The sequence below is a fragment of the Acartia tonsa genome, chromosome 10 (genome assembly GCF_053477335.1).
Source record: "Acartia tonsa isolate MP-2025a chromosome 10, ASM5347733v1, whole genome shotgun sequence".
Taxonomy (NCBI): Eukaryota; Metazoa; Arthropoda; class Copepoda; order Calanoida; family Acartiidae; genus Acartia; species Acartia tonsa.
The window spans coordinates 22,029,409-22,303,644 of NC_137269.1; the positions used below are offsets into that span (position 1 = coordinate 22,029,409).

A 274,236-nucleotide genomic window follows, 5' to 3' on the forward strand; every position below is an offset into this window, starting at 1 on the left:
AACTACTTTGTTTCCTTTCCATGATCCCTTTTTTTAATGTCACAATTGAACATACGTGACAAGGGTAAAAAATCCTCTTATAGATCCCCTAAAACAGCTAAAACCAAAAATTGAATTAATTTTAAAAAATGGGAGCTAAAAATGAGATTAGACATACCCTTACATTTTTAAGAGCCTAATTTTCCTAAATAATTGTTAAGGCTTTTATTTTTTAATCGCTTATTCATGTGTCTTTTTGAGGTACAGTTTTTAAGATTTAATTGAGAAAAGAATAAGTGGTCTGGAGTTTAGATCAGTAGTACCCTTTCATTTTAAAGGCCTATTTTATAATAATTGATCAATCTTTTGTTTATTTAGTCGCCTTTCTTAGGCCCTTTTTTGAGGTACAGTTTTCAAGATTAACCGAGAAAAGAATAAGTAGCCCGGAGCAAAACTATGAGTTTAGATATATACTCGGTTACTCTCAACAACATATTTTTCACCAAGCCTGTCCATCATAGATAAAAGGGTTCAAGAGACACTCCTATACCTTATCTATTTCTATTGTACTAGCGGCTTCGCCCCTAGCCTCTAAGAGCTTTTTTCACCACGAGGTTTGATCGACCTAATTTTTCGTATTTTAGATTTAATAAGAAAAAGATTGGGGGGGGGGGGGTTGTCCACACCCAAGAAAATAGCTTAAAACCAACACAGGACCAGTAGGTATATTCTCTAAAGAGTAAAGCGCAATCGGTTTAGTGGTTACTGAGATCTTAAGCTGTCAGACAGACAGACATCGTTCTACTTTTTATTATAGATAAAGTAGTAGGGTGTGTGAGTGTATTCTTAAATAATTCTAAAAGACTTGATCGGTCGTTAAACGTACACGATAAGATTTTAGTTTAAGTTTTTGAACATGAATAAAATGAAGAGAAGGGGGTGGGGTGCCCCATGACCTGAAGGGCTCCCATCCCATATTCTGTATTTTAAGAATGAACAAAAAAAATTACTCTATGTGTGATTTGAATATTACAAAAATTATGGTTTTCTTAAAGTTGAAAAAAAAACACTCAATACAAACCATTAATAAAATAAACATATCCAATAAGATAGGACAGCTACTATACTATTATATAAAGATTCGATTTTGATGGTGGTTTTGGGTTTTCTTTTTATAGAAGTATGTTGTGGGATAGTTTTACGCTATTTTTCTACCAACTCCCTACACGTTCGAATACAGTGTCCCCAATGCTAATGGCTAACATATTGTAGATACTAAAGTAACAGTATGTCTGTGTGTTTGTATGTTTGTACCGAATGATCTCGCTAACCGCTTAACCGATATGATTCTCCTTTACAGGGTAGCTTTTCATAGGTCCTAGGAAGTGTTTTTAAAACTATTTTGGGAGAGGGTACTACCACCCTCCCAAGAGAAATCACAAAATAATCTATTTTTTCTTTTACGTATAGAGACTTGAACTCAACATAGATAGGTAACGTATTATTTAATACATATATGGTGCCACTAGAGGCCTCAAGGGGGTGTAGCCGCTAGTTGTAGATAGATTAGTGTTATGTTAGTTACTGCGAAAATGAACCAATCGCGTGCCTCCTTTGTAAAAACACATCCAATAATACGATGGTATTCTAACAAGGAGACAAATGATTGGTTCATTTCTAGCGGCTATAACAATGAATTAGAAAATTCAAAGTTTTTCTAGTGGAAACTCGACAAAGTTGCTGAAAAAATGAGCCGTGTGACGTCAATAGATCCATCTCTTTTTAAAGGGTTTCCTTTCACACTTCTTCTCGCATATCTCCCTTTTATGACGTCACACGGCTCATTTTTTCAGCCACTTTGTCGAGTATTTTTCTAGTGTTGTTTTGAAATATGGGCTCCGGGGGGGGGGGAGGTTAGGTTAAAGGGGTATTACTCATCCCAAATTGTAAATTTGCGTGATTTTTCACCCCCTATTAAGATTTTAAATCCTGCCCCCCCCCCCAAACAAAAAAAAATAATAAAAGTTTTTAAGCACAATGTTATGTTGAAAAACTAGAATGAGATTTTTAAAATCAATATTTGTCAGATTTTATGAACTCTAAAATTTTGACAAATTGGCATTTCATGAAGCTTAGAAAAAAAGTCCAAGATTGATCGCTACTCATTTTCTATACCAGATATTTTTAATATGCACTGTAAAAATTCCTTATTTTGTTGCATTATGTCCTCTAAAACAATTATTCTAATATTCATACTGTTATAGTGTATCCTGAACGAAAGGTCATGGGATGGTTTTAAGCTATTTCATTGGGTTGTTTAGACATTTTTTCTGCAACCTCTATACCCCTTAGAATTCAAAGCCTAGATCCTGGAGACGCAGTCGCTATTGTATCAAAAAGTATCACATTTTATTTCTAAAGTTGTGGTATGGTATGTTTTCAAAAAATTTAGTGTAAGAAATACACCGATCTAACTGCTGAAAGACTGCCATAAGTAGACCTAATACTCTAATACCCATAGCAGTTAGATCGGTGTAATTCTTGCAGCAGGGTTCCTTTAAACATGATCATGTACCCATATCTCGATCTAAATCACCTTTGATTGAACAGTCAATGTTCTTTCTACTCTTGGTCTGTCGCTCAAATTGCCCTCTCTATTCGGTGCCAAAGAAGCAGGGGTATAATTTTAACGTCTTTAGCATGATCCTGGCAACAAGTGGAAGCACACGATACACTTTACGCTAGATCTGTTAAGTTTCTTTATTATGAGCATGTATGTTAAGGGAAAAGATTGATATTCATTTCAAATGATGATATACAAATTACCCTATCTGTGGAATAAAATAATGTTTAAAAGTTAAGACCTTACTAGTTTATAACCAACCAATCATATTTAAGTACCCAAAGTACCTTGGGTACCAGAGTAATCTTAAGTCCAATGTCCTCTCCCTCCCTGATTATGTGATGGTTGGAAATTATAGGTTTGCAAAAATAAGATGGATGCTAGACGCTATAATCAGTTCGTTTCCTTAGCACAGCAAATATTTTTTAGCTAAAAATATTTTTTACACGGAGCACTAGAAAAATTAGCATTAACATTATTGCATATTTGTTTTAGAGGATTTTTTCTCTTAATTTTTGAAGATATTTATGAAAAATATTGAAACACATTAAGAAAACATTGAGAAACATTCTGAAAAATAGAAAATCATTAATAAGACCTTATCTTCCTGGGAATCACTAAAACTGCCATTGATGACAACATCCATGAAAGCGAAGTTCTAGAATCAGATGAAAAGAATATCAAATCATACAAAACGTAGTTGTCATAAACTTAAAATCATATTTTGAATGGATGTACGGACTTTTTATTAACGATATAGAGTTGGTATGCTTTCCGTACCTAACTATTAAAGAAATCAGCATGCAAAGTTTGAAATGATAGAACACTTCTAAAATTTCTAAATTAACGATAAGAGCTATTCGTTACAAATGGAGAACGTACGGACCGACCCTAAGTATGAAAAGCTTCGCTTTTGAAATAAAATAGATCATATTATTCAAGTTACAAGTAGGTTTAAAGCAAAAAAGCTTTAAAATTTTGATTAAAATATTTTTCTTAGATTGCTGTTTCAAATGAACGTTTATTATCAATACTTATTACTCAAGACAAAGTCAGTTAATTTTAACAGACTTTTAGCACACAAAATAAAACGGTCAAAAAGTGCTTCTTCATTTTTTTTGTAGCGCAGCTCATCTATTACTATGGTGTGTCAGTACTTTCATCTGTCCATACGTCCGTCCGTCTCACCAACACTCCCTGTCAAAACTTTTTACATTATGTCGATATTAAAGTTCAATGGTTCATGCCGACAATATAGCTTTTACAAAACGTGGTCGTGGCTGATATAATAACGACATGATTTTAGGACATTATTTATGTCTTCAAAAATATGTATATCAAAAAGTAAAAGTGACTTAATATTGAAATAACTCTATTCTGATAAAAATATGACTACATTCTTATGCTGTCATAATTGACAACAACGAACAAGTCATATTCAACAATTTACTAACATTTCCTCCAAAAATTACGCTGCGAGGATGGATATTCTTACTCTTCATATTTTGCAACTGAAAATTCTTTTCAAGTTAATTGAAAAATTCATGAAAATGTTTTTGCTTTGTTCTAGCATAATAAAGTCTGTTAAATTTAATATTTACAGAATATTTTTAAATACTATGAACAGGAATATTAAAACTAGATACAATTAGATTAGCTCTTATCGTTAATTTAGCATGTTAGAATTGCCCAATCAACTTCAAACTTTGCATGATAACTTCTGTAACTGGTGCGATTTGGATACGTAGCAACTCCATAATCGTTACCTGACAGTTTTTACGTCCATTTAAAACATGTTGATTTTTAACTATTTTGATAACATTTATTTGTATTATATCTTTATCTTGTTCATCGGTTTTTGGAATATAAATAGATTCATAAAACCACAATATTATAAGCGCAGCATCTCCATAATAAAGTCTTAAAAATGAAAGTATGTCCCTAAAGAGTTTTTTGTATTTAAGTAATTTTTAATCACATTTTTTTACAATATTGTTTAAACCTCAAAATCTTAATTCTGCTTGTTACGTTCTGACACTCTACAAGTGTCTTTGTTCGCTTTCATGGATGTTGTCCTAGTTTCTTATAAAAGCCAGTACAAGTATGAAATTAGATATTTAGTTAAATTTAATATTTTGAAATGATTTTGGTTCCAATAAAGAAAGTTTTCCAAATTGCTTTTTTGTTGATATTTTTTATGGAAGTTGTCATCCTTGTTTTTAAATATAGAGCAAATAAAACAATTACTATTTCTATCTAAGCTTAAATGATAAAACAATTAAAAATTGATTAGCCCATAATGAAATCTATAAAAACCAATTAGTGGTTTTAACAGGATAATAATTGACTTAAATTATGATTTTAAATCCTAGATTAGTCTATCAGTGGCTTTAGCAAGGATAAAAAGAACAAAACAGTATGGATGTCAGAGTAAACCTATTCATAGATTATAATTACAATATTCTCATACAAAAGTAACAGAATCTGTGTGTGTGTCTGTACCAAAGGATCCCGCTAACCGCAGAACCGATTTGGTCCTTCTTTACAATATTGGGTACTACAAAGGGTAAAAAATACATAAGATTTAATTTATGTAAAAATAAAAAAAATAGTCCAGAATATAATTATTTTAGCTACAAAGACTTCTAACTTTTTGTATATACCTAAAAATTAGCTCATAATGATTGAACATGCAATTTAATAATTAGCAACCATGATTTTCATAATCACCAGTGTTGCTACAAACTAACACAAAGTGTTCATAAATAGCGAAACAATATCAAGCTAAAATATAAGAAAACTTTAAATTACAATAATACAAACTTACTCTGATAGATTGAAGTGCTGACGGATCTTTTATATAGAGTAGCTACGCTTTCCAAACAGTCTTTTGCAATGAGAGGCCTATACCCAGAGATATTAGGAACGATAAGTTAATTCACATCCCAATTACAATAAACAAATTAGCCTATTCCTTCTGCAGATTAAAGATTTTTACTTTGCTTGTATTTGCAGCCCGATGTCTACCACCTCCTTGGCAAAACCCGGACTATTCTAGCCTAACTGGTACCTCAAAAAATATAATTAACCTAACCTTAATATATTAAAATAATCCATTATGAATTTTAAAAGAAACCTACCTCCTTATTTAATGTGATTTTGATTAACTTTTTATAACAATCAAAATTTAATGCATAATTAAATCGATGCATGCTATTAAAACTATAGCTATACATAAAAGAGTGGATTACCCTCTAGCTTTTAGGACTTCAATGTATAGAAGTTTGTGAAATAGCTTAAAACCATCACAAAACCAATATTAGAATAATTTGATAACTGCTGTGACGTGTAAGCTTTTTACTTTGAGGGGGTAAAATGAGGTGATTCAAAATTTATGATAACTGAATGGCAACAAAAGTTATTTTACCAAATTGTGCATAATCCATTAAAAAATTTTAAAAAAATTTAAAAAATTAGAAATGAAAATCTTGAGTAGATTGCTTTAAAGATACTGTTAAGCAACAACCTTTAATATGGAACCAGGGACAGAAACAGATGAAATTGACTTTGAAGTTAAAATATCATAAAAAATAAGTTTCTAAGGTCTAAATTTGTTTAAATTATGATATTTTTCCTTCTTACCAGTCATACTCATAGAAGAAAAAGATGCATTAAAATTTCATTTGAATTACTGAAAATACTTTCTTATTTTGATAAAATGTTATATCTTATTGGTTAGAATGCCAAATCAAACTATTATTTTGTAAGTAAAGTAAAAAATAAGAAAGGTTTCGTGATTTTTACATGCAGTATAAATTAGATTAACAGTCCTAAATTTATGGGCATTTTGTGCAATATAAAAGATTTAAAATGTTCTACATTTAAAATTTCAATTTTCATCCCCACCCCCCTATAGGGGTTAAATTAGGTTAATTTACATAATTTGGAGCAGCTTTATAAGGTTAAGGCTATATGCAGGAGTTAGGTTAGGTTAGGTTGAGTGAGGTTAGGTCAAGTAGGTTAGGTTAGGAGGTATGGTTAGATAATATTTAGTTGCACCACAGGGTTATCCCTCGGACCCTCTTGCAATGTTTAGGTTAGGTTAAATTAGGTTAGTTTAGGTAATATTGAGTAGCCCCGCAGAGTTATAGCCCCTTACAGGTTAATTTAGGTAATATTGATCTGCCCTTTAGGGTTAGGGCAGGGCCCCCCACAGAGGTTAGGTTAAATAAGTTTAGTAAAGGTCATATTAAGTAGCCTGCATGGTTAGGGCTCCTTCAAATTTTAAATTTGAGCATTTCTAACATGTCTACATACATACTTTTACAACTAGCAACTATGCCCCTAGAGGCCCAGTAATTATTGAAATCATAAGAATCAGACAAAAAATGCTAATAATTTTTATAATAGGATTATTATATCTACCAAATTAAAAATCATTTCAAAGGAAGAAGACATTTGTACTATATTTAATAAACAGAATTATGTTTCAATATTTTCAACTAGCGGCTATGCCTTTAGAGGTCTCCAGAGGCACTTGAGGAGGAGAACTATGTCGAGATCCTTCGGTACAGACACATAGACATCCTGTTACTTTTTTTTACAAAGATAAAAGGTCCAAATGACAAGGATAACTGTAAAATATGTTAATGCCATGTTGTCGGGGCTCAGACCCTAAACCTTACAGACAGCATATTACAATACTTATGCTGATGCTGCTTGTTTTTTTCTTTTTTAAATCAAAATGTTTGTTATTTCTGCACCCTATTTCAACAAATTTGCACTTTTTTTGAGTAAAACAAATGTTGCCATCAAAAGAAAGATTACATATGGAAGTATCTTATACCTGATACCAATATATAACTATTAATTATATTAAAATATCATCAGCAATTTATATCCTAGTACACATATCGGATCATGGTGGAAATAAGAAACAAGAGCATCATATTTAAGTTAAATGCTCCAAACTGGCTAAAGGCTGACGGCTCATCCTACAAGAACCCATCATAGGAATTGAATATAATTGAATTAGCAAGGAACCAATCCTTTTCAGGTAGTCTTTAGAGGATGAAAGTGCACTAACATAACTGATATTAAGCCCATACTTTTGTGCTATTTCAGATTATGTGTAGGGGCTACATATGATTGAAATGATGTACGTACATAGACTGAAAAAATATCCTTATTCCTATTTTAGACATGATCCAAATTATTTACTGGTTCAAGGTTAATATTCATGTTCCAGGCTAGGAAGATATTTGTTTAAACATGATATTATTTTGTCCATCACAATTATTAGTTGCGTATCAATTAGTGTTAGGAAGAATAACCCTACAATGTATAATCACCACATTGTGTGTAGCATATCAGAACATCTTATATTTTGTTTATATTTTCACTTCTTAAATTTTAAAATCTTAATTTTAGTTTGTAATATTGTCCGACTTTTAAACTTTTATTGGTGTAGTCTTCCTTGTTTTTTTATGATAAAAATAGGCCACTAATAGTAATAAAGGAATTCATAGAAAAATTTTTCATCATTGTTTCCAGGCTATTCAAAATATTTTCCAAATCATTGCAATTTTTAAATGTTAATGTTTAGTTTTCAATTATGCACAGATTTTTGTACAGTAAGAGTGTCTTTTCATTTGTGCAATTTTTCAGTATTTTTCTAAACAAATTGTTTTTGCAATGATTTTTTTATATTTTGTGTATGACACTGTGACAGCTTTCCACACTACAATACTTAAAATTTTGAAAATTTTTAAGATAATTAACTTTTGTACAATGCTTGACCAATTGTTTTTGAGAGGGAGTGTGTATTGAAATATGAATTACTAGTCACTACGCCCATAGAGGCCTTTAGGGGCAATTGAAGGAAGGTGGTAATCGACCCCAACCGATTTTCCTCTTTAGTAATAAAAATGGAAGGACTCTTTTTTTAGAGCGATTTCTCTTGGAATGCAATGGTGAGGTTCCCTCTTCATAAAAATGTATAATCCTTCCCAGAAGCTTCACTTTAAAGGAGAAGCATATAATTTAAAGAAAGGATAAATTGTTTATCACCATTTGTGTGTACATTAATTTATTGTCCATTGTCTTATCCTTTAAGATACCTGGAATAACTAATCTTTTTTAAAATTTTGATATCTTTTTCTTTTTGTTGCTTAAAAAACCTAATTGACATTGTTTTCACTAATTTTTAAGGATGCGACTTCATGGAATGTGGGCAGGTTCTGAATATGGGGAGGAGAATATGGGGTAAAAACAAGGAGATTCTTTTATCCTTCTCAGGTACTAACAATAAACATGGGGGAAAGTTTAGTTTTTAGGCTTGAGCAACACCCTTGCTAGGGCTACAAGCCACTTCATATGTAATTCATAACACAATAAGAATGCATGAAAATAGTTTAGAGCTAGTTAGATAGGCATAATTTCAGTTTTCACAGTAAAGTATATTATATTTCATATATGAAAATCTTTGAATTTAGATAAAATGGGCAATTTTGTCTATTTTGTTTTTGTTTGGCTGTTGTGCCATAAAATAAGAATTGTGTTGTCCTTTTTCCTTCATACCTGAATAAGACAGCTTAAAATTACTTCAGAAATTTATTTTTGGGAGGATAACTGCATCATAGTACACTATTATTATTAGGTTATATTTGGCACTAGGTAGCCTTACAGTGTTAAGGCACCGGCGTATTAGGGCTCCACGCAGGGTTTAGACATACGGAGATGTTGAGCTTTCAGTGCTCACCAGGCACTTTGCGTGAAAGCACCCTGTTGGCATTAAATCGTTTTATAATTTCAATGGTTTATGTTTCACCCTACAGCTTTAATAAAAAGTGGTCGTTGATGACATAATGTCGAGTCGACATATCGTCATAATAATGACAATTTTTTGTTATAGGAATATTGTTAGGATGAAGCATAAAAAAATTAAAATCAAAATTGAACTACCCTTCCGAGCTTAAACAAAAATCCAGGAATCAAAATAATGCAGGTGTTGAAAAATCCAGGTTTAAAAAATCCTCCAGAATTTGTAAACTAGTGTCAACTGTCCCATGCCGAGCTCAATTGTAGAAAAGGGAAAATTCACTCTTTTCACTACAGATCCAAAGTTTAAAATTGAAAATGTGTTTTTTTTTATTAGATGTGCAATGTATAAAGTAAAAGTTTATTTCGCATACAATTCAATTTTTAGAAAAAAAAAGGGTTGTTTGTCTGTCAAATAGGGCTTATTTCACTTGTTAAGTGTATAATATAGCAATTATATTTTAATTTTTATGTTAAGTTTTTATGTACAAGTAGCTTCACCCATAGCCTCTAGGTCAGCCGAAACAAAGATTTTTAATCTAGATTTTTAATTGGTTGGGCTGAGTTGAATATTTCTTGAAAGTGTGGACTAATCTGCCAAGCAGTTTATGATATCTAACTGGAAACATATCTAAATACTTTCGTTGAATTTATAATGTTTCTCTTCTATATAAAACAAACTCCTTTGAAAGTCCAACTCTCAAGCTTTCAGTGATATTGTGTAGTTAGGCAGGGAAAGAATTAGGAAGGATAGGGAGGGGAGGGGGCGTAGTACCTCCCCCCCAGCTATCCTTTCGGTCAAATGCACAGTTAAATGTTAGCTCAGCCTAGTTTAGGTTACAAAGCGTGCTATGTGAATTTGTGAACATTATTTTGGTGAAATTTTATTGTGTAATAAATTTATTCGCAATTTAAAAACAGGTAAATCTTACATGTTAAAGTAGCAGGATGTATGTGTGTGTTTTTAAATTTGGCCAGTATGATCTAAGAAACGAAATGTTTGATTTTGAGAACAAACTTTAAGTTAATTTGTATTGTCTAATAAATTACACAATACGAATTGACATAGGTAAAAACAGATAAAATTAATATACTAGAGTATAAATTTGTATGTAAATATAAGTCTATTTGTCCAGTAAGATTTTAGCAACTGTAGATAGAAACACAAATAAAATTTTTTTTCTAGCCTTCTTCAAAAATACAATTTTTGTCACTAACTAAATAGATCACGCTGGCATTGTCGGTTTTTCGCTGGAACTGGAGAGGAAACATAAACGCCGACTCCACATAAATTGAGACCCCATATAGCTAGAGGCTAAGCCACTAGCAATAAATAAAATATTGCTTTTGATTTCTGAGGAAAAATGAAAATAAAAGCAGACATAGTCAATAACACAACTGCTCACCAATTATTCAAACAAACATAAGTTCATACACAAAGATTTGTTACAATTAGGGTCGGTACGTCCAGACGTCTGTAACAGATCATGCTGTAATAGTCCCATCGATTCCAAATCTTGCTAGGTGATTTCTCTAACTATTTAGAAAGCGTAGTTAATCTATAATCTTTAACAGAATGTCCAGTATATGACTTAAAACATGAATATTCTAAAGTTAGTATGTTTTTCAACCTATTTTTTTGTTGAAAAATACACTATTCTAAGACATGAAGATATATTTCGATTTTAGCAATCATTTACTATTAATTTTGTTTAAAACAAGGATGACAACATCCATAAAAGCGAAGCTCTGAAACGATAGGACAAACGGACATTAACACTTGTATAATGTCAGAACTGAATAATCAGAATGCGAATGTATAAGAGTCAAAGCAAAATTGTAAGTAAATTTGTTGAAAAACTGCTTGATATAGGATAATGATTATGGACATACTTACTTTTTTAGGACTTGATTATAGAGTTGCTTCGCTTATAATATTGTACTTTGTTGTCCCAGGAATCAGTATACCAAAAATCAGACCAATCGGATAATTAGGTCACATACAAATTTGTTGTTAAAAATGTAAAAAAATCAACATGTTTAAAATGGACGTACGGACAATCTGGTAATTATTATAGAGTTGCTACGCTTTCTAACTCGTACCTTACTATTACAGGAATCACCATGCAAAATTTGAAATCGATAGGACAATTTTAACATGCCTAAATTAACGAAAAAAGCTATTTAATAAAGTAAAAAAAATCAACATGTTTAAAATGGACGTACGGACATTTTTGTAATGATTATATAGTTGCTACGCTTTTTAAATCGTACCTAACTACTAAAGGAAGCACCATGCAAAATTTGAAATCGATAGGACAATTCTAACATGTCTAAATTAACGAAAAAAGCTATCCGTGACGGACGGACGGACGTACGGACGGACCGACCCTAATTATAGAAAAGCTTCGCTTTTAATAATTATAGAAAAGCTTCGCTTTTAAAAATATAGGGGTGAGACATTAGATAACAGCCATTAAATATGATCAAATATGTTAAACATAAATTTATATAAAAACAAGGATGACAACATCCATAAAAGCGAAGCTCTGAAACGGTAGGAATAACGGACATTAACACTTGTATAATGTCAGAACTGAATAATCAGAATGCGAATGTATAAGAGTCAAAGCAAAATTGTAAGTAAAGTTATTGAAAAACTGCTTGATAAAGGATAATGATTATGGACATACTTACATTTTTAGGACTTGATTATAGAGTTGCTTCGCTTATAGCATTGTACTTTGTTGTCCCAGGAATCAGTATACCAAAAATCAGACCAATCGGATAATTAGGTCACATACAAATTTGTTGTTAAAAATGTAAAAAATCAACATGTTTAAAATGAACGTACGGACATTCTGGTAATGATTATAGAGTTGCTACGCTTTCTAACTCGTACCTAACTATTACAGGAATCACCATGCAAAATTTGAAATAATAGGACAATTCTAACATGCCTAAATTAACGAAAAAAGCTATTTAAAAAAAGTAAAAAAATCAACATGTTTAAAATGGACGTACGGACATTTTGGTAATGATTATAGAGTTGCTACGCTTTCTAAATCGTACCTAACTACTAAAGGAATCACCATGCAAAATTTGAAATCGATAGGACAATTCTAACATGTCTAAATTAACGAAAAAAGCTATCCGTGACGGACGGACGGACGTACGGACGGACGGACCGACCCTAATTATAGAAAAGCTTCGCTTTTAAAAATGGTTAGGGAAAGGTTTTGGATTAAAATATGAATATTTTTTAGCTTTTTTGACTACATTTGAATATGAATCAGTTATTTTATTCACTTGAGTTCTAAATTAATAACATCTTGCAATATCTTTGCATGCATTGCCTATATTGAACATATCTATGATTTTACCTAAATATTCAGAATAAAATAATTATATACAATTCTAATTAGTTTATTGGCTGATTTTGAATTTTCATTGAATCATAATAGCCTAATTTACATGTATAAAGAATTGACATTTAGTATAATCTCCCCGCGTTTATTTTGTTTTAATTGTTATTGTGTTTATATTTATTAGAAATTCCTAATACATAATAAGCAATAAGTTATGAAAATATCATTAAAGTATCAAAACACTTGTGGCTTCGCACCTGAGAACACGAGTGAATTAAGAAATCTTTCTCAAAAGACCTTTCACCTATCTATACCTCTTTTTTGAAAACCTTTTCTAGTACAGAAGAAATATATCTTCCTGTAACTAGAACCGGGGTTCAATTAAACCTTCCTTAACCTACCCTAAACTAAGTTTTTATGTTGTATTTTTTTAATGTTGGTTGAAATTTCTCAGCTTATACCAACAACGAAAAAATTCGAAAAAAATCATGAAACCATTACGTGATTTTTAGCTGTTGTTGGAGGGGGGGGGGGGGCAACATAAAGTAGAATTGCCGACCTTTTTATCTGCCCCCAAATATTACCTTAGATTTATTTCGCTTGTTGGGCATACCTTATTCCTAAAAACCTTGGTATATAATTGTTTTGCTTTGTTTTAAAATAAATTTGTTGGTTAATTTTTATGACTAAATAATTTTGTTTGTACTTTGGATAGTCCGTACGTCTTCTTTGGTAGTGACTTGTTTCTAAAATATTTAGATCTGGATATCTGGTCCTTTTGATTGTTTTTTTTGTTTAAAGTGCTTTTATGAACATAATTGTCCTTGTTTTTTTTACATACTAAATTTATTTTTAGTAAGTTATCTTAATATATTTATAACTAAGTTTACGGTGCAAGTTGTTACGTCAATAAGTGGCTAAAATAACACCAACTGTTTCACTATTTAAAATCTTTTCTAGCTTATTACTAGCACAGCTACTCTATAATCGATTCATGTCTTGGATGAAATTAATTATTTTAGTTAGTATTTAACATTTTCAGAAGGATTAACGAGTTGTATAAACTTGTATTGGCGATAGATAATAGATAGAAGAAGCGTGTGGAAAGAGGGGGGGTTTCCCAACCCTACAGGCAAAATCTATGTGTCTACCCCCTTTGACAAGAGTCTACACCGTCCTGATACACCCCACAAAAGCAGTAAAGGCGTGCATAAATTTTAAAAGTCAGACTTCTCTTAAATTCAAGATAGGTTGTGAAATTTATTATGTTACTTTTGAGTATTTCCAACCCCCTTGAAAATACGTTCTCTGTTACACACCCTTCAAGCACACCCCCTCTCCTTAATTTTGGATTAAAGAGGGTAACAAAACCACTGTACACATGAGTTTAGTTAATGTTATGCTAGTGTTTGAAATCCTTGCTGTGCTACTTCTGGAAAGTATTGTCCTAGTTTATTCTGCCTCTAATTACTATTGTTGAAAAATATTTGTTTAAGGTTAAACCTCCTCTCCTTACATAATATGGGGACACATTTTCATATATTTAAATCATGTAAGACTTGAGCTAAATTAAACCTATCTAGTTTTATTAGGAGTAGCCGGCCCGCAGGGGTTAGGAAAACAAATCTTCATTTCCACTTCCTATTTTAAATTTACTTCAAATAAAGGGGGTGGGGTGGATTACCAGAGCTCAATAGTCACTTTGTGTGAAAGCACCAAATATTCATTGTGTAGATACTGCATACATTTATTCTGTCTGTACGCTTCACTCTATCCACAATGTTATTTAGTCATACTGTGAGATAAGGGATATGGCTTAATTTGCCGTTTAATATAAGATTTGCTTTTTGATTGGTTTAGATACAATACCTAGAAGAAAAAAAATTATCTTAAAACAATTTCTCATAATTTCCTTGAATATTTTGAATTCTGCCTTTAAAGGCAAGTAAGCCCTTCCTAAATATTGCAAATCTTCCTGGATTAGAATGAAAAGTACACAAACATTTTATGAATAAAATTTGTGAAAATATTTCTCTGTTCTTAGCAACTCCTGGAAAAATCCGTTATTCTTTGTATTGCGATTTTTCTCCCTAATTTTTACTGAAAATAATTGAGTGAGGGTTACGGGGTGAAAAAAACGTCCACTTTCGATTTTCGTTTCAAAAATAAAAAGTAAAATATAAAACTTTTTCGAGAGAGTAATTCCCCCCTTCCTCCAACCCCAAATAGTTACAAACCTTCCATTAATAAGGAACAAAACCTTTACCATATCGGTTCAGCGGTTAATGAGATCCTTCACTACAATCATATAACTACAAACATATCTACGTAACTGTATTTACTGCTAATCTGTTGGTAGCTCTAAATTAGCTCTGTAATGTAACTTTTAACCTTTTAATCAGTAGCATGCACAGGGTTTTGTCAATGGGATGTATTTCTGAGGAGATGAAAAAAGAGGAAGGCAGACCTTACAAATTTAAATTAAAGTGGGGTTGTGATACGCTTATAATTATAATTCACTCTTATTTTATCTAAACTTGTTTGTTCTAGAATTCTTTAGATCATCTCAGGTTAAGCATTTTGATTATCATGTAATAAATCAGGATTGCTGCAGGGTTTTTACTTTTTAGATAGTTCTGTCGTACTGTGGGTTGGTTCAGACTCCCTAAAGTAGACAGACAAAAAAAAATGAAATATGTGGATCTAGAGCAATTCACGGTAACAATTATCCCCAAAAAACTATAAACTTTAAAGGCTGCTAGCTGCATACCCGCACACCGTTTTAGGCATCATAAGAAGGTATTTAAATAATCTGGCAAAGCGAAGATGAACAGAGAACGCTTCACTGAAGAAAAAATGCATAAAAAAGTCTTTTCGCACATTTAAGTTCACTGCGAGATAACTGTGCATTATTGAGTAATAACTATTTCAGATTATTTCATCGTTTAAATTTTTGTGCGAGCATAATCTGTATGTTTCTCCACTGTTTAAAGTTCATAGATTTTTGGAGACAATCGTTCCTACATTTCACCGTGAACTGCACTAGATCCAAATATATAGTAGAGAAAAGGAGTACTTAAGTGGTCCACTAGCAAAGTTAAGGATTAATCTGACTTTCTCCGTAAAACAATTTTATTTTGAAAGGTGTGTTAAAAATTATTCAAAAACTTATTTTCTTTTGCCTTACTTTTTTAAACTAAGAAAAAATCCACGAATGGGTAATTTAGAACGATAAAAATATAAAATGTAGGTAAATTGAATTTCTAAACTATATTGACAGAAAGAGTTCTAAATTATTGTGATATAAATATAATCATCACTAAATAAAATCACGAAACTTCTTGCATTTAATGGGGTGCAATGGATACATATTTTTACTTGGATCATACACCAGATTTTTCATGTTCTCTAATAAAGTGAAACTTGCAGCGGGCTTAAATAACTATACCTCCCAACCACTCTCTTACCCCATCCCCTCCTTTCCTATTCAATCAGTAATTTCTCTAATCAGATGACCTATCCAAATTTGGGACTTGTAAGAGTAGCAACGCCATTACTAACTATTGTTATGATAATGTGACTGTCACTTAAAAAGCATTGTTTGTTAGTAAAATGCTTGTTAGGGCTATTTTGCAAACATTTGAACAATTTTTAAAGTGTACAGTAAAAATTTTGCTTTTAGTTAGTTGTAACAGGTGACACATAGGAGGGTGTATCTACCCCCTGAAACTGAAAATGTTGTTGTCTGTGATACACAACCCAAAATTTCACACACACACCTTTATTTTGGTTTATATTAGTGTCCAGAGAATTAGTTTAATCTACTAAAAGGGTTGTTTTGTTTTTCATAATTGGGTATGAACAACAATTTTATGTGAATAGTCTCATCACTTGAGATCCCTGCCTTTTCTAAATAATCCACAAGCAGAGATTTCCCTGTACTTACAAAGCTTATTCAATAAACCAAAGTACAAATACTATAATAGTTATTTCTCGCATTGTATTATAGACAGCTTTCCGCGGATATAGAATGTACAATTATAAGATTAAAACCAGCTTTTTTAGCCCCGAGGTGCCGAAAACTCGTAGAAAACTGGATATAATACGATGCTAGACATAGTTTTTTCTTATGGATGAGAACCGGTTCCTATCCACCTGATTCGAATGAATACGAGAAAATTCATTCTTGTTTTCTATTTTTCTTAATCTGAAATATTGTTTTTGCCATGCTTCTTATCAATGACGAAGCCTCTATACTTTAGACTCATTTTTTTTAAATTCCCAATGCAGATGTAAATAATTTATGCTGTTTGTTGGCCTATAGGCCTTTGCATAAAATAAATTTCAATATAAGGTTTCGTGATTTTAATATAATTTTTTTTCTTCCTTCTTTCTTTTTCTTTCTTAACATCCAGTTTGTAGTTTTTGTTTTTTTATTCATGATTTTATTGTTCTTCGCCAACGTATGAACGTTCTAATTCTTGTTTACTATTAAAATTACATTTTCCTTGCAATACGTTCTATAATCTGAAGATTATCAAGGAATTAGTGCTAAACGTTTCAATATCTATACCTAATTTATTATAATACATACATATATCACTTATAATATATAATTTTTCTTAAAATATGAATGAAAGCTATGCTTCTATGAGACTAAATATTCTAGTTTTCAATTATTAATTCTTTGTTTTTATTTGTATTCCTACGTGTAAGATGGGTGGGGGATGTGGGGGTGGGTGTGGGAGTAATAATTTGCTCCTGAATGGTTCATTTCAATACAAATAACTCCCCCCTTATCCCATCTCTGGGTGTTTTACCCGCACACACACACACACACACATATAAACACACACACACACACACACACATCCACACTAAGAAACAAACCATTCACTAATATATACACACATACATACACATACTTTCTTACTTACTATGTATTTTCATTTTCCCTTACACACACACACACACACACATACACAGAAACAAACACTCAGCACGCAGACACACACACACACGCAAAGTTTTATGAATCATGGTATTATAATATTCATTTTAAGATTACGGCAGGATGATTTGTTTTCTTTTCATACTTAATAGTATTTTAAATAGGTATTATAGACAGTTTTCCGTGGATAGTAAAATACAAAAAAACACTATGATTAATAACTCTTTTGTTGTCTCCGAGGGACCAAAATCCCAACAAAACAGGGAACAATTCTAGTATTTCTATTTTAGTTTTTGTAAACTACCCATTATTTTGGAAGCTTTAGATCCGGTTCTTATCCAGTGGAAAAGGATTGGATTCAGAGCTAGTGCCTCTTCTGTTTTTCGCTTGCTCTGTTTAGAAGCGTGACCACTTTCTAATTCGAAAAGTCCGTACGTCTATATGTAAGCTTAAAGTATATAATTTACTTGGTCTGTCGGTCATACTACAAAAGATATATTTGTAAATTGTAAATTTATACAAGGTTTCGTGACTTTCTTTGTAAATATTATCCTAAGTAATATCTTTCATTCCTTCTTTCTCTCTCTCTCTCTCTATAAACTTTGAACATCTACTCTATAGCTATCTTTATCTGTTTGTCAAATTATGATTTTAATTTGTTTCACTACTTATGAATATTATCATCCTTGGTAATGGTATAAAGGTGAACTGAACTGCAAACCTGCATATTAAATAGTGGATATTCATAGATAAATATCAAAATATACGGAGACAAGGATCATTACATTTATAAGAAGCGTATCTAAACAAAATTATTATCATAGTTTAGATAATAGAAGAAAGCTTTTATGTCGTCTTGTTACATGAATTTGCACGCACGGATTAATATTAAAAGGACATTTCTAACATATATAAAGTAAAGTATAAAAACTTCTACTTATTGACTGGCGGATATATTCTAATTCTAGAGTAGCTGCGCTACTAAAAAAGGGTGGTATAGTAGTAGAGTTTTCTGTGTGTATGTGTGTAATTATGTGTGTATTCATTTTGCCTATATAAATGTGTGTTTGAATGTTTGTGTGTGTGTGTGTGTGTGTGTGTGTGTGTTTCTTCACTATTCCTTTATAACATCTTCGCCCTACAAGTTATGTTTATCTAGATTTTCTCTGAGAAAGAAGAAGGAGAGAGATCTTACACACTTGCATCAACACACACTCATCTGCCTCCGGTAGCCGCGAGAGAAGAAAGAGAGGGGGAGTGAGAATGGGAGGGAGAACATCCCATCATCACTGAGGACATGACGGACCATGTATCGGGTGGGGGCGGGGGGCCTGCTAGGGAGATAAATGGGGGAAAGAGCGAGGGCATGTCCTCCCTTTCCTGTGTTGAACTCAGCGGCCTTCCCTCTTCCCCCTCCCCCAGCCCACCTCCACCTCCGTCGGGAAGAGCAGCATCCCAAGCATCCCCCCCAGAAGCCCAGGACACCCAAATATCACCACCCCAAAATTTGGGGAGGGGACGGGAGGCTGGGGGCGCAGCAACCCATTCCCTTTCCTCCAAGAGCAAGAAGTTAGTTAGATCTGAACGTATCTCACTACCATACTACTCAGATAGGTACCATCTTCATTTATTTACAATTATAAAGTAGCTACGCTGCCGAAAAGTGTTAAAATAATACAAAGTAAAAGTTATTCAAGTGATAAATAGCTAGTTTCAGTGATTTTATTCAAGTAAGGTTTGTATAATTGATAAGAATTTATGTACAATATGTAATATGTATGTATGTAAGTTTGATTGAGGAATGTTTTTTTTTATTTTGTTAGCTATACTACACTATATATTATATACTAATGGTTCATACATACAATTTTCTTACTAAAACTAGTTTTCAACTTTATTTCTTTTACATCTCTATACTACATACATATACTTTATATCCATTATACACAGAACAATGTCTGTGGTCTTTTCTGCATATAAACTTTAAGATCTCACAAACTGTTTAACCACATTACTTATGCTTTTATAGAAGTATAATTACTAGTCATAACAATGCTTTGAAGGTACTTAATCTTAGGGGGGGGGGGGGGTGAACTGTTGGGGACGAAGCATCTAATAATGGATTTTATAAAAATAAACATTAGAATAAAATTAAGTGGTGAGGCAATCAATATGCTGACAAAAAAACAAGATTAATGTTGTACAGTAATAATTAAAATAAAAATATCTGAATTTTATGTATTAACTTAAAAAAATTAACTGCTGACGAAGGGACGTACGTACTTACAATCTTATCTATAGAGTGTGACTGTTCTACTATCAATAAATAATAATATTATTTGTTATTTTGTACTTTACTTGATGTTAATAAATAATGTATATGTAGCTAGCCCAGATATTCTTATAATGTGTCATGTCAAAGTAAAAAAAAATACTTTTACAAATAAAGATATTTTTACTTTTTATTCTTTAGCTTATTTGTTACAATTTTCTACATTTGAGAATACCATTTATATTTTTCTATTTTGCGGATGTAGAATGAAACCATTTAAAGCTATCCTTTTGCTTCAGATCAGTAGCATGAACTGACATTTTCTAGTAGGGTTTAAGAAGCTTTATAAAGTGTCTCAAAAAAGCAGCCATGTGACGTCTTAAAAATGAGCGATGAGATAAGAAGAAGGAAAGAAAACCCCTAAAAAAGAGATCATTTTTATGACGTTACACGGCTGATTATGATTAGACAAAAAAATACTACTATATATTTTGTTTGATTGTTAAAAAAGTCCAATAAAAGTAAAGTGAATAATATTTATTATATAACCCTATTCCTTCAAATTTTGTGAAAACTTGTTTAGAGTTCTTTTTATGAATCTTAAGCCTACAGAATTTTTACCTGCTGTGAATTTTCTATCTTATTAAGTACCAAAAATGAGTTTTTTTCTTAAATAAAGACATGAAACAAATTTTAAAAATATAATTCTTTTAAATCATGAAATAATTGGAATATAAAAAATACCCTTTATTTCTGGTTAGGATCCTGATTTTTAAGGTGTTTCGATTAGGTTGGATAAAATCCCTTTTTCCTAATAGTTTTACACTGAGAATAGTTATAAACCTTACCTAGACCTATAAAAAGCTTCACTGTAATGGAGAACCATATTGGTGTAGCGATTATCAAAATACTTGGGTACTAACACACCGTTACACAGACAGACAAACTCTTTTTAATCAGAATCAATCCTGAATCCAAAAAATGAGAACGATGTCTGACTGTCTCTCTAAATAATTATAATTAGTGTAGTTTTGAATTAAACAAAACGTTTGACACGCACAACTCTATAGTTGTGGCTAAGCTTTAAAACTTAATCATAATTCTGAATAAAAAAAATGTTTGAAAATATATCTTTTATATGAAATTTAGAATATTATCGTTTACGTGAAATTGTAATCTGTTGTTTATCTTAAAACAGACGATTTTTGCTGCATATAATTTACGGAAAATTCAGATTTAAATGAAATTTCTTTCTGGTTCCCCGTACCGCATCTTTTGAATGTGTGTGCATTCTTGACTTTAATTCCTATGCTCCTCTCACCTTTCCTCTCCTATAGATAAATATACACGGTGTTTTTAATAAATTGTCATTAAATAAAAATATTTCTTAGTTGTGGTAGGTGTTTCCCCAGGCAACCTCTTATTTGTTTTTCTTCGTTAGAAATATTTTTTTTTTTTTTTTTTTGGGGGGGGGGGGTTAGGTTGTCTTAACTCAAAAGAAAACAGCTTAAAGGCACCGCAGGGCCAATAGCTTCAGACGGATAGACATCGTTCTACTTATATATTTATGTCCTTTTTAGATAACAATAGCTAAGTGAACTTTTAAAAAGATTAAATAAAAAAGAACACAGTAAAAGTGTCGGACTGATTGTGACGTAAAAAAATAGCCAATGAGGGGCCACTATAAATTTTACCATTGGTCAATAATGGCCTCTCATTGGCTATTTTTTTGTTACATCAGGATCAGTCCGACACTTTTACCGTGTTCAATAAAAAACATTTTCTAAATTATTAAATGACTCTTTTTAATCGTTTAATGTTCTTTTAGCGCATTTTATTGATACACCCTGTATTTGTAGTTCTACTAGCTTTATGTATAGTTATACAGACAGCTTACCCTAACTTTCAACTGCAGATTTAAATTAAAATTTTGAATTTTCTATTATATTGGTAAAATTAAGTTTTATTGTATAAATATTTGATCACAAAATTAAGTTATATTTTGTTAAGCTGTATGATCACTGCCTAATAGCAAATTTTTTGTGTTTTCTTTGGGGGGGGGGGATTTTTTTTAGAACCGTATCTCCTATAGAGAGTGACGTATCCCCCAAAACTAGCCTAAAACCATTCCTGGACTAATCTGTCCACCTGTTATGAGATATTATCGCACGAACAGACAGTCTTTTACTTGAGCATATGTGAAATTGTATTTATTTTGAATTGAAAAATTAAATTTTGAGCTGACAAATGTACTTTGGAGGCCTGAATGTCAGACCTCTTAATTTTCCATTTAAATGAAAAAGAATGGAAATTTGCATAGATATTTCAGCTATATTTGCCTCTCAACTTTGATAATTAAAACAAGGATATATTCTATTTAGTAGCGAATCTTTTTGATAATAGTATCGATATTAATAGTCATTCTTTTAATAATCTTTTGCGCAGAAATAATAATATTATGCTAAAATATTTTGTTTTAATCCCCATATAAAGCTGATGTTATTCTGCCCTTTTTAACAAGGCCCAGACCCTTTAATAAAAAGTTTTTAATTGTCTCTTAATAAAACAAAATTGAATATTATATGTAATTAGAAGACTCTTTCAAATTTTTTTCTTCAAATCATTTTTATGCTCATTGAATAATTTAAAAAATACATTGATATTAAAAATCATTGCATTACTTTAATTACTAGGTCTTTAAAACAATCATTTGATAATGCATTAAAAACGTAGTACATTAAACCCTAAAATAACAATGAAAAATATTTAACAGCAAATTTATTGCAGATGTTTAAATTGCAATAAACATATTTTACCGCAAACATGCACATTTTAATATGTAGTGCAGCTACAATATAATTATTCGTCTATTTGTTATCACAGCGAAGCTATTTCAAACACATAAAATTTTTACTGTTTATTTTCTCGCTTCATTGTTAGTTTGATGTCTTGTTATCGTATAAATGAACTAGCAGCTTTGCCCCTAGCCTCTAGGGGCTGTGCCCCTAGAGAAAGTGATCAAAAAATAAGTAAAGGTGAAATTCGTAAAAAAAGGACCAAGGAAATCTTCTACAAAAAAAATGGGGGGGGATTTTTTTGTTTTTGGGGGGGTTGGGGGTGTCCCACCCCTCAAGAAAATAGCCTAAAACCACTTAAAACAAATATTCCCTGAAGAGTAGAATCCGATTGGTTCAGTGGTTACCGAGATCTTAAGCTCCAGACGGACGGATAGACGGACAGACTTTGTATTATAGATATAAAACGAGTATATAATATAGCTTATTCTTTTTTCACAAAACAGGGATTTAAAGAACACTTACACTTACCCTAGAATTAAATTAGTATCTATGAGCATTATTGTCCCCTTTTTTTCGTAAAATTATTAAATTGTCGGTCAAAATTTTGCTTTCTAAAAGATTGTTAAAGAATGAAAAAATGAAGGATAATGCAAATGGCTGACAAAATAGGTCAAATAGTTTTCCTATATTAATTATTCTTTTTCATTCTATTTTTCTTTTCCCCTAGCTAGATGATTGATTAACAAATTTTTTTAAAAATCCGTCTGTAAAAGGTACCAAATCACTTTTTTATTCGAATTTAAGTAAATGCATTTTTGATACAGATATTTTCATCAATAAAATCATGTGCGTATGTATTCTTTAATGTCTGAATTTCTTTTTAAACTTTTAAATTTTAAAATACGTCTTTTATTTCTATTTTGGGTTAAGGAAACTTTTAAAATGTCCCCAGAGGGTTAGTAACCAGTGTGGAGGGAGGATTAGTAACCAGTGTGTTTAGGCAACAGGAGGGTTAAGGCGCCTAGCAAGGTCTAGGAATAAGTTTTTTTTTTCAGTTCAATGTAAGGTTTAGGTAGGGTTTCGGAGGTCTGAAAACAAGTACGTCCAAGCTTTTTCGAGGAAGGTAAATTGTGGGGTTTCAAAGGTTTCAGGGGGGTAATCAAATATATTTTTTATATTTTAGGTGGGTAAAATGAGGGATTTTTAAAGATTTAGGGTGATAAACCGCTTTACCCTCCCCCTTGGACGTCTATGCCTTAAAGAACCAATAATTGTAATTAAGAGAAAATATTATTCCAATATCAGCCACAAAAAGTCATGTTCTCTGAATGTTATCATTCTTGTTTTATCTGAGCTGGATCTTTAAATCATTTTAGTGGTGAGCCAAATCGGGGTGATCCGAATTTCAGCTAATCACAGCGCGGCATTTCATAAAATGCTGAGCTCTCATTGGTGGAAAGTTGGCTCACCCCGATCTGGCTCACCACTAAAATGATTTAAAGATCCAGCTCTGAATTTTCTTTAGAATACAAAATGGTTGAGCATATTTGACCCCTCTGCATAATAGTGAAGATATAAGATAATTTATATTCATTACATCAGATATAATAATAAATGTAGGGATAATATGCAAATAATATCTTAGATCTTGGGGCTATCTATGTGTTCATATTTGTGTCCACACCTCGTCATAAAAAAAGTTAGGGGATTTGAATAATTTATGGGTAGCAACAGTAATTTTTTTTGGTAGGGGGGGGGGGAATTTTCATTTTTTTGGGGGGTTGGGGGTGTTACACCCCCACAAGAAAATAACTTTAAACCACCACAGGACCAATAGGTATTTACCCTGAAGAGTAGAATCCGATCGGTTCAGTGGTTACCGAGATCTTAAGGGACGGACAGACAGGCGGACAGACAGACTGACAGACAGACGGACAGACAGACAGACAGACAGACATCAAGCTACTTTGTATTATAGATAAGGAAAGTAATTCACATACTATCTAATTTATCCCAACTTTTGCTTTGGTGAGGTGTGTGTATGTAAGCTTGTATGGACTGTAAATACTAATAATTTCCCTCTTTCTTTTACTTGTGATAATCTATAATGTAATATTATTATGTACCTAGGAATAGATACATATTACACATTACTATTCATATAAGTTATACCCTTTAGCTTGTTTGTTATTTCTTTTCTTTATACCAACATTAATTATCTTATTAGGTATTCACTACGTTTTTTTTTATTGATAAAGGTGTATGATAAAAAAGAAATTCTAAAGTTATACCAAAGTTTCATTTTAGTAAATTAACATTTAAAAGATAATTTTAAAACTCGAGAAAATCCAAATTTACGTTATGGTAACTGTACAAAAGTGGACCTTGAATCATTGGATATTAATAATTAGGTTTAACATCCATTGGACAATTATAAATTGTCTTAATTAAAAATGGAATATAAAGTCTCTAAATAGGAAAAGTTAATTTTTGGGAAAATTAATTCTTCAATTCATAAACAAAGATTTGAGTCTAAAGTAACATCATTGTTAGTTTTAATTCTGTAACAACAGTTTGATAGAATGTGTGTGTGTGAGTGTGTGTGTGTGTGTGTACTTTGTGTGCCAGAAAGTTTGATGTGTACGTGTGTGGGGGGGGGGGGGGGAAGAATTATTTTACTTAACTTAGCGGTTACAAACTTTCAAGAAACTTACAAGAAATAAAATTACAAAATAAACCCTATTAGTTTGGAAACAACCAATCACAATTCAATTTTAAAGTACCCAAAGTTTTTTATCTATTAAATCAACTAACTTTAATTTTAAACTTTGGGTACCAATGTTGCCTCCCTTTCTTGTGTAGTGTCATTTTGGATTACCAATTGTTTAAATGTAAACAAGACGATAAAGTTCTTAAGAAGAGAACCTGAATTAGAAAAAAATACGAAATTGAATCACAGGTCATAGGAATCTTCAATGAAAAACTATCCAAAGCTCTTTAATTTTGTGCAAGTCTTCTACAAAATTTAGCATGATGTGTACACTGCATGTCAACTTCAATAGTACATAATTCTGCTTAAGCCATTATTAACTGTGAAAACTCTAAATAAAACAGATTGATGTGAACTATTAGCTGCTATAGAGTGGTACAGAGATATAGAGAGGTAGTTTAGATGATTTGTGTTCAAATAAATTCAATTTCCTTCCATTTCCTGTCCTTTCATGTTTTTCTATCAGTCCAGCTCCATCCAGAAACCACACATACCAAACACAAATGTACGGTAATCACAGCAGTAATCTATATTATTTGAATGTTTAATTGGTGATTAATACGGGATGTTGCCCGAAAAACTCCCTCAACAGTTTCAAAATGAGAAATAGTAGGAAAATTATTGTGAATCATCTGGAAGAATGGCGTATCATCAATTAAAAAGCCGTAACGAGACCAAAGCTTCTTTTAAAAATGTGAATCCAACAGACTGTCAATTTTGAAATCTTAACAGATATTAATTGTAATGTATTGATTTGACTAACAACGCTTCTATACAAAAACCTTATGCATCAATACACTAAAGTCTCTCATTTTGTCTAAGATATGTTTGTATGTTTGTATGTTTTTCCACTAATTCAATAAGATTATTAATTACTTGTACAATGTAATTGTTGGTATAAATGGTAGCTGATACAGTTAGATTTGAAAGGGTTTATCTTATTGACAACAAGGACAACATCCATGAAAACGAACATTAACACTTGTGTATAATGTTTCAGTACTGAATAAGTAAAATGTATTTATGTATAGGTCTAAACAAAATTGTGAGTAAATTTGTTGCAAAGCAGCTTAAATACAGGATAATGTTCACGGCCATACTTATTTTTTTTTAGGATTTAGTTATAGAGATATAGAGCATATAATTTTACACCATTTTGACCTAGGAATCATTACACTAAAAATCAGATAAATAGCATAATAAAATCACATAAAAATTGTTTTCGAAAGAGCTAAAAATCGGCATGTTTAAATGGATGCATGGACATTCTAGTAGCGATTATAGAGTTACTACGCTTTCTAAATCTCATAGATTATGAAAAGACTAGTTGTGACGGAGGACGTACCTTAATTATAAAAAAACTTCACTTTTAAAAACAAAGTAAAAAAGTAAAAATATCCAGAAATTGAATAATCTATTTTAATGGTTTAAAACTGCTGTGTGGAGCAATAAAAAGTTAAGAATTGAACAATAAGTAATATGTAAGTTTTTGTTGTGATTTTCTTGCTCAGTCAGACTTTAATTCAATTTGACAACAATAAGAGTTACAACAATATGTAATGTACATATATGCATTTTTATGTAGTACAGCTACAATATAATAAGGACACATTCAAGCCTTCTTACAAAATTTATTAGATGTTCAAAACATATATTGCTTCATTGCAATTTGTGGTATATTTATATTAATTTACTCTTTTTGCTTTGTTATCATATTAAAAAATATTTAACAAATTAAACAGAATTTTATGTTATAATCAACAATTTTGAAAGAAAAGATTTTTATTTAATAATTATTAAGGAAACCAAAAAAAATATATTTTGTAGGTATACTTATTTTAAAAACTATAATAGTATTTTATTTTATTTATTGTACTTTTATGAAATTTAAAAATTTCTATATCATTTGTGTATGTTTGTACCATCTATATATGAATTGAGATATAATAATATAATTTGTTGAAATCACTAAAACTGGCTGTTTTCCACTTCATATTTTAGCATGGATACTCTATAAATAAGTCATGTTAGTAAAACTGTACTGATGCTTGACGAAATATTCTTTATAGCCTTACATTTCCTTATAATAATGAATATAATATGGTTCTGTTGCTTTAAAACTTTAATTGAAACTTTATTTTTTCTTTTAGTGAAGATGGCGACTACCACACCGTAGCTGATCTAACCAATAGAACAGCTGATTTCAATACTCTATCAGCCAATCAGATTAGTGCATCAGCTGATTTAACAACAGACTTGACCAATCAGCGGTCAGATAATAATTTTAATCAAGTATTGAATACGGCATTAGTGAATACAACCACATCGCCCATTGTTGTGGTTACTTCTAGTGAGAAATCAACAGTTGTTGTGAATGATGTACGTAAGGTTGGCAGCTATAATAGCTCAGCAAGGTCAGCATGGAGCAACTTAATGAGTGAAGCTGTCGCAAAACAGCTTATCAATAATAATAGGGAGTAAGTGAAAGTTTACATATTGGAAAAATAATAAGCTTTTGTAATATTTTGGCTTGCCTTTTTATGTAAAAACAAACAGGGCTCGGAAGCCGCGCCATAGCTTCAAATCCTAACCCTCTTGTGTGTGAAAAAAAAGAAAATTCCGAAAAGATTGTCTGTTTTGGAAGCTGGAACAGGACATCCAGCAGAATTTTAAAGCTGTAAAATGATGATTTCATTGAGGCTTTTGCGCGACTGCCGAGCCCTGAAAAAAAAATTGCTTCTTGATTACATTTGGTTAATAGTTTTTACATTTACATTAATTGTCCGTATTGTTGCGTTGCTTGCGAAAAAATTGTCTCTTTTGAATACTTATGTTGAGCTGAATAAATTTTCACTTGCCAAAAATTTAGAAACAACGTAAACAAACCTGACCGAGGTCCAACACCGAGTAGCGCAGCTACACCCTCCAACAATTCTCTAAAATCTGGAGGCAGTTTCAAGTGGAAACGAGCCTCAGTACGCGCAGTACAAATACAGGAATTGTTGAAACACCTCCCATTTTAAATATCGCGCGTGCACATTATTTTAAGCTAGTGTTATCTGATTAAAGTATTTTCTAACTTGCGTACTTTGGTGTTTATTATAAACAGATGAAAATAAGACATTTGAAATGAAATAATATTTTCTATTATGAAGTTTGTAAAATATTAATGTCCTAAACATTTTTATTTTTTTTCTTCAAAATTTACGCTTCCTTTAATTTATGTAAGATATTTTAAGTCATTATCTTAACTCAAGAATTGATTATAGATAATTAAAAAAAATATCTTCTAACAAATGTATACAATTTTATTCCTCATGAACATTTGAAGCTATAATAACAATTATATTATCTGAAAATGTAAAATACCCTTTTGTGGTATTCTTTCTTTAAATATGGGTTAGATTACATGTATGTTTTCTGACCAATGTAAACAAACCCAGAAATTTAAAAAGAATTATTCGATTTCTTGGTTTTGTAAACACTTAAACTTTAAGAGGTAAACTCTTTGGATCTTGTCGGGATTGCGAAGAAATATATATTAGTTAAGCTTATTTAGAGGCTTGATATAAGTTTGAAAATCAATAAAAATAAGGCTAGGAAATAATCTGGAATATCTGGAGACCATAGACGTTCAAGTGGAGGGGGGTAAAGTGGGGATTACCCCCCCCCCCCCCCAACGAATTTGGGGGTGCCCCCCAATTTTTTTTTCATTTACCCCCCCCCCCATTTAAAATTTACCCCTACCCTGGGGTGCCTACTATTACCTATTTACCCCTGCTAACAGATTTAAGGGGGGGGGGGGGTAATTACTAAGAACCCGACGACGAACTTTACGCAACAATCTCTAATTTGTACACAATCAGTTTGAAATTTATCACTAAGGTACATATATCTTGCTTTGTAATTCCGACTTGTTACAACTTTTTTCTTCCAGTTTTTGGGAAAACATTTCTTCACACGACAAACACAAGTGACTAACCACTAAAATTGTTTTTGTAAAGTAGCTACTTCCAAATTTACGCCTGTTTGAGGGTTAAACATTCAAAATAAAATCCGTCATTCAACAATCTAACGTAATTTACTGTAACCAATGTAACTCATGAACTTCAAAGTCCAAACTGATCATAAATTACACAGCTTTAACGCAATTAATTTCTCCAATAATTAGTATATTACAGTTTACTGTTCGTTTTACAGTTAGATATATAAATAAGCTTACCTCTTTTCTATTTATATGTCATAAAGTCTTTTTTTATTGCATTAATTGATAAAACAGTGTTATCTCATATACTAAGGTAGCATACCATATATCTGTCTTTATGTTAACTAAGATCTCGTAAACTTCATTCCATTCCAGTTAAGTTTTATTTTCAGAAAGCATCTTAGCTTTTTTTTGGGGTAGTCTATATATTCCAATAAGAAATACATCCCTAAAAACAAAAATACGTGAAAGTGAAAAATAAGCTACGCCAAATTGCAGATAATCTCCGCGTGGCTAGGGGAAAAGCCATTAATTAATAAAATCATACTGGGTCCATTTTCATATAACCTTAAAACTAAAAACTATTGTTATTTCTTGTGTATGCTAATATGCTACATACTAATTACATTAACAACTAGAATAATTTCCATTAAGAAGGCACCAAAAAAAAAACAGTATTTATTTTGTAAAAATAAAATTCAATCAGTAATGTAATATTAATAACTATCAACTATTTATGCCCTTAGGGGCAGCTAGAGGCACTTGAGGAGGAGGGAGTGGAATTTGCTTTTTAATTTTAAAAAAAGTAAAACTCCTTCTTTTTTTGGGGGGGAAGGAGGAGACCACCACCATTTCCCATTTTAATTTTAGTTTAAATCAAATAAAAAAAAATTAAGGGGGGGATTAATTTTTTTTCTAGCAGCGATTTCAGCGGTTAGCGAGATCCTTCGGTACAAACAGACAGACCTCATGTTACTTTATTATAAGGATATAACTATCGGCTGTACCCTCTAGCCTTTGAAGAATTTGAAAGTAACTGCGCTACTAAAAACTTGTGTGATCTGTCTTTACAAATGTATGACGTTCGATAATTAACTTTAGCCTAGGCCTGAAAAAAAAATATTATTTACAGGATTACTTCTTTTTTGGGGGACTAAAAAAAGCTAAAAACATATCTTTTATTGTAGAGGGAAAAAGTGACGCAAAATCAGCCCTGTGACGTCATAAAAATGAGGGATTATCCATCTCTTTTTTAGGTTTTTTTATTCCTTCTTCTCATCTCATCTCCCTCATTTTTATGGCGTTTGACAAATTGACTTATTCAACGCGTTTGACGCTTGAAAATAGGTAAATCTTTTTAGAATATTTTTTCGAATCCGGTGGATAAGAACCGGTTCTCATCCTTACGAAAAAAACTATGTCTAGCATCGTATTATATCCAGCTTTCTACGAATATAAAAATGTACAATCACAAGATTAAAGCCAGTTTTTTTAGACCGTGCCTTCTATATCCGCGGAAAGCTGTTTATAATACGATGCGAGAAATAACTATTATAACATTTTTGTATGTCATAGTTTGGAATAAGAAAACCAAATTGTTTATGAATTTTTTTCTTTCACAACAAGAACAGACACGTTAAGCTGTAGCTCATCAAAGCTATTATACATTGCGTATGTCGAACAAGTTCTTTGGACATTTAATTGTCAGTTGGGCGGTTAGAAAGACAGACAGATATTTAGTATGATACTAAAAATAAAATAGAATTATAATATTTAATAGTTTATTATTAAGAGAGGAATGAAAAATTGCACCCAAGGTAATAATAATTCAATTGCAATGCAGTTTTTTGTTGTCTAGGATGAAGGTATGATGAATGATCAATTGATTTTCAACACAATATTAATGTGTAAAATTCTTCCTTTGGAACCTTTTTATACCATGGAAAAAAATGCTTGTAGATTTAATTGACTATCATTATACTCTCCCTCCCTGAGTTCTGTTGCATTTTACAAGAATAATAAAAACATTTGAATTTGCAAAGTGGTACACAAACTGAGAAAAACAATATTTAAATTTGAATATAGCTTTTTATCATTTAGGTTAAATAACAACTTTTTCATCTATTTCGTAATTATTATAATAATTACTCACAAAAAATATATTTTTTTATCAACGTCCATATAAAGGTTTCTATAAAAAACGGTTTCATAAAGAAATCCTTAATTAAATTGCTTATGTAGTTTAGTTTTGCTTAAGATTTCCACAGGGTTACAAAATTATGGATATGTAAAAAGAATTGAAGTTTATATCGGATTTATGAACTGACTTCTAGATCAGTCTGCAGCTACAAAAGTTTATAAATATACGCATTGAAAAATGTAAGGAATGTTAAATTGTTTTAAAAAGATTGCCAAACATTTAAAATTTAATAATTAGACAGTTTTTATGAAAAATTTAAAAATTCAGATTTCTAAAGCTAGGAAAATACGATGGTACCCAAAGTTTTACAAACGCTCTCTCATTTGTTTGTTTTAAAAGTTTCGATGCTTTTGTTTAATTCTGTTTTGATGGAACAAATAAGTAGTGGCTAAACTTTTCCATCAATTATTTCAATTTACAGAAAGGGTGATTTTGTTTAGCATCTTTTGGGATGTATGCACAGAAATATATCGTTCATTTTCTTATCCCTAAAGATCCTTCAATTCTTTTAGATGTTTTACATTATCAAATCATTCTCATTGCCAATCTCTCATAATTAAGGCCATTCCTCAAATCTATTTGCTAGTGTGAAAGTGTGATGATATGCTGAATTGAAATAACACCAATGTATTTTACCAACAGTTTTAAAATCGTAAATCCTATGATTCCTCTATGTGTTGTGTGTTCTTTCAGTTGTTGGACAAACTTTGGATACAGGGATAGGACAATAGCTGTTGAATTAATCTTCAAACCATATCTTTACTATTAATCACTGTATTTGGCTTCTAAACTCATAATTATGATAGGAAGATATTGGAGATTTAAAACCCCAATGTCCATTCCTTCTCGGGACAAACACATAATGTTCAGAGAATTTACACTGGAGAGGCAAGAAGATTTTTCCTTTTTCATAAGAAGCGCAGCCATGGATATATGGTGCCCTTTTAGATGCGTAGCATTTCTATAAATATCCGCCTCTATGACTGACTGACTGTCTAGCAACAGAAAAGTATACCGGTAGTAGATTCTAAGCTATTAGAGTGCTCTTTGAGATAAAGCTATTAAATTATATTACTATCATTAGGTCGAAAAAATATGTCATTTTATTTATAATAATTATATTTTTTATTAATTGTTTTTTTTCTAAAAAAAAAGAAATTAAAGGCATTGTAGTCAGAAGGAACCTTTTGTAGTCTAAAGAAGGTATTTGAAAAATGGTATAAAATTTCTATATTAGCCAACATTTACATTTTTTAATTTATAAAATAACGACATAAATGATAAGGAATAACATGATTTAAAAAATTGTCATATCGATTTTTAGTCATTGACAGTTATTTTATACAGTCATAAATTCTGCAAAGAAAATGTTACCATCTACCTTACTCACACATAGAACGCGAACTGAAGAAGAACCAATAAAGTGTCTATAATAGATTGATAGCCTTCTTGTAAGACCAATTACATAATGGAATTCTCATTTACTAAGTAGAGGCCGAAAGGTCAAACATATTACACAAGTTTTAGAGAAAAATTAAAAGAAAAGGGATAAGTTGTGCGTAAGAAGAGCAGCAACAACAACTGAATAATAAAGTGATATATATATAGTAGAATTAGAATTTGTCAACAAGAATGACAAATCTATTTATTTTAAAGGTTTACTCACTTGAGTATTGGCGATTTTTTTTTTGTATATGAAGTAGGTTAATTTTACATACAATGAATAGATTTAAAACATTTCCAGACTTTTTGTTACCAATGAATTTTTATGTTTTTTTAATCTACATAATCTTGATGAGTAAAATATTTTGGTCTACATCTATTCAAGGGGAATAAAAAGGGTAGTTATGTGCCTGCCCATGAGGGTACAAACAATCCCACATTTCAAACTTTGCATGGTGATTCCTGTAGTAGTAAGGAACAATTTAGAAAGCGTAGCAACTCTATAATCGTTACCAGAATGTCTGTACGTTCATTTTAAACATGTTGATTTTTCTTTTTCTTTTTTAATAAATTTTTTTATGTGATAAAATCATCCGATTTATCTGATTTTTTGATTACTGATTCCTATTACAATAAGGTACAATATTCTAAGCAAAGCATCTCTATAATCAAGTATTAAAAATGTCAGTATGTCCTTAAACAGAATTCTGTATTTAAGAAGTTTTGCAACAAATTTACGTATAATTTTGTCAAACCTTATATTTTCATATTTTGTATATTCAGTTCTGACACTCAACAAAAGTTAATGTTCGTCTGTCATATCGTTTCAGAGCTTCGCTTTTATGGATGTTGTCATCCTTGTTATGTTATGCGTTTGCGGAAATGAATGGCAACCAGTGCAGTGGCCGTATTTATTGCACAAGTATTAACAAAGAAAAAGCTAATAATAAGCTTGCAATCATTATTATCCAACTAATAAGAATAAACATTAAACACAAACAATAAACAACAAGGAATTATTATATTCATTAGAAGCGCGGCAAAAAATATTAGTTATTTAGAGCAATACCTATGCAATTTAAAAGGATAAAATTATGAAATCCAGGGACTTTTAAGGGGAAGGTGTTCATCCCATATTTTTAAAAATTACATAAGATTTACCCCCACCCCAAAAAACGTCATTATACCCCCCCCCCCGAAAAAAAATGAAAGCTTAGACGTCTTTGTTATCCCTGTTCGTACAAAAACTCAGAAATCAGCTACCCTTTCATTCCATAAGGAATGTTTGTATAATACTAATTATATAATGACTAGATTTATTAAATCTTTTTCTGTTATAGTGGAATTGATAAAACACCCAATAATATCTATTGTTAAAATAACTGCATACATATTCACTAATTCAGGGAGAGAGGGAACATTGAACAAAAATTGTTCCGACTCCTAAATTTTTATAAAAATAATGTATTCTATTTATATATCTATGTATATTGATTTAAGTTGGTCTCTACAAAGAAGCAGTGTCCAAACAAGCGAGTGGAAAACTTTGGGGACTTTTTTGAGCTTTTATTGGTTGGTTCATTAAGTTGGGTGTCCGAACTTTTCACCTCTATTTGCAATGTACATAGGGGTAAATTTGTATATCATCATATTTGGAATGTACATCAATTTATCGGCCATTGTCTTATTCCTTTTGATCCCTTGCACTAAACCAATATTAATTTACATAAAGGGTAGTTTGAACATTTCCTATTAACATGTTATCCCTTAGAATCCCTGATACACATTACACAAATATATCTGCAATAATAATTAATTTACAATTGTTGGCTTTCTTCAACTAAACATTGCACTGGCAAAAAGAATTATTCCTATGAAATTTATCATTATAAAGGGGGAGGTAGGTTGTGCTAAAATTCCGTAGAGTTGTGAGTTTTATGGCTTATAAAATTTAGTAAAACGATAAAATTTATGTTAACTTAAAAAAAAATAAGGAATACACATATTTAGCCTGAAAACTCACCCATATACGGGATTTGAACCTACCTCCCCCTTTATTGTTCTATGTGTAATGTATAACTCACGCTAAAATCTAATATTTTTACTATTTATAACAGTGGTGTTAGATGTCTAAGGAGGGGGGTAAAGGAGTGTTTGCCCCCTCCAAACCCTCATTTAACCTCCCTCAAAAGTGAAAAAAAAATAACTTCTGGCTACCAGCTGAACCAAAAGAGTTCTCCATACCCCCTTTTAATGCTAGGACGCAGCCGCTGGTATTTTAAAGAGAATATTATTTACAGTGTTAGTATAATATGTATTCTATTTAGTATTTATATACATAAGATTTATTCCCCTAAATCTATGTGTTGATAGCAAATATTTTCTGTCGTTGTATTCTGTGCGTCATTGCTATATAGATTGTATTATTTTTGCACAAATAGCATGATGAAAGAAATGCTTTATCATAAGAAAAATAAACTTGTTTGTCATAAATTTAATAAAATAGTTTTGTAAATGTCCACTTTGAAACAAGAATTGCTGCTTTTTACACTTTTTTAAAATGAACCTTACGTTCATTTTTTCTCTAGCTTTTTAAAGAATGGGTTCCACTACACCCTCCCTCCCCCCTCTCTCTTTCTTACTGCATAAAAAAAAACAACCTAAATCCATAATGATGGTAGTTCTTCAATTTCTTACAGACAGACATACATGATTCTACTTTGATTGAAAATAGAAGAAACAGAGAGAAATAATACTTTTGATGTTTGAGTTTGGTGGATGGGGAATTCTCATACTTGTTTGGTGTATTAAACAACATACATAACATGTACATATGTACAAATATCGCAAACAAATGCATTTACATTGTTTTCATTTCAGATTTTGGTTGTCTAAATCTCACTAAAGAAAGCTTTTATCACAAATCTAAAGATAAATAAACAAGGTTTAGGTCGGTTTCTAAAGTTTTCATATAAGATCAGAATACAAATCAAAATTAAAATGTCGAATCAGTTTTTTTTTATTTTTGTAAAAAAAATGGATAGCTTTTTAAGAAATATGTTTTTTTTTGCAAATTCTACAGAATAATAAAAACTACTTTATTACAAAACTCTAGCATTACTATGTTAGTATATTTTTTGAACAGGTCTTTTAAAACCCAAAAAGCATTAAAGATACTATTCTTAAATTTTTATCTATATTTCTATTGAATATAATCTTTAATAGGAAAAGTGCAAAAGTACAATTATTGGATATATCTTATTATACTGTACTGTTATGTCATGCATACCATACAGTACTTTGTAATTAAGTAAGTATATTAATTATTACAATGACCCTTGAAAATTTCTATAAAGTATATGTCAATTGGGTTACCTATAATGCTGGTTTCTGAGAAAATATTTTAAGATGGTATTACATCACAAGAATATTTGTATTGAGACTTAAAACTTACTGTAGTCCTAATATTTTCTTGAACTCTAGAATCATTTTATTGAAAGATAATATTATACATCATAATGGGTAAAGATTTCCAATATTCATGGCTTTCAGGAACAAGTTTATATTGCTTTCCAATACACCGCGGTGTGAACAGTTATAAGTTATATAAATATTACTTGCACTTATAACAATGTAGAGCTTTTGATGATTCAAATTCAACTTCCAGAATTTTTATGTATTTTTAAAAGGGGGCAAAAAAACCTAATACCATCCTAAGGCCTAAATCTTTTAACAAAGTAGCCTAAAACCATCCAAGTACCTAGAAGCTTTCTTTGAAAGGAGAACTCAATCAGTTCAGTAATAACTACTTTAAAAAATAGGATATAAATATACTAGACAATATTAAAGACTGTCTTTTTTTGATAAAATATAAAATAATTTTGAGAATAAGGTATTGAAATGCATCAGGCTATACGGGACATATTCGTCATATACAGGGTGGGGCAAATAAGACCGGACAAACTTTAAACGGCCATAGCGCCAAAACTACTTGACCAATTAGGACATTTGACCACACTATAAAAACCTTAGGTAATGACCCTTTAGCACAAAAAAATCTTTGGACGAAGATGGACGTGTACAACGAGCTGGCCGCGCATATGTTCAACAAGGCAGATTCCAAATGCGCCGGTGGTTTAAACTGGATTCTCGACTTGGGCCCACTAAATCTGACCTCAGCCCATATGTAGGTGGGGTAGAGTTATGTAACTTGCTGGGGATACTGTTATATACATAAGTAAGACACAAGAAAAGACTAGAGCTCTCTATCTGAAATGGCTTGGCCGTAGTACTCCAGCAAAGTTAAACGGGGCAGATTTTAAAAAACGTCAAAAACCGTGAAAATTTCTTGGTTCTTGACTTCAGGGACCCATATTGAACTTAAAAACTCATTTTAGACTATGGGTTGCGCTAACAACCCTAGCTGAAACTTCATGCCATTTCTAACAAGGTAAAGAACGTCGTTTTAGCTCAACTATGGTCCAAATAAGAGCCTCCGTGTATAAGGGTAGCTTGAAAGTTTGGCAAATTTGGATCCTGCTTTTACTCACGTTTCTAAGGAAATGTGGCCTCCCAGCAGCCCGATCTTAATTCAATGGACTTTTGGACCTGGGGCTACTTTAAAGCATGCACCAATAGACGTGCCCATACCACAAAGAGCTCCATCATTGCCACTATCAAGGGGAACTACGCCAGCTTGGACAGGTACATTTTGACCTGGACCTGCCGGGGGTTGAGGAAGCGGGTAGAGGCGGTGATTAAGGCTGGCAGCGATTTTATTGAATAATCTAATAGTAATATACCTATTTTGCTTGCCAGTTTTTAAAATTCAATAAAATCTTTAAAATTGACGATTTTATGTTCATTTGTTTAGAAGTTAGAATTTGTCCGGTCTTATTTGCCCCACCCTGTATTTAAATAATTTTTAATAGGCTTTTCATCTATAGATTGAATACAATTATTCATGTTTATTTTTACGCTATTACCTAATTTATCACCTCAAGTATTTTTAAATAGTTTTTTCATTACATACATGTTTAAATTACATATTTAAAGTATAGATAAGGATGTTTCTTTGGGTAGTAGTCAAGCTTTAGTTTAGTATTTCATTTCCGGTATACTATATTTTTTTTTGGGGGGGGGGGGGGTTGGCTGTGTAGAGTTGTTTTATCTACTATCCCTACCACCAACCAATATAAAACTTTTTAAAAACAAATTACGAATAAGTCGTGTAAACTCAAATTGACATGGTTGTTTTTAAGATAAATCGAAAATGAAGAGGTGGGTGTATTTTTTCCCCAATGCATAACCTGCGGGTTTACCTTGTACCCAAAATAACCTAACAAAATCTGACCTCTCCCCCCCCCATATAATTTTTAAAAAAATAATGGGGGTATGTGAGCGATTTTTAATGCAAAAATAGTTGAATATCAACTTTGAAATTTATACAAAACTTGCAAGAATTATAGAGTAGCTTTTCTAGGGAAAAAAATGCTGATTACTGCACATACTTTAATTTCATACTGATGAAAATATTATTAGCTCAGTTAATCACAAGCATCTAAGTATTTCAAATAAAACAGTGAGGATTCCTACACAATTTTTATATAAAATAAATCAAAGTAAATATGGTATAAGTGATATATATGATAAACAAAAGGTATAAATATTTATCCCATCGTATTACAGAAAGCTTTCCGCAAATATTTAAAAAAATTATAACCTTAAACACCAGTTTTGTTAACCCAAGCTGCCGAAGGCCCGTCTGTCAAAACTGGTATTATTTTAGATGTATTCATTTTAATACTCGTGAAAAATTGTGTAATACGATGCTATACTTGAGTTTTCAGTACGGTTGAGAACCTGTTCTAATCCAGTGGATATTAATCGGTTTCGAAGCAATACTGGAAACAAACTTCTTTCTAAGAATGCTACTTTTTGTCAAATATAGTCACCCAAGAATTCAACTATTATAATTATTATATTAACCAGAGTGCATTTATTAAAGGAACAACTTTAATTTTAAATGCTTTGAATAAAATCTTTTCATTACTGAGATAGTGACACGATATGACATTTATTAAATTTTTTGCTTATTTATTAAGGAAAAATGATGATAATAACCCGAATGTGAATTTTAAAGTCTATTAACCTTGCAGTTTAAGGTAGCGCGTGTTTTGAAAAAAAATATTGTCATGATTGTTTTTCAATGATTGGTTTATTATTTAAGACAATTTCATTTCAGTATGAGTGCGCTGCGTGATAACTGTGAAATATTGAGTAATAATTGTTTAAAATATTTTTTTTAATGAAAATGTCTAAATATGGAAAGTAAAATCTTATAAAAATTAGTGTTTCAACTATGAATTAAAATAGGAATCAAGAAAACTTGAACAGATTGGAAAACAACTCGGTAACGGTGTCTTGAGATCCAGCGAGCCTGTCCCTACCTTTACACAACCAGACGGCCAGTTGGAGTCCAGCAAACCTGACTGGGAGCCAACCAAACCTTGCTGTTCATATACCGCTGAAGGTGATCTAGTTAATATAGATACAGGTATAGCACATAATGTTAATAATAAATATGATAATTGTATAAACGTGTTCACAACAGATAGTTATTGTCATATTGAGTACGACAGTCTGAGTGCTATTACCCCCCAGTCAATAATAGGCAGTGATAATACCAGTGGTGCACAAGTGTACACAAGTGATTCTGTACACCAGGTGTACACCAGTGACAGTGTACAGCCGTTCTACAGCAGTGATACACCCACCAGTGCACAGTTATATAGCAGTGACAGCGCGCAGCAGCTCTACAGCAGCGACAGCATAATTTACACAAGTGAAATCAAGGAAAATAGTGCTGGCCTGCTTGAGCCGGTTGTCTTTGGGAGGTTAGAGTCTCCTGGTCATGAGTCGGGATGCTCTAGCAGTGTACCTAGTTTCTCCTGTAATACTCTAGATATTGATAAGGTAAGCATATTAATATTAGCTCAAGTTAAAAGACAAAAACCTAACCTAATACATCTAAAAAAATGAGTTGGTTGATCTTCTAAGGAATAAGCCACTAGTCATTTGAATAGGAAATGTTTTATTTAAAATGTGAATGATATATCATTAGTTTTTAAAAAAGAATTATCGTGCTGCTTTAATATATTGCTCTAGAACTTATTGTTCCCTCCTTTACAATTTTATTTGTAATGTCAAAAAATGAAAAATGACGATTATTCTTTTTTTTTATCTTGACAAATAATCTATATCTATGACCTTATTGTTTTTTGTTTTGTAGTGAAGCTACTCCATAATCAACATTATCAGTTAACGATCTTTGATCAAACAGACGTTTTGGAGTTGGATTAAAACCGGTCTTCAGCCATACTATAAAATCATGAATAGCATTGAATTACAGGAAATTTTTCACGAAAATTATAATAAAATCATAAAATTGATACCAGTTTTGTTAGACCGGGCCTTTGGCCCCTCGGGGCTCACAAGATTGGAAGTCTGTCTCTTTAACGATGCGATAAATAACTATCGCCATTCGAGTGTAACCTAACAACACGTGTTGGCTTGTCTCATCTTCGTTATAGAAACGGTCGTCCTTGTTTATATTATGATTTAAATATGCAGCTATAAATAGTAATAAATACTGAATATCGTCACCAATGTAGTATGCAATGCACAGAGACAAGTATACATATTCATCCGCGGATGTCGTGGAGGTAATTGGTCCGAATCCAGCCTCATAAATAAAGACGTAAACAGTTGAACTTTCTGCTTTTATTTTAGATGCACGACATTAATAGTTAGATAATGTGAAATGCCTTGGCCAAAAACAGGCACAACTCGCAAATAGGAAGTCTAGACATAGAAAGTGGACTTTGCTTTGTACGGTTATGGCTTTAATACAAAAGTCGTACAATCATAGGATTGGTTGTCTGCAATAGTTTGTATGTTAGTGCCTTATGGCCTTAAGGTCTAGTTCTATGTTATCATAAAACACCTCCCAAGAGGAATCAATTAAGTTTTTATCTGAAGCTTAGGATCTCGGAGACTGCTGATTCGAATTGATTGTACTTTTCATGGAAGATTGATGCTAGTGACGAATCAATTAGTATAAATGTGTACTAATATTTTACAAGGTTTAATTGTTGAATATATGTCTGTGTGTGCATAGTATGCAAATCCTCCATAAATAATACTGATGCAATGCTCACCACTTTATCAGGGAGGGGTCATTTGACTGTAATTTATTATGGTACCTAAACATTTATATTCAAGTTTTCTCATTCGATGGCTTAAAACTTTCGATGTTTTATTAAACTTGATTGGTTATGCAGTGTCCAAACTTTTTTACCAGTGATTTAATCTGAAGAAAGGGTTATTTTGTTTAGCACCATTAGAAATGTAAATCTTTTAACCGTCTGTTTTCTCTTATAATCTTAGCATTTTACTAAGTCACACCCGACTTAAGTTTCTGATACTTATTTTATTAATAAGGAACTAAAATCAGTGATTTAAGCTATGTATTTTTATTTGTAGTCCTAACACTCTTCAAGATCGAGTTGATATTCGTTTGGCTTAACTATTTTTAGATTTTTACTTGTATGATTGTTATCATCCTTATTAATTTAAATCTCAGGGGAATTTTTATTCCTAGCCCCCCCCCCCCCCCCCCACACACTTTCCCTAGTTGCTAGAGGTGCATCTGCCAGTTTTAAATATTGTATAGAGTGTTTTTTTTTCTGCAAAATCAATGTGAGTTAGGATTTAATATGAAATAGACATTGATTGTTTTTGCGATACTCAAAGGAAATTAAATTTCCAACTTTTTAGAAAAAATATTTTCAGCATCAAAATTTTGAGATTTTGGATTTATTTGTGTTGCATTTACTCAACATATTTAGAAATATAAAATGTACAAGTATACAATTTCAACAAATAATATGTCTCTAATAAAACCAGGGAGGGAGGGGACATTGAGCTTTTTATTAAACTAGTCCCCAAAGTATTTCATTCAATTTTGATTAGTTGGTTCATTAAATTGAGTGTCGAAATGTATCAAATGTAATTATAATCTACAAAAGGTGTAATTTTGTGTATCATCATTGGGATGTTGAAACTTGAGGAGTAGAATCAGGAAACTTTGTCCGTTTCAAAATATCTCATTCCTAGCCAGAGAAAATCACAAAAAAAACTCTAAAAATTTGACAACTCTCAATTAACTTTAAAAAATGGTGTTTTTTTAGTCATTTCTAAGGTCAAGAACGAGATAATTTGAAACGGATAAAGTTTCCTGATTCTACTCTTCAAGGACTTTCCTGGGAGCACCATGAAGCTATAGTTCTGATGCAACGAATTTTGACCTCCATAAGCGGAGCCTCAAAATTTCAAAGTGCTTGTACCGTCGCAGTTTTTGATAACAGAAAAAAATATTTTGCATGGGTAATTTTTTTTGCATAAATCAACCATTCTTTGGCTGGGGCCAAAATTTTAACAAAATTTTTCTAATCCGGGACCTTGAAGTGTACATCAATTTATCGGCCATTGTCTTATTCCTAAAGATCTTTGAAGTAAACATTATTTTTGTTAAACAAGAGCAATTAAGCTAATTAAGAGCGCAGCAGTATTAGGGAATGCTGTCAAATTGAAAACTACTTTAATTGATACATATTTTATTATATTATATAGCGGCTACCCCCCTAGCATATAGAAACTTTGTTTTCTAAGTGTTTGAGAACGGCTAGAAAAAAAGCTTAAAATCATCCAAAGAATTAAATCTAAAAACAAATAGCCTAAAACCATCCTGAGATCTATGTAAAGCTTATATATATATTGTATATGTATATAAAATAGAGAACCCGATCGATTCAGTATTTAGTTAATTCTTAAGCTTTAGACAAAAACTCTTACTACTTTATATAAAAGGAGGGATTTCGTATTATTACCTATCAAAAGTTTTTTTCCCCTTTTTTTTATGGTTTTAAATGTTATTGATTTAGTTTAAATGGCACAAACATCATGTGATTTAAACTGCATAAAATCGTTGTCTTATAAAAATGCATGTTTGTATGCTTTCTACACATTTCCTAAAATTCATCATCATTTTCTTAGGAATTCAAAGTATAATGTTTGAGGGTGGCTTAACAAAACATTTTAAAAAATCATAGCAAGGAAAGCAGGAAAAGGGACAAGAATAAGTAAAATTGAAAAAACGGCGATTAGAATAAAGATAATAAAATTCACAAGTAAACAAAAAGAAAATCCTGATGTTTATTTAATTATAGCAAATAAAATTTTACGGATGGAAATAGTTAAAGAGTAGCTGATCTATTAAACGAAATGCATATACAGAAACGAGAAAGAAAAAGTTTTTTTGGGGAAAAGAATTTTTGGTGGGGAAAAGTTAGGGAAATGAGTAAGTAGGCACTGGGCAGTGACATCAACTGTTTTGATGAAGTCAAGCTTACACTAATTGCAAGTTAGCAAATACAAATTAAAAATGGATATTGTATATACGTGGAAATTGTGAAAGAGGAATTGTCGTCGTCAATTTAGCTTACTAACATGGAACTTTTATTAGTTCTGTTCGTTCATCCAGATGGAGGGAATATGGGGTGGAAGGGCCCGCTGTTTGTTTCATTTTATTAGAGAACATGATTGTCTGGTGTAAGATCCAAGTAATAATATATCCATTAAATTAAGAGAGGAAGAGGTAAATAGCGGTTACATCAATCTATAGCAGTTTTTTAGCTCAAATATATACAAGCTAACAGAGGTAAAATTTTCGCATATAAGTTTTCAGAAAAGATTAAGTTATTGTACAATGTCCTATCCATTTATCCCTGGATAAATTGAACTGTTTTTAATGTGCAGTTTTCTTTACTCATCACGTGATGGTTGTGCATCTACTAAATAATTAGGGTATTCTGAACGTCTGCCTGTAACTCTTTAACTCTTTAAGATTATTTATCAAGACCGTTAAAGTAGTTGTTTACAATTCTTACTTTAGAAAGATTTTCTTGCGTTCCTTCTATTACTACAAAAAGGTATGGCATTACAAATTTAAATGACGTAACGTTGAAATAAAGAGAAATATTTTGAATGTTTTATTTAGACACAAAACAGTTCAAAAAAGTGTATGTGTAACATTTAAACTTATATTTATTATTATATTATTAACTAGATTGCTGTTTTGCAGTTTATATTAACTAAATATTTGGAGGGAATCGCAAAGTAAGCTTTTCTTGGTATCTATATCAGGAGGTCGCACACTTAATTAGTGTTCTTTATTTCAGAGAAGCTTACAAAGGTCCTGTGGTGGAATAGGCTTTTTCAAATTTTTGTCTTGGAATCGTCTTAGGCCATAGAGAAAAAAATAAAAGAGAGGAATCGAAGCAACTAGAAGACGAAAATAGGCAGTGGGCCCAGGGGCCTAATCAGTGCTATTGCCGCGCTAAATTTTATCGCTATTCCACTACTTTTCAAATGAGAGGGTTACAAAATTAATATGTAAAGTTTTAATAATTAGAATATAATATTTAAATTAAAAATAAAAAGAAAATTTTGTTATTAAATATAAAAAATACTAAAATAACAACATCTAAAAAAAATTTTTTTTTTACTTTTTACTTTGTGCATGAAAGATGAATCCTTCCATTTCTGAAAAGGGGTAATTTTTTTTCATAATAAACATTCAGCTGATTCTGACCGCCCACGGCTGTTTGCTAAATATCGCTTTTCTTTTTATTCACATTATTATCTATGATTGACATACAAAAAGCCCTGGGCGGCTTTTGATTTTCGTCTGCTAAATTTTCTTTAAAAATTTAGGGATGGGGAAGTAGTATTTTACCATAAAAAGGGGGTGAGTTTTCATCCTCTTATCCTTTTTCCTTATGTCTTAGGCTAATTTTGGTGCCATTTTCTGTCCCATTTGAATTGAATACAGTACAACTACATGTTAGGGGCGTAGCCACTAGTTATTTTTTTAATAAGGAAAAAAAGAAAATAAGAATAAACAATTCGCAGTCAAGTTGGGAGAAATACTTTTTGTAAACAATTTTCTAAAGTTTATCTTACAACAAATTCAGATTTTAGGGTGGTGATACAATTACAACAGATTAGTATTTTCGTAAAATAACTAACAAAGACCAAAGTTTGTTAAAAATCACCAATTTGACGTCATAAAAATTAGGAATTATCCATCTCTTTTTCAGAGGTTTTCTTTCCGACTTCTCCTCTCATCTCGCTCATTTTATGACGTCACATGGCTGATTTTTAAAACACTTTGGTCTTTGTCAAAATTGCTACATAATTCATGTACGTTTTTTTGGGAAAATTTTGTAATTAGTCAGGGTAGAATTTAGATGGAAAGGGGAGGTCATTCAAAAATAAAGTGTGAGAGAAAAGAGGTGGATTCTTCTATGAAATTTGCCTCACTAATCGCTTAGTGGAGCAAAATTGTTTTCGTGAAAAATCCACCAAAATCACATCAAAAATCTACAAAAATTAAACAAAATCATAGAAGGGTTATTAACATAAGATTTTATTTAATTTTTGTAGATTTTTTATGTGATTTTGGAGGATTTTTCACGAAAACAATTTTGCCCCACTAAGCGATTAGTGGGGCATATTTTTTTAAGAATCCACCTAAGTTATCAAGCCCTCCCTACTCTAGCCAATTCTGTCTTTTAGAATTGTCCAGCCCTAAAATGAGAGGATCCACTAGAATGTTAAAATGCGCCAAATAGCACGAAATTGTTGTTTTTAGTCCCTCCCTGTTTAATATAGAATTATTGTGCTTGTTTACATCACTTTTACATCCCTACACCAAGAGAGAGTTCACTCAACAATATGGTCAGCATCCACAATTTTCAAAATTGACCCCCCCCCCTCCTTTCTCCCATAATTCTATTTAAAATAAAAGCTAAAGCAGCGTTTGTTTTCCATCCCTAGTGTCCCCGCCTATATCCTCTAACCTATAACCTTAGGTGGCTGCCCCCCCCCCCTAATCCATGCGAAAAGAAAACAATCTAAAATTCAAAGCTAAAAAGATTAATTTTAATTGCATTAGAAAAATAAAAATTAAAACCCAACATTTTAATGCTTAATAATGTTCTGGTTAATTTGGAAAAAAAATTTAATTTTATTTAGAGAGTGGGAGTAGGGTCTACATAGAGAATATTGGATTTTGAATGAATGTGAACATAACAGCTTTTATATTGCATGCTTTATCCTTTATTCATGCAACATACTCACAGACTAACTCAATTTTACAGTTAGTAGCGCAGCTACTATATCTATAGTAAGAAGCGGTTGCGCCCGAGGCCTCTAGGAATACTTAATAAAATGGGGAAGGTCTAAGTTTACTCCAGTCTTTCCGTTATATTTAGGACAGGAAATATTTCTTCCAGAGGTGATTTCTCTTGGTATTGGGGAAGTACCCGCCCCCTGAATAGCTATAAACCTTACAGGAACCTCTAAAAAGCTTCTTTTGAAAGCGAACCAGTCCAGTAATGAGCAAACACTTTTAAATTAAACAATTTTGTACGTTTGTATACACGTATTTATTCTTGCTCGTTTTATAGAGATATATAATTCCTAGTCGAGAAATATACTCAAAATAATTCGTAACAAATTCACTTTTCTTTCAATTGCTAAGCAATTTTTTGTCCTTTTAAGTCAAGTAGTAAAGTTTTTATGTTTGTCCGTTAAGTTCTCGCTAACCACTGAAATGATTTAGTTCTCTATTTGAAATAAGCTTTATATAGGTTCCAGGATGGTTACATGATACAAAATATTTTTCATGTATTAAGGCTTAAGACAATTCATTCCCTTTCTTAAAGCGCCTAGATGCTAGAGGCGCAGTTTTAGGCCAATAATTAACTAAATTTTAAAAGAAATAAATTTTACATATTAATAATATACATCTTGTTTCAAACTATTATTTTTCAGGCTTTGTTATCCCATGAGAGTAGTGGCGAATCTGTAACCGATTCTCTTTTAAAGGTAAATTGATACTTTAAATGGAAGCTTTACTACTTTTTAGTTAAGTACGCCCTTTCAATTAAAGGTTTTAATTTAATATTTTGCAGAGAGAGAAAAGAGACAATTGACTTTTTATTACACTAGTCCCTAAAGTTTTAGATTAACGTTTTCTTATTTGTTGTCTTAACAACTTTGGGGACCATAGTAAATTTTTATTGGTTGATTCATTAAGTTAAGTATTCAACAACTAATTTTCAACTACAGAAGGTGTAATTTTGTTTATCATCATTGGGGAATTGCATTAATTTATCGGCCATTGTCTTATCTCTTTAGATTCCTGAATATTTGGTGTTCCATCCTTTCTGCATAAATATTAATAGTTAGATTGTAAATGCCGCCAAAATCAGCAATCATTTGCTTGTAACGTATAATAATTGTTTTAGCAAAAGCTTTTTTTATAAGAAAAACGCCAATATGACTATATCAAATTAAAACAAAATTTTGAATTATTCATAGAGGAAGGGGACAGTTAACTGTAAATTATATTAATATCTATTTTCTATAAACACGTCTTTTCATTTGATGGCTTTAAAACTTTGGAAACAGTCTTGATTGGGTGGTACCTGTATTGAATTCATTCGCGTTGCTTTTTAGATATTTCGCGATTTCTGACATATTAAATCAGGTTTATCGGTTCTATAATAAATATAAGTAAGTGATAGCATACCGAAGAATTTCAGTTTAGACTATTTTCAAATTCAAAGAACTTCAACATATATTGTCCAAAAAAATATTTCTTACTTTCCCACAAAAATAGCATGTAAGGTGGATTATGTTGGTTGTAGCTTATAAGATAGAGATAATCCTTTTTTATTGATATATTTTGATAATTCTTAATTGTCTTATTTAATGCTTATTCACAAAATTTAACATGATTCTACTTTTTTGGCGTATTTAAGATATTTTTTTGTCAAGACTAAATGATAAGTTGTAGCTGCGCTACTGATGAGCATAACTTGTTTTCATGTAACTTGTCAAAGTTTTAGCTTGTTGTGTTCTTATATAATCGTAATATATGCTTCACAATACATTAATCTACATGTTTTCAAAGTAAGGCTTGGTACGTCTGTCTTTTATGCTGTTAAGACGTTTTTTTAAGAGAGGTTATTTTAGGGCCAGATTTTGTCCAGTAAATATTTTGTGCATATGTGTCTCAGTATTTATAAAATGATAAAAGTTTATTCACAAACAAAGGTCCAAAATATTAATTTAAAATATTGTGGCGGTTTAAAACAACATTGATATATAATCTGTCTTTGTTTGATATTGAAATACCTTATAATTGAATTTTATTTTTAACTCGAGACATTTCTGAATATTCAAAAATGCTCTATATAAATATTTAATTATTTGATTTCAAAACTGTTTCTTGAGGTTAGCAAAGCAAAATCATATAATAAAAATACAATTATAATTTCTTTTTAAAAATTTAACACTTAAGTTAATATTGAAACAACTTAAATGTTGTAAAAAATGTCAAATCAGTGTTTGATTAGTCTTTTATATTTTGGACATAAATATCTTGGGTGCTTTGAAGAACAACGTGTTTGTTAACATAGTTTAGTAAAACCAAAATTTGGTTTGTTACTTCAAAGTAAGGAAAATTGTTAGTTTAGAATTAGTTTAATTTTTTAAGAATTATCAACCTTGAATACATAAACGGTTAAGTGTTGTTAGGCTAACAGATCTATAGCATAGATGTTTATACAGATAACTACCTCCCTCACTTTTTCAATGACCTTTTTCGTCGGCTACCAAATTGTTTTCTTTTTCTTGGCTGTGTTAATACAACCGAAATCATTTTTTATTTTCAATGACCCAATTGAGAGTCGGCACAATTACACTGCGATGCGGAGATACAATTGTTTCATTCTTTCTCCCTCTAGTGTTTTACTCTAATGTTAGGCCTTGTCAGTTTTAGAAGCTAGATAGGTATTAACCTGTAAGATTTTTAAAAAAAATTTTTGAACAAATCAGACATACAAACAAACATTATTTAAAAGTCTAAACAAACATTTCAAACGATATTTTTAATAACTTGTTAGATACAGGATGCATAATTACATTTTAAGGCATTTGATAAAAAATTCAAGGATAATTATAAAGAATAAAATAGTGTTTTAAAAAAGGTTAAAAATCTTCATGTTTAAACTAGACATACCAACTTTTTTGTCTATCATTATAGAGTTGCTACGTTTTCTAAATTGTACCTTACTAATACAGGGACTAACATTGCAAGTTTGAAATAAATTGGACAATTCTAACATGTCCAAATTAACTATAAGAGCTATATGTTAAGACCTAAATGTCAAAAAGATTCTCTTTAAAAATAGAAATGTGGTGTAAATAGAATTTTATGCAGTGTCGAAATTAATATGGAAAAACTTGGAGAATTACAACTTTTAAGTAGGAAAGTTGGTATGTAATGCCCGTGTTCATGACACTCTGCAGGAGCTAATTTAAATTTCCGCTACGGATCACAATCCGTTTCATTTCCGCTGGTACTAAACCTCATAATGAAAACAAGAAAAGAATATTCTGTTATAATTCAATAAATAATCATTGTTTGAAAATGTTAAGAAAAACATTAAATGTAGAAACATAACGCAGAAATTAGGGGTGTGTGAAACATTTTGGCAATTTTCAAAGGGAAAGGCAGTCCTTTCCTATTTAAATTTTAAGGGGGATATTGACACCTCCCTTCATAGTTTAAGGATAAAAAAGGAATAAAATTAATCTTTACTACCCACCATCTAATGCCCAAAAATAATCTATATGAGGGATTAATTGATTCATCTTCAAGTGTGCTATCTCTTTAGTAATGTAAAGCTAACATAAAGACTATTATTGAACATTATCAAATCTAAATGGGGTTAGTTTATTGCCCCCATAGGATGTACTAAAACAGTTGGGTAAATAAAATAGGATATATATATCTACAACGAAGAAATCTGAAACATTTCTGTACGGCGTGCGTCTGATTCTATGGTTCTAAACCTAGCTTGACTATTCCTATAAGGATAAGGCAAACTTCAATTAGTGAAGCAGTCCATTTGTCATAATAATTAGATAAGTATGTTTGATTTGAGTATTGATTTTAATTTTAAATGGTCGATAACTTACAAGTATAATTTTTTTTTTATAGATATTGTATTTATTTTTCGCTCTGTAAATATGAATGTTATTTTATTTACCAAACTATGAAATGTAAGTGGCAACTTTAAATTGCATCCAATGATAAATGTTGTAGTATTGTGCTACATCTGGTGAAAAAAAAGTTGGTTTTGTTCGTTAAACAACAGATCTATAGTATAGATGTATATACATACAACTACCTCCCTTTCTATTTCAAAGACCTCTTTCGTCTGCTTCTAAATTATTTTCTGCTACTTGGCTTGGTTAATATAAGCGACACCATTGGTTGATTTTCAATGTCCCAATAGAAAGGTTGCACATTGCACAAGGCGGTTCCGATAGAGAAATACAGTTATTTAACCCTTTCTCCCTCTAGTGTTTTACTCTAATCGTTAAACAAGAACAGTTATGTACACAAGTTGTGCAATAATTGAACGCTTATATTAAGAGTAAAATTCATTCTTAAACGATAAAAACTAGCGTTATTTTATTTAGAAAGACCAAACAACATGCTTTTATCTTTTAACTGTATATTTATGTTTTGCGTATTGTTAATAAGTTTATTACTGTTTAGACTTTACTAGCGGCTTCGCCCCTAGTCTCTAGGGGCTTTTTTCCCAAGAGGTAATTAAAAAATAAAATTCAGAACCACTTGGTGCAACAATCATCACATATAAAAAAGGGAGGGATTTTTTGTTTTTGTGTTGGTTTTGGGTGTCCCCGGCTCTCCAAGAAAATAGCCTAAAATTATCACAGGACCAGTAGTTATATTCCCTGAAGAGTAGAATCCAATCAGTTCAGTGGTTACCGAGATCTTAAGGGACAGACGGACGGACGAACGGACGGACGGACAGACAGACAGACAGACAGACAGACAGACAGACAGACAGACAGACAGACAGACAGACAGACAGACAGACAGACAGACAGACAGACAGACAGACAGACAGACAGACAGACAGACAGACAGACAGACAGACAGACAGACAGACAGACAGACAGACAGACAGACAGACAGACAGACAGACAGACGGACGGACGGACAGACATCAAGCTACTTTGTATTAGAAATTGAAGATCAGTACCCATTCAACCCTATAAAGTTATCCTTTTTCTCATGGAGTATGTAACGACTTAAAATGTTATTAGTTATATAAAATGAGCTGTAAACAGTGTCAGATCTGAATAAGAATAATATAAGTTTTCACAAATTTGCACTTAAATTTGTTGCAAAACTGTTAAATACCGGATACAGTTCAAAGGACATACTTACATATTTGAACTTGACTATAGAGATGCTTCACTTATAATATTGTAACTTATTATCCTATTTCCAAAAAATCAGATATATATGATAATTATATCACAAAAATGTCGAAAAAGTTAAAAATCAACATGACTTAAATGGACGTACGGATATTCTCTTAACTATTACAGAGTAGCTACGATTTCCAAATCATTACGAACTGTTACAGGAATCATCATACAAAGTTTGAAATCGATAGGAGAATTATAACATGTATAAATTAGCGTAAAGAGCCATACCTTACGGGCGGAAGGACTAACTCAATTATAGAAAAACTTCGCTTTTAAAAAGAACAATAAACTATAATAAACCACGGCACTAAACGTAATTTTAACATAGCGGCGTTACTTAAAAAGGGGGGTTCATGTTTGATTAGAGGAAATTATTTTAAGTATTGTTGTTATACACACTTGTGTTACACTTTTACAACTTATTACAACCGAAGTTTTTCTACACTTGAAAAAATGTAGCTATGTTTGATAAATTTACCCTCAGTCAGACCCTTTTTTTCAGGGATCTTAAGAGATAAGACACTGAATGATAAATTTATATTCATCCCCAATGATAATCAAGAAATTTACCCCTATTGTAAATTGTAATTATTGAACTATCAAACTATAAAAATTTAATAAAAGTACCCAAAGTTTAAACATTTTAATAATAACCTATTAACCTAGTATGCATAAAATTTATTTATTTGGTATCCTATTTTTGTTTCATCAAAATTTATTCAATGTTATGTTTCTTTTTCAATTAGCAAGCTTATAATGACCATTTTAAAGTTGCCTGTTTATGAACTGAATTGTACTCGTTTTTGGTATTATATGTTATGAAGTTTATAATTAATGTGCAGAGTTCTTAACTTACAAATGTATAAATCATAAGGACAAACATTTGTTCAGTAAAGCTGCTCTTAAAATTTATAGTGATTGCTCATCTTTTTCTAGGGGCAATTTCTCTTTGGGAGGGTGGTGCTACCCTCCCCCAAAATGATTATAAATCTTCCCAGGACCTATGTTAAGTAACATTGCATTTCAGTGTATTTATATTTTCAAAGATAAATTTAAATTCATATTTTCCATTAATAAATATTTTGAGATGTAGATTAATTTTTCTTCCGTTGTCTAATCCTTTCAAAAAAAGGTCCTGTATTTTATTGTAAAAGCATCGCTATAATTTAGGTAATTATCCTTGTTTGGTAAAAAGTTAACTAGGACTCAAATTTAAGGAAGTTTATTTAACATTACAAATTTATTTCTTTGTAATTTAAATCATGTATTTAAATATTATCAAAATAAAATGTTACAAAAACAAGGAAATAACGGCGCGTGGCGAGGTAGATAATGATAAATTTAAAGAAGTTAAAGTTTAAGCAACTAATTATTTGCCTCAAAGTTCGACAGATGCCTCAAAACTCATATTTGGAAAAAATGCAGGTTTGCCACGGCTGCTTTAAAATAAAAAAAATATTTAAGGTGTCTGCTTGGCAGCAGATCAATGTTATTCTTTTGGGTGTAGATTCTGCTGCTGCCGTTATTCTTCGGTTGAGAGTGCAGATTAACAAAAATTTAAATCTTGTTAAAAGCTTTGGAATTAGCTTACTTACAATTTAATGGCAGCTACAAGCTGTTAAAAAAACTGCGGCTTCGATTGGTAAGCCAAATTTTTTTTTATATATTATTAGTATTAACATTATAATGCTGTAAAAGATACGTTATTATTGTGTCTTTCCTAATCATGTAGCTTGCCAAGTATTTACCTTTTTGGGTAGCATATCTACTCAATAATTCTTGGCTGGCATTTAAGAAAAAAGACCGTTTTTTGTAAGGATTTCCAAAACTAATGAGCTTCCCATGGAGGACTGTTTATTACACTGGTCCCCAATGTTTTATGATAACGTTTACTTTTTTGTTGACTCAATAACTTTGGGGACGCAGCTATAATTTTTTCCTATTGTGCATCTTTCTGCTTATGCTTTTTGTAATAATAAATGAATAAAAATTATGCCTAAATCGCACCAAGAAACTCCAAATTTCAAGCATTCACCAGTGCCCTATCTTTATATACCTGGTAATAGCCAAATTGTCTATGTTTTGTACATTTATTACTCAGGAATACAGGGATAGGACATGGCTGATAATTAAATTTAATCCTCAATAATAATAAGTAAAATTCTGTCTTTGGTAATTATGAAGGAGGGAGGGATGTTTTATGACACAAATCATCCTGTTCCTCCCTGTGTATTAATATTTCTTGCCAAATAAAAGTATTTAAATCATTGAAAATTATACAGAAAGTACACTTCTTACCTAATTTTAAAATTTTATTTTGAGTTTCTTTATCTTTTAACTGGTATGCCCTTATTCATACCAGCTTCAAACCTGCTTGATGACAATAAAAAGACTTTCTACGAACTACTGTTAGGTCTTCATCAAGAAATAAACATCCTGTTACGTTTTATTCAAATTCATTTTTTATTTTAGGATGATAGTTTGTGTCTCGGGGGAGATCAACTTGACCTAGCCTATCTTGATACTGATTATACTATAGCTCAGGTAACTAGGCCTAGCCTATCTTGATACTGATAGCTCAGGTAGCTAGACCTATAATATCTTGATACTGATTATACTATAGCTCAGGTAAATAGACCTAGCCTATCTTGATACTGATTATACTATAGATCAGGTAGCTAGACCTAGCCTTTCTTGATTCTGATTATACTATAGCTCAGGTAACTAGACCTAGCCTATCTTGATACTAATTATATTATAGCTCAGGTAACTTGACCTAGCCTATCTTGATACTAATTATACTATAGCTCAGGTAGCTAGACCTAGCCTATCATGATACTGATTATACTATAGCTTAGGTAACTAGACCTAGCCTATCTTGATACTGGTAATAACATAGCTCAGGTAACTAGACCTAGCCTATCTTGATACTGATTATACTATAGCTCAGGTAACTAGACATAGCCTATCTTGATACTGATTATACTATAGCTTAGGTAGCTAGACCTAGTCTATCTTGATACTGATTATACTATAGCTCAGGTAAATAGACCTAGCCTATCTTGATACTGATTATACCATAGCCCAGGTATCTAGACCTAGCCTATCTTGATACTAATTATACTATAGCTCAGGTAACTAGACCTAGCCTATCTTGATACTAATTATACTATAGCTCAGGTAACTAGACCTAGCCTTTTTTGATACTGATTATACTATAGCTCAGTTAACTAGACCTAGCCTATCTTGATACTGATTATACTATAGCTCAGGTAGCTAACCCAGCCTAAATAATACCCAAAATTTAATAAACACGTTATCTTATTCGTTGCCTCAGAAACTATGGGTACTTCTATTGAATCTTATATATTGGTTGGTTCCAAATTAGTAGGGTTCAAACTTTTCAATCAATAATTAAAATCTACACAAGAGGTAATTTTGGTTATCATAACTTATTTTTTTCTAGTCTGATTTATTGAAACAGCCGTGGTTAGAAGGAGAGTATTCCAACAACCATAATCAACAAGAACAACAACAACCATTCCAAAATATTGACGCAGATTTTCACCAGGCACATTTACAATTGTTAATTTTTAAATGATAAGGTTCTTATATTTAGATATAAACCATTTATTAGTTATCAAAATCCAGGGCTCGGCAGCCTCAGCCACCAAAAAATCACGCAACGCTCCTAAAAATCTTTTAAAAGAATCACATTTTTAAGTATAGAGTAGCATTGCTATTAAAAGTAAAAATGTTTAACATTAACTGGTAAGTAAAAATACTTACTCAGCAAATGTTTATTTTTAATTTTAGAAAATAAATATCTACTCTTATACAAAGTAAAAATTACCTAGAAAATAAATAATTCAACTTTTATTTAAATAGTATTTGAGGTTTTAATGCAAAATTTAATTTGATAAGAAAACAGAATGCTTATGTTCATAGGCATACAAATAAAAAGCTTACATAAAATGGAACTTTAAAGTGTTTCACAGTAAATTACCAAAAGAAAAGTTTGATCCATAAAGGACATGAATGAACCTATATAGGTTTAAATTTGTAGGATCCCTATTAAATGTTTTAATGTCGCACAAAATGAATGTCTTAGTTATAGAAAAGCTGTTTTATGTGCTTTTCTTCACATAGTATGGAATTATGTTGAAAAATATAGAGATATGATGTAAATTGTAATTTTGGCATGCATTATATCCAGAGGGATTTATCACCAATTCATAACAGATACGCACACCAGTCCTTGTTAGAATAGGAATCCTTCTGTTGTCATATAGTTCCAATAGGTTTTGTCGATTAAATAGTAAAATAGTTAAATGTGAACAATTTAATCTTTCTTTTTTAAGCTTTAATTTAAGATATCATATAAATTGAAGATTTTAGAAATAAAGTTTGAAATTTTTATTTCATTAGGTATGGCTTTGAAACCACTGAATTATATCCGTTTCTTAGATAAACTGAAAAATCACGTATAGACAAGTTTCTTATAATAGTAATGATAATATTCAGATATAAAATAATATACATAGATCCCAGTTTTTTAATTCCGCGCCTTCGTTCCCTCGGAGCTCACAAATCTGGAATTATTCTTATTTTTTTTTTTACAATCCTGAAAGCAACGCCTGAAAAAAACGATGTGTAAATGGTTTATTGTATTGCAGGGAGATTATCAACATTCACATCATCACTTACACACAGACTTCACCAGGACCCGCAGTCTTGACCTTCCTCAGGTAAGGAACACCACTGGACCCACAGTCTTGACCTTCCTCAGGTAAGGAACACCACTGGACCCACAGTCTTGACCTTCCTCAGGTAAGGAACACCACTGGACCCACAGTCTTGACCTTCCTCAGGTAAGGAACACCACTGGACCCACAGTCTTGACCTTCCTCAGGTAAAGAACACCACTGGACCCACAGTCTTGACCTTCCTTAAGTAAGGAACACCACTGGACCCACAGTCTTAACCTTCCTCAGGTAAGAAACACCACAGGACCCAGAGACTTGTTCTTCCTGAGGTAAGAAACACCAGACAAAAGTTAACTCTGTTTTAAAAGGATATTTATCAGGGCTCGGTAGCTGCGCGTCAGCAGCGACTAGGCCTTAAATTTTAATCCCTCTGGATGCTTTTCAAATTTGGTTGAAAGAGAAATTATCATATTTGGGTCATGTTTAAACTTTCAACTGAAATTTTTAATTGATTTTCCTGAGTCTTACAGGCGGCTGACGCGCGGCTACCGAGCCCTGGTATTTTTGAGATATGGGAGTGATGACAAGTAAAATGTTTTGATAATGGTAAAAATACTCGACCATTAATTTATGCCCCCCCCCCCCAACAAAAAAAAATCCCGAAAATACCTTTCGACAGCAGTGTACTGTAATATCATTGAACATTATCTTCATGGTTTTTTCCGCAGACATTTAAACCTTGACCTTCGTGGGGGTTTTAATACAAGGATCAGTACATAAAGGTTGGGATTTATTTTCATAGATTTTACTTTTAAAAGTGTAGTATTTTTAACTTAAAGATGAATGTGTCTAGCCCTGTGGGTAACGCTAAGCCATATCAACCTAACACAACCTAAACTGGCATCTGATAGTTATAGAATTATTTTTGTGTTAAGGATTCTACAAATAGATGAAGTGTATTAATTTTCTGTAACCCCGCCAGTTCTTATAATTGTAACAAGCGGCAATGCCCCTAAAGGCCTCTAAGGGAGGTAGAAGAGTAATTGACCATCCCCAACTTTAAATTCATAGGTTAAGGAGATTGTTCGGGACCAGGAATAAGGTATAGCCAACAAGCGATATAAATCTAAAAAGATATTTGTGGGGCAAATGAAAAGGTCATCAATTCTATCAAGTGTTGCCCCCCAACGTCAGCTGTAAACCACGTATAGGTTTCGTGATTTTTTCTCTCGAATAAATTATGTTGTATAAGAGGCTTCGGTAAACAGACTGACAGAAAGACATCTTGTTAATGCTTGGAAAATTGTCCTGATAATGGAAATAATCGCCCAATTTGTTTTCTTACTAAACCTTGAGAAGCATATCTTTGGTTACAGGAAGGTCTTATATAAAAATCCAGACAAATAGCAACATTTAGTTTTACACACGAAAAATTAAATAAAATTTGTGGTGTGACATCAATTTTGCAAAAAAAAATCAAGTAAGTAAAATTAAAGGATTTTTTGCAAACATACATCAAATGTATAGAATAGTTAATTATCGCATCGTATTATAAACAGCTTTCCGCGGATAGCTAAGAACCGGTTCTAATCCACGGATATTAATCGGTTTCGAAGCGAAAATGGAAAGGACATTTTCTCTTCTTAGGAGGTCATCGTAGAGCCTAGGGGCAAAACTAAAAGTAACATAGCATAGTGTAACAGCTATAAAATATGTAAACAACTAAAAATATTTACAGGAACCTTTTATCTGAAATCCGTATTATTTAGAATATTTTACCATAGATATTTTTGTTTGTTATTTTGTAGGATCACAATTGGTTTACGGAAGTTAAGCTACGCTGTCTTAGGCCTAAATTGTTCTAATCTTACCAACTTTCAATCATATATTTTTAGTAGCGTGGCTGCTTTATAACAAGGCTTTATCCATCCATTTGATTAATACTTCTTTAGTTAATATAAAATCTTTCAGTGTTTGGTAGGGATCGGAAGCCGCGTGTAAGCCTCAGTGAAATCGTCATTTTATCACTATAAAATTTAGCTGGATGTATAAAACTGTCTCTTTAGTAGACAATCCTTCTTTCAAAAATTTCTTTTTCTGCTCACAAGCAGGTTTAAAACTGAGGCTTATGCGCGGCTGAGGCGCGGCTTCCGAACCCTGGTGTTTGGTTAGCACACTAAACTTTTTTTTGCGTTTTTAGCCAACATTGTGTCTTCATTGTAACAATATTTTTACTCTCTTTATTATAATTTTATATATAGATAGGAGTTACTGTTGCTCTGATTCAGAGTTTTTAATGGAATATAATAATTTATCACTTTTCTAGCGGCTAGTCGACCCCCCCCCCCCTCCTCAACCTTCAATTTTGGTTTTATAAAGAAAATTTTGAATAAAAATGGGGAAGAAATTTTTTCTAGGAGCGATATGCCTTAGGAGGGTTGTGATACCCTCCCCCAAAATACTTATAAACCATAAGAAGCTATGAAAAAGAGAACCATGTCGGTTGGCGGTTAGATAGATCCTTCGGTACACAGCCAGACATATAGACAGACATAGATCATGTTACTTTTATATAGGATTGGTTAAAGTTGCTGACTTACATGCCTTACTTGTTCAGTATTGTGTGTCCTGTGAACGGGAGGCGCAGGAAGGCGGAGGACTAGACGAGGACGATATTCAAGGAGATCCTCTGGTTTATGCAACTTTTGTAGCACCTATCCACCAGTACAGCACGGAAACTGATTCTTCAAGGTTAGAATAACTCATCTTCTTTATAATTAGGTTTTATATGTTCGTCCGGTATTTAAACAATTGTACAGGCTCGTACACACACACATAAACACACAAACAGACATACTTTAATGGATACTAGTGGCTTTGCCCCAAGAGGTTTGATCAAACCAATTTTTCGTAATTTAGATTTAAAAAATAAATCTTCAAACAAAAAAATCCTTTGGGGGGGGGGGGGGGGGGGGTAGTCGACCCCCCTATTTTAATTTTAGTTTTAAAAAGAAAAAATATTTTTTTTTTGGAGGGGTTATTTTTATTTTTTTGGGGGGGTTGGGGGTGTCCCACCCCCCAAGAAAATAGTTATAAACCTTCCCGGGACCTATGAGAAGCTACCCTGTAAATGAGAACCCGATCGGTTCAGCGGTTAGCGAGATCCTTTGCTACAAACAAACAAACAGACACACAGACAAACAAACAGACAGACGTCGTTCTACTTTGTATTATAGATAGAATACGTTGATTTACAGAGAAAATTTTTTCGTAAAATTTAGGTTGCTATTAAGGATCTCATTTATTAGTCAGTTCATTCCACCAGTGAGAGGGGAAGGGATGGGATAAAAAAGGATGGATGAATGGGTATCGTTATAATAGCCAGCTGGGAGTAATACTTTATTTAAGTACATGAAAATCTTATGCAACATCCAAGTAATAAAATATCGATTCATTCTTTTGTAGCGCCAAAACTTATTCTTTTAGTTTAGAATTTTGTTAACGCAGCTACTCTATAATTAGTGATTGTCTGTGCGTATTTACACAATTGTACACACCTGTACATACCCAAAAACACAGACAAATAAAAGTACAAGTAAAGATGTATACTCACCTAACTACCTGTCCCAAGTGATAAGAACCTTTTTCGTCTGCTAGAATATTGCTTTCTGCTCCTTTGTAGCGACATGGCTGTGTTTGTATTCCCGACGCTATTGGGTGATATATAATTGAAAGTCGGCACAGGGTCCTCACATATTAGAGTTACATATAAAAGTGATTCTTCAAGCAGCTACTCTATAACTAGTGTTTCTGTAAGCTCCCATATAAACCAATGTAGTTTAAACTAAACATTTATTTTCCTTTTATAAAAAAGATACATATAGTACATAGTAATTTATCGAATTATCAACTTTCTAGTTCTAATTGTATAATGTACAGACTTATATACCAAGTTTAGGTATCCTATTAAGCCTTATATTACAGTTGATTTTAAATCAGTTCTAGGCTAAATTATTTTGTATTATTAGTGTTCAATAAGAACCCTAGAACCCAACCTAATGAAGTTATAAAGTTTATACCGCATTAGTAAGACTTGGGAATGTAGAAATCAATAGTATCAAAATTTTCTATTCTTTAGAATTGATTCATTTTTAGTATTAAATCTAATTTACAACTCCAAAATTATGTCTGTCTGTCCGTCCTTTTGTATGCATGCCTGTATTCCTCTGTGTCTGTATGTCTGTCTGTCTATCTATAAAATGTGAATATGTGCATTATAAAAAAAATCCAGAAAAATGAATAAGAATTATGTTTTAGGCAGCAATCCTTCAACTCTCAAATCAGTTTCAACTCCCGTCAGCCCAGTTTTAATTCTCGGCAGCCTAGCTTCAACTCACGTCAGCATTCGGTTAATTCACGGCAGCACAGCTTCAACTCTCGGCAGCCTAGCAGCAGCGTGAACTCGCGGCAGCCTAGCTTTAATTCGCTGCACTCACGGCAGCATTGCTCGCGACAACAGAGTTTTAATAAGCAGAATTCTTTGGAGGCTGAGGCTTTTAGTGAGGTAAGTTTTTTTTTCGCTGATAATAACTAGGCTTTCTGTTTGACAATTCGCCTATCAAATCAGTGTTTTGTTAACCCTAAAAGATTGAGTTGGAGACTATAAAAGGGTTGGTTTAATTTCCTCTCCCTCTCTTTCAAAATCCAGCTAATGGCCCGATCTTTAAGAGTTGAATTTAAGTCATTGTGAGCTGGGGGTAAGGAAGACCCCACTAAATCATAAATTTGACAAAGCAAATAAACTATCAATTGAATTGCATGAAATTTAGATTTAAAGATAAAAATTTTTATTTCTATCTTCACAGTATAATAGAAGCAATGTTAAAGAAAAGGGAATGTATGTAAAAATTTAGTAAGAAAAATAAAACATGAATGTTCTAGACTATAAGGGAAAGGTGACATAGTATTAGTAAGAATACAAATATCCAAAGATTTGAACAATACTTCAATAATTTAAATAGTTACGATTCTTTCTATATTTAAATTTTGGTTTGTCCATTCTATAATTAGGGCTTGTCCTAATGTTAGTTTGTCCCGCATAGGATTAGGAAGTAACTTATAATCACAAGAATAATTCAATACATAATACTGTACTAATCATGGACATAAATTTCCTTTTTTGAATAAAAAAAATGCTTAAAATTAACTTTTTAAAAGTAAAAATATTTTATAAAGATTTAAATGAATCAAAATTTGTGAATACATGTCTCCGTTCCCGCATAATTGAAGCTGCATTGCGGAATTTTATTCATATTCAAACAAAATCCTTTAATCTTTAAGAAGACAAAACCTCTAGCCCCCCCCCCTCCCCCTATAGAAATAAAAGCGTAGCTTTCCTAATACATGGGTTTTTACAAATATTGATAAAGGCTAGTTTTATTGATTTCAAGCTTTGCATGATGATACCTGTGGTAACAGCAGTTACGCATAATCATAAAAGGTAGTAACTAGAAAGTTTGTATTTTAAACATAGCGACTTTTTAAAAGCGAAGCTTTTCTATAATTAGGGTCGGTCCGTCCGTCCGTACGTCCGTCCGTCCGTCCGTCACGGATAGCTTTTTTCGTTAATTTAGACATGTTAGAATTATCCTATCGATTTCAAATTTTGCATGGTGATTCCTTTAGTAGTTAAGTACGATTTAGAAAGCGTAGTAACTCTATAATCATTACAAAAATGTCCGTACGTCCATTTTAAACATGTTGATTTTTTACTCTTTTAAATAGCTTTTTTCGTTCATTTAGGCATGTTAGAATTGTCCTATCGATTTCAAATTTTGCATGGTGATTCCTGTAATAGTTAGGTACGAGTTAGAAAGCATAGCAACTCTATAATCATTACCACAATGTCCGTACGTCCATTTTAAACATGTTGAATTTTTTTTCATTTTTAACAACAAATTTGTATGTGACCTAATTATCCGATTGGTCTGATTTTTGGTATACTGATTCCTGGGACAACAAAGTACAATATTATAAGCGAAGCAACTCTATAATCACGTCCTAAAAATGTAAGTATGTCCATAATCATTATCCTGTATCAAGCAGTTTTTCAACAAATTTACTTACAATTTTGCTTTGATACATTCGCATTCTGATTATTCAGTTCTGACATATACAAGTCTTAATGTCCGTTTGTCCTACCGTTTTAGAGCTTCGCTTTTATGGATGTTGTCATCCTTGTTTATATCTTTTTTGACAATAATTTTTGAATGATCTAAATGCCAAAATTTAACAGTGTTAGTTTGGCTGACGGATTTTTTATGCTGCGATTATATCAATTGTGTCATTCCTTGTTTGCTTATTATGAGTTAGGACAATAGGACGTTAGTTGAAATATAAACTCAATAGTTTATAGCTTTATTATTTTTTTTCAAAACGTGTTATGCCCAAACCTACATAAAGGGTGGGTTTGGCAAAACTTTTCAACCTACAAAAGGGGTGATTTTGTAAATAATTTTTCTTAAATTATCTTATCCCTTAAGTTCCCTGAATAATGTTGGCTATCTTTCCCTAGCTGCTTGTGTGGGCCTGATTAATAATTGGTTGGTCTTCAACAAACTTCTGCATTTAATGATGTCAGATTCTCAGGGTAGCAGGGATGAGTCACGGAGCTCTATTATATCTTCTCTCCAATGTTATGCCATTTGTATGTTAAAAATTTTGGGGGTAAAGGAACAATTTGCTTAAAATTATTGTTAAATTTTTTAGACAGCAATAGAATCAACTGCACCATCATTGTTGGTAAATTGGTTATGGCTGACATAGAAATTGAACTTTAAAGCTAATCTGCTTAATTTTGTCAATTTTATATAGTACTACAATAGAATCAAGTAAAAGTTTACCATCAATAAAATGCAGAATACGTGGATATTGTGACAGGGGAAATTTTGTCGTCAATTTAGGTTGCTAATATAGTCCTCAGTTATTAGATAATACGTTCCTCCATAGTCAGGTTGGAGGAGTTAGGGTAAAGGTATGTAAGCGGGAAATGGGGGGGGGGGGGGTATCGTTTTTTTAGTATTTCCCGCATTGACTTAATATATATGACTTAATATTATATGATAACATTGGTAATAGGGCATGGCTGACATAACATCCATTTATAAAAATATAACTTTAAGATTACATATTTATGTTGACACAACAGATCTTTTGTATAGATGTATATACAGACAACTACCTCTCCTTCTTTTTCAAAGACCTCTTTCGTCTGCTTCTAAATTATTTTCTGCTACTTTTTTCAATGACCTAATAGAAGGGTTGCACAAGGTTGTAGCGATGGGGAGATACAGTTAGTTAACCCTTTCTCCCTCTAGTGTTTTACTCTAATGTTGACACTACACCAACGATTCCTTAGAATTTGATTTCTTCTAAAATACAACGAAATTTTAGTAGAAACCTCAATATCACAAGTGCTCTATATTAATTGATTTTGGTAATCTTTTTGGATTTTGTCATCTTTGTTTTTTATGTTAATCTCAAAGATGAATAAAAAGCAGAAATGAATTTCTTTTTTCCTCCAAAGCGCACGGATAATTATACACGTTTTACTTTTATCTTTTCTATTCTTTAGAATATTTGGAAGGTTCCCTTTAACAGACTAGTGGACCAATAAACTCCTCCTTGCCCTACTGGTTTTAGCTTCGGTTAAACATAACTCTAAAGTTTCGAATCATGTTTAAAGCTATTTAATTTTAACGGAAGATTGTATTATAATGCCATAAAACGTTTATAAATACGATTTATCGATAATAGGTCAATAATGACCACTTATTCAAAAGGCATGGCAATACCATGTCACCAATGACCACTTTTTTACACCAAAATTAAATGTAGACAGAAAGCTAACTTAAAAATAGATTTTTCAAGAATTCGAATATTTCTTTAGAATTAAACAAATTCTTTTCTCGAAAGTTCTTTGCAATTTCAATATGTTGTACTATATTGTTATTAATTTCCTTATATCATTAAAGTAAAAGAATAGAGGGGGCATGAGCTATATGTAACTTTGCCCACAAGGCGGGGACCCTGTTATGATTTTGTATTAAGTCTTTGAAATCAGCTAATATAAACACAGTTAAATACCTATGAAAGAACAGAAAGCAATTTGCTAGCAGACTAAAAAGGTTTCCTCACTTGGGCCAGGTAGTTGTATGGATTATATATATATTCTTATGGAGGGAGGGGACATTAGAATGTAAACTTTACCAGTCCTTAAAGTTTTATAAGTATGTTCTCTCATTGTTTATCTTAGAAATTAACAAATCTTTGTGGTTAGTACACACTAGTCGATGGGTACGAAAGATCTCGCCAACCGCTCATCAGATATGGTTCTCCCCCCCCCCCCCCTCCTACCCTCGGGAAAACTACTTAAAATCAAAATTGAAATGGGGTGGTTTCTTATACTTTTTAAAAGGGAAGCTTTTCTATTATTAGGGTTGGTCGGTCCAGAACGGATAGATATTTTCGATAATTTAAGCATGTTAGAGTTGTCCTATCGATTTAAGATTTTTCATGGTTATTCCTGTAGTAATTAGGAATAATTTATAAAGCGTAGCAATTCTATAAACAATACCAGAAGGTCCTTACGTCCATTTTAAACATATCTATTTTTAACCTTTTAAACAACTTTGTATGTGATATTATCATCCGATTGATCTGATTTTGGAATACTGATTCCTATGACAACAAAGTACATAATTATAAGCGAAGCATCACTATAATTAAGTCCTAAAATGTAAGTATGTCCTTAAACATTATCCTGTATTTCAGCAGTTTTTAACAAATTTACTTACAATTTTTTTCGACTTTTATACTTTTATATTCTGATTAATAAGTTCTAACACTCTATAAGTGTTAATGTTTGTTTGTCCTACCGTTTCAGAGCTCCTCTTTTGTTTATTTTAAAGATGCTAGATGCTACGGACAAAGCCGCTAGTAAATACTTAATAATAGAAGCGAAGTTAATCAAAAGCATACCACGATGTTCTGTAAGTTAGCTTGCACGAAATTGCAGTTTTGTCTTTCCATTGAATTACATACACGCAAAATTAAACCTTGAAACGTCCCAAAAGATTATAATACGTACTAATAAAAAATACAAATCTTTTAATCTAACTTTTAATCATAACAGAAATAAATAAATAATAATAATTGTATTTTAGAACAGATGAATATATACATAAAACGTCATAATAAAAATTATACATGAATGACAATATCCACAAAAGCGAAGCTTTTTGTCATAAATGTTATTGCTGAGCTTTTTATTTGCACTTTAAGACTTTGATTATAGAGATGCTTTACTTAAAATATTAATATATACAATATTTACCTTGTTGTCCTAGAAATATTGTTTCCAAAATCAGATGTATAGGATAATCATAACATACAAAAGTTGTTGGCAAAAAGTTACTACGATTTCAAAATCATACCTATTTTTACAGGAATCATCATATAAAGTTTGAAATAGATAGAAAAATTCTAACATGTCTAAATTAACGAGAACATACTGACCTTAATTATAGAAAAGGTTATGCTGTTAGGAAAATTTTGCAGAGGAAAAGCAGCCTAGTGCATATATTATTACTAGCGGGTGCGACCCTAGCATCTAGGGGCTCTATATTCGAAGGGATATGCAAGGGTAGAAAAATAGCCTAAAACCATACCCAGATTTTTTATAAAAAATAAAATAGCCTAAAACCATCATGGGACCTATAAGAAGCTTCACTCTAAAGGAAGACCATATCGGTTCAGAAGTTAGTGAGATCCTTTGCTACAGACAAAAAAAGCTTACTACTTTATATAATAGAATAAATACGTAACAAAATTTGTACAGTAAGTAATGAGATCTTAACGGACATACAAACAAACTACTTTTCACATTTTAGAAATTTTTAACTCTGAAGTTAGTACTTTTAAAGTTTAATTAGAAAGTCAGGAAGAAGAGAGACATTATCAGAGTAATTTGATTTCCAGTATGGATTCAGAACCGTTCAATATCAGCTGGATTTGAACCGGTTCTGTACCATAACAAAAAAAATCCTGTATCGTTTCGTATTTATACTGTCCATAGAGAGCTGTTTATAATACGATTCGATGAATAACTATTCCAACTTTAATCTTCACATAAATTTGTATATTACACAGAATCTAGCATAAATATTACTTTTTAAGGTAGGATGGGGGGGGGGCCCGGTCGTACAATGTAAATTAAGTTTGCCATACCTAAATCCCTGCAGAAAAGTACTTGGAAGAAAGATTAAAAGATGGTTAAGGTCCTCTTTACATTTATATGCTCAAGGATGTAAATAAATATGATTAAATAAAATTTTAGTAGGAAAAATTTAAACAAGGATGACAACATTCATAAGTAGCGTAAATTACATGCTAGATACTGATGGAATAGGGAATCTTCACACAAAAAATCAGCCGCTAATTTTGATTACAGGATCATAGTGTGTTTTAAAATCTTGTTAATTATAACTTTGGTAAATATATTATTATTTAACTTTATTTATACATGAACATAGTGTGCCTTATGATCCTGTTAATTATACCTTTGTTAAAAATATTATTATTCAACTTTATTTATACATGAACATAGTGTGCCTTATGATTCTGTTAATTATACCTTTGTTAAAAATATTATTATTCAACTTTATTTATACATGAACATAGTGTGCCTTATGATCCTGTTGATTATACTTTTGGTAGATATATTGTTATTCAACTTTATTTATACATGAACATAGTGTTTCTTATGATCCTGTTAATTATACTTTTGGTAAATATATTATAATTAAACTTTATTTATACATGAACATAGTGTGCCTTATCATCCTGTTGATTTATACTCTTGGTAAATATATTGTTATTCAACTTTATTTATACATGAACATAGTGTGCCTTATGATCCTGTTGTTTATACTCTTGGTAAAAATATTATTATTCAACTTTATTTATACATGAACATAGTGTGCCTTATGATCCTGTTAATTATACCTTTGGTAAATGCAGTTGTGTTTATTATTCTTTGCAATGATGGGAGTGTGAGTGGGATGAGGGGAGGTTAAATTACCAACATTTATGTTCACCATCGGGGCCAGGTGTCGGGCTACGAAAATGTTTGTTTTTTTTGTGGAAAGAAAATAATTAAACACAGATAGCCTTGTGGAATCATAACTCTTTACAAACCAACACACTTTTCCTTGCTTTTATCTATTGTACAAATTTAGTATGATTAAGCATTGCCACAGAGACGAAAATAAAAAATTGTATTTTTTTTATTGGACCTAAGGCCCGTAAGAACTAGATTAGAGCATTTCTTATGATCTTTAATGTACGTTTTTATCCTGCTAAAATTGTACGATTAAGGAGCTGTAAAGGAATACTTATTTATCTCAACGTACAGCTTTCCTTTGATAATGAAATGAAAAATTTTAGGATTGAAACCAGGCACGAGATTGTACATTTTTATATTCGTAGAAAACTGGATATAATACGATGCTAGACATAATTTTTCAGTATGGCTAAGAACCGGTTCTTATCCAGCAGATGTAAATCAGTTTTGAAGCCATACTGAAAACGATCTTCTGAAGTTATGTTGGTATATTGTAACCCAACCCTCTGTTTTGCATTTGCAGTTTTGGGTGATGTTGTCCTGATTTCTTTAGGTCATGCAATAAAAACATCCAACACTTGATTATAAAAACCAACCCTTTAGAAATGGACTGTAAATAAATCTTCCCCCATCTGTGATATGTTCAAGCTACAAAATAAAGATTTGTGACTTTTTAACTTGGGAATAGCTTATTTTTTTTCAATAATTTTTCCCCTTTGGAAATGGAATAGTTATTTTTTGCATCATACTATAGGCAGCTTTCCGTGGATATTAAAATCAAAAATGAAAAGTTTTCAGATTAAAACTAGCTTTGTTAACCCCGAAGGCCTGAGCTAACAAATCTGATATAAATTTTATGATTTTTATTTTAACATTCGTGGGAAATTGTCTGTAATACGATGCTAAACATAAGTTTTCAGTATATCAGAGAATCGGTTCTAATCCAGCGGATATAAGTCGGTTTCGAATTCATACCAGCAAGTCAAATAAAAATAATTATTTAAAAATAAGAACAAATTTAACCATCAATTTTTAAAAGATAGGTTAACGTTTCAATTAGTTTTGGTGTTGAAAATAAATAATAAGATCTTTTTTATAATGTTTTTTTTTTAAATGAAATTTCGGGTAGAGTAGCTCAATAACTCAATTAAATTGTAGGCCTTTGTGTTCATTACTTGCATTACCAAGCAGTATTCTTCATATATCGGGGGCGCAGCTACTCAACTTTTATTGTATCTAGAAATTTGTCATTAATGCTTGATTATTTTTATTTTTTTGTGAACAATAACAAAATTAAAGAACATGATTCGGTATTCTTGTAATACACATAAACGTATTTATACTACGCAATTAATTTGTTGAATGTCACAAAGTTTATGATTATTAGATATTAATATCTTTATATAATGTTTTTTTTGCGAAGATTTTGGGTATTATTGTCCTTGTTTTTTGTAAAACATATATAATAGATACTATTTTGTATTATCTGCATAGTACAGTTGGGGAGGTGTATGTATCATCATGTGCTAAGGTGTCTTTCTTCTATTTTTTTCATTTAAAAAAATATGTCACAAATTTAACATTTTACTCTCTTGTAATTTGTATTTTCTTAAAGACTTCCAAGACACCTTGCTATTGGGCGGTGTCAGGTTTAAGTCTGTACCATACTGCTTTGCCATTGATATCCAAGGTCCTACAACAAATGCAGGAGTCCCAAATGTCGGAGTGGAAAAACGTCGGAGTGGAAACTTAACCTAACCTAACCTCTTTTAGACCATCTTATAGGTTTTTTAAATGCCTAACCCCTGCGGGGGGCTTATTTGTTTATTCATATCTTAACCTAGCCTAATCTGTATAGAAATACTTAATAAAATTCAAATTTTAACACTCCTGCGTTTGTCCACTCCAACGTTTGGGACTCCTGCGTTTGTCCTGGAACCATATCCAAGACTATAAAATTTTTCATCTGGCCCACTTACCTATTTTGACAAAACATTCAGAAATCAATGGTGGTGTAAGTTTGTGGGGGGTTGTGGTATTACTGACACAAGAATAGTGATAGTTTATTGTCAAGGGGGTGTAGATTGCTGAAATTGGTGAAACATATCTTTTTAGTAGGAAGAATGTTTTTTAAAAATCAGGGCTAGATCCGTGCAGATCTGTGTGTCAGCCACCTGAAAGCCTCAGGGAAATCAACCTTGTACAATTTTAAAAATCAGGTGGAAGTCTAAACCTGACCCAAATATGGAAAATCTCTATAGAGCCTCATATTCACCATACTATAATACACTGATACAGGGGCATCCAAGCTTTTTTATTTGGGGGGGGGGGGGTAAAATTTTGAATATAAAAATTTTGGGGGTGCCTACGACACCCTCAAGCTCATTTTTGGGGGGTAATCTTTATTTCATAGAGGCATTTTTTTATTTGGTTGATATTCAACACTATAGAGGATCATATGCACCATACTATAATACACTGATATCCCAGACTATAGAGCCTCATATTCACCATACTATAATACACTGATATCCCAGACTATAGAGCCTCATATTCACCATACTATAATACACTGATATCCCACACTATAGAGCCTCATATTCACCATACTATAATACACTGATATCCCACACTATAGAGCCTCATATTCACCATACTATAATACACTGATATCCCACACTATAGAGCCTCATATTCACCATACTATAATACACTGATATCCCACACTATAGAGCCTCATATTCACCATACTATAATACACTGATATCCCACACTATAGAGCCTCATATTCACCATACTATAATACACTGATATCCCACACTATAGAGCCTCATATTCACCATACTATAATACACTGATATCCCACACTATAGAGCCTCATATTCACCATACTATAATACACTGATATCCCACACTATAGAGCCTCATATTCACCATACTATAATACACTGATATCCCACACTATAGAGCCTCATATTCACCATACTATAATACACTGATATCCCACACTATAGAGCCTCATATTCACCATACTATAATACACTGATATCCCACACTATAGAGCCTCATATTCACCATACTATAATACACTGATATCCCACACTATAGAGCCTCATATTCACCGACTTAATTCATTTATCATAGCAACCCAGACAATATAAAACAGTTAAGGATAAATAAAAATAGTGGTTGTACATAAAAGAAAGGATAAAAATTCATGTATATTTAGATAATTCAAAAGGAAAATAAGGTAGGATATGTGTGTCTCTGTCTTTCTACGTAAAAAGGTATCTTAAACCGGGTCAGTCTCTTTGTATGTGTATTATGATCTGTCCTGTGATTATGTGTTCATAAGTTTTGAAATGTTTACTAAGTTCTGGTTCGATGTAATTGGATTGATATTTCATGTTTGAACCCGGCCCAAGGTCCTCAACTGTTTATTAACTATGTTTATGTTCACATACATTTATAAACTAAACAGGGTAACATACCCTGTCAAAGTTTAGTATAGTTATTATATCAACTTTAACATGTAGTTAGAAACTTGTCTTGTCGATGATAAGTCAGCCATGGCCACATTGATTTAATGCATTAACAATGTGAGAATTTTAATTTTGAAATCATTATCCTATTATATAAAGAAATAATTTTTTCTATGTTTAACATTTTTCAGATTATTAAACTTAGCGGAGTTTTACATTAGTCCTACTCCCAGTATGATTTTTGAACTCATTTTTAGATTAAAGTTTTGATGGTTTTAGGCTATTTTTAGTCTCTCACTAACCTATCAAATACAGAGCAATAGATGCTATGGACGCAGCTGTTAGTTGATAATATTTAAGTCATATCCTATTCCGAAATCATAGAAAACTTATAATATATATTATAAAAACTTTAAAATCTAACCATTTATTCTTTAAGTTTTTCATAATGATGTACAAACCCTTATAATAGAAACGGATGCTTAGAGGAAAAAAAGTGAAAATGATGTAATCGTTTATTAATCTTGAAAACAATTAACATACAAGAACAACTTTATTCATAAGTAGCGGAGTAATAACAAGCTAATATAATATTTCCTGAAATTATATCAGCTTTTCTTGCCTAACCTTCCCCTCTTAATTTTGGTATGGGCAAAGCAGACAATACTTAAAATGTTTTTGTTGTCAATTAATAAACATATTTTAAAGTTAGTATGTTTTTCAACCTATTTTAAAAGAATTACACTATTCTAAGACATGAAAATATATTTCGATTTTAGCAATCATTTTCAATTCATTTTGTCTAAAAAAATATAGGCATGAGACATTAGATAACAGCAAATATGATCAAAGATATTAATAAACAAAAACTGTCGTTTCTTTCTAACTTTTTAAACATTATGTCAACAGATTGACTAACTTACTAACATACCCTAAATTTATAGAGTAGCTGCACCGATAAAATGAAAACAATTAGTATTCAGTATTTATTGTGTGGGAAACTGCTTTATTAATATATTATTGGTAAAAGATAAAGATAGAAACATCTATACCTACTGCTTTATGTTTGGCATGGGTAACATATTTTAATCTCATACCAACGCCGTATTATATAAATGATGGTATATGCAAAAATGTCTGATTAAAAAAAAAATTTTCTATCCCTCTTGCAACCTTAACTTAGCCTAACCTTATCTATATAATACGGGGGGGGGGGGGGATTGTGTGTTTAGTGGCACAAAAATATGTTTGAATGAAATAACTTTAATATTCTCAACAAGAAAGATTAAAGATTAATGGGGTTTGAGTTTTGTTTGAAAGTAATTATTGTTATGATATTGAATAAGTTAATATGTGCCATGTTTATGGCCCTAAGCATTGCCCTTGAAACCTTCATTCAGGCCATGGAATAATAAACAATTAGAATGACTGTTAATAATGTTGCTAGATAATATTTTTGCTTTACATCCTTCTAGTCTTGCATACTTATGTGTATAAAACAAAAATTTTGGACGTCATTTGAAAGACATATGTGGCCTTTATTATCATTTTATGTTAGTTCCTTAATATACATTCAAAGTCACAATGTTAAGTCAGAGACTAAGTATTTAATGTAAACAAAGAAAATTGTGCAAAATTTTAAAATGAATTTTACCTTTACTAAAAACGTTCTGCATTTTGGTGTAAGCAGGCTTTATTGGGCAAAAAAAGCTATATTAAGCTGCATAACATTCTTCTAAAATTTTCTAAGATTTTGTCCTTTGATGTTTTCCATATTTAATATCGAATTCACATAAAGTTTCATTCTTAGTTTTCTAGAGCTTAAATTCACAACTTGGAATATAAGTCTAAATAGTAAAATACATTGGATTAATAACGTAGTTGATAAAAGATTTTAGAAATTTTTTATTTATTTTCTCGTATTCATTCGAAACCAATTAATATCCGGTGGATCCGGTATTTAGATTTAGACATATTATTTTCAAATTAAAAAATATTTTACGTAGGGGGACAAAGTGCCTCAAAAATCAGTCATTGTGACGTCAAGAAAATGAGTTAAATAAGAGGAAATTGCAGTGAATTTTTTATTTTTACGAATTATTGTGTCTAATTGACAATCTAAATTAATAAATCCATTTATTCATTATTATAAACTCATGATGCTGTGAGTATTGGTGCAAAAAATATGACGTAACAAAAAAATTAGCCAATGAGAGGCCGTTATTGACCAATGGTAAAATTTATAGTGGACTCTCATTGGCTAATTTTTTTTGTTACGTCATATTTTTTGCACCAATACTCACAGCATCTAAACTCATTACATAGCCAACAGACAGAGAAGAAGTGTGACATACATATTCTTCTCATAGAAGAGCTTCACTTCTAATAATGTGTGTTTTTTTATGCAAAGTAAAATGTTATATAATAATTCTCCCCCACTAAGAAATAAATTCCTTCTTTATCTATTACACGGTTCTGACTAAACCAGGGAGGTACAGGTCAATGACAGTAAAATTAATCTACAGCCCTTTTTTTCTCTCAAAAATTATCTATCTGCCAAAGACAGTTTACGCATAAACGCTGGGGGTAGATTGAATTATCATCCATTAAACTATCCCTTTACTTCTGTACCCAACAAGATAGCAACAGTAGAGAAAAAAAAGAAAAAAAGTACAAAAGAAAGTTTTTTTTTCCTATTTCCAACAGAATACATATTTATATTATATACATATTACATACATACTACATTATAGTATTTTTTATATAGTCAATGTAAATATTAGTTTTAGTACTTGCTTTTTTTCATCATCTTCAGAATATAGGAAACTTGTGAGATAAAAATCATGGGAGATAGAAGGGCTTAAAATGCAACAAAAAAGAAAAGTAAAAAAAATTATTTTAAAACTTTTAATTTATTCATTTTTTTTTTATTTTTCTATTGTTATAACCTTTTTTAAAGTAATTTCAGTGAGAGAAGATACACTATAAACAAGACTTGTCCGCCCATACGCCCAAGTCTAATGAATAAATAATGATAACATCCTATCAATGTTTTTGGAGTTGATTAGATTTAGGATAAGATTTAAAATTTGCTTTTAAAATTCTTTTTTTTGTGCGTTTTTGTAATTGTTTGCTCTGGTGGACTTAATTGTCCTTGTTAATGCCAATATTGTAGATCTTTCTAAAGATACCTTTTGCCACAATTGCCAATCAAGTAAATAACAAGAATGACAAAATCCTTTAGTGGCGAAGCACAAAGAAATACGAACAAACGGACAAAGTAATTCATAGAGCAGAAAAAAACATTACCAACAGACTAACAGACAAAATTAATTTTATATTGGATGTTCATTAGTAAGGGGAATCTTCACCTAACTGTCTATTTTAATAAGCAGGCGATAAAATCCATCATAGCTTTGCGGACGAACATACAGACAATGTGAATTAAATAGTAGATTCACTTCTATAAAAAGTACAAAATTTCTTTTTGCAAAAATTAAAAGTTTATAATAAGATTATTTTTTTAATATATATGAAGCACATGACAACCTACATTTTTAATCATGTTGCCATTGTTTTATTAACTTAGCTACTTAACAACTATGGTATATCCGTACACTCATTAGTATAACCGAGTCATTACTAATAATGTTAAAAAAAAACTAATACTTATGCAAAATGTGGGTTTAAATCTGAATATTCATTGATTTAAGTTATTTCCTTTTGACCTTCCAAAATTAGTTTTTATATGATCATGATCCTTATCTTGCCGGAGAAACTTAGAAGCTATTAATAATAACTTAAATACTTTTCTACTGCCGAACGTAATGATTCTTGTTTATTATTATTTAAATATAATAATTAGGCCGACTGAATTGATATACCTCGTGTGGCCAAACCCTGTTAAAATCATTTGTGCTAATGTTATATCAACATAAGACTGTAATCAGTATAGAAAACGCTGCTTAGTAGATACAAGGATGACAACCTCCAAATAAGCTTTAAAGTCAGACGGTTGAACAAACTTACTTGTAGAGTGTCAGAACTTATAGGCAGAAAATAAATAATAATTCTAAACACAATTGTATAAATTTGTAGCAAAATTGCTTATATACAGTATTACAGTCCATTCTATTTAATTACATACTTACAGTTTAAGGACTTAATTATAGAGAACTTCGCTGATAATATTTGTAAATTGTTGTTCAAGGAGTAATTATTTTAAAAATCTAATAAATATAATAGGAAATTACACCAAAAAATGTCAAATAAACTTAAAAATCAGCAAGTTTTAAACGGACATATACGGACTTTCAGAAAACGATTATAAAGTTGCTACGATTTTGAAATTGATAGGACAAGTCAAAATTGCCTAAAACGACGACAAGAGTTGTAATTAAATGTCGTATAGTCGACATATACTATTGTGAATGCGACGCCTCTATGTTTAACAGGGAGGGAGGATGTTTATTTATTTATATTTAGGACAGGACAGAATAGGATTAAAAGCTTTACATTAATTATCATGTTGATACTGAATCAGCTTAAATACTCCAGGCGTTTGAGAGATTTTTTATCCGAAAAAACATCCACCACGGTTCAATATGCTGTTGGAACTGCTATACTTTTTTTTTGTAGAACCGCTATTCTATATCTTTTTATTATCCATCTCTTTTTCTTTTTTAGAGATTTTCTTTCCCACTTCTCCTCTCAACCCTTATTTTTATGACGTCAAATGGCTGATTTTTTAAAGACACTTTGTAAAGCTACATCGAAACTGTCCCATTTTTATGAACTACATTTCAGTTTTAAGAAAAAAAACAATATATTGGAGAGGTGCGATTTCTCTTAATCTCTTCCAAAATAGTAAGAAATCTTCCTATGAAATATGTGAAGCTTCACTTTAAAAGAAGCGGATAATAATCGGTTTCGAAGCCATATTGGAAAATTTTTCAAAAATATTTTCCTTTAAATTCCTGTAAAACCATTTAAAGATAGAAACAACAAATGATAGATAGATAAATATAATAGATAAACTAAAATAAACAGATTCATTTTATAGGTTAATTCATATGTTAGGTCATTTTATGATTAAAATTTAGTTAGAAATATATTTTTTTTCTGATAAATGTTTGCTATGTAAAGAAAATTTAAGTTTTTGCTAATCAGTAAAATTATCTTTAATTACATCTTAACTTATAATATTGACAAAACCTAGATATGGACATTCGTGTATTTTAAAATTTTAAAATGGAGCTTATATATAATTTTAATGCAATTACATTAATACCGAAATCAACACTTGTATGCATATTTCAGGTTAAGTTAGGTTATTCAAGAGGGAAAAGGGGTTTATTTAGCATCAATGCCTATACTTTCATATATCTTTGCACGTTTCTTTAGGGAACAATGCAATGGTACCCCTAAAACATATTTTAAATAAATTTTCCTCTTTTTTTAGGGCCGAGGTTTAAACAAGAAAAGTTCTAGTTCTTGCCTGAGTGTCCCTGGTTTTCCTAGCAGTCCGCATATCAGTCATAATTCAAGGGTAACTAAATTTTCTACTTTCCTTCAATGTGCATATAGAGCACCGAAACACTGATACTCCTTTTCGCTCTTGGAATAGATGGAAAATAAGGATGGTGTATTGTTTTGTCTATGCAAAAACCCTGCGTGAGTCATATATCTGCAGTGCCCTAATCCAACGGAGCTACCCAGTACCAAATGTCATAAAACCTTATCGACCTAAAGTAATAAACATACAGTCAAAGAACAACCACCCAAATTTTCAATCTATAACAATAAGAATTGGGGTTCTGTGCCGCCTCGGGAAACCATCTATTATTTTTTTTTCGAAATCGCAACTACTCTATAACTAATGTATGGTCATTTGATTTTGTCATACGTTACTGCTTAGTAAGGTATTGCGATATTAATTGTTTTATTAAAGTTATCACGTTTTATTCTTATTCGTTGGCTGAGAAACTTTTGGTCAGATTAAACTTGCAGTGTATAAACTTTTCAACCATCAATTTTAATATACAAAAGAAGTGTTTTTGTGTACCTTTGGGGATGAATATAAATTTACCGTCCATATCCACGAATACGAATCAAATTTGAATTGATTTAGTAAAATTTTTAAATAAGTATACATTTTTAAAATTCAATATAAATTTAATTTATAGGAAAGTAGTTCTGAGCCTGTAATAGTAACAGTTCCCTATCAGGTATGATAATATTATCACAAGTAGTTCCGAGCCTGTAATAGTAACAGTTCCCTATCAGGTATGATAATATTATCACAAGTAGTTCTGAGCCTGTAATAGTAACAGTTCCCTATCAGGTATGATAATATTATCACAAGTAGTTCCGAGCCTGTAATAGTAACAGTTCCCTATCAGGTATGATAATATTATCACAAGTAGTTCTGAGCCGGTAATAGTAACAGTTCCCTATCAGGTATGATAATATTATCACAAGTAGTTCCGAGCCTGTAATAGTAACAGTTCCCTATCAGGTATGATAATATTATCACAAGTAGTTCTGAGCCTGTAATAGTAACAGTTCCCTATCAGGTATGATAATATTATCACAAGTAGTTCCGAGCCTGTAATAGTAACAGTTCCCTATCAGGTAAGATAATATTACTACAAGGGGACGTTGGACTGTAAATTACGCTGGAACCCAAAGTTTTATAACAAAGATATATTATTCGTTGGTTTCAATGGTTTTGTTATTTTTGATTTATAGCAGTATTGTCCAAACTTTTCAACGACTAATTTTACTACGTAATTGGTACATTTGTTTACCATCATTGGAGACTAAAATCAATTTGTCGTCCATTGTCTTATTCCATAAGATATCTGAATACCGCCATCTCTCCTTCCATAAGGCCCAAGAAAGTCGTCTTATTGTAGATTTTTTATATTTTATATCAATTGAGTTGTCATTTCTATGTAAGTAAATTAAGTATAACTTTATCTATTAATGCCTAATTTGGGAGAGGTAAACTTTTTGCTCGGGTTTATAATTCTGGCCTTTCCTCCAACAAATAGTTCAAAACCTGTTCTGAATCTTACTGGAAACGGACATTGGAACAGATTAAGAGAAATATAGTTAGTTTATAAAATGAGATTTACTAAAAGTAGCTGTTTATAGTGCCTTAGCAAAATGGGGATAGTTGTCACTGCTTTTGGCGCATCTATTCTATTGATGTCAGGAAATACTCTAAACCCCATAAATTTTCTAGAGGTTTCTTTTCCCCTTTCCATTCTCTTTCCCTATACTTTGACGTCAATAGAACAGGTAGGCCAAAAACTGAGACGACTATCCCCATTTTCCTAGGGCACTAAACAAGTATATAATTTTTGTTGTGATTTAGGAATCTATCAAAAGTGAAGAAATAGAAAAATTAGATAATCAAGAATCAGAGGGCAAGGCTGCTGCTTTAATATGTCAGGTCATTTTTATTTACATATTACTTTGTTTTTTGTATTTTAATGATTCTAATGATATATATAAAGCAGGTTATAAAGTCTGTAAAACTATTTAATTTTTATTAGCAATATAGAATTAGCAGAATCAGAAAGAAAAATATGTTCGTTTTAAATACTTTAATATAATTCATTGATTTTTAAAACTCGTTTTCTAAGCTACTTGTCAAGCTACTGATAATATGGAATTAGCTATTCTAAATTTTTGCTCAAAATATGCAACATCCATCTTTCTTTCGATAGTTTCTAAGGTTCTTTGGTGTTAGGCCTAGAGCTTAACAATAAAAAAAATATATTAAAAAAATATTTAATAAAAAGTGTAAATACTTATAGAATCCGTAATCAGTTTAGCCCGCAAACTGGTTGTAAGGGACGTAATTTGTAATTAGGAATAAATAAAAAATATTCTCGTATTCATTCGAATTCGGTGGATAGGAACCGGTTCACATCCATACGAAAAAACTACGTCTAGCATCGTATTATATCCAGCTTTCTACGAATATAAAAATGTACAATCATAAGATTATAACCAGTTTTTTAGCCCGTGCCTTCGGCATCTCGGGGCTAAAAAAACTGGATTTAATCTTATAAATGTACATTCTATATCCGCGGAAAGCTGTTTATAATACGATGCGAGAAATAACTATTCTTATTTTTATCAAACGTTTTGCTTAGTTCAAACTGCTCTTAATTAAGATAAAATAGTCAAAGTTTTTGTTAATGATTTGATCATCAGCTTTATATATAATACAAAGTAGAACGATGTGTGTCTGTCTGTCTGTTAGTCTGTCCGTCTGTCCGTCTGTCTGAAGCTTAAGATCTCAGTAACCACTGAACCGATTGGGCTCTACTCTTCAGGGAATATACCTACTGGTCCTGTGATAGTTTTAAGCTATTTTCTTGGGGGTGGGACACCCGCAACCCCCCCACACCCCAAAAAAAATGAAAAATACCCCTCCAAAAAAAATCCCACCCCAAAATTTTTTTCTCTTTTTAAATTTAAATAACACAAAAATAGATTGATCCAACCTCTAGGGGCGCGAAGCCGCTAGTATAATACAAAGTAGAACGATGTGTGTCTGTCTGTTTTGTTTGTTTATTTGTAACGAAGGATCTCGCTTACCGCTGAACCGATCGGGTTCTCCTGAAAAGGATAGCTTCTCATAGGTCCCGGGAAGGTTTATAACTATTTGGGGGGAAGGTACCACCACCCTTCACAAGAGAAATCACAAAAAGATCTAATTTCAAATTTTTTTTACGTACAGACTTGAACGCAAAATATAAATTATTAGAAAATTATAGACAACATTTATAGTGCCACTAGAGACCTCTAGGGGCGTAACCGCTAGTACATATATAAAACAAAGCATTGCAACAGGAAGCTTTGCATTAATTGCTGGCTGGTTTTAGTCTATTTTTAGTAAATATCTAAGTTTGAATCTTTAAATAGATAATTTTTATCCAGGGATCTTATTTTTTTAATATTATTTAAAAATTTAGGAGCCTGTATCTGTTGAGGCCAGTGTGCGGCCTGACCCTACTTCTTACAACGGTGGCTCTGAACCTCTCCTTCATACTGGAGACCTTCACAATAAGGTGGGCCCGTCTTTCTGTCTGTCTATCGGCATGTTTGCTCACCTTCCGTTTAAATAGTGTGCTTGTATGTCTATCTACATAGTTGTCCATCCTTCTGTCTGTTTATTTGTATTTATGTTTGTCTGTCTATCTGTCTTTATGCTTGTCAGTCTGTTTGTCAGTCTTTTTGTCGATCTGTTGGTCTGTCTGCTTGTCTATTTGTCTGACTTTTTGTCTGTCTGTCTATCTGTCTACCAGCTCTCTATTTGTCTGTCTGTATGTTTGTTAATATGTTTTTCTATCTTTTTGTATGTTTGTCTGTCCTTTTGACTAATTAGTTAGTTGTCTTACTGTCTTTCTTCCTAACTGTCCATCTGTATATATTTTGTTTGTAAATAAATGTTAGGATTGTTTTGTAATATGTGTATATTGTGCAATAATGACATACATACATAGTATATATACTCTCTCTCACCTACACCCAGGGTTAACTCTAAACATAAATCAATCATATACAGGGTCTTCAAAACATATACAGATGTATTTATAAACATAAAATTATCCAACCAATAATAATCATTTGCTATGTACTTAAAAAAAGTGCTAATAAGGTTGCTGTGAGTATTGGTGCAAAAAATATGACGTAACAAAAAAAATTAGCCAATGAGAGGCCACTAAATTTTACCATTGGTCAATAACGGCCTCTCATTGGCTAATTTTTTTTGTTACGTCATATTTTTTGCACCAATACTCACAGCATCCTAATAAGCTATAATCTCCTTTTTTTGTGGAAATCCCCCTTCATTGTTTGAAATTCTAGGTGAGTAGGGGGGGGGGGGCATTATAGGGGGGACACGAGTGTAATATGTCGCACCCCCCACAACTCATAACCAAAAATATTTTCAAACCAATTTAAAACTATCGTGAGAATATAGGATCTATATAGGTTATACATATATGTAACTTTTTACCTTATTTATTTTGGACACCCTGTATTTACAACAAGAAAAAGAGGATTATGTATTTGTGAGAAGAGATTTATCTGTATACATATACATATTAGACAATGTATTATGTCATATATGGAACTTATAATCTATTACAGATTTACATACAACAAATAAACCACTTTGTATATAGATGGGGAAGGGGGTGTCCTAGCTTACTTTAATTTAAAAGAAGTAGATAAAATCTAACCATGATTTGTTTCTGTTCAGACCACGCCCCTTGCCAAATCACTATCGGGTGGAATGGAGACACTGGAAAGAATAGGAGGAGGAGGGGGAGGTGTAGTTGGCCAGCAGCAGAATAAAGGAAAATGTCGTCGTCTGCAGGAGTGCAACAATACTAATAATAAAAATAATTGTAACAGGTATTTTAAAAAAAATTTTGATAGATTAAAACTATTCAAAATTAGGATTTTTATCAATTTCAACTGATTTAAACTACTTTTGAATGGGTTTGCTAAAAACATTTATAAACACTATTAGTCTTCTTTCTGTTCTAATGTTCACGATAAATTTTCGCTGGATTAGAAATGGAATTGAGGCTTTTTAATTAATATCCGCGGAATGCTGTCTTTAATAAGATGTGATTAAAACCCAACTATCATTGGCGCTTGAACATTAATAAAAAGAAACGAGGCTGGTTCATAAAATTACATAATAATTGTTTTGAAGCTAAAATTTAAAATCTTGATTTAGATGGGATGGAGAACAGGATGAAACAAATTGTGAGCCCACTCCCCACCTTAATAATTGCTCCAGGTGGAGTCCTACAGCGGACAACTGGCTGGCACCAGATCCCAATGACCACCTGGACTCAGAAGCAACTCAGGTACAAATTCTCAAAAAAAAAAATTTTTATAAACATGAAGTCCTTTACCTTAAGAATCTTGTCCAAAAATCCTTGTTGGCATTAGATAATATTATATACTATGAAATCGACCTATGGTATGAAATAAAATTGGTCATCTTATACTAATGATATTATTACTATTATATATTATCTTAATTTTAGTAGAAAAATGTCCAAAATTCGGCATGGTAATTGGTTTAACATGAACTGGATGTAGATCATCGAAGCTGATTTTATTTTTAAATCTGTACAACTGACATTGAAGCAATTGTAATTGTTTTAACGGGACGTTGCCGTTCCTGCAACTGGCAGAAATACAGTGGATGTATTTTTGTCAAAATTGTTTGTCTGGATGTAAATTCGACAGTAATTTGCCATATATCGTAGGTACCCTGACAAATATACATCTAACACAGGCATTTAAACATCCAAAATTGTCAATTATACATCTATTTCTTGCCAATTTCACATCTAATTTTTTTTACATGTCAAAAATACATCTTGTACATTTTTACCAATAATAAACAATAATAAACTGTATAGTAGATATTTATACTACAAGAATATACATAATTAATATATTAGATTATGGCTAAATGTTTAAAATCTTTATTCTATAATTCATTCCTTTTTCCCTATTTACCCATTTCACGAATTATTTTTAGAATGTCATTTATTGATTAGTTTGATTTATTCGATATTTGTATTTTTTTATTTAACTTATTTCATCTTAATATTTATGTCAGAAAATGTACAGTACACAAATGTTAGTAATTCGTTGTATTAACTGCGTGCAACATTTAATTTATAATAGGTATGTGAATTTTTAAAAAAGAAGTGGTCATTATGTTTTCTTGTTATATTTAAAGCGAAGTTTTTCTATAATTATGGTATGTATGTTCGTCAGCCCTGTTCGTTAAATTAGACGTTATAAAGTGGGGAGGCGGAAGTGACAATTTTTAAAACCAAAAATAAAAGTCAAAGTCAAGTGTCTAGTGAAAATATGAGGGAAATTTTTATGAAAAAATAATTTCTCAGATAATTGTCTAATTTGAAAAAAAGGCAAAAAATAATCGGCGTGAGCGGCGGTTTCTGCTGTTTCTTCACAGTTCCAAAACTAAGAGCTGTTAGTTGAGTTTCTTTGACTTTTAGTTTTGGTTTCAAAAAGTGTCACTTCCGCCCCCCTCCCTTTTTTTCTATTTAGGAAGTGTAGCAATTCTATAATCGTAACCGGCAATTCCATTCCTCCAAGCAACACATGCAGATTTTTAACTTTTTAAAGCTAAGCTTTTCTATGATTAGGGTTGGTCTGTATGTCCGTTCAAAAAGGTTAGCTGTTTTCATTGACTTTGACATGTTCAAATAGTCCTATTGAATTCAAACTTTACAATAGGTGCAATTTAGAAAAGGTGCAAATAACCTTGTAGCATATCGACCCTAAAAGTAACCTTGTATGTCTTACTACTAAATGTGTATTACCTTATAAAAATCTATTTAACTCACATTTATACATTTAATAATGATTAATGTCATCACAATCAACTGTATAAATTCAATTTTGAAGATTTTAAACATTTAACTATAGTTTTAATATAATATTTATGCATGTCCTTGTATTGATAATAAATGTCTACTATACAGTTCACTATTGTTTATTATTAATTAAAATATATAGGATGTATTTATGACATATAAAAAAGTTTAGATGTAAAATTGGCAAGAAATAGATGTAAATTTGACAATTTTGGATGTATAAATGCCTGTGTTAGATGTATTTATGGCGGTTACTTAAAGTATGACTGTAATTTTGGCAGAGGTTTTTACATTTTGACAAAATTACATCCAGCTGTAATTCTGCCAGTTGCAGGAACGCCATGTACCCGTTTTAACATCTTTAATTTTTTTTTTTTTTTGTCCATGACTCCCGAAAAATTATTGTAGTGTCACATTTTTTTCTTAGATTTAACAAACCAACAGACAAATTAATATTGTGCATTTTAAGGAGTTGAACGAGTTGACCCACCAGCTGAACCAGGAGCGTCTCTCCTTCCTCACCTCATCCCAGTCCAGTAGCAAGACAGAGGAGGAGGATTATGTACCCACCCCTCCTCCACCCCCACCCCCAGTACGCCAGGTAGGGTCCTCCTAAACCCGTGAAGAAAAAAGAAAATGATTGTGTACCAAACCCTTTTGGTGCTCTTGCTAAACCTTGGTTGGTTCGTACAAAATATCAGTGTTTACACTTTTCCACCAATTTTTTCTGCTATATGGTTAATTTTATTTGATCATCAATAGATCTTCTTAAGATCCCTTAAACATTTCCAACCTGTAAATACTTTAGAAGGTCAGTTGAAGCTAAATATGCATTACAGATAAAACAAGTGAATAGCTGATACTAAAAGTAATATATACAATGAGTAAACTTTTTTAAAACATCTTTTTTTTTGCAGGTGCCTATACAAATTCCACCGCCCCCACCTCAAGCCTCCTCTGGATGTACGGGGCCGGGCGGGAAACCTCGTGAATCTACGCCCATGATTCACGGCCCTAGTTCAATCGGCTTCCGCCACCAGGAGAGCAGCCAGGGCGGATGGGGCAGCGGCGAGGAGAGTCCACCGCCCATACAGGATTACCCCACAGACGGCGGACAGCACCATCATTCAGCAACTAGTACAATAAGGCGCAAATCTAAACGTGACAGAAATAAAACAACCTGTGTAGTGACGTCAGAACGGACCGGTAATTGTGTTTCCGCCAGTTATAGCCATCATACCCTGCCGCACGGCGGCAGCGGCGGTAAAACCGGAAATAATATTGCGTGCAACAAAACTAATAATAAAGGTCGTAGTAAATCGCGCAGTCCCGGACGACGGAGTGGCGGAATGGATCGCGCTATTGTCATAGTCCATCACACAACATGCGCGCATCATTCGCGCAGTCGGGAACCCTCCCCCGACAACCTCTCCGAGTCCTCATTGTCCTACACGCAGGATAACGAGTTGATGAGCGGGGAGAGCGGAGAGGGAAGTGATATGGTGATTCCTCCGATGCCGCCAGTGCGCACATCAAGTGTGGATCATTTGATGCATAGTGACACGACGGCCCCGCCAGCTGCATGGATGGATGGTCCTGTTGGTAAGTTGTTCTTTTAGTCTTATAATATAATTGTTTTCTTTATGTAGTTAAAAGGTGGGGGAAAAATGCGGACCTTTTGAAATTTGAATTGCTCGGCCTGTGTGAATAATTAGAATCACTAAATGCTCTAGTTTTTAATTATCTGTTTATACATCTATAATTTTATATCTCTATATTCAATTTCTCTATAATTTTGCAGATGCTTGTCCGTCGCATAAATCCTCACGTGTACACCCCTCAGCACCCCCCATGCACCACTCCCACCCTGGGGGAGACGATCATCACCCCCGTAGTAGTTCAGGTAAACATATGTCAAATATGTAATACGTGTCTTTTAGTATTTTTTTAATGAAGCTACTCTATAATTCACATGGTCTCTCAGTCCGTCAGTCAGTCCGTTACACCATAGGATAAATATAATTTTCGCAGCTAATATTTAACAAAGATGACTGATCTTGTTTGTTTAGATTACGTATACTAATTAGCATCCAGTATGCAGTTTACTTTCTCCGTCGGTAATGCTACAAAAAAAATGTTAAATATATAAAAATACGTGAGAAAGACTTCGTATTTTTGTGCTTCGCTTCTTATGGATATAATTATAAAATATTTAGTCCTACACATAATTTTAATATATTAAGAAAGACTTAAAATCCAAGAGTTAAAAATAAAATATTGTGTCCCTTCTTTTGATACAGTGATTTCACTCAAACCTATTTATAAACACAAACCAAAACTACCCCATTTTTAATTTTGTAGATTTAACCCTTCCGAACCCATGTGGAGAGCTTTAGTTCTGGGGCTCTATACCAACGCGGGGTATTATACCTACGAAATTATTTCAACCTTTACTATGCATAACCTAACATAATCCAGCATAATCTAGCACAATATATGGGTATAATTACATTGTTCGAGAAAAGTCCCTTTCGTAACATCGCCCCATAAGGGGCGATTCGTCGTGTTTTTAAAATGGCTTTTTAAAGGTTATTTTAGGTTAGGTTATATTGGGTTAGTTGATTGCCCCACAGGGTTAGGTAATTGGCCCTGCAGGGTTAGAGCCCCCTGCAGGGGCTAGAAATAGGAGAAAGGCTACTGTGAAAAATACGAAGAATCGCCCCATAAGGTGCGATGTTACGAAAGGGACTATACCCTATTGTTCTCATTAATAAAACATATTCAGGTGTAAGCGTGCATACCAGCAGTGGGCGGAACCTGCAGTATTCTAACTGGGAGTCCTGCAGGGAGTCATGGTTCTCCTCTGGTAGTGACTGTCCACGTCCAAGTTCTGGCAGTGACTGTCCCCCACAACCTAGCTATCTTACCAATAGGAAAGCACACACATACGTAAAAGAAGTAAAATTCTTGAGCGCGCAGGCCTTTCTTAAAAATTTATCACAAAGTATTACATTTTAGGGATCTTCAGGGATCAGACAATAAACGATAAATTAATTCTCTCCCTCCAATTGTGATAAACAAAATTTCCCACAATCCTACATGATTCAAGATTTTAAAAAGTAACCAAAGTTTTATAGCCAACCAATTGAAGATGGTACTCATAAATCTTTTGGTGACAGTATAATTTATATATCGAATTCCCCTCTCTTTCTGATATTTAATAGTTATTTCTCGCATCGTATTATAAACAGCTTTCCGCTTTCGGCACCTCGGGGCTAAAAAAACTGGTTTTAATCTTATAATTGTACATTCTTATAATCGTAGAAAGCTGGATATAATACGATGCTAGACATAGTTTTTCGTATGGATGAGAACCATTCCTATCCACCGGATTCGAATGAATACGAGAATAGTTATTTCTCGTATCGTATTATAAACGGCTTTCCGCGGATATAGAATGTACAATTATAAGATTAAAACTAGTTTTTTTTAGCCTCGAGGTTGCCGGAGGCACCGGCTAAAAAAACTGGTTTTAATCTTTTGATTGTACATTTCTATATTCGTAGAAAACTGGTTATAATACGATGCTAGACATAGTTTTTTCGTATTCATGAGAACCGGTTCCTATCCACCGGATTTGAATGAATACGAGAAAAATAATTATCATATTTTAAAAATTTTGATTACATATGATTATCAAGTTATATGGTAGAAACTAACCTTGTAGCTCAAATTTTAATTTGGATAGCTGGACAAAGTGTCTCAAAAATCAGCCATGTGACGTCATAAAAATGAGGAAGATGAGAGGAGAAGTGAGAAAGAAATCCCCTAAAAAAGATATGGATAGTTCCTGATTTTTAGGACATCACATAATTACAAGGCTGATGTTTTAAGACACTTTGTCTAGCTACTTTATTTGGTTCAGCATACTGTATTCGCTTGTTAAATGTGTGTGTCTTTTTTTTTACAGAAGTCTGGACACAGACACCCATCCATCTGTTGATGTTATAGACTCTGCTACTACTGTTACTAAACATGCTTCCATTGGCTCTATAGGTAATAGTCATTTCTCGCAGCGTATTATAAACAGCTTTCCGCGGATATAAATTGTACAATTATAAAATTAAAACCAGTTTTTCTAGCCCCGATATGCCGAAGGCACGGGCTTAAAAACTGGTTTTAATCTTATGATTGTACATTTTTATATTTATAGAAAACTGGATATAACACGATGCTAGTAGACATAATTCTTTCGTATGGATGAGAACCGGTTCTAATCCACCGGATATTAATCGGTTTCGAATGATTACGAGAAATTATATTCTAGGATAGGTATATCTATAGTGAATCAAATTAATCTACCCTAAATTCTGCCTTTGATAGATTTAAGATCTAATTATGGCAAGGACACATTATATTCAGGATTTTTATTTAAACAAAATTAAGTACCTAAATACCCATAGAAGATTGACATAAATTGGATGTAACAGATTAAAATGTATTCCCCAATTTGAGTTGTTTGGCTTTGAGGATAGTTTCCAGTGCTCGGCAGACGCGCGTCAGCCGCCTTTGACAATTTAAAAATCAGTTGGAAGTCTAAACCTTATCTAAATATGGCCATCCCCCTTTTAAAAAAAAACATTTTAAAGCATCCAAACGGGTTTAAATTTGAAGCTTAGTCGCCGATTGATTGATTAGCCATAGTCTCTTAGGGTTTGGACCTAAGTAGTCATGGAGTAGGCTGAGACATTTGTGTATGGCCACTAATGCTATCAAGCTCCACGTCCAAGCACATTATAACTTGACCCGCTATCTCATGAGAGCTACTCATTATTACCTCATCCTCGCCGAGTGTGGCAGGTGTCCCAAATTAAGTCACCGTAATGAATAACGCTCTCAAAAGAGGAGCTTGGGATAAGGGTGGTACTGATATTATGTACGTGACTATTAAGTATCCAAACTTACTCAATAATCCCCTTCTTACACAACCAGGGAAAGTTGCGTGAATGTATTCAACTGAAAAATTCGATTTGTCACATGGCCTGGGGACTAGAACTCGAACTCTCATCACCGTAACTCTTTGCGTTACCACTGAGCTACGACGCCCCTTAGTCGCCGATGCCGAGTCCTGATATTTTCAGCACTAGTGCCGTGTATTGTTTCATTATATCAACAACAAACTAAATGAATATAACCTTATAAAAAAAACATTAAGGTTCAAGCAGCCATCGTTGTCAAAGTCCACCGCCACCGCCTACAGTCGCTAGTAGCGGTTACCGCTGCCATAGTCCGCCTCCAGTGCCGCACCATTACAGCAGTCCAGCGTCGAGGGTCGGCAGTAATAGTTCATCCTATCAGGAAAGCAAGATTAGATTCTTTTCTAAATTTTAAATTTTTACAAACAGGATCTATGCTTTTTATAGGGCCTATAAAAAAATTACGCAATACAATACAAACGACCAATGATAGGCCAATACACAGACTAAATTACTAATGGCAGGCCAGTATACATTTTATTTGGCCAATGGTAGGCCAGTAGGAAGTCAATTTCCTTTTTCTAATTAAAATTACATGAATTTGATTATTTTGGTTTCTATTGTTTGTACTTTTTATATCAAATTATAATAATTAATCTTGTTTTTTCCCCGGCACAGTTTTCCTCAACCCTGCCTAACATGGGCAAGGGTGGCCACAAGTTGAAGTCAAGTGTGCCCAACCTCCGGCAGAGCTCCAGAGAGTCAGCCTCCAGCTCCAGTAGGAGCCGGACAAGCTCCAGAGGACCTCATGTCAACATCCAACAACTAAGGAACATATTTGCTCCATTTTGATCATTTTTTTTACACGCAATGACAAACAGTTGAATCATATTAAAATATTTTAACTTTAGTCGAAAGTAAACCAAATAAAGTTCTAAAACGATTATTTTATGTTGGGTTTGATTTTAATGTTGGATCTCTCCACATGTGGTAGAAACAACGTTTGAAAAGTTTAAATAATTATTTGTACGTCCGTCCGTCCGTCCGTGTCAGTCCAAGTGATTTCTAGTTAGGAAAGAAGACATAAGAAATATGTAGTTATCTGGTAATGGCTTATTTAAGGGATAAAACAATGGCAGATTAATTCTTCGTGTCAAATTTTTCTTTTTGTAGCTCGCAAAATACTTGAGAATATTAATTCTTCTGCCATTGTCCTCCCCTCGTATATTTTTTTTTGAAAATGACTTATCTTTGGTAACTTTTATCTATATTAGACTGGTTCTCTCTGTAGTAAGAATGGTTATCCTACTTTTCAGCAAAAAATAAAACAAAATTATTTGATTTGAAATTAAATAGTTATTTATCGCATCATATCATAGACAGCTTTCTGCAATTAGTAATTCTATTATATTTATTTTAATAATGATGGAAATTTGTTTGTATTACAATGCTATACATGATTTTTCAAAATGGCTAAGAACCGGTTCTAATCCAGCGGATATGAATAGGATTTGAAGCCATACTGGAAAGTACTTTTAAAGCAAAAATAGCTGGTTGTTCAAACAACTACCCTAATCATAAATAAAATAGTCCTTTTTAGCAATGTAATGTAATGTTTAATCCTGTACAATTGCGCACTTCTTGCACGGCAACTTGCAGGCCTACTTAACCATTTGCACCAACACACAGTTATGGCCCTAATAAGTATTGAATTTTCTGTATTTGGCAGAAGTTTTTTTTAAATTTTCTATTATAAGTTTAAGTGTACAATTCTTAGTTTTTAAAAATAATTTTGTTAACTTAAGTTATTGTTGCGCTATTGATGTACAAACATTTTTTGCTATATTGTTGTGACGTTAGTAAATAGTAAGTATTTGGTTTCCATTTATCACTTTACATCAATCTTTCCCTTTCTTACACATTTCTGTTCACTGGCACAGCTACTCTATAATTATTATAAATGTATGTTCGTCAGTCGGTCTTTATCACACCTGCTACGTCATGTTTATGCCTTTTCCCTAGGAAGTAAGGGGATATTTAACTGTAGATAATAGGCCTTCATAGTTTTATAATCACGTTCTTACATAAGTTTGCCAAAAATATGTGGAAAATTTTATTTTATTTATTTCAAACCCAATAGGGAATTTACTTCCGACATTTAATTAATATTGGTATTATCCTCCCAGAAATATTTTTTTTCAATGTTAACAATTTTTATACCCCCAACCCTCCCCTCCAACAGAACTATGAACTCTGGCCGCGGCGCTCGGCACCCTTGCCTGCATAGCCGCAGCGCTCGGCCCCTAGCCGCGGGTGCTTGGCCCCCTATCCTATAACCTAACCTTACCTAAAATAGTTGTTCTCTACCAGAGTCATAATTCTATCGGGAGGGGGGGGGGGGGCGGGGTTATCTTTGTTTTGATGTATGTTGTCATTCTTGTTTATAAATGCATTTCTAAAAAAATGTACATCAATACCAGAGAAGAAAGAAAAAACATTTCTTTTTTTCTTTCTTTTACTCATTTTTAAGTCAAATTCTCAATAAGCAGGACATTCTATGTAGCGAAATTATAACAATCAATAGTATTTTTGGCAAGAAATAATAGTAAACTGTTAAACAATAATAATTTTCAAATTGAATATATTTGTTAAGCTGTTAAAATTTTATAGGATCAATTATTTTTAATTTCTTAATTTATCAACTGATGAACGGACGAACAAACCCATGTTTTAAGTAGCTGAACAAAGTGTCTAAAAAAATCAGCCTTAAAAATAAAAATGAGGAATTATCCATCTCTTTTTAAGGTTTTTTTTTCACTTCTCCTCATCTCCCTCATTTTTATGACGTTACAAGGCTGATTTTTGAGACACTTTGTCGAACTACATGTTTGAAACTTAGCTGTATACTATTAAATATAGGCTTTTAAAATCCTAAATAAAATGGAGTAATAAATGTTATAGAACAAGTCCGAAGCATGAACGAAGAGGTAATTATATACTTTTAGTAGCGTAGCTACTCTATAGTTACATTCTAAAGACCGTTTGTAAGTTTGTCCTACATAATATTAGTGCTGCCAACTTAAAATTATTTTTATGCTTAGATTGGCAATCCTTTTATATAAAGTAGTAAGCTTTTTTTGTCTGTAGCGAAGGATTTAGCTAACCACTGAACCGACCGGGTTCTCCTTAACAGGGTAGCTTCTCATAGGTCCCGGGAAGAGACCTCAAGAGAATTCACAAAACATTTTTACGTAGAGACTTGAACGCAACATAGACATGTTTTTAAAAAAAAAACATTTAAACTGCCACTAGAGGCCTCTAGGGGCGTAGCCGCTAGTGAACAATAATCTATCATTTCTCCAATTCTTAGGTTTAAGATTGTAAGGTTGATTTTAGTTGAGTAGAAAATAGATTTTGATTAATCTAACCATTATTGCCTTGAAAATCCAAGCAAAAAATTTAATAAGAAACTAAATTTTTTTTTATATTTAAACTATACTTAGATAGATATATAAATACATAATATCCTAGTATCTTGTTGGTTTTAAAATTATAACACTTAAAACAAATTCAAATTAATTTTTATGGAGTATTTAAATGATAATAGTTATTTCTCGCATCGTATTATAAACGGCTTTCCGCGGATATAGAATGTACAATTATAAGATTAAAACTAGTTTTAATCTTATGATTGTACATTTTTATATTCGTAGAAAGCTGGATATAATACGATGCTAGACATGGTTTTTTCTTATGGACGAGAACCGGTTCCTATCCACCGGATTCGAATGAATACGAGAAATAAAATTATTGTCAGATATAATAAAAGATAAAAAGATACACTTTAAAAAGTAAAGAATTTTCGAAGTTTGTTAAAGATTTTTTTTATAAATTATTATTTTTTTGTAACATTGAATAAAACAAAATTTTAGTAGTTGCTGTTAATATATCCTATATCCAGTGGCGTATTTAACAAAGATAATACGCCACCTGTTTGGTCTAATTTATCTTTTTATTATAAATGAACTATAAATGATTTATATAATTAAATCAATGAGTGTATGTATAATGTATATGTATCCTCTTTTCTATGTGCTAGGTGCTTAATAAAAGTTTTATCTATGCATCCACTAATTCTCTAATACTCGCCTCCATGGATAACAATGATATACCTAGGAAAATTTCATTAAGTCATTTCATTCAGATTTTGCTTTATTCCATTACTAGCGGGACCTATTTGAAACTTCACTTTAAAGGAAGATCATATCGGTCCTGCAGGTAGCGAGATCCTTAATTACACACAGACAGGCAAAAATTGTAGATTTATAAATGTTTAATAATTCATTACCCCTAATTTTTAGGGTTACCATAAGCAATAAATAAAAAATATTTTTCACACATTTTCTCCCTTCTCCCAAGAAAAATATCCCAACCAGATGCTTAGGCGAGGCTGCTTTGAGGGCTTACCCACAAATATCTTAAAACACAAAAATTAATAAAAATTGTGTTTCGCTTCATGTTTATTAATCTTTCCTTGTTGTGTAGTGTTGAAAAACATTATTGTTTTAAATGGCTGAAAATTTGACGGTTAAAATATATCATAAAAAGTACCAGATATCTTATGTCCCTGATTCGGCAGTCTTTAATAAGAAGTTTAGTACAAACTTTAGTACATTTGCAATTATCTTAAGTGCATTCTAGTTCATTACAGTTTACACAGATACATATACAATGAAGGGTCCACGGATTTGTTCATGGTAGGTCACAGAAACCATACCAAATATAAAATCATAATTCTCCCGTCCGAATACAAAGATTTTTTTTTAATGGAACTTCAGTATTTTAATTTAGACATGAAATTAATGGCAAAGCCATTGACTTGATTGTGATACATAGCTTTTAAGAAATATAATAGCCTAAATATATCACTCTTAAAACTAGTTATTGTATTAGCGAATGTACCCCCAGCCTCTAGGGTATCTGTATTCGAATGGAAGTGATGGAAAGAAAAGATAGCATAAAACCATTCCAAGACTTAAATCTAAATAATAAAAGAGCCTAATATTATCCCAGAACTTTGATGAAGCTTCACTAAAGTGGAGAGCTCAATCGGTTCCGTGTTTACTACTTTGTATAATAGGATACTCCAATAGATTGGTTTTAATATCTTAGATAAATGAAATGTCTCTTATTAAGTGGTCTGGTTTTTAACAATGTAAGATTTCCAATTCCATGAGTCACCTGTTAAATATATTTAATACAGAAGAGAGGTGAGGATATCTAAAACTTTGCTAAATACTTTAAAATCTTGGATATTTATTATATGTGCCACATAGGACGCGTGTACAGAGTTTAAATTGAAAGGTTTAAGGCTTTGGGGACTGTAATATATTAATACATACCATACATTTATAAATCTATATTTTTTTTAGATTTTTTAGGTTTTAATATTTGACAAAATATTTTAGCCAAGACCTTTTAATTCGGAGCCGGTTTTTGCCTTTAAGGCTATTCTGATAATGTAAATAATACAGCTCAACAAATCAGACAAAGTAACTAACAAACATTAACATACAGGGAATACTGCTTTTGATATTCAAAAGAATAGAAATTGCTTTAACCATCCCGTTAAATTTATTTTCAAAGCTTTCATAAATACAGAAATATACACCGTACTTTTATATAATATCTAGACATAACTGATAATTGCGTCATTGTTGTTAATGTTTTTGTGCCAGTCTTAAGTTTTTCCCATACTTTATCTTTATAAACATTATATACAAAATTAGATTTTCTATTTTATCAGCTTTGCCTAAGAAAACATTCTAGATCAAGATAAATTTTATAATTTATCATCCATTTCGAAGATCTTTAGAGATATAATTGTGTCATACTATTTTTTCAGGATATATCCTTTTAGAGACTATGCTCTGTGAGGGGGGGGGGGAGCTACCTTACCATGTTTTCTTGCAACTTACCCAGGATCGATACCCGGCGTTCCAGAAGCAGTTCATCTTTTTTTATACTTTTTGACACTCACTCCAATTAATAGGAAATCTCTATATCCAATAAGTCATTTATGGTTTACTTGAATAAGTTGCATACATAAATGGATTCTTATGCATCAACAGAGTAAGTAAATTATTATTTCGTGTCTATAGTTTCTTTAAAAATCTTGAACTGATTTACAAATTAATTGTCAAAATGAAATGTTAAATTTCAATGATTTTAAAAAGCAAAAATGCTTCCTTTCTTTGATATTGAGCAACAATAAGATTTCACGGGTATGAAAGCTACAGTAAAAAAAGTAAAATAACAAAACAAAGATTATATTAAGTTAGCTCTCTTAAAATAAAGTAATCCATTGTTGTACCTAACCTGTGTATGATCAAAATCCAACTGAAATGTTGAATTAATGAGATCCTTTAAAATCATATCCAAGACATCATGAAAAGAAATCTTATCCATAGAAATAGAAAACTATAGATCATGAAACAGGTAGCAAAGAATGCATTATTAATGTTGTTGTATTTATTCTTACAAAAGTGTACCTTTCCTCAAAATTTAGTTCATAGCTTTCAAATGATTTCCCCTATAAATTTATCAATACAAAACATGGTAGAATTAGTATGTCCAAAACTAACTCAATGAAAATGAATGCCTTTTTTACATGAAATTTCAAAGGTTTATTTGGACCATTTGGTATTTCATAAAAGTGGTCGATGATACCATACTACTGACATACAATTATTCGGATCTACTGCAGTTCACGGTAAAATATTGCTGGTAAGCAATATTTCCAAAAATCTATGAATTTTAAAAGCTGCTAGCTGCCAAACGACTGAACGTACAGATCATACCCGCACACAATTTTAAGCACCATAAGAAGGCCTACAAATAATCTGGAATAGCTAAGATCCAATTATGCACAGGGAAAGCTTCACTGAAGAAAAAACGCGTAAAATAGGTCTTTTTCGCGCATTTTTCTGCACTGCGAGATAATTATGCATTATTGATTTATGGCTATTCCAGCTTATTTGTAGGCCTTCTTATGCCGCTTAAAACAGTGTGCGGGCATGATCTGTACGTTCAGCTGTTTGGCAGCTAACAGCCTTTAAAATTAATAGATTTTTGGAAATATTGCTTACCAGCAATATTTTACCGTGAACTGCAGTAGATCCAATTATTCTTATTAAATCATCGACATCATCACTATTACTGTTGACTATTTGTCAGAAATGTGGCAATAGCTATCATATATTAACAAAATAACGTGATATTGATGTCATAAAGTTTTGTGTTAAAACTATAGCAGCAGAAAATTATAATGTTTCAATCACCAAAATATATTTAGCTCTGTAAAAATTCAGGATCTTCTTCTTCCTTAGCATTCCTTTCTTATTTTCCTATTTTTCAGGAATACCCACTCCCCACCCCCCTCCCCCAAACACACAGACATCTCCCAAACGAATTTCACTACATTCCAAAGAATGAAAGACAAATATTTTATAAAAAATGTTAAATTAACATTATAAATATGTTTGGAATTACAATTGAAAGAATTTTCAGAAAGGAAAAGTAAATGGCTTTCATGTTTATTTTTGTGTTAAATTTGAAAATCATTTTTTAGATTAATTTTAAAAATCTTCTTTTTTTTACCAATTATAAATCAATAAAACAAGATAAATTATGTATAAAACGTCTTAAACTGCAAATTTTGTAATAAATAACTTCACATTTAAGTATTACTTTGGAAGTAAATTTATTTCATCTTTGAAAAAAAAATCCCTTAATTCTTATTTACATTTTTTTCCCAGTCCCAGAGGAAAAGAAGAATATCTGAAATTGTGAAACTACAAAATTCTGTATATCAGCAATAGGCCAAGAAATTCTCCCCCCTTCTCCCACTGAAATTAAAATAAAATCTGAATTCTTTTAGAAATATTGTCTCCAAAAAGTTTTTTTTTGTATTTTTAAATCTTAGGCTGTTTTTGATCTTATCATAAGATTTATATTTGTATAGTAGAAAATAATTCCTAGAAAACACTTAGATAAAAGAACGTTTTCTTACAAATTAGTTTTTAAGAAAGTTATTCGAAGCAATTATTTTAAAAAATAGAGTAGGTGGAAATTCAGTTTAGGTGGCTCACTGGTGATAAAAATAATTCTTCCTGAAAAGGTTTAATCAAATATTTTTCTATCCACTTGACACCATCATGACGTTAGAAGATTTTGTCCCAATTCTGATGGTTGAGATAAAAGGAGGGGGAGGGTGGGAGGTAGGAAGATTTCTGACCGTTTTCCTAGTATATTATTATGTAAAGAAATATGTCCATGACATATTACATTTTTGTTTTATATTGTTTGTTTAAAAATTATATGGCTTTACTATTTTTATCAGAAGCCTATAAATTGATATTTAATTATGAATTAAAAGTCTACCTTTAATAGCAGCCGAGAATTAAGGCCTCCCTCATAGTTGTAGAAGATACTAAGAAACGAGTTACATAGTAGCTTGGCTATATTTATAATAACCACTGGGATTACACACAGAGTTACATAGTAGCTTGGCTATATTTATAATAACCACTAGGATTACACACAGAGTTACATAGTAGCTTGGCTATATTTATAATAATTACTAGGATTACATACAGAGTTACATAGTAGCTTGGCTATATTTATAACAACCACTAGGATTACACACAGAGTTACATAGTAGCTTGGCTATATTTATAATAACCACTAGGATTACACACAGAGTTACATAGTAGCTTGGCTATATTTATAATAACTACTAGGATTACACACAAAGTTACATAGTAGCTTGGCTATATTTATAACAACCACTAGGATTACATACAGAGTTACATAGTAGCTTGGCTATATTTATAATAACCACTAGGATTACACACAGAGTTACATAGAAGCTTGGCTATATTTATAATAACCACTAGGATTACACACAGAGTTACATTGTAGTTTTGCTATATTTATAATAACCACTAGGATTACACACAGAGTTACATAGTAGCTTGGCTATATTTATAATAACTACTAGTATTACACACAGAGTTACATAGTAGCTTGGCTATATTTATAATAATCACTAGGATTACACACAGAGTTACATAGTAGCTTGGCTATATTTAAAATAACTACTAGGATTACACACAGAGTTACATAGTAGCTTGGCTATATTTATAATAACCACTAGGATTACACACAGAGTTACATAGTAGCTTAGCTATATTTATGAAACCACTAGGATTACACACAGAGTTACATACTAGCTGGGCTATATTTATAATAACCACTAGGATTACACACAGAGTTACATAGTAGCTTGACTATATTTATAATAACCACTAGGATTACACACAGAGTTACATAGTAGCTTGACTATATTTATAATAACCACAAGGATTACACACAGAGTTACATAGTAGCTTGACTATATTTATAATAACCACTAGGATTACACACAGAGTTACATAGTAGCTTGGCTATATTTAAATTAACCACTAGGATTACACACAGAGTTACATAGTGGCTTGGCTATATTTATAATAACCACTAGGATTACACACAGAGTTACATAGCAGCTTGGCTATATTTATAATAACCACTAGGATTACACACAGAGTTACATAGTATCTTGGCTATATTTATAATAACCACTAGGATTACACACAGAGTTACATATTAGCTTGGCTATATTTATAATAACCACTAGGATTACACACAGAGTTACATAGTAGCTTGGCTATATTTATAACAACCACTAGGATTACATACAGAGTTACATAGTAGCTTGGCTATATTTATAATAACCACTAGGATTACACACAGAGTTACATAGAAGCTTGGCTATATTTATAATAACTACTAGGATTACACACAGAGTTACATAGTAGTTTTGCTATATTTATAATAACCACTAGGATTACACACAGAGTTACATAGTAGCTTGGCTATATTTATAATAACCACTAGTATTACACACAGAGTTACATAGTAGCTTGGCTATATTTATAATAACCACTAGGATTACACACAGAGATACATAGTAGCTTGGCTATATTTATAATAACTACTAGGATTACACACAGAGTTACATAGTAGCTTGGCTATATTTATAATAACTACTAGGATTACACACAGAGTTACATAGTAGCTTGGCTATATTTATAATAACCACTAGGATTACACACAGAGTTACATAGTAGCTTGGCTATATTTATAATAACCACTAGGATTACACACAGAGTTACATAGTAGCTTGGCTATATTTATAATAACTACTAGGATTACACACAGAGTTACATAGTAGCTTGGCTATATTTATAATAACCACTAGGATTACACACAGAGTTACATAGCAGCTTGGCTATATTTATAATAACCACTAGGATTAGACACAGAGTTACATAGTAGCTTGGCTATATTTATAATAACCACTAGGATTACACACAGAGTTACATACTAGCTTGGCTATATTTATAATAACCACTGGGATTTCACACATCACAATCCCATTCCTTTCTTTACCAAAAGTAATCAACAAATCTTCAGTTTGTTACTTGTTAGTTGCAAAGCTACCTTATAATTCACAAGGAGTGTACAGATCGTAAGTAAGGGATATGACAATGGACAATAAAATGATATGCTTGATAAAAAAAATTACCATTTCTCTAGATTTAAATGATCGATTGAAAAGTTTAAACTCTACTAGTTTGGAACCAACAGATCAAAAAATTTCCAATTATGTAAGCCAACAATAACATAAACGGCTTAAAATCGTTGAGTACTAGTGTAATTTACAGTCCAATGTCCCCTTCCTTCCTGAAAAGAGTAAGATTAAAATTGTTATTAATAAAGGAACAAATTGAGGTCATGCAAATAAAAAGTTAAGCCTGCAATAGTTGAATGATAGTAACTAAAAAAGTATTATTAGATATTGTTAAAGTTTATAAATTTATAAATCGTCTTGACTTATATAAAAATGTGTATCTTTTTATTAATTGTAATGCTACCAGCAAAAGATTAATGGAACTTTATATTTAAAAGAGAAAAAGGGAGAAAAGCTTTTACAGTTATATATACAAATGGATTAGTGAAATTTAGGATTGCTGGCTTACTCTTCTTTAAAAAGTCTTATTTTAATAGGTTTCTTGGATAAATTCGAAATAATAAAAGAATATAACATAAAGGCTCGAATGATCAAATTCTGTTTCAATGCATTTTTCATCTTTTTGTGCTTTTTTCATAACTTTATCTGGTTGTTTGTAGGCCTATCTGATCCAAAGGAACCTAAAGTCTAGATATAAAGTCTTGTAGAGTATTTGTACTAGATTTTTTAAACTATCAATAAAATAGCTTTCCTAATACAAAGATATCCATTCGTTTATTTTGGTGAATTCTTCATGTTTGGGGGAGGGGGAGAAAGGTATGTTTGTCCACTTTTTGTTAAAACAAAATAAATTTAGGTGAAACGATTTTCAGTAGCCCAGCTACTTCATAGAAAGGGTGTGTCAGACAGAATGTCAACAATTTGCTTAATGGTTGGGGTCCTAGATTTTTAAGTTTTCATAATTTTCTTTACTCCTATTCAAGAGAGACGGCTGATATTTTTTAACATTAAATAAGTTAACAATTTATATATCCCAACAAAGTTTCATTAAGATTTGCCTATTGGTTGAGGTGCTAGATCGTTTCCTAGATTTTCAAGTATAAATCTTACATATGTTCGTGATTTTTTAGTTTATTTTTTTATGAATTTATTCAAGTTCATTATTTCAGGATATCCATCCATAATTTTTGAGCTTCGCTCCTTACGGATGTTGTCATCCTTGTTTTTATTTTGAGGGAAGGTATGAATAACAGTACAATTTGTTCCTTTGTTTTTTTTGTGGAAGATGGGTCAATATTCTCTCTGGGCCGTTATTTAATAAAAAATCAATGAATTATGAACATAGTTTTCCTTGTTAAGAAAATGGAAAATTGATGTTAGAGTTAATTTGTCCGCAGGCATTTAGGGTAACAAAGTTTCATCTGATTTTCTAGGAAGGAGAGGAAAATTAAATTAATTATCATTCCATTTCCCCCAGAAATATTTACAACCTACGAATACAGTGATAAAATTTAGAATAATATACTTTTATAAAAAAAAATAATTGCATTCTTTATTTCTTTTGTTTCAAAAATAATTGACGCTGTTGACGATTTGTATTTACAAATGCAAAAATAAATTTAGTTGCTTTTAGCCTTATAAACAGACAAATTTAAAAGTGATTAAAGCTCAAATCTCAGAAAAGATTTCTTTTTGTGACATTTTTTGAAAATCGTATCGATAATAAAATTTCTACTAAGTCAACTGCGTGATATATCAAGAAATTCGTTGGCCAATTAGCAGTTCTGAACATTTAACATTCGCAGAAATTTTCGAAAAAGCTAGGTTCTGCAATTTGGGCTGAACATTTTCCTCAGCTTATTTTGATACCAAGAAACTCATCCATTTTAAGTTTTTAAGTCATTATATCTTTTTTTTCAGCTGTATCGAGTATTAACCTAAGCAAGCCTTTGGATCCCCAGTCACGTGATAGTACTCCTTCAGGTATTATTTGGATCCCCAGTCACGTGATAGTACTCCTTCAGGTATTATTTTTGGATCCCCAGTCACGTGATAGTACTCCTTTAGGTATTATTTGGATTCCCAGTCACGTGATTGTACTCCTTCAGGTATTATTTGGATCCCCAGTCACGTGATAGTACTCCTTCAGGTATTATTTTTTTTAGTTTTTTTATTTCTGCCCGTTTCATATTATTTTTAAAAAATAATGTTGCAAAATAAAACGATGCCTACCCGTTTGTCTGTCCGTTTTTCTGTATGTCTGTCTGTATGGATAAAGCTTAGGATCTTGCTACTTACTGAACCGATTTGGTTCTTCGGGTATAGTCCCTTTCGTGGCAACGCACCTTAAGGGGCGATTCTTCGTATTTTTTACAGCAGCTTTAAACCTATTTCTAGCCCCTGCGGGGGGCTCTAACCCTGCGGGGCCAATTGCCTATCAATGTGGGACAATCACCTAACCCAATATAACCTAACCTAACCTAAATTAACCTATTTAAAGCCATTTTAAAAATACGACGCATCGCCCCTTAAGGGGCGTTGTCACGAAAGGGACTATTCCCGGTTCTTTTTTTCAGGGTCATATAAATGTTATTCAAAGTAAGAATTGAATTGTCAAAAATTTTCTTATAATTATTATCTTTACAATATGTATTTTATGAATACATTGACAGATAAACCTTTATTATAGAAGAGTATTAAATAATTAGAATTGATATATCTCATAAAGTGGACAATAACGAATTTATTTTTAAACAATAAAAAATTCAAAACTATGAATATGATTTCCATGTAGAGAAAAACGCATATTTTTTAACCGTTAGATAGATAATGATGCTTAATAGTTAAGTATCTTATATAGCAGCCAAGAAATTCATATTTACCCTCAAACGTTTTCGATGGACATACACAAACTAGAGAAGCCTCGCCGTTTATAAGTTAAAGATTGTTAAATTAAAGATAAATTCTCTACGCTTTTTGTAATGTTCTACATAGAAGAAATTCTTCCTGTTTTTATCATGTTTTTTCTCCCATCTGTTTTTAACATTCCATTAAAAGAATAGTTGCAGCGCCCCTAGTTTCAAAAATAACCCCCCCCCCCTCCCCCAAAAACTTATAAACTACAATAAATATAAAAGTATAGATGAATAATCTAGAAAACTACCTGACCTAAGTGGGTAGAGATCCTTTTCGTCTGCTAGCAAATACATTTCTGTTCTTTTGTTTATATTTCCGATGCTATTAGCTGATTTAAAAAACCCAATATAAAATCGGGACAAAGTCAAGACAAACTGTTGGCAGAGTTGCATATAGCTCATGCCCCCCTCTATTTTTTACTTTAATCAAACTACACCCACCGTCAGGCCATCCTAAATCTTAATACTTTATCCTAGAAGAAAAAAAAATATTATTGTACATGGATTTTTTTTCTGGGATCACCTTTAGGGGTTTTAGACATAGCCATCAATTTTGATAATATCCTCGCACGCCCCTGATTTGATGAGATTATTATTGCAATATAAAATTCTATTCAAACTGGAAGTGAAAGGGCAGAACTCAGAAATAAAGGAAAAAGTACCAATAGAGATTATTTAGATATAAGATGGGAAGGACTCAATTACCAGATTTTTCTCCGGTAAATAAACATAATAAATTAATAAATAATCATTAGAACAGGTCACAACAATATTAAATAAGTATCATTTACAATAAATCGTAACATGTTATCTACCCTGCCTCCCCAAAAGAATTTAAAACAACTAAAGTTAGAAATTTTTGTGTGTTTCTAAGATAAAAATTTTTCCTCTCCCTATTTTCTGTGGAAAAGTGCATTTTTGAATAAAGAATCCTACTATTGAATAATAATATTATATTGACAAATTTCCTTTAACTTTCAATACTTTATGCCTTGGCCCAGTTAGGTTAATAAACATAGATTGGTTTCTACAGGGCCGGGACAAATGATATATCATGTATAGAATGCAGCAATTTTTAGACGAGTAATATTTCATGTTTTGAGATTTATGAAAAGAAAGTTCATTAGATCTGCAGTCTTAATCTTGGAGCTAAAGGGATAAGACAATGGAGATTTATTAGTAAACATTCCCAATGGTGATAAACAAAACTACCCTTCTGTAGATTAAAATAATTGATTGTAAAGTTAAGACACTACTAGTTGATTAAATCAGGTAATTAGAATTTAAAAAGTTTTTGATGAAACCAAAAAGATAACATGTCAATAAAACTTAGAAAAAAACATTTTTTTGGAAGCATAACATGAAGCTTCTCTTAAATTGTAAACTTGACAGTTAAGAATAAAAATATTTCGGAAGTTTTCGCCCTGGATATATTGATTCAGGTTAATTTACCTAACTATCAACCATTTTGCATTAAAAGACAAAAAAATTAGGATGATGATTTTTTTTATAAATTTGCAACAATCATAGACATTAAAAAAAACAATTTCAATGCAATAACAATTAAATTTTTTAACAATTTTTGATAAATTTATAATATTGCAATTAATTTTTTTTACAATTAGGCACAGAAAAATTATATATTTTGCATTTCATGTTAATCAACATATAGAACATTACATTAGGTTAAGTTTTTTCTTTATAAATATATGTATATGTAGTAATGTAATTTAACATTTTTGTTTAGAATCTATTGGTTCCAGTTTACAAAGCGGACCTAGCCTTCCAAGATTAGATTTTGATCAGGTAATAAGAATAATATAAGAATTTAAGTATAAATATAAACATTTTCTAAAAATTGTTCTTAAAGTTTCGAAAATAAGTAAATTACAGCTGTTTGAAATTTTTGTGTAAAAAAGGACCCAAAAAGAAAGTTTGATAATAAGGATGAATGAAGCGAAATTGTTTATCAAACAGGTAACAGGCACAAAAATGTCTTTATCTATAATAGGAGCTGAGATAATGTGAGAAAAGTGGTCCGATTTTTAAGGGTTAAGAAAAAGACTCATTCTTATATACTAAAATTTCGTTCAGTTATAAATGATACTATTGGGTATTACTCACCTGCATGTTAGTGTTGATTCCAAAATAGGAATTTAACCTACTTCTTTACTTTCAGTCTCTTGGAGTATCAAACCTAGTGGATTTGGAGCCTTTGACTGAAGACGCGGCCTTAACTAACCTCAACCTTAGATTTAAAAATGATCAAATATATGTAAGTTGTTTTCAAATATTTTAGTAGCGCTGCTACCATATAACTAGGATCTTTCCGTACGTATGTCCGCCTGATCAATATTAAGACCAAACATATAAATTCAATAAACATGTTACTGTCTCTATATATATATTACTAGCGGCTTCGCCCTTAGCCTCTAGGGGCTTTGCCCCAAGAGGTGATCAAAAAAAATTGAGGTGAAATTCGTAAAAGGACCAAGGAAATCTCCTGCAAAAAAAAATAAGGACCAAGGAAATCTTCTGCAAAAAAAAAGGACCAAGGAAATCTTTTGCAAAATAAATAAATGGGGGGGGGTATTTTTTGCTTTTGGAGGGGTTGGGGGTGTCCCACCCCCCACCAATATAGCCTAAAACCACCGGAGGACCAGTAAATATATTCCCAGAAGAGTAGAGCCCAATTTGTTCAGCAGTTACTGAGATTTTACAAAAAATGTAAAAAAAAAATTTGTGGGGGTGTTTTTTTTAGTTTTTTGGGGGGTTAGGGGTGTCCCATCCCCCAGGAAAATAGCTTAAAACCAACACAGGACCAGTAGGTATAATCCCTGAAGTGTAGAGCCCAATCGGTTAAGCGGTTACCGAGATCTTAAGCAGCAGACGGACAGACATCAAGCTACTTTGTATTATAGATTATTAAAATGTTTTCGATTTCTGGATAATCAACCTCGATCATATAACAGGAAAACGAACATGGTGCTTTCTCTAAAAATTTCTTGAGAGCACAAACCCCTCCACTTTCTTAAATTTTTTAAATAGACTGAAATAAGGGGGTTGGTTTCTTTATCTCTCACAATTATGGGGAACCCTAACCTTGCGGGGACTTTGTCTGGGCTACTCTTTACCAATACCCAATCTATAATACAAAGTAGAACGATGTCTGTCTGTCCGTCTGTCCGACTGAAGCTTAAGATCTCGGTAACCGCTGAACCGAATGGGCTCTACTCTTCAGGGAATATACCTACTGGTCCTGTGGTGGTTTTAAGATAGTTTCTTGGGGGCTGGGACACCCCCAACCCCCACAAAATCAAAAAAAATCCCCCCCCCCATTTTTATTTTTATTTTTTTTATTGCAGAAGATTTCCTTTGTCCTTGGTCCTTTTTTTAAATTTTTTATTTGCAGGAGATTTCCTGGGTCCTTTTACGAATTTCACCTTAATTTTTTTTATCACATCTTGGGGCAAAGCCCCTAGAGGCTAGGGGCGAAGCCGCTAGTATAACATAACCTAACATAAAGTAAAACACTTACACATAAAAAAAAAACTGCCCGGTTTTAATTTATTTAAAAATTTATTTCAAATAAATGGGGATAGGGTTTTGTGCTCTACTTGGCACTTTGATAGAAACCGCCGGAAAAAGTTTCATGTAAATCTATCTATTTATAAAATTAATTTATCCCAATTACATTAATGTTGTTACGGTCAAAAATAAAAAAACAAAAAGCAAATTAAAACCACAGAACCTTTTCATGAATTCTATATTAGTTATTTATCGCATTGTATTATAGACAGCTTTTCGCTGATATTAAAAAGAAAATATATAAGATTAAAACCAGTTTTGTGATTTTTAATTTAATAATAGTGAAAATTGTCTGTAATATAATGCTTTACATGAATTTTCAGTTTGGTTGAGAAACGGTTATAGTCAATCGGTTTCGAAGCGGCATTGGAATGAATAATTTGAAAACTATTTGTTTATTCACATTTTATTCAAATGTTAACATTTTAACAAGGATAACAGTAACCATATACAGCGAAGCATAAATAAAAATTCTGGACTGGCGAACAAAAATATCACGAAACCTTTCTCATATGTCTTTTATATGATTTAAATTTTTATATTTTGTAACATGTCTGAAAGACCAACAGACCAAGCATATTATATACTGGATGCTTATTGGTACAGGGTATTTTAAATATCAGCTGAGAAAATACAAAGCAACTGACTGACGGATTACGGGCAGAAAAAGTTAATGATAGAGTATCCTTGCTATTAATAAAGTCTAATCATTAGTTTGAAAATATCTTTTTGTTATTTTAGACTTGGGTTAGCTCTGTTCTACTGTCCATCAACTGTTACAAGAAGCTGTCTTTATACACTCCAGAGGTACAGTAGCTTTACTTTCTATTTAACTAGCGGCTACTCCCTTAGAGGCCTCTAGTGGCACTTTAAATGTTTGGTTTTTAAAAAAAATAATTCGTAACTTTGCTATATTATTGTTCAAGTCTCTGCGTAAAGTTTTTTTTGTGATTTCTCATGGGAGGGTGGTGGTACCCTACCCCAAAATAGTTATAAATATTCCCGGGACCTATGAGAAGCTACCCTGTTAAGGAAAACCCGATCGGTTAAGCGGTTAGCGAAATCCTCTGGTACAAATAAACAGACAGACAAACATCCTGTTACTTGCCTGTCTGTGCCCAAAAGGCCTGGCTACCACTCCAATAATTCCCAGAAAGGAATTAAACTAATTTGTGAAGGGTACCTTATTTTACCCCTTATCATTCCCTTTAAAACAAAAAAGTCCTTTTTTCTTCAGCTATGATTATATTTTTCTTGTCTTTCCTTTATCTAAAAAGTAATTGTTATATTTACTTAATGTTCATCTGCCAAAAATGTCTAAAGACAAAACAAGGCAGATTGCATCTAATAGTAGCGAAGCTAAAAACATAAAAGTCATGAAATAAAAGAAAGAACTCACACACATAAAGAAGGTACAATCAGGGTACAGCACAGGAGCATTCGTAAAAATGCAAAGCAGACAAACATAATCTATAATACAAAGTAGAATGATGTCTGTCCGTCTGTCTGTCCGTCCGTCTGTCTGTCCGTCCGTCCGTCCCTTAAGATATCGGTTACCACTGAGCCGATCGGATTCTGCTCTTCAGGGAATATACCTACTAGTCCTGTGGTGGTTTTAGGGTATTTTCTTAGGGGGTTGGACACCCCCAACCCCCCCAAAAAACAAAAAAAAAAGATTTCCTTGGTCCTTTTACGAATTTCGCCTTAAATTTTTTTTTTGGATCACCTCTTGGGCCAAAGCCTCTAGAGTCTAGAGGCGAAGCCGCTAGTAGGCTTATATTGTAGTTATGCATCTAAGCAAGCTTCATTTGACAAGGTATGGTATTTGTTAATGCTATTAGAATATTGTTTTTTTCTTTTGCCAGAGCAGAAAAAAAACAGAAACCAATAACCATGAAATTGTGCTTCTACATTTTCTTTCCTTTTTTAGTTGCATAACTACTCTATAAACTATTGTATCGGTATGTCCTTCTGTCATATTGTAAGTTGTAATGTTAGAGTTTTCCTGTATTTTTTTAATATTTACTTTCCAGTATACTATCTCAAAACCATTTAATATATGTTGGATTAGAACTAAGATATATTGTTTTCTATTTTACTAACCGCTGAACGCTGTCTATAATACGATGCGATATTCCTTTACAATCCCCCATTATTTCATTTTCCTTTCCCCTACTGTTTTGATTTTTAAACAAAAATAGTATTTTAAATATGATTCTGGTAAAACGTTTTTGGAATTAATTTGTTTTATAAGGCCTTCATTAAAGTCTAACTTACTGCATAGCTGTAAAAGTTGATTTAACGTCCTTTCCATAAAAAAATGTATTTAATGATCTATTGACTATACCTACTTTAAATTTATGTAAATATATTGAAATGATGTTCTTGGGAAATATATATCCCTGTTCTTTGAACTTTAAAAGTGAAAATCATTGCATCACAGAAAATGGAAGGAAACAAAAAGATTAAAGAAAATATTTGTATACTAGAGACCAATTATGCTTTAATACTAGGTGTACCACATACATACATATAACAAGGACAGTAAAGTTATTATGCCCCTTTTTGTTGGGGGGGGGGGGGAGGGATGATTTTTTCCTTTAAATTTCTCTCTGGATGGTCATGGTACCCTCCCCCTAAAAAGATATAACTCTTACCAGGACCTACGGGAAGCTATATTGTTGATGATCATTAAGCGGTAGATCCTACGGTACAGACACACACAGATTTTATATAAATTTACTAGCGGCTACGCCCCTAGAGGCCTCTAGGGACACGTAAAATGGTTTCTTTTCAATCTATGTTAAAATCAACTATTTACCAATATTTCTTTTTGCCGCTAGATTATTTTAGTTATGTTATTAGCTAATTGCAAATTAATCTGCATTACGGCGTTTTTATTTTTTTATTTTTTGGTGATTTCTCTAGGGAAAATATTGATACCCTCCCCAAAAATAGATAAAACATTCCCAGGACCTAAGAGAAGTTACATTATAAAGGAGAACCATAGCGGTTCAGCAGTTAGTGAGATCCTTCGATACAAACAAAAGGACAGATACTTTAATATAAGTATATAAGATTAGATTAGATGTAATATGTAATTATAAGAAAGGAAGGAATATTAAATTGAAAAATAATTTGGTACCCAAAGTTTTATAAACTTGTTTTCACTTTCATTTGCTTTAAAATTTGAGTACTTTTATAAAATCTTCATTGGTTGGTACAAAGCAACACTGTCAAAATATTACCACAAATAATTGTAGAGGCTGTACGTACATCAATTAAATCTTTTATTATCTTATCCCTTAAGCTTCCTATGAAAATCGCCCATTATGTTGAAGACATACGGGAGGACGGAATGAATTAATTACAGAGTAGCTTGGCTAAAAATGTAATTATATGTTAGTAATACATAAATACGTACATGTATAAAAAATGCTTCCTGAATGATAATCTAATCTTTAACATAACAAGGGTGAATAGATTCAAAAAATGTAAGAAACAAATAAAAAAGATGCATGGCGATATCCTTTCATATAAAGTAGTAATTTTTCTCTAAAGTTCTCAATAATCAATTAAGCTCTGTATTTTGGGTAAGCTTCTCATAGATCTTGTGATGGTTTCAGGCTATTTTATTTTCAGAATTTCATCATAAGATTGTTGTAAGCGAGTTTTCTAGTCTTTTTCTGCCCCTTCGAATTCAAAGACCCTAGATGCTAGAGACTTATCTGCTAGTAATAATGTTAATTTTCACATCGTAAACAGTTTTCTGTGGATATAAAATGAACAATTATAAGATTAATCAGTTTTTTTAGCCTTGAGATGCCGATGCCGACATAGTTTTTTTTCGTATGGATGAGAACCGGTTGTAATCCATCGGATACTAACCGGTTTTAGATACGAAAATATATTTCATGAGGCTTTTAATAAATCTATTTTTCGTCCCCCCCCAACACAAATTAATCAATACTTTTTTATTCTCATTTTTTCACTCTTTATTGTAGTGTAGCATTTCTTAGAGCGTACTAACCGACAAAACAAATAAAAATAAATTGCAGAGAAGCATTACCCCAAAAAATATTAATATGTCTCCAGACCATTTCTAATTACCATTTTTCTTTTTTCTACAAAAAATTCCTTTTTTAGGTGATAGATGCCTATCGTAGTCAATCCAGCTGCCAGCTACCTCCACACATGTAAGCATAGTTTTATTTCATTCCCAACTATACTTAACCTAACCTATTAGATTTTTTAATGTAAAACAATTGAATTTTTTATACGTATAAGCTAGGTTATCAACGAAAGATATTTTTAGTCATATTATTAACTGGAGAATAGTTATTTCTCACATCTTATTATAGACAGATTTCCGCGGATATCAAAATGAAAAGTTGTAAATAATATAAAAACCAATTTTGTTAGCCCAGAGGGGCTGACGGCTCTGGCTAAAAAACTGGTTTTAATATTATGATTGTGTATTTTTATATTCGTAGAAAACTGGATATAATACGATGCTATGCATAATTTTTTAGTATCAATGCGAACCGGTTCTAATCTACCGGATATTTATCAGTTTCAAAACTATACTTGAAAAAAAACTTCCAAAACTTAAGAAAATCCGCGAAAATTGCAAACGCTAAAAATTCATTTTTTTTCAGCTATTCACTGGCAGACAGGGGGTGGCATGCGCTCAGAGATAGAGGTAATTACAGTTTTTAGTAAGACAGCTGCTCCATAACTTACTTTGTCTGTATGTCCGTACGTTTGCCTATTATCAATAATAAAATATATAGTATTCTTTTTATTTTATATGCTATTTGATTTTCTAGTGAATAGTTAAAACATTCTTTAGTTTTTAAACTTAATATAAAAAATTTAATTTTTATGGGAAACATTGTTGAGCAATTCTAATTTATCATTTTCTTGTTTACATAACTTTTACTATCCTATTATATAAAGTAGTAAGCGTTTTTTGTCTGTCCCGAAGGATCTCGCTAACCGCTGAACCGACATTGTTCTCCTTTACAGTGAAGCTTCTTATAGGTCCTGGGAAGGTTTTAAACTATTTTTTAAAAAAATAATTTAAAAATAAAATAATTTTTTACTCTTTTGAAACTCAAATTTAAAATGGGATGAGGCCGACTTTTCCCCCTACTACCGTAAGTGCCCCTAGAGGCTTCTAGTGGGCGTAGCCGCTAGTGAAGACATAAAGCGGACAAAAAATTTTCTTCAATTTATCATAGAAATCGAATAAATATATAGAAAGCTCTGAAAAAAATATTGACAGTTAAAGTATTTTGATTTTGACAATTATCAGTTAGACAGACAGACATTCTGACAGACAGATTACAAACGGACATTGGTCTGTTGTATTTATTTTATAAAATTAAAGGTGAAGACCAAGCGGTCATCCTGACAGGTGAAAGTGGATCTGGTAAAACAGAAGCTGGTAAATTAGTTCTACAGGTACAAATAATATTTTAGTTGATTAAATTTTATAATATTAAGGGCAAAAGATTAAAATTCAAAAATTATATTTATTTCCTTATTTTTCAAAGCCCTTTTTCGTCTGCTTCTAAATTATTCTAAAGCGACACCATTGGTGGATTTTCAATAACCCAATAGAAGGGTTGCACAAGGTGGTAGCGATGGGGAGATACAGATAGTTGTGAGATCATACAGACAGACTGACAGACAAACATTAACATCAAATTCCGCTTATGAATTTAAATTTGTCCTTTTGAGCTGAGAATAATTAGAATGTGAATGAGATGAAATAGAATGCCAGCTATGTTGACCATGAAATCTCAAGTGGTTTCAGAGGACAATCCACTGACTAGCATTTTTTAAAACCATGCTATAAATATTTGTCATGGAGATTTTAAAAATCTATTTGTTAATAAAAACAAATTAATTAAGTCATAGCGATCAAAGCACTTCGTCATTTTTTTCTCAATTACGAGACGAGATTGCATTACACGATATGCTTAGAAGTGTGTAAAATAGAGTGTTCAGTTAGTAAGTTTTTATTTTGTAAAGTGCAAGAGGTTACTTTTAAATTTAATTTACTCTGAACAAAAGGTTGTCTGTCCTTTTAATTGATCTTATTTGTTGCATAACTTTTAATTAACCTATTAATTCAAATGCCCTTTGTATAAGTATAATTTATTTTGTGTGAATTTAAGAAAATAGCCGAATGTATAAAAATAGTTTTTTAGTACTTTCCCAAAAAGTACCCTGTTTAGCAAGGATTAGCACTTACTTCTAAAATTAATTTTTAAAAGGGGGGGGGGGGGGTTAGTTTTTCGTTGCTTCTTTCTTCCTTCATGTGGGATTAGGATATATTAAGTACTGGGTAGACCTCCAGGTAAAAGGTCCCCTGCATGTGTATGGAATAGGGAAAACTAACTCCGTATCTTAATTAATTTTTGAATATAGGGTTGGGGGGGGGGGGGGAAGAGGACGTATTGCCGCTCAAAAGTCACTAAATAAGTGTATAAGCACCAGTTTTTCATAGGGTATCATATCCCTAATCTTAAATTTGATTATTATTTATATTTTCAGTATATAGCCGCCGTGACTCATCACAGTTCCGAGTTTCATGACATCAAATATCAACTTCTGCAGAGCAATCCGGTGCTAGAAGGTTAGTATCTATATATAGTACTAGCGGCTACGCCCCTAGAGGCCTCTAGGGGCACTTGAGGAGGAGAGAGTCGAATTTGATAATTCAATTTCTTATTTTAGATTTTAAAAGAAAAAGTTAAAAAAAATTTACGTTTGACGTTTATTTTTCGTTGAACTCTCTTTCTAAAATTGGTAAATTTTTAAAAAATTTAATTTCTCTAGGGAGGGTGGTGGTACCCTCCCCCAAAATAGTTATAAACCTTCCCGGGACATATGAGAATCTATCCTGTTAAGGAGAACCCAATCGGTTCAGCGGTTAGCGAGATCCTTCGGTACACACAGACACACAGACAGACACACAGACAAACATCCTGTTACTTTAGTATAAGGATGTATATACTAAAAGTAACCCTTTAAAAGATTTAAGATACCTTTACTTGGATCTTACGCCAGATTAGCATGCACTCTAATAAAGTGAAAATTGTTGCTGACTAAAATACCGATCACCCTTTCCCTTCCCCTCCCCTCTTACTGGATAGTGTTGCCTTGTTACATAAATGTTCGAAAATCACAAAATAGACTATGTATAATGCTAGGTTATGTCCTTAATTTTAAAGAAAACAAAACCCAAAGAAAACTTTGATTTTAAATTGAAAATTTTGAAATATTAGATAGCTTTTTAATAATATTATCTAAAAACTATCTTTATGGGAAAAATAAAAATATCAATCCTTAGATAGTTTTGTATGCAAAAAAAAAATAAGATCTAATTTGAAGGAAAAGTGTCAAAAGCATGCGTTTTCACTTTCCTTTTATCAGGGAAAAGGAAATGTGATTCTGACAAACAATTCTAAAGGAAAATTTCCCCACAACCTCCACCCCCCTCCCGTCTTACCCACTCCCCTTCAGTTTCTCTTGGGAGGGTGTTAGTATTATTCTTCTCAGGGACTATGAGAACCTACATTGTAACGGAGAACCTTATCCGTAAAAATTAAAGACCCATTAAAATTTAAAAGTAATAATATTTTTTATATCTATTTCTATTCGGCCTAAACTTATGTAAATAAATAATTTAAAGAAATAAAATTACAAGTAACATCTAAACTTGTGTCAGCTTATAAAGGGACGAAAATATTAAAATAGTTACAAAAATATTTGTTAGATAAAACTGTTGGTTATTGGAATTACTTAAATAATGTAATACCTAATACCAGATAATAAGATTATAAAACTTTCTTCTTATTTATTAGATTTTTATATTTTGTTTAGAAGAGCAGCTACTCTATATAACTGCTAGTCCTTAGGGTCGGTCCGTCCGTACGTCCGTCCGTAACGGATAGCTTTTTTCGTTAATTTAGGCATGTTAGAATTGTCGTATCGATTTCAAATTTTGTATGATGATCCCTGTAGTAGTTAGGTACAATTTAGAAACATGTTGATTTTTTTACTTTTTTAACAACAAATTTTTATATGATCCAATTATCCGATTGATCCGATTTTTGGTATACTGAATTCTGGGAAAACAAAGTACAGTATTATAAGCGAAGCAACTCTATAATCAAGTCCTAAAAATGTAAGTATGTCCTTAATCATTATCCTGCAATTTTTCAACAAATTTACTTACAATAAATATAGACTCATATACATTTATATTCTGATTATTTAGTTCTGACACCGTACAAGTGTTAATGTCCTTTTATCCTACCGTTTCAGTGCTTCGCGTTTATGGATGTTGTCATCCTTGTTTGAAGTAGGTTTTAGTCTAGGTTTTGCTTCGTTGAAAGATTTAAGCAATAAAATATATTTTCTATAATTTTTCTTTCTAAAATAATTAGGGAATGCTTAAAGGTTTGCCAATATAATATAAATATATTTAAAGAGTAGCTGCGCATATAAATAAATGTATGTCTTTTTATGTGTCCCGTTTATTTACTGCAACGACGTATTTCCCAGATTTATTTTGTATAAATAAAAACTTTCTTTCTTCCTTTTATCTTAAAGTTTATCTGTACCAGAAAATAATTAGGTTTTTTCGGCACTGAATTCGTACACTTGTCGCTGAAAAAGCTATTTTTTTTAAAATTAATCTCTATATTTAAATTTTGAAGATTTTGGAGATTTTTTACACGAATAAAATTGGTGATCAGACTACCTTATCGGCGATTCATCCTTTTTAACAGCTCACTCTGGTTGATTCTTCTTGATACAAAATAAAATAATTTATTTTATTCAGCTTTTGGAAATGCGAAGACGTTGCACAATGACAACTCATCCAGATTTGTAAGTACATTTCATTTTCGGGGATTGTTAGCCGCAAATTCAACTGATTTTAAAGTTGAGCGGTCTTTGTGATCGGGATATTTATATCCAAAGGAAGCACAGCTCTGACAAGTTAATGATATGTTAATAACATTGTATATAAAGCCACTTATAAATCAAAAAACTATCTCTTACAAAAGTAAAATTTATAAATTATTAGAAAAATTATTGCCTAATAAAAGGGGTATATCTGTGGACCAAGAATAGGTTTTGTTGTAAATGTAAATCTTGTTTTAAATCCTAAATTTCAATTTTCTTGTGGTCTCTGAATAATGCTCCCCCCCCCCCCCCTCCATTACTCCATAAAAACCTCTTACCTATTTTATTAGTGCTTAATTTTAGATAACTGGACAAAGTGTCTCAAAAATCAGCCATGTGACGTCATAAAAATGAGGGAGTTGAGAGGAGAAGTGGGAAAGAAAACCCCGAAAAAAAGAGATGGATAATCCCTCATTTTTATGACCTCACATGGCTGATTTTTGAGACACTTTGTCCAGTTACAATTTTAGCCTCGCAGGGGCGGAGAGCTATTTTAAGTTATTATATAACTTTTTTATGTGATTTCATGGTTATTTTTTGTAGGGCAAGTACCTGGAAGTCTCATTTGATTTCAAAGGAGACCCCACTGGTGGATATATCAACCATTGTAAGTATCATTTTTTAGTTCTGTAGCTACTCTATAACTTACCTGTTAAATAGGTCCGTATGTACGAAATAAATGGTGAATTTAACTATTCTACTTACACCTGTTAGTAGCACATGTGCTACAGCTTGTACAACAACGAAATTGATTTTTTAAAATCACGATACCTTTACGTGGTTTTCAGGTGTCATTGGGGGGTAACACTTAGTAAAATTGACGACCTTTTTATCTGCCCCAAATATTATTTTAGATTTATTTCGCTTGTTTCTGCTTTACCTTTAATATTAATCAATATTTTCAATTGTAATATTTCAATTTTTTAAATCGTTAGTCTTAAAAGATAATATAATTATTGATTTCCATGTTTTGGTATAATAGAACAATTCTATTGATATCAAACTAATAGTAAGTTTAAGCTTAGACCTGTTACAGAATATAATATTAAAAATAATTACAAAGTACCTTAAGAACAAGTGTACGAGAATTATTGTACAGAAGCTGTGCTTAATATTAGATTTCTTTTAGTTAAATGTTGAAAATGACACTGCGCTATAATTATCACGGGTCTATCAAACGTAAAAAAGGGACCAATGGTCAGGCATGTAAGAGTGAACTTTAATTTCACTTTTAAAAGTGTATTAAGCTGGAAGATAATAATATACACAATGATAATAATAATAATAATAATATATAGCTTGTATAGCTCACAATAATTTCTTTGCTTTGTCATGCTTGAAAACGCAAACACAATAAAGAAAGAATAAGAATCTTGATTTTCCTTATGTTTGTCATACAACTAGGGTTGGGCCGGACATCCGTTTTGGCCGGTTATCCGGCCGGATATCCGGCCATTTTCAATATCCGGCCGGATACCGGATATTAAAACTATCCGGTAATTTGCCGGATATCGAACGTTGGCCAGATATCCGGCCGGAACCGGATATCCGGCATTACAAATCAGCCGGATATCCGGTATCCGGCCAAAAAAGTATCCGGCCCAACCCTACATACAACCATGCAGGGAGGGAGGGCACAGGGCAGGTAACATTCATTTACAACCCTTTATTCCCCCAAATATTTACCCAGCTATCAAGATGTAGAATTTTATATCAAACACTGTGTGGTAAGATTATTTCTCGTCTATTGTCCCATCCCTTAATTCTTACATACTACAGACATATTTCTATATAAGTTCATATTGTTTAGAATATTTTTAGTAGCGCAGCTACTATACAACTATGATATGTCCATACGTCTATCTGTAAAATTCAATCAGCTATAAGAAGTCATCGTAATGTTAGTTACTTATTTACTATACGAACTTGTCAAAAAAATGATTCGCTCTGATTTTTGTTTGTCATCCTTTATTTTTTTTTCATTTTAATATTGAAATTTATTTTATTTATGTTTGTATCTTGTTAAGACCGGTACAAAAATTTCATGTTTACCTCACTCACATTGTCTGTTATTCTGCAAAGCAGGAAATTTTTCAATCATAGCTATTTTTGCTATTATTTATTATATGATGGTTTCTGTGACGATAAGGCTAAATGTTAAAAACGTAACATTGCTATACTTTAATTTTAGCAAATTTGATAATATTGAACTATATGATTTTCTGTTTATTTTTGTTTATTTGTCTGATTATTTGATGTTTAAAACTTTGCCTTATTTATGTTGTCAGATCGATGTTTTTTTTGTTTGAAAAAGTAGCCATTTATATACTTTGCAGGCCTTTCTTATATGAATAAAGAAAATATCCAGTAAACTCAGAGAAACGGGGACAGAGCATTGGATGATAATTTAATCTTACTGCAACCCCTCCCCCCCCCCCCCTTCTAACATATGAAAACACATTATTGGGGAAAGAACGGGTGTAAGCTTAATTGACCCCTCCCTCCCTGAACAAAACCATAATGATTATTTCAATTGTTATTATCGAATATTTCCGTTTGTCTTTATCCTTCAAACTAACGTTTTGCTGGAAGCGAAGCTACTCTTTAACAATAATATTAATCACGTCTGACAAACAGAAATTAAAACTATATACCATGGATTGCTAACAATTAAACGAAAATATCATTTTTATTGATAATGTCTTTTAAAAAATACTGTGTTTGTTTAGTGTAAAATGTTAGCTTGTTATTACTGTTCTATTTATGAAGATAGTCATCCTTGTTTTTAAACAATTCTAGTTGTTTTGAAGTTTGGTTGGTTTTTGGAATATTTTCTGTCTAAAACAGTTTATGTAAGATTGCTTCTTGTAGCTATATTAAGTAACTAGCGGTGAAGCTCCTAGCATCTAGGGTATCTGTATTAAAAAGGCATAGAGAGACTAAGAAAAAATAGCTTAAAACCATCCAAAGACTTAAATATTAAAATAGAATGGCCTAAACATCGCAGGAACTACGTGAAGCTTATCTAAAAAAGAGAACTAAATAGGTTTTGTAGTTATTGAGATCCTACACTTCGGACAAAAAAACTAACTAGTTTATATAATATGATAAGTTTTTTTCATGTATATATTAAGTCCCTAGATAGTTTTAGGATATTGTACTAAATAACTACCCTTCATCTCTTAGATGCTAGGGGCACAGTCGCTATTAAAAAATGATTACAGCTTATAAACTTTAAAAAATTCTCTATAATATTTATTTAAAGTGTTTAAGATTTCATATCACATATATATCATTGACATCGGCTATTACAAGATTTTTTTGCCTGATATTTACATCGATTTTAAGGCAAACCATAACTATGAGACATTAATTCTATAAACAACACTAAATGCTAGAATATATAAATGTTCTTTAGACATATATATTCTCGAGGAAAAACTCTTTTTGATGCATCCAATTAATTTTACAGATGTTGAATATTTTATAAAATGCAGTACTTCAAAAATTTAATATTGGAATTTGGATATATGCAAGAAGAGGATAAAAATATCCATCAGTAGCGCTGTAATAAAAATGGCATTATTTTGTAGTTATTACAAATAAATTAAGAACAAAACATCGTTTACAATTGTTAATTTTAACCCAAAACTTTAAGAAAACCTTCTCTCTTCAGTTACCGAGATCATTCGGTACAGACAGACACATAAATAGACATCCTATTACTTTACAGGATTAATGATACTATAAGGATGAAGCTAGACAAAGTGTCTAAAAAATCAGTCTTGAAACGTCATAAAAATGAGGGATTATCCATCTCTTTTTTAGGATTTTTCTTTCCCACTTCTCCTCTCATCTCCCTCATTTTTATGACGTCACATGGCTGATTTTTGAGACACTTTGTCCACCTACATATGGATTATTTAATTTTTATTTGATTCTTCAGATTTGTTAGAAAAGACTCGAGTGACTGGATTCCAACCCTGTGAGAGGAACTTTCATATTTTTTATCAAATCATTGCTGGTGCTGATATTCATCTACTCAGTAAGTTTAACATTTATTATAATCCACTTTGACCGTCCGTCCGTCAGTCAGTCCGTAACCCTATGGGGGGGGGGGGTGTTATTTAAGATAAACGGCTTATTTTTGTAATTTACTTTGTCCGTCGGTCTGTCAGTAATTCGTTACTTATGGATGTTACCATAATAGAACAAGGAAAACTATGCCCTTTAGTAGCGTAGCGTAGCAACACTTTCAATGGAGCCATTTTTTTCTCTTTTGTATCTATCAAAAAGTATATCTAATCTCTAGTCGAATTTATCTCTAGGGCTCGGCGTTAGCCGCGTGTAAGTCTCAGGGAAATGTACCTTTTAAAATGAGCTGGAAGTCTAAACCTGGCCAAAATATGGCAATCCTTCTTTTCAAAAAAAATATCTTCAAGCATTCAAACGGGTTTATATTTGAGTCTTAGTCGCTGCTGCCGAGCCCCGTAATATATCTTGTTCGCTTTTAAAACACTGTTTAAGAACAGATTACATATTAGAGATCTTAATTAACATAATACACTGACAGGCAGTTGAAATATAAATGTTTAATATACAAAGTAAAAGAAAGAGAAAGGAAAGAAACTATTTGTAATCTAATGAATATTCATCACTATTATTGATAATGATAGACGATTACATTAAATAAAAAAAATAACTGATAGATGGCTTCCGAATTGGGGAATCTTAAACAGAAAGATATAGAAGATAAAGGAAGAGGTAAATATAAAGGGGGGAGAGAAATAAGAAAGCGAGAGAGAGAGAGAGAGGGAGGGAAAGAGAAACGGAGAAAGAGAAAATGAGAGAGAAAGAGATAAAAAGAGTGGGAGAAGAAAGGGAACCTACTAATAGAGAAATGCTAAAAATGGTTATGGAAATATCAATATCTTCTTGGTTTTAAAAATACTTTTTAATTGATATATTGTCATATTCCATTTGAAATTGCCGAAAATTAAAAGAAAATGTTGGCGTATAGTTGGCGTAAAACTTGTTTTTTGATGTAGATGAAGTGAAATGGGTAAGAAGGGGAGGGAGAATATAGGAAGATGGTTGTGGGGAAATTTTCCCTTAGAATTGTTTGTCTGAATCACATTCCCTTGTCCCTGCTAAGCGTATTTTTAAGAACTAAGAATAAGATTACAATCAGACAAAGACAATTGCAAAAAAAATGAAATTGGGTTAGAGTAAAAAAGTTCTAATCTGTAAAAGTAAAAGGTTTAAAATTAATTTTGAAGAATATCAGTTAGGTGAATGAATAAAAATTCTTAGTGCGATATTGATAAATTACATTTTGCTTTTTTAACAAAGGATTATTGTGAAATTTTCTACTATTAGGCGTAATATTCCTTGCATCAATTATAAAGTATAGGGATACAATGTAGAAATATGCATAAAGCTAAAAGTTAAATTTTGACTTGATAAACTTTGCATGAGTATACTGTTAGGTTTGTGACACAAGATTAGGGGATTTAAACTTTTTAGACTAGACATGCAATACCAGAGGGGATACAAAAGGATACAAAAGTAATAATTGTGACTAATAATAGGTATAGTGTCTAAACCAATTACCAAACTGGACCAATCTATAATACAAAGTAGAAAGATGTCTGTCTGTTTGTTTGTGTGTTTGTCTGTTTGTTTGTAAAGAAGGATCTCGCTAACCGCTGAACCGATCGGGTTCTCATTAATAGGGTAGCTTCTCATAGGTCCCGGGAAGGTTTAAAACTATTTTCTTGGGGGATGGAACACCCCCAACCCCCCCCCCCCAATTTTTTTTTTATTTTTCTAACTAAAATTAAAAATGATGGTGGGAGGGCACCACCCCCCTCCCCTCAAAAAAAAAAATTTCCACTCCCCCAAATATTTTTTTTTACTTTTAAAAAAAAATCTAAAATAAGAAATTGGGTTATTAAATTCGACTCCCCCCTCCTCAAGTGCCCCTAGAGGCCTCTAGGGGCGTAACCGCTAGTAAAAGATATAGTGTCTAAACCAATTACCAATCTGGACCAATAGGAATATAAAGTAGGAACAACCCGACTACATTATTGGTTATACATATTTCAATATTTAAATTTGCTAGATACATTTGGGGCTAAATGTAAATAATTTTTGTCTGCTAGATATTCCTTTTTTAGGTGTATGTTTTTATTGTCTGATTGACTATCTAGGATAATAAAACTATGTGTCCAATAATAACAAAGCTATTTTAAGATGTGCTGACTTTTAATATCCAAATGTGTACGCAGTTTCCGCGCATCCTCATCCTATCTCAATATTTACTACTAGCTAAAAAAGCTTCAAATTTCCAAACTTTCAAAATTTTGAACGTATAAACGATTTATACATTAAAAACTTTAATTTTTCAAATTTTAATTTATTTTGGAAGTTTGTAGCTTTTTTAGCTAGTAGTAAATATTGAGATAGGACGAGGATGCTAGGTACACTTTCGGAAACTAAAATTCAGTACATCGTAACAAAGCTATTTGAAACGTTATGGGGTCAATAAAGGAAATGAAGAGAAAGGGATAAGAAAATAAAGCAGGGAATTGCTAAAAAAAATTGTATATTTCAGTGGCGTAATGTTGGTGTTAAACTTGTTTTTGTGTAATTAAAGGGATAAGGAGGGGGAGACGAGAAGGAAATGGGTTGTAGGGTAATTTACACTTAGAACTGTTTGTCCCTGGGAGGGAGTCAAGAAAGTGGTAAATGGGAAAAAGCAAGGGAATAGCAACAAGACAAGAGTATAGAGAGGCTGACCAGGGAGTAAGGGAGGGGACAATGGATCGAATATTTAATTTTTATTTAATTAGGTACTGGCTTAAAGGGAATGTGCAAGAATTCAGCAGGTTCTGACTGACTTTGGGTAATAGTGCATCAATGCCCCATTAACTAGCTGAGTTAGTTTTGAATATAGCAGACAGAAAAATTTGTTATTAGATGACTGGTTTTAACAAATATTTTTCCCACGTAAATGTCATTTCATGTATAGAAACTCTACTGTGATATTTATGTATTAAACAATCTAAGATCTCCTTGAATTTAGGTAGCAGTTAAAAATATATGAGAAGGGTTGACAAAGTTCTAAGGGTGATTTTTCTAGTAATTAAATACAGAATGTTTTACACATTGTGATGTACTGGTAATTTAATTTTCAAGTAAATGATTTTTTTCTTAGAACTAATTTGGTTCTAAATTATATTACCATGAGCCCTTTACAATTTTGGTCAAGTTTTCTGGGTAAATCTGGTTTTCATTAGTTTCCTTTGAAAACTCTTAATTTGAATTAATTGCCCATTGTCCCCTCCCTTACATTATCCCTGGAGACTGACAGAAAGACATAACAAATATTAGAATATTTGTGTATAATAATTTATGTAAATTTAAAATTTGTATCACGTCCAGGACAGACTGATTAGGCAGTTCACATTTGTTTGTTGGCAGTACCTGCCAAAATACAACATTTAACCTTACATAGAGTCAATAAAACATTTAGAATAACAGCAGAAAATCAGCTAAATCTACACCAAAAATATACTGTAACACACGAAATTCTTGTGACTTAGGAATAGTTTTAAAGGAAAATAACCATTAGAGAAACTTGAAGTAAAGTATAAAATTAGATTATCTTGTAAAGGTGTTCAAGCAGAATCTAGTTTTTTTTAGAATTTTAATTATTTTATACATAAACTTTGATATAAACAAAATATAACTATAAAGTATTTAAGATGCTATATGTATGTAAGCAGATTAAAAAGATATTGCAATATAAATATTAATTAGAAATCGCCATATAGGGGGACAAAGTGTCTCAAAAAATCAGCCATGTGACGTCATAAAATTGAGGGAATAATTCATTTCTTGTTTAGGTTTTTTTCCACTTTTCTCCTCTCATCAACCTCATTTTTTATGACTTCACATGGCTGATTTTTTAGACACTTAGTCCCCCTACATCACCATACTTTTTTTGTTTCATGAATGTTTATTTGAGAAGTAACAAGATTAGATTAATATTGTCTAAAAGTTTTCTTTTATTCATTTTTATTCAGGGCTCGGCAGCCGCGCATCAGCTGCCTGTAAGCCTCTGTAAAATCAACCTTTCATAATTTTAAAAATCAGTTGGAAGTCTAAACCTTACTCAAATATGGCAATCCTTCTTTTTTAAATCAAAGCAAACAAACGGATTTAAAAAGGGTTAGTCGCGCGTGACTGATGCGCGGCCGCCAACCCCTACATTTTGATGACCTACTGATGACATAATTGTCCACAGGTTACTAAAGATCTCACAAAAAAATTTCAACAAATTTTTATATTTTTAGAAGACTTAAAACTGCAACGAAGTGTTGGAAACTATCTTTTGTTAAAATCTGACTGCAATCCATCAGAACCAAATAAAGGTGGCTCTATTGGTGATAGAAGAGATTTTATTATTACAAAGGTAACATTTTTATGTTTGGTCATCATAAGAATAGCGTTATTGTAGATTAATATCATATTAATAACAGATTAGACAGTACAGTAGTAATATTTTATATTTGGTCATCATAAGAATAGCGTTATTGTAGATAAGTATTAGATTAGACACATCAGACACATTAAGATTTTCTATCGGTTATAATTAGAAAAGCAATAATTGTAGATTAAGGTTCCTGGTAGTAATACTCTAAACTATGAAGGAATGCTCTATTGGTAATAAATCCTTAACTTGAAATATTCAAAAATATTATGGATTATGGTGAATATAATGTTTGTTTAGGATATTCCAATTAACTAAAGTTATTTTTACATCTTTAAAAGCGAAGCTTTTCTTTAATTAGGGTCGGTCCTTCCGTCCGTTTGTCCGTACGCACGTCCGTGATGGATAGCTTTTTTCGTTAATTTAGGCACGTTAGAATTGTTCTATAGATTTCAAATTTTGCATGGTGATCCCTGTAGTAGATAGGTACAATTTACAAAGCGTAGCATCTCTAAAATCGTTACCAGAATGTCCGTACATCCATTTTCAATATGTTGATTTTTTCACTTTTTTAACAACAAATTTTTATATGCTCTAATTATCCGATTATCCTGATTTTTGATGTACTGATTCCTGGGGCAACAAAATACAAGCCCTAAAAATTTAAGTATGTCCTTAATAATTGTCCTGCATCAAGCAATTTTTAACAAATTTACTTACAATTTTGCTTCGACTTTTATACATTTATATTCTGATTATTATTATACAAGTGTTAACTTCCGTTTGTCCTACAGTTTCAGAGCTTCGCTTTTATAGATGTTGTCATCCTTGTTCCCGTATATTTTAACCGCAATTAAAAGTCTGAATGTCTGTAATAATTTACTTTTCCTGAATAGGCAATTTACATTTACATATAAAGCACAACAAATTAGACAAAATGACAAAATAACTAACCGTATAATAAGGTAACAGTATCTGTGTGTGTGAACCGAAGGATCTAGGAAATCAATGAACCGATATGGTTTTCCTTAACTTCTCATAGGTCCTGAGAAGGTTTGTAGCTACCCCAAGGAAATCCTTTGAATTTTCTTATAATAATTGAAAATAAGGTCGACTTCCCCTCCTCTAGTGGCGTAGCCAATATTATTGTTTTATAGTGTTATAATTTACACAAAAAGAATGTTTTTTTAAAGTGATATCATGTATTTATATTTAAGTTTTTGCTTTTTAAACAAAATATTTCCTGTCCTTATCATCAACCTCTGGTTATGTGCAAATGCTCTGTGTGTTTATGTGTTTGTAGGTGTGTGTGTGTGTGTGTGTGTGTGTGTATGGGTGTGTAGTAATTTCACACAACATTTGAGCTCAATTAGATGTATATTTGGAAAAGTTGGGGGTCAAATGTTTTTTTTTTGTACAGAATATAATTGAATAAACTAATGCAATTCAAATAGGCAACAGGGAAACATTTTTGGGGTGTAAAAAGGGTAAGATTATTAAAGATTTATTTTAAATTATTGAAAATTTTGTGGACATATCTATTTTAAAATTAAATTGGAATCCTTATAATCTATTATACATCTTTCTCTTTTGAATTAAAACTGTATGTACTGTTTTTAACTGAACCATTGACTTCTAACCCTATAAATGTTAATATATATGGAGCTACCAATTATTTAGTGTGGCTCTATTCATATGCATGCAATAGAGGATATCCACATAATGATGGTACAAAAATATTTTAATCATTTTTTGTTGATATTTCAGAAATATTTTTTTTTCTTTCTAGTCAACCTATATCATGTACATTAAAAAAAAACAGTTAGCAATTTCAAAGGTGTCAGATATCATGTAATCCGAAAATATACCTAAGAAAATTTAAAAAGTGTAAAGACTAATAACCACTAAAATACTGCTTCTTAAAGTTGAATAAGTATATGGTTTTTAATATCTCCTTGCTTTATACATATTTGAAAAAGGTTTATAGATTTTGAAGCTCGCTAGTGTGCATATCATGGAGACCTTAAATATGCTAAATAAGTAGAAGAACATTGGCATGGAAATAAGGCTAATAAAACAGAAAATTTGATCATTCAAGAAAAAATTTATAGTCATATCACCTTTGCTTATTTATACGTTTAATGGAAAATTTAAGATAAAAAATCAGAAAAATTCAACACTTGTCTAAATTTTTACTGTCGAATAATTTTTTTGTGAATGATTGTCTGTGCCATTGATGTAGAGTACAGAGTGCATATAAAATTAATCACTAGGGCTTTAAATCTGTATTAGTTTCTGCCTACCTCATCTATCTTTATTAGCAGCGAATCTACTCTATTCTTTAAATGACTGTCCACACGTCCTTCATTACGTCAGTCTGTCAGTCCGTAACGCTTTTTGAAAAGTTGATTTCCACGACTTCAATTTAGGATAGCATTGTTTCTAAGATACCCCTTAGCTAAAGATTATCCATTTAATTGTTACTTCAGTCCGTCTATCATGCAACCAAAGACATATTTCTATAAAGGTTTCGTGATTTTTTAATATTTTTTTGTCTGTTTTTTTTCTCTTGCTTATGACCATTTAGTATCTGCTATGATACTTTTTTTCTTCGTTTGTCCGTCATCGTTACATACGGATGTCGTTATCCTTGTTCTATATTAAGATTTATATTGATCTTAAGCATTTAAAGTTTAGAAGCACATTTTCCATTAACTTCTGCTGGTATTTAGTCCATTATATCTTTTGCAAGATATTTACAAATCATATTTTTTCCCAAAAAAAAATTGCTCTTCAAGGCTTTTAAATCAGTCAGGCCGTCAATTTAGACAATCAACTCTTTGATTAATTGTCCTTTGTTAGAAATTACTGAATGTATGTATAATGTATATACTGATATTAGCAGTAGGAACCATTTTTAACGTCTCAACTAGAAATGGTTTTGGCTAAACTTCTAAGTCTTTGCTTCTCAAACAATCATGGAGAAAATTGCTTTTTACGCTTTGCGTTCTTTTTTCATAAATTACTTTTTTACTTTAATTCCAGCAAGTATTTAATAATATTGTTGAGTTTCTGGTTAAATTTTAGTTGAGGACAAGTTTTGCTGTGCTTTGCAATATTCATCACAAGGTGCAAGGGATATGGCATTTACAGAACAAATATTTATCATCTATAATACAAAGTAAAACGATGTCTGTCTGTTTGTTTGTCTGTCTGTATGTTTTTGGCGAAGGATCTCGCTAACCGCTGAAAAAAATTAAAACAGTAGGGTCGACTACAACCCCCCCCAAAAAAAAAAAATAGCCACACAAGTTAAATTTTTTATTTTATTTTAAATCTAAAATACGTAAAATCGGTTTGATCAAACCTCTTGGGGCAAAGCCCCTAGATGCTAGGGGCGAAGCCGCTAGTAATACATACTGAGAACCAAATAAATAGGCAAATCTGAATTTTCAGATTATCGACATTTTGGCTGTTCATTTTGGATGATTTTACAAAAATATAAAATATACACAATCTTAGCCAATTTGGCATAAAAAAGAAACTCCTGGCAATCATCAAGAACTAGGAATAGACAGAGCCGTCATGCTACAAAGTTGGATTGAAATGTCTTTTTTATGTGAAATTGGCATAGATTGAGTTAGAAACCTTGTTAAGGTGTCTAAAGAAAGGTCTTTACATGTCCCATCAAAAACTCTAATCATTATGGGGTCTATCTCAAAGATTTGAAGTACTTATGGTGGTTCAAATTGTGAGCGATCGGTTATTTTTTTAACACCCTATATGCATGATTTTCACGCAAAAAGTTGGAACCTCTAGAGCCTACATAGTAATAAAAATAATTGCAGATATATTTTTTTCTTGAGATGTACTATCCACTCCTAGTCCTGAGTATTCCTAATCAAACTCTGTATATTGAACTTTCTCACTCCAGTTTGCACTCTCTCTCACACTTTATACCATAGAAAATTATAGATGGCGAGTCAGGTAGCTAATTATCTTGAGGAGGAAATTTCCCTTAAAGTGCCTTGTAGAGCACAGAACCTCCCTTCCTTGAAATAAGAGTGTGTGTTATATTGGTATTAGGTTAGGTTAGTTTATAGGTTTACGACAACAGATCTTGTTTAGGCCCCGTAGGGGTTGGTCATAAGAAAAAGAGCTAGTTATACAATATCTTACAGTAGTTCACATGGCACTTACATCCTAACTATTGGAGACAACCAACACTTTAATAACACGTCATTTGTATGCAAGTCCTAATTGTGTCTAGAGATAAGTTTCGCCTGTTTTTGGCCAAGACATTCACCCTACTCTTAATATTAATTTCGTGCATCTGACATAGCAGAACCCATTACCACACAATATAGAGAGGATGTGAGGTGCAACGTGTTAGGAAGAACAATAGATAATATTATAATTTTTTCTCGTATTCATTCAAAACCGATTAATATCCGGTGGATCAGAACCGGTTCTTATTCATATGAAAGAACTATGTCTAACGTCGTATTATATCCAGTTTTCTACGAATATTAAAATGTACAATCATAATATTAAAACCATGTTTTTTTTAGCCCGTGCCTTCGGTATCTCCGGGCTAAAAAGCTGGTTTTAATCTTATAGTTGTAAATTTATAACTGGTTTTAATCTTATAGTTGTAAAATATCCGAGGAAAGCTGTTTAGTGTTTATAATACGATGCAAGAAATAATTATTATTTTATGATACAACTTTGACCTTTTTTCAGACTGCTCTTGAAGACCTCGGAGTGGACGAAGATGAGAGGTTGGACCTGTTGAAGCTGGTTGCTGTTGTGCTCAAGTTGGGCAACCTCACCTTCTTACCCACAACTAATATGGATGGCACAGAGGGTTGTACTATTGCTAATGATTATGGTAAACAAAATTCAACTCTCTATTTGTAAATACTAATTTTCTCTCCCAATTCTTCCATATTATTCTCTTCTGTTCTGTATCTCCTTATCCAAAACTTTCTCTATATATATAATTCTTTCTATCTGTTTTAATATCTATTTTAACAGATATTATTAAAAGTTAGGTTACAAAAGAAAAAAAAGAAAAAAATAAATGCGACAAATCAATCAAATGTTTCTTTAAAGTCTAACTGTTGTTAATTATGTTATTGTGGAACCCTGTAGATTAAGATATATAAGTTTTCCGGAATTTTAAAGTTAGGGGGAGATTTGAAATCTGCATCAAATTTTGAGGATTTTTTATAAAATTCGTTTTTTCTATAATTCTTTATCTAAAAGCGGAAATGCAATTTAAGTTAATTAATTTTGGCATCTGTGATTGGTGGATTTAAAAAATCTGCGCTCTGATTGGATGGCGTACATCATTCAACCAATTAGAGCGCAGGTAGTTTAAAATCCACCTATCCTATTGGTCAAAATTAATTAACTTAAAATGCATTTCCGCTTTTGGATAAAGAATTATACAAAAAACGAATTTTATAAAAAATCCTTAAAATTTGATGCAGATTTCAAATCTCCCCCTAACATTAAAATTCCGGAAAACTTATATGTATATCTTACTGTAGATTTTAATTTAGAATTATATGAAAGCTGTGCTTTACTTGGTGGAACCCTGAAGATTTAGATAATTATAATTTAGATTTATATAAAAGCTGTGATTTACTCTGTCTGTGGACACCCTGTAGGTTTAAACTAATTATGATTTAGAATTATATGAAAGCTATGATTTACTTGGTGGGAACCCTGTAGATTTAAAATAATTATAATTTAGAAATATATTAAAGCTGTGATTTACTTGGTGGGACCCTGTAGATTTAAACTAATTATAATTTAGAATTATATGAAATCTGTGATTTACTTGGTGGGAACCCTGTAGATTTAAAATAATTATAATTTAGAAATATATAAAAGCTGTGATTTACTTGGTGGGACCCTGTAGATTTAAGATAATTATAATTTAGAATTATATGAAAGCTGTGATTTACTTGGTGGAACCCTGTAGATTCAAATAATTATAATTTAGATTTATATAAAAGCTGTGATTTACTCTGTCTGTGGACACCCTGTAGGTTTTAACTAATTATAATTTAGAATTATATGAAAGCTTTGCTTTACTTGGTGGATGGAACCCTGTAGTTTCAAATAATCATAATTTAAATTTATATAATAGCTGTGATTTACTCTGTCTGTGGACACCCTGTAGGTTTTAACCAATTATAATTTAGAATTATATGAAAGCTGTGCTTTACTTGGTGGAACCCTGTAGGTTCAAATAAATATAATTTAGAATTATATGAAAGCTGTGATTTACTCTGTCTGTGGACACCCTGTAGGTTTTAACCAATTATAATTTAGAATTATATGAAAGCTGTGCTTTACTTGGTGGAACCCTGTAGATTCAAATAATTATAATTTAGAATTATATGAAAGCTGTGATTTACTCTGTCTGTGGACACCCTGTAGGTTTTAACTAATTATAATTTAGAATTATATGAAAGCTGTGATTTACTTGGTGGGAACCCTGTAGATTTGAAATCTGCCCTTCTCTCCAGAACAATAAATATCAACTCTGACATTGTCACCTCAGAGGTAAGTCTTCAGTTTTTAAAAGCGAAGCTTTTCTATAATTAGGGTCGGTCCGTCCGTACGTCCGTCCGTCCGTAATGGATAGCTTTTTTCGCTAATTTAGGCATGTTAAAATTGTCCTATTGACTTCAAACTTTGCATGGTGATTCCTGTAGTAGTTAGGTACGATTTAGAAAGCGTAGCAACTCTATAATCATTACCAGAACGTCCGTACGTCCATTTTAAACATGTTGATTTTTTTACATTTTTAACAACAAATTTTTATGTGATTTGATTTTCCGATTGATCTGATTTTTGGTATACTGATTTCTGGGACAACAAAGTACAATATTATCAGCGAAGCAACTCTATAATCAAGTCCTAAAAATGTAAGTATGTCCATAAACATTATTCTGTATCAAGCAGTTTTTCAACAATTTTACTTACAATTTTGCTTCGACATTTATACATTTATATTCTGATTATTCAGTTCTGACACTATACAAGTGTTAGTTTCCGTTTGTCCTACCGTTTCAGTGCTTCGCTTTTATGGATGTTGCCATCCTTGTTGCATATTTTAAAAAAATATTATGGTTTAAAAAATTAAAAATATCAGTTAGAATATTTAAAATAACTATATATTGTAATCTTAGCAAAGCTACTCTATAATTTATTTTCTCTGTCCGTCAGTCAGTCCGTAACCCTATTATGGGCAAATTAGATTTTCTCGGTTGCTATTGAAGCATCTGGTCTATAGATTGTTTTTCGTATGTCATTTTTCGGACATTCTGTATTTCTTAATGTAGCCCGTAAAACGACCCGTTCCATGAGTTTTGCAGCTTGAGAAAATGCTAAATGTAAGGGTCTTGAACTCGTGTCTCCAGATCTATCCACCATTGCAGTAGAATATAGTTTGAAGCAAATATCAAAATACTGTAATTACAATATAGTTAAGACTAGACATATGTTTTACTTAAGACTAAAGAATAGTTCTCATTTACTAGGGTTAACATTAATATTTAATTATAGTTGAGTGCTGTAGAGGCCGCTGATGGTCGTGATAGACTTTGCAGAACTTTATATACAAGATTATTTACTTGGCTAGTTAATACAATTAATCAAGCTATAAAGGTAAATATTATTTACATTATTATTTACTTGGCTAGTTAATAAAACTAATCAAATAATACAGATTATTTACTTATACTTTACACACAAATGGCTTTAAAGGTATTATATATATAAATATATTAACTCAATAAAGATCTGTTTTATGTATTTACATCAAATTAAACTCTCTTGCTTATCGACAGATTTCATAAATTTAAAAACCTACATTGCTTTCATCTAAATTTAGTTTTACACAGTAGAGTGCTTTTACGATAAAGGTTATTATTAAGAATATTTCAAATTATAAAAACAAATATTATGAAAAAATATCTTGTTTTTCATAAATATTACAATCAATGTGAGAGATAAAAAAGAGAGAGGGATAGAAAGAAATAGAAAAGAAGAGAGATGGAGAGAAAAAGAGTTTTCCTGACTTCTTAATGGAATAAATAAATGTCTACCATTAAGATTCTACAAATCTTCTAGCTAAATATTTTAACATTTTCCTCATACTAAAAAAACATGTAATAAATTTTTATATTAAGTCTTTAAGTATTTTTTTCACTTGTAAATATTTAGAATATCTAAAGATCTTAAATCAAACTAAATAAACAATTGTTTTGCTTTCGTCTTATTCACTTTGAATAATTAAATCTGGCACAATTTGTGGTAGTTTTATCACAAAGAATTTTCTGGATACACGTGCGAGGATAGACAAACGGACAGACTAACAATATATATAAAATGACTCAATTTAAAAAAGATTTTCAAAAATTTTGAGGTGTTCTTTTTGATATTAAATAACAAAATTTTGTTAGATTTTAACATTTGGTTTAAATGTTAACTTGTCATTTCAAGCTCCCCTTTTCATCACGCCATTTCACACTGTGCTTAATAATCAAGAAAGTTGGATGCTGCGCCTAAAAGCACTTCTTTACTAAACATGTTTTTTTCTTTTTTAATCAATTTTATGAGAAATAGAACAAGCTATTTGTCACTTTAAATTATTAGCAGCATCTTAGTTTCACATAGTAGTACAATTGAATTCCAAATTCTTTGTCGATTTTATATTGAAATTGCATTTGGAAGGATTTTTATCATAACAAATTAAGTTTTTTAACCCAAAATACAATTTATTTTTGTGTTAGAATTTTCTTTGGGCTTTTTTGTCCATGAGCACAGCTTGTATTTTATAATGATGATTCTGTAGTAAATCATACATTCGTATTCCAGTCCAATATATTCACACCAATAAATCAAACCCTTTCATCTACTGCGTTGATTTACAAAGTCAACATCATCTCACATGTAGATCCTAAGGGATAAGACATTGAACGATAAATTTATGTACGCAACAATTATGATAATCAAAATTACCCATTATGCAGTTGAATAGAACACAGTAATAGTGTCAGACTGATTATGACGTAACAAAAAAAATTAGCCAATGAGAGGCCACTATAAATTTTACCATTGGTCAATAACGGCCTCTCATTGGCTAATTTTTTTTTGTTAATTATTAATGGGTAATTATGATAATCAAAATTACCCATTATGCAGTTGAATAGAACACAGTAATAGTGTCAGACTGATTATGACGTAACAAAAAAAATTAGCCAATGAGAGGCCACTATAAATTTTACCATTGGTCAATAACGGCCTCTCATTGGCTAATTTTTTTTTGTTACGTCATAATCAGTCAGACACTATTACTGTGTTCAGTTGAATACTTTTTATGGATAAGTTTGGACACTACTACTTTATACAGATTAATTTTATATCAACCTCAAAGTATGTAAGCCTACAAATGAGAGAATGTGTTTATAAACATCAGCAGGGCTTATCATAATTACAGTCCAATGTCGCGCCACCTACCATGTCTTAATTTCAAGGGATGTGATTATGGAAGATTATTTAACTTATACCCCCCCCTCCCCTTATTATCAATCCTGTTTTAATGTACTGGATTGAAAAAGAAATATTTTATTTTTCCCTAATCCTTTTATAACTATTTGAACTTTTTACATAACCACAAATACTAAAATTTGTAGGGATAAGGAGATTTTAAAGTTGTATGCCTTTGGAATTAAAATGAGTATAGTTTGTTTTTAGGTCTTTTTTATACGCAAAAATTTAATTGAGTGGGCAAATTTTTTTAAATGCTACGATCTCATCGATTACAGGACTTTCTTGTTTTTACTGTCTTTAAATTCTAATATTCAAATAATATTTGTGAATATGACTATTTGCCAAAAGAAATATACAGATATAAGGATTTTAATCAATATTAATCTTGAAATGTTAAATTATTTTCTTTCCTTGGAATAATAGATAACAAAGATGACATAAAGTAAATAAAAAATAAATGATTTCTCTTAAAAGAAATCTTTGAAAATCTGTCCCCATGTCCTGTGAGACCACTCAACCATTTTTTATCTCTAATATTAGCATTTATTGGTGTGCCTTCTCTCCCACTAAATTAGCCATTAAAATTACTATATAAAGAATATAAAAAATTTATGCTTAGAATAGCCAGAGATCTTTGCAAGACAGTTGCTTTTTACCAAATATTTCTTGAGTAGTGAAACTTCTCCTTAATTCAATTTGTCTGTCTGTCAGTCTGTAAGCCTATGAAAGAAACGTGATTTTCTCGGCTTCTATTAAAGATAGACAGCGGAAATTTTAGTAAATATTCCTGTGCCATATGCTCATCTAATCTATACATTGTTTTGTACATCAATCTGTTAATTGGGGTGCTAGATTGATTTCTCGATAAATCAAATTCATTGGCAAATTTAATGTTCTAACATTATGCTATGTAGTTCTTTTAGAAATTTGTCATTTTACTAATATTATGATTTAATTTAACAATGTCAATATTTTTTATATACAGTATGACCCACGAAAAAGTATTTTTTAGCGTCTGCAGCCCATATTTATAAAAGAATTATTAAAAAATGTATATGTTTTTGTTCTCTATAGATTTCCACATAAGTAGATATAAAATATTTGTTTACCTCCATTAACACCGGAGATTTTCAGAGCTAAAGTTTTGAAAAAGTGACTGAGAAAAAGAATTTGTTTGTTTCTCATAATTTTTGGATGGTTATTTTATGTTTTTCTAGTAACTGAATAATGATATACAAAGAAAAACAAGCTAACTAATTATTTCATTTTTATTCCACCAAAAACTATCAATTTTTAATGGCAAAAAGTACAACTGAATGAATTGATTATTTGCAAATTTTAGGTTATTCATTTACCCCTAATTATGAAAAGGATTAATTATGACAGTTGCTCCGCCCCCTTTTCTGACATCCAATCATTTAATAGGGGGTTAATTAAGCTTTTTAGACTAAAAAATCATTTCATTGTAATTTTATTTTCTTTATAACTTTTTTGTTATTAAAGTTAGGATTATGAAACAAAAACAATTTTCCTGTTATAATCATAAAGATGTATTTGGTTTTTAAATCTAAAACAATTTTGCCTAATAAGTAAGTTTTTTATAAATATCATTAAACTAAAAAGACTCAAAAAATATGTGTAAAAAAATGCTTTTAACTTAAAACCTAAATTTTTTATTTCATTTTTGTATAAAGTTTCTGCTAGTAACAAAAAATAATTTTTACCTTAATTTTGCTAAAAAAAAGTCGTTTCATGTTAAAAGTTACTTTTTGCTCAGTTACTTTTTCAAAACTTTAGCTCTAAAAATCTCAGCTGTTAATTGATGTAAAAAAAAATATTTTTATATCTATTTATGTGGAATCTATAGAGAACAAGGATATATACATTTTTTAATAATTTGTTGATAAATATGGGCTGCAGATGCTAAAAAATACTTTTTCGTGGGTCAATCTGTATTTTTAAACTTCTTTTTTTTATTTCATAAATTGTAAACGATATTTTTATGCGGAATCAAAGACACACCATATATATTTACGAATCATGAATGATAAAAGATGACGGCATTTATCCTGAGAAGAACAACCAAAAACTTTTTTTAATTTAATGGAGTTAAAATAATATTAAACTTAAGTGTGATTGTCTTGTCCATATGAGGCGAGACTTTTATCATGCCTGGTATAAATAGGAGGCATCAAAACTTTAATCAATTAATAGGTTAATACTGTAAAGGTGTTAACAATCATTCATATTGTCATAAGTTTATTTGTATTAAGGCCGAGACTCAAACAACTTAATTTTCAGTCATTCAATGGAATTTTTATAGCAAATCATAAATGGATGGTTAACTTTAGAAATACATAATTGTATATTTCTTAAGTAGCGAAGCTACTCTTTAATTTACTTTGTCTGTCCGTCAGTCAGTCATTTGATAACGCATTTTATCTGCAAGATAGACAGTTTTTTTGTGAAGATTCCCTATATTAATGAGCATTTAATTTGCTATGACCGGCGGTCTGCCAGGCATTTTACTACAATAAAAGAAGATAAAAATACGTAAAAAGGTTTCGTGGTTTTTTCTCCAATATATCTATATTCTTGATTTAACAAATGCTCCTTGCCCGTATTCCTATCCATGATTTTTTTGTGATTTGCTTATAGATGTTATCATCCTTATTATGTAAGTAATATTAATTAAGGTGAAGACACACAAGAAGCACAATACACTCGGCATCCTGGATATCTACGGGTTCGAGGCTTTCGAGACCAACAGCTTTGAGAACTTCATCATAAACTTTGCCAACGAGAAGATACAACAAGTATTTGTAGATTGGACATTTAGGTTAGTACACTTTAAGATTCATTAATGCGAATCTTTCTGAGAAAAATTGCTATTTATACAACAACAACAAAAAAATCCATTGTTTAACCCCCCTAATTTCCACTACCTGGATGTTCATTATAAACCAATAAACTACTGGATTTATTTGTATATAATGTTTAATAGGGTGGGTCGAATTTGGACATTTTTTTTCTGAGGCCAAAGCGGGGATCTGCACTCAATTTATATAGATATAATACACCTCTGGATGATTTAAAATTTATCCTAAGTCTTAAAACCGCTGACGACCAGACATTCAATTGTATAGCTATTTGTAAATGGGAGCAAAAAATTTATTGAATCAGAACGATGGCTTCATGGTGCTCCCTGGAAATGCCTTGAGGAGCTGAGTCAGGAACTTTTGTCCGTTTCAAAAAATCTCGTTCCTAGCCTGAGAAAATTTAAAAAACCTCTACAAATTGTACAATTCTCAATAAACCTTAAAATTTTTTGGTTTTTTAGTGATTTCTAAGGCTAGGAACGAGATATTTTGAAACGGACAAAAGTTCCTGATTCAGCTCCTCAAGGCCTTTCTAGGGAGCACCATGAAGCCATAGTTCTGATTCAAAAAAAATTTGAATGTCGTCTTTGCATACTAATAAGTAATGAATTATATTTTTAAAAGGTCGTGTTCTAAAACTCAATTTTTTAAAATTCTTTTTCGGTCAGAAATGTTTTTAAGGTTAATTTTATCTGTTGCATATCCCCGCTTTGTCTAATTCCGATATGAACCCACCCTAATGTTTAAGGCATATTTGTATCGACCTAGTTAGATATTTAATTTTTTTTAAATAATTAAAAAACAGAAAAAAGGAAATTTGGTGATTTTTCAATTTTTTTTTAGGAGAGAACAACAAGAAATCATTGCTGAAGGTCTTCAATGGTCCCAGGTAATTAGGATCAAAGGAGTTTATTGAGATAAACAGATTGACTTTGGAAATATTCGAAATATTCCACTTTTGTTGCAATGTGGTTTTTAACTAGAAAAATAGTTTTTCCATTTGTCAAAGGCGTATTGTCATAACCTTTTATCTAACAATTCAATAATGTGTATTCTATTGCAACTATCTAAAAAGGCGGTTCTCAAACAGTGCGACTGTATCTGTCTGTCTCTCCCTCACAAAAAAAGGCAGATCTTAGTATTTTCTAATTAACTTTTCAGAATTTTGACTAGAATATATCTACTTATATTATTATTATTTTTAGATTGGTTATTTTTCAAACAGTGTGATATGTAGTTTAATAGAACAGCCTGCCCGAGGAATTCTTCCTCTTCTTGATTCATTGTCAAATAAACTCGGGTAAGTCTTATTTTTAAAAAAAATAATTAAATCCATAGGTAGCGCAAAGCTCATAGATAGCAACAATATGAAAAATGATAAATGGACGGACGTTGATTATTGTGGAGCAGGTTGACAAATGAAATAGAAAATCCCAAAAAATATTCTTGTAAAAAAAACCTTTACTTAATTTATTAAGGAACAGTATTTTTTTATTTCTCCATTTTCCATAATCTTTGATTAATTTTACATAAGATTCCTATGATAATTTTCACTTTCTATATTTGTAATCATCTTTTTATTCATATTATGTAAAACCATAATCATTTCTAACAAGTACAAAAAAATGGAAGCACATTTCAAACAGACATATTTTAAAATGTTCTAACATCCAATATGTTGACATAAAATTTTGATATTTTATATCGATATTTTATATCGATATTTCTTCATTTACTATTTACTATACAAGCGGCTGCGCCCTTATTATCTAGGGGCTCTATATCGAAGGGGAAGCGAAAGGCAGAATGATAGCCTAAAAATATTCAAAGACTGAAATGAAGAAATAAAATAGTCTAAAAACATGCCTGGACTGGAGAACTCAAATCGTTTAGTAGCTATCGAAATCTTAACTTACAGAAAAAAAACTGACTACTTTATTTAATAGGATAATGCTTCTTTAATAATGTTTTTTAAAATTGTTTTTAGTTAATATTATAACACAATAACTATTCATGCTTTTTTTAATGAGTAAAATAAATAAATTCTGTAGTAGCTTGAATATTAATGCTAAAATATTCAAGTGAGCTGTACATTTTTTTCCAATACACTACATAATCATTTTTTTCAAGTGTATCTGTTTTATAACTTGAGTTTGTCTGAACATCTTTAAATAATATACCCATCATCACCGCCAGTTAAACAACTGATTAGTCTCTACTTTTCATGGAACATACATAATGATCCTGTTATGGTTTTTATAACACCCCTTATATATTTATTCAAATCAAGATCAATCTGTAAAAAAAAGCGTAAGAAAGTGTATTACTTCGCTTCTTATGGACTTATTTGTACCTGTTGAGGATAAATAGATTGATTATATTTTTATTCAACAATTTTTATCCCTTAGTCATTCAACATTACATAAATTACATACCAGTATTTTTACCCTTTTTTCCTTATTTTTACAGATTTTTAGTTATATAGTTTTTCTTCAGTTTGTAATATGTAGCCCGAATGTAAATAATGTTAAAAATGTTTGTAGAACGAATAATAATGAATCCCCCAGTTTTAAGCATATAAAGTAGTAAGATTTGTACGACTGATCCTTTCATTAACTTCTGCACTGATTGGACTATCCTTTTTAAGGAAGCTTAGCATATGTATAGGAATGGTTTTATGCTATTTTTTATTTTCAGATTGGCCTTAGGGTGGTTTTTGGATTTTTGCCTTCTTTCTCTGTAGGGGGAGAAAGTCATTAAAAAATCAGCCTCGTGACGTCATAAAAATTTGTTTTTTTGTTTTTTTTCCCACTCTTTCTCTCATCTCCCTCATTTCTATGACGTCACGTGTCTTATTTTTACGTGACTTTCTCCCTCACTTCTACCCTTCTTCCCCATTTTAATACATAGTCCCTAGATGATTAGGCGCAGCCGCTATTTTAAAATAAATGACGTGTTTAAAGATGTTAGTTTGAGTAAATTATTATATCCCTGGGTTTAGAAAGATCTGTAGCTTTTTTTAACTTGATCAAAAATATTTCAAATATCGAATCAGGTTCATTTCAGCTGGATACAAAACCGGTTATGATCCTCTTGAAATATTTATAAGAAGATTCTTTTTAAAGAATGGAACATTAGCGAATATAATTCAAAAGTACAAAATAGTTTCATTAAGAGAATTAAAATTTGCAAAATACTTATGCAATTGTCCCGAAACTTAATTAGGAAGAAACTTATTTTTTTTGGCACAATCTCATCAAATTTATTTTGGGCCAAAAAATCCTCCCCTCTTAAATTTAATTTTTTTAATATTTCAATTGAGATCACCCCTTTAGGACTAATAAACATTAATTTACCTAATCTTCAAAATTGTCAAAGATATAAAAAATTAAAAGGGTTAGTAACAGTTTTTATTTTGAAGAATAATGACTATTTTTTTAATTTATCTATACTTTCACTGCATATTTTGTGCTACGCCTATACACTCTAGGGATGTCTTTTATATATTTGTAAATTTGATATAAAAAAATGTTTGGCACCTTTTTGAAGCTTTTCTAATTAGGCACAGTAGTTACTGGATAATCACACAGATCACCGTACTACTTTATATCTTAGATATCTTTAAATTATACAGAAGGGTCCGTTCCTAGGTAATTGTCTAAAACACATACCTCTTTTAAAAAAAGCCTTATCACTATTTAGCTTAGATATAATTAAATTCTACTATGCTAGAGGCTCCGTCTCTTGCCTCTAGTTAATTGCCCAAAATACAATTATTAAATTGGACGTTAAAGTAGCTAAAATGTACACATAATTATCTGGTAGTTATCTCGGTATGGACTGTTTGTTGGTTAACTTGCAGTGAAGATTGCTTTTAGGCTATTTATAGGGTAATACTTTTGAAAGAAGCAATTTAAACCCTTAATAATTTTTTAACATAATGAAAATTAAAGTCTAAAGAGTCTAGGGGCGCCGCTAATAATATAGTATATTTTACAAAGCAAAATTCTCATTTCAAATAAGTATGCAAATATGTGTAATTTGTACTTACATGTATACTTACATATAAAGCACTTAAAAGTAGAACAGGGTGAATTTTAGTGAAAAACAAGGATGACAACATCCATAAAATCAAAGCACTAAAACGGTATGATAAACGAATACTAACTCTTGTAAAATGCCATAACTGAATATACAAAATATAAATATATAAGTTTTGACAAAATTATACGTAAATTTGTTGCAAAACTTCTTAAATACAGAATACTGTTTAAGGACATACTGACAATTTTAGGACTTGATTATAGAGATTCCTCGCTTATAATATTTTACCTTATTGTAATAGGAATCAATAGTCCAAAAATCAGATCAATCGGATAAAAAATTGTTGTTTAAAAAGTTAAAAATAAAAAATGGACGCACGGACATTTTGGTAACGATTATAGAGTTGCTACGCTTTCTAAATCGTACATAACTACTAAAGGAATCACCATGCAAAGTTGAAATCGATAGGACAATACTATCATGCCTAAATTAACGAAAAAGCTATCCGTCACGGACGGACGTACGGACGGACCTACCCTAATTATAGAAAAGCTTCGCTTTTAAAAATAGCTCTATAATTAATACATGTGTGATCTTCCGTCAGTACGTTTTCTGGCGATCTGACAGTTACTGTAAGAAAGTGTTTCTCTTTTTTGATTCATGGTGCGTTTGAAAAGCCTAAGATTATTTTTAAAAATATTTTGTATGCCTTTTATAATAGGAAGGTATTTTGTAAATTTGGGCATCATTTTTCCATATGACCCTGTATTTAAAAGAGTATATATATAGGGATTTTGTGTAGCATACTACATGTATATTTTCTCTACTCTACTATATGTGTACCTTTAAAAGTATATTTGCGCCTCTGCAAGATTAAATGCTCTAAACTTTGTTGAAGTATCCCCTTGTAAGAAGATTATCTACATACATATTCACAATCACATACACATTATATCCACTCTTTTCTTCATAAGTTGCGCAGCAAGGACAAAATAAAAAAAAATTTCTGCCTGTCATAAAAAGAGGATCTTGTACAATTAAAACAATTAAACAATATAAAAAGGAGACAATACACAATTACTTTGTAAATCATAATTGGGTATTAACTAGCAGTGTCTAAACCTTTCTATTGATAATATTAATATGTTTGGGGTTTACCTCAAAATCTGTTCAATATACAACCCCCCCCCCCCCCCTATAATGAATTACCTGTTTATTAAAATTAGTAAGCAAAATTTCTTCTTTGCCATGGCACCGTAAAAACGTTGAATGTGAATAATAACGGTAGATAACCTGATAAGGTTAAAATTTGATGGTAATATCACCTCTCTAGAATAGGGTTTTTACAAATTAGGGGGTTTAACTTTACAGGTGATTACTATAGTTTCTAGGTATAGAGTAGCTTAAGATATAAAAATATTGCTTGTGTGTGTGTGTGTGTGTGTGTGTATGTGTGTGTGTATTTAGATAGAGGTACTAAGAGTGTATATATCTGTATAATTAAAAGGATTAATACAGGCGTACCATGGAAAAGGGTATATGCAGGGAGGAAGGGAGGGGACAATGGATCGAATATTCAATATTTTAGGGTCTCAAAACATTGGGTACCAGCTTAAAGTGTTCTTGAAGGGTTGACTTTGGGTACTAGCGCACAATTGCCGCGCATTTTCTAATGAATCTAGCAGACAAAACTAAAAAACAAACAATTAACACAATTTCTAGCAGACATTAGCACTTTACAATTTTCTTTAAATTTTCTGGATAAATCTGGTTTTCATGGCCTTTCAGCGAAAACTCTTGAATTGAATTAATTGCCCATTGTCCCCTCCCTTCCCCCCTGGGGTATATAAGAAAGTTAGGGGTTATAAGGTTAAGCTAATGGTAGAAGATTTTATTTATCTTTCATTTACTTGTCATTTATAATCATAATTAAAAATCATTTAATTCTGGAAAAGTAAAATATTGGGAGATTAAGATTATCGACACGGGTGACAACTTGCATAAGTATCGAAGCACAAATAGCAATAACGGAGTAATGGACAAAGTGAGTTGTAAAACAGATGTTCAGTGTCTATTAAAAGATCGAGAGGAAAAGGAAATAAGTATCTTGCAGGCTAATATTGATATTATTAATATGCATGTGTTAATTAATCTGGGACAGTAACTAAATAAAATAAAAATATGTTTTTTATGAACCCTTTTTGATTATGTAATAATTAATATAAGATACTATTTATTTTATCTCATGGTATATATTATGATTATACAAAACCAACTATCTAAAAATCTAGTTAAAATCATTTATTAATAATTTTTGTGCTGCATTTTTATTTAAAAGTTTATTCTCGTTAAGAAAAGAATGTCTAAAGTCATTGATGTGTATTGTAAAGGTAAAGTGTAAATAACCATTAGCTAATGTACCTACAATTAAACAAAGGGAACGATTATCTTGAATATTAGCGAAGCCATATTATCACAATATAAGCGGTGGTAATGTTTTGGTTCTGTTCTTTCTATAATATGATTTGCCAAATCTTATCAAAATCACTGGTATTTTTAGCATTTTGTAGATTTAACGTAATATGCAAGACTTTTAGGCTTGCTTAAGACATATGTCATATGCTTTGGCCCAATTTTCATAATAAGACAGGAATGACATTTTTTAGATTTGATGTACAACAGGTGTATGTAAAAGACAGACAGACACACATACCTAACGAATAGCACCGCTACTAAAAATGTTTTGTACACTTTCTTAGAGGCGAAGAAATGAGAAAGGATTAATTATAAAGAATAATACACAATATAGTATGTATTAGGAAAAACAAATATTTATAAATAATTAGTTTACTTAGTTACGAACACAATGTGCTACGAGACTAAAGAGGTTGAGCGAAATTTTTAATATTATTTTGGATTAAAATCAATGTGGGGGGTGGTCTATTCCCCCCCCCCCCCCTGAGTGGAGCAATTATCCTACAGGGTTACCCTGCACATAATTTAATCAGATCTAAAGTGATACACAGCCGCACAAGAACCCTTGTGGGATCATGCTTATTAGTTAATTCTTTGTTGATAACGATTAAAGTGATTTGATATGCCTAATATTCTTTTTTTTTATTTCAGAGAATCTGCAGTAACGGGTAACATAGCTGACTTTCAAACTGGAGATATTACATTTCTTAAAGGTAAGAAAATATAAGTATTTATTGCTGTAATTTTTGTGGTGAAATTTTTTGGAAAAAAAGGTTGAAAAAGCTTTAAAATATTACTGTAAATTTGTGTTCATGAGACCATAAAAGGTCATAATAGTCATTTAAGATTTATCAAGAGACAATTTGCAAACGAATTAAAAGGTTAAATAGCGACTGAGTTGTGTAATTTTTTTATTGTATTGAATCGACAATACAAACGTTTTTTCGCAAATTTACGTGTCTATTAAAACAAAAGGAACCAAGATGGGAACTTCCATAAAAATGAGGCTAAACAAATAAGACTCACGGATGGACAGTCCGACCATAATTGTATAAAAGCATCGGTACAAAAATTCCAAATAACATATACGTAACAAAACTATAGAATTGGAAAAACTAAAACAAAACTTATTTTGCATTTTTGAGAATTTTTATGTTATTATTTTGGCAGCAGAAAAAAGTTGTTTTTGCCTAAAAACTGCCGAAATATTCCTATGCAACAAGGGAATAGCAAGGTATTATTTGCTGGGTGTATATTCAGCAGGGATCTTAAGGGATACGACAATGGAAAACTAATTGATATACACCCCTGAATTATAAAAAACCAAACTACCCTTTTTTTAAATTAAAATGATTGGTAGAAAACAAATTTGAAAAATAGTCTTAGATGCAAAGTCCCTCAGAAAAATTAACGCATACGAATGAATTTTTGTGCTGTTAACATATCTAAAACCTAAAACTGCAGTCGTTCTGCATTTATTAAAATATGTAGAGTTACATCGTTAGTAAAGGTTTAAGAAAGTAAGGCTAAATCCAAATTTCTTAAAGCTTTAAAGAAGGTTAAGAGTCAGTAATTGTTGTTCTTTTCCTTATTTAAAAAAAAGTCATCCTTGTTCAATTATATAACAGTTACAGTTATATAAAACAGTTTAAATATTTAAATTTTATTCAATGAATTTAAAAATTTATTTTATGATATTGAAAATAGAATTTTGTATTTATTTGAATTTTGATTTATTTAAACTCTATTTTTACAGCTTACTTCAGCAATCATATAATCATTTTTCTATTCGGATAAAAATAACCCACTTTTTTAGCCCTTTAATCAGAGATCTAAAAGGATAAGACAATGGCCAAAAAATTGATGTACATCACCAATCACGATACACTAAATTACCCCTTCTGTAGGTTACAATTAGTAGTTTAAATGTTTGGACACTAAACTTATTGATCCAACCTATTAAAATTCAAAAAAAAAGTCTCCAAAGTTGTTAAGCCAACGAATAAGAAAATGTTATTATAAAACTTTGGGGATTAATGATCGTTAATTTTTCCTATCGATTTAAAACTTTGAGTGATGATTCCTGTAACAGTAAGGAACAATTTATAAAATGTATCAACTCTTTAATCATTACCAAGAAGTCAGTGTAATAATGTTAAACATGCTGACTTTTTAGATAATTTGTCATGATATTGGTGTTGGCATCCTTGTTTACATAATAGCATTGAACCAAGTAACTACCAAGTTTGATAGGGTAGTTGAACTCCGATATTTTTAGTTGTTGTCTCAACGCAGGAGAAAGTTATTAGATACCCTTTTTCCTCAAATTCTAACTACAAATTTTAGCGGTTGGTTTTAGAGCCAAGAACTATTATCTAACGTCTTTAAAATTACTCTGATGCATTGACAGAGTATCGAACACGATATCTAGCAAGAAAAATAAAGTCTACATGGATATTGACTTAAATCATTTAACCTTGAATAAACTCTTTACAGGATTTAAAAGGATAAGGTGCTTCTATCAGGAAAACTGATAAATATGTTTTATAGTTGGAGGGGGGGGGGGGAGGGTTCTGATTTGCAAAAAATATTTAATGAACCAAAAACTTTACCTTAGTAAAATAAATAAAATATTTGATAAAACCTAAAAATACTTAAAGAACAACAAAAGATAGTTTCTCCTTTTTTATATTCTTTTTAAATAGATTAAACCATGTCAATGACGGTAAGAAGCACATTAGAAACGCCACATATGTAGATTTTCTTTGATTTTGAAATAATGGCAGAAATATTTTCTTTTATCCTGCTGCCCTATACCTGGACTGCTAGACTGTTTATTCCTGTGAATTGAATCTTGAGCACAGCTCATTCATAACTTGATAAATTATCTTCCTTCATTCTGCTGGCTTCGTTCCCAGCCTTTAGGGACTTCGGGCAATGGGAAATTTTATGGCTTAAAAACATCTTAAAACAATTATTAGGTAGCACAGTAAACTGTGCGGCTGACTGTGCGTCGTATGTTGTGGCTATACAGTCTTTTGTAAGCCACGCGGCCGAAAGTGGCAGGGCCAGATACATTCGATTTGGCTGCCGAGCCTATAACTATAAAATCATCGAACTGTAAAAAAAAACAGAACAATAATGTCCATAAGTAGCTTAGCAATCAGCATTCTATCAAACAAACAATTAACTGTAAAACTTTAAATAATAATTATTTAGTAAATATATGATGCTTAAATAGTAATAACTCAAAATCGCTATAAACATACAAAAAAATTGGATACTCGGACATAACCCAATTATAGAGAAGTTACACTACTAAAAAACGTACTTTTCAACTTGTTTACACCGAAAGTTGAGTGCATGGCATTCCGGCGTTGCTACAAAAGGTCTAACCATACAAAAGGTCTAACCATACAAAAGGTCTAATTTAAAAAAGGTCTAGCCATACAAAAGGTCTAATGCTACAAATAGTCTAATGCTACAAAATGTCTAAATTACGAAAGTTGACAAAAAACTCTTCTAAAATTTTAGGCAAAATCTACTAAAAGTAAAAATGTAATCCAATGTGGCGATAAAACACAGGAACGAAATTCGAATCCGAAATTTCTTTCTTGAATAACTTAGGGGAATAGTCCCTTTCGTAACATCGCCACATAAGGGGCGATTCGTCGTATTTTTAAAATAGCTTTTTATAGTTTATTTTAGGTTAGGTTAGGTTATATTGGGTTAGGTGATTGCCCCACAGGGTTAGGTAATTGGCCCCGCAGGATCAAAGCCCCCCACAGAGGGCTAGAAATAGGAGAAAAGCTACTGTGAAAAATACGAAGAATCGCCCCATAAGGTGCGATGTTACGAAATGGACTATACCCTAACTTAGTCCAAAGACTAAAATTTAAAATTCCGTCCGATATTTTGTCCAAGGTCTGTTCTGGCTACCCAACGGAATGGTTTCGAACCTGATACAACCTTGCTTAAAAATAATCGACCCTTTCCTCACACAGTAATTTTGTAACATTAGACCTTTTGTAGGGTTAAATCTTTTGTAGTATTAGACCTTTTGTAGCATTAGACCTTTTGTAAATTAGATCTTTTGTAACATTAGACCTTTTGTAGGATTAGATCTTTTGTAGGGTAAGATCATTTTTAAATAAGACCTTTTGTAGGGTTAGATAATTTGTAGCAACGCCTGGTAATCCGTAATTAATCATTTTCTGTCTAAACATACAACATATATAGTCAAAATTTAGAAGATTATATTTTTTAAACAGGTTTAATTTTTTTAACATATTCTGTAGTTCATATAACGTCTTTTATATCTTGTTAAATATATTATTATTTTTCAGAATTGGACGAGAATTTCAGCAGTAATCCACATTATCAAGCTTCCAGTACCTTCCGCCAGACAGATGAGGATATGGGCGGCCAGACGGCTGAGGAGGATGCTGGCGGCCAACAGCAGGATGAGACTGCTGACAACGAACAGGGTAGCCTTGTGCCTTCAGAGGCTTTTAGGTAGATTTTTATTTGTAAAACAATTTATTTATCGCTTTTGGCTGATATTCAAAAATCCAATTAAAAGTCGGCATAGGGTCCCCACAGTTATTTCACCCTTGATCCCTCTATTATTTACTTTAATAGACGAGTAGAAGCTTATGTAATATTCATAAGAGGTTTCCTACCTCTATCTTCAATAGAAGCTAATAAAATCATATTTTCTCTTGACATTAACAATTTTCTTTGTTTCGTGTAGGATAAAGCACTACGCTGGCAGTGTGACCTACTCTGTAGCTGGTTTCCTTAGCAAAAACTGTGATTATCTAGACCCTTCCATCTCTAGAATTATGTTCAACTCTGGACATTCTCTACTCAAGATTTTGTTTCCAGAAGGTAAGGTTTTTGGATAAATTTCAAAATAAGGCAGGGAGGAGATTTTCGTGTGTTTGGGATCAAAATAGCCCCTAAAGGGTGAGGTTTTTTTTCTTAAAGTCTTGTTTGAATTTACTCAGATTAAGATTCCTTTGGGATTGGTTAACCGAAGATTCAGAAAATTTTCTATATTTATGTAATGAAACGTTTAAGGAAGAATGTAAAAACAGATGACATTGCATAGTAATGAAATTTTTCCTGACATAACTTGAAACCTTTTCAACAATTAAATTGCATTACAATCACTTTTACAATTCTGGATATATTCCTTTTTTTCTATATGTGGAATGAAATATCCTACACATATTTGAACTGTGTAATGATTTTTCCAGTCAAAAAATACCCAATGGATTACAACAGGTTACCTGCCATACTGAAAATTATGTATAGTATCGATAAATATAATTGCAGTATGGCCAAGAACTGGTTTTTATCAAACGGGTATAAGTCAAATTTGGAGACCTAATTTGAATCTTTTTATTATAGGAAATTTGAAGAGATGTATACGGCGTAAACCGGTCACACTTGGAACCCAGTTCAAAATATCGCTAGGAAAAATAACTAGATTTTTTTGCCTTTAATTTTGATTTACAAGCAAAGCTATTTTACATTACAAGTCTTTTCTGCGCATAAAAAAAATTAATCTGTTATTGATATCAATAGTAAAAATTAGGGCTCAGCAGCGCCAGCCGCCTGTTAGAAAATCTAAAATAAAATCTGTAATTAGAAAAATCAGCCGAAAGTCAAAACCTTACCTAAATATGACAATCCCTTAAAAAAAATCCAAACGGGATTAAATTTAAAGCTTAGTTTCTGTTGCCTAGCCCTGATTAATATAATGTAATATTTCACAGAAATCAGTAAAACAAAATGTTTTTAAATCTGTTAACACAAAAAAAATTTAATCAGTAACCATAAATTTTCAAAATCTAGGGAGAATGAAACTTTAAAATCTTGTTGTTTTTTGTTATAGGTGCTTTATTCACAAACCTACACTCTAAAACTCCACACTTTGTCCGGTGTATAAAGCCAAATGAAAGCAAGACACCCAGATTATTTGATACTTCATTGGTTCAACATCAGTTCAGATACCTTGGGTAGGTGCAAATCCTATTATATAAAGTAGTAAGCTTTTTTGTCTGTAGCAGAGGATCTCGATAACCGATAGACCGATATGGTTCTCCTTTACAGTGAACCTTCTTACAGGTCCAGGCAGGTTTTTAGTTATTTTGGGGGAGGGTATTTCCACCAAAAAAAAATATCTTTTACTTTTTCTTTTTAAAATTCAAATTGAAAGGGTGGAGAGTCGATTTAAGTGCCCTTAGAGGCTTCTAGGGGCGTAGCCGCTAGTATTTTATATTTCAATGGGATAAATCGGTCAGTGAAATACTTTTAAAGATACTTGAGCTTAGGGTAAGTAATTTAATAATCCATTAAAATTTTTTTAATGCTTTCTCGTCTTTTGTATGGCTCTCCGGACCTCCAAAACAATTATCTCTTTTTAGTTTGAATCAATGATTTTAGTGCCCTCATCCTGTTATGTGATTGTGCCCAGATCCTTTGTAAAGTTGCGTAGCTTTAGTAACTGCGGAACATTTATTGTCTATTAGAGAACAGATCTATAGTATAGATGTATATACAGATAACAACCTCCCTTCCTTTTTCAATGACCGTATTCGTCTGCTACCAAATTATTTTCTGCTATATGGCTGTGCTAATACACACCACACAATTGGTTTATTTTCAATGAACCAATTGAAAGACGTCACATGGACAGTGCAATGGGGAGGTACAGTTATTTAACCCTTTCCCTCTCTAATGTTTTACTCTAATATATTGATTGCCTCAATAATAGAGAAAAACATAACACTCAAAGAAAAGAAGCATTTCTCATATAAATTGTAAAGTAAAATATTGTACAGTATTTAAGTATAGTCTTTATATGATAATCTATTGTGTTAGTTTTGTAAAGGAAAAACTGTAAATGCTGAGGGAGGGTAAATTAAATATAATCACTTTATGTCCTGCTACATTTAACAACAATTTCTGCCCACAAACTTTCAGGGAGGCAGAGGATAATAGACCTTGAATAAAAGTGCATCACTGCATTTCCAAAATTATATACTACCAAAAACATAATTTTATAAATAGGAATTTGGAAAAAAAATCTTGCATTGTTCTATACCTGTATCTCTGATATTCTTTTCTCTCTAAAAGTGAATGATTGTAAAGTAAAAAGTGAATTTAGATATACAACAAAACATATACAATCTTGTCTATAATAAGTAGCGCAGTAAGAATTAACTAGAAATATTTACAATTAAAGAGATAATTAATTATTTTATGTGGTAATTTGAATGAAGTTAGTACGTGTTAGCAGACGGCTGTAAAATAAGATTCAACCAAAAAAACCTTATATTTTAAAAAGTATTTAGATCTTTTTAACTTTTGATTAGCAAGCAAGTTAAAAATTCTGCGTTATCCTTTTAGAATTTTTTTTCAATTTTAAAAATTTGAGTACCCCCCCCCCCCCCCCCCCGACAGAGAACAACTATTTTAGGTTAGGTTAGGTTGTAGGCTAGGGAGCCGAGCGCTGCGGCTAGGCAGGCAAGGGGGCCGAGCGATGAGTCTAGGCAGGCAAGGGGGCCGAGCGATGAGTCTAGGCAGGCAAGGGGGCCGAGCGCTGCGGCTAGGCAGTCTAGGAAGCCGAGCGCTGCGGCCAGAGTTCATAGTTCTGTCGGGAGGTTACTCAAATTTTCAAAATTGAAAAAAAATTCTAAGAGGATATTACCAAAAATTCATATTTTTATCATCCAGCAGGCCCAAACAACTGCCCTTAAATAAAAAGGCCAAACAAAAAGTTACACAACGTTTCAGTATTAATATTTTTTTCTTTTTCAGTGTACTTGAATTCACGCGGCTGCGAAGCGCCGGATTTGTCTTCCACGACACGTACGACCGCTTTCTGTCACGTTACAAGATGTTGTCGCCGCACACCTGGCCGTCCTGGCGAGGCGGCTCACCGGTGGACGGCGTCACTTATATTCTCCGAGAGGTGCCTTTAGCCGCCAGCGAATATGCTTTCGGCAATACTAATATATTTATTAGGTAAATTATTAATTACATATCATAAAGTTTTAAATTAAATGAATAAGTAAATATTGAAACATTTAAACAAAAATAAGATTTTTTAAAGCACGAAAGGAAAGTATTTAAATATAAAACTATCATTGTAATTTCACGTTTTTGTACAGGAAAGTAGAAACAATGGAAAAACTGGAGGACTGGAGGTTGGAGCGGATACAGGACCTGGCAACTTTGATACAGAAAATATGGAAAGGTTATAAAGCCAGGTACGGTTTATGTTTTAAACGTGAGGGTGATTACAAGTACAACCAGCAATAGCTGAAAATTTTACAGAATGGTTTAATCTCTAATAAGTTAAATTTGAAGCTCTCGGTTCGAAAAATATAAATAAAAATTAATTAATAACATTCATTATTATTAGAACAACGTTAAATTTGTAAATTAAGAATTAAATGCTTATTTATGTCTATAATATGATAACCATAGTCCTATAAAAAATACTACCTAACCTACATTAACCAGTTTATGGGAATATACATTAGGGTGGGTCGATTTTGGATATTATTTTTCTGAGGCCAAAGCGGGGATCTGCACTGAATTTATATAGATATAATACACCTCTGGGTGATTTAAAATTTATCCTAAGTCTTAAAACCGCTGACGACCAGACATTCAATTGTATAGCTATTTGTAAATGGGAGTCAAAAATTTATTGAATCAGAACTATGGCTTCATGGTGCTCCCTGGAAATGCCTTGAGGAGCTGAGTCAGGAACTTTTGTCCGTTTTAAAAAATCTCGTTCCTAGCCTGAGAAAATCTAAAAAACCTCTACAAATTGGACAATTCTCAATAAACCTTAAAATTTTTTGGTTTTTTAGTGATTTCTAAGGCTAGGAACGAGATATTTTAAAACGGACAAAAGTTCCTGATTCAGCTCCTCAAGGCCTTTCCAGGGAGCACCATGAAGCCATAGTTCTGATTCAAAAAAATTTTGAATGTCGTCTTTGTATACTAATAAGTAATGAATTATATTTTTAAGTGGTCGTGTTTTAAAAGTCAATTTTTTAAAATTCTTTTTCGGTCAGAAATGTTTTTAAGGTTAATTTTATCTGTTGCATATCCCCGCTTTGTCTAATTCCGATATGAACCCACCCTAATATACATATATATTTTTTTTAAGTATTGCTTCGAAACCGATAAATATCCGCATGATAAGAACCGTTCATTAGTCATCGAATTACGGACAATTATCCACGAATAATAAAATCAAAAGATTAATAATTAATTAAGTTTTGTTCTTCGGGGAAAGTTGTCTATAAAGCGATAAATAACTATTATATACTAAGGCAAAACTGGTGGAAGCTACGTGAAAGTCAGATAGTGATATCCAGCTGTTGGAAACGGTGGAAGGACAAGTCCAACATCCAGGACGTGCAGACTAGAGCGGAGCATGACAGGGCTGCCAGGGTCATACAGAGAGCTTTTAGAACTTGCCAGGTATAATTTTATCTTTGTTTTTAAAGGCCACGTACGCCATAGGGGCATTTTAGTGAAAAAGGGGTAGAGGGTCGATCATGGGTCAATATTTTCTAGAGTTAAATGGTGTTACCTTACCTTAAATTGTTATAAACCTTTCGTGGACCTTTGAAGAACCATATTGGCTCAGCGGTTAGCGAGATACTTTGATACACACAAAGAGACAAACATGCATTATGTTACTTTTATATAAGGATAATTAGGATTGATATCTACGTTTTTTTTTTATACAATTCGTAAAAATATGTACTTGAAAAATAAAGAAAATAATAATAGAAATAGAAAATGTGTTTTGCTGGCTAACCTTCGTTTGAAATGGCTCATTGGTTTTGAAAAATAAAAATAAATAAGGAGCAATAGGAAATCAGAGTTGCAAGCAATCCAAAGCTTTATCTTGGTCAGATTTGCTTCCCTAACTTTGTGCCCACAAATATACACAAAGTAAACAAGCACAATTTCTTCCAAAGGAAGTGCAGTAACCATAAAATGACAAATTTAAAAAAATCGTAGAATGGTAACAAAGTTGTTTGGAAAGGTAGAGCGATGTTTTATATATATTAATTTAAAATGTTTCAGCTACCAAAGGCTGTTTTCATCATGATAAGAATTAATAACTTTTTAATACAATCAAATCAGCATACAGATACAACATAGACTTAAAACTTAAAGTAGCTTTATAGTTTAAAATCCATCTTGAATCATTTTGTTTAAATTGAATTTTTTTTGCAAACATGAGCATTTTTTAAAGCGTGGTTATAAAAATCAAATGGCCTTAAATGTGAAAATAAATGCTTAAAGTAAGAAAGGGAGGAAAGGGAAGGAAAAGAGAAATAGGGGGGAGGGGTTAGGTAAAGCTTTAGATAAAATCCAAGATAGAAATAATTAATCATTTTCTTATACACAGCAATGAAGGAGGTATATCTAACAGGGATAGCACAATAGCGTAAAATAAAATATTTTCCTCCAATTTTAATTTTTTCAATTATGCTTATGTTGATTTGAAGAAAAGATTTGTAGATCAATTTTAAAACATTTCTTAAAGAAGACCTTTTAGAAATGTGACAAAAACTGAATTGAACATTAAAACGGATTAAACTCTAAAACTGATAAAACTCTGTTAAAAGACACAAGATTGTACTTAATTTTAGGGCATAGCATTTCTATAATGCAAAATAAAGCCCACAAATAGTTTTCTTTAGGTACAATATCCATGTTTCTGGGGGGAAAATGGTCCTAACGTTAAAAAATCTGGAAAAGGTCAATTTCCATGAGAATTGACTGTCATTGGTTTTCAATTAATCTATCTAAAGGAAACCTTCAATATAAGGATTTTCACATTAGCTATAAAAAGTATAATATTGAATTGATAGCATTTTGCCAATTTTTGAAGGTCAAAGTAAGGGAATGGTGTAAATAATTTAAATAAAAGTTTTATTCAAAATATTCTAAAAATTTTTTTTTCATCTATAGCTAAAATATGTTACAATATGTTTTAGTTATTAGTTTTAAGCTATTAGGCCAATTTATATGGGCTAATTTATTACAATTTGACTTTATCATAACATTTGATTTATTTACGCGTATATTAAAATACTAGAGGCGGCGTTCTAAAATTATCTCGCTATTGGCTAGATTGAATCTTAATCTTTTTCTTCCATTGGCCTATCTCTGAATATTAATCTTTTTCTTCCATTGTCCAACCACTGAATATCAACCCAACTACAAAAAAGTTACTACACTTAAAGATTTTTTAAAAAGATACTACGACTTTAGTTTCGTTTTTTCATCATTTTTTAGAGATTATATGTCCCTCTCTCTCACTTCCCTTTCCTTCCATCTTTTTTTAAATTTCATTATTTTTATTTAAAACCGTATTTATAATTTTGTCTCTCTTTCTTTAAAATATTTTAGGATCCTAGAATTTTTTTGTTTCAAATTATAGTCCTCAAAGGGTTAAAATATTTAGTTAAATGTTAAATTTTAGTTTAATATCTGAACACATTACAGACGCAGCGCTAGTATCAAATTATTTTAAAACTAAGTTTTCTTTGATTTACTATTTTATAAATTTAAATTTTCTATTTTATGAATAGAAATTTAATACTTTAGTATAATTCAAATAGCAACATTTAATTAAAAAAAAGAATTTATTCTTTATAGAGTAAAATAATGCGTCTTATGGTTATGGTCAATGATAGTTTATTATGGATTTTTGGAGCACTATGAGTATTAAACACTCTACTATTGGAAGACTCGAGCTCATATATAGACGTTTATTTCCTATATAGATCTGTCATGGATCTTGATGCAATAAAGCAAGCCGTTTTATAAAAAAATCTGTCAAAAATAATTCGTAAGGTAAAAAACAAAAAAAGTAATCGCTCATATAGGTATAGAATAAAGAAAAATATGCAATCAGTGGCGTGCACATGATTTTGCCAGAGGTGAATTTAGGAAATAAGGCATCCCAAATTTATATTTTACCCCTCCTTATGCACTTACAAGACGGCTATTTTATCAACTTTTTAAAATTAAAGGAATAGAACTAATTAATGAGAACTATTGATTTCATTAATTTCAGCGGCGACGTTGGTTGTTGTACCTGGCCCACGCGTTGCCTTCCGAGTCTCCGGTCTCCAGGGACTGGCCCCGTCCTCCCCCATCCCTCAGTCAGGCCAGCAACCTTCTCAGAAGGGCTTACCATCGATGGAGGGTAAGTTTTTTTTTGAAGGTTACAGTTTTTACCCAAGCAGCTTATATTGCCTTTAAAAAAATACGTTATACAGTATAAATGACCAATGGTAGGCCAGTATACATTAATCATTTATATTGTATGACGTCATTCTCTAAAGGCTGCTTCTTTTTACCATAGATTTAAAAATAGTTTTAAATGTTTTTCTTCTTTTGTATGCCACCGGGAGCCTCTAAAACATTTGTATTCATAACGTTTGTCTGTTTGTTTTTCCTTTTTTTTAAAATGCGTATAAAAACGTCTATACGTTTCCACTTCTTGTGAGTCATTTAAATAGCTTCGATGTTAAACATCCTAAACTTTGACTTGGTGGCATAGAAAATGAGTCATTGAACAAAAATTAACTTATTTTATTTTTTATTAAGTGTGAGAGGTTTCGTGAGAGATTTGATCAGACCGCGAGAAATAGAATGCGGGAGAAAGTTACTGCCAGTCTAATTTTCAAAGACAAGAAATCATCATATCCAAAAAGGTAAAGCTTCGAAAATGCATTTTTTCACTAAAAAGGTTCCTTAGCATTAAAGATTTATATTAAAAAAATATTTTTCTGGTGTAAAATCAAATATGTATTTGTTATAAAATTTTATCGGAAATTAGGAAAGGAACTAAATGAATGTTTACGGAAGGTGAGAGAATTGACACCTTATCCCTCCCCTGTTATTACTTTCCTATGTAATAGATCATTTATTATTCTGCAAGGACAATTAGTTCTTACACTAGCGAAGTAAAATGTATTATTTTTTTAATGTTGAGTTATGCAACACAGGTTAGATAAAAATTGGCCAAAATTAACAAGTGATTAAAATAGTAGAAAAGCTTCGCCGTAAAAATTAGACTTCTAAAATAAAAAAATTCGGGAATAGTCCCTTTCGTAACATCGCCTTTTGTTATTAAGGGGCGATTCGTCGTATTTTTCAAATGGCTTTTTATAAGTTATTTTAGGTTAGGTTAGGTGATTGCCCCACAGGATTAGGTAATTGGCCCCGCAGGGTTAGAGCCCCCCGCAGGGGCTAGAAATAGAAGAAAAGCTACTTTGAAAAATATGAAGAATCGCCCCATAAGGTGCGATGTTACGAAAGGGACTATACCCAAAAATTCTTCATAGAAAAATAGTCTCTAATAAAAATAAAAAACCTTTAGTGTTGTTGTCCCGTTTCTCGGCGATTATGTTGGGCTGCGGCGGAACCCGTTGTGGCGGGAAACAATCGTTAAGAACCATCTGCACAAGATGGACAGATACATTGTGTTTGCGGATATTGTTAATAAGATCAACAGAACAAACGGCAAGGTTGTCAAAATGTGTGCGGTTTTTTTTACAAGGGGGTGAAACATGAAATTATTTGATACTTAATTATCTAAACATGTTAGCCTTCCCCCTTAAATGTTTATATTCATGTTTCGCCCTCTTTAGGTCATTTTTTTGCGAGACTGAAACTAACACTAATTAATATACCATTCTTTACTAATCTTTTAAAATTAGCTTTATTTACACAAATTAACATTTGTTATTTGAAACTTATTAACAAGTGATACAGTGATAGGACAATGGACAGTAAATTTATATTCTTCTTGAGTATTATTATGTTCAAGTAGCTAATTATGAAACGGTTGCAATTAAAAATAAATATTTTAACTTTGTTTGGATACCTAAAAGACATATAAAACCAATATATCAAAAGTCAAATTACTTCTGGACTGTTTTCTTTGTGCTCTTTGTATTTACATAGAATTTTATAAATCAATATGATTGTTTGTAAGTGTATATTTGTTAACACAGCTACGCTACTAAAGAAACATTATTGTCCTTGTTGAAATAGAAAAGTAAACCGAATTATCCTCCATTGAACTATCCCTGTTTGCAGTGGCGTGCCGTAGAGTGGTGAAAAAGGGGATCAACCACCTTCAAATGGAAATTGGGAAAGGCCTGCTTTCAACTATCACATCCCAAATAATTTTACACCCTGTGGTGAATCTATGCGCACGCCACTGCTTATATAAAGTTTTTTTAGAGTACTAACCCAAAACTAACATAAAATATTTCAGTATTGGTCACCCCTTCCTGGGTGACTATGTACGCCTCCGACAAAATCCGCAGTGGAAGAAAATCTGTAGTGAGACGAATGATCAGTATGTCGTCTTCGCGGATATTATTAACAAAATAACAAGGACTGGTGGAAAGGTTTGTTTTTACCTTACTAACATGCTTACTAGGGACAAAGGGAAAGCTACCTAATCACCTTTGTAATCGTGTAAAATAATAATATGATCATAACAGCTAAAATTAGATACCTCCCACTGCACTGTAGTGTTATCTATCTTACACAAATGTAAAGTAAAATTTTGTGTTTTTTTACGTCTTTTTCTCTTTTGTCCCTAACTTTATATATATAGTTTTTAAGAATAATCTAATGATAAACTAACAATCTGTTTTTTTACTAACAATTTATTTGTAAATTTTCTGTGAAACCTTTAGTCTGTTATTTAATAGAAATTCATAGAATTTAGGTTTTTGCCTTCTTTATTCTCATATTTACAATTTTAAAATTGATTTTTATATCAGAAAGTATACTTTTAAAAAATTTTCATATCTGAATTAAGCAAATATAAGTATTTTATTTTGATAATTATGTACAAATGATTACTATAATACAATTTTGTTTCTTAGTTTGTGCCTATATTGTTTGTTATTTCTACGAGTTCCATGTTGATTCTAGACCAGAGAACAATGCAGATCAAATACAGGTACATAGAAATCATAGAATAATAACTATACCCAAAAGTTGACCATAGAATAATATAGAGTAAGTATAGGTATAAATCATGGAATAATAAGTATATCCATGTTGATTCTGGACCAAAGAACAATGCAGATCAAATACAGGTACATAGAAATCATAGAATAATAACTATACCCAAAAGTTGACCATAGAATAATATAGATTTAGTACAGTTATAAATCATGGGATAATAGTTACATCTACAAGTTCTGTATAAAATCTTAATCATAGAATAATATAGATTAAATACAGGTATAAATCATAGAATAATAACAATATCTACAAGATATGTATGAACTCTTGATCATAGAATATTATAGATTTAGTACAGTTATAAATCATGGAATAATAACTATATCTACGAGTTCTGTTTTAATTCTTTACCATAGAATAATATATATTAAATACAGGTATGAATCATAGAATAATGACAATATCTACGAGATATGTATGAACTCTTGATCATAGAATAATGTAGATTTAGTACAGGTATAAATCATGGGATAATAGTTACATCTACAAGTTCTGTATAAAATATTAATCATAGAATAATATAGATTAAATATAGGTATAAATCATAGAATAATAACTATTTATGAACTCTTGATCATAGAATAATATAGAGTAAATGCAGGTATAATTCGTAGAATAATAATTAAATCTACAAGTTCTATAGAATAATATAGATTAAACCCTATGAAAAACACTAAAAAATTAAGAAATCAAGTATTTGTATAAAATATTGCTAAGCATATTATATATTATTTTCAGAGTACCGTGTGGAGAAATAGTGAAGCTGTCCTTGAGTCCTTTCCTTGATGATATTGCCGTCTTTCATGTTAGAGCTGTAAGTATCTTAATTTTATTTGTAGAAGCGAAGCTACTCTATAGTATAACCTCTCAATAATGAATTTGGCCATGCAATATACATTTTTTGAGAGGGTAAAGCAAGTTGCTGTCGTTGGATTAGGCGTTTTTGGCGTCGAAAATGTAAGTGAAGTTATGACTAATGAACCGCATACTAAATTAACATTACTACATTTTTCATATTTTGAAGATAATTATTTTTTCTAGTCCTCCCCTACTCGTGAGATGCGAAGTCAAGCGAATATTCCCAGCTGTTTATCCTCGGAGGCTGTCAAGCGAAAAGGAGATTTTGTTTTCCAGGTAAGAATATAAACATTATAATGAACTAAAAAGAATAATTCCCAGCTTTGAAAAGAATACACGTTCAGTATTGTGTTCAAAAACAATGGTTTTGATAAGAGAAAAAGTTTAAGGCAACTGAACAAATTTCTAATTATTTTAAAAACTTTTCAGACTGGCCATGTGATAGAGATTGTAACGAAACTGTTTCTGGTTGTGCAGAACTGTACAGGCAAGCCTCCAGCAGTCAATATTTCTACTCAGTTCAACGCAAACTTTGGCACTCATTCGGTTACACTTCAGTTCAAGGTCAGTACCGACTCATTTTACCCCTAAAAGTACCAAAAAAGCAGGGAGGGGGGTGGGACATTGAGCTGTTTATATAACATTTTCTTATTTGTTGATTTAAAAACTTTGGCGAGATTTATTATTCGATTGGTTGGTTCATTAAGTTAAGTGTCAACACGTTTAAATTATATTTTTATTGAGGATTTACTTTGATTTATTGGCCTTGGTATTATTCCTTTAGATCCCTGTCAAATAAGAAATGTGAAAATTGCAAGAAAAGATTTTAAAAATTTGAGATGGGGTAACTTTTACTAATGTAATAAAAAGGTCATCTTTAAGATAAATACTTTTAATTTTTTATGAACTAAACTTATTTAGTATTCAACTCACCTAAAAATGTTATTATATTTTATTTTTATAGAGTCTCGGTGACGGATCCAATGCTGGATCTCAGATGAAAATAATGAAGAAAGGAAACAAGATGGAGGTGGTATTGTGATATTTCACCACAGTCATAGTTACAACAATTTTTATTCAAATTATTCGGCACAACATCACAAAATATGTCGAACTCCATATAAGTGAAAAATTGAAGAAAATTACTTTAGAGGGTCTTTAGATTGGCAAAATTTGTTATTCTCAAGGTATGAATTTTTTCTAATAAGTTTGAGACTTTCTAATGAAGTATTTAAAACACTTCAGCAAGACTAAAATTAAAATTATTTAGTGAGGGAGGGGACGATCCAGGTTTTTTTAACACCAAAGAATTTCCACACAGACTTTGGGGGAGGAGTTTTTGCTCTTAGTTGTCCACTCCCTTTGGAGTATCATATCGATTTTTCTATATGATTAAAAATAAAATTGATTGTTCTAAAAATCATATTATAACTAACACATTATTTTTAGATAAATCTATAATCATAAACATCAAAATTGTTATAAAAATATTATAAAATGTAATAGACACATTTATGAAATATTTAGAAAAAGAATGGCAATAATTTTTGTTGTTACAAATTGTAGAGGAGCTGTGCTCCCAATATTGAGGGTGCTTATTTATGTTGCTAACATATTTATTATTATCTAATTAAAATTATATACATATGATAGTTCAATACAAATATTTCATTGGAATTTTAAAAATTGTAACTTAAGATAATTCTATAAAAAGATATTTATTAAAATTTTATGTTTTAAAAAATTATCTTAATAATAAAATTTGTACCAATTTTGTACCGCAGCACCTTAGTATTAATATTTAATTGTATTTCAATATCATCAATTATTCCATAGATAAAAATATATTTAAAACAAAGCCTTAAAGATTGTGAGTTGTTTAGAAGAAGGTGCAAAAAGTATTTACGCACAAAAATAAATTATTTAAACGTCTATAATAAAAGATATATTATTGTACATTATCTATAAATTTTATTTAATTAGTTTAGTATAAATATTTTATTGACTACCCTTTCTTTTCAGTTAAGCAATTTTAAAACCAAGCATTTTATACATTTTATTTCTTTTTATTTAACCCATTTTTGTGTACCCTTATATTAACATTTCTTTTTTCTAATTGTTATATACATTAAATAATTAAAAATCCTTATTTTAAGTTTATTTGATATTTATTTACAAAAATATTGAACTGTTTTTTTTGTTTGTTTTACTTATACATAAACATAGTTATATATTAAGATTTATAAACTTTTTGAAAAAAAATCTTGAATTATCTTTACACGATGCGCTAGAAAACAAAATATGTTCAAGTTAAAAAGGTAAAAATATTTTTTGTTTTTATAAATTCCAATCTTAATTAATCGTTGGCTGTTTATGATTGAAAGACTACTTAATTTTTTTTTCGTTTTATACCTATTTCATTTATACTTTTTTCAATAAAAAAATAATTGACACAAGTTCTTTTATTTGAATTTACCAGAATAAGGTTCCACCTCTGGCGGTAATCTTACCTAAAGCCTATTTGTACTCTAGCATAATGTGTAACTTGTGTTTTAATAAAATTTATTAAATTTGTTGTTGTATGCATAATTAAATTAAATTGTATAAAGATTTACATTATTTAATAGAAAAATATAATTTGTTAATAATATAAAAGGATGTTTATTATTTAATCTACGAATTTACAACCCAAAATTTAGGTCTCGGCAGCCGCTTGTAAGCCTCAAACTTTTGGAATTTAAAAATCACCTGGATATCTGACAAATATAGCAATTATCTTTTAAAAAAATAAATGCATCCGAACGGGTTAAAATTTAAGGCTTAGTAGCGGCTGCCGAGCCCTGCCAAATTTAATTGGGCGAAAATCGACTTTGCTTCTTCCGTTGGGTGAGGATGGTCTTTTGTCTGAACAGACAACTTGTCAACAATCGTGAACAAGGAGTGCCTGGATTTTGTATCATTAGTTAAATGACATCAGGGAGGAAGGAAATTTTGGACTATGTAAACTACAATACAAGTTTCATAACACGTAATTATATCTGTTGGCTTAAAAACTTTAGATTATTACCTATCAAATTTTGATATGTTTTTTCCATAATTTTAATGTCCCCATCAACCAATAATAATAATCTACAGACGGAGTAATGTTTATTAACATCATTTGGATGTTAATAATGTTGAATGAATTATAGTTTTTAAGTTAGGATCTTCTAAATATACAAATGAAACCACATTTGATTATTATTTAATTCTGATAAGTTCAAGTGTAGATAAAATTATCTTTTTAAACAGGTCTTAGAAAAAATAACATGATTAGGAATTAAAACATGATTTTTCACATAGAATTTTTTTTTGTTGTTCTTGAAGTAAGTAATAATGTACTCTTCTCTTGAGTAATTAATATTTTTGGCGACATTCTGACGTACTCAAAATTCTTAAAATTAGCCAAAAGAAGAAAAGTTGCATAGGTTCAAAAAAATGAATTTTAGATCCATTGTTCTATATATGCAATATATTCAAAACAAAACGAAATTGTTTTTGATAGCTCATTTTTGTCTCGGGACCATATCTCAAATGGGTTGGGGGTTGACGAATCTTCTCTCCCCTCCATGAAAATATTCGCAAAATATTCCAAAGGCTGGATTTTACATAGGAGAATTGCAAGGAGATTGCTTTCAAGTTTATTGTCCCATCCAAAAGAATTGTCTGGAATGACAAAAATATTCTAGTTTAATTCAATGAAATACGACATTTGATAATATCATAATGTGTATTTTTTGGGGTTGACAATCCGGATCCGGAATCCGCTAAATTTTTTGGGCCAATTTTGGAATCCGAATCCGTTTTTTAATAGCGTATTCCGGATTCTTAATTGGTAGGCTAAAATTAGCGTCTAGAGTTTTTTCTTTCAACTCCGCCTTTTTAAAGACAAAGATTATCATCATTACATATAAAATCTTTTAAAATCTGGTTCGATTATCGAAAGTGAATTATAGAGAACACCAATAACATTAATTTTTAAGACATATGTAGCACTTAATTTAGAAAAAAAAATTCAATCTTTTTAAAATACTGCTAGAATCCGGAATCCGCCATTTTTTTTGACGGATTGCCATCACTAGTATTTTTATTCCAGCTGTAGTAAGCAATTAAACAATGTATTTCATTCAATTAAAGTTACTCCCTCAAGGACATTTAGGTAAAGAAGTTGTATCAACTTTTTCACTTTTTATTTAAGATAGCTAGCCGGCTTTTTTAGTAAGTAGTAGATGTAAAATTTTTCATAGAATTCAGATATGCAATCGGTTTTTTTGTAGACCTCTTATTTTTTAAGTAATTTAAGTTTTTAAAAAAAATAATTAAGTCGGTTTTAAGGTACTAAAACGCAACAAAATAAAAGAAGAAAATGGCCAGTATGAACAAAAATAGTAAGATCTTTAATTTGACACCTTACTTTTAAAATTCTGTTCAGTAATTATTGAAAAAATCTATTTTGTTAACCTCGGATTAATCAAAACTTTGAAATTAAAAATATCCTCTCACAGGCATAAAAAGTATGTGTTCATATATACTTTTAGAATGAGAAAAATAATACGAATCCAGTCTAAGCAAAATTGAAAAACTTTTATAAAACTAAAATAAAAAATATAAGTTTATTTTAAGAATCATAATTTTCGGCTTTAAAGGGTTAGCTTGAATAAAACCTGAACAAAACCTAAACAAAAGACAATGCAATGTAGCAGATATTTTTTAAACACAAGAAACAATAATGTATTTTTAACTGCATTGTTTTGAAGTTTATAAACAGACTGATGCATATTTGTTCATAATTTTTCATTCTTTACATGTTCTGTAATATCACTATATTTATTGTAGTATCTATTGTATATATTGTATGAACGTTCTCCTTTTTTTTGGCAATTCTATTGGTTAACTTTATAGGTTAAGCTTCGCGATTCGTCAATTTTCGCGATTTGTGTTTGGCTAGTTTAGTAGTTACAATTCTTAAATAAACTTTTAATTTTTTTATTACAATTTTTTTAAAACTTTTTCAATTTCGCTTAGAATGGATTCGTAATATTTTTCTGATTCTAAAGGTATATATGAACCCATATTTTTTATGTCTGTTTGATAAAATATTTAGGTTTAAAGTTTTTATTAAACCGAGATTAAAAAAATTGAATTTTTCAATAATTACTCAACAGAATTTTAAAAGTAAGGTGTCAAATTAAAGATCTTACTATTTTTGTTCATACTGGCCATTTTCTTCTTTTATTTTTTTGCGTTTTAGTACCTTAAAACCGACTTAATTATTTTTTTTTAAAACTTAAATTACTTCAATAATAAGAGGTCTACAAAAAAACCGATTGCATATCTGAATTCTATGAAAAATTTTACATCTACTACTTACTAAAAGAGCCGGCTAGCTTATATATAGCTTATAATTATATGAAATTACTAAAGGGACTATTCCCGAAATTTCTTCCGCCAAAAGGTTGTTCTTATCACACACTCCACCATATTTTTCGGAAAGGAAAGGGGGGGGTGGGAAACAGTTGGAATAAAGATAAAAATTGTTTAACGGCAATATTTTATGTCATACTAGTAGCGAAGCCACACCCATACTATTGTGTCTATCCGTCAGTAAGACAGTTCGTCCGTAACGCTAAAGAGGAAGTGTAATTTTCTCGACTACTATTTAAATAGGCTGTTGTTTTTTTTGTTTTGGTAATGGAAGCACTTACATAAATGTATCCGACTAGCAGTTTCAAAGCCTCTCAGTCTGTCGGTCTCTTTTATGACCACTGAAAATATGCTCCATAATTTAATTTGTCCGCTTGTCTATCAACATTGTTTTGTGCTTCATTACTTTGTTGTTTCCCTATTAGTACTTTTAATCAGGGATCTAAAGATAAGACAATGACCGATAAATAAATGTACATCCAGAATGAAGATACACAAAGAGAGGAGTAGGTTGCGGGTAAATTCCATAAAGGTTTGAGTTTTAAGGCTTAAAAACAGTAGTAGAATCATAATATTCACTAAATATGTGTATTCCTTATTGAATAGAACCATAGACAAAAAAGTCTCAAAGTTAATGATAACTGAAAATTATTTTTTAAAAACCGAAATTTTCACCAAAAGCTTTGCTAATGTCAAGCTGACAAAAATTAATTTTTAACATATAATACATGGAATTACCATGGACAATCGAATAATGGGTAATATCCAGGGATCGGAAGCCGCGCGTAAGCCGCGTGTAAGCCTCACTGAAATCGTCATTTTATCACTATAAAATTTAGCTGGATGTATAAAACTGCTCTTTGGCAGACAATCCTTCTTTCTGAAATTTTTTTTCTGCTCACAAGCAGGTTTAAAACTGAGGCTTATGCGCGGCTTCCGAACCCTAGTAATATCCTCTTAGAAATTTTTTTTCAATTTTGAAAATTTTAAATAATTGGCATTATTTGTAATTTTTGAAACTTTTTCCAATTTTTTTTATAAGGGGGGGGGGGGTTTCATGCAACCATCTCGTAATCAGTGAGCAAATGACACTTATAATTCGAATTTCGATCTGAACTTTTGCATGAGTAATCCTTGGTAGGTCTATTTTCCCTAAATCGAACAAAAAGTTGGAAAAGTAACGGCTAGCGGCTCAGCCGTTCAGCCGTTTTTTGCCTATTTTCAGGGTAAATCCATCATCAATTACGTAGGAATCGACTTTTTAAAACATATTTTTGGTTTAATTCATGTTAAATGATAGCAATAACCAATTTTAAAACTTCTAGTACCAACAGCTACCGTCTAGAACCGTTTGATAGCGTTTTGGAGTAGAAAAGAGTATTATGTTGAGAGAGGTCTCGTGACTAATTTGCAGTATAAATATCATAAAAATGGCAAAATAGCTGAGCCGCCAGCCGTTACTTTTCCAACTTTTTGTTCGATTTAGGGAAAATAGACCTACCAAGGATTACTCATGCAAAATTATAGATGGAAATTCGAATTCTAAGTGCCATTTGCTCACTGATTACAAGATGGTTGCATTAAAAACCCCCCCTTGTCAATTTTGTTATTATTGTCAGTTTGACATGAGCGAAGCATTCTATGAATGTCCGGGTTTAAAAAAATGTTTAACCTAACAATTTTTTTGTTTATAGTTCTTTTCAACAAGAAATACACATATTTATTGAATATTATCGTTCTACTCCTGTTTTTAGGCCTAAAAACTCACACCTTTACGGAATTTACCCGCAACCTACTCCTCCCTTTATTCTTTCTGTAGATTACAATTAGTAGCTGTAACATTTGGACACACTACCTTGAGTACCAATCAATCAAAAATCGAAAAAAGTCCCTTAAGTTGTTCAGCCAACGAATAAGGAAACCTTATTATAAAACTTTAGGAACTAGTGTAATAAACAGCCCAATATCCCCTCGCTCCCTGACTTTTAATCTTGTTTTCTATAGGATGCAACACAAAAGTTTTCTGAACAGATAGATTTAATCCATCAAACAAGATAAAGCATCCAGGAAAAAAAATATTAATTTGATTTCTCGTATTCATTCGAATCCGGTGGATAGGAACCGGTTCTCATCCATACGAAAAAAATATGTCTAACATCGTATTATATCCAGCTTTCTACAAATATAAAACTGGTTTTAATCTTATAATTGTACATTCTATATCCGCGGAAAACTATTTATAATACGATGCGAGAAATAACACCTTTTTTTCAATCAAATTTTAAAGTTTGGTATATCACAATTACAACTGTTACTTTTTGGGGTCTTTTATGCTTTAAATATAACTTATGAGTAAACCTTTATATATCATCCCAACCTTTTCTTGTATAAAGCCACCTAACAAAATACCCTGAGATTCCCCCTAAAATGCCATGTTGCATTTTGAACCCAGCCCACTCCCCCCAACTTGAAAATAGAACGATTTCATTGGAATGTAAATTAGGTGCAATCAATATTTTTTATTCCTTGGAATGATATTGCAGAAACTTTGTTAAAGACAATTAAATAATAATTCATAATTAAAAAAATATTTTATTATATTAAATTGATATTAAATCACACTTTTCTTTCATCTTATCTTTCCCAATTAAAATTGTCTTATACCAGCTTTCGTCTGCTAAATTTTAAAAACAATGATATAAAATATAAAAAAGGATTAAAAATATATTTCTGTAAAATTACAATCTTTGAGGAAAGCTAATTCATACTGCAATATTTAGTATAATTTTTTTGAAAGTTATTGAATATGAGACTAATTGTAGAAGACGTTTTAACCTACATTAATTTTTTTTTTTAAATATTTCTTTCTTTATTGGCGACAATGTCTGTTGAGACATGAACTTATTTAAATACTTTTTCCTGTTTTATGTCTTTAAACGTAGATTTGTCGCAGTTTTTCGTTATTTGCAGGATGGGGAAAAACCCAGGGTTTTTTTAAAAAGCCCAACCCAACCCGTAAAAACCCTTAAAACCCTGGGTTTTTATGGGTTTTTCATTTAGGAGTCAAATACATTTGATATATTGATGAAATATTAATGTTTATGTCGTTGTAATTAAAAGGTAAGCAAGATTTCACAATAAACAAGATAGATAATGAAGAAAGCTGGCATTCCGATCAATTATAAACCCTTATTAGCAATGGTGCACAAAATATTTTATTAAAGGGGATGGGAGGTTAAAAGCTTCAAAACGTGGAACCTACTCCTCTATTCTTAAGCTGGCAACACCCCCCCCCCCTCCCATAAATTATTAAGGTCTTTTCCTTTTTACATCCCCTTAATAAAACCCTCTGCACGCCACTGTAACTATTTCCTTTCATAAATTGTTATGTTTTAGTTTAGAAAATCAATTATGATTATGTAATTTACACAATTTATATATCATCAATTTAGTAGCAAAGCGTTTTCTGAAATTAAGTTTTGAGAGAAAGTAATTTCATAAACATTTGAACAATAAGTACCTAGAGCATCATTTATATAATAACTTCATATTTTTTTATGTTTTTTAGGTAAAATTTGATTTAAATGTTATTAGATCCTAGTCTTTGAGTAAATAGAGGTTTAATTTGTAAATTTTAACGTGAAATTTCAATGTTTTTTCAAAAACCCAAAAAACCTTGGTTTTTTTTCAATGTGTTTTTAAAAAAACCCTGGGTGGGTTTTTATGGTGGTTTTTTTGTATGCCCACCCTGGTTATTTGTATTCTAATAAGACCTAAAGCTACTATTTTAGTACAACTTATTACAAAAATTATTAGTTTTAAAAACCCAATGTTTTTAGGCGTTCCATATTAAGAAAATACACTTTTAAGATAAATGACAATTAAACTCCTTATTAATTTGTATTATAAAAGGTAACTTCTGCACTATAATTCCAAAATTTTTATTGATTTTAATGAAAATTGACTTTTCTTATTGTAAATATTTGATATATTGGACAGGGGCGTCCAAGCTTTTTATTTTTTTTTTGGGGGGGGGGTAAAAATTTTTTAAGGGGGGGTAATTCGTTTTTTTTTTGGGGGGGGGGGTAAAATGGCGCGCGAAGCGCGGATGACGGGTAATAAATATCTGAATATACGCAATGACGCAAAAGAGTACAAATGATACGGAAATTCTGATCATAATTCTAACGTTTATCTAAAAATGCAACATATAATAATAGCTATTAAAACAATTTTCAAGCATAACCTTTATCTTATTAGGATAACAATTAAATAAGAAAAATATTTTTACCATATGAAATTCGTGATCAAACACCTAATTGAAAAAAAATACAGGACATAGCTTTTATTTTAAGAAAGACTAGGGGCAACGAACGCCCCCTAGAAGCCTCTAGGTGTTTTTAAGGTGGGAGGGGGATAAGTCAATCGCCCTTCTACTTTTTAATTTGAGTTTTAATACGAAATATTTTTAAAACCAAACAGATGTCATTTTTTTAAAAAAACTTTATGAAAACAAATTGGCGCATTTGTATAAACACCCATGAGTTGTCACGAATTACGCATTTTAGGGAAAGGAATAAAGAGAGAGGGTAATTCAAGTTTTAAGAGATCCTAAAATAGTTATGATCGGCAACTTCCTTCACCGAAGCGCGCCGCAAATTTTTTTTACCCCCCCCCAAAATTTTTACCCCGGGGGTAAAATCCTTATTTGTATTATAAAAGGTAACTTCTGCACTATAATTCCAAAATTTTTATTGATTTTAATGAAAATTGACTTTTCTTATTGTAAATATTTGATATATTGGACAGGGGCGTCCAAGCTTTTTATTTTTGGGGGGGGGGGGGTAAAAATTTTTTAGGGGGGGGGGTTATTCGTTTTTTGGGGGGGGTAAAATGGCGCGGCACCCCCAAAATCGTTTGGGGGGGGGGTAATCGCCCCATTACCCCCTCCCCCTTGGACGTCTATGATATTGGATACACGACACACTTTAACGAAAATCATCCAAAAATAGCTAATTCACTATAAAAAATAAAAACAAGTATAAAAGAAAACATTTATTTGTTACTGTTGCTAAAACAACATCATTATCATATACATAACTGGGATATGCCTAAAATCTAAGGAAGCATATTAAAACAATGAGTAAACACACAAACAATGATGAAGAACTGACAAAATAAACTTTTTTGTAATTTAAATTGTTTTCATTATTAAAGTTTGGTTGAAGATCAGAAATATTTTGTGAAGACTAAGCTAAATTACTTAAAATCCACTTACAAGAGAATTTTTAATATACCAAAAAACACTAAGAAAGCTTTTTTAGTACAAATCTAGTAAGTACCTAATCACCAGGATATTATAAAAATTATTTTATGTTTAACAAATCTAACTTTGGCTTTATATGTATCATTAATATGCAATACATTGTAAATGTAAAAACTATGACGGCATGCTAAACATAAAAATGCTATGGAAAACTATTTAAAGAGGTGACGGGTTCTTTGTTGTTAGGTAACATGGATGTATTAGGCCATTAAGATGTTGTTGGAATGGCCAAAATCTTTGAAAAGCTTTGGATTCTGAGGTTTGTACAATTTCAGCGTTTAATCAACTTTCCTAAAATCAAAAAATAATATTATTAGAGATAGTTAAACATTGAATTATTAATATAAAGTAATTTTATTTCTATCTTGGGATGAATTATTTTAGAATGTTTCAGCTATTTTTAAATGAAGCTAAGAGTTGTTGCTAGTAAAGTATGTCCAAGTTAGTAATTGTCTAAATAAAAAGATTTTAGAAATTGAAATGAGGGTTGAAAGCCATTATCTGAAGTAAAATATCACGTTGCCTAATTCAAATCTTCCAATTTATTTGATTTAATTTCGAAATAAAGGCTAGAAAAAAAAATAATTAACATTTAAAAGTGATTAAAATTTGCTTTCAACCCTTTTTAAAAAAATTTAAAAATAAAAAATAATGTCTTGTAATGAAAAAAAAAATATTAAGTAAAAAAGGAAGAAAAAAAATATTATTAGTGATTTTTAAAGCTATAATAGATTCTTATATATATGTTTAGTATATTCTTTTAAGCTCAGGGTAAAGTTAAGCTTGTATGCAAGATCGTCCAAGGGAGGAGGGATAAAGTTATAGTACCCCCAACCCCAAAAAAATATAATATACATATTTTTGGGACTAATTTTCACCTCTACACCCACTCTGTAGATTTTTCCCTCTCGTAAGTTTTGTGGGAGCCATCCCACAATCTACTCTATTACAGTTTAATTGTTTAACTCCATCCTTATATAAAAAAAATGCTTGGACGTCCTTGCTTGCATTGAATAACTACAAAGGGTTGAAAACAAAATCAAACCATCTTCTAACTAGCCTTTGCACTCTCTTAGCATTTATTAGTTGCAAATTTAGGCCATTCCGTGATATTTCACATTACTAAATAAAATTTTAATTTAATCTTAATCATTAAGTGATCTAAATGGATAAGACAATGACCACTAAAATGATGTACATCCTCAATGATGATACACAAAATTGCCCCTTCTGTAGATAGCAATAGTTGAAATTCAATTTGAAATATTTGGCACTAACTTAATGAACCAACCAAAGTTGCTAAGCAAACTATTATGAAAACGTTACTATGAATCTTTGGGACTATTGTAATAAATAGCGGTAGCCCAATGTCCCTTCTCTCACTGTTATCAAGTTATCAATCCCCCCTCGGTTTCTTTCTGTGGGTTTAAGAGGTTTGGGGGAGAATTGTATAAACAATGACACATACACTCACAAGGCAAGGGAGAAGTCCCAAAACAAACCAACAAACATATTTATAGCGTAGCTTCTCTTTCCCTATCTATCATGATAGAAAAAAAACTTGAATTACTTACAGGATTCTCATAGTGTTGGATGAACCAGCTCCTTGCTTCCAGCCAGTAATAACAATAACATTGTCACCAGCATGAATAAACCTAGAAGGGAAAAAAAGAAGTAAATGTCAGCGGTTTTCCTAGTCGAGCACAAATTACTCCCTCTTCAATTATATAGGAAGGGCCGGTAGGAGTTTTTTGTTTATTTGTTTAGAACCGGTTAGGTTAAGTAACAGAGTAGGCTCACAGGGTTAGGATATAGCCCCACAAAACTATGGCTTCAAGCAGAGGTTTGGAATCTGAGATAAAAAAATTCCTCTCTTATTTCCAAATAAAGAAAAGGGGATTTCCGTGTTAGATAGGCACTTTGAGGGAAAGTACCAAATTTTCTTAATTTATTTGGAAGGATACTCCATTTAATGGGAAAATTGTTATGTATAAGTAATAAGTATAGGATTTCATAAAAATGCACGTAAATATTAAATGATCTTACTTGTTCTTCTTGCCGAAGTCTACAGCAAACTGAACTCTGGCGTCAATATCAGCAATCCATGGGTCAACTCTGTCAGACTCGTACAGCATGGGGGTTATGCCACGGAATAGCTGCATCTGACGGGCAATCTATCACAAATACAAACAGAGTTAGTAAATTAGCTAGGTAAATAATCAAAGAAAAACCCAAATCTGGATATCTATAATATGATATTATCTATAACTTCTTACACATGAAAGTAAAAGAATTTAAAAGGCATGAGCTCTGCCCACAGGGCGGGAACCCTTTACTTTACCGATTGTGTTAGGCAGAGTTCCTACAAAAGAACCGAAAGAAATTTGCTAGCAGATATATTTCTTACACGATAAGAAAGAATTTGTGCGAATGTATCGCGACAGAGACTTGGGACTCCCACGAACCCAGGTCGAACTTAGGATGTATTTAACATATTATAGTAACACAGTGGGAAATATTCGTACCTGGGGGAATCTTGTAACAGCTAGGATGGGGCACAGTGGTCTATACTTTTAAACTAAGTAATATATTAAAGTAACACAGTGAGAAATATTCGTACCTGGGGGAATCTTGTAACAGCAAGGATGGGGCACAGAGGTCTATATTTGGAAACTAATATATTATGGTATTACAGCACAGTGAGCCCAGAAATCCAATTTTGTGAAAAAAATTAATACCTTCCTTATTTTCTAACCAAATCGAACAATTCTTTTTTAGTTGGAAGGTTTTTATAGTACCTTATACAGAATTAACAAAATTACCCCCTCCCCCACTCCCAAGATGATTGGGGGGCCAAGATATCCCCCCAAAAGTGAATAATATTCATATTTCTTATCTTAACATTCTCATTTTTTCCATCAAATTCAATTTTTTTTTTAATTGAAAGGTATTTAGAGTACTCTGTATTAGATACAAAATTTACCCTAAACCCCAACTGGGGCTACTGGGTTTGGGTTAAAATTCACCCCCTAAAAGTGAAAATAAGATATTTTTCTTCTAATTCGCTTATTTCTAAATCTATTTCAACAATATGTACTTTGATATATATACAAGAAAATTCGTATAACCTAAAAGTCCCCCCCCCCCCTCATCCCCAGGGGCGACGAGTGGGGTGGCCCAAAAGAAACATTTACAAAAAAAAATAGATCTTACTAAATTTAAAGTTGATTCATTCGATTCGGATTTTAAAGGGGGTGTGAAATTGACCAATAGGATGACAAGAGCTGAAGCTTGCCCTTGGGGTATGACCAAAGGATGTAGGAAAAAGGGAATGGCAGGCTAGCTGCTGGCTAGATGGTATAAAAAACCGTTAAATTAGGTTGCCAAATTTTGTCCTTAAATCTCATCCAGATCTTGCTCTTCGGCGGAGATTGCTTAATTGTACTAAATGTAACAGGAGTCAACATACAGCTTATAGCTGTAAAGCTGAACTGGCTAATGTCCTTACCTATGAACGTCAAATGATTGAGAGCTGTCTCATTAAATCCTAAATGTTTTTTTAAATAATATTTTTTAAAACTGTGTTTTGTTTAATTATTTTTAGTTTACCTTTAAAATGCTTTGGAAGCACGAATTATTTTTTTAAGAAAAAAAAACTTATTTTTTTTGTTGGGGGGGGGGGGAGGGGCATATTTACATATCCTATAGTCCTATATTTTTTTTTAGGGGGGGGGGGTGAGTCAACAAACATTCAGTCTTAGTTTTAGTTATAAAAAGAAAAATTGAAGAAAAAAAAATTTTAGGGGGGGGCGATTTTTTTTCTTGGGGCGATTTCTCTTTAGAGGGTGGTAGTACCCTCCTCCAAAATATTTATTAACCTTTCCATGACTTATGTGAACCTATCTATTTAAAGGAGAACCATATCGGTTAGGTGATGAGCAAGATCCTTTGGTACACACATATTCTGTTTCTTTTATATCAGGATTATACACTAAATTTAGCTTAATAAGGTTGCATATGAGCTTTACAAAAATGTCTATAGAGCTTAGGCAACTAAGTGAAAGTTAACAAGACCAACGGGATCCTCTTATATATTGCCTAAATAATGCTAGAACTTAATCCTAAAAGTTTTCACCTCGTTGCTAAAAAGATAAAGGTATTTGAATCAGAGCTTTAAAAAATATTCAACGTGTTTTTTTTGCATTTTCACCAACTTTCTTTAATATGGATTTAAGAGGTTTTTTTTATACAAAACTAATTAGTTTCTTGTTATCCAGCGTTAGATAATTGCACGACGTTTCTAAAATGGTATTACATTACGTCCTAAGTTAATATTTGATTAAATGGCAAGTAAAACAACAAAAAAAATTAAAAATCATTTTTTTGGGAGATTTTTGTATCTAAATTTCGTGAATTCCAGGGTAACAACTTCAGAAGGCCATAAAATCTTTAATTTTTTATAATTTTCATTGATTTAAAAATGCAAACCTCCTCTAATATGATGAATATTAACATGGACTTTTAAAATAATTGATTTTCGAAAGTTCGATTTTTGGGCCTAAATAATTTTTTCCACAAAGTTGGATTCCTGGGCTCACTGTGTACAGGGAGAAATATTCGTACCTGGGGGAATCTTGTAACAGCAAGGATGGGGCACAGTGGTCTATACTTTTAAACTAAGTAATAAATTAAAGTAACAAAGTGGGAAATATTCGTACCTAGTGGAATCTTAACAGCAAGGATGGGGCACAGTGGTCTATACTTGGAAACTAATATATTATAGTATTACTGTGGGAAATATTCGTACCTGAGGGAATCTTGTAACAGCAAGGATGGGGCACAGTGGTCTATACTTGGAAACTAATATATTATAGTATTACTGTGGGAAATATTCGTACCTGGGGGAATCTTGTAACAACAAGGATGGGCACAGTTGTCTATACTTGGAAACTGATATACTATAGTAACAGTGGGAAATATTCGTACCTGGGCCGGGGAAATCTTGTAACAGCAAGGATGGGGCACAGTGGTCTATACTTGGAAACTAATAAATCATAGTATTACAGTGGGAAATATTGGTACCTGGGGGAATCTTGTAACAGCAAGGATGGGGCACAGTGGTCTGTACTTGGAAACTAATATATTATAGTAACACAGTGGAAAATATTCGTACCTGGGGGAATCTTGTAACAGCAAGGATGGGGCACAGTGGTCTGTACTTGGAAACAATGTGAGCAGTTTTGCCTGAAGTTGTCAGGACAATGATGGCGCTGGCCTAAGAGTATTAATATATTTAAAATATTTTCACTTTTTAAAAATATTTTTAATTAAGATTTAAGTTAGGTAGGTATTAAATTTAAAAACGTAGTAAATCATTATTATGTCAGTATATTCAAATTAGAAAATGTGAACTTTCAGCTATTTCAACACCCAAGGGTTATCGAAGTAATACATATAATATTTGTTATTTGCTAAAAGGCGCATACATCAAAAAGTTTTCAAAAAGTACATATTTAAAAACTTAAACTGTATGGAGTAAAAGAAGGTGGGACATAGACCAATAGTTTTAAGAGGATGGGTACAATTAAAGGGTATAGGGAATATTATGTTCCAATGAACTTTTACTTTTTCATACTTATGCAAGGTTTACAAAAAAAAACTAACTATTAATTAAAAGAAACTTACCCTGCACTTATAGCTGGCAAGAACAGAGCTGATGGCGGTGGTACAGGTATGATCATAATCATGGTTACCCTCCTATATAAATAATTATAATAAGAACAGAGCTGATGGCGGTGGTACAGGTATGATCATAATCATGGTTACCCTCCTATATAAATAATTATAATAAGAACAGAGCTGATGGCGGTGGTACAGGTATGGTATAATCATGGTTACCCTCCTATATAAATAATTATAATAAGAACAGAGCTGATTAATAATGGATATAGAATACGTCAAAATATTAACAATGGAAATTTTTCGTCAACTTTGGTTGCTAAAATAAACCTCATTTATCAATCAGTTCGTTCATACAGTAGGGGGCGATAGGGTGGGGTAGATGGGAGGGGTATCGTTATTCTGGGTATCTGCTGGAAGTATCACTTTATTAGAAAATATGAAAATCTGGTGCAAAATCCAAGAAATTATATGTTGATTTGATTTAAAAAAGAATAAATAAAAGATAATAAGCAGTTTTGATTGAGAAATTTCAATAATAAAAGTTTTAGGTATAAAAAATATTTAAATTAATTTAGGAATTTTTTTTAATTGGTTATTTAGAAGTGAATTCAAAAGCAATAATACATCAAAGTTTATTTTCTATGAAAAAAAAGCCATTTGAATCTAAAGGAAGTCAAGACATGAAGCATAAGAAAAGAGACTTATAAGAGATACAGTATGTAAAGGTACAAGGGAAGCTTGTATTTTTTCTGAATAAAATAAAAATGGATGACATTAGCACAATAAACCATGCATAAATATAACTTACTTGTTGGTACTCCTGTAATGCGAGCATTAACACAAAACAAAACATTAATTAAATTACTCACAAAATACATTCATTCTTACAAAAACTTACTATACCTTTAGGCAAACAAGACAAGAAAACAAATAAAGTTTGAAAAATTTGAGAATTTAGGAGCAGGGGTGTATATTCTGCACAAGATTAATCTTTTCCCCCTGCTGCAAATTTTAAAAAAATTTTCCCCCTCCTATTTTTTTCCAGCAAGGAAGGAAATAAAATGGAAAAATATTTTCAAAACTCTTTATTTTATTCATATTATCCCCCTCCCACATATTCTTTTAGTTTTTTCACCAAAAAGGTGAGAAAAATGGAAAAAATGCTTTCAGTTCTCTTAATTTTTACATTTTTCCCCCAACGACATATCCCCCCCCCCCCCCTCAGCAGGGTCAAATTTGAAAATATACACCCCTGTTTAGGAGTCTTACATAAGGTTGGACCAGTTCAAACATGCAACAAAAATAATTTGGATTAGAAAATGAATTTAAGTTTAACTTCCCCACAAATTTAAAGCTACTCTAGCACAAAATTTTGTTCTTAATGTTAATTTATCTTACATTGATCATTCTCCGTATTCTGACCATTTGGATAATATAAAAGTTACATACCGCTCTCATGAGATCCTCGAAAAATCTTTCATTCCATACACAGGCTTCAGCCTCTCTGGCAATCTTGGCCATGGTTCTTACACACACAGCAGGATAGTCACTAGATAGATACAAAGATATATAATAATATAGCAAGATAGATAATATTTATGTATAGGCTTTAGTCCCTCTAGCTTTGTTACAGCCTCCCACTGTTGTTTTTTATTGAAAAAATCCACCTGTTTGTTGAGATATGAGAAGGGAATTTTTTCTGGGGGGAGGTTTTGTATTCCTCCCTCAAAACCCTATAACCTACCTTCGACTATTACCAACCTTCCCTAAAACTTATGTAATTATCTGTTGAGCCGTTTACGAGATTTTTATATAAAAGGATTGTAACTTGATAAAACCTTACCCCTTGGCGGTTTCACCGGACAACATGACACAGTCAGAGCCATCCAGGACGGCGTTGGCCACGTCGCTAGCCTCGGCCCTGGTGGGGCGGGGCTTCTTCACCATGGACTCCAACATCTGGGTGGCGCAGATAATGGGAACTCCAGCCCTAAATTAGAAATTCTGTATTCAAAATGAAGGCTCGGCATCAAAGATAAATTCCCTTTCGCTTTTTTTCTTATTACATGGTATAGTGATTTAAATCAATGCGCATCAAGTTTTTTTAAAGATACATAACAATATACAATAGACATGAAAATAAGTCCATGGTGGTATGGGTAAAGTAGTATTTACCCACCTACCCCCCACTCCAAAAAAAAAATCAATAAGCCCCTAAATTTACTCCCCTCAATATCAAAAAATATAACTTATAAATTACCCTCCTGAAACCTATGAAAGATATTTCAAAGAACAGATTTTTTAACATGCAGACAGTTATAGAGTAGCTACACTACTAAACAATGCTTACCTGTTACACTTAGCAATCATGGCCTTCTGTGCGATAAATACTTTCTCTGTAGGGATCTCAATACCCATATCTCCTCTAAATAGATAGATAGATATTATATTATTATCATGTATAGGTAGAAATACTTTCTCTGTAGGGATCTCAATACCCATATCTCCTCTAAATAGATATATAGATATTATTATCATGTATATATAGATAAATACTTTCTCTGTAGGGATCTCAATACCCATATCACCTCTAAATAGATAGATAGATATAATATTATCATGTATAGATAGATATTATTATCATGTATATGTAGATAAATACTTTATTTACCTATCTTATTAGTCACTAGGCTTATATCTATCTATCTATTGTATACCTGGCGACCATAAGGCCTTCACTGCAGGCAATGATTTCATCCAGGTTCTTGACACCCTGCTGGTTCTCAATCTTTGGTACAATCTGGATGTGCTTGCCCTTCTCTCCGAGAACTTCTCTTACCTTTAATGTATTAATTATTCATTATCTAACTCTTTAAGTCAAAATAATTGTAAGTAAAATATGGTAATTTCATTTCATTCAACTATTAAGCTTGCAAAACTGACAAATCAACCGTTTCCACCATTTTTTTGTCATTGATAAAATGATGAAAACAAAAATCTCTAAACTAAGATCATTGGTTAAAAACTTTAAACACTGCTAGTTTGGAACTATCAATCAATCTTCTATTAAAGTACCCTAAATTGTTAAGCCAACAAGTAATATGAAGTGGTTATAAAACTTTGGGCACCTACCGATGTAAATAAAATTCTAATGTCCCCCACCCCCCGGTTTTAAAAAATCTTGATAAAATACTGAACTCACTTGACGAACACCATCGGCATCACGAATGAAGGAGGCGAACACCATGTCAACTCCCTGAAAAGAACAAAATTATATCAAATAAAATAGGTATAATATGAAGAACGATAAAGCTCAGTCTTTGTGCCTGATGGTTCTGGTTTTATATTTATCCAGGACAGGTTTAAGGCTATTTGACAAAGGGCTATTATCACATAGAATAAAAAAAAGTTTTATTCAAATCAAAAACAAAATTTAATTATGTACGGCCGGAATTACCACCATTTTAGTTCACTAAATACTCATATATCAATAGCATAGCTAAATGTTTTTTTTCAATCAAGGAAATAAATGTTGATAACCTGTTCAACACCGAAGAGCAGGTCACTCTTGTCCTTCTCTGAGACAGCGGGCAGGTCAGTGTCTGTTCCAGGTAGATTACAACCCTTGCGGCTACCAAGGTTACCTCCATTCTCAACCTTGCCCATTACAAAGTCATCACCTAAAGAAATATACTATATATTAAAGTATCTGGATGTATGTTAGTCCAATACGATCACAAAAAAGGCGAAAAGATTTGTCTAAGTTCTTTCAAGTTTTATATTGAACACTATGCTAAAACATTAATCACTAATAACATTAAAAACTTTAAAGATTTTAAAAGCTTCTATGAGAAGTATAGCAGTCTTAATTAATTTTTTAGCATATTTATAATGTTATGTTATTTATAGTTTTATTCATACCTTTTTCTTTTCAACATAACAAAAGTGATTATAAACAAGGATGACAACATCCATAAGTAGCGAAGCATAAACAATTAAATAGGAATTTAGATATTAGTTGACAAAGAATGTATATTAGGAAAAAATCACGAAACCTTTTCAACATTTGTTTTTAATTTCTTAATATTTATTTATATTTCAGTACTATGACTAACAGACTGATGGTCAAAGTAAATTACATACTGGATACAAACAGGAAATTTAATTTTGATATTTTTAACTACAAAAATTTAAAAAAAACGGACCATAAACACCAAAGACATGAGGAAAAATGTGAAAAATATAAAAATAGCCAAAAACCTGCAAAAAGGCAGTCTGACCGCCATTGATGTGTTCTTGAAACGACAGGAAATTTAATTTTGATATCTATAACTGAAAAACTTTGGAAATTGGGCAATAAACACCAAAGGTATGGAGAAAAATGTGAAAAATACAAAAATAGCCTAAAACCTGCTTAAAGGCAGTCTGACCGTCATAGTTGTTTTCTTGAAACGATAGGAAATTTAATTTTGATTCTATAACTAAAAAAATTTTGGAAATCGGACCATAAACACCAAAGATATGGAGAAAAATGTGAAAAATACAAAAATAGCCTAAAACCTGCTAAAAAGCGGTCCTATCGCCAATGATGTTTTATAGTTAATTTTGCTCCTTGATAATGGGAATGTTGTCAAAAAATTTCAGCCTTTTATCTTTAATAGGAGCCGAGAAAATCACGTTTCCCCCAAACTAAGACGGACAGACGGACAGACGGACAGACGGACATTTCAAATTATAGAGTAGCTTCGCTACTAAAAAATGGGTTCAGCCGTTTTAAATTAAGATATCTAACCAATATCCAGAGTGTTTTTAGAATATTTGATAAAAATGTTCAACCTACTCCCCCCCCCCTCTTAATTCCTCGAGGAAACTTTTAAAAACTGCTTACCAATTTCAGTGGCCAGAACGGAGATGAGACCATCATCAATGTAGATTCTCTTACCAGGAGTCAGCACCTATTAAAAGATTAATCCTATCAAATGCGTTGTTTAAATCAACTAATATTTTCCAGTATAAGGCATATGAAAATGAGAAAACGCATACAAGCTTAAACTTGTGGCATTTGATTTCTTACAACCTTTTTGCTATTGTATTAGGCTAACATTCTAAAAAAATAAATGACCAATTAACGAACAAAGGTGGGGAATGGTAATATTTTGTAGTTTAAAATGACCTTTTTTGGGCATATCAAAAATTGTAGGAGTGAAAAAAGAAATGTTTTTAATTGTATAATACCTTAGTGATGTTCTTGTAGTCGAGCCACAAAACATCCTCTGTGCATTTCTCTTTGTACTCATCATTAGTTGTGATCTTAATAGTAGCTCCAGCCTTCAGCTCAAGCTCCTTTCTACCATCATCCTATGGAGAGGGTTATTGATCAGGGATTTAAAGTGATAAGTAAAACAATGGCTGATAAATTAATGTACATCCCATATAATGATACACAAAAAAACTTCTATAGATTACAATTTATTGTTAAAACGTTTGGACACTTAACTTAAAGATCCGACCAATCAAAATTCAATTAAAGTCCCAAAACAATATTAAGCCAACGATTAAGAAATTTTGCGAACTAGTGTAATTAAATTAACATCCACATGTCTCTCCCTACCTAATGTAAATGTGATGTAAATAACCTAGAAATCTAAGCTTATTAAATATAAAAAAGTGCAGTTATAGACATTCAATTCAATGGGGAATAAAATACCTACTTTTTATATGTTTTTATTAGCATGAACGTTAAATGCTACGAAACAACTGAAAGAATGGCCTCTACAAATCAAGAAAAAGGCACTTACACCCTCCAGGAGGCCGGTTCTGATCTCAGGTCCCTTGGTGTCCAGGGCAATAGCCAGACAGGGGTCAACTCCGTGCTTCTCCTAAAAATAATAATTTGTGTCATTTTGACTTTAGAACAACAGTTAACAACAGAATAACCACCCCTAAATACAAAGCTTTCTAGACATCTGTATACCAAACAGAGGCTTCCAGAAGGAGTGTTCTCAAAATTAGGGGGAGTGGATACATCCCCTTCCTTAACGAGGGTATACACCCCTGAAACACCCATGGGGTGTGTCAAGGTAAAAAAGCCAAAAACACCCTTAAATTTCGCACATAAATTTTCCTATAATAGGATGCTTTTGGAACTTTGGAGAATGTTGATTATGTAGAGGTTAGACATTAAGGGGGTGTATATACCCCCTCTTAAACTGTAATAACACCCCCAGGGTGATCTATAACCTCGGCACGCCACGATACTGAACTAATGCTTAAGTATTAGTTTTACCTTGTACATCTTAGCGGCCTCTCTGCAGTTGGCAATGGTGCCACCGTGGTACTCATGAGAACCATGAGAGAAGTTCATCCTGGCAACGTTCATGCCGTTCTCAATAAGCTCCAGAAGAGTTTCAGGTGCCCGGCTGACAGGACCAATTGTGCAAACAATACCACTCAAACGCATTCTGAAAAAAAAACGTTTACTACTAATACCAATAATTTGTAGATGGAAAAATGTTTTTTTTTTAATAATCTATAATACAAAGTAGAACGATGTCTGTCTGTCCGTCTGAAGCTTAAGATCTCGGTAACAGCTGAACCGAATGGGCTCTACTATTCAGGGAATATACCTACTAAGCTATTTTCTTGGGGGGTGGGACACCCCCAACCCCCTCCCCAAAAAAATCAAAAAGATTGAAAAGAAAGCGTTATGGATAACCCATAAAATTATGGCTCACAGCACCAAAATATGTTGGTTTTTTTTTAATATGTTCGAAATAAGTGGTTGCATCTCCATTTTTTAAAATTACCAAGAGGCTAGGGGCGAAGCCGCGGCCGGTAGTTAAATAAAACACTAATGAGGGAACCTTTATATTTGTTCTTTAAGAGTCTTCACAGAGTATCATAAAAAGTGATTATTATAGTAAAGAAATAGGACATCTGTCTGTGTGTACCACTGTACCAATATTGTTCCCCTTCACAGTGTAGCATCTCATTGGTCCTGGGAAGGTTTAAACCTATTATTATAACTGGAGGTGGGAACAACCACCCTTCCAAGAAAAATCGCCCCCAGAAAGAAATTATCTCTCCACCCCAAATTATTATATCTTTAAAAAAAATAGCCACTAGTTTGAAGTAGTGTAGCTCACATAAGAAGACTTTTGTGAAAAAGACATATTTATTGTTTACCTGGATGACTTGCTGTAGATGTCGAGGTTTCCCTTGTAGTCAATGCTGGTGGTGGCAGCTGCCGCCTTCCTCTGGGCTGCGGGAATGTCCATGGGCTCCAGGATGGACTAAAAAACAATGAATAAATAAACTGTATAAAGGATGCGGAAAAGAATGGCTATCTCTTCCATTTATATTAGATTTTAATTAACCTGCTTTGAACCTATACAAAGTTTTCCTAATGAGGGAACAGTTTTTGAATAAGATACTTGTTACTTTATAGAAAATGTATTTCAAAATGTTTATCAGCGATTAAATAACGATCGAAGCAACTTTTATAATAAATTTTGTCATTTAAATAGCTCATTCTCTCAATAAATCATAGCATTTCCAATATTTTCTGGGTTTTTTTTCAGGATTTACAAAAATGTTGAACAATATTGTTCATAATTTAAAAAGATAAGAATGCAGAGATGTAAAAGTTCTCCAAAATAATACAACAAATATTCAAGATTTTACTTGAAAATCTGTACATGATGGAAAAATTTGTGATGGGCCGACTATGTTTTTTATTTGTATTTGTATCTTAAATGATGTAACGATAGTTCCTTCCTACGCACATAACATATGTACATATGTGTATTATCTATATTTTCACTCGTCTATAGTGTGCATCTTATATAAAGATAAAATTTTGGCCAAAATGAGACAGGTTTTAAAACTTAAATACTTAGTAATTTCAATCTATTTGAATACTGTAATGCTTAGGAATGTAAAATTCACAAAACATGGGTTCAGAAATTTTCCCTTTAAAAACGAGTTTTATGATAAAAAAGACTACCTATTGATTCGAATTTAAGCGTTACTTACGAGATTTTTAAGTGTAAAGAAACTTTAAATGATCTGGGTTTTGACAATTTTACAAAATGAGATCTTTATTTAAAATCTATCTATATCGCTTTTTCAATATCTAATCTTAATTCAATAAAATCTATATATAATTCAAAGTGCAACAATATCAGTCTGTCTGTCTAGTTAAATGTAAATATTCTATCAACCACTGGACAAATTGGGTTTATCTTACAAGGAATTTTCTTATTGCTGCTCCTATCTTAATATAAATCAATTAAAAATTCGAGATTTTGTGGTTTTAAAAGGGAGTGAAATATTTTTTTTTGTTGAAGTAAAATGTTAGGATTTAATCTCCCCTGTTAATGCAAAATCTTAAAAACTAGTGGCTAACCCACAAGTATATTGTAAATATTCATATTTAAATGTAGTAAAAGTTAGTTTTAAAACTGAGACTACGACTTATTTGCTAAAGAGTACAGACACACAAAATATGTGAAAAAATATCGCGTGATGTAAGGAGACACAGAAAACGTGAATCTTTTTTTCACTGTTGGGGAAAATGTATCTTGACAGAAAAAGTGATTATTTAATATACTTTCTATTTCATTCAAATGTTAATTATTAAGTATGTCAAAAACATAATCTCAGTCAAGTCTACACAAACGAACTATTTTCTTTGGGATTTGATTAAAAATTCAAAATGCTATCTTAAAAGGACTCTCCACAGAAAAATCAACTTTGGATTTTTGAAAATCTAACCTGAAACTATTATTCTCTGTTCAATTTTAGGCATTTTTTGTTTTTGTGGCATCGCGATCGAAGCCCTTTGAAAATTTTGTCCGCCGCCTATTTGTACTGCCGCTATAACAACATATGCTACACTTTCCTCCACTCAATATGTGTTCGCCGCTAAAGAACATTTGCTCCATTGCAACCGGCCGCTCTACGATTTATCCTCTTCCTTGACTGGACAATCCTGCCGCCTCCATTTTGTGTTCGCCTCCGCCGAATATAACCATCTTTTGCCGCAGTTGCCGCATTCATCGCCCTTCTCCGCCGCTACTCCGCTATACATTGCGTATGTAGCTATACACAACACCCCCAGCCTCCATTTAATTTCTGAACTAGGGAGAGGGGAGCATGTATTAAAAAGCGACGTACAGCGGAGTAGCGGCGGAGAAGGGCGATGAATGCGGCAACGGCGGCAAAAATAGAAGCTAAAAATCACTAAAGCAGCACAAATTAAAAGGCGGGAGGATTCACTTAAAGGAGGTAAAAAATTTCAAAGGGCTTCAATCGCGATGCCACAAAAACAAAAAATGCCTAAAATTGAACAGAGAATAATAATTTCAGGTTAGATTTTCAAAAATCTAAAGTTGATTTTTCTGTGGAGAGTCCTTTTAATAAGGGATAAATTTGATTGACCCCCTCCCCCCATTAGAACTAATTTTACCAATTACTAAACGTGATTTATTGACAATGCTAAAGCTGTAATAGATTTTAATTTTGTTTCCCTTTATCTCTGCAACTTAGTGACAGGAGGGGGATGACGTCAAGAAAAAAGGGAAAGCAACAATACATTATCTAACATCCCACAGCATAGATACAAATATGCGCGCATTTTCCGTCGGTCAATTTATACTAGGGTGTGTTATCATCTCCGCACATTATAATATGCACAAATAAACACATTTAAAATAGATTGATGAGGGAATTAAAATTTTTAATTCCTCCCCCCCTCCACAAAAAAAAAATTTAAAAAGGATTTCCTTGGGAAGAGCAGCACATTTAAAATAAAATGAGATTGACGATTTGACAATGTAAAAAATGTGTGGAACTAAAGGAACACCTCGCCAAATATCCTTATTATATTTTAAACATATTAAATTTTTACTTATATTTATGTAAAAAATACAATAATCTCATATAGGTATATCATAATCAGATAAACGAATGAAGAATAATGTTAAAAATTGTCAAAATTATGTATGCAACATTTAAACTTTTAAAAATACCTTTTTTATATAGAAACTTATGCAATAAGTACAAAACAATAAAAATAACTTCAACAAATGAAAATAATTTCATTTCTAGAAATGCTTTAGATTTTATTTGTGAAATCTTCGCTCACGGTTATCCTCATTTATAGTTAAACAAGGGATGACAACATCTATAAGTAGCGAAGCACAAAAAAATTGACAAACAAAGTTATATAGAGCAGATAATCAGTTATCATAAGAAAAAAATGGAATATGCACAAACTTAAAGAAAATCACAAAACCTGAAAATAAGGTTTTTTTATGACCGGCGGACAGACGGACAAAACAATTTATAAACTAAATGCGCATTTGACAGGAATCTTGACTGAAAATTTCAGCTGTGTAACTTCAATAGCAGCCGGGAAAATTAAATTTCTCTAATATCGTTACGAACTAACAAAGAGAATAATAGAGTAGCTTCGCTACTTACAAAAAAAAATTTAAAACAAGCACCAATAAACTTCTGAATAATAAAAATAAAAACTTTGCTAACCGAAGCCTGTTCAGCATCGTGTTCAGTAACCCAAACCATTTTCAACCTGCCAGTCGAAAAAAAACATTTTACACAAGGACATAACTTTACAAAGCTATTGTGGCGCGAGGCGCGGCCAACAAAAATGCGGGAAAATTGAAGGAAGGCATAGCTGCGGCGATAGAGCATTTAGCGAGAATTGCCTTTAGACTAAACTAACATTTTTGTGTTTATATGTTTTTCAAGGAAAATTGTGCGTTTTCAAGGACAATGTAATACACTTTATAAACAATAATAGGAAGTAAATATGCCATTAAAACAACTTAAAAAAATAATTATTAAGAAAAAATCTTTAATTGTATGATATTCTAAAAGAGTATTTCACGTTTCTAATTTGGAAAGACTATGAGACTGAAAAGAATGTTAAAAAAGTCCACTTGTTCTTTGCGTGTCTAAAGGGGGTTTCAAGAATTAACTTTTATTTAAACGGCCTTTTTTAATTAAAAAATATGATTTGATATAGAAAGTGCTTTTAAGGCCAATACAATTTTTACAAAATTGTAGAAAATATAAAACCCTGTTATTAAGAAAGCACCTTAGTTCTTTTTGCTACGACATTTGTTTATGTAATCTTTAATTTTGTGGTAAGGAGATCCTAGGTATTAAAAAATTAATTCTAATAATATTATTGGAAAAAGTTTTCATATCATATTATATAAGAAAATAATAATTTTAATATAATATGACCTTAAGTTTTAATTTGGCATAGTGACAGACAAGGAAAGCTTGCTGGCAACTTTCTCAATGTCCTGAAGCAGTCAGCTGTTCAGGTATAGAAGCGGTTAATAATGTTATAAAAGGGGTGCAAAAGTAATTTTTATGTAACTTAAGTTAAACAAAAACAAAGTATAATAAAAGTGATTTGGTGTAACTAATGTTTTTTTTCGCTGGCAAAAACACAAACTAATTAAAAATATTCGAACATTTTTCTTCAAAAAATTGGAAGATTTTTTAATGAATTTTTTTCAGAATGCAAACGAATAAGTTATTTAGATTGGTTGGTTTTCTTGAGGATGTTGGAGTACGAAGACTGTCTACCTCACAAAAATGTAATGAAAAAGGATTTTTCTCATCTATATTTGATAAACAGGTATAATAAAATATTTTAACTAAAACTACTCGCTTTCAAAGGGTTGTATCTGATCCAAAGTCATAACCCAAGAATACAGAAACAAAGAGGATCAAAACGCAGGGAGAGGGGGGGGGGGCTGTTTAATAATAACGTTTTCTTATTCGTTGCCTTAACAAATTTAGGGAATTTATTGAATTTTGATTGGTTGTTTCATTAAGTTAACGTGTCCAAACATTTTAATCATTATTTTAAATCCACAGAATTTGGTGCATCATCATTGGAGATGTATATTTATTTATTGGGCATAATCTTATCCCTCTAGATCCGGCCCTGGTGATAAAGTCTAATAATAGCAAAGCTATTTGAAATCATAAGCTAAACATGAGGGCTTGCTTGAAGAAAGAAAGAAAGAGAAAAAATGATTACATTTCATGAAAACTGATTCCTTTTTGAGTAGAAGAAATAATATTGTCCTTTTGTGAATAAACATTCAAACCCCCTATAAATTTTTTTTTCCGTATGGCTTTGAAACCGATTAGTGTCAGCAAGAATACAACCGGTTCTCAGCCATACTGAAAAATCATATATAATATCAAATTGCATAAATTTTCCACGCATATTAAAATAAAATCATAATTTAAAAATTGAATAGTAACCGCGTAAAGCTGCCTATAATACGATGCAATAAATAACCCCTAATAATCTTATATAAAATGGCAATTATTCAAGGTAGAGCTACAATCAGCGTCTCATTCCAACAAGCTATCAGACAAGGATATGATCTATGAGTTGACAACTCATAATGTGAAGCCAGACTCTCTTGCTAAATACCTCACAGCAACACAAAATCTTATTGGTAAGGCATTAAACTTTTAATATTGATTTTAAGTGTTCATGATATCCTATAGATTAATTCTAATATTTTTGAATCATAAAACATATTATTTCAGTGAATTATTGACAATAACTGCCTAAACTTAATTTTTTAAAATTATAATCTAAACTTAACAACTTAGGAACATGATATACCAAAAAAAAGTTCTTTAGTATACTTTGTAAAATATTCTAATTATTGTTTCTTTTAAAGTACATAAATATATTCAACAATTATGTTAATATATTTACAAATACTGTATAGACGTTGATATTCGATAATTACCTAAGATAAAGTAGACATAAAAATGTTTATTTACAACAACAACAAAAAACACCCAACATTGATTGACTACTTTAATGTCTTTAGGATTTTGTAATGCAAATAAAAATGTTCTGCATGGTGAATGTTATGGAAACTTTAAGGTTATAGTTGGAGATCAGGTTAGTTTATTTCTCGTATTCATTCGAATCCAGTGGACAGGAACCGGTTCTTATCCATACGAATAAACTATGTCTAGCATCGTATTATATCCAGCTTTCTACGAATATAAAAATGTACAATCATAAGATTAAAACCAGTTTTTTACCCGGTGCCTTGGGCACCTGTGGGCTTAAAAAACTGGCTTTAATCTTATAATTGTACATTCTATATCCGCGGAAAGCTGTTTATAATACGATGCGAGAAATAACTATTATTCTAATCCCAGTATGGCTTCCAAACAGATTAATATCCGCTGGAACCAGTTCTATAAAAACATCTCGGAACTGAAGTAAAGCTTACATAAAATGGAGAACTCAAGTTGTTCTGTAATTATTAAAATCTTAAGCTGTAGAAAAACCCTTACTACGTAACTTTAAATCCTAGGATATACTGGAAAGATGGTTGGACTAATATTGACTATATGCATGTCCTTGTTTTAGGATCAATTTGTTCATTTATGGAGATATGAAGGAGGTTATGAAAATATTGATGAAAATATCAGGTAAAACATAATTAATATCTCACTAACAGCACCTGAGCGCGAGGTCGACAGTTTCTTTAGGCTTAAGCTTTTTAATGGGGGGGGGGGGGGGGATATTCACCATCCCAAGCAAAGTTGTCCCCCCTCCCCCCATACAAAATGATATGTGAATAACTTTGATTGCATATGATTTCTAAATAGTCTTTATATTACATATATAGAATGGATTGTGACTATTATGGGCCAATGCACTCCTTTCATCTTAATATATAAGCAATAGTAACAACCATTTACAGAAAAGTTGGGGGGTAAGGTAAAAAATCAATGTCGAATTTACCAAAAACTTTTCTTTAAACATAGGTATTAATCACTATTCAGACCATCCTATTATAAAAAGTAAAAGCTTATTTGTCTGTAGCGAAGGATCTCGCTACCCGCAGACATAAATATTGAGATATCATTAGTTAGTAGATTATATAAGTTTCACGTAATAATAAGAAGCAAAGTGAATGCATTACTATTTTACTAAAACTGAGAAAATAACATAGTCAAGCTAATTGAACAGAGTGTTTGATCCAGATCCACAAATATAGTAAAGTGTTTAGATAATGTTTTTAAATTATAGACTTCCCAAAACAAGAGATTTTTAAAAAGCAAGATTTTTTTTATTGTTAAAATAAGAAGACTAATATTGGGCACTTAATTCACATTAGGAACATAATTCGTTGTTACCTAGCCAGGAAAGATTATAAATCATAGAAATGAGTTTTTTTTTGTTGTTGGCAATTTTGTGATTCAATTAGGTAAACTAAGATCCTAAAAACTGGATGTAATACGATGATAGTCATAATTGTTCTGTATGGCTGAGAACCGGTTCTAATTCACCGGATATTAATCGGTTAATCGAAGTGATACAGGAAAAGATATTGATACATTAACTATACTAAAACATAGTGTTATTAGTTTGTGTATCTAACTGTCGAATGACTGGAAATTACACAACACAGATACAGAATGAAGCCATTCAAAATCTATTTTTGGCTTCCAATTCTTAATTACAAAAATATTTTTCATGAAAAATCAATGACAATTTTGTCAGTTAATAGCGAAAATATCACTTAGGTTTTTATAGATTTATATACCCGCTAAATATCATGTATACAAATTCACAGGGATCTAATGGGATAAGACAATGACTGATAAATTGATGAATATCACTAATGATGATACACAAAATTATCCATTCGGTAGATTTCAATTAGTGGTTTGACACTCAACTAAATGAACCAACCAATCAAAATTAAACTAAAATCCACAAAGTTATTAAGCCAGCATTAAGAAAACTTAATCATAAAACTTTAGGGACTGTACTAAACAGTTCTATGTTCCCTACTCTTATCCCTTCCTGACAAATTCTGCTTTTGAAGCTGGAAATTTTTCTGGAAGAAACCAGAGGTGAATTCTTAAAAAACTTTTGCCTCACTAAAATCAGTTTGCCCCACTAAAATCAGAAAGGCTCGCTAAAAATTTAGAGGGGATAATTTTGCCTCACTAAAATTTTAGTGGGGCAAACTAATTTTAGTGAGGGAAAAGTTTTTTAAGAATTCACCTTAGTTAGGTACCTTCTTTCTCCCTGATAAAAAAGTTGGATGTGCGTTATGTCCAATATGAAATCAAAAAGGAAGATTAACATTGGTCATAGTAAGGTTTTAAACTTTAATTAGAGATTGTTAGTCAACAACTTTTCTTCCAAAGGTCAATTAATACTATGGATATGGAATATACGTGGATATTAAGAAAGACAGAAACTTGTCATTTATTGGTCAGTTAGTATACCCAGTAGGAGGAAAGGGGATGGGGTAAAGGGGAAGGTTAGTTATTTCAGCTCGCTACAAGTTTTACTTTGTTAGAGTACATGATAATCTGGTTTAAGATCCAAGTAATAATACATCCATTGCAATAAATATATTTCATATTTCAGGTTTCTGGCAGACAGCAAAGATTTCGCAGCAATTGAGAAAGACATTGTGAGCTGTTTAAGAAGCCGACACAGCCAACATATGTTAAAATTCAGCTATTGGCCAGAAATTCAGCTCAGGTCTCATTATTTACTTCTATTATTAGTACAGATGGGGTATTTCCAAGAAGTGCATTTAAGATACTTTTTAATATGGGTTATAGATAAATAGCATTCTACAACCTAGTTTGGATTTACTAGGGGGGGGGGGGGGGTAAAGCCTTGAGGGGGTAAAAAAGGAGGAGGGAGAGGTAGAAAATAGCATAAAACCAAAAAGACTTAAAAATAAAATAGCCTTAAACGATCCTCAAACCTCTGTGAAGCTTCCCTTACATGGGAATCTATCGGTGCAGTGGTTACCAAAATATGAACAGATGAACAAACACTTTACTATTAACACTAAAGAACAAGAATCTAATCTATAACTTATTTTGTCAATCTCTTACTTTAAAATACTACTGAATTAGTTAGGTAAAAACATTCTTATTTCAATAATTTCTAATGATGTGTCCTGCCAACCCTAAATTAAAGCGATGCAATAATAAATCATAACAAAATTTGATATCTTTTTTACAGAAATGGAAGCAACATTTATGAGTTGAGATCTTATCATCTAAAGCCAGGAACTATGGTAGAATGGGGTAACTTCTGGGCTAAAGCTATCAGGTAAATCAATATTTTTATCAGCATAGCTACACTATAATTGGAATTTGTCAATGTATTCATTTGTCCATCACACCCCATGAAAGACACTGTTTGTGTTAAATAAGCAATAACGCCAATAGTTATTTTATAGGTAATCTTTACCACCCCTTAGGTATACGTTTGTAGGTGCTTTTTTGTTTTCTTGGGGGGGGGGGGGTCAAATAGAGAATTTTAAAATATTTAGGGGAAGGAACCAGGGTGTCAGAGAGCAAAAAGGGGGACAATGGGGTCAATTTTAGAATTTTAGGCGCAAGTGGGGGGGGGGAGGACAGGGGATGTGCGAATGCGCACTTAAAATGCCTGCCAATAGTTCATTCAATGTTATTATCTTCTTTATATTTTAGAATGAGAGATTACAAACACAAGGAAGCCTATGTTGGTATGTTCTCACAAATAGGAGAACTTTATAATGTTAAGGTTGGTATAAATAATTATTATACACTTTATTATAGCACAACAACTTTATTACTAAAGAAAATAGTTTGCAAAAAAAAAAATATTTGGAAGATAAAGAAAAAATTGCACATTAGCTTAAGTACACAATATCCAAAGATATGAAAAAGAACAATCAAGAAAAGGTTCATAGCAATTATGGTAGATAGTTTTTTTCCTTTAACATTATATACCTAAAAACTCTTAGACTTTTCCTTACAGATTAAAAATCATATTAATACATAATTATAAATTAAAGTTTAGTTAACTAGCTGAATTTTAAGGTAAAATTGGCTTTATAAGATGGTTATGCACTCTTATAGCTGAAGACTAACAAATTTATGAAATTCTAATGTGTATTCTGTATTTGTAGCATGTATGGTGCTATGGTAGCATGGAGGAAAGAAGACAAGCTAGAGAATCTGTCTGGCAGACACAATCTCAATGGCAGGTAAGTAAAACTGATTATTTATAAATTATAAGGTACACAAAATCTGTCAGAATCAATAAGTCAGTCACTCAGTTAGGGAGGGAAAAGTGCTCTTAAACTCAAAGAAATGCTTTACATCTAAAACAAACTTTTTTATATTGAATGTCAAGAGAAAGCAAGATTTAAGGTCTGCAAAGGGAAATAGATACACATCGTGTTATTAAGTTTCTTTCAATTTTCTATAACTTATTCCCTCAAATTATAATCACTTGTTGAGTTTGATTGTTTGTTTATTAAGGGAACATACCTCATCAATTTAATTCATGCCTTAATTGTACTTTTATTATTCCCCAAATTACCCTGATTTCTTATAACAACTTGTATGTTATGCTAATGTCGTATGGGTGAGTTGCACCTGGACTGAACAGTCAACTTGTCAACTCAAGGCCAGACTCTTGGTCCTTCACCTCATACCCGTGGTACAGTACATTACAGACAACCAACTCTCTGTGATGCACGACCTTTGTCTGAGAAGTCCTAACTGTGCATGGTAACGAGTTGCGCCTGTTTTGGGCCAAGGCATTCCCCCCACTCTAACTATTTACGTCGCGCATCTGACATAGTAGCAGTGGGAACCATTTTTAACGTCTTTAGTTTTGACGCGGTGTCGGACCGAGATTCGAACCTAACACCTTCCCGATGTAAAGCTTTATATTATTTTTCAAGTTTTCGCTAGGTACTTACTTGAAAACACAAAAAAGTGTTTAGGGAAATTTTCCAGGTAGGGAGGGAACATGGGGCTGTTTATTATTACAATAGTCCCCAAAGTTTTATAATAAAGTTATCTTATTTGATGCTCAACAACTCTGGGGACTTTTATTGAATTTTGATTGGTTGGTTTATAAGCTGAGTTCTAAACGGTTATTAACAACTAATTGTAATCTACAGAAAGGGTAATTTTGTGTATCATCATTAATAATGTACATCAATTTATCAGCTATTGTCTTATCCCTTTAGAATTCTGGAAATTTTCACTCAGTGAAACGAATTACAAATGCAAGGATTTACTGAAATTTTGTTAGCATAAAGAATACCTCTCAAAATCTTATTAGGTAACCTACAAGGTTTTTTTATGCAATTAATTTTTTTTTAGGAAATTGTTGCCAATACTGTGCCTTTGATCAGAAAAATGACCTCAAGAATTATGGTTCCACTAGAATTAAGTTCTACCAAGTAAAAATTAAAATTGGAGACCATTAAAATAAATAAGTACACATATTTCAATTTTTTGCTATTTTTGTAAATGAACAATGCACTTTAAATGATAATGATTCATATAAAACTTCAATAGTTGATTTATTGTTAATTTATTTTGTCATTAAATATATATTAGAAATTAATTCTGTGTAAAATCTTAGTAAAAAGCTCTAACCCGCCGCAATAGTGAAAATGTTGCTGCTGTGTAGCCAGGATGGGGAGGGTTCGATTCTTAAACCACAAGTTAAACTAGAGACATGAAAAATGATACATAATGTTGCTTTATCTGATGCATGACACTAATATTGAGAGTAGGGAATGCGTCATCCAGTTAAAAGGTGTAACTCATTACAGGTAGTTAAGACTTACAGAAATGGTTCTGCAATCAAATAGTTAGCTGTCTGCTTAATGTTATTATCCAAAATGTCACAATTCCAAGGAAAATTAAACTTACCTCTTCATCATAATTGTCAACCATTTTCAAAGATAGTTTTATAATTCTGCAAGTTTATTACAAGGTTCAAAAAAGAATAAAATTTCGGGTAAAGTCCCTTTTGTGACAACGCCTTTTATGGGGCGTTTTATTGTATTTTCACAGTAGCTTTAGATAGGTTATTTTTAGGTTAGGTTAGGTGATTGGTTCCGCAGGGTTAGGCCATTGGTCCTAGAGGGGCTAAAAATAGGAGGAAATATATATATACGAAAGGGACAAGTAACTAGGTAGGTACTAATCTTAGAAATTAGAAAATACACATAAAAATAACTAGGTACCTAGTCCTTAAAATATTAATGAAAACCTCCGCCCTAATTTAAAACAAAGGTTTAAAATGGGATAGCTTTGATTAAGTTTGAAAAGGCAATAAAAACTCGCATTGAAACAATTCAATTGGGTGACAGAAATACTTAAAATTAGATGTTTAACTTAGATGACAACTGGTATAACTAACTTAAAATACTTAATAACTAGTTATATTTCAATTCAGTCACGTTTTATATTACATAAGTTTAATCACTTATATGAATACAGGGGTTAAATCATAAAAAAATATAGTATTAAAATCATTAGGTATGTAAATGTACATATTCTAACTATAATTTGAATTTTAAGTAAATATCTTTAAAGTAAAAAGAATGAAGAATATATTAAGTATTAATTTATATAAGTCTTTAAGCTTGACATATTATCGTAGCAACACAATTTTAATTCCACTCCTCTTTATATAAAGATGGAATAGTAAATTAAACACCAGACAACATGAAACTAACGCGTGATAACACAGGGAACCGAACCTTTAATTCTTTAGCATTAAATTGAAACATTATATTTTTGGAAAAAAAAACGAAGTATGATATTGTTGTAAGCTTCTAAATATAAAAGAAAATTAAGTTTTTTTTGTGGATTAATGTGCTTTATATTAGCCCCTGAAAAAATCATATGTTTGGAAGTTGCAATCAATAGACACACACACACACACACACAAATAATACACAGAAACACACACACACACACACACACATAATACACAGAAACACACACAGAGAAAAACCAATACTACAAACATCGTCTTAGAAAGAGTTGAAATCCAGAATAATTTGGATATATTATCAAAGACATAAAAGTGAATATTATAAGATATAAGATATATTAGGAATATAATCTAACAAAGAACACACAATTAACTCTTATTCAGTCATATAGAAAACCTTATGATACATCAAGTAAATGTAATTTTTTAAGTAGAGGGTGATTGCTATATAATGTTTAACGGGTAATTGCAACCAAATGACATCGCACGGACGAACATACGAACATACAAGGTATATATAGAGAATGAATCTGCCCCAGGAAAAATAGAAGCTTGGAAATTTTGTGACTGGGCATGAAAATAATCGGACCTGTTCATCATCATCATACACCGACTTATGGCCGTTCAGGTCAAGGCGGGCTTTCTTTGCAGCTGCGGCGGCCATTTCTATGCGGATTGGTTGGTATTTTCTGAAATAAAATCTTAGATTTTGTTGCACAACCCTTTTCTAAAAGTTTTAACTAAGAGTGGAACAATTTTCGCCTGTTTTTGAGAAAACATTCCCTATTGTAATATATATAGCAGTCAGAAGAAGTTAATGACTCTGACACTAGCTAGCTATGAAACATTAATATTAAAATTCTTAAAATTACTTATCTTTCACTATTTATTTACTCCTAACGTAAATTTAATATAAAATTCAAGGTTATTGTAAAGAAAACTAAAAAAGATAACACTTTATGCATGATTGCTTGACAGAGCAGCTTTAGAAACCACTGTGACTGCCTGCATGCAAAAACATTTCTCTTTTTTGGTTGATGAAAGTTCACAGTCTGCCTACGTGAACGTCTGAAAACGCCGGCAATAAAAATGTACTTTTTAAATCACAGAAAGGATAAGTATATTAACGAAAAAACAATTATAAATCGCTAAAATTATTTGTTCTTTTATTTGCGATCTATATTTTATTATAATTGATTGAAAAAATACTTTTTTTTCACTAGTTTTAATGTTTTTTTCTCCCTGAAAAACGTTTGGTTTCCCAGAATTTTCTACCTGGCTGTACAAAAACTACATGTGTTTGTGTGTGTATGTGTTTTGCCCATTTTTTCGTCTGCTTCGAATCACACACACACACACACACACACAGGCACAGGCAGCTTCAAAAAGTACGTTGCTAGGGGTGGCGATCTCAGGGGGTGAAAAGGCCTTTTGCAGGAGGGAGGGAATTTTTGGAGTATAGGAGATTTAAGCGCCTTATTAGGAAGGTAAAGGAGGGGGAAATCATATAAATAGATTAATTATTCTAGATAGCCAATAGGACAAAAGATTTTTATTCCAGTCGAAGATTTTTTTAAATTTCTAGTCATACCTATCCTACACTATAATATAAAGTAGAAAGATATTTCTATCTAAACCTAAAGATCTCAAAAATTGCTTGTCAAAATTAGTTGTGCTTTTGAGGTAAGCTTTATTGATACCTTAGAGTGGTTTTGAGTTATTTTCCCTTCCTTTGCAATTTTCAGGAGAAAGGGTGAGTTGACACCTAACTTCCAAAAAAATCTTTCCTTTCGTATTATTTAATTTGAAATGCCAGGAATTTAAAAAAAAAACTGCCCTTTCAGATCTAAATGTTTAAATTTTCGTGTAGTTAGATTTTTACTACAGTGAGTTCCAATTCAGTGGTTGGATATCTAGACTTTCTATATCTATTATGATGATCTGCTCTTGGGAGGAAGGAAATTTTTTATGAAAAATTTGGAGGGTTGGTAAAAAAAATGGGTAGATTTAACTTTATGGTTGCGTTGTAGTTCTTTAATCTTTTACACAGTAATTTTTTTTGTCTCCCCAAGGACTGAATTGAAATTGAGTTCTTCATTTCATGGAGCTTTATATAACATGGGAAGAACATAAAGGGCGTCCATTGCAAGCTTTTAAATTTTTTTTTTTTGGGGGGGGGGAATTTTGTAAGTTTGGAGGGTATTTTGTATTTGGGGGGGGGGGGGGGGTGGAGGTATAATGTCGCGCGAAGAGGGATGAAATTTTTAACCCCCCCCCCCCCCCAATTTTTTTTTTAAATTGAGAGGGGGGGGGTAATTACCTCCCCTGATTTATGGTTGCGTTGTAGATCTTTAATCTTTGACAAAGTAAAGTATTATTTTTTGTCTCCTCAAGGACTGAATTAAAATTAAGTTCTTGATTTGTATATCACTTTATTGTTCTAGCGGATTCGCCCCTAGCCTCTAGCCCCCCCCCCCCCCTACAAAGAAAATAGCTTAAAACCACCACAGGACTAATAAAATATACCCCGAATCCAATCGGCTCAGTGGTTACCGAGATCTTAAGCTTCAGACAGACGGACAGACATCAAGCTACTTTGTATTATAGATGGGGCGAACATCAAGGGAGTTCAAGCTTTTTAATTTGAGGTTGTAAAATTGCCCACAAAGCGTGATTAAAATTTATTAACTCCCTTTCAAAAAAAATTTTACCTTGGGAGAGGGTAATTACCCCCCCCCCCCATAATCTGTATGAGGAAGGGGTTATTTCTCCGTAACCCCAAAAAATTTACCCCCGGGTTAAAATTTTTAGAGGTGGTAATTTCATAATGTAAAAATTAGCTTCTAATATGTCCTTGTAAGGTTTTTAACTAGTTTTGGGGAGGGTACCACCACCCTGGTAGCCTGCCAAGCTAAATTGCCCTAAGAAAGGTTTCAATATGTGAAAGTAAACAATTTTTTAGGGATTATTTATTTTTAGGGGGGTAAATAACCCCTCCTTTAAGGCTGGGGTAAATTTTATAGGGGGGGGGGGGAGGTAAAATAAAAAAAATTCTAAAAATTTTGGGGGTGCCTAAATTCGTGTTTGGGGGTGGGGGGTAATCAGCCCTTTACCCCCTCCCTTCCCTTGGACGTCCCTGGCGAACATTATTTTTTTATAGCTATGTTTAACTCCTACTATAAATTAAGATGTCCCAGTTTAATGCTAGGGGCGTGAAGTGCATAGGGTTTTGGCAGGAATATGCTCGATGCGCAACTGAAAATTTTGACACCCGTTTGCGATTTTTGAAACAAAGAACAATGAGGGTGTAATACAAATAACACGAGGGGTGTTATTTCATGCAGGAAGGTGTATACGGTCCCTTGCTTCTGTCTACATATTATAGAGCAGCTCTGAGAATCTCCAAGATAATGTTTATCTAATAGACATAGTATATCTAGATAGTCCATCTGACCCCATTTTTCGTCTAAATTAACAAGGAAATTTTTGCAGACAGAACTGATTTTGTTGTATAGATACGGGCAACGCTATTTGAGACGAATTATTACATATTTATCAACTGACCAAAATTTATCATTTATTCTTTGTTTTATGTACTTATAGATGTTGATCATCTTTGTTCAAATACCAGAAAAGAAATACACTTCTCCTAAAATTTGAAATTCCCTAGATGATTAAAAGCAGACAAAAATAGTTCGGCAACCGCGCGACTGCGGCTGAATGCAACTTGGGCTGTGGGTTAATATGACTTGCTACAGCTTAAACTAACTGTGGCAGAAGGTGGTTGCGGCTGATTCTTTCTCCAAACTGCCCAGCTTTCCCAAATCCATGCGGTTATTTGCTGAAGCTGTTTTTATTTTGTCTAAGCTGTTTCACTTTGGGATTTTAGAGGGTATAGCTGCTAAAAAGCCACTTGGTCCGGTGGCTGCGGATGAATGAGACTTTGTGTTTCTTAGTGAAGTGAGGCTTCGGGTGGGCGAATTTGAAATTTGATTGCTAATCTTTCGAGTTGCCTTTTTTCTTTCAGTGGCTGAGCCGAGCTGCGATTTAGGCTAAGGGTGGCTGAGAAAGGTTGCCTGATGACAGCATCAATAAATAGTGAATGACTGAAACATTTTACAAAAAAAAAAGGAAAGAGTTATTATTTGGTAGATTCATTTTATAAATAAGCCGAGGTATTTGAATTTCTTCAACATTAATGCTGAGCTTAAACGATAAATGAAGATATTTTCATACAGATTTTTAATTGTAATGGAGAATCTTCACATAAAATATCAGCTGTATATCTTAAATTACAGCTGAGTAATTCACATTTCACGCGCGGCTTTATGTAATGAAAACAAAGCAAGTTATAGAGTAGATTTACTAATTCATCAAATAAAAACATAATATAATTTTTTCCCACATATATTGTTATAATTTTCATTATTTTGAGATAATACAATTTTTATTCAGGTCTTTAATATTTCTACAATTACAGAAATAGTAAATTAACAAATATACACACACATAGTACTTCTCATAATTTTAAGTACACAAAAGAGCCAACAGGTGTCAGCCGCATAGTACTACAGAAAAAAAGAATTTTAGTCCAGAAAATTGGCGCCAGGTGGCGACGACAGCGAGGTGAGTTCACATAGATATACGATTAGATGAACAAAAAAAGTATCACAATAGCAAATTTTCACAGCAGAAGAATAATAATACAACAAATAGTTGATCCAGGGTGTGGCGACGATACAACGAATACACAGAAATACATATTCTAATACGCTTGCCAAATTCAGGCCACATCCCTTAATCCACAAATATATATTATATATAACGGACTCTAATGACTTTTAATGATTGTTATGCTGTATTATTTGGGATAAGACTGTTATTGTGGTGGCAAATACAAAATTGCAACTGGTATTAATAGGTAGTGAAGCGCAGAAAGAAAAAATCAGAAATATACAATTTGTTAAAAAAAAAAACACAGAATCATATATTTGAGGGACCATGGATTTTGTTGTGGTTAAGTAGAGAAACAAGGCCGTATTAAAACAAAGATTAGGTATGCCTTTTAAATTATACGAAGTTTTGGTACTAGGTCATAGAGTTCCGGTCGAATGTTTTAATTAAAGTGATTTGTACTTAAACACGACAAAAATACATTGGGTCTCCTTAAATAAATATATGCATTAATCATAATTATAATACATGACAAGATGATGAAAGTTGCATTAAAAATGCGTTAATTTGCATTATTTTATTTTTGGTATCACACTAAAACTTTAATAATCTGTGCAACCTAAAAGTTAAAACTAAAATAGACTTTTAAATACCAGTCAATTGATCAATGTCCAAGCTTATAATGCAAAAATGCGCAATTTTTAAGGCAAACAAACCACAAAAATCTTCCAAATTAATAAAGTAAATGTGTGATAGCCTTTTATATTAAGCACGATATTGCAAAAGTTATCTTAGGTGAACATTTTTAAGTTGATTATCATCACAGCATAGTATGCAGAAATACATTTTAAGTAGTTTTTACCGGAAAAAAAAGTACAAGCATGTGAAGATAAAAGGAATGAAAAGTCTATTTATGAATTATTTACTTGGACTATTGTTACTTTTAAATTTTAGAGGTTTCAAGTTTTTGAAATTTGGTACATATGTAATTTTTGCTGTTTATTTGTAGAAAAAACACCTAGAAACATATGAAAGTTGTAATTTTATGTTTTTATCTTGTCCATTCAAATTTAGTTTACTTTACATCGAGGTAGATTGAAAAAAAGTCAAATTTTCAATATTCCAACTTTTTATATTTTTGTTGTTGACATTTTAAAATAAATTAAACCTTAACAATAATAAATACATTGAAAGCAGTACGAACAACAGAGTAATAACTTGGCAGAAAATTAAATGAGCATTTTTATTATAAATTCTAATACTTTTTTTATGCTCTCATTGACTGGTAATTTGAACTGCATTTAAAAAATAACTGGCTTTAGAATTATACTGTAAAGTATATCTATATTTTGGCTTCAGGTCAAACGATGAAAAATAAACAAAAAAGCTCAACATTTATACTTATAATTAGATGTAAACAAAAAATATACAGGGATAGCTCCATGAAAAATGAATAAACCTGGCATCTTTTTCAAAGTAAAATAAAATGCTTCGATATCAATGGAAAAAAATAGTGAAATAGAAATTAGCTTTCATAAATACCTATCTATTCTGATAAAAAAATGTTTTTTTAATGCTCAGTAATCACTATCAATGATATCTTTTAACTAAATAGGTACCTATTATTTGCAACAAAATTTTTTTATTGTCTTCATAGAACTACCCGTTTAAAAAACATGATTTGAGCATATTTACTATTTTGATCTTTATGAAACTTAGGAATCCACTTCCATACTGTTACCAGATAATAACTCTGTCCATCTTGATTCAAAGAATTTCTTCATGAGCTGGCCCGCCCTGCCCACGGGGCTGTCGTCCTCGTTGAACCGCTTGCAGTTGGTAAAGATGAGAAGAACGTCGGCGTAGAAATCATCCCGGCTTTTGTACCTGATAGATATTTTTTTTATTAAAATCTAGAAGGTGGAATCTACATAATAAAAAAATAAAATAAGAACAATAAGTTAATAACAATATGCTACTTCTTGACATTATGATTTGTGGTTCAAAAACACAATGATAACCAACCATGTACCCCTTCTGTCCCTATCCATCTGAAATCAACAAAGAAAAAAACTTACACTCCATCATTAAGCTTTCGCCTGACAGTTGTAATATCCATAGGATGCTTAATAATCTTCTTATATGTTGGGAACTGCTTTGTGTTCACTGGGTTGATAAAGGGCCAGCTCTCATCATGGCCGGCCAACTCGGTGATTACAGTCACACAGATCCCAAGGTCTTTGTCAGGATCCCTCTCTTTTTCCTTTTCTGCGGCTACGGCTGCCTTTTCTGCGGCAGCCTTTTCAGCGGCTGCGGCTGCCTTTTCAGCCTAGATATTTTAATGTAATTAGAAGGACATAATAATCCTGCAAAAAAATCAATAAAAACATTGTGACCATCCCCCACCCCCCTTTCGTTTCCATATACCTGTAAATAAGTCAGGGGTGGTGGGGGAGAAAGGGGTGTAGGTTAATTTTTTTTATAAACTTATAAAATACCTTTGTTGCTCTAGAAGATTTCTTCCTTGTCATCGGTTTTTTCTCAGTAACAGCTGGTTCAGAAACCGGCTCTGGGGCAGGTTCCTCTTTATCATCTGCCACTGGCGGCGGCTCCGGTGTTTCATCCTCTTTCTCTGCCTCAACAACTGACTGTTCTTCTGACTGTTCCTCCATCTCTTCTTCCTGTTCTGGCTCTGGTTCAGGGGTAGGAGTGCGTGGCCGTTGTTGCTGAATGCGCGCACCCCGCGCTGCTTTGTTGTTTTTTCGCGGGCTTTTGTTTGAACACCCCGGACAACTCCACTTGCCACGTGGTACCTTTGAAAATTTATTAATATTTAGACTTTACTATGATTAACAGTGTAACACAACAAAAGAACAAAATAAAACACCAAAAAAAAAAGTTGGATAGAACTTATAATACTTTGAATAATGTACAATATCATCCAGGAAAGTAAGATAACACAAATGGATATTGGTATATTACACACACACAGCTAACTAACCTTTTCAACCTCCATTATATTATCAAGTGTCTAAAATAAACAAAATCTAATTTGCATTTGGAAATAAGCAAGGAATTCGAAAATGAAAGATTTTTTTTGCATTGGTACCAATAAGGCCATCATCTAAATTTTTATAAAAAATATTCAAATCCAGAGGCGTAAAGAAGGGAGTGTATTCACCCCCTGGCAAAATTTAGGGGTTTAATGCACCATCTTAGGTGTCCACCCTTCTGAAACACCACCTACACCAGCCAAGGGGGGTGTCAAGCTAAGTCATACACTATTGATATATAAGCTGCTCTACTAACAAGAATTACCTTTGACATGTGAGGGGTGATACAATTTGTATGATATGCTCTTGGACAAGTGCTACAAAGAATTATGTTCTCCTCATTCTCGTTCCCACACACCAGGCAATGGCGTAGTCCTATACAAAAATAATTCAGATTTTCGAGTAGGTAATAAACAAATCCTAGCAAATTCAGTTTTACTCTAGAGGGTTGAGGAACTTTAAGATTTAATCAACACGTCAGTCTTTCACCACACCCCTCTTACGCTTTGATTTGGAGTTATGTTGATTCAAGAAAATTTTAATACATTCCCTGCCTCTCTGTCTCAAGTGTCGAACACAACAACAGTAAACAACTTAAAATGTACATAATATTGTGGTCAGGTTTGAAATTACGTCGAACTCGGTACCTTCATCAAGACACTTGGCAAATATATCTATGAACTATAGTAGTATTACCTGTTGCTTTATTGACACATTCCCAGCAGTACCAGTCTCCATCCGGTACACTCTCCAACTCTGGCTTAAAACAGTACATATGGAACGCCTTGTCGCAGCTGTCGCACAGCAGCAGCGCGTCCTCGTCCTGCTCGCCGTGGCAGAATTGGCAGCGCGCCTTCATGATGCTCTTGTCCCAGGCAATGCTGCTCTCCAGCTGTTGGTAGGCCAGGGCCAGCTGCGAGGTGTTGGTGGCTGTTTCAACAGCTGTACGCCAGGATAGCAGGCCACGTGTTATGCTGAAATATAAAAAATTAGAATTTGAATAAAATTTGCCTAGAGCTATTTAATCTAATTTGTCGTAGTTTTGTCAATATTAAACATGGAATTGAACCATATAAAATAAATCTTTTGCTTTAAGGATAGAATATTGTAAAGTAATATTATCCTTATTAACAAAGTAATATAATGTCTATGTTTGTGCCTTAATTCTAATCATTGCATGAAAGAATTTTAAAAAAATCAATTCCTACCTATTTCCTTCAGAATCTTTCTTTTTAGCATCATCATTTTCCCTCTCTGCTACACTTTGATTATTAGCCTTATCAAGATTCTCCTTGTTTTCATCACTATTATCCTCTGGTGCCTCGGTGTCGTCCTTGTTCTCCTTATTATCTTCCCCTTCTTCCATCTAAAACAAGGATAATTGTGTTCTTAAGTAGTGCAGCAATAAAAACATTTTTTTTTAAATGCAGTATTTGTGGGTCAAATTCTATTTTTTTAAATTTGGTTAATAAATAGTGGTTGAAACCTATGGACACTCATCTCAATGAACTAAGCAATCATAATTCAATAAGAAAACGTTATTATAAAACTGTGGGGACTAGTGTAATATAAAGCCCAATGTCCCCTCCCTCCCTGAATAATAAAGTACAAACCTTTTCATCCAGAGATTCTTCCAATTTTGACTTTTCAGATAGGGCAGCAATGCTTTGCAGGGAAGCAATCCTGCTGTTACCCAGCGGCGCTTTCAAATACCGCCGTTCTACAGCCGCCTCAAGCTCCAGAAGACGCTGGCGGCAGACTTCGACAACGTTGACAGACTCGGGGTCGTTTTCCGCGTCTTCTTCGCAGCTTGGCCGCAGTTTGAGGGTGTCTGACAACAGACGGTCTGGTACTTTCCAACCCTGAACATTTTCAATGTAAAGTAATTTTGTAGAAAAGATTTTCTCTCCAAATCTAAGAAGTTATAAAATGACCAACCTTTTCTCAACAAAAAAAAACGTTCCAGATGTTTTTCCATTTCACTGGACATTCATTCACTATTACATTAATTCGAACAAGATGATATAAGTACATACATTTAATAGAAAGTACATACACTGTTCAGTTTTATGAACTTCATTAGGTACATTCATTTTTTTTTAAAATCGTGCCTTATTTTTGTCAACCCTACTGCCGCAACTTATTACAATACACAGTTAGGACTTTGTGCCAAAGGTCGTGCAATAAAAGGGTTAGTTGTCTGTTAATTAAATTAATATTCTTGGGTGCATCCCCATACAAGCTGACGATTCTCTAGCTTAACTAGATAATCTTGACAAAACTTACCGGTACTTGCATGGAGGCAGATGCCACCTTATCCTCCAGACCTTCTATTTGTTCCAGAATCATCTTCTCTACACGCAGTGCCACCTGGTGAATAATTAGGCAATTATTTTCATATTTGTAGACCAGGGAATAACACAATTTTTTTCCCGTTATAAAGTTTGAACATCACTATGCAGGGAACCAAACAATCAAAGTTCAATAAAATTACCTAATGTTTAGTGACAACGAATAAAATAACATAGTTTCAAAACTTCGGGTTGCCATAACTAAGCATTCTGTAAATTAATTGATTGGTTGAAAACTTTGAACACCACTATTCAGGAAACCAATTCAATCACATTACCCAGTTTTAGTTTTAGTGACAACGAATGAGATAATGTGGTTTTAAAACTTTGGGTACCAGTGTATTATGTTAGAGATAGATTAATTGTGTAGTGTGTACCTGTCTTGACCAGGTGCCCAGTGGGGCGCTTGGTGACAGGGAGTTGACACTGGCAGCAACAGGATAAGTGCTTGGGACACCTGCAAACAAACAATAAAGCTTTGTTAGTATTCTTAGACAAAATAATAAAAGTAAAATTAAGTCCAACTATTAGAGTAAAACACTAGAGAGAGAAAGGGTTAACTAACTATCTCCCCATCGATACCACCTCGTGCAACCCTTCTATTGGGTCATTGAAAATCCACCAATGGTGTCGCTTATATAAACACAGCCAAATAGCAGAAAATAATTTAGAAGCAGACGAAAGAGGTCTTGAAAAAGAAGGAGGTAGTTGTCTGTTTATACATCTATACTATAGATCTGTTGTCCTACTATTACAATTTTGTAATAATTTCATATCCAATTAAAAATATAAACATAAAAAAATGTCATTTCCCCTCAGTTCTAAAGGTGCGAAATTCAGTGATTCTGTAACATTACATTTGTATGAACTTTTAAAATTACCTGTAATGACTCTTGGCCAGATAGCCTCATCTTGGTCCGCTGTTGTGGTCAACTCCAGCTCTTTCAAGGGAAGCTTGTGCGTTGACTCTTGGATTATTTCAAATCCACTAAAATAACAGCTAAAGTTAGTTCAAAGGACAATGTCTTATACAAGTTTGAACTTCGTTAATAATTGAGAAAAAAATAGTCAATTATCCTAACGACCATAAACTTTTTAATAAATCTTCTTACCGTCTAATGTTGGTATGTAAATTTTGTTCCCTAATTCCTCTGTGCACCAGGTTGGCCTCCAGTTTTGCCAGATCCTGGTCCTGGTCCAGCTTCCACCACCCATGGCTCTTGTCTTCAGGTATGGCCCTAAATACAGAAGAGATACATGTATACTTATTTCATAATTTTAAGATGTATGTATACTGTATAGTATAGGATATAATAGCCTAAAAAGGACGGAATACTCCGTGAGAACTTATTTTGGTTTATCTCTGAACCAAATCTTGGTTAGCGATTATACAGTCAAACGATCATCAGACAACCAACCCTTTGATTGCACGACCTCTATCTGAAGGTCCCAACAATGTAAGGTAATGAGTCGCGTCTGTTTTAGGCCAAGGCATTCTCTCTATTTTAACTATTTATATCTCGCACCTGAAAGAGTATGAGCTACATTTTAACTCTTTAGTTATGAAGCGGTTGAACCGAGATTCGAACCAAAATCGTGGATTATATCTAAAAGAGTGCTTTAAGAAGAAAAATATTTTTTATTATTTACCCAATGTTGGAGCAGGTGTTCCTCTGTTTGACTTCCTCCAGCTGTTTGTGTAGGCTGGCCAGGTATGGAACCATAGGATCAACCTGTTCCTCTGGACGTCCAGGGTGGTAGTCTGGCTCCCCACTGCTTCCATTAACCAAGGACATTATATCCTAAAACAAAAAATATTGATTCTAAAAATTTCTTTAAGGTATATATTAGTTATTTATCGCATTGTATTATAGACAGCTTTTCGCGGATTTTAAAATAAATTATCTTTTAAGTTTAAGTTTTGTTACACCCGAGAGGCCGAAGACCCGGGCTAACAAAACTGGTAGTAATTTTATGATTAATATTTTGGTTATCTTGGAAAATTGTCTGTAATACGATGCTATACATGATTTTTTAATATTGCTGAGAGAACCGGCTCTAATCCAGCGGATATTAATCGGTTTCCCAGCCATTCTTACCTGTGAGGATGCAGCAAGATTGAACCAAGGTTTTTCCTGTTCATTATTATCTGTCTCCATGTTTACACGAGCTATTCCAAAGGTTTGATTATCCTAAAATTGATTTAAAATTATCTTCAGAAAGTCAAAAATATTCTCAAACAAGATTAGTATCCATAGAACCTTATGTCTTTTAAGATTTTAAGAATGGCAAACTGTTCGACTCTTATGTTCATTTTATGTTTACAAATTAAATAAAACGACAAAAATTTACACGGGTTTGAAAATCAAATGAAAAATAACTAAGGGAGACAGTTTAAGCTGTTTTTAAGGATGATCTAAATGACAAGAAACCATTCAGTTTTCATTAACTGATGGAAAATGTAAAAGCCTTATTTGTTTAGTTTCAAAAGGCTTAATAACAAAACAAAAGGTTTAAAAGATGTTTGAAACAATATTTTTGACTCCTTCCAAATATTTTTCACAATTTAATAGATTAATAAGCAAAACAGTATAAGAATTGGGGAGGGAGAGGACAATGGTTTTTTAATTAATCTACATCCCAATCTTACGCCTACTAGTATACAATTAATGTATTTTACTTACTGTATTTTGATTTGAAAGACTTCCATTAATGACCGACTCTGAGAGAGTCATGTTGAAATATGCTGTGTGATTAAACAAGTTCATTCTCTCTCCGCTAGGTGTCACTTTAGGTCGGGGCGCTATCAACTCATTCTTCTTAATCACAGATTCTTTTTTGGATGTACCAATAACCTCAATGATATCCTTTTTGGTGTCAGGAATGAGAAAATCTTTGACATTCTCTTTGTTTTCCAGTTTTTCGTACAGTTTCAGCTTTTTTGCCGGTGGCCCGTCGCCGTTGAGAAGCAGTTCGGGCTTCACGCCATCTTTGGTTTCAGCTTTGATGTCATCAAAACCAACTACTGTGGTTGTGTTAGGGTTGGCTTGGTTGATTTTATATTCTTCATGGTCGCCAGATTCCAGACTTTCAACCCAAATGCCGCCGACATGTGCAAAACTCCAATATTTTCGTCTAAAAAAATTATACTCAAAATACTAAATTCTCTTAGTAAAGCATAGTTTAAGAAAGCGTTTTTCGTGTTTGTTTAAAGTTGAGTGCTCGACAAGTACTCTGTGGGAAAGCACCAAAAATATTGTTATTGAAATTGTACCTGTATCTATCCTGGCCCAGATCTGTAGCCCTGAGACTGTTGTTGGCAAAGTTGAACTCCTCCTCCCTCTTCCTGGCTAACCTGGCCACCTTCTCAATCTTCTTCTGCAGGTCCTCCGCGCTCAGCTCACCTTCCTCCTCCTAGTCAAATATTTACGTCACAAAAAATGCCTTGAAAATGCAAACATTTGAGAGCGCAATTGTCCTATATGTTCCTTTGATTTTTGTTTTAAAATTAAGTTTTTTCTTTGTTAGATAATAAGCTAATGAACATTGAATTTATGATATCTCATTTGAACATTTTGTCTTATGTATTTTTTAGATTAGTTATTTCAAAGCAAAGTAAAAACCGTCAAAATAATTCAATATTCAGGCCATTCATCTAACTGTTCATCTAATGTCACGACGTGGAGTAAATACCACAAGGTATTTCTTTACCACAAGCTATTTCTTTACATCCTGTTTCCGATACCTCTGAGTCTGCATGAGACACAATAACAGTTTCCATTTACTCAACCTTCCCCTTACCTTATCCTCTTCTTCATCCTCTTCCTCTTCCCCATCACTGGGAGCATCCTTGCCCCCTACTTCCCCCTCACTATCGTCTCCAGCCTCCTCTTTCTTTCCCTTACCCCCGCCGCGGCCTCCCTTTTTCTTCTTGCCTCCCCTCCTGCCACCAGTGCTGACCGCTGATGGCGTGGTCGCTGTGCTGGTCATTGTATTCGAGTCAGACATGGCAGACATAGAATCATCCTGAATAAATAAAATATTATAGAACAAGAATATTCATGTCTTAAAGTAATGAATTATAAAAATTTCTGTATTAAAACTTTTTTTGCACGATTTGCTATATAAGTGAAGCTTCTGATATTTTTAAGAGGATTCTCTCAATAAAGTTTTTTTGTAGTATTTAAAATAATTCTTAAAATTTCAATATCTGAATTGAATGAATCTATTCTTACCCTATCTTCAGTGATAGTTGTATCAAAACTGATATTACTCGCGTTTGTGTTCTCCTCCAACCTTCCAATCTCGGCTTTAAACTTATATTTTCGGTGGTGCAAAATCTTTAGCTTTTTGACCTAAAATAATGAAAGATAAAATTAAATTATGGCATGAACTAATATGCAATAAGCAATAAAAAAAATCTTAGTTTATACCGTTGAATATGAAATTCTCTTTAGATAAATATTTTTTTTTATTTTGGTGTTTGATTTTTATTTTGTTCAAATTTTCTAAATGCAACAAAAAACAAGGGAGATTTTAATATATGTTATGATGGGACGGGAGTCAATTATGACGGACATACATATACTAAATACAAAGTAGCTACGCTACTTAAAATGCACAAATATCAAGTAAATTTGGACTTTTATTAAACTAAAATATTAACAAATACAAAAAAATAATAAAATACTTCTAAAAAATTTAGGTACCTAAATATTTCAAGTGTCTAATTTACAAGTTGGATAAATATAAAAATAATCTATTTTGTGAAATAAAATTACATTTAAAATTAATTTTACAGAAAAACCTTCATAAATATTTCAAAATTGACACTGTAACTTAAAATAAAATCAGAAAAAAACAGTAATTTGTAATACAGTAATATTATATGTGGTAAATCCAGTGAGGAAGGGGACATTGGTCTGTAAATTACAATTGTACCTAAATTTAGTAGACAAGGTTCTTTCTAAGGTGCTTAAAACTTTAGGTACTGTTGTTAAATCTTAATTTGTTAGTTTTTAAAACTGACCAAACTTTTCGGCCAATAATTCTGAAGATATTCTAAATTTTTATAGGTGTGGATAATTACCTTGTTTTCACAGATAAGTTTCTTTCTCTTGACAACCTGTATATTTTCTACTGTGTTCTCTATCTGGTTCACTACAGCCTAAAATAATAATTCAAATTTATGCATAGATATGCTTAAATATGAAAAATATGCCTAAAATATAAACAAATCCAAAATTTTTTAGACAAACCAATACATAGCTATCCATTCGCAACCTTACTGATCAATTTAAGTTTAAGTTTAATTTAAATCTTACTTTTAATTTTATATTTTCAAAGTCACAATATGAATCAAATCAAAATTATCTTTACCCAACATATAATACGTACAAAATGATATGGCAAGTATCTTAAAAATAAAGATTAAAATTAGAAATAACCATAAACACAAGAGCAACCAGGGAGGAGGGGGAGAGGGGACAGGTCTCCAAAGTTTATCTAATGTTGATTAGTTGGTTCATTAAGGTTAGAGTCAAACTAATTTTAATCATCAGAAGTAGTAATTTTGTGTTTCATCATTGGGAATATATATATTTCTAGGGCATTGTCTTATCCCTTTTGATCCCAGAGAACAACTGTATGCATAAGTCCAATAATATTATCTAAACGGCTGTACAGGTTTTATTGAAGCTAGCAATGTAGTAAAACTAGGAAAGAAGGGTACATTGGACAGCAAATTGTACAAATTCTCTCATTAATTGACTAAAAAGTAAAACTAACAGTGTCCCAACTTTTCAACCAACAAGTTTACTTTACAGAACAAGTTATTTTGTTTATTATCTTATGCAAATGTCTTAAAACAAAACACACCTTATTATTGAGCAACTCGTTGCAGAGGTAGGCCAGGATGTCCGTCTTCTGTCTGGGGTTCAGGGCCAGGTATGGCTTGTCCTTGACCCACTCGGCCATCTGCCAGGTCGTGTTGTCGGCCAGGACGCCTAGGTATTCCGCGTCCGCATGTAGGAAGGGTCCCAGGCTTGCCTCTTTCTTATCCTATATTTTTTTGTATTAATTTAAATTTTAATAAAAATTATTAAAAATATTAAATACCTATGCATAATCAAATTATCTACAAATTCAAAAAATTAGGGAAAAGACACTGTGAAATCAATTCCTTCAATTCTTTCGGGGGGGGGAGAATTTCTCTTGGGAGGGTGGTACCCAACCCCCAAATAATTATAAACCTTCCAAGGACATAATAGCTTCTCTTTAAAGAAAACTCATAACGGTTAGCGTGATATATAGCTACAGACACACAAGACAGACACCCTGTTATTTTATTTCAAAGATTTTACATTTAAAATCACCTTAGGTTCTGGTGGTGAAAGATTGTGGTGTAGCTTGATCTCTTGTTGGGCGCGTGCACGCAAGAAAATACGCAACACCTCGCTTATATTACCAGCGGTCACTTCAACCTGCACAAAGTTACCTTATTTTTTGTCTATTATAGTTTTAAAATTATTTGAAATTTTAAGAAATCTTCCATAATATAAGCGTCATTATTTTTATACTTTTACAGTCTTATTTTTGCATTAATTGTCTTGTTTCATTTGATTACCTTGTTTCATAGTAATTTAAAAATAATTAAAAATGGGGAATTCGTCAAACACTTTTCAAAAGTCAAAAGAACACGAAATATCTATGTCAAATCATAATTATTTAATAGTTTAAGTCGAAACAAGTAAATAGATTAAAAAATCGTTTGAAGTTGTTACCAACTTATGTGATTTTTAAATGAGAAAAACCTGTTAAATTTTTAAGGATTGGCCTTACCTGTCTTAGATTTTGTCCAAGTAGAGTTAGCTGTTTTAAAGGATTGGGCACTCCTGGGTCCTCGACGCAAACCATGACTAGGTGAACTAGGATACCTATCAACTCATCCTAAATATTACCTTTTATTATTTAAGTATTAGGAGCACAAATAACCTATTATATAAACAAATTAAGTTTTTTTGTCTACTACTGAACCGATTGAGATCTCTATTTAGCTTCATATAGGTCCTGTGGTGGTTTTAGGCTATTTTGTTTACAGATTTAAGTCTTTGATAGTTTAAAGCTATTTCTCTAGCCCCACAGAATATAGAACCCCTAGAAGCTAGGGGTGTAGCCGCTATTGCTTTATAAGAAAACAAAGAATATAGATTTCTAAAAGAATACAAAAATGTATGTAGAATTGAAAAATAAAAGAAGAACAATGGAAGAAAAATCTATTATCTTTTCGCTATTAAGGGGATGATAGGGGTAAAGATCAGGTAAGTAAAACTTGTTTTACCTCTGCGTCAGGGGAATGATTCAAAATGGCTGATTGGAATACATCGAGGGAAGGTATTGCTTCCATATCTGAAAAAAGGTTGTTTGTTTGTCAACAGAGCATTACAGATAAACCGACAAAAAATTACAAGTTCAGTCGTAATGTTCAGTAATGTTTTTTTTATAAAAAAAATCAGTCTTCAATTTCTGCCAGACAGACCGACGAAACAAGTAAATTACAAAGTAGATGCTCACTGGAATAGAGATTCTTCGTAAAAACATGTGTTACTTAGTACATGACAGACAGACCGACGGAACAAGTAAATTACAAACTAGATGCTCACTGGATTAGAGATTCTTTGTAAAAATAATCATCTGTCTATTTTCAATTACAGCTGTGAAAATAAACCGAGTCGAATTACGGACACAAGGAATCAACGAGTAGCCTCGCTACTAAAAAATGTGATGACATTGAACTTACCAAAATTCAAAGTTTCTCCAAAGTTGTGTATGAACTCGAATACCATGAGAAGGTTGGCAAATTCATCTCCAGTCAGCTCCAGTCCAGGTACACGTCCTATTTCTGGCAAGGGCCTGCAAAATAATCAGGTTATCATCCAGGATACAGGTATAGAACATTGTACGATAAATTAATTCCCCCCCGAATTATATACTAATGAAAATTACTACTGCATTGCATAGGTGGATAAATATATTTGAGGAAAACTTGAAGAATTTTACATTGTGCTCAATTTTCACATACATTCTTTACAAATGACAGAACGAGTTTATAAAGTTTAGGAGAATCATTTACAATCAGTTGTTTCCTTCTCAATATCCAGCGAATAGTGTAACGAGTGCTTTAAAGGTCGTTCACTCTAAGGGTTTATTTTAAGCAAAGCTAAATTGTTAAGACTTACTTGTCTTGTGTCAAAGCCATATCTTCTATGGGTCTCTTCAGCTCTTGTCCAATTTCAATTTCTATTCTTCTTGCCTCAACTTTACGTTTCGCCTCCTTCTCTCTCTCAACCTTTCATAAAAATAAGGTATTACCAGGGGCTGGGATTCAGCAAATAAATTCCATTTGATTTGAAATTGCTGAAAATTTGGATACATGTTTGTGTTGTAACTAAAGAAAAGTGGGTAAGAAGGGGGGGGGGGGGAGAAGGGAGTAGGTTTTGGAAATTTTTTTCTTATTTTGTTTGTCGGAATCACTGACATTTGTAATTGGTTGTTACCTATTCTATGCGCAACCTAAAACATTCCTTTCCCTCACTGAATGATTGCCTGACTTCCTAACTCTGATATTTTTGTTAAGACTTTAGATTTTCCTTTAGCTCAATGTTTGTTGTTCACTAATAATTTTTTCTTCTAATTTTCTAATTTTACATAAGGATTTAGGCATAAGTAGATCAGCAAATAAAAAAAATATTTTCTTACCTTCAAATCCTCAATCTTTTTCTTTCTTTCCTCATTCCTCTTTTTATTTTCTAGTTGTCTAATAATGACCATGTGTTCCCGCCTTCTCTCTTTGTCCTGCTCCTTCAAAATGGCGGCTTGTTGTTTCTTCAGCTCAATGTCGCGCAACTTTTTCATCTTTTCCTCCTGTTTGGCACGTATTTGTTCCTCCTATAGTTCAAACATCTGTTTAAGTAGCATACATTCTCTTTAATTTTCGTAAATCCATCTGTCTGACTAAGCCACTTATTTATAAGTGTAACATTTCTGTTTATTAATAGATTTTCTCGTATTCATTCGAATCCGGTGGATAGGAACCGGTTCTCATCCATACGAAAAAACCATGTCTAGCATCGTATTATATCCAGCTTTCTACAAATATAGAAATGTACAATCATAAGATTAAACCAGTTTTTTTAGCCGGTGCCTCCGGCACCTCGGGGCTAAAAAAACTAGTTTTAATCTTATAATTGTACACTCTATATCCGCGGAAAGCCGTTTATAATACGATACGAGAAATAACTATTAAATCATAGAAGTAGAAGGTTTCCTCGTATTTCGACAGTAGTTTTTGGTAGGTTATTCTAGGTTAGACATATGTTTATGATTTCCCCGCAAGGGCTAGAAATAGGGGAAAAGCAGCTTATACCAAAAACGAAATTAATTCGGGGAAAAATCACGAAACCTCTACGTGTTTTTCAGCTGTCGTTGGGGGGAGGGGGGGGGGGAGGCAACACATCGTAAAATTAACGACCTCTCCATTTGCCCCAAAATATTATTTTAGACTTTTTTGGCTTGTTGGAATACGACGAAACCCGCTACTTAGTGTTCTTTCCATAAATAAATTGTTAATATAGATAAAACTGCCAAAAATTGCATATGTAACATTATACATTCATTACAAATGTTAGCATTTTGTTATTTTTGCAGGTTTTCCTTTTTAATTTCCCAAATTCTATCTCAACGTCTGTCTACCTGTTTACGCTTTTTCTCCTCAAACTGTTTTTCCTTGTCTCTCTTTGATTGCTCGGCCTTTTCTTTTTTCTCTGATTCTTTCAACAGTCTTATGGCTTCCTTCTGAAGAATTACCTAAAATTAAATTTATATTAAGGATCATTAGAAGACCCATTAGTTTATCATGGATGGGAAATTGAACAATCAAATTTTAAATTTTATATTATGTGTGGGTTAATGAAGAGTAACACTCTACAACACAGGTTGAACAACTAAAGTGAAATGTACATGATACTTATGTCTGTTTTAGATGAGCTTATGTAGAAGCTAAAACGACATAGGCCAGACATACTAACACATATAAAAATTAGAAAATCTTAGATGTTAAAAAATACCTATGACTTCCATAATAACCTTTAGTAAGGTAATATGGCCTCTTTTTATGAATGAATAAATAAAAATATGCATTTTTTTTATTTTAGAAGAGGATGTGAAAAAAGTTTTAGCTAGGAGGAGGTGTTGCAGTTTTTTACCCTATCAATTTAAGACCAGGGTTAAAGAGTAATTCTCCCTTCCCCCAACACAATTTATCTGAGTATAATAACCTTTCCTTTGATATAAAGAAGTAAGGTTTTTATTTTGTCTGAAGCAAACGAAAATTTTGATCCGAAGTGGCTGTATTTTTCTGAAAAATTTAAAATGGTTTTAGGCCCTATTCCTGACCTTCCACGCCTTTCCCTAAAGGATATGGGTAATGCAAATAGTATTTAACGAAGTATACCAAATTATGGCTCTTGAAATACCGAGATACAATTAAATCTTCAAGATTAACAATGACAAGAAACAGTGAGTCTTCAGAAAAATTGCCAGTCCCACCCCCCCGCAAAAAAAAACTTGTTGAAATTATTCTAACCTGATCTTTAACAGCATTTAATTTAGCCTCTTCGTCATCTTTGCTTGTGGTCGTGTGCTCCTCAATACTTTTCCTTCCTACGCCCTGAAAATCCGTTTGGGTTAGTACCATAAGAATGGATATAGTATATACGTGGATATTATGATAGTAGAAAAAATGTCGTCAATTTAGGTTGCTAGTAGTTTGTTCATCCAGGAGATGGGATAGTGTATAGGGGGTGGATTGGGGTGAGGTTGTTTTAGCAAGCTCAAGTTACACTTTATTGGAGTACATGATAATCTGGTGCCGGTATCATTCGCCCACCTTAAAACTGAAAATACCTGCCTTCCCCCTTTTTTACATCCCTTCAGGAATACACCCTCCCACCCCCCCCCCCTTTGGACAAAAAACTGTCCACGCCTTCGGTTGGAAGTATATTGAAGAATAAGGTTGGGAGATGGCTAAAATAACATAATAGGGTTTTTCGATAACTACTTAATCTATTAGAATCTATTGAGTTCTTCATTTTAGTACAGTTTCATAATAGGTCCTAAAGTGGTTTTATGCTATTTTAATTTTAGATTTAATCTGAGAATTAAAAATTAGAAAAAATCTCTTTATATGCAACATAAATGAATACATGAAATTAACCTCCATTTAAATGCTAAATCAGTAAATTGAGAGAAATTATTGATTTGTAATCTTTTTAAAATAAGTAGGTATCCATCAAAAGATATTACGCATTTTGGATCATATATGATTTAATTAACATAAAAATTACCTAATTCAACGTATTTTTAGAATTGTTCTTTTGATATCAGTAGCGTAACTTTTAAGCAACAAAGCAAGTAGTTAATATAAGTATAGTATAATATAATATAAGTGTAGAACTGAAAAGGGAGAGGGCGGGAGTGACACTTTTGAAATCAAAACTAAAACTCAAAGGAACTCAACTAAACAAACAGTTACAGCTCTGAGATTTGGCATGGTAGATGCCTTAAAGAGGTACAACATGGCCATGGAACTATGAAGAAACGGCGGCGGAATCGCCGCTTCCGCCGAAATTTTTCTCGCCAAAAGAAACAATTTGGAATCATTTGAGACAAACTTTTTTTCAACAAAAAAATCCTCATATTTGCACTTGAAAAAAGATAAAGCCTAGGCACCAGGTTTACGCAAATGTGTCAAAACTCCACCCCCCCCCCCTCCCCACTTAATAATAATCCATTAAAAATGTTCACCTGAGATTTGCCCCGTTTTCTAGGCTTCCACCCACTCTCCTTCCTGATTTTATCCAACTCGTCACTCATTTCCTCTGCTTTGTATCTAAACAATTAATTTATTCTTATCTTAGGTTGTTATTGGACAAAACATTTAGTTATTATTTATATGATACATTTTTGAAATTATTTTCTGATATCAAAAAGTAAAAACCTAAGGAAAAATGAAAGTATTGTTATTTTAGCCAACTGAGAGTATCAATTTTATTGGAGTAAATGAAAATCTAATGCAACATCCAAGTAATTATATATCCAATAACGTTTGATGAACAAAACAAAAAAATATTGATTACCTGTCGTATTTCTCGACGCCATCGCTGTCGATAGTTCCCGTTGGTTTGAGAAAATGTCCGACCATGAGCTTGGTGCTGAAGCTGAAGTGTGTCCGCTTTATTTGGTGCATTCCGTGCTTCTCAACATACTAAAGAAAATAAAATTAACTGAAAATATTTGAAAACTATCCTTACAATAAAGTAACAGGATGTCTGTTTGTGTGTTTGTATCTTTGTACCGATAAATCTCGCTAACCGCTGAACCGATCGGGTTCTCCTTAACAGGGTAGCTTCCCGGGAAGGTTTAAAACTATTTTGCGGGAGGGTACCACCACCTTTCCAAGAGAAATCACAAAAAATAACGAATTTTTTTTTTACGTAGAGTCTTGAACGCAACATAGAAAATAATTACATATTTGAAATAAAAAAAAAACATTTAAAGTGCCATTAGATGCCTCTAGGAGCGTAGCCGCTAGTATTATATATTATAAATTGACGTTGCGGCCTGTCTGTCCGTCTGACCTACTCATCTACTTACAAATGCACTGTATATTTTAAACTTTAGATAAAACTGTCCTTTTCATGATTAATTTTTTGTAATATAAGCACAGAAGAAGATATTAATTTTTTTTTGCTATAGTACAAGTAACTTTTCTAAATGCAATCTATTAAGTGTTCGTTTTCTTTTAAAAGAAGTTGTATCAACTTTTTCACTTTTTATTTAAGATAGCTAGCCGGCTCTTTTAGTAAGTAGTAGATGTAAAATTTTTCATAGAATTCAGATATGCAATCGGTTTTTTTGTAGACCTCTTATTTTTTAAGTAATTTAAGTTTTAAAAAAAATAATTAAGTCGGTTTTAAGGTACTAAAACGCAACAAAATAAAAGAAGAAAATGGCCAGTATGAACAAAAATAGTAAGATCTTTAATTTGACCCCTTACTTTTAAAATTCTGTTAAGTAATTATTGAAAAAATCTATTTTGTTAACCTCGGATTAATCAAAACTTTGAAATTAAAAATATCCTCTCACAGGCATAAAAAGTATGTGTTCATATATACTTTTAGAATGAGAAAAATAATACGAATCCAGTCTAAGCAAAATTGAAAAACTTTTATAAAACCAAAATAAAAAATATAAGTTTATTTTAAGAATCATAATTTTCGGCTTTAAAGGGTTAGCTTGAATAAAACCTGAACAAAACCTAAACAAAAGACAATGCAATGTAGCAGATATTTTTTAAACACAAGAAACAATAATGTATTTTTAACTGCATTGTTTTGAAGTTTATAAACAGACTGATGCATATTTGTTCATAATTTTTCATTCTTTACATGTTCTGTAATATCACTATATTCATTGTAGTATCTTTTGTATATATTGTATGAACGTTCTCCTTTTTTTTTGGCAATTCTATTGGTTAACTTTATAGGTTAAGCTTTGCGATTCGTCAATTTTCGCGATTTGTGATTGGCTAGTTTAGTAGTTACAATTCTTAAAATAAACTTTTTATTTTTTTTATTTTTTATTACAATTTTTTAAAACTTTTTCAATTTCGCTTAGAATGGATTCGTAATATTTTTCTGATTCTAAAGGTATATATGAACCCATATTTTTTATGTCTGTTTGATAAAATATTTAGGTTTAAAGTTTTTATTAAACCGAGATTAAAAAAATTTATTTTTTCAATAATTACTCAACAGAATTTTAAAAGTAAGGTGTCAAATTAAAGATCTTACTATTTTTGTTCATACTGGCCATTTTTTTCTTTTATTTTGTTGCGTTTTAGTACCTTAAAACCGACTTAATTATTTTTTTTAAAAACTTAAATTACTTAAAAAATAAGAGGTCTACAAAAAAACCGATTGCATATCTGAATTCTATGAAAAATTTTACATCTACTACTTACTAAAAGAGCCGGCTAGCTATCTTAAATAAAAAGTGAAAAAGTTGATACACCTTCTTTGCAAACAATTATTTAAAAGAAAAATAATATATAAAGTGTTTTCTCGTATTCATTCGAATCCGGTGTATAGGAACCGGTTCTCATCCATACGAAAAAACTATGTCTAGCATCGTATTATATCCAGCTTTCTACGAATATAAAAATGTACAATCATAAGATTAAAACCAGCTTTTTTTAGCGAGATGCGAGAAATAACTATACTTACCCTAATTATGTCAGGATATTGTTTAAATTTCTTTCCACAAGGGGCAACATACACCACCTCCCCCCTCACACCAGATTTATTCAACTCCCTAAAGAGAAACAATCAAATTAATTTGAATTTATATCTAAATGAAAACAAGAATAAAGTTTTCGCATGTTAGGCTAGGTTAGGTTCAAGGTAACCCCGCATATTTGGGAACCCCGCAAGGGTTAGGCATAAGAAAAAAGAACTACACCGCTTCTTTATTTTAAAAATAGGAGGTTTTCAATGCTCGCTAGACACTTTAAGGAAAAGCCCCATTTCTTACCTAATAGTAGTCTCCCTTTTCCATCCGTATTGTAGGGGAATCTTCAATTCTTCTGGGTCTGTTACAACCTGTCTGCCACTGTGAGACTGAGAACCTCCTTTCTTACCTCCTAAAATTTTTATTAATAAATAGATTTAGAGTTTTTATATGATTTTACAAATCTCCCACTTTCAAATCAATTAGTTGACACGCCCCTAATCGTGGGGGCAAATAAGTTTTAGCCTGTTCAGGATAGATAGTAAGCTTTTTATAGGAGATCAGGATAATCAAACTAGCTGCATTAAAGGGAGGGAGGGAACATTGACCATTTAGATTCTTACAGATTCTTTAGTTAGTAAATTCATGTAAGGTTAAAAAAAAAAATCTTTTACTAATTCCTGTTTATTTTTTAAAAGTACAATACTTGAATTAAAACTTACTACATCATGAAAATTGGTTTAAACTCTTGTTGTTTCTCTTTAACTAATTCTAGTGGTTATGCCCCTTTAGGCCTTTGGGGGCACTTAAAGTGTGAGTGGAGTCAACCTCTAAATCATTTTAATTTTTTAGTTTTGTAAAACTTCCCTGCAAAGGAGAATTATATCGGTTCTGCGGTAAGCAAAATCCTTCGTTACGAACAGAAAGACACATTTATACAGGCATTCTGTTACTTCAAACTAATATAAAGCTTACCATCAGCATGGTTTGATTCTTCATCCGAGGGCTGTGCAATACTATCCCCATCTTTCTCAGAATTACTAAATAATAACATATTTTAAATTTAATTGCATTTATCATTAAGGGGGGGGGGGGGGGGGAAGTTCTGACACTTTTGCGTAAACAGTGATTATTGGCTTTGTCTTTGGACTGAGAGGATAGGCTATTAGGGATAAAATCATTTTTATATGATGAATTTCCCCCAGATTTAAGATTTTTTGGATAGGCCTCCAGGTTCCGGAGCTCCAGGCCTCCAGGTGGTCTCTGTACAGGTAAAAATTAAAAATAAGATTTTTTTTCTGAAGAGTTAGAAGTTAACTTATTAAACAAAATATACTTCTTTTTGATTGTTATTCACATATTTGAAGAAAAAACATACATATTTTGTCTCATAAGCTGACATCTAACTCTTTAAAAAAAATTTTTTTTTCATTTTTACCTGTAGAGAGACAACCTGGAGGCCTGGAGCTCCGGAACCTGGAGGCCTATCCAAAAAATCTTAAATCTGGGGGAAATTCATCATATAAGAATGATTTTATCCCTAATAACCTATCCTCTCAGTCCAAAGACAAAGCATATAATCACCGTTTACGCAAAAGTGTCAGAACTTCCCCCCCCCCCTTGGCGGTTTCCCCAAAATTCCCAAAAAGCATCGTAAATTTATTTTCTTGTTGCAAAAATTCTTAAAGGCGAAAAATTCCAATACCAGTACGCAGGAATAAAATATAGCCTACAAGCGACATAAATCTAAAATTATAATTGGGGGGAAGATAAAAGGTCATCAATTCTAATAAGTGTTGCCCCCAAACGATAACTGAAAATAACGTAGGTATAGGTTTCATGATGATTTTTTTCTAATTAATTTCGTTGTTGGTATAAGCTGACTAGAACGACCCTTATTGTAAATTAGCATAAATGTTTGATAAGTAACAATCCTAAGACATTTGGGATAAATTTGGAATCTTTAATAGGTATTTTTTTATAAAATGAAAATGTTTTGAGTCACAATTTCTAAAATAATTTAAATATCAAAAAGTTAGTAACTTTTTTTAAATGTTTTTGCTTGAATGGATATTATCAACCTTGTTATCGACATAAAATTATGATATATGATTAAATATTAATATCACAAGCGAAAATCCAAATAATGAAAATTATTATAAAATGCACTTACTTTCTGTAGACAGGTCTGATGGTTAGTTCAGGTATTAATGCGTCATTATTGGCATCCATGGCTCCCCTAGCACTGGCCAGCAGCCCAGCTATGGCCTCCTGCTCAGCCTTAGAGCTGGCGGCCGCAAGGATGCTCGCCATCCCAGATTTGCCGTCCAGATACCCGAAATTCATCTTGTCACCCTAAAAATATTTCAAGATTAAAGTAAAATATTTCCATGTTAGTTTAAAATACGTATATTCCTAGTTGTATAGGGTTAGAACAGCTGTGTTTTCATTAATTTTATCGAATCTACTATTTAATGCCTTCTGTATGTCACGTGAATTTCCTAGCTGCTTTTCTATATAAATGGTAATTTTTTTTATTCTTTTAATGACCAATAGGCATCCAATATATAACTCGCTTTGACTGCCATACTGTCTGTAATGCTCTCAGTGATGCCAATAAGCATCTATTCTATAAATCATTTTGTCCGTGATTATTTAATGTTCTACTAATGAATGTTGTCATCATTGTTTAATGTTATAAAAAAAACTTTTCTACTTTTTTTTATGAAATTACTTTTATCTGCAGTGCATTTTTATTCATTTGGGAATTATGTGCTCAAATTGAAAATGAATGTTTAAAATCTTGAGAGAAAATGAAAGAGAGTAAAGTTATTTACTACAAGAAATTTGTAAGAATATGTATTATTACTAGGATCTTATAAGTAAATAATAAAGTAAAACTTGCTGCGGGCTAAAATAACATTACCCCCTTCACCTCTCCTTCCTACTGGATGAACAAATTCAATGTTAGCAAGCTTAAAGGTTAGGTTTATGGGGAAGCCGGTATGAAAAAGTCTCTGTAAGATTAGGTGCCAATGGCTGATGAATTATGTACATCCAATATGATGATGCACAAAATTACCCCTTCTGCAGTTTACAATTAGTGGTTGAAATGTATGGATGTATGGACATTCAACTAAATAAACCAACCAATCAAAATTCAATAAAAGTCCCCAAGGTTGTTAAGCCAACGAGACTTTGGGAACTGGTGTAAAATCAGCCCAATGTCCCCTCCCTCCCTGAAGACTAGGGCACCACTTACCTTACTAGCTTGAGAATCTGAGTGAATTCTTCCCAAACTAAGCAGCGCTTGCATTGCACTGAGACTTCCTGGTTGCTGAAACAAGGAAACATGCATTCATAAAGAGAGAAGCAATAGCAAGAAAACAACAGATATTGCTTACATTACATTAAGCCTATGGTGTTACTGAAATAATACATAAGAGTATCTACTTTGAAGATACTCTCTCGATCAGTCCTTCCTAACTAGATCCGTCTTCATAGCCATTCATTCTCCCAAAGTTGTATATCAATTGTCTGTACGTCCGACCAAGTAAGTTAATCATCATTTATTGTTTATTGGCAGACTTCAAATGTCTAATTGATTTTAAAATAAATGGGCTTTCTAACCAAAAAAGTGAATTTAATTGCTAATTCCTGCCAATATAAGACATATAAAGGGTGTGCAAAAACATATACTCATAACAGTGCGGCTTGTATGAATGGTAGAAAAATACCACGCATACCTTTAAACTTATTTTTAACGTAGCTACCAAAGTAGAAACAGCACAAAGATGGTTTTTCTGTTTCCAAAAACTAGAGCGTTTTTAACGATAGGCGTGTTTTTTATTCTACTATTAACACAAGCCGTGCAATTCGTGTTATAAAAAGTGTGCATTTTTTGCAAACCCTTAAAATAAAAGTATTATAGTGATTGGTATAAAATACAGCAGTTTCCAAGCACTAAATTTACCTGTAAATGCTTATGAAGTTGAGATGCTAATTCTTGTTGTCTTATTTGTTCTGCAATTGACAAACCCCCGTCTGAAATATAAGAGTCAGTTTATAGCTCTTAATTAACCCGCGACCGTGGCTCAACATGTAGTGCATCCGCTCGTCGTCGGGAAGGTGTTAGGTTCGAATCTCGGTCCGACACCGCGTCATAACTAAAGACGTTAAAAATGGTTCCCACTGCTACTATGTCAGATGCGCGACGTAAATAGTTAGAGTGGGGGGAATGCCTTGGCCCGAAACAGGCGCAACTCGTTACCATGCACAGTTAGGACTTCTCAGACAAAGGTCGTGCATCACAGAGAGTTGGTTGTCTGTTAATCTACTGTATTACGGGTATGAGGTGAAAGACCAAGAGTCTGGCCTTGAGTTGACAAGTTGACTGTTCAGTCCAGGTGCAACTCACCCATACGACATTAGCATAGCTCTTAATTGGTATTAATAGTTAAAAACCTGACCAATAATGAAATACACCCTTTATGCATAGTGCTGACCATAAAATTATAGAGATATTAATGAACAGTGAACAACAAATACAAATCTTACTACTAAAATATATATTAGCGACTGCAATCCCAACATCTAGGGGCTTTGTATTCGAATGTTTTTTAAACTGGCGTTAGAAAAAAAACCATAGAAATTTGAATAATAATGTACAGGTACACGTTTTGAAAAAAAGAAAACAAACTGTACAAATTTCTGAACCAAACAATTCCAACATCTTTAAAGAATTTATTCTCACCAAATTCTTGAGATTTCTTGGAGAGTAGATCAGATTTGGTGGACAGGTTGAGGGGAGACTCTCCGTTCTGGTCCCCTCCCTTCCCAAACCCGCTCCGAGAGAGGTCCAATCCTCCGTCTAAAACATAATTTGATTATCTATAACCACGTTGTCATAGAAAAATTATTTGCAAAAGGCCTGGATAATTTTTAAATATCTTTATTCCGATAACCGATAAACTTCACTTGTTGAAAAAAGAAGTTCAGAGCTAATAAAATTAGAGGAATGTCTTTGCGCTTAAACAGGCCTGGCACAATCATGAACTTTACACAGTAAAATAAACAGTAAATGTTTTGAAAGTTTCTTTATCAATCGATTACACTGGAAGTTTGAGAAAATGTCAATAAGATGCTAAATTAAAAATGAAAAGATTTTACTAACAAAAAATAAATAAAAGTGCAATTCTGACTCGTATTAAATAAATACAAGTGTGTTAGTGTAGGTAGAGTTCTACTATGTTAGGAAGATACAATATTATGCCTCGCATACCTAGACATATGTTAGACTTCGCTTGATAAAACTTTAAAAAGCTTTTTTTGTCAATGTTTTTTTTTATATTTTGTATGTTTACAGTAAAGCTACTTTAAAATTATCATAATTGGTATGTCTGTCAGCACGGACCTTGGTACTTCAATTGTTGGTGTGATAATTAGGACAAACATATCGTAAAATTTTAATGTCTTTAAATAAGTTTCTTCAAATTTTAAAGAGAAAATGCGATTGGAAAGGCTAAGAAAGCTATGGGATTGTTATCTGTAGGATTAAGAGGGTATCTAATAAGGGTAGCAAATAACTAAAATAAATCAAAAACAATGTTTAAGGGGCAGATAAAAAGGTCGTCATTACTTCGAAGCGAAGTCCCCCAAAATCAAGTAAAGATTTTGTAATTTTTCTCAAATTAGATCAGTTGCATCCAATTAAACTATACAATTACCTGTGCTCAGATCGAGACCATCTTTACCAGAGGAGGACAGATCAAGACCTCCACTAAGCCTGCTGGAGGACAGGTCTAGGCCGTTCTGGTGGTGGCCGCCTTGAATTCGTGTTATTTCCACCCGGTCAACTAGATCTCCTAAACAACAAGGCATATATTTGTTAAGTACTTCATGACAAGGGAATAGGTTACTTAATTTAATTTATAGCATTAGTTTGTTTGTATTTGCAATTATTCTTATTAGGTACCATCTTTGACGATAACCTTATTCTTCTATGTTAAAAATATTTTGTTATTCATTTATGTTTAACTAGCGGCTTCGCCCCTAGCCTCTAGGGGCTTTGCCCAAGAGGTGATAAAAAAAAATTATTGCGAGAGACCATAAAGGACCATGGAAACTCCTAAAAAAAAAAAAAAAAAAAAAAAAAAAAAAAAAAAAAAAATGGGGGGGGGATTTTTTGGTTTTTGGGGGGGTTGGGGGTGTCCCACCCCCCGAGAAAATAGCTTAAAACCACCACAGGACCAATAGGTAGATACCCTGAAGAGGTTCAGTGGTTACCGAGATCTTAAGGGACAGACAGACAGACGGACGGACAGACGGTCAGACGGACAGACGGACAGACAGACATCGTTCTACTTTGTATTATAGATATATTCTATCAGAGTTACGTCAGAAATGCGTAAAAACAACTTTTTAGAAACCTAGCCTATGATAGAATAAGTAGAATTTGAAGGTATTAAATAAGATACCTATGGTATTGGTTTACCTTTAGAATTCGAGAGGAAGCTAGATGTATTTTTCTTCCCAGGCCTTTTCTTCTCTGAAAATAAAAAATATTTTAGTCCAATGTATTTTTTATCAACGTATATATGGACATCTGTCTGTATCAAAATAATACAAGTTACAATATAAAATCCATCACAAAATAAATTAGCTAAAAACCATACTTCTGTGTAAAGCTGTAATGATATTTAGAACTGTACCAGTTAAGTAAGCGAGATCTTACAAGACAAACAAAAATCCTTACTACTTTATATAATAGCATAATATAAATCAGCGTATTGAAGTCTAAGGTCGGGGAGACGTCTAAAAGGCATATACTGTTACTTAGTCAGATGTATGACATTTACTAAAAGCATAAGGGTAATGTATTGGTGCTTTAAAGGTTTATTTCTATTAGGGGTTGTGTTCAATAAACGGTTGGTTGTCTGTAAGGATAGTAAATTAAGATCTAGAACTAAGACATCAACTATAAGCCGAAATAATTTTTGAATTTTTAAAATTAGTGTTGTAAAAATCTTCAAAATGGAAAGGACACTTTTCAAGGCGTAGCTACTCTGTATTATATTAGTCCAAACTTACCTATAGTGAGCCCAGTAGGAAGGGTAATAACGGGCGAACCCGCCCCATCCCTAACCCTGCTGCCCCCATACGAAGGGGCCTTCAAAATCTGAGTATCTGATGGCAGCTTTAAATGCTTTTCTAGGCTGACCGGACTGCTGTGGCGAATATTAGCCGCCGGGCTGTGCGTTTTGCGCTCGTTCAATGTCAGCCGTTTTCCGGTAGAGCCGCCGCCGCTACCGGCCAAACTCATTTCCAGGCCGGGAATCAAACTCTGGGCTTGCAGCAGAGCTGCCAAACTTGGATCACGTGACAACGCTGCTGCCAAGTTTGGATCTTGCGCCAGGGCAGCTGCTAGATTAGAATCAGCTGACAAAGCAGCTGTTTGGTTTGTATCACGTGATGAAAGAGCAGCTGCTAAGCTGCTGGGATCACTTATCATTGACGAGGCATTGGTTGTCATAGGATCACGTGACATGGCAGCAGCTGCTGTCTGCATTAGACTAATATAATCAGACATGGATTTTGGGTCGTTGACAGCTGAAATACTAACTGATGGCAGTAGAAGCGGGTTGCTTTGAATGCTACTCTTGTTCAGAGAAGCGGCAGAGGCGGCGGCTGAGACAGCAGCCAACCGTGTCAGGTATTCAGTGGCGGCTGCCTGGTCTTGGCCGCCGGTTGGTGCCGCGCTTCCAGCGCCGGTCAGCCTGGATAGGTATTCTTGGGCCGCCAGCTGGCTTGCCATATTCCACCACGTGTTACCTAAAATCAAATAGTTTGTTAAAAAAATGCTAAAAAATAAGTTTTAATGATATTAAAAGTCTTGTCTTCAAATTACTTGTAAAACTAGATGAATTAACTAACAAATTAAAAGATAAGACACGGTTGGACCCTCAGATGTCAAAACTTTATTTTAGTGTTTGGCCAAAATGACTTAGCAATTGTATCTGTAAGTACGTCTAATAACACCCTTTGCTATTTTTAAAATCCTAGAAAATTTTTTTTGCAAGAAAATTGCATAAATTCGCAACCTTTTTTAGAACCACTACATAACTCGAGTTTTAAAACTTTTTATATAAAATCCTTTTTACAAAAAATATCAATAATTACTTAAAATTAAACCTGAAAGAAAAAAAATCTCATTACACGTGTTAATTTGCATGTTTTAGGTCTTTTTTTGAGGAAAGTATAACTTCCACATTTTTGACAATAATTATATTTTTTAACATTTCAAAGTAAAATATAATAAAACTTAAACGATTTTTCTTGAATTATCAGTTGAAAATTTCATCAAACATGCAATTTAAGTGATGAAAATTTAATAAAATCATTTTTTGAATGTTTAGAATTACCAATTTTCTACATTTAAAACAAAATGTTAACAAAATTTAAAAACATTCTAATATATAACTTTAAAAATCAATAACATTTTATAAAATGATGTTTTAAAAAATAAATCATTAAAAGGTATTAAAATGCATTTTAAGTTGCTTAAAATTATAACGAGAATATCTTTTTACACTTTATTCTTTGTAATAGAGATTAATCGTCATTTGCTGAAAATGAAACATTTAATAAACTAATTGAATCTTTTTGTGACCATATTTAAAATTTTAAATTTTTACACTAAGGTGTTTTTTAATAAAAATCTTTGTTAATTTCTGTTTAACGACAAAAAAAGAAAGGGACTTTTTTACTATTTCTAGGTTATCTTATGCAATTTAAACTATATAATATGAAATAAATTTTAATTGTCTTTCTTTTGAGCCACAAAACACTGTAAAATGTAACATATATGCAAAAATAACAATTTTTTTAATGAATATTATAATATCCTTATATGACATTGCGTCAGAGCTTATTCTTTAGATCATATGTTCATGAAAAGTAGCCATAACTTGGAGGGTTGCGCTATTTATTAGAATATTAAATAAACTTGAATGGTAAAAATATTAGCATATCCTTTGTTAATTCAAATGCTTTAGGTATATTATTCGGAAAGTTAGTTAAAAAAGAGAGAATTTGCTGTGTATACTGTTGAAAGACTTTCAAAAATGTGAATTACAAAGCAATCCTAAAAGATCGGGCCGTAGGCGAGTCTTAGTCCTAAATTCCTGATAGCAAATTTGCGTTATTGGTATACGAGGTAAAAAAAAGAACATTTTAAAAAAATTATTTAAATAAAACCCAACGTGTATTGGCAGTACAAACATCTTAATGCTAGCAGACATATGTTTATCAACATTTGCAGAAAACTATTTCCACAAGAAAAATTATTCAGGTTTCTACTTCACAATTTTAAATATTTCTTTCTGATAAAATGTTTGACATATATCGTATAATCATTTACCAAAAAAAGTATTTTGATAATTTAGATTTCAGAGAAGATTAATCCTTTCAAAAAACTAAGACGACATTTTACTCCTTCTGTCATGACATTTTAGAAAAAATATAAAAAACCAAAATTTAGTATGAAAACTATTTTCATCGATTTTTCTGAAGGTATTATCGTATTCTGTGGCTTTGTTATTATCCTTTACTTATATCGAAAGTGCCAAACATTGTACCCTAACTTATTCATGTAATAAAAAACCAACCGTGAAGACAATGGACGATAAATGGACTACATCCCCAATAATAAAACTTAACAAACTATTCTGTAGATTAAAGTCATTGTTGAAAAATTTTAGACATTTCTGGTTTGTACAACCCAATCAGGATATGATACTTATAATATTTGATTATCACGTCTTTAAAGCCTTTAGGGGCACTTCAAGTGGTGGGGGATATGGGAAAGGCCCCCTTTTAAATTTTAGATTTAAAATTTAAATGAAAACATTTTTTTAGAGGGGGTGGGGGGGGGGGAATATTTTCTAAAGGCGATTTCTATGTGTGAATATTTTTGTATGAAATGACTTACTTGCAGACATGATGCCAAGTGCCTGAGCCTGACTAGCCGCCAACCCAAGGGTTGTTGACGACGTATTGTGTAGCAGAGAAGCTGCGCTACTTGTTGTCTGTGGAGCTGGGGAGCCTGTGCTGTAGGGCGAGGGGGTGGTCGAGGGGGAGATCAATGTGGACGGGGTGGACGATGTGGTCAGCCCCACCCCCACACTTCCTAACAGCCCTCCCCCCGCCCCGGCGGCCCCACTGTACATCCCATACAGGGCTGAAATAAAAAATGACATCACAAAAAAGTGGAGGAAGTTTACTCTTAAAGAAACACATTTCATTTCGAAACTTTTTTAGTTATTTACATTATAGGATGATTACTAATCATTACATTTATAACGCACATATGTACTTTATTATCAAATCAGGTTGTTTTTCAGGATGCAAGGTTTACTAAATAAGCAATTGATACAAACCATACAAAGTAAATCAAAAAATCCCTAAGTTTTTTTGTCACAACTTTCTGACTTAATTTTTAGTATTTTTATGGTAAGTAATAAGGAACATTATAAGTGGAGCAGAAACAAAAAAAATCTACAGCCTCTGTCACATAGCAGCCGAGAAAATAAGAAGAAATACTTACATAGTAATGTTTGTGGGTCTACAGTGCCAGTTTTGGGTTCATTCATGGTTCACCCTCCTAACCGTGCATTATTAAAGTACTCTGAAAATAAAATTATACATTAATAGTTAATAATAGTATTGTATTATAGACAGCGTTCAGCGGATATTAAACTGAAAAATTTTTAAGATTTAAACCAGTTTTGTTAGCCCCGAATTTAAGATTTTTATTTTAATATTTGTGGAAAATTGTTTGTAATTCAATGTTGTACATATTATTTTTGGCTGAGAACCGGTTCTAATCCAGCGGATATTTATCGGATAAAGCAATACTAGAATAAAGATTATTCAAATGATTAGCTGGTAATTTGCATACTTAGATGAATGAACTGACTAATAAGTGAGAAGCTACGTTGAAAAGAAGAACCATATCGGTTCAGTGGTTTGCGAAATGCTTCGGTATTGAGTTAGACATCCTGTTACTTTAATGTAAGAATTTATTATGTTAGCTTATTGTTGCTATTATTCTTATTAACATAATCATTATTAATTTTCTGATAAAAATTGTAATGAATTATAAAATGTATTGTATGAGAGACTAAATTTGTGACATATTCATCTATTATTCAAAACCCCTCTGTATTTATCCCCCCCCCCCCCCCCATCTAATTTTTGTATAAACATCCTCCCCCCCCCCTTCCCCTACATTAAGTTACCTTAATCTGACTATTGATTATCTCATGTTGTACAAACTAGAACCATGCCAGTAGAGTTGTGTAGTATACAATATTTTTTTTTCAGGAATAATGGAAAAAGTTATTTAAAAAGCTACAATGGGCTTAAAACCTTTTATTCGTTGGTTCATTAAGTGTTAAAACGTTTCAACCACTAGTTGTAATCTAAAGTAAGGGGTAATTTTGTGTATCATGATTGGGGATGTAAATTATTTATTACAATATAGCTGCGCTACTTATGAACAAATTTTTGTTGTTTATATATTCCTATGTGCATGAAAGAACAACAGTAAAGTGTATATTATACACACACACACACACACACACACACACACACACACACACACACACAAAATATGAAGAAGATATTCTCTATCTAGATATATAAAATCAATATCATCTTTATATCAATATACACAACTTTTTATCTAGGTATTAACAATAGGACATTTTCCCATTTAAATATTTGCATTTTTTTTAAATAAGTCACATAAAATATCTTCTTTCATTCATTTGAGGCTTTTGAGATGTCTATATATCATATGTAGTGATTTATCTACATTTCCTGTAAAATAATTAAGCAATAATTAGGTAAAGTTGTTAGCGTTATTATTTTTAATACTTATGGACAATTTTCTCTAATTTTTAATGTACAATATTATATGTACTTCATAATTCTTTTACTAAAACGTACACTGTATAACTCTAAAAAGTATTCAAATAATTGCCATAAAACTTTATTTTGAAGAAAAAAAGGATATGTTAACTTTAATACAGTAAAATTACAGTGATACATCAACAAAAATAGTAGATGTCTTTTTAAACGCATCATATAATTAAGTTCTAATTTTTCTAATATACTTATAAATAATATACTTGAGAAACTACGGACATTCTATAGTTATGTAGAGGCTACGAATAAATATAGCAATACGATTATATTATTGGCTTATAAGTGTACACATTTTGGTACGAAATGAGGGGTTTTTTTTTATTTCATCCATTTATTAGGTTATTAAGTGCAAAAATTTCGTTGCTCGTATTATGGAAATAAGTTATTTGTGACTAAATTTTTATATCTGCTAGAAATTCCTTAATATATTGGGTTGATTCTCGTTGGAAGGTAGAGTTAACCCCCACCTCCCCTAAAATAGTTATGAAACTATCCTGGACCTTAACGAAGCTTCATTGTAAAGGAGAACAAGATCGGTTCAGCGGTTAGCGGGATCCTTCGTAAAAGACACACAGAAAAAGAGACCTACTATTACTTTTACATATAAATACATTAGTTCAGTTGAACAAAGTAAAAGAACCGTGTGACCATCGTATACTAGGTATAAGAATGCATGACAAAAGAAATATTGGAATAAGAGCACTGCTAACCTTCTCTTCTCATCTTTCATCCCAAGAACATGAATCATAGCAAAATCACAGTCAAGTTCCAGCTCAAACAAGTCTTATGATGAACTGTTATGTTGATGTGTCAACCTGTTTTTAGGATCAACTTTGAGTCTCATCTTATAAAAATTATTTTCCCTGGAAGGAGGGAAAGTTCTATTTTTATCCACACACACACACACACACTGGTATAAGCAGGGATACTGGGATAGGAGGATAAATTTATATTCCCTCCAAATCTAAGGTAACCCTTTGATAGCTTTACATCTAAAAAGGAAGAAATGGGGTATGGTAAATTTGATTGCCATTTTCCTTTCCCTCCTACCCGACTTGTAGTTAGTTAGAAGACACGAAGTTTATATATCTTTTATTTTACCTACATCATGAATGCTTGTAGATAACAAGGAAAAATATGCAAAACAAGGCAGTTTTGTTAAAAAATCACTAAAAATGAAATTTTTTTTACAAAGGAAATAATCAGGAACGGGTGAGAGGCATTTTTTAACATATTTTTCATTGAAAAATAATTTCAAATATTGAGAATAAAAAAATTTTTCTGGAGCCGTTATTTACGTTAAAAAAGACAGATCCGAATCCGGATTAGATAATAGTTATTTCTTTCATCGTATTATAAACCACTTTCCGCGGATATAGAATGTACAATTATAACATTGAAACCAGTTTTTTTAGCCCCGAGGTGCCGAAGGCACGGGCTAAAAAAGCTGGTTTTAATCTTATGATTGTACATTTTTATATTCGTAGAAAGAGGTTTATAATACAATGCTAGACATAGATTTTCGTATAGATGAGAACCGGTTCCTATCCACCGGATTCGAATAAATACGAGAAAATATGAGATGATGAGTTTTTCTTGATTTTAGGACGGAACCGGAGTCGGAACCGGAGCCGGACCAAAATGAAACGGCTCCGCAACGCTGGTCTTATCCCTGTATCCCTGCTGAGACAATGTAATTATCTGATCATCAGCGCCAACTAATATCAACACGGGGATAACAAGAACGTCCAAGAAGGGGAGAGGTAAAGGGGTGATTACCCCCCTAAATATCCTTAGAACCCAATCAAAAAATAATTCTTTGTAACCCCCAAAATATTAAATGTAAATTTACCCTTGTTGTATTTTTTTTTTTTTTTTTGGGGGGGGGGGTAAAAATAATTTCGGCTCGTAATTACTGTCTGTTATACGATGATATACATGATTTTTCAGTTCTAATCCAGCAATAATTTATGGGATTCGAAACCATAATGGAAAAAAATTAAACATTCATCATAATTATAAAATAAAATCTTTATAAAACACTTGTTGTAAACGATATTTTAATTAGGTAATATTTAAGTAGAATATTATAAGCGCAGCAAATATGAAAAAATACCTAATACTTTTTTTAAACCGCTGAAAATGTCAGTATTTGTCAAATTTTTCCAATCCTTACTTAAGAACTGCAGCATTTTAGATGAATATTATTGGCTCTTATTTTTACGCTACATGTGCCAATAATTGTCCTTGTTGTAACTTACCGACGTCATATTCAGTGATTTATTGACAAATTTTCATTACCATCCAACACTCAAAAATTTATATTTTTATCAAAAATACTGTCTACTTATTGCTGTGCTACAACTATAAAAGTCATAGTTAATACTTAAAAACAAAGCACATTGTAAATACTAAAAGAAAAGTAAAAACCATAATCGACGTAATTTTAAAAAACTAGTTGTTCATAAAAAGTAAGAAAAAAATCTCTGTTTCTCTTCACACAAGAGAGAGAAAGTCGGCGGAAATTCTTTTCTTCAGAAAATAAAAAAGTTGTTATAGTTGCTCTATAGGAGTGCTCACTGTATTCAACTAATATCACAATTTTAAACACGTAAAACATCATTTTACATTGCATTATATCCCGCTTTCGTAAAGCAGTAAATTCACTTTTTAATAGTACACCATGTGGCTAGCCATACAGAGGTGTATTACTCTTAAATGGATAAAGAAACTTGATGTTAAAGAATAACATGGTATCCTTAATGCTTTCATTCTCAAGTATGAGAGAGAACCAGGGATCTCACATGAAATTTTTTTTTTACACGACTTTTTTTTAAAAAAGGGAAGGGGGGGAAGAAAAAGGGGGAAAAGGGGAATTAAAAAGGGAAGGGGGTAAGGCAAGAAAATTTTAAAAATACACGACTTTTTGGCAAAAGTCGTGTAAAAAACACGACCTTGTGATCACTGGAGAGAACTAAAAGATTTGAAACAACTCCTAACTGGTAAACTAGTATATAATATAATATATATTTTGTGTCCGTGTGTTTGTGTATGTATGTATATTACATATTTTCTCTCTTTCTCAATCTCATTCTACCCCCCCCCCCCCTCAAACATCTCAACCCCAACCCCCCTCCCCTCCCTCTACTTTACCGCTCTTGATGAGAAGTTCCCTTTCATGTTGAACTATAAAACACGCTGCTCCATGTTCCAATCAAAACATTTCATTATGACTACAAAAATGTATATATTAGACTAGAAGCTAATCTATAATTTGAAATGTGAAATGTCCGTCTTGTGAAACCTGATTTTTCGATAGTCTGCTGAAATTTTTATGCCTATACCAAAGAGCATCCAGTATATAATTTGCTTGGTCTGTCGTTCTTGCTTTTAAAGACATGAACATATTTTGTTTTACAACGTCACGTTCTCTACTACCTTTCTTTTATAAGACCAATGAACATCTGTTGTATGGCTCTGTTTGTCCGTTAAGTTTTTTATTTTATTTTAACTAATAATCTTTATATTTGAATAAAGGGGAGAGTAGGTTGCGCTAAAAATCCGTAAAAGTGTGAGTTTTGAGGCTTAAAAATAGTAGTAGAACAGTAATATTCTCTAAATATGTGTATTTCTTATTGAAAAGAATAATAGACAATTTTTTTTAAAGTAACCTTAAATTTTTATCGTTCTACTACTGTTTTTAACTTAAAACTCACAACCTTTACGGATTTTTATCGCAACCTACTCCTCCCTTTATAAATTAAAAATCAAAATAAATGTGCTTAGAGGTCCTTTATAATATGTTTTTTTTTTGTACATTTTCGGTATTTTTTTGTTATGACATATTATCTTAAATGAATGTAGGAGCATAGTGAGAACTATGATATTGTATGTTGGTCTCTAAGGTTTCTGTAACCAAATGTATAATGAGTCTCTCCCCTCGCATTCTTACTTAAATACATCCATCCTATATCTCCTTCATATACTAGCTCAGACTTTACATATTTATTATTATAAAGCGATGATTTTCTATGAATATTGTATGTCTGTCTGTGCGTCTGACCGCTAATTGAGGCTAGTTACGATCGTCCTATCGATTTCAAGCTTGATTTCTGCAACATAAAGCATAACAACTCTATTATATCTATTACCATACCTAATGTCCGAACGTCCATATCAAACAGTAATTTTGTCATTTGTGGTTATTTATGCTATTACTTTTAGTGAATTTGTATGATTTAGTGGGCTTCGCTGTTATGTATGTTGGCATCCTTGTAATATGATGAATATACAAGTAACAAAGTAATTTTCTCTCTATATATAAAGATTACTTCTTCTCTTACATATAAATACAAAGACAATCATGTCTACAGCAAAATAAACTAACATCATTTTCATTCATTAACAAAAATAGTAAAATATTATACAGTATTATTTGTTAATGCTCTTTATTCTTATGTAATGCGTGAATTAACGAGGAAGATTAAATCATAAAGAGCAAACTGTTGGACATTCTTAGTTATTAAGTAGTTGCGATACTAAACTTATAAACGTACACTTATTACTTATTCAAATCAAATGATATAATATCTAATTTTCCCAATATTTTGCTGTTTAAGTTGTATTAACTCTAATGATATTATGATATAAGAAGTTTTCCAGTATGGCTTCGAAACTAATGAATATCCGCTGGATCAAAACCGGTTCTCATCCATGACAATTACAGACAATTTTCTACAAATGTTAGATCAAAATTCATAAAATTAAAAACCAAATTTGTTTACCTACAGCCTCTTAAGGCTAAAAAACTGGCTTTTATCTAACAATTTTCATTTAATATCCACGGAAAGCTGTCTATAACATGATTTGATAAATAACTATGATATAAGTTATAACCATACTTTAAAATATTACTCAATACTCATATCTTTTTATATAATTCAATTTCTTATTGCACACTAAAGTGCAATATTAACCAATCCTTTATTATATTACGACAAATATTGATTTTAAAAGTTAGATCTTTTGGTATGACTTAAAAACAAGCAAATTATAGATAAAATTATTTTTACAACATATCGATTTGCTTGTCATTTAACAAGGATGATAACAAACAAAAAAAAAACAAGGCATGAAAATAAACCAACCATCAAGAAAAATTGAAATCCTTTTAATTTTAAAAAAAAATTCTCTGTAATAAAAAAAAGCAATTTATTCCAGCATTTTTTCTTAGAGCTATCCGTCATTGAAGTATGAACAGATATTATAGAAAAGTTTTGCTTTCTAAAACCTGCTAAACATGAATTGCATGAATAAAACTTAACTTTGAGTTGTGTTTAAGTGTGTATGTGTGTGTATTTTTAGTAGTTCTGAAGCGAAGCTTTTCTACGTTTTGGATATGTCCATCCGTCCTTAAATCCGCTCAAACTACGTCATCTTTACTCTAATTACAATCTTCGGCATGTTAGAATAGTCTTTTTAAACTTAAGGCTCACATGGAGATTCAGAAAGAACAGCATCTCTATTATAATGGGGAAAAGTAAGTTCTAAGTACCTATAAAAAAGATTCCTGTAAAAATAGGGCATAAGACGTAAAAATAACAAAAAACTATGGACTATTACTAACCACAGTTTTTTTATGGATGTTATAATCCATGTTAAAACTAAATATTTTTGTAAGAACTATTTATAAATTGTACATTGTGGAGGTTCATGAATAAATCATAACATTACCCCTACCTACAATCCTTGTTTCCGTCATGGGACGGCCGAAAACCCCCCACCAATTTTCTAGAATGACCTTTCTCTTATTCTTTCGAAACCGATTGATATCCGGCTGAGTAGAACCGGTTCTCATCCACACGAAAAAATTATGTTTAGCATCATATTATATTCAGTTTTCTACGAATATAAAAATCTACAATTATAAGATAAACAACCATTTTTTTAGCCCATACTGTCGGCATTTAGGGGTTAAAAAACTGGCTTTACTCCTATTATTGTACATTTTATATCCGGGGAAAGCTGTTTATAATACGATGCGGGAAATAATTATTCTCAGCTTAATAAATATCGGGCCTTTGACTAAATTGGTCTGTTCGGCTATTAGTACGGATATGTTTTAAATAACATTTGAAATCGACAGTTAAAACTGAAATATTCCCCTGACCAAGGATTATTTTTACTAAAAAAACTTTATATGTCTGTTCGTCCGTCTGTTTCTCTGTAAATCTAAATCGCCTAGTAAAAAAATTACATTAGGGTGAGTGAAAAAGTTTACATTTACGAAAGAAGGATTTTGCTACATTTTACTTATTGTATTAGGTACTTTCTTTTATTTACATATTTCTAAATTATAATAGTATTAGTAGCGAAGCTGTTACATAATTTGAAATTTTCACCTGTCTGTATACGTCAGGGAAAAATTGAACTTCTCGGCCGCTATTCAAGATAGACGAATGATTTTTTAAAGAAGATTTCCTATATCATTATTCATCCAGTATATAATTCTATCGGTCTGACTGTCATGCCACAAAATAACCAATACATATTTTATACAAAAATGTTTTTGTTATATAGAAGCTACTCTATGACCAAAAAGCTTTTTATCTAAATAGTTTGGGATGCAACAATATTAGTGTGCAATCATTTTCGTATGTGGTGGACTTATGGGCTGTAAATTAAACTGGTATCCAAACTTTTATTGGTTCTCACTCTAGTTTGCTAAGAAGTCATAAAATCTTGATTTGTTGGTAAAATCTAGCAGTGTCCAAACTTCTTAACCAATAATTATAATTTACAGAAGGGGTAATTTTGTTTATCATCCTTTTTAGAGGTACGTAAATTAATTTATCTACATTGTCTTATCCCTTAGGACTTATGATTATTTCCTATTTATTTTAGGAAAGAGATGGCATCCCCCACTATCTTCCTTATTGTTTAGTGTTTACCCTATTCTATTCATCCTAAAAATGCATCAAGTAAAACAAAGATAATAACATCCATGAATGTCACAGAAGACAAGAAAAAAGAATAATTGAAATAGTTGTATGTTCCTTTCAATGTTAGAAATATTAAAGAAAATAATTTTGAAAGATTTCATAATTTGTAAATAGTTTTCCAGTAAGGCTTAGAAACCGATTAATATCCGCTGGATTAGAACCTGTTTGATCCATTCTGAAAAATCATGTATCGTATCACTATTAAATTATCCCAAGTAGGAAAATTTTACCCAACTAATTTAACCCTAACTGGACTCGTTGTAGCCCCTATCAGCTAACGTAGGATTGAAAGATTTTAGAGAAGCTAAACATCTCAAAAATAGCATCTTGGGTTGAGAAAAAAATTGAGTGTATTTATAGAATATCAATTTAGGTCGAGAATAGAGAGATAGGACAATAGACTATTATAATGTACTTTAAGCAGGGGCCATGATTCTGCAAATCAATTCCATTTTAAATTGATGAAAATTTGGATATTTTTATGGCGTATATCTTGTTTTTTTTTTGCTGTAAAATGGGATAAAAACGTTTAAACTGAAAACTTTAAACTTTGAATTAAACTATTTTTCCAAAGCTAAAGATATGCAACATTTTATGAGAATTATTATAATATAGATTTTTTCTTGTCAATTATCCAATCCATATTTTCCTGAGAGTAACCCAAATAAAAGAGTTGTTGCAATATATTTTCAGGGATTGAGAATAGGAAATTCTTCAATTTTAATAAATCGACTGAATATACAGCAAAAATTGCATGAATTATTCAATTATGAAGTCTTTAGATCAACTTAGAAAAGATTTGGTCTGGCATTTTTTTCTCAATCGATCAAGGAAAGTAAAAATACAGGAAGTTTTGAAACAAATGGAAGAACGTGTTCATAAAATTTTGGGTACCCATTTTCTATTCCCTTTTAACTGGTTTTGAGTACATACACTTGGTTTATTAGGTCTATGTAGTTTTGTTTTATGCTTAACAAATTTTCCACAAATTTACAGTTTTATAGAATGCTTTTGTACAATACGATGCAGAAAATAATAGATTTTGTCTAAATAATAATCATCGTTTGGTATGAACCATTCAGTTGCTGTTTCAGTAATAGTTTTAATTGCATCGTTTTACAGACAGCTTTCCACGGATATTAAAACCAGTTTTGTTAGACCCGAGGAGCCGAAGGCCCGGTCTATCATAACTGGTATTTATGATTTATGAATTTTTTAAATATTCGTCGAAAATTTGTCTGTAATACAATGCTTTTCATGATTTTTCAATATGCCTGAGAGCCGGTTCTTATTCAGCGGATATTAATCGGTTTCAAAGCCATACTGGAAAGCATAATCTATTTTTATCCCAAAACTGCAAGATATTTGCAATTTTCCTCATAACACATTAAAGCATAGCATCTATTGGAAAGAGATAAATATTTAGAAAATAAATATGCAAGGACAATTTTAACCCAAAGTAATAGCGCAAAAACAAGCTAACCATAAATTTTACCAAAAAAAAGGAGAGTAAATTGTTATACATTGAAAATTTATTGCATATTAATGAACAAAACTCTGTCCCTTTCCCTGCTGATCAGAACCAATACAAATACCTCGTGTGTGTTTGTGTGTGGAGTCTGTGTAAGTTTTCAGTCAGTGTAATTCAGTGTATGTATGTGTAGGATAGGATAAGGTAGGCGAATTATCAGGGAATAAAGGATATGGCATTACAAAAATTGATTACTAAATAACTACACTCTATGCCAAAGATTAGTAGCTCAAAACCATCCTGTAACCTGGCCTATGTTATGAAATTGAGAACTTAATCGGTTCAGCAGTTTTGGAATGATTAATCAAAAGATAAAACCTTACTACTTTCTTTGATTCAAAAATGACTCCTATTTTAGATTTAGAGAAAGGTGCTGAAAAAATAGAAAAGGAAAAAAGCATATTTTTTTTTAAATAGTACAATACCCCTTATTCCGTGTAGAAAATGCATTTGTCGCTGAACAACTTATATGTACATTGTTACAGGAATCAAAAGGAGTAGGTATAAGTTTTGAATTCTAGGAACTTTTTAAATATTTTTATTATATTGACATTATGTCCATTATACATTAAGTGGTAGATAAAGTTTCTAATATTAATGAATAATGATAAAAACAAAGATATAAAAAAAAAGCGAGGATATAAAGGGATAAGACAATGGCCGGTAAACTGATGTACAATGTACATCCCAAATAATGATACACAAAATTACCCCTTCTATAGATTACAATTAGTGGTTAAACGTTTAGACACTCAACCTAATAAACCAACTAATAAAATTCAATAAAAGTCCCAAAGTTGGTAAGCCAACGAATAAAAAACGTTTTAATAAAACTTTGGGGACTAATTAAATGAATGTGAACTTTGATGTTTTAAAGAAAAAAGCTTAAAGCAAACATTCATTGACACTAACATTTTAAAATTGGCAATCACAAAATTAAAAACCTGCGGGGCATAAGCCTACAATGCCATATACTAAGTAGGGGTTGACACCAGTGCTCAACATAAAACTTTGTGTGAAAGCCCCAAGCTATCCCCTGCCTACGTGTGTGTGTGTACATATATTTCTATATCCCAACTACCTTCCTCCTACATATATTTTAAGCTGACAAAAGATATTTTCTGCAAGGGACATTGATAGATGTTCAAAACAAGAACAGTTTGTTCCAAAGCCTAATGCAATGACTTTGTATCAATCAATCTAGACATAAGTGTGCAATAGCGGGATGTCATCACCCCCTAAAACAAGATATTAGGAAAAACTGACTTACAATTTTATCTCCTCTTAAAGGTTTTAACCCCTATCCCCTCCACGGGCAAAACATGTACACTGTATGAATGTAAGTAGAGCAGCTACTTTACAACAGGATATTCTGTCAGTACGTCCAATTTTTATTTTTCTGTGTTTCTAAATATTTGTCTAAATCTTAGATTGTGCACAAATAAAGCAAACACTCACATGCTACCAGGGATCTTACGGGATAAGACAATGCACGCAAAATATATATTCATTCCCAAAGATGATAAACAAAATTACCCCTTCTGCCGATCAAAATTAATGGTTGAAAAGTTTGAACAATACTTATCAAGACCAAAATGCAAAACAAAGTAAATAAAGTTTTTAAGCCAACGAATAAGACAAGGTAGTTGTAAAACTTTGGTACAAGTAAAAAAGGCATATTTTACTAATATAATATGCCTTTAATTGCTAAATGAATAGAAATTTTAAAATATACTGAATTTGAAAATGTTTCAAGCAAAATTTTCACAGATTCTAAAAGTTGAGAATCATTTAAACTATTTTTATTGGGGTCGATTGAAACACGAAATACGGTAATGAATTACCTATGCCTGTTAATAGGCCAAGGCAAATACCCATCTTTTACTAAAATTATCACGCATCTCTGATACAACAATAAATAACTGACAGATAAGTTCAGCGGAATGTTAAACTTGCTTGAGTTAAGCTATTTAAAAACTACAATCAACCATCATTGATCTATCTTTCAGTTGGTATAAAAGTTCTCATAGTTGTAGTTTTGAAATTTAAAATTACTAGGCCCTACTCAGTGTCTGTTTTCAATTTCGTATCTAGGGATAAGTAAATGGTCTCAGAATTTGAGAAACTAGAATTTAGTGCTTTGATCATCATTAGCAGCTGCGCCCACAGCATCTTAGTATAAGGTCTTAGTATTTGAAAGGTAAGGGATGGGAAGAAAAATAACATAAATCTCAAGACTTAGTCCAATAAACAAAACCCTCCCAGGGCCTATGTGAAATTTCCTTGAAAGCGTGAAATTATGCGTTTCAGTAGTTCTCGAAATCTTAAGCTACAGACAAAAGCCTTAAATATAATAATAGCGTCTGCGCCCCTAGCATCTAGGGGCTCTATATTCGAAGGGATATGGAAGGGCAGATAATTACCTTACCCTGGCTTTTTTAAAAAATGAAATAGCCCAAAACCATCTCTGGGCCTATAAGAAGCTTCCCTGTAAAGGAGAACCATATCGGTTCAGTGGTGAGTGAGATCCTTCGCTACAAACAAAAAAGCTTAGTACTTTATATTATAGGATAGATAGATAGAATAGAAATACATGGATATGAAAATTCATGATAAATTCCAATAATAAATCCTAACTATTAGTTTCATATTATTTAAGATACTTCCTTTTACCTATATTCTTTGTTTCCAACCACTCCTACCCCCCCCCCTCTCCCCAGTCATTTCCTTTCTTCATTGTAAGCCATAAAGAAAACCTGAAACTTTTTAGAAATGCATTTCTAAGATAAATGAGTTTCATTTTTTGATACTTCTTGTTGAATTTAAAATGTAAAATTATTCGGGGTTTTAAATTTTCTTTTTGGTTTGTTTAAAATAGTAGCCAAGTAACGCAGATGGTCTAAAAAGGCCTTTGTTTCTTCCCTTCCCCCTAATTTTCCGGCTTAAAAGATATTCCTACATTATAGCTAAAAACAAAGTCAAAAGTGAGCTATTTTATCAATTTTTCTTCATATTATCAATTGATTCTAAACAATCAATGAAGGCTGCACAGGGATTTTAAGAGATAAGCCAACGGATTTACATTCACATTGATGATAGACAAAATTAAAAAAAAAAAAATAATTTGTACGAACTAATTAAGATTTGATGAAAAATCCACTTTTTAAGGCAACAAATAAGAAAACTGGTTAATTAAATAATAGGGAACAATATTTACAACCCATTGTCCCCTCCCTACTTGTTACTATAACATTCAATTGCTGGGATGGTCGAATTATCCGCTATTGACTTATTTTCCATTATTGTAAGATTTAAATTATTAAAAAAAACTTTGGCATTCATAAAAAAAATCTGTTGTTTTTCTGCCACACTCCGAACCGGCCCTATCTTGGTAAAAGCAGAGTGGTGTATCTATCTTTGAATAATGTATCCTAGCTTCATAAATGTGAGGGTTGTCATACGATCAGTTTACATTAATGTAATAACAACTGGGATGTACTTCTGTTAGTAAGCTTAATATGTTTGTTTGAATGAACATTGACACGACATTATTTAAATCTAGATATTTTGATTCAGTACAAATAAGTAAAGTACTAGTTGCGACAACCCTTGGTGGGTTTTAGTTGTGAGCCTAAAGCTATTTAAAGCCAATGTTTCAACTCTCGTAGCCAACCAAACTTCTTGTCTATACTGCCCGCTTTATATCTACTTTTAAGGGTGGAGCAAATATGTTTGGGATTATTAACATTTTTTTTATTGCAAGACAAATATTGTTAGAATTTCCACCCATTGCACTCTCCCTTTTAGAATAAAAAAAACAATAAAAATGATAAAATAAGAGATTTTTCTTCAATTTAGAAATAAAATCAATTGAAACATGGTAAGAAAAAACTAAACATATCTTCATCTTAATTGTTCTTAAGCTACATTTCCTTTCGTGTATTACAAGTTTTTTGCTCCACCACACTAAAATTGCTAAGTCATGTGATCATGCACACACAGTTACACACGCACTTGCAAACACAGTATAAAGAAAACAATTTTGTGAACATAAATTCTGCATATTGTCATATACACAAAGACATAATAGCAATTTACCTCACAGGCAAAATAGCAATTTATCAAAAAAAGATGATCCTATAATATAAAGTAGTTAATTTTCTTCCATGTAGCTTAAGATTTCGAAACCTACTGAACCAAACTGAGTTTTCCATTAAGTAGAAACTTCAAATAGGTCCTGAGATGGTTCTACGCTATTTTCTGCTTTCCCTATTCCTTCAAATTCAGACCACCTATGTGCTGAAGATGCATTTGACTACTATTATAAAAAAAAAACATCAGAGGTAGTGTTAAAGGATAAGAGAAATTTGATCATTATTAGGCTATGTGAAAATTTGCGTTATTAAATATTTGATCTATTTTGCGAAAGTAATCGCACACCAACTACGTACACGACGCAAGTTTCTGTGCATGTGTGTGTAGGTGCGCGTACAGTTCAAATGTGTCTGTGTATGCTATGCAGGCCAAAACACTTTTTTACCCGCGTTTTTGTTGTGTTCATTTTATTGAGACCAAATTTCTTTGTTTGTTTGGATCAATAATTTAACTATCTGTCTGTATTTTAACATTTTAAAAAGGGCCTCATTAAAATACACAAATCTAGTGTAAGACAATAAATAAAACAAGGCTGAAATTAATAAATACATAGCGGGCAAAAGCTCTGCTATTTTTAAAAATATGTTTCTAACTATTACAGCAATAAAAATAACATTTTCTGAGTGACTTATTTAATTTGGTGTTAATTTAACTCAACTACCTGTCAACTATGAAGTAAACTGTCTATAACAAAGACATACCATAATTATAGAATAGCTGTGCTAGTAAAAATCAATTTTAATATTGCATGTACGTTGTACTTAAATATATTGTATTAATAGCCTTATTTTCCAGCGTATAGACTATTTTTAGAAGTTAAAAAAAAACAAGGATGACAACCTTAATAGAGTGACAAACACACATAAACAACTAGTTGATTAGAACTAATAATTAGATGTTAGTCTGTTTGGGAAAAAGCATTATGTACAGTGTGCATTTTTCTGACTCACATACAATATCATATGTTAAGGTTAATATTGTGCCAAATCCTCTGAGGAATGGCCATTGACCAATAAATGAATGATCTTATGGACTTCCTATCACATTTTTTAAAGAAAAAGATTGTAAACGGCACGATTCTAACACACCTGTTTAAAGCAATTCAAATGGACTGACCATAAAGGTAGGAAAGCTTCTTTTATAAATATAGTTGTTTAATGTTCACCAAAATATTATAATGTCATTTTGCCAAAATATGAAACCTAAATGTGTTTGTATGTTTTTGTGTGTTATCAGTCACAAGATATTGTACCCAAACTATAGTACCCAAAGTTTTAAAAGTATGTTAGCTCATTCGTTGGCTCAAGAACTTTGAAGTCTCATTGGTTGGTTCCAAACTATTAAAGTTGAAACTTTTCAACAAACAGGCAATTTGAATCTATGTAAGAGACAATTTTGTTTACCAGAAAATGGTATGTATCTCATTTGATCGTCCATTGTCTTATCTCTTTAGATACTTGCATTTCACCCTGAATGGTAAGTTTAGCAATTCATGGTACTAAAAAGGTTCAGAACTGTGGTTAGTAACAAAAAAATATAGTAATACTATTAGCTTAGCAAAATTAATATCATATTTATTTTTGAACTTTAAAGATTTACTTATTTAAATCTTAGAATTAAGATATAAGCGAATCCTCTGGCACAAAATATAAAATTCATTCTCTCTCTTTCTCTTACATACAATTTTAAACTATTAGTAACAGTTTGAACACCAATAAGATTTAATAATAAACATTTCAGAAATTTTTTAGCCAAAGAATGGGAAAACATGTTTTAAAAACATTGGGAACCAGTGTAATTTACAGTCCAATGTCTCCTATCTTATTGCTTACGAGGAATTTAATAGAAATTTTACATAACCTTTTAGTGCTAGACTGACATACTCTAGCTAAAAAGCAGCAGCAATATCCAGAAAGAAAAAGAAAATTAGGTTGCTAAACGTCTAAAAGTCTCTGCATTATATATATCATACATGATAGATGTAAGTAAGGATAAAAACAGAAATATATAGGTAGATAAGTAATCTTAACAAAAATTAGTGTAAAATAAAAGGTAATTATATTGTCCAATTAATAATTATAGGTTTTTCATTACCTAGTAAGTTTTAAAAAGTCTGAACACTGTTAGTTTAAAGTGACTTAAACCAACCAATCAATGATTTATACTTATGTCCAGTTTAAACTAATGAATGAAAGAACGTATCAAAAAAAAAAAAAATAAAAGCCCAATGTGCCAATCCTTCCCTGCAAAAAGCATATCAGTAAAACAGATATAAGTGGTTAATTAATTATGAAAATAAAGAAATAAGAGATACTATTTTGGAAAAGGAAGGCAAAATAAGCCTTAAATTAATAAAAATTACTTTATTACAGCCTAAAATGAAATTAATTTACAACCTATTTTCCCATCCCTGTTTACCTAGATGTGAGCGGAGGGAAGAATAGAATAAACAATTCTCTAGGTTTTGGCAGTATGCATCTTATATACTATAGTGCTCCAACATTACAACCTTAAGTATGGTATTTGGCTATTTTCATACCCAATCACTTCCTTTTCAAATTATGAGCCCCTTAATGCTTAAAGCGAAACAACTTGTAAGAAAAACTACATTGACTTCAGAGAGAAGTATTTTAAAACAAAATATATAATACAATGCCAGTGTCTGTTTATTTCAAAATATTGTTACCTTTCAATAAAGAAACTGTGTAATGTATATGCTTTGTGTGTCTTTCTGTGTAATGGTGTGTGTATGTGTCTGTGTAAGCCCGGTATTCTTCGAAGTTTATATTCCCATACAATAGCCATTCTATGACAACAGTTTAACTGAACATTATCAGTTAGAAAACTAAAAATATGATGTGATGTTTGGTTGTTAGACTCTAAACTTGGATCAGGAAAACCAGAGATGGATATATGTATGTATGTACAAGAGGTGACTCGCTGATTTTGCAATGTTGGAGAACAGGAACAAGATCATTTGTTATAAATTGTAGTACTAGGTCTCCTAAGACTAAATTGCTAAATCTAAGCACTTCCTGTAGTTATCTATCGCATCGTATCATCTTTCCGCGGATATTCCGAAGGCCCGGTCTAACAAAACTGCTATTTTTATATTTTAATTTAAAATTGTCAGTAATACGATGATAAACAGGAATTTTCAGTATGGCTGGGAACTGGTTCTAATCCAGCGGATATTAATCGGTTTCGAAGCCATACTGGAAATTATACTACCTACTTATCCCAAAGGTTTTTTATTCTTGTATGGTCTGGTTTCTGTAGTTCAACCTTGGATAAATGCCATGGATCCCAGCATGTACATAAACTGTATGTTGAGGAAGATATAAATGGATAGGATAGTGTGTGCTTATATAAATGGAAAGAGCAGCAGCCAGGCGCCTTCTTTGTTTTTACCAGGTTGGTAAGGGATAAGACATTGGATAGTAAATTTATGTACACCCTCTATAATGATAACCTCTACTGCTGATTCAAATTATTAGCTGCAAAGTTTGTACACTAATAGTTTGATACCAACTAATCAAAATTCCACAAAAGTACCCAATGTTATGGAACAAGCAAATAAGATAGCTCGTTTGGGTACCTTAGTAATTCTAAATGTCCCCTCCCTTAATGGTTTTTCGGACAAATACAAGGTAAATAATGACGTGAGGAAGGGGGATGCCAACATCCTCCCAAATGAAAATCCAAGGAAGCACTTTACCCCTTTAATCCCCTCCCCCCTCCAGATGAATCGTTATGCACGCCACTAATGGAAAATATTTATATCTAAACTCAGATTTAAGTTGAACACCTGCAATCAAAAAAAAATGCGGGCCAATTATATTTCATTCTTATTTCTACAGAAGCTACTCTTTAATTTACTATGTCTGTTTCTCCGTCCGTCCTTGGTGAAATGGGGGAATTAGGATTTTAACGTCTGCTATTTAGGATCTATTGCTGTTTTTTTTTTTAGTGAAGATACCCCTTCAGAAACAGCATCCAGTAAACAACATACTTTTATATTGTTTGTGCTTCGCTACTCATGAAGGAAATGTACCTACCTATTCTTGTTCAAATGTAGCAGCAAAATTTCAAAGTAAACCGTAAAGTGTTGTTTTTTAATTCTAGTTGCTAAGCATATTATTAATGATACAAATATATATTTAAAATGAAGATAAGCAAAACAAAAATAACTTTTAGAATGTAGAATGTTGATTACAATAACTAGGTATTTGTTTTGAAAACTTGGCCAATAATAAGTTTTATGTATTTTAATGCAATGAAAGCTTAAAATAATTTGATTCCAAGTAATTTGTATTGCAGCAGTAGTAAGGTAACGGTGTTTCATCACAACCGTAAAAGTGTCACAACTGTGTGGTGTTTCATATTTGCAACAACAAAAAAACTTAAGCAAATTGGATAAAAGGCGACTTTTCATGATCATAGTAAAGTGAAGCTTTTCCAGTATCACCGATTAATATCCGCTGGAATAGAACCAGTTCTCAGTCATAATGAAAAATCATGCATAGCAGACAATTTTCCACAAATATTAAAATAAAAATCAAAAAACTTAAACCAGTTTTGTTAGCTTGAGCCTTCGGCCAATCGGGGCTAACAAATTTTGTTTAAATTCTATAACTTTTTATTTTAATATCCGCGGAAAGATGTCTATAATACGATGCGATAAATAACAATTTTTATTCCAGAATCTGATGGCTTTTATAATCATGGATAAAAGTTTTCTTGTGGACGTGATTTGATACCGCAAGTAGGGAGGTTAGTAATGACAATTTGGATTTTCATTGGCTTCCCAATCATCACGGTTTAGGAATAAGAAATGAATAATTGAGAAAAAAAATCAATATAAATTATTTTTTAAGTACTTAAGGGTTTCTCAAACAAAATGTGAACAAATAATTAAATTTATTTAATTTCTGATATAGGAGTTCAAAATGAAATATTTAGTAGGTAGCTTTTTAATGATACTGGCCTATTTAAAATATAAATTGTGTATTGTTTGACTACTTATGGAAATAAATGTACTGTTTTAAGTTTTTAAAGTAAGAGCGACTTAACCAACCCAGCGGCTATCTCTTGCGTCTTTAGACTTTACCTGAAATAAAAAATAAGAGTTATCGTGTGTTTAATATATTGATTTAGAATACCAAAATACCAAATTTACACATCAGAATGTAAGGGGGGGGGGGTATTTATCGTCCATTATCCTCAGCCTATCTAACAGATCCATTTATGCATGCGAATCCTACGACATATTACCATGATTTCAGGTATAAGACAATTGGCGATAAATCAACTCCACCCAACTCGCAAATATATTATTGTTTTAAATGTTGAGGAGATGATAAAAAGTAACCTTTATTAACCTATCCCTACCTACCTCTCTGAATAATACTAAGTTTGTAATATTATTATTGTTACCAAAATAAATAAACTTACCACACATATATTTACATATATTGTAGCATATCAAACTATACAAATAAATACTTTGTGTGTATGTTTTGTTTTAAAAATTTGGTACAAAAGCCTAATCAAGGACTTTTTTAAGGAGATCTGTTTAACTAAATAGCTTAACATCGCCAAATTAGATATATATAAAACTTCCATGAAAGTATAATTTAACAAGTTTACAAATCAAAATCTTTTGCTTACAGAAATTTTTTGTAGCATAACTAGATGTATTTTTTTTTATCTTGGAACTTCTTATTCTCTAAGGCTATAATAGAGGCGAAGCCGCTAGTAGATTCCTAGCCTTCTAGAAAAAGTTTTAAGAACACGAATAAAATTTTTGTTGAACTAATCTAACTTAATAAGGTGATATTCTAAAATTTGTATTATACAAGTATACTTAAATATGTACGATTCATTATAAAATTAAAAACTTTCATAAAGAATAGATATTTCTTATGGATCAATGTTTTAATAAAGCTTAATGAAATATTTTCTTATCCGAGGAAGTATTGTAAAAGATGAATGTTTATGTTATATTGTAAAGAATTAAAGGTTTTCTTTTAATGTGACCATCTGTTTTGCTACTTAAATATTTGTATATATTCTACTGTAGCTAGACTGCGTAGATGTTGTAAGGTATGACTTACACTTACTAGTTCACTTCTAATTTTCTATTTGTAAATAATGATGAGGCTAAAGGGTTCAAAATACATAAATATTTATTGACTTCTTTGATCTGATCTTTGATATCTTTATTAAAATGAACATTAAAAAAATCTGTATACAAAAAAAGTATTTGGTGACAAAGAATCGACAATCCACTATCCATAGTTGCCTAAACCATAGTTTAACAGATTTTTAATTCTTTAAAGGCTGCCTTATAGAGTGGTTTCATATTTTCCAGTTCTATATTGACTGTTTTCATCTATTTATTATTTTGTGTAGCAACCATTCCTCCCTGCTTAAACGATAATGAATGCAAGTGAACAGGATTCGTGCAATCATGGGCTTGGCTGTGCAGAGGCAAAAAGGGTAATTTCTCAAACATTGCGTTCTATACAAGTTTTTTTTTGATGGGTTTAAGTTTCAATTTGAGGGGGAGTTTGAGACTATTAGTAGCGAAGCTACTCTATAATGCAACATGTCAATTTGTCTAAAATTTCCATAGGTAAGTAATGAGCAACTACTCTATGAAAAGTGATTTTATTCTTTTTGAAAAAAAATATTTGCTTTTAGTTCATACCTATCAAGTTTAATGTGTACATTTGACTAAACATTGAACGTTTTCTTTAATATGTAATTGACTTTAACTATCCTTAAAGGTTTTATTCAATGATTTAAGATAGGCATAAAACAACAATGTCAGACAGACTGCTTTTAAGACGCGTAAGGTATCATTGTATTATTATGTGTAATCAAAGCGCAACTTCGGAAAGTATTATCCTAGTTTATTTACAAAACAAATCTTTTAATTTATACTCTTAGACTTCATATTTTTGACAACTACGGTATCATTTACATGCGTACAACCCTGATTATATAGCAGCTATGCTATGAACTTAATACTTGGAATCCCATTACTCATTCTTAGATAGATGATTTTAAAATTGTAACAAACACAAATACTACCTACAATGTATTGTGTTTAAATGCCCATGCAAAAAAAATCTTTTTGTTTGTAACTTTAACTTGACAAGAATAAAAATATTAAGAAGCTTATGAAAAGTAACAAGGATGACAACATCCTTGAGTAGCAAAGCAATAAAATCATGGATTGACAAACTTACAAAGTTACTTTTAAGTAAAAGAAAAAAAATATAAATGTATGTTTTTGAAGCTGGACTGGATGTTTATATTTGGTGCAAAATTTTAATTGTCTTATCGTTTATAATAGGTATTACATGATATAAACGTAGAATTTTAAAATTTTTAGAAAATTTTCGCTTTCAAAAACAAAAAATTGGAGTTTTCTCATAAGAATGACTAAGTCAAAATTGTGTAGAAAACATTGACAAAATAAATGATATCCATCTCAAGCTTTTTAGTCAAGAAGAAAGGAAGTGGTTTAAATGCTCAACAAGAACAATTGTGCTCTTAAATAGCGCAGCAATAATAAGTTCAGGACATTCTAAAAATAAATGTTTATAAAAGTAGTAAGATTTTTATTTGTTCGTCAAAATCTCACAAATTGCCTACTTTTTATGTTTTTTTTTTCTCCCCCTCCCTCACTCTTTAATACAAAGCCCCTAGATGCTAGAGTTGCAGCCTCTAATGTACATATAAAATTTGTAGATTTTGTTATGACATTTTCAGAAAAAAATACAGAGCTGCAGCAAGCGTTTCATTGTAAGTACTGGTCTGTATAATTGATCACGTCAAATAAACAAACATACGAACAAGCGCCTTAAGAGTAGCTGCGCCCCTAAAAATCTTGGGTTTATTGACCTAAAGGATCTAAAAGGAAATGCCTTATTTTATTATATAATAACCAGTTTTAATCGTATGAAACTATCCCTTGAAGCAATGAATAAAATATCCGGATTTTCACCTGATTTTCAGCTGGCTAAAAAAACGATACTCCCCATCCACCCCCTTTAAAACATCCCCACCCCAACTAATGGATGAACGAACTGACCAATAAAAAATGTCAACATTAGAAAGCTTAATTGACGACAAATTTTCCCCAGTCAATATATCTAGGTACGCCTATTCTATATCCGTTCTTGAAGCACACTTGCAATTTAACTACAGATAATACTACCAGTTTATTTGCAACAAGTTTCACCACTTTCTGCTTAGTTTTGCTCATATACATTACACACACCCAGGCATTTAGGGATTTGACATTGGATTAAAAACAACCTTCCCTGAAAGGGGGGAATTCAGACTATGATAGCTAGAACCACTAAAGATTTAAATCTGATTTTTTTATATTTTATGTAGGAGCCAGAGCCGTAACAAAAATCAAACGGCTCCGCATCCTTGGCCTAAAACCACCATGGGACCTATGTAATGCTTACCTAAAAGGTAAAACTCAATTGGTTAAGATGTTATCGAAATCTAAAGCTAAAATAACCTTACTACTTTATATAATAGCTAAAGAAGGGGGGGGATATATGACAGTAAGACGTAAGACACTAAGAGCTAAAAATGCATAAACCTTCCTAGAAACTTGTATTAAAAGATCAAATTCCATTTACTTCATGAAATTATATTCCATCTAAAACAATCAAATGGGTGGCAGCTTAAAAAATACACTTAGGTAAATTACACTAGTACCCACTGGTAGTATGAACTAAAACGTCGGGTATTTAATTGAATTTTGAAGTACTAATAATTCTAATCTACACAAGGGGTACTTTTGTCTATTATAATTTTGTACTTCAATTTAGCGTCCATTGTCCTATCCCTTATTATACCTCTGATGTTTAATTACGCAAGTTTTAAGATACAACTATTAATGATAAAAGTGTACTATACCAAGTTGACGTACAAGTCCTTAGTAAAGACAAGCTCCACTTTTAATAAGATATAATAGTTATCCGCGGATATTAAAATGAAAAATTTTAATATTAAGCCCGAGTCTTCAGCCCCTTGGGTCTAACAAAACTGGTATTGATTTTATGATTTTTATTTTAATATTTGTGGAAAATTGACTTTCATACATGATTTTTACAGTATGGGTAGGAACCGGTTCTTGCCCAGCAAAATTGAATCGGTTTCGAAGCCATATTGTAAAATAAGTTCCTTAGGTAGATATATTTGTAGAGAGAAAAGGTATCTATAAGCCGCTAGTATAATATAAAAGATTATTGCTTTGTCTGCAACTTTGTGTAAATGTGTGTGTGTGTGTGTGTGTGTGAGTTAAGTGTTTTTTTGTTCCTGGTTTACTCTAACTCATAACATCTGAAAGTAAGCTAAAGAAAGAAAGAATTAAAAGTGTGTGTGGGGGGGAAGTATGACGAATATAAATATGTGAGTAACGTACTACTTACGTATGTGTGTGTGTGTGTGTGTGTGTGTGTGTGTTTGCAAATCTTAAAATTCCTTAACTGCTGCCCCTAGGAATTTATAGAAAGAAAATACGCGTACCTACCGACGTCGCTTTCAACATATCTTGTCGCGTATATTTATCTCACTTAACATACTTTTCACTCAACACTATAGTAAATAGAAAGGAAGGATTGAATTAAAGCATATGTTTAACGCTTAGTCTTTAATAATATCAAAATATGCTTGTAAAGGTTGACTGAAAAACGAGACTGCTTTTGCAACACTATTTAGATCGACAAAACCTTTAACCGAGTCGTCAGTAGAGACTGACTAACTACTGACTGAGTTTTAGTTAGAGGAGTCTCTCTCTCTCTCTAACTCTCTCAGTCGAACAAACTGTGAGTTCAGTTTTCAATTCCCAAGGACAATAATTTCAATACTATGACAGTATTGTAACAGGCAACCCAAGTTAATTCTCTATTGTTACATAATATAGGTGACTGTTTAAGGGATCTTTAGTTAGTTCTGTGTTCTCTCTAACTATGTATTAAAGAAATAGAGAGATATGAAATGTGGGGGAGAGGGGAAAAGTTAAAGTCGTGTTGCAGTAAGTATGAGGTAGTATTAGACGGATGAATTCTAGACAAACTTATTTTTTTATATATGTAAATGCAGGTATTTTTAAAATGGACATCCGTCATTCTACACAACTACACTCTACTTAAGATCACAATTTTGCATTACAATTTACTGCGCCCCTCATATTTTTTTTCATATTGGCGTTGTTTTAAGGGGGGAGGCGGATGTGCCACTTTTTGAAACCCAAAGAAAAAACGTGCATGAAATAGTTACAGCTTTAAAATTGGGCACAGCAGTTTCTTTTGTGAAGAATAATATGGAACTGTGAAGAAACGGCGGTGGAACCGCTGCTCCCGCCGAAAACCGTCGTTACCCGCCAAATTTTGTTTACGCCAAACTAGACAGTTCTCAATCATCTTGAGAAAAACTTTTTTTCTCTCATAAAAATTTCCTTTATATTTTCACGTGACACTTATAATATTCCAAACATGTCAATATTAAAAAAAATTTCACTAGTGTAAAATCTTACAAGTGTCAAGTGAAAATACAAGGGAAATTTTTATAAAAAAAGTTTTTCGGCGAGAAACGGCGGCTTTCGGCGGTAGCGGCGGTTCCGCCGCCGTTTCTTCACAGTTCCATATTGTTCTCCACCAAAGCAACTGATGTGCCAAATTTTATAGCTGTAACTCTTTTATGGGCTGAGATCATGCGCTTTTTACTTTTGGTTTCAAAAAATGGCACATCCGCCTCCCCCCTTTGTATGAAAAGCTAGTCTAGCTCTAATTTGTCTGTTGGTTTCTGCAGAGAAAGAACGGGAGAGGAGCGCAATATTTTGTGTGTGTGTGTGTGTGTTTGGAGATAGAAACTACACAATGCATAATTTTTAGATGCCAAGACGTTCTCGCAAATAAAAATAAAAGCGTAACTTCTCTAAAATTGGAGTTTGCCTTATAAAATAAAATACAAGAGTAGTTTAAAACAGTAGAGTAGCTACACTACAAGAAGGCTCGTCATTTTGACCGTCCATTCCCTAAAATCCTCTATAAAATTAGCTTGATTGATTATTATTATTATGATAAACATTTGAGTTAATATATTAACACCCATTTTTACTCAACTTATATTCTCTCTATACTCCTACTATGAAACAAGATATAAGCAACTGTGGCAAAAAAAGGATTATAATCTTTTTAAAATCCAAAATTTTTCTGTACTTTGTTAATAACTACATTTCTGTAACAAAATTTCAGAACTTAATCATACCTACTATTTCGAAACCGTAAACCAAATCAGCATTTCAATAATTTTAATAATATCTTTAATTTCAAATTGTGAATTACTTATTTATATTGACAAAACTACCTAATATTTAAGAGTTTTATGTTTTTATTTTCTGAAATGGCAACTTTTATGGTTACTAAAAAGGTTTGTAATAAATAGGTAATACTTTTAAAAAACAATTCTAAATAAGAGACCCTTTTTAAAAAATCTTTATAAAACTATACTTTTTGGAGTTTGATCTTCTTTTTTTTGGTAAACAAATACATACTTATATCCCTATCATCAACTCCTCTGTAACTCTAGTTTTATAGAATATATCTCAAATATGACAATGGTAGTAAAATCTCAAGATGTCGGTCCTACTGTGTTAATTTTTTTAGGTAAGCTCTAAATAAGTCTCATAGTGGTTTTATGTCAAAACTATACATTACACCTACCTCTAGAGGCAAAGATCTTAGTGAAGAGAAGTCTGTCTGTCTGTCTGCGTGTGAAAAGAGATGTGTACCCCCCCCCCCCACCCCCTCCACTAAGGATAAGGGCACAGCCGCTTGAGTATTTCTAAAAGGAAGAAACTCTACATACACCAGAATTTTAAATTCAAGAATTAAAATAATTCACTTCTATCTCAGGGTTACAGGCATAGGACATTGGACAATAATTTATGTTTCCCATAATTCCTAGGAGCTAACTTCTTAATTTTGTTATTTGTAAATGTTTGGTTGTAGAATATTTTATATAGCATTAACCACTCCCTCCATGATTTTATCTACTCAAGCTTTACATAAAGTTTTTTTATGCTAAAATTTTCATATTAACATTCTTAAAGGGATTCTTTTACGAAGTATATTTAATCCGTGCATATATCTAAAGTAAATTTAATTTATGTATGATATAATTGTTCAATTGATTTGAAATATTGGCATGATGATTCCTGTATAAGTTAGGTACGATTTAAAACGTAGCAACTCTATAATCAAGCCCTAAAAATGTAATTATGCCATTAAACAGTATCCAATATTTGTGCAATAATTTACATATATTTTTGTTTAGACTTGTTCATTTATATTCTGCTAAGGTACAAGTTCTGAAACTCTACAATTGTTAGTCCTACCATCTGATTTTACAGCTTCGCTTGTAGATGTTGTCATCCTTGTTTGGATACATACAATGGTTAATAATTTAATTTATCTTCTGAAAACTATGAAAAATGCCACTTTAATATAGTGAAACAAAAAGATATTACTATCTTTTCATTCAGTAAATTAGTTCATAAAAATACCCCTTTAACCAAAATTTTAAAATATGTTCCTATCCTTCTTTGGTGTAAAGATTAAAATCGCCAGTTTAAAGGCCAAAATATTTACAGCTATTTGGAGAAGAAACGTACAAACGGCAGTAAAACGATTAAATAATTTAAATTGAAACTTTTTAGATACGAGAGCTGCATAAGCAAGAATTTTCTTCTAAAATTTAAAAGGGAGGGGGGAGGATTTTGGCGAAAATACCAATGGATAAAACATTACATTTTCTTAAATTTATATAATGTTAGTTGTATTTTTGCAGCTAACTAAAATAATTTCAAAAATATTATTGATTTGTTTTTATCTGCGCTAGTATTGGACAAATTCATCCTGGTTCTTCCTTTAATCATAACTAGTGAAATTAAACTGACTTAAGTTTCAACAACAACGTGTTAAAACGAATATTATAGTTGAATACAAGAACAATATTAGTCAAAGAAAGTTTTCCGCCAATTAAAACATACATTTGTCGAAATTGCGGTTATGAGTTAGTAAAAATAATACTTTTCGACAAATGACTTTTTAGACGTTTTAAAAGTTGGCATTACTTTAAATATTTAGACTGCAAAACAGCGAAATAATAAGGGATCTAAGGGAAACGACAATGGCCGATAAATTGTTGTACATTCCTAATGATGATAAACAAACTTACCTCTTCTGTAGATTACATGTAGTGGTTGAAACGTTTTGACACTCAACTTTATGAACCAACCGATGTTAATTTAATAAAAGTTCAAAATGTTTTAAAGCCAAAAAATAAGAAAAAAATATTACATAATTTTGGGGACTAGTGTAACAACAGCCCAATGTCCCTCTCTCGATATAACGAAGATGTTATCAAAACGACATACAGACTAAGGCTAAGAGTAGCTGCGCTTCTAAAAAGTTAATGCATTAATGCTTAACACAAAATTTCACAGATAAGCAGTTTTGCTAGAAAATTAGGCAGAATCCAGTTTTCAGACCCTGTAACGACCCTCCCCCCCCCCCTTAACAAATGAGCATCATGTCTACCACCACAATGATGGACAAAATAAATGCATATCAAAATTCAGTAAAATATACACAAAACAGATTCAAACCTGTGCCCAGGACCTAATAGTATTTTTTGTAAAAACTGTCAAGTTGTTAGATAGTAAGATATTAGTTTACCAACAGACAGGCATCTATAAACTTTGGTATATGCCTAGTAGTAGGGGGGGGGGGGGGGGGGGGTCAGTGATGGTTGCTTATTTTTAACATAAAGGATTTTGATATTAAATAAATTATACATTTCAACTCGAACAAAATGCTTATTCATTTTATATGTATTACTCAAGTATTTTAAATCAGGGATGGAAGGGAAATTGATTTGACGCTAATTTCATTTACCAAATAATGAGAAACTACTTTGCACAGTATTTCTTACCTATTTATCCAACATTGTAATATCCCCACATCCCTGACTTTAATACAAAAAGCATGTGCTTTAAAGTTAGGGAAATGGAACATTTTTCTTACCAAAAATTAAACAATTCTTTTTTTCCTAAAAAGTAGGTTAGATCTTTTTTAAATTAACTTTCACCATGTAGTTTTCATAAATTAAAAAGTAAGAATTCACATTTTAAATGGGAATTAGGAATAGGACAATTCAAATTGACAATGAATCAATTTTCTCTAAGCCCTTTATGCCATTTTAGAGATCATAAATGACATTTATATTCAATATACAATTATCATACACTAAAAACTACATGGTACATAATAATATCACCATAGAAATTATTGTTCATAATTTTTATCCATTGTTTATGCATTATATGCTAGTTTACCTAATATATCAAAATAATACAAAATAAATACTATATTTTTATAATTTTTGTGTGATATTTTAAAGTTATAATGTTATCATAATTTCAAAACAATTCATAGTGTTTAATACTGTTAAAACGCAGCCACTCAATATATCATTCAATATGACATTTTTTATACAGAGTTTTTAAGGAAGAAATTATTATAGTAGTTATTTCTCGTATCGTATTATAAACGGCTTTCCGCGGATATAGAATGTACAATCATAAGATTAAAACTAGTTTTAATCTTATAATTGTACATTTCTATATTCGTAGAAAACTGGATATAATACGATGCTACACATAGTTTTTTCGTATGGATGAGAACCGGTTCCTTTCCACCGGATTCGAATGAATACGAGAAACAAAATTACCCCTCCTTTCCTAACCTTTCATATCAAGATTTAATACAAGTCCGAAAAATCATGAGACTGTATTTATTCTTAAACTATGGGTACCAGTATAATTTACAGAAAATTACCCATTCCCATCTTTCTGGTGATATCAACCAATAAAAAAATAAAATGTAGAGGAGCTGTGTTACTAGCAACATCTTAGTTTAGAAAAACGAGTCCTTTCTAAAACATGTTTTACTTTAAGATATTTCAATTTTCAATTCAAATTTCTAAAAACTGACGTAATTATGAATATTCTTTGAGAAAACAAAACAAGATATCACTAGAAATAATCTTTTTAAAATTTTACAAACATTTAGTTGACTGGCAACTTTCAAGAAAAATGTTTGACTTTCAACAAACTATTTCTGCTTCTATAAATGCAATATCCTTATAATAAAGTAACAGGATGTTTGTCTGTGTGTCTGTCTGTTTGTCTGTACCGAAGGATCTCACTAACCGCTGAACCGATTTGATTCTCCTTAACAGGGTAGCTTTTCATAGGTCCCGGGAAGGTTTATACCTATTTTGGGGGAGGGTACTACCATCCTCCGCAGAGAAACCGACAACAATTCATAAAAATTTTAAAACGCCGCCCTGCGGACATTTTTGCAAATAGCTAAAAAATAACACCAGTTAGCGGCGAAAATAATAATTTTGGTAAATCGCTGATTTTAAAATAGATTGAAAAGAAACAATTTTACGTGTCTCTAGAGGCCTCTAGGGGCGTAGCCGCTAGTCTATTTTTTAAAAGTAGAACGATGTCTGTACGTTTGTCTTGGGAGATATGGTAACCCTCTTCTTTATTAGTATAAATAAAAGAATACAAAAATGCTCCAAAAGGAAAATTCAAATGAATGATGCAAAAAATTAAGGAATTCAGGAATCGGAAATTAGACAACAAAAAGTGATAATATTCGAAATAGTTGGCTAGTTAAAACAAAAAGTTCAAACAGACATACAGACGGACAGGGTAAGTTGTAGCTTACAAAACTGCCAAAAGTCCAAAAGTTAAGCGGTATATAAAATGGGACAAAATAATACAGTTAAGGCTTGACTAAAAGACTTTTACATTTAATTTACACGTTCCTTAATGCCCCCAGAAAATACCTGCATTGAGAAATTTTGCTTAGAATCTGCATAACACTAGTTTTAATCAGGTAGGGAGGGGACATTGGGCTTTTTATTACACTAGTCCCCAAAGTTTTTAATAACGTTTTCTTATTCGTTGGCTTAAAAACTTTGGGGACTTTTACTAAATGTTATGTTCATTAAGTAGAGCATAAAAACTAATTGTAATCTATTAGAAGGGGTGTTTTAGTGTATCATTATTAGAGATGTAAAGTCAGGGTTCGGAAGCCGCGCCTCAGCAGCGCATAAGCTCAGTTTTAAACCTGCTTGTGAGCAGAAAAAGAAATTTCAGAAAGAAGGATTGTCTGTTAAAGAGCAGTTTTATAAATCCAGCTGAATTTTATAGTGATAGAATGAAGATTTCACTGCGGCTTACACGCGGCTTACGCGCGGCTTCCGAACCCTGTGTAAAGTACATCCATTTATCGGCCATTGTCTTATCCCTTTAGATCCCTGAGTTTAATAGTTACAAACATTCTGCAAAATACATTTATTTTAGCAGCGAAGCTACCTTATGTATTAGTGCGTCTGTCTGTGATATATTGTAGTTTCGACTAGCTAGTTGTTTTTATTCATTTTGCCGTTAAATATGTTTTAATGGGGAAGCTACTCTATAATTTATTTAGTCTGTCTGTCAACAAGTCAGTCCGTACCATAATTGAGGGAAATGTGATTTTCTCGGCTGCTATTGAAGGAAGACAGCTGAAATTTTCCTATGACATGTGGGCATCTAGTCTATACATTGTTTTTGTCCGTCTATCTGTCGGTCATGGACGGTACACAATACGTAAACCTAATTTTTTTTAGGGTTTCGTGATTTTTGCATATTCTCCCTTTATTTTCTTTGTCATGTAATTATCTGCTCAATAAATCACTTTATCCGATTGTTTGAATATCTGCAAAAACACCACTGTGTCAGATTGCAACTAATATTATTTTTTTATTCCATAGTGCGTATAAAGGATGCTTTCACTACCAGATGCATGAAACAATAGATATAATAGTACTAGATAATCAAACTGGTCTCATTATCCGTCTAACCATCAGTAAAACACCTTTATCTATTTTTGTTATATTACATTTATTCCAATAATACGAGCAACGAAACTTTTCGACAATTTTCCTGAATGCTAACTTATTCTTAGAAGCTGAATTATTATACCTATATATTTTGTCATATGCTTCACATTTTACGAGGGAAAGGACTTACTTACACGACTTAATTTACCAAGAGAACTAAGAAATACTTATAGATAGCTGACTCATCTTAAAAACGAAATAATACTAACTGCCATTTTGCGACAAAATCTGTACACTTTCTGGCCAATAATATGGACGGATTATTCCTTCATTGTTTTCCTGCGGATTTCGAGAATATGTATCTAGATGAATATTTATTATAAAGTAATAAGTATAGATGTATAACCCAGACAACTATCTGGCCTCTATCTTGGGTACCTTTTTCGTCTACTAGTAAATTGAATTCTGCTCGTCAATTTCTACTACGCTATTTGCTGATATTCATACACCCAATTGAAAGTCGACACGGGGTCCACTAGGTAGGGACATACAGTTGTTTAAACCCTTCCCCTCTCTATTGTTTTACTTTTATATATCTATGACAAAACCCACATTACACACACACACACACACACACACACACACACACACACACACACACATAAGAACACACATAAGAACACACTCACACACACACAAATCAATTTTCCTGGTTTGTGTGAATGGTTTTGAGAGGAAGGCTGGGAAAGAAAGAAATTATAACAGGATTAGTTTTCAAGAAAACCTGCGCATTTTTAATTTCTTTCCGTTCGTCTACATTCAACGAACGTCTGGAAATCATTGTCCAGTAAGGCTTCGGAACCAATTAATATCCGCTTGATAAGAACCAGTTTTTAGTAATACTGAAAGAGCATGTATATAGGTATATTTCTTCGGGAGTCCTCTATGTGACTAAACTTCATCGAATGTATAGACTAAAGAATGATGCTTTAGAAAAGATTAAATTTTTGCAAAATTAGTGTAATTTCTGCAGTTACGCATTTAATTCGGAGAACGATGGATTATTCTTTATGAATAAGGGGGTGGGGTGACTGATTTTTATTAATTACTTGTCTTTGTGTTGGGGGTAGGGGGAGTGGGTTGATAATGACACATCTCTTTAAAAAAATTAACTTAACTAGTACATGCAAAAAAAAATTGCTAAAGATTAGACCATTGCACTTAAAATAAAGTAAATATAGTCCTTAATAAACATACAAGTCCATAGGCAACTGCATTAAGGTACACCCGCAATGAATTTTTACCCCTCGAAATTTACACCCGCCTGACAAAACCCTGTGCACACCACTGTTCTTATGCATTATATAATGTTTTACGTTAACAATATAATGGTTGTTTAGCTGTTAATCTTAATTATGTCTTCGTCTAATACTATTGTTGAAATTATAAGACAAGTTTAAAGTTGTTGTGAGAAGTATTGGTTTTGCAATAATCATGTGACTGAAGTGTATAGTTGTTTCCAGTTTGGTTTTGAAACCGATTAATATCCGCAGGATTAAAACCGGTCTTCAGCAATACTAAAATATCATGCATTATATTAGAGACAATTTTTTCGGATATTTTATATATTCATTTCACTTTTCAATTAAATCTAAAATGCAGCCGTTTTTGAGAAAATTAGATTTGAAAATTTCAAGTTCAATTTTCATCCACTATGAGTTACCGCATAGTCATGACAAGAAAAGCAAAGATTATTTATTTATAATTTTGAACAACTTTGCTTTTATAAAGCCTGTCATAAAACCTCTCTATATATGATTTATTTAAGGCTGAATTTAGGTGACCTTAGCAAAGCAACTGATAAAAATGGCCATGAAGAAATTTATAAAAGCAAACTTTTTCAAAATTTTAAATAAAAAATCTTTGCTTTTCTTGTCATGATTATGCGGTAACTCATAGTGGATGAAAATTGAACTTGAAATTTTCAAATCTAATTTTCTCAAAAACGGCTGCATTTTAGATTTAATTGAAAAGTGAAATGAAGTTACCTAACCTAGGGTAATGAAATGCACTATGTCCCAATTTAGGTTCTGACACAAAAGTCAAAGCATTTTCGAACGCACTGTGGTAGGCTTTTTTACACCTCTATATGGCTTCATACTCCCCTGATGGAGCCCTATTCTATTCATAACTAAATTAACCAATAACATGGTCGGATTGTTCTTTCACTGTTATTCTATTGGCTACTTTAGAGAGTTGGTCTCTATATGATGTTTATCTATTGCTTGCAGTTTATACACTTTTTATTAATTTGTCCTAGATATTGAAAAATAAAATTTAATGTTTTTTTTTAATTGATTGATAGGTAGGTATAGGTATAAGAAAAAATAGCAATTAATGACAAATGTATACAAAAATACTTTAACCTATTTTAGAATTTATAAAAGCTAGTTAAATAATTATTTCAAATAACGGGGGAGGTAGGTTGTGCTAAAATTTCGTAAAAGTGTGAGTTTTAAGGCCTAAAAACAGTAGTAGAGCGATAATATTCACTAAATATGTGTATTCCTTATTGAAAAGAACTAAAGACAAAAATAATTAAGTTAACATAAATATCGTTCTACTGTTTTTAAACCTTAAAACTCACACTTTTACGGAATTTTAGCACAACCTACCCCCCCCCCCCCTTTTATCTTAAAATAGTTGGTTACGTAGAATACATAAAGTTTAAAAAGAACATTAGTAAATAATTTGATTTAAAAAAAAAAACAATTTTGTCCATTCATAGAATAAAAAAATAAAGGTTAGGCAGGTATAAGAATGTCTTTTTCATTAACTTACTTAAATATGATGTACTCATTCAGTGTACCAAACCTTTGATTGTATGACATTTTTTAGGTACAATTTTAACGTCTTTAGTTGTGACACGCCTTGTGATGAGACTAGAACCAAACACCTCCACAACTACAAGCGCCTGAATCTATCTTTAAAAATAAATTAAAGAATCGCCCTGTCCCTTTAAAACCGCAAGAGCTGAAATGTAGACAGATTAGGTTATAATTCAAATAAACTTAATTCTTCCCTATTAGAAAAGCGAATAGTTTTTCAAAAGCATTAGCTGTAGTATTAAAAATACTTCTTGATAATAAAAATTAAAAACAAAACTAATTTATAAATAGATTTTTTCCATTAGATAGCTCTTTAAAACAATTAATAGTAACAAAACTACCTAATAATTTGAATTTTTTTTTCGTTCGATAGGCCATTAAAACTTCTAATATTCGCAAGTTAACAAGAAAGTTTCTACGCATACTTTAACGTCGTAACGTACGTACTTTTCAAAGTTATATATTAGCTTCGTTACTAAAAAAAGTATCTAAACTCCCTAAATAATATTAAATACATATATACTAAAATACTTACATATTTAATACGTATCTTCCGGTAATAACAACCAAAACACCGGTGAATTCAAACTTTTAAAACAGGCTTAATTTAACATTTTTACACATAAACGATCACTTTCATAGTCGATTATTGCTAAAAATCACTTTTGTTTATAATTTCATCTCAACATTAAGTTTAAAGCTCCAAAAATAGTCATTTTTCGCGATAAAGTCTAAAATATTTGTGCGTATTTTACTTAGAAACTACTCCCCCACCTGGTAAGGTTTGGAATTAACTAAAAAAAACTTAAAGTTAAATACAAAACTAAGAGTTGCGCACACACACTCAACCCACACAATACTTCTCTTGTATCATGCACGGCGCTCCTAAAATATTTTAAAACATTAAAAAGAAATTTTATAATCATTTATTTGAAAATTATTTTTTTGGCAGTTATAACATCAAACATATATAACTTTTAAAAATAAATCCTTTTATATGAAGTAGTAAGGTTTTTTGTTTGAAGCCTAAGAATTCAATATCTATTAAACTGCTTGAGTTTTTGGGAAGCTTTACATAGATCCCTAGATGATTTTAGGCTATTTGAATACACTGCTCTTCAATTTCTTTTTTTCGCATTGTTTTGAAAGGCAACGACAAAATGACAGTTAACTGACTACAATTTTTATTTTCTTTTCATAACTTTATTAAGGAGTGTAGTCACACTTCCTTCCCCTCAAAATTTAAGAGCTCTTCCCTTTTTGTTGCGTCTGCTTCGTAATTCCCCCCGAGCTGTCTAAAAGGGCCATTTCTCCCCTCTCCCCTCCTAGCTGTATCACAGCTGCTAGAGATTAATAAGAAGGAAGGTATTACTCAAGTAGGGGAAACGTTAAGAGAGTGCATAAAAATTATGGGGTACGTACGTGGGGGAAAGGGGAAGGATTGGGAAAAAATTGCTCTTCATGTAATTTAAAGATGTAACTAGAAATAAAGTAACAGGGGGGAAGGAATTATTACCTGAAAAAGTGGTAAATTGCAAATGAGTGTTGGGATGGGGGGAGGGGGGATTAAAGAGAGAGAATTACAGAGAAAAAGAGCCACTATTTCTCTCAATAAAGTTGCGTCGGCTTTTTATATTGAAATAGAGAAATGAGAAAGAATTGTATATATAATAAAAGCTTGTATGAATATAGAAATCTAAAAAGGGAAGGAAAATTGAGCATTTTACAGGGTACTCCATAGAGAGAATTTTAATTTATCCAAAAATTGATTTTGTTTTCAATAAAATAATAAAAAAGTAAAGAGATGCATGTCTGTGTCTGAGTCTGTAGCTTATGATCGCATTAAAAACACCATCAAATATCTATAATACAAAGTAGCTTGATGTCTGTCCGTCCCTTAAGATCTCAGTAACCACTGAACCGATCGGATTACACTCTTCAGGGTATATACCCATGGGTTATGTGGTGGTTTTAAGCTATTTCCATGGGTGGAGGGACACCGCTAACCCCTCTCCCCCCCCCCCAAAAAAAAATTGTTTGCTTATGGGGAAGTTAGTTAATAACATAAAACTACTGGCAGCACCAGTAGTACTTATAATTTCTTTTATTTTAATTTTTTTAATTACCTATAGGGGCAAAGCCCCTGGAGGCAAGGGGCGAAGCCACTAGTTATTTAAAAAGCACAAATAATTTTGCCTCTTGCTCACTGAATTTTTATCGCAGATGTATATTTTCGAATTTTTTCATATCTGGGACTTAATGTTAATTTATAATGTTAAACCCCCTGTTTATATTTAGTAAAATCTAACATGTGTTTTTAAAACTTTACGTTAAATATTTCTTTAATTCAACATTATAAACAACTTTGCATTTACCCAGGGAAGAAGGGGACATTGGACTCTTTGTTACACGTTAGTCCCCAAAGTTTTTTAAAAAATGTTTTCTCATTGGTTGGCTTAACAAATTTGGGGACCTTTAAAGAATTTTGATTGGTTGGTCCACTAAGTTTAGAGTCCAAAAGTTTCTGGTAAATTCACTGAATTAAAAAGTCTTTGATACTTCCCAGCTATTTATTGAAATATATTTCGGTGGACATTGCACCCTCTTCAGTCTTGAGTTTAGTTGGATGTTAAAATTTTTTACCACTAATGTTAAACTACAGAAATGGTTATTTGTTTATCATTATTGGAAATGTGCATTTGCTTATTGGCCATTGTCTTATACCTTTAGATTCCTGGCATTTACCAAAGAGAGGAGGGAGAGAATGGTTATTTCTCGCATCGTATTATAAACGGCTTTCCGCGGATATAGAATGTACAATTATAAGATTAAAACTAGTTTTTTAGCCCCGAGGTGCCGAGGTGATTGTACATTTCTCTATTCGTAGAAAGCTGGATATAATAGGATGCTAGACATAGTTTTTTTCGTATGGATGAGAACCGGTTTTAATCCACCGGATTAGAATTGGTTTCGAATGAATACGAGAAATTTCTTTTGTACATTTGGAGCGTGTTCGTCTTTATTTCTTAACGGGCAACCTTTGTAGTAAATTTAGACCCCAAATAAAATGATCTTGTTAATTTTTAACTTTTTGTGAAACTTCCTGGAACGATATGGCATAAATCAAGGAAGTGAATCAACTCTGTAAACTATGACAGATAGTCGGTACGTTAATTTTTAAAATAATGATTATTCATTCAAGCTAGTTTTTTTCTAGGGAATTTTTTCTTTTGGGAGGGTGGTTGTATCCACCCCAAGATAGTTAAAACCTTCCCAGGACACATGAGTAGCTAGAGTGTAAAGAAGAATCACATAGGTTCTACGGTTAGCGAGATCCTTCTGTACACATAGACATCCTGTTACTTTTATATAAGGATTAAATGTTCAAATACTTTTTAAATTTAATTATTCTTTTGTATATTCACTTTCATGTATGTTTTCATTCTTGTTCAAATTCTGTAGATGCCTAACTACTCTGAAGTTTGCAGCTTGTAATGTTTATTACGTTAATTTTATATTTCAATGCCTATAAAGAAATGTATTTTTTTTAATAAATACCTCTCTAAGATTTATAAAAAGCTTTAATGGGGAGCTTCATATTCGTTCCCGTTCCAGTGATTATTATATCATTAAATACAGGCAGACAGATAGACATCATGTTACTAGGATCAGCAAATTCAAACAGTGAAAGGTTCAACAAGGATGACAACATCCATAGTAGGACAAACGAACATTAACACTTATTTTGTCAGAACTGAAAAATCAGAATATAAATGTATAAGAGTCGAATCAAAATTGTAAGTATATTTGTTGAAATACTGCTTGAAACAGGATAATGTTTATGGACTTACATTTTTAATACATGATTGTAGAGTTACTTCGTTTTTGTTGTCCCAGGAGTCAGTATACCAAAAATCAGATCAATCGGATAATTAGATCACAAAAAGTAAAAAAATCAACATGTTTAAAATGGACGTACGACATTCTGGTAATGATTATAGAGTTGCTTTGCTTTCTAAATCGTACCTATCTACTACAGGAATCACCATGCAAAATTTGAAATCAATATGACCATTCTAACCTGTTTAAATTAACGAAAAGACGGACAGACGGACGTACGGACTGACCCTAATTAGAGAAAAGCTTCTCTAAAAATACAAAGGAGGGGATATCTAAACAAAATTTCATTCTGCCAAATATCCTGTCGTATCACCCGAAACGATAGATGGTCAAACTAACATTTTAATTTATAGGATAGCTTCGCTACTAATAAAAATCTACTTGACTTTTTTGCCATATACTCTGAATTTCCCTTTTTATTTCTTTCTGCACTAAAATTCCTCACAATTCACAGGGCGGCAGGGAGGGGACAATGGAATTAAATTCATTCTACACTCCTTGAAACAATAATAGGCAGAATATATTATATAAAATTTAGGGGTGAAAATAAATTGTCGCTAATTGTCTTATCTCTGCAATCCCTGATAATTTATGAAAACAAAGAACTTTAAGCCTTTGCCTTGCCCATATAGAGTATATGATATTTGTGTGTGTGTATGTGTGTGTGAAACAGTATTTTTGTGTATGCTAAATATTAAGTGTAAAACTACTCAATAATACCAGGATACAGCATTTAAAAAAAACTATATAACATACGCAATTATATATTAGAGGGTAGGAAACTTTGTTCGACCCTTTAGATTTAATTTTAGTTTTAAACTAGTAAGGTGAAAACATATTTTTCTTTTAGATTTTGTTTAGAAGGGTCGAAGTACCCTCCCAAAAAAGAGTTAAAATCCTTCTCTAGATAGACATCCAGTAACTTTTTGAAATATACAATTAAAGATTAATTTGATACGTATATAAAAGTAACAGGTTGTGTTTCTGTCTATTTGTGTTTACCAAAGGATCTCGCTAACCGCTGAACTGATTCTCCTTAACAGTGCAGCTTCTCTGTTTAGGACCTGGGAAAGTATATAATTATTTTGGGGAAGGATACCACCACCCTTTATAGAAAAATCGCCCCTAAAGAAAATATAACTTTAATTTTTTATTTTAAAACTAAAATGCAAGATAGGGAGGGTTGACCCCCCTCCCCCATATACACCTCAATGGCCTTAGCCGCTATTAAAGAGAATTGAAAAAATCTAGAATTATTTTATAAATTGGAAAACACAAAATACTTTACCCCCTGGGTAAAACTATGTGTGTATGTTTCTAAGTGTAGGTAATGGGGGTTAAACAACTCCCGCGAAAAAAAACTAAGAATATTTTACCCAGCACAGAAAAAAAGTTATTTTATTTGTATGAAAACAAACCTTTTACTGAGAAGAGAAACCCCTAATTAACCAAACAGTCTTTTCAATTTATAGAGATACAAACGGTTACGCCCCTAGAGGCCTCTAGTGGCACTTGAGGGTGTGTGGGGGGTTAAAGTTTATTCCCCTACAATTTTGAATTTTAATTTTAAAAAGAAATTGTAAAAAAGTGTATTCTTTATTTAGAAACCTTCCCTGCAACCAAAAAAAACCTTACTACTACCTTTTCTTTACTTTTTTATAGCCCCACGCAAGCCTCTGTTAGCAACTGTGACATTTTCGCGGATGTGGTGAAACACCAGTAAATGCCACATTTTCTTTTTATGTATTTTATGTCTTTTTTGTCTGTGCATAAAATTATTAAAAATTAGGTTACAAAAAATATGAAATAATACTTGAATTTAGAATGTATCTGCTGCTTGTTGTACGTATAAACGTTAATTTTGTTATTAGAATCCTAGGGGCAGTGGACTTGACAAAACTCTGCCAGGGGGTGGATACACCCCCCTTCGGCACGCCACAAATAGAGAACAATCTAAAAACAATTTTGAAAATCCTTGTTTCTTTTATTTGTGCAACTGAAAGACCCATAAAAGATTTTGTTTCCTTATAAATCTACATAATCTTCCCTGTTTAAAAGCAAAGCTTTTCTTATAATTAGGGCCAGTCCACTAACGATTAACTCTTATCGTTAAGTTATGCACGTTATAACTGTCCTATAGACTTCAAACTTTGTATGATAATTCCTATAACAGGAGGAATTTAGGAAGCCTCGCAACTTTATAATAGTTACCGAAAAGTCTGTATGTCCATTTAAAACATACAGATTTTTTCTTTTACACAAAATTTTTGTTTGATATATCTATCCTATTCATATGTTATTTGGAACATTGATTCCTAGAACAACAAGGTACAATATTATAGGAAAAGCTTCTCTATAATCAAGTCCCAAATGTAAGAATGCCTTTTAAGAGAATCCTGTATTGTAATTTTGCAACAAGTTTATTTACAATTTTGTATATACTTTTGAATTATGCTTATTAAGTTTGACACTCTATAAGTGTTCATGTTCTTGTGTTCTACTGTTTGATTTTTAGAGCTTTGCTTTTATGGATGTTGTCATCCTTGTTTAATATAATTTATATTCCAACACACAGACAAAAATATAATTATATTCATAATTTTATACTAAAGCAAAAACAGTTAAGCTAGGAATTAACTTTAACTTGAGATGGGCTAAAACTCTTTCAGTGTGCGGGTGGTTTTTGCTATTTTAATTTCATATTTTAGTCTTAATATGGTTTTTAGCTATTTTCTGCTATTCCCTGAATCCCTATCCCATTAATACAGTGACCCTAAAGCTAGTTGATTTTAAAGTCCTATTTAATTGTGGAACTAGGTACCTGACATTTCATGCATAGTGATGAATGTAATACACTAATTGAATAAAAGCAAAATATTCCACATTCCAATTTAATTGTTGACATCAGAGATTTGAGTTAGGGACATACATTAATAAAATTAAATAGGGGAAATAGGAGGTTTAAGTCGAACCTCCACTTTAAATTTGATTTTGAATAGAAAAAGAAAAAAGAGGGTAAAGGTAACCCCAAAATAGTTATAAACCTTCCCTGGACCAATAAGGGGAGCATTTTGGTCCAGTGCATGGTTAGCTAGATCTTAAGCTACACACAGATAGGCAGATACACATTCTGTTACTTTTATTTAAGGATAATATTAATCAGCATTTCAAAACACAGGAAATGAAGCCACGAAGAACAAAGATTTTACATTTTATGTTACGATTTCTTTTAATACAAGGTTTCGTGATTTTAAATATATTTTATTCCTAAGATAAAATCACTAAACCTTGGTTGAAAAATAGAATAGTAAATCAATCTTTATATGAAATAATGAGTATGTCATTTTCTATGTGTATAAATATTTATACAAAAAAGATTCGAAGAAGCTTTTTATTAGGCTGGTTATAAGATTTATAACAAAAGTTATAGCCACAAAACATAAAAATAAGGATCACAATGTTTATAAAAGCGAAGCTCATCAAACCAACCGGACAAACGAACATTAGAGTAAAAAACTAGAGGGAAAATGGTTAAATAACTGTAACTCCACATCGCAACCGTCTTGTGCTACCTTCCTATTGGGTCATCGGAAATCAACCAATGGTGTCGCTCATATTAACATAGCCAAGTTGCAGAAAATAATTAAGAAGCAGACGAAAGAGGTCTTTGAAATATATAGGGAGGTAGTTGTCTGTATATACATCAATACTATAGATATGTTAAACGAACATTAACAAACTTAGAGTAACTGTCATTTTGATATTTCAGAATATTATTTTGTAGGAAAGTTTTTAGACTTTATCTTAGAGATGTTTCGCTTTAAACTTAATTCCTAATAGTCAAAGAAATTATCATTTCAAAAATCAGGAAAAAATCTAGAAGATGATTAAAGTCTCTCAACAAATTATGACGTCATACGATAAAATAACCATTGAGAGGCCAGCATAAATTTTACCATTAGCCAGTTAAAGTGAATACTGGTCTCTCATTAGCTATTCTATCATATGACGTCATAATATGTTGGGGGACTTTAATCATCTTCAAAAATCATCCTCAAAATATCTAAAAATAAACATGCTTACAATGGACAAACCAATGTTTTGTTAAAGATTATAGAGTTGCTACGCTTTCTAGATTTTCCTCTTTCAAATTCATTGGCAATGTTTGACGTCATTAGTACAATTCTAATATGCCATAATCAACGACAAGAGCTCTCCGTTACGGATTGACCGACTCTAATTGTTAATAGATAAGCTTCGCCACTCTTAGGAATAAGTAAATGTTTATTATTATAATCTTTATTATCAATATCTTAAAATATAACACACCCCTCCTTAACCGAACTTTAGATTAAAAAAATTTTCCAACCATTCGGACAATTGGGCGTTCAAATAGGACCTAGTGGTAGTTAGAATCAGTTGAGAACAAAATCCCAGCCGTTCCTTCTTGCCAGATATTGCCATTTTAAGATTTTAAGTAAAATTACACTAAATATCCAAATACAAACTTAAGTCTTCTTTCATTTTTTTAGTATAATTTTAGTTAGACAGCCCAAAAACTGAGTATCTTTGCTCCTGTGGCCAAACTGACTGCCTGGAACTCCTAACAGAGAGTGCCTTTATGTGTTAACACAAGTAGGGATTCGAACCCATTCCCAAAACTTACCAAAGTGGAATAGCTGTGTATTACAGCATGAGGTCAGTATTTTCACCACTGACAGATGGAAGGCAAGGCCTATCCTAACCAGAAACCCGATCATTCACACACAGGCCCCAGTGGAGCACCTTGGAGGTCTGCACCACATGTTTTCTGGGGTGTTGCTCACTTGCATCCATGAATCAGGCAGCTTGAGACCTTATGGTGCCCTTAGACTCCCAGTAACCCTGCCATTTGGGCCAAGCTTAGAATAATGTCACACACCTGGTCCCGTGAAATGGGCTGTGAAATGTTCCCCTGCCAATCACAGATCAGCACAGCCGCCATGGAAAGATAGCTGCAGGTGGTGGGCCACATCCCTTCACTCAAGATGCAAGTTAGCCCTATTCTGATCTAGATCCTCCAGGAGTTCATCTTGAACTATGCCCTGAGCCTGGGAGGGTTCTTTCTGAGGGAGTTGGGGACACCATAACTGTTTGACAAACCTGAGCTGATGGTATGGATCAATAGGGAGAGTAGCCATGGTCGCCCCTTCTCACATGAAGCAAGTGGTCTCAGCCCTGCTAAGCCTGGGGAAGGCCCAGGGCCCCTCCCACAACCAGCTGCCGAAGACATGAAGACCTCTAGCTGTAAAACCAACTGTCTGGCCAGGGCAGCTTTCATGGAGCACCTGTTCAGAGCTGACTGATGACCAGGATATGGGTGGCGACTAGCGTGAAGTTCTTGGCCATTCCCATCAAGATAGGGGCCAGGGCCCCCAGAAGGAGAAACTGGACAGGGGCTATTCTTAGTTTACACCCCCATGGTGTTCAATGTGCCTCCAGGAGGTGCGACTGCATCAAACAGCCCCCCAGGAGAGATATGGTGCTCAAGACCAGGCCTAACTTCCAGTGCAGGGGCCTGACTATGGGGACTGCCGGTAAAACTTTAACAAGGAGCATATAAGAGGGTATCCAGAGGGGCATGCATTGCCTGAGCCCAATAATGTAATATACAGCTATTCCACCATGGATAGTTTCAAACAGTAACTGTGTCCCCACCTCCTCTAGAAAGAACCCTCCCAGGTTCAGGGCATAGTTCAATATGCACACCACCATGATCTCCATGAGGATCAAGATCAGGGTAGTGCTAACTTGCATCTTGATTGAAGGTATGCTGCCCACCACCTGCAGCTATCCTTCCATGGTGGCTGTGCTGATCTGTGATTGACAGGGGATCATCTTAGTCAGCTCTAAAATGACCTCATGAAATTTGATGGGGACAAGGGCTGTGGCTGGCAGTGGCTTCCAGACAGTTGATTGTACAACTAGGGTGCTTCTTGCCTTTAGTCGCTGGTTGTGAGAGGGGCCCTGGGTCTTCCCCAGGCTTGGCAGGGCTGGGACCACTTGCATAATGTGAGAAGGGGCGACCATGGCTACCTTCCCTATTGATCCATACCATCAGCTCGGGTTTGTCAAACAGTTATGGTGTCCCCAACTCCCTCAGAAAGAACCCTGCCAGGCTCAGGGCATAGTTCAAGATGAACTCCTGGAGGATCAAGATCAGAATAGGGCTGACTTGCATCTTGAGTGAAGGTATGCATCCCACAACCTGCAGCTATCTTTCCATGGCGGCTGTGCTGATCTGTGATTGGCAGGCGAACATCTCACAGCCCATTTCATGGGACCAGGTGTGTGACATTATTCTAAACTTGGCCCAAATGGCAGGGTTACTGGGAGTCTGAGGGCACCATTAGGTCTCAACCTGCCCAATCCATGGATGCAGGTGAGTAACACCCCAGAAAACATGTGGTGCAGACCTCCAAGGTGCTCCACTGGGGCCTGTGGGTGAATGATCGGGTTTCTGGTTAGGATAGGCTTTGCCTTCCATCTGTCAGTGGTGAAAATACTGACCTCATGCTGTAATACACAGCTATTCCACTTTGGTTAGTTTTGGGAATGGGTTCGAATCCCTACTTGTGTTAACACATAAAGGCACTCTCTGTTAGGGACTCCAGGCAGTCAGTTTGGCCACAGGAGCAAAGATACTCTGTTTTTGGGCTGGCTCACTAAAATTATACTAAAAAAATGAAAGAAGACTTAAGTTTGTATTTGGATATTTAGTGTAATTTTACTTAAAATCTTAAAATGGCGATATCTGGAAAGAAGGAACGGCTGGGATTTTGTTCTCAACTGATTCTAACTACCACTAGGTCCTATTTGAACGCCCAATTGTCCGAATGGTTGGAAAATTTTTTTAATCTAAAGTTCGGTTAAGGAGGGGTGTGATAATACAATAATTTCATTATTAATTCATATACTATTTAATAAGTCATGTCATTTACAAGACTAGTTTTCATGGAAACTGATGCCTTTTTAAACTGAAACAAAAAGATTACTGTCCTTTCATTAAAAGACAAACCTTAAAAATCTAGAAATTATTGTACCGCTTCGAAACCGATTAATATCCGGTGGATTAGAGCCGGTTCTCAGCCATATTGAAAAATTATTTAAAGCATC

The 274,236-nt window shown here is 32.0% G+C and overlaps 5 protein-coding genes across 25 annotated transcripts; 3 read left to right on the forward strand and 2 right to left on the reverse strand.

Moving 5' to 3' along the window:
* Positions 1-10,227: 10,227 nt before the first annotated feature.
* On the forward strand, positions 10,228-80,228 carry LOC145330719 (uncharacterized). The gene is made up of 16 exons (XM_080175385.1): positions 10,228-10,342; positions 18,900-19,354; positions 27,731-28,057; positions 28,450-28,574; positions 39,582-40,183; positions 47,168-47,221; positions 54,185-54,256; positions 55,179-55,297; positions 56,389-56,460; positions 56,723-56,747; positions 59,036-59,169; positions 60,736-60,982; positions 76,544-76,630; positions 77,268-77,309; positions 78,464-78,541; positions 80,076-80,228. The coding sequence occupies exons 2-16, from the start codon at positions 19,038-19,040 to the stop codon at positions 80,226-80,228; spliced, it is 2,454 nt and encodes an 817-aa protein (XP_080031511.1). The 5' UTR covers positions 10,228-10,342; positions 18,900-19,037.
* LOC145329647 (unconventional myosin-Ia-like) lies at positions 56,392-160,732 on the forward strand. 5 transcript variants are annotated; one of them, XM_080173982.1, is made up of 51 exons: positions 56,392-56,460; positions 59,036-59,169; positions 60,736-60,982; positions 76,544-76,630; positions 77,268-77,309; positions 78,464-78,541; positions 80,076-80,171; positions 81,368-81,522; positions 81,854-81,986; positions 84,010-84,141; positions 84,458-85,142; positions 85,342-85,443; positions 86,326-86,471; positions 87,509-87,596; positions 88,756-88,895; positions 89,192-89,344; positions 91,476-91,503; positions 101,070-101,132; positions 103,812-103,870; positions 104,244-104,339; positions 106,394-106,459; positions 109,799-109,848; positions 110,311-110,354; positions 111,045-111,118; positions 112,217-112,298; positions 114,513-114,559; positions 115,181-115,244; positions 118,584-118,682; positions 122,998-123,116; positions 127,878-128,025; positions 129,610-129,713; positions 130,719-130,820; positions 135,404-135,546; positions 136,430-136,475; positions 136,792-136,886; positions 142,757-142,818; positions 146,452-146,620; positions 146,859-146,995; positions 147,521-147,583; positions 148,005-148,131; positions 149,936-150,142; positions 150,289-150,387; positions 151,468-151,618; positions 154,239-154,370; positions 154,775-154,881; positions 155,550-155,697; positions 157,075-157,151; positions 157,958-158,033; positions 158,261-158,353; positions 158,507-158,641; positions 159,042-160,732. In XM_080173982.1, the coding sequence occupies exons 8-51, from the start codon at positions 81,401-81,403 to the stop codon at positions 159,117-159,119; spliced, it is 5,091 nt and encodes a 1,696-aa protein (XP_080030108.1). In that variant the 5' UTR covers positions 56,392-56,460; positions 59,036-59,169; positions 60,736-60,982; positions 76,544-76,630; positions 77,268-77,309; positions 78,464-78,541; positions 80,076-80,171; positions 81,368-81,400; the 3' UTR covers positions 159,120-160,732. The 5 variants fall into 5 exon arrangements, with proteins under 5 accessions (XP_080030108.1, XP_080030109.1, XP_080030110.1 ...); XM_080173983.1 differs by lacking the exon at positions 155,550-155,697 and adding an exon at positions 156,453-156,588; XM_080173984.1 differs by lacking the exon at positions 56,392-56,460 and adding an exon at positions 56,601-56,624.
* A 7,850-nt stretch (positions 160,733-168,582) lies between these two features.
* On the reverse strand, positions 168,583-194,919 carry LOC145329633 (pyruvate kinase-like). 11 transcript variants are annotated; one of them, XM_080173956.1, is made up of 18 exons: positions 194,783-194,919; positions 181,734-181,840; positions 180,835-181,009; positions 180,347-180,427; positions 179,784-179,906; positions 179,437-179,503; positions 178,089-178,228; positions 177,751-177,804; positions 177,266-177,387; positions 176,899-176,973; positions 176,392-176,538; positions 175,998-176,097; positions 174,552-174,623; positions 174,040-174,141; positions 170,913-171,040; positions 170,441-170,521; positions 169,927-169,988; positions 168,583-169,157 (listed from the first exon to the last, which is right to left on the reverse strand). In XM_080173956.1, exons 1-17 carry the CDS (start codon positions 194,855-194,857, stop codon positions 169,961-169,963), a joined length of 1,677 nt encoding a protein of 558 aa, XP_080030082.1. In that variant the 5' UTR covers positions 194,858-194,919; the 3' UTR covers positions 168,583-169,157; positions 169,927-169,960. The 11 variants fall into 11 exon arrangements, with proteins under 11 accessions (XP_080030082.1, XP_080030079.1, XP_080030086.1 ...); XM_080173953.1 differs by having other exon boundaries at positions 176,899-177,057; XM_080173960.1 differs by lacking the exon at positions 194,783-194,919 and adding an exon at positions 193,341-193,454.
* On the forward strand, positions 186,001-193,027 carry LOC145329635 (protein NipSnap-like). Its single transcript, XM_080173962.1, has 9 exons — positions 186,001-186,225; positions 186,937-187,063; positions 187,451-187,524; positions 188,005-188,066; positions 190,027-190,143; positions 190,639-190,728; positions 191,112-191,184; positions 191,573-191,650; positions 192,783-193,027. The coding sequence occupies exons 1-9, from the start codon at positions 186,106-186,108 to the stop codon at positions 192,864-192,866; spliced, it is 825 nt and encodes a 274-aa protein (XP_080030088.1). The 5' UTR covers positions 186,001-186,105; the 3' UTR covers positions 192,867-193,027.
* Positions 194,920-198,584: 3,665 nt separating the features above from the next.
* Positions 198,585-229,330, reverse strand: tou (bromodomain adjacent to zinc finger domain 2B toutatis). Of its 7 annotated transcripts, none has more exons than XR_013883014.1 (43): positions 229,221-229,330; positions 228,606-228,854; positions 225,707-226,447; positions 225,111-225,164; positions 224,344-224,481; positions 223,371-223,487; positions 222,591-222,661; positions 221,880-221,954; positions 220,791-220,972; positions 219,593-219,657; positions 218,921-219,029; positions 218,614-218,701; positions 216,466-216,593; positions 216,134-216,218; positions 214,914-214,997; positions 214,022-214,135; positions 213,029-213,217; positions 212,509-212,618; positions 212,070-212,182; positions 211,611-211,678; positions 211,112-211,219; positions 210,646-210,753; positions 210,149-210,331; positions 209,361-209,438; positions 208,507-208,626; positions 208,073-208,297; positions 207,546-207,685; positions 206,956-207,406; positions 206,371-206,463; positions 205,922-206,073; positions 205,384-205,509; positions 205,153-205,259; positions 204,649-204,728; positions 204,207-204,290; positions 203,534-203,782; positions 203,129-203,286; positions 202,617-202,894; positions 202,186-202,295; positions 201,869-201,898; positions 201,366-201,680; positions 200,946-201,196; positions 200,531-200,754; positions 198,585-200,267 (listed from the first exon to the last, which is right to left on the reverse strand). XR_013883014.1 is itself a non-coding variant. In XM_080173988.1 (42 exons), the coding sequence occupies exons 1-42, from the start codon at positions 229,264-229,266 to the stop codon at positions 200,583-200,585; spliced, it is 6,432 nt and encodes a 2,143-aa protein (XP_080030114.1). In that variant the 5' UTR covers positions 229,267-229,330; the 3' UTR covers positions 198,585-200,582. The 7 variants fall into 7 exon arrangements, 3 of the variants coding, with proteins under 3 accessions (XP_080030114.1, XP_080030113.1, XP_080030115.1); XR_013883012.1 differs by having other exon boundaries at positions 198,585-200,305; XR_013883016.1 differs by lacking the exon at positions 201,869-201,898.
* Between the last annotated feature and the right edge of the window lie 44,906 nt (positions 229,331-274,236).

Bases quoted from the DNA above. Each gene is read 5' to 3' on its own strand.
- tou (XM_080173987.1), bottom strand. From the start codon at position 229,266: ATGAATGAACCCAAAACTGGCACTGTAGACCCACAAACATTACTAT. The intron at 216,219-216,465 runs GTAATCAATATT...TTAATTGTTTAG, and splicing joins GGCGTCGAGAAATACGACAG to ATACAAAGCAGAGGAAATGA. The intron at 202,895-203,128 runs GTAGGAATTGAT...TTTATATTTCAG, and splicing joins AAAGATTCTGAAGGAAATAG to CATAACACGTGGCCTGCTAT.
- LOC145329633 (XM_080173951.1), bottom strand. From the start codon at position 185,264: ATGCTCTATCGCCGCAGCTATGCCTTCCTTCAATTTTCCCGCATTTTT. The intron at 179,504-179,783 runs GTATTATACAAT...ATCTTTTAATAG, and splicing joins ACTACAAGAACATCACTAAG to GTGCTGACTCCTGGTAAGAG. The intron at 169,989-170,440 runs GTAAGTAATTCA...AATTTTATTTAG, and splicing joins TCCAACACTATGAGAATCCT to TAATGTGAAATATCACGGAA.
- LOC145330719 (XM_080175385.1), top strand. From the start codon at position 19,038: ATGACGGACCATGTATCGGGTGGGGGCGGGGGGCCTGCTAGGGAGATA. The intron at 55,298-56,388 runs GTTAATTTTTAA...ATTGTATTGCAG, and splicing joins CACCAGGCACATTTACAATT to GGAGATTATCAACATTCACA. The intron at 60,983-76,543 runs GTAAGTTTTTTT...CTCTTTTTTTAG, and splicing joins AGGCTGAGGCTTTTAGTGAG to GGCCGAGGTTTAAACAAGAA.
- LOC145329635 (XM_080173962.1), top strand. From the start codon at position 186,106: ATGCAAACGAATAAGTTATTTAGATTGGTTGGTTTTCTTGAGGATGTT. The intron at 190,729-191,111 runs GTAAATCAATAT...TTTATATTTTAG, and splicing joins TTCTGGGCTAAAGCTATCAG to AATGAGAGATTACAAACACA. The intron at 191,651-192,782 runs GTAAGTAAAACT...ATTTTTTTTTAG, and splicing joins AGACACAATCTCAATGGCAG to GAAATTGTTGCCAATACTGT.
- LOC145329647 (XM_080173982.1), top strand. From the start codon at position 81,401: ATGGAGACACTGGAAAGAATAGGAGGAGGAGGGGGAGGTGTAGTTGGC. The intron at 81,523-81,853 runs GTATTTTAAAAA...ATCTTGATTTAG, and splicing joins AATAAAAATAATTGTAACAG to ATGGGATGGAGAACAGGATG. The intron at 110,355-111,044 runs GTAATTACAGTT...ATAAAATTAAAG, and splicing joins GCATGCGCTCAGAGATAGAG to GTGAAGACCAAGCGGTCATC.